This window comes from Erythrolamprus reginae, chromosome 1, assembly GCF_031021105.1.
Source record: "Erythrolamprus reginae isolate rEryReg1 chromosome 1, rEryReg1.hap1, whole genome shotgun sequence".
Lineage (NCBI taxonomy): Eukaryota > Metazoa > Chordata > Lepidosauria > Squamata > Dipsadidae > Erythrolamprus > Erythrolamprus reginae.
Window position 1 is genome coordinate 261,920,372 of NC_091950.1, and position 274,013 is coordinate 262,194,384.

A 274,013-nucleotide genomic window follows, 5' to 3' on the forward strand; every position below is an offset into this window, starting at 1 on the left:
AAACAGCTGGGGGGCTTCTCGGCGTTCTCCCAAACCCGAACTTTTCAGCCGAAATGTGGCCTCCAGGAAGGATGTCTTCATGACATCAAAGCTCCGCCCATGGAATTCCCTATTGGGATTCCCCACTTCCTTTCCAGCCTCCAGATTGGCCGAAAATGCCACCGCCGATTATAAAAACGGTGCTCTGCCGGGTGGCGCCGCCCAGCTGTAACCTTCTGAAACAGCCAGGTGCTTCTCAGCAGCCTCTGGAACCTGAACCCAAACCCGGGTTCGGCATTCGGGAGAACGCCGAGAAGCCCCCCGGCTGTTTTAAAAGGTGACAGCCAGGCGGTGGCGCCCAGCGGAGCGCCATTTTGCAATTTTTTCCCCTTTGCACGCATTAATCGCTTTTACATTGTTTCCTATGGGAAACAATGTTTCGTCTTACGAACGTTTCGCCTTACGAACCTACTTCCGGAACCAATTAAGTTCGTAAGACGAGGTATTACTGTATGCTGCTTCCTGTATGAATGGGAAAGAATTGCACAATATCAAGAGACTGGCCACTACAGTAGACACTGCAACCAGGGAATAAAAATGTAAAGTATCCAGCGCTTGTAGACAGCAACAAGATTTTACTGCCTCCATTACACAGCAAGTTGTGATTAATGAAAAACTTCTTAAGGCAATGGACAGGAATAAAGTATTGTTCATGTACCTGATAAATTGCTTAGTGCTGCAAAAATAAAAGAAGGCATTTTTGTTGGCCCGCAGATCTGTGAACTTATTAATGACAATGAGTTTCTTTCTCTGCTTCAAGGCAAGGAAAAGACTGCATGGATAGCACTCATGTCAGTGACATCAAATTTTCTTGAAAACAATAAAGCAGCATACTACAAGGAAGTGTAGTTGAAAAACTCATCCAGGCCTACAAAAATCTTGGTTGCAACGTGTCCTTAAAAATTCATTTTATACACTCTCATCTGAATTTCTTGCCATCAAACTGTGGAGCAGTGAGTGACGATCATGGGGAGCACTTCCATCAAGATATTGAAGCTATGAAAAAAGATATCAAGGTAAATGGAGCCCATCAATGCTTGCACACTACTGTTGGACAATTGTAAGAGGCAATCCTTTCCTTGAATACAAAAGAAAAGTCAAGAGAAACAAAAGGGACACAAATTGAAGGAAAGATTAATGAGAAATTTAAACTTTTGAACATTTTAAATTTGTTTACTAATTTTTCTTGATAAACATATAAAATAGATTATTTCATGTATTCACTGTTGGAATATAATTCACTTAATTTTAATGAAAATATGTGGGTTTATATATGCGTATTATGTTTGAGTACATTATTTGCCTATTACTTGTATTTGGAAAATGTAAAATGTCTGTTGCATGAAAACTAGAGCCAATTAACAAATTTCATTATTATATTTCAATTCAGCATGTGAAATTCATTAAGAAATGGCACATTTCATTTCTGCAACTAAAAAAAATGGAAATTTGTAGAACAGTGAATTAATCAACCATGACAGTATAAATTAAGATCAATATATCATCTCTCCATAAAGTACTAGACCATTTATTATCCCAGACTAAGGAGATTGCCCTTTCTGCCTTGAAAGAAGCATTGGTGTGCCCCTTCTCAAAAACCCATCCCTGGATTTAATGTCACTGGATAAATTTCTTCCAAGTTTAACTTCTCTAAAAGGGAAAAAAATAGAGAAAGAAGTTGAAGTTGAGTTGAAGACTGGAAAAATTACTTGGATAACCAGTGAAACATTTCAAACCAAAAAGAAATTCAGTTTTCATAATTTAATCCATTTCTTAATGTCCCTCTTTATTTACTACAGGGTTCTATTTTTTAACCACTAACATGCCGTGTTTACCAGGTGATTGATGTCTAAAGAAGAGTTTTCAATTTGTTTTGTCATATACCCCAAATAAATGTGTATCATCAGAATTAACCTAGGCTATCCGGTCAAAAGTTAAGTACCGGTAATTCAGTGTCATAACTAAATTACTAACATTAAGTATTGAGTAGTGATGGGCGAACTGAACCTGCACAATTCGGGTTCTGAAAACCGAATTTTGCGGTTTTCAGTATGCCGAACACGAACCCAAATTTTTTCCAAAGTTTGGGCAAAGTTCGGGGTCGTGTTCAGCATTCGGAGTTTTGACGTCACCGGCAGGTTGCTAAGGACGCCAAGGTGATCACTTCCTGAATTCCATGGAATCCAGGAAGTGATCACCTTGGCATCCTTAGCAACCTGCCGGTGACGTCAAAGCTCCGCCCCCAGAATCCCTTCATGGGAGGGATTCCCCATTCGGGTTTGAGTTCAGGTTCGGTTCGGGTTCGGCCGAATTTTGCGTAAAATTTGGCCAAATTTGCTGAACCTGAACACCATTGGGTTCGCCCATCACCAGTATTGAGCATATTAACACTAAGAGGCCATTTCCTTGGTTCACCCTCAGACAGCGAAGGCAAGTTGACAGTTATCATAGGGCCTAATATAAAAATGGACCCACCACCAGTTATTCTGTCATAATGAATCACTAGACTGCCCACGAAATAACTATGTTTTATTTTTAGGTAATGGCGTTCTTCTTCCACCACTTCCTGCCTGCTTTTTATAGAACATTATCGATGCACTTTAAGTTCTGAAGAATCTCTACCATTTTTTTTAATTTTAAAAGGTGACTATGGAAACAGACAAATAGCAGTGACAGTTGTCATTTTGAAGCGAGTCATAATCTCAGAGGTTACAGATTAATTTTAGCACCAGCTATCAATAGGCTTCCTTTTCTTGCCAGCTACTTGCATAATTGAAGCATTTCTGGGTTTTTTTCCCCAATTCAAACAGCTTAGGGCTGTTAATTATATACATCTGAAGTAGAAGTACCCAATTAAAGACAAAAGAGTACATCCTGTGGTGGGTTTGCTTTTTCCAAAGTGCTTACAACTGTGTGGAGAACACATTTTTAAACAGATCCTGTATTCAGCCCCCTAACCTCACTTCATTGTGTTCAAGATGCTCTGCGAATCCTCAGAAACAACTATGAGGGTAGGAAGCTTAAGGAGGATCTTTTTAGGATGGGGTGTATTGATACCTGCCTGACCATGTGAGTCATCAGCCAGTGAAACAGGCTGCCACATGAAATGATGAACCTGCCTGAGGTTTTCAGTCTGAGGCTGAATGGTCATCTGTCAGAGATACTCCAATGGATTTTGAGTAGAAGGCCTTCTAAGCTTCCTTCCAACTCTATTATTCTGTCTATGAATCTCTTTAAGTCGAAGGCGCTATTACGTATAGTCTTGTAAGTGTGCAATCACAAGTCTTGTCAATATGATCAAATCGAACACACTATCACAAAATAGAAATGAACAGCTATTGGTGTACTCATGTGAAAGAATGGAAAAAATTCAGAACTGAAACTGTAGGTGAGCCTAAAGCAGTCCTTCTCAAATAATGGGGCACGCCTCCCTGGCGGGGGCACAGAAAAATACCAGGGGGTACTTGTGACCCCGGGGAACATGCATGGTCCCTATCGATCAATTCCCCAAGACGGGGAGTGTTTTCCCAGTTGCACGCTGCTCTGAGCCCGGAAGAGAAGGTGGCCAGGCGGTGCGGGACAGCTGCGTGGGTTCTTCTTGTTCTCGGTGGGCATCGCAATAGCCATGAGCGACGTAATGAACCTGCTGCTAGACAAGGAGAAGTACCCTCTGCAGCTGGGTAAAAGCTTCGAATGCACACTAAAGCCTCCTTCCACACCATTCACTGTGAGTGCCCGGCAGAGGAGGGCCAGGCGGGTGACCCAAAAACACCGGCTTGATTAAGCTGGCCTGTCCCCAGGTCAAAAGAGGGTCCTAATCCCAGTAGCTTATGCATGTCTAACCAAATACAGGCTGAGTTCAGTGTGACTTACACCCAGGTAAGTGGGTAGAGCAGTCTTCCCCAGCTAATAGTTTGCTTGCTGCTTATAATAAGTGAAATAATAAATATTAACATAAAAATTCCATTGGGGCCCAGATTAAGGAATTGGGGGGCATGTGAAATGTTTACTTCTTCCGGGGGGGGGGGGGCATAACATAAAATAATTGAGAAGCACTGGCCTAAAAGTAGTGTGTTAAATTATTAAAGTTTATAGCATAGCAGCAACTAAGAGCCATGGTACCCACTAAGTGAGAAACAGGGAACAAGGCTTTCGAGAAAAGATTGTGTGCTGAACACAAGGGCTAAACTAGGCTCATAGGTTGGGGACGTGGAGCTAAAAACATCTTTCTAAGGATCTGATCTGGAGTACATTGTTTTTGAAGTAACAGAAAGGCACTGTTGCTTGATATTACTTATATTTAACTTGTGTTATCACCCAAATATTATTACAATGCCACATGTATTTTCGTTTGTCTGCCTTCTACAGAAATCCAAACAGACTACTATTGTTTCCCAGAAGTAAAAACAAAAAACAAATCATGCAACTTGACAATGTAAAGACAAAGTGAATGACAAATGTGTTTGAACAGGAATAGAAACTCCTATTAAATAAAGTAGGTACTGGAACAGAAATATATCAGAGGGCATTTGATAAAAGTTACAAAGGGCTCTATTGCATCGGGCATATAGAAGAAATATGACGGAAAAAAGAAAGATTTTCCAGGTCCACATACCCCCCCCCCCCAGTGCTATGTATCCACATAGCCATGATATGTACTCTCCCTAAATAATTTTTTTTAAAAAAAACCCAAACTACTATTTTCTTCCTTGATCACATCATATGCCACAATTCTTCAAACTTGGCAATTTAAGATTTGTCAACTTCAACTCGAGAATTCTCCAGACAGCATAGCATAGATTGTTCTCCCAGTGCAGTGCTTCTCAATTATTTTCTGTTATTTTCCCCCCAGAAAAAAATAACATTTTGCACGTGCTATCCCCAACTTTCCACCAGGATGATTTTTTGCAATATTCAGCAGGTTTTCACTGAAAAAACCCTCAAGCGGCTTATCAGCATGATTGGGGTGTTTAAGTGACACCTTAATTTATTTGGCTTCATGCCAACATTTTTAGACACAGTAAACATACTGGTCTTTCTTTGGCTCCAACTGTAGTCACAGTGAATGAAGCTAAGCACTACATATACTTCATCGTATTTCCTCGTCTTAGCTTTCGGGAGACTTACATTTGTCTCTTTACCTCCATCTCTCTCCTCCTTTCTTTTCATCCCTGTTACCCTGTTTCCCCGATAGTAAGACACCCCCGATTGTAAGACGTATCGGGGGTTTCAGGGGGGTCGGCTAATATAAGCCATACCCCGAAAGTAAGACATATGTCTTACTTTCTGGGAAACACGGGGGTATTGCTGCCTCCCTCTCATCTAGCTGCGCGCTGCCTCCTGCCCACGTCCGCACCGTCCCCCTCTCCATACGTCGCCGCGTCTGCCACCTCTCTCTGATCTTAATGAGCGCCGCCTCCTGCCCACTTCCGTGCCACCCCCCTCTCCATACGTCACCGCGCCGTACCCTGCACTTGTCACTGCCGCCTCCTGCTTAAAATACGGTAATGCACACAGTATTAATCATACATCAGTAAAACATACACACTGGCATACTGGGGTATCATCTGCTGTTTTGTGGTGAATACAATACTGTTCAGGTTGTTAATAAATGTTAATTTTATGGTTAAAACAAAAAATTTGACAATTTTTTTTCCAATATAAGACATACCCCGAAAGTAAGACATAGTGGGGCTTTTGGGGATAAAAAGAAAGTAAGACACTGTCTTACTTTCGGGGAAACACGGTAAATATTTTTCCATGGTGTCTCTTAAGGGTTTGTTATCTGCACTTCATAACTCCTGCTCTGTGCTGTGTGCTATTGTTCGGTGCAAAAAAACCCTATTCCCTGTGTTTCCTGGGATCATGCCCCACTATTTGAGAAACCCTGTCCTAGTGAATTACAAAAATCCTTGAAGCCTCAAACAGCATTTTTGTTGTTCTTCTTTTAATTCCCAGATATAGTAAAGCTACTCCCACTGTCCTTGCCCTGACATTTCAACAGCACTTTAAAAAAAAAATAGCATACAAAAAAAAATAGCATACAAACTGAGCTGGTGTGCTCAGGCAGTAAGGATTGTTTATTATAGAAGCTTTATTTAATATGGGTTTTACTGTATACTTCTTTGGGCAGAAAAGAAATGTAGGAAATAAATTCCATTTGGTGTTTATTTGTTGAGATGGTCATGAGTAAGATTTATGGTTGAGTGCCATGTAAAATGTTCCATAAAACACCTGTTGTGCTTTTATTTTCTTTCAAGGGCAGAAGGAATTCTCCCAGAAAAGACAAGTGTATCAATTCCATGTCATCAAAACCCTTATCACATAAGGATAGAGATGAGATCCTCCATTGCACTACACATTAATGTAAGTCTATAGAGGTAAAAACAATGATACTTATTTCAGTAAAATTGGGTAGTAATAAGAAACAAGTCTGAAGGGGCTATCGCTCTCAGGTTTTCCTTGTGGGTTTCCCTAAGCATTTGTTGACACCGTGAGAACTAGATAAACCATTCATCTGAACCAAAATGATTCATTTTATGACATGAACTGAAGCTGCAGGAAAGAACAAATTGATGGGTGGATGTTCCTCAGTGGTATCTAGGATGGAATTTAAAAGATAAAGGTTTCCCTGTCAGTCTATGGAACTATGGCATAATGTACAACTCCATTTCATGGCCAAGGGAGTCAACATTGTTTGAAAACACTTCCATGGTCATGTGGCCAGCATGGCTATACACCAAAGGCCCATAGAACAATTTGCATGCTTTTGAACTGCTAGGTGGCCAGGAGCTGGTGTAATTAATGAGAGTTCACCCTGTTGCATGGTGCTTAGTTCTCAAACCCAGGCTGTCAGTTCTCCAGCCCACAAGTTCAGCGACTTTAACTACCTAACCATCATGCTCTCTAGGACAGTATTTATTGAATGGGAATTGGCTAGCTAAATTGGAATATACCGTGTTTCCCCGATAGTAAGACCCCCCCGATTGTAAGACATATGGGGGTTTTCAGGGGGGTTGGCTAATATAAGCCATACCCCGAAAGTAAGACATATGTCTTACTTTCGGGGAAACACGGGGGTATTGCGGGGGGGGAGCCCGATGACTTCGGGAAGACCCAGGCAGCGCGGCAGCAGCCCTGGCGGCGGTTCCCTCGGCCCCAGCGCCGTCCTTCGCTTTGCAAAGAGTTCGCGGCGCTGGCGAGGGAGCTGCGCGCCCAGGAGAATCTCCCTTAGGCAGCCTGGTGCCAGCTGGCGGTGGCGCGCTGCGTAAGGGAGACTCTCCTGGGCGCGCAGCTCCCTCGCCAGTGCCGCGAACTGCTCCGCCGCTTCAGCCAGGGCCGCCGCCTGGCCCACCGGGTGGCCCAAGCTGGCGGTGGAGCAAATGAGGGAAAGCTCCGTCGGGGATGCGCGCAGGAGGGAGCGGGGTGGGTTGAGCGTAGAGGGGCAGGGCTACCGCTAGGCCGGCCCGGTCGGCTCCGGCTCCACGGGGGCGGTGGGCAGAATGGCGGGGCGGGACGGCTCTTTCGAACAGGTCGAGCGGCACCTCCCGGGGGCGCCGCTGCCTGAAGGGCAGGTCGCCGGGCGGAGACGTTGCCAACAGCCACGCAGTCCCCATCAGCAGCAGCATGCATTCCCCGCACGGCGTTCATCCCAGCTGCCTCCGTGGCGCAGGCACCGCCTCTTCATGGAAACCCCCGAGCCGGCTTCGGAGGAGCAGCCGCGCGCATGCCGAGCCTTGTGGAGAGCTCCGAGCGGCCGGCAGTGGCCTGTCCTGGTGGCCTGCTTGACCTGCTGCACTTTGCTCGGCTGCACTTTGTTCGGCTGGAGCTGCGCCCTCCTTTGCCCGCCTCCTTTCCGGCAGCTCCCCGCGCGCCCTTCGCCTCGCCGCGGCGAGGCAAAGGGGATGGGTGCGTGGGGAGCTGCCAGAAAGGAGGCGGGCGAAGCGGCGGCCCTGGCCGAAGTGGCGGAGCAGTTCGCGGCGCTGGCGAGGGAGCTGCGCGCCCAGGAGAGTCTCCCTTACGCAGCACGCCACCGCCAGCTGGCACCAGGCTGCGTAAGGGAGATTCTCCTGGGCGCGCAGCTCCCTCGCCAGCGCCGCGAACTGGTCCGCCGCTTCGGCCAGGGCCGCCGCTTCGGCCACCTCCTTTCTCGCAGCTCCCCACGCGCCCATCCCCTTCGCCTCGCCGCGGCCGCCCGCCCTCTTTCGCCCAGCGCCGCTTGAAAGGACCCCCCCCTTGGCTTCTGCTGAGGGTGGGGGGGTCCGGACGCCCCCTTCTCCGGCTCTCCGGCATATCTCAGAAGCCAAGGGGGGGGGGTCCTTTCAAGCGACGTTGGGCGAAAGGGCGGGCGGCCAGCAGCAGAAGGCGAGAGGTGCCTCCTTCTCCGGCTCTCCGGCAGATCGAGCGCGCGAAGAGGCACCTCTCACCTTCCGCCGCTGCTGGCCGCCCTCTTTCGCCCAGCGTTGCTTCGGAAGCCGCCGAATGCCGTCAGGGGGGCGCTTGGTGACCGCCTCTCCGTTCGCCAAGTGCCGCTCGCCAAGCACCCCCCTGACGGCGTTCGGCGGCTTCCGAAGCGACGCTGGGTGAAAGAGGGCGGCCAGCAGCGGCGGAAGGTGAGAGGTGCCTCTTCGATATGCCGGAGAGCCGGAGAAGGGGGCACCTCTCGCCTTCTGCTGCTGGCCGCCCGCCCTCTTTCGCCCAGCGCCGCTTGAAAGGACCCCCCTCCCTTGGCTTCTGCTGGGGGTGGGGGGGTCCGGACGCCCCCTTCTCCGGCTCTCCGGCATATCGCAGAAGCCAAGGGGGGGGTCCTTTCAAGCGGCGCTGGGCGAAAGAGGGCGGGCGGCCAGCAGCGGCGGAAGGTGAGAGGTGCCACTTCGCGCGCTCGATCTGCCAGAGAAGGAGAAAGAAAGAGGTCGGGTTGTGTGAAAGAGGCCGGGGTTGGGGGAAGGGGAGACGTAAGATGTGTTGTTTTTTTTTTTTTGCAACGCCGCTCAAAAGGTGCCTTGGCTGGAAGAGTAGCTGGTTTCCAGGGCATAAACTGGCTCGCTTCCGGGGATGGTAATGTAAGACATACCCCGAAAGTAAGACATAGTGGGGCTTTTGGGGGTAAAAAGAAAGTAAGACATGGCCTTACTATCGGGGAAACACGGTACACATTAAAGCAAGTGTGGGCAATTAATATTCCTAAGGGAGCACATAAGAAACTGGCATTGTTGTGGAGGACTTCCACCTGCCCACAGTCCACTCCCTAGCTAGCACCACCACGGATCTAACCCCGACAGATGTGGTCCACAGGTTGTAAATGCACAGGTCTGCATTACAGCAACTTGGATAAAGGAAAATATAGTATTGTAGAATCCTTGAGTTCTATACTGGTTTTAGATGCATTCCTAGAAGAAGTGTGGCGTATTAATCGGAAATCAATTATGTTAAGCTTGCATAAATATTTTTGGAAGTGCAGTTCCAGCGCCATTGACTTTTCAAAACTCAGAGTAATTGCCTACCGGCTTCAAAGGAAGAGTGGGATGTAAACTGAGAGTTAATAAGGTATCCTGAATCCCTTCTCTATCACTCTGCCTACTCTTGTCTAAGAGATTGTTAAGAGAAGGAAGGCTGCTTCTTTCTCCCTTTCTTCTTCAGATACACACTCATAAAAGAATGTGGATGTTGCACTTTGCCTACCCCTATGTAGAGATGTAGGTCATGTGGAGGTTGTGTGCAGCAAACTGCCTACCTCTAACAGACCTCTCATGCCTACATGATCTCACCCAATTCACATAGCCAGAATGATTTAGGACATTATCCCGGACTGGTACGTGATCTCATCTAGGTTGTATGTATCAACAAGGATGTTCTTAAGGATTTGCAGGGAGAATTCACCAATGAAAATGCTGTTGCTCTTTTCTACATTTTGCTACTCGGAAAACTGTATAAAAAGCAAAAAAACACTGCAAAGGCAGTCAGACATCTTAACATCCAGCAATGACTTGTATCTAACTCCATCACCCATATAAATCCTGTAAATAAATCTCTCTATTCCAGTTTTCAGATCTGCTTCATTACTACCTGGATGAAATTTCTATACTCAAGAATGTTCCCATTTGTATTCTTCTTGAATTATTCCATTTCCAGGAAGAGCTATGTAATCTAGTTCATTAATTTAAATCATCCTTCAGTATGGCTCAACTTGACTGTGACTATTAATCTCCCCTGAAACAAGACTGAACAGTGATTTACCTATGGTAAATCTTATCACAATTTTAGAATAGTTGTTTGTATTTTCATGCTGGAATTCAAGATCTAGAACAGCGGTCCCCAAATTATGGCCCGCGGGATGGATGCGGCCCACTGAGGCAATTTACCCAGCCCGCGGGTGACTTCCAGTGCCATTAATAGTCCGTTGCTGGGAGGGCAGGGACCACGTCAGTTGGGAGATTGCTGTCGGGGCACCAGGGGCCTGCTGACATCAAGCCCTGGGCCTGCCAGCAAAGCCGGCCACCCAGGGAAGCAGTGCACTTTTCAAATGTGCGCTTTTCAAATACGCTGCTTCCCCAGGCAGCCAGCTTTGCTCGGCGCTGCCGGGCTTGACATCAGCGGGCCCCTGCTGCCACGACAGCAACCCCCTAACCGCCGTGCTCGCCTTGTGCCATGGGGGCAGCCATTTGCAAGCTTGGAGAGGGTGACACACGGCGTTAGGGCTGCTTCTAGGCTGGTCCCTCCAGTTAAATAAAACAAAGCAAGCCAGCGGGGGGAGGGGACAGACTCCAGGGAAGCCTTTCCTCCCCTCCCCCTTTGTGCCTTTTCGGCTGGGGAGCGAGAAAAGCAGAGACGGGCAAAAGATGGATGTGCATGCTCAGTTCCCTTTGGAAGCTAACGTGCTGCCAGAACAGCACCGCCTGCAGAGGGAGCCCCCTGGTGGTCAGCTATGGCCACAGCAGCCCTCCTTGCGAGCTGGAGGCAAGAGAGATGCGCCTTTGCCCGTTCCTGCTGAGAGGGAAAGCGAACGGCTCTGCTGTGTTGAGAAAGGGAGGGAGGGAGGAAGAGAGAGAGAAAAAGAGGGTGGAAGAAAGAGGGAGAGAGAAAGGGAGGGAAGGAAGGGAGGGAAAGAAAAAGAAAGAGAAGTGACTCTTGATTTAAGCATATGGCAAAAAGCACTCAAGTAATAACAGAAAAAAAAACCCAGCCCTCATCTGTTTTTGTAAATGGTTCAAGAGTTCACACACACACACACACGGGGAGACAGGGATTGAAAAAGAGAGAAGTGAGAGAGGGAAGGAATGAGAGAAAAAGGGAGGAAGAGGGAGAAATGAGAAACAAATGAGAGAGAAAAGGGGGAGAGACAGGAAAGATACCCAGAAATGAGAACAGTGGTAGAGATTTGGGATGATTATTAAATATGGATTGACTATGGAATATTGGTAAAATATATATTTAAGTGTTGTTTAATATTAGGATGTATTAATTCGTAAAATTGGATTAGAATTTTAGAACTATAGAATTACATAGGTAAAATTAATTGAAGATACATATGATAAACAAGGAGTTTATGATATGTACTGTATGATTTTATAAGTTTGCATTATGCACTTAAAATGTACTTGGAAATGTAGAAGATTGATGAAAATTAATAATAGTAAATGCTAAGTGCCTGAAAATTAATTGAGCTTGGAAATATTGAATGAAATTATAGAAAAGTATAATTTATGGAAATATATTAATTGATGCATTATTTTTCTATTGGTATTTTACTTTTTCATAGGTTTTTTTTATAGTCCGGCCCTCCAACAGTCTGAGGGACAGTGAACTGGCCCCCTGATCTAGAGGCTACAGAAGAAATGAGGAATGTATTTTCGGAACTTCCAATTTGCCAATTAAGCCGTGGGGGTTTTTTGTTTTTGGGTTTTGTTTTGTACTCTTGGGCTTCAGGAAGCTTCCCTGAAGTCTTCAGAATATGAAAAACAGCACAACAAACTGGAAGTCCATTTTTCTGGACTTCTGGTTTGCCCATTGGGCTGTTTTTCACACTGGGGCCTCAGGGAAGCTTCCTTGAAGCCTCCGGAGGGCAAAACGCCCATCCCCAAGGCTGAAAAACAGCTGGCCAGCTGCTGGAGCTAACATAGGGCAATGCCTCACATGCCACAGTTTCGCCATCACTGTTCTGTATCGTCTATAGCTCATCATCCATATCATCATTTATAGTATATCTCATCTTTTAATTTGCAATAAAGTTTCCACCTAACTATGTGGAGTCCTTGAAATTGTTGCTTCTAAATCAATAATGAGTGTGTGGTAGGGGGTTGGGGGTTGAGCATCTGAAAAATTAAGCTATTGCCTGCATGATGTCTGGCACTAGCACTCCTTCCTTCTAAATTAACATTGAGGCAAAAGAAATACATGGAATTAGAAAGCTTAATAAAGCATATACAAAGTGTTTCCTCTGTGATTCTTTCATGGCAATGACATTCTACTTCAAAGCAATTTATTGAAACCTGGTCATGCATGCTGACGACAGACTGAGTCATATCTCAAGCTGTATTCATGAGGCCATATTCTTTTAGCATGCGAGCTATGGAGTGTGAATGAAAACACATGACAATGTCCCAGCAAAGGGAAGCATGAATCAAATGAACAAAATGATTTCAAACGGAGGCAACAATCAAGGCATTCAGTCAGCAGACTAACCCTGGATCCTTTGATTCAGAGTGAAAAATGAGGTCCCCGTGTCTCACAGACATAGGACTTTACCTTTTATAATGTTACTACAATTTAAAATCTTCCAGCCATTTTGTGGGTTGAACTCAGCACAACAGAAACACCCTTTTCTTTGGCTCAACCAGATAACAATTCAAAATGATTTGTTGCCAAGCAAGAAATGATAATATGTGTTGCCACATAATCAGTTATATACCTAAAAAGTAGCCATCTTTCTTAGCATCAATTCTCCTCTAGGTTTAGATGTCAAGTCCACAGTTATCTGAATACAGTGGTACCTCTACCTAAGAACGCCTCTACTTAAGAACTTTTCTAGATAAGAACCGGGTGTTCAAGATTTTTTTTTCATCTTCTCAAGAGCCATTTTCTACTTAAGAACTGAGCCCGTAAAAATTTCCCAGGAAATTTGAGAGTGGCACGAATGCCCGGCCAGTTTTCTGCCATTCCCCCTTTAATCCCGGCCATCTCGGGCTTTTCTAGGCTGCTAGAGGAACCTTTCAGTGGCGCTTAAGGAGGCTTTGGCAGCCCTGAATGGAGCGTTTTCCTTTCTCTGGCCACTTGGAGAGGGAATAAATCACTTCGCTGTGGTGACTCCCTCACGCTGCCTCCCCTATACCTGATGCAAGGTTGCCTCCAAGAGCATATGGACTTGAAAAGGCAAAAGGGGGTGCTTCGCCCTTTTGCCAGATCAACTCGGCTTCAGCCAAACTGAGGAGTCATCACAGTGAAGGAAAGGCGCCAGCTACAAAGCAAGCAAATGAGAGAAGAGGGAAGCCCTTCAACATGGGAAGGAGGAGGAAGCAGGTGGCGGCAGCAGCAGCAGCCTTTTGGTCAAAGGAGCGGGAGGTTCCCCCCTCTCGCCCGCCTGGGTTTCTCTCTCTGGCGCAGTGTATGGGAGGCAGTCTCATGCCGGGTGTATGGGAGTCATGTGCTCCTCCTTGCCGCCTCAGAGTCCCTCTTTTCTTTTTAAGCCTTAAAGTTTTGAATTTTTTTGATTCACCTCACCTCACCTTCTTCCTTTGGCAGCGACTGTCCTCTTCTTCCTCCTCCCCCTCCCACCCAAATTCCGAGCTTTTATTTCTTTTCTAATGAGTTTGCACACATTGTTTGCTTTTACATTGATTCCTATGGGAAAAATTGCTTCTACTTACAAACTTTTCTACTTAAGAACCTGATCACAGAAAGAATCATGTTCTTAAGTAGAGGTACCACTGTACTGGAAAGGCAATAATGTCCACATGATTCTACAGGAGATATTCATAAATCTTTGACTTTGCCCCTTCCATGTTTTTCCCCTACCTGTTACAAATTGGGAAATGGAGCAAATGGAGCTGTGGTGGTGCAGTGTTTAGAATGCAGTATTGCAAACTAATACATCTGACTTCAGTTTGGCAGTTCGATTCTCACCAAGTCAAGGTTGAACCATCCTTCCATCCTTCCAGGTTTGGTAAAATTAGGACCCAGATTATTGGGGACAATATGCTGACTCTGTAAACCATTTAGGGAAGACTATAAAGCACCGTGAAGGGGTATATAAGAGTAGGTATTGTTGCTGTTGCTATTATAGCCCAAGGTTTATCTCACCCGGTTCCACGGTTAATAAGAAGCAGTGCAAATGTGTACTAGAGTAGTACAATTAATCGTTAATTGGATTGTTATATTCATGAACATATCATATGCAGAACCATTATTTTCTGACAAAGTGGATATGAATTTCAGCTTCTGTTAACCTTCTATTTCCAATTGCAGATGACCCATTCAGTGCATTAATCTGTGGTCCTCATACACCTGCTTCTGTTATTATTTATTTCTCAGAATCAATGTCTGAATAGAGATATGAAAGAATCAACACACATATCAAACATACTAGATGAGAAGATGAAAAGAGAGAAGCCCCTGGTGTTTCTGATGTTTTCTAGTGCATTAAAATCTGTAGCCCTGTTTTCAGCCTGGATGGCCTCCTGCAGCACCCTGCCAGCAAAAATGTGGCATAGGGAGGTGCATGCAGCCTCCCCTTTCCCTGTTTGGGCTAGCAGGATGCTGAGGGAGGTGTCAGTCCCATCTCCCCACTGTACCCCACTGAGGAGAACTACAATGCTGATCTGACCCTCAAAGAAATCCAGTTTGACACCCCTGCACTATATCAATGCTTCAACCTATTTAAATTTGAGCAGAAAATTTGCCAAATCTAACCACAACGTGTGATGCAAGTCATCCCAAATCAACCTAAAACTCTGTAAGGAAGCAGTTGTACATTTAATTATATATTTAAAACTGATTCTGTAATACTGGGTACTATTACAGAACCTATTGAGACCTGCCAACTTCTCCATAATAAAATGCAAAAAGGAAAGGAAATGGAGAGCTATTTAGTTTAATGCTCACTAAAAGTTTCTGACTTTTCTCCAGAGTCTTCTCAAATTGCAGAATTATCTGCTCCGAATACATTTTTCTTTCAGCTAGAAATTTGGTCAAGGGATTTGGCTACCAATTGATTGACAGCTTCCTTCAAAATATTGTCTTAGGCTTTACTGAGGAATAATTAGAACTACCATACTCAGAAAAATAGATAATTATACTCTGAAATGTAAACAGAGAAATGCTGTTTTATCTTTGCTTCTCCTGAATTTTTCTTCTCTTTGGCTCAGATATGGTAGAATAACTACTGTCTGAATGTAGATGTATGTGTATGTCCATGATGACTGTATCTCGGTTCAGTGCACATTGATAAATAATGTTTAACTTCCCAATATAGAATTGAGTGACTGGCCCAAATTACTGTATTTTTCGGAGTATAAGACGCACTGGAGTATACGACACACCTTAGTTTTTGGAGAGGAAAATAGGAAAAAGCATCTGCTTACCAACTATTCATCTGGCTAGCATCCTTAGTCTGGTCAGCTTCAGCACATTATTTTATCCTTTGGTTAGGGCTTAAAAAAAAACTTTATTCAGAGAGAGTAACAATAAAAGAGCTTGCAAACCAGTAAAAGCTGGGAACATCATTAGCACCTGGAAAGAAATACTCGGAGCAAGTAGACCAATGGAAAAAAGCCTGCAAAAACCTAGGGTTTGGAAAACATTCTTAGCGGAGAGTAACAATGAAAGAGCTTGCAAGCCAGTAGGAGCTGGAACATTGTTAGGGCTGGTTAGGACTGGCAAGAAACATTTGGAGCAAGTTATAAAGCAATGGGGAAAAAACTGCAAAAACTTAGGGTTTGGAAAACATTCTTAGCAGAGAGTAACAATGAAAGAGCTTGCAAGCCGGTAAGAGCTGGGAACATTATTAGCACCTGGTTAGGGCTGAAAAGAAACATTTGGACCAAGTAAAGCAATGAAAAAAACCCTACAAAGACAGAGTTGGAGAAACATTCTTAACAGAGAGTAACAATGAAAGAGCTTGCAAGGCAGTAGGAGCTGGAAACATTGTTAGGGCCGGTTAGGGCTGGCAAGAAACTTTTGGAGCAAGTTAGAGCAATGGAAAAAAAACTGCAAAGATTTAGGGCTTGGAAAACATTCTTTGCAGAGAGTAACAATGAAGAGGTTGCAAGTTGGTAAGAGCTGGGAATATTGTTAGCACCTGGTTAGGACTGGAAAGAAACTTATTTGGAGCAAGTTAGAGCAATGAAAAAACCCTGCAAAAACCTAGGGTTTGGAAAACATTTTTTGCAGAGAGTAACAATGAAAGAGCTTGCAAGCCATAAGAGCTGGGAACATCGTTAGCACCTGGCTCGAAAAAAATGAATTCAGAGCAAGTTAGAGCAATGAAAAAAACTACAAAGACTTAGGGGTTGGAAAACCTTCTTCGCACAGAGAAACAATGAAAGACCCTGCAAGATAAGAGCTGAGAAGATCATTAGCAGCTATTTAGGACTGGGAAAAAAGCTACATTCAAAGACACACCCAAATTATCAGCCTCTTTTGGGGAGGAAAAGGGTGCATGTTATACTCTGAAAAATACAGTAACCCAACATGTCCAGGCAAGGAAGGTCTAAAATTTGTGCTCCTTAGACTAACATCTTGCTGCTATACCACACTGGCACTTCCATTCATTCCCTGTGTTCTGGTTTCTGGTAGAACTTTAGTTATTAAAAATAACTCTTACTGAATGCAGTATTTCATAAACAAGGAAACTCCATTTTTATTCTCTTCACTTCCGTATTCAAAATGCAATACAGACTGGTACATTCCTTTTCTCACGTTATCTCTCTTAATTACATTCACATACATTCCTTCCAGCCTCCTCCGTCTCCCAAGATTTATGTACTTACAGCATGCTTCAAAAACAGCAGGAATGACTGCAAAATAACACAGAATGAACTTACTCGCTCTGGAGCAAAATGGAAACACATTTCATTTTAGAACTACAACATTGAAACTCCACCCTTCTTCCCCACTAGCCCCCTGATGTTCCAAATACATCACTCTAGTATTTAACCCATTAACCCCCTTAATATCTTTTCCCTAACACTTATTCTTTTTGTTTTTGGACCCTTCTGAATTGAGGATTGACCCCGCGAATGTCTGTTTCTTCCTCACTAGATTCTGGACTTATAGCAACATCCTGTGGCTGGCTTCCCACTTGTTCTAATACCTGTAACCCAGGGCCTACCACTAATTCATAAACACTATCTTTATCAGAGTCCTCAAGCTCTTCATCATCCTCCAACTGACCAGGAGTATGAACAACACCCTGTGGCTGTCCTTATCTGTGACTTAGTCTGCCCTGATTACAGAAACCTGGCTGGGTCCAGAGGTGGGTACTGGGAGGTTCCCAGGCACAAAGATGTCTGGTGCAAGATCCTGCTGGATAGTCACTGCTTTTCCAGTCTTCCTACTAACGGTACAAAATAACATTTTGACCTACTCTGTAATTCCTTGGCTGGGCTGACAGTGAAGTTATCCAGGCTTTCAGTTCACCTTCTCTAGCAGTGAAATCAGAGACAGCATGGTCAGCATGATAGCTATAAACCTATCCCAAGTCATCCAGAACCAACACATAACAGTTATATTTCTATTGGAACAGTGGCAAGATGGTCTATTTGGGGAAATATTTACTTTCATCCCTGAACATGATGATCAGATCACACTTTGGCTAACCTACCAGTATTATGGCATCGCTCTACATGGTAGGGAGACTGGATCTATTAGATCAGTCCACCCCTGAAAACTAGTAGACCCTAGTTGTTTGACCATTGTTCCAAGCTAGACCCCTTCCAAACAAAGTAATTGCAGGAAAACACTGCCAATGTAAGAAAGAGTAAAACAGAGGTTTTGCCAGAGAGATTAATGATCCTGTCTTATTAATCCTGAAAAGGAACAGAATCTGTATTTGTTTAGAATACAAAATGCTTTATGACTGGATGGATCTTTTCAATCAGCAAAACCGGACATGGATGCAGTTTTAAAAAAATCAGTTGGGTTGGATAAATTGCTGGGAGGCAGAAACTAAAAGGTGGGGGTGGCTGGGTGGGGCTACATTCAGTATATAAGACCCACCCACGTTTTCACCCTCTTTTGGAGGGTAAAATGGTGTGTCTCATACTCCAAAAAATATGGCACATTTCCCATATTACTTCAAATGATATGAGTACATCTCAAGGTTATCTTTTTATTTAAGCAAACTATCCTGACAAACTGTAGGAGCAGGATTAGGAGCATTCCCTACATATCTACCAGATCTAAGCTGAAAACATCCAGATGATGCTTATTTGACAGCCAAGAGTTCAGAATGGTGTCTATCTCACTGCTACTATTCAATGGCCCTCCCGAGGTTTCCAGCCCAGCTAAGGTAACTAAACCTTCTCCTAGGTTGTGAAAAGTGCAGAGCTGGTGCTGTGCAAGAAAGAAGTAAAATATATTTAAAGAGATATTTTTCTCTTTAACACAAATTAATACAAGGGTGGGCAGATATAGTTACTTTTGATGGTTATCGTTATTCAGTTCTAAGATGCTCGGAACTACAGATATTAACAATGGTTTCATTGTAAGAATAAATATATCTGCTCCCTGAAGCATGACTATAGTACACATCCATCCACATATTCCCTGTGATTCTCTCTTCAACAACGGATGTGTTTTCAGTGCTCATAAAAGAAAAAAAATTAACTGGTTTCCTCCCATCTCCTTTCTACTATACTACAGGCTAATTGCAAAACATTCAAAGGATGCTTAATCTATTCTGGAAGACGAATGTGATATATGGCCTCATTTACTACTGATTGCAATCTCTATGATAGATCTAGATATTGGTTAGTCTCCAAACAGAGAGAAATGCATAGCAATATAACATTCTTTTTAAAATGTAGGAATCATAAAAACTAAAGAAATAAAGGAAACAAAAATGTTTAAAAGCAAAACATGATTTCATTAAGATAAGATCTTAGAGAAATTAGTTATTAAAGATCCATCAGAAAACACTTGCATCTCAGCCAGTAATTTTAATTATTGTTGTTGTTACACTGTTTCGTGCACATTTATTCAGATACATTTTAAAGACGATCTTAGTTTAATTTCAGTTTGCATCATCAACAAAATTCTTAATGCAATGAATATTCACTTTTGTCTTAACTGCAGTGTTACTTGTACCATTATTTACTTAGATAGACCCTGCTGTGCCTCTCTAGATACATTTAAACCATTTACAGTATACAGTGTACTTAGCTGGATATAAGCTGCCCTGAATTCATGCTTAAAACTGTAGTGCCATGAATCTACTCAGAAACAAAGTTTCTGAATTAAATGGTCTTAAGTCTTCTTTATCTGGGACACAGTAGCTCAGTGGCTAAGATGCTGAGCTTGTCGATCAAAAGATCAGCAGTTCAGCAGTTTAAACCCCTAGTGCTGCGTAATGGGGTGAGCTCCCATTATTTGTCCCAGCTTCTGCCAACCTAGCAGTTTGAAAGCACATAAAAAATGCAAGTAGAAAAATAGGAATCACTTTTGGCGTTCCATGCATCTTTGGCATTTAGCCATGCGGCCACATGACTACAGAGATGTCTTCTGATAGAATTGGCTCTTCGGCTTTGAAATGGAGATGAGCACTGCCCCCTAGAGTCGGGAGTGACTAACACATATGTGCAAGGGCTACTTTATCTTTAAATATTCCTCTTTCACAATACAGTGATTCCTCGTCTTACAAATGCCTCGTCATACAAACTTTTCAAGATACAAACCCGGGGTTTAAGATTTTTTTGCCTCTTCTTACAAACAATTTTCACCTTACAAACCCACCGCCACCGCTGGGATGCCCCGCCTCCAGACTTCCGTTGCCAGTGAAGCACCCGTTTTTGCGCTGCTGGGATGCCCCTGAAGCTCCCCTCCATGGAAAACCCCACCTCTGGACTTCCGTGTTTTTGTGATGCTGCAGGGGAATCCCAGCAGCACAAAAACGGGTGCTTCGCTGGCAACGGAAGTCCGGAGGTGGGGTTTCCCAGCGAGGGGAGCCTCAGGGAAATCGCAGTATCGCAAAAACACAGAGGTCTGGAGGTGGGGTTTTGAGGACTTTGGTGTTTTTGCAATGCTGCGATTTAACTGATGCTCCCCTCGCTGGGAAACCTGACCTCCAGACTTCTGTTGCCAGAGAAGCACTGGCTGGGATTCCCCTACTGGGATTCCCCTTGCAGCATCACAAAAACACAGAAGTCCAGAGGTAGGGTTTCCTATGGAGGGGAACCTCAGGGGAATCCCAGCAGTGCAAAAACGGGCGCTTCGGCTGGCAAAAGGGCTTGCACGCATTAATCACTTTTCCATTGATTCCTATGGGAAACATTGTTTCATCTTACAAACTTTTCACCTTAAGAACCTCGTCCCGGAACCAATTAAATTTGTAAGAAAAGGTATCACTGTACTTGGAAATGATCATTCGATAAGAGTGAGGGCTGGTTCAACGAAGGGGGATAGGATGGGATTGGATCAGATGGGATTAGATGGGAGGAGAGAGGAGGCTACAGGACAGGACAGTAACAGAACAGAATACTTCATTAGTCAAGTGTTATTAGACACACAAGGAATTTGTTTCCCATGCTGCAGCTATAAACATTATGGGATGGCTTATTAGTGTGTTGGTTACCAACCAGGATAGCTTTAAAATTGGATTGGGGGGACAAAGTCTGGAGTGGCAACTAATAATTCAGTACAGAAAATCCATATTTTGATTACTAAGGGGAAAATAAAGCAATTACTTTCCTTTTCTCAAGCTATTAAGCCGTCCTTAAGCATGCTTCAAACATATGAAGTACTGTGGTACCTCTACCTAAGAACACCTCTGCTTACGAACTTTTCTAGATAAGAACTGGGTGTTCAAGATTTTTTTGCCTCTTCTCAAGAACCATTTTCCACTTAGAAACCCAAGCCTCCAAAACTGTAACCGGAAAAGGCAGGGAAAACCTCCATGGGGCCCCTCTAGGAATCTCCTGGGAGGAAACAGGGCCAGAAAAGGTGGGGAGAAGCCTCTATGGGGCCTCTCTAGGAATCTCCTGGGAAGAAACAGAGCTGGAAAAGGCAGTGAGAAGCCTCTGTGGGGCTTCTCTAGGAATCTCCTGGGAGAAAACAGGGCCTCCACCCTCCCTGTGGTTTCCCCAATCACACGCATTATTTGCTTTTAAATTGATTCCTATGGGAAAAATTGCTTCTTCTTACAAACTTTTCTACTTACAAACCTGGTCATGGAACGAATTAAGTTCGTAAATAGAGGTACCACTGTATAGACTAGACTAGGTAGGTCTTAGGTTTTATCTAACAATCAAGTTATTAAAATTAAAATGGGTGACCTTTTATTACCATAACCAAGCTGATCATGAAGGCCCAATAAAATCACTTCCAGGAATCCAGTTGCCTTGGGGAAAAAAGGATCCACCTTTATAGAATCAGAACAGGCCATGCCAGAACAAGTCAAAGCTTTTTAAATGGGGAATGACCAAGAGCCCTCAATGTGACTGTGGCACACTGGAACAAAGAGTAACACATTTAGGTCAAGAATATTTCCTAGGAAATTTCAAAGCACCTGGAATGATCTTATTGCAGCCACATCAGCAGCAGTCACCTTAGATATCAAATTATAACATCCCATTGTGACTATGTTGCCATATTATGGTGATTTTATCACAGTTTTATCATAATTTACTGGGACACAATGGGCGAGCTCCTGTTACTTATCCCAGCTCCTGCCCACCTAACAGTTCGAAAGCATGCAAATGCAAATAGATAAATAGGTACCATTTCAATGGGAAGGTAACAACGTTCCACGTCAGGGACGGATTCCCGTTTTTGCCACTACCAGTGCACTGGGCATGCAGTGCATACATGTCCAAGCATGTTTTTGCTTCTGCACATGCACAGGAAGCAAAATCTTGCGAGGAGACACATGCATGTATGAGATTTTGTGTGTATCCCATCATGAGATTTTGCTTCCTGCGCATGCACAGGAGCGAAAACACATTGGAATATGTGCAGACGTACTCAGGACACCTGAAGCTGCACATGCAGCTCAACTTTTAATACAGGTGCAATGTCCTTTATCACTACTATAGGAACCCGCTACTGTTCCACATGTGTATAGTCATGTTGGCCACATGACCATGGAAGCTTTTTGGACAATGCTGGCTCCTTCAGCTAGGAAATAGAGGTGGGCATTGCCCCCTAGAATTGGACACTTCTAGATGAGAAACCTTTACCTTTTTACCTTAATATAATATTTTATTATATTTTGTGGTGTGTGTGTATGTATGTACGTACATATGCAGGGGTGGGCAGTGGGCAGGATGGGGTAGAACGCAGCTCCACCAGCGGAAATGAAGCTGTGTGCCCAGCTCCAGCTGACTACCCCCCCTCCCATCCTCTTCCTCCTCCTTGGAAAGCAGCAGGGAGACCAGCACGGGCAGGAGTTGCAGGGGGCCCATTTCCTCCCCCCCCCCCCGTTTTCTCAACAGCTGATCGGCACCCATTCGCCTAGCTACCCAGCTTAAGGCAGGGGGCAACCCAGGAAGGAGAGCGCAGGAAACATGAAGCAAATTGTCAGCCCAGAGAGAGACACTGGTGAGGTTGTAAGTAGAGGACTTAACAGTTCACTTGAACAATGATGATTGTTGTGTTCATTTAAAGAAATACAGAAAATCGCTGATTGGTTAAGACGCGGCTAAGTTTAGGTTGCCGCCAAAAACAAACGGTTGTCAGTAAAAAAGCCCGCACTTAAGCGAAGGTATAAATAGGGCAACGGATTAGCCGTTGCCCTTGTTGGGAGTTGTTATTGAGAGGAACGGTTGATTGTTATATTCTGGAAATAAATAATGCTTTTGAACAAACAGAAGTCTCCAGTGCAGTGATTTAACAATGATCATTCAAGCCACTCCCACCTGGTCACATGACCATCAAAATAAGCCACACTTACAGTGTGGCAGTAAAAATTTGGCTGCCCATTACTGTACATATGTACCTACAAATATATACACATACATATTTCAAATTAGAAATTGAAATAGAATAACAGAGTTGGAAGGGACCTTCAAGGTCTTCTAGTCCAACTCCCTTCTTAGACAGGAAGGCTTACATCATTTCAAATAAATGGTTATCCAATATCTTCTTAAAAACTTCCAGTGTTGGAACATTCACAACTTCTGGAGGCAAGCTGTCCAAATGATTAAGTGTTCTAACTGTTGGGAAATTTCTCCTTAGTTGTAAGTTGCTTTTCTCCTTGACTAGTTTCCACCCATTGCTTCTTGCTCTTCTTGTACTTTGGAGAATAGCTTGACTCCCTGTTCTCTGTCGCAGCCCCTGAGATAGTGGAACACTGCTATCATGTCACATACATGTAGGGGTGGGTATGTGAGGACACCTATATGAATCTGTATATTTGATGATGCTTTATTTGAACATGTTTGTATGTATAAAATGTGTTTTATTAGTGTTGTATATCAGCTATTGCATGATCTCTGTAGATTCCATATGCTAAGTAAATAAATAAATAAATAAACAAATGTGTTGTTCAGAAATAAGAAAAAATATTCACAAGCACATCCTGGAGATGGGAAGCTGAGGCTGGCTTGACATCCTTGTCAAATAAGAAATCTAATTTGTGGCAAATATTGAATGGGCTTAATCCAAAGATGGTGTTATACGGTGTTGATGGTGCTGGATGGCGCACACAAGTGGATCTTTGTCAACTCAGAATATGCCACACATCACTCATGCTTTACATATCTTTGTTGGGGACTTTGGAATAATTATTGTTTTATTACTACTTGAATCCTTATTTCTTCAGAAAATAACTATAACAAACATAATGCAGTATCCAAAAGCACTCCGTTGTGAAATTCTATTGAATTTTGACATACCATTCAATTTAATATGAGGGAAAGAAACTTTTAGAGAATTTCTTAAATATATTATTATACATTTATTTATTTATTTATTTATTACATTTACATTTCTTTCACACACACACACACACACACACACACACACACAGAGCTTGCATTGATTTATAAAAGACGAGTGATAGACTGATTTGTTTTCATCATACAATAATTTCTTCAGATCTGAGGCCCATGCCCCCAAGGAACTTTTTGAGAGATATCCTTTGGGTCAATCTGATTGATTGAAATCCCCACAACATTGTATGAATTAAAATTGATTTGATCTTCCTTTTGCTGACAAGGCAAAGGCTGGAAGAACAAATTTCCTAAAAGAAAAGACACTGTGAAAACATTCCAAACTGAGGTGTCTCAGATATGAGCCCTCTTTATAGTAAAACCAAAATTCATTCTTGCACCTGTTTTTCTGAGTGATACAAAAGGGTAAATATCCCCCTTTTTTGGACAAGAAGCCAAATTTCCTTCTGTCTTTTATTTTGCTAATGGATGGATTCGGAACTTTGTTTCTTACTGCATGAGAACTCTCCCAAATAACTGACAGCCTCCTGCGAATCAGGGTCCCTACCCTAATTAACATTTTTTCAGACACTTGAAAATATAATAATAGAATGGTTAGTTGACAGGCTGCAAATCCTCTTGAATCATCTTTATTTAGAATGATTCTGGATCTCACATCTCAATTCCATTCATATAAAATCAAAATAGTGGGTAGCTGCAATTAAATGCTTTACTTATAAACCTGTCTGTTGCCCTAGGGGAAAAAAGACCAGAGTAAGCTAAATGGTGAGAGCCAGTTTGGTGTGATAGTTAAAACACCAGGCTACAAATTGAAAGACCATGAGTTGTAGGCCTGACTTAGGCACAAAGCCAAGTAGGTAAATTTCTTTCTTTCTTTCTTTCTTTCTTTCTTTCTTTCTTTCTTTCTTTCTTTCTTTCTTTCTTTCTTTCTTTCTTTCTTTCTTTCTTTCTTGGATTTGTGTGCCGCCCCTCTCCATAGACTCGGGGCGGCTAACAACAGTAATATAGACAGCATATAACAATCCAATATTAAAACAGTTAAAAACCCTTATTATAAAACCAAACATACATACAGACATACCATGCATAAAATTGTAAAGGCCTAGGGGGAAATGGTATCTCAGTTCCCCCATGCCTGGCGGCAGAGGTGGGTTTTAAGAAGCTTACGAAAGGCAAGGAGAGTGGGGGCAATTCTAATCTCTGGGGGGAGTTGGTTCCAGAGGGCCGGGACCGCCACAGAGAAGGCTCTTCCCCTGGGTCCCACCAAGCGACATTGTTTAGTTGACGGGACCCGGAGAAGACCCACTCTGTGGGACCTGACTGGTCGCTGGGATTCGTGCAGCAGAAGGCGGTCCCTGAGGTAATCTGGTCTGGTGCCATGAAGGGCTTTATAGGTCATAACCAACACTTTGAATTGTGACCGGAAACTGATCGGCAACCAATGCAGACTGCGGAGTGTTGGTGTAACATGGGCATATTTGGGAAAGCCCATGATTGCTCACCCAGCTGCATTCTGCACGACCTGAACTTTGAGCCAACCTCTCTCTCTTAGGCCTAGGAAGTATGCAATGGCAAACCACTGAAATCTTACTTAACTGCAGGGACTTATCCAAGCAGTACCACCATCCGCCCCACACATCCTAAAAAAACCTGAATGGTAGTCAGAATCCTGAGGAACCAGAGAAGAATGCAAGAAGTTGACTAATTTGTCTTCTGGTACATATTTGTCTGTGACAGGCAATGATCACCATGGCAACTATTTTGTGAGTATAGGTCTTCCTCAACCTATAGCCATCTGTTCAGCAACTGTTCAAAGTTATGATGGTGCTAAATACATAATGGTTATCACTGATCCCAGCATCCCTGTGGTCATATGTTTTTGACAAGGGCGCTTGGTATCTGGTTCACACTGACAACTAGTTGGAGTACCTTGTAATCACATGATCGCTGTATGAAATTTCCCTGACTTCCCAAGAAAGTTAATAGGAAGCTATTGGGGAAGCTTGCAAGTTGGCAAGGGAAAATCTTCCATATCTGTGCACACTCAGGACTTTTAATGTTTTTATACAGTAGTAGTTAGGTTAATCGCCATGAATATTAAACAAACCCATGGTTGTTAAGCAAAATCAATGATTTGTGATGGACATGGCTTTGCCGAAAATTGAAAGTGCTATTTTTCTCCAAAACCATCATAAAATATGATCACATGCTCATTAAACATTGCAAATGACCTCAAATGCAACCATGTTACAATTTGGGCACCTGATTATAAAGGAACCCCCAACTGTCTAAATTTCAAATCCAGTCACTAAGTGACTAGTCATAAACCAAGGACTATCTGTAAAATATTCCCCTTGCAGTATAATATTTATTGTTACTAATATCAAAGTGCGGGATTTTGGACTAATGTATTTCTAGTGAAATAAACATGGTTTCAGATGTAACTATTGGCACACAATTCCAATGAGATTGCATTAATACAGGTTATGTTTATTTATTTATTATTCATTATTTATTATTTGGATTTATATACCATCCCACTCCCAAAGGACTCTGTTATGCTTATGACTCTGACACAAAATGATTATCGTATGATATTCTCTTGATAGCTCCCTATTAGATGTAAATTTCAAAATGGAATAAAACTAATCCAATTTCACTATAACAAGAATAAAAAATCTGCTAATTGGTCCTAGTAATATATTACATTGGAAAGCTTCGTACAGATTTATAAAGGTAAACTGAGCATACAAAAGCAAGCGGATTTGAGAATATCATTAAACGAAAAGCTTAAAAGAAATGTAAGTCTTGTGTATGCCGAAGTTTTCATCAACATTTATTGCACTTTGCTTATATAAATGCTAATATGAAGAAAAATATATTGTTCACTCAGATATGGAATTTATTACCAGCAGCTTCACTATTTTTGGCTAAATATACACTAGAGGGTGCTGCTGCAGTATTACATCTTTTAACATAACATCCAGACCATTTGCTTCTATTCTGGTTTTTGTTCCCTATCCCCAACAACAGCAAAAGTTTCAGGAAAGGGCATCTTATCTCTATTTCTTAAATCAGGACACTAATTTATTTTGATTTTTTTAAAAAGAAACTTAAATTTAGTTATGGATGCATTAGAGGTCTTTGGAGAGGGGCGGCATACAAATCTAATAAGTTATTGTTATTGTTATTTATTTATTTGTTTGTTTATTAGATTTGTATGCCGCCCCTCTCCGAAAACTCGAGGCGGCTAACAACAATAAAAAAGACAATGTAACAAATCTAATATTAAAAATTATCTAAAAATCCCCAATTTAAGAGACCAATCATACAAAGAAGCATACCATGTATAAATTCTATAAGCCTAGGGGGAAGGGAAAAAATTTCAGTTCCCCCATGCCTGACGACAGAGGTGGGTTTTAAGGAGCTTGCGAAAGGCAAGGAGGGTGGGGGCAACTCTGATACCTGGAGGGAGCTGGTTCCAGAGAGTCGGGGCCACCACAGAGAGGGCTCTTCTCCTGGGTCCCGCCAAATGACATTGTTTAGTCGACGGGACCTGGAGAAGGCCAACTCTGTGGGACCTAACTGGTCGCTGGGATTCATGCGGCAGAAGGCGGTCCCGGAGATATTCTGGTCCGATGCCATGAAGGGCTTTATAGGTCATAACCAACACTTTGAATTGTGACCGGAAATTGATCGGCAACCATTGCAGACTGCGGAGTGTTGGTGTAACATGGGCATGCCTTGGGAAGCCCATGTTTGCTCTCGCAGCTGCATTCTGCATGATCTGAATTTTCCGAACACTTTTCAAAGGTAGCCCCATGTAGAGAGAATTACAGTAGTTGTTATTGTTATTGCTATTGCTATTGCTATTGCTATTGCTATTGCTATTGTTATTAGAGGTGCTTTATTTATTTTTTAAATGCTACCTTTGTAAGAGAATAAATGCAGGAAGGGGAAGCCTGAAGAAGCTAAGTTGACCAGAAGTTTCCATTTTCCATCTATTTATTGGGAGTTCTTTTATAAAGTGATCAGATTTAAACATGGGTAAAGCGGGACACTATTGACAGGGGTGGGGGTGGGGAGTAGCCCTTGACTTACAACCTCAATTGAGTGCTCATAAATTACTTTTTTCAGTGCTTTTGTAACTTTGAATGGTCACTAAACAAACTTGTAAGCCAGGGACTACCTACATAGCCTTTCCTTCTATAACGAATTATACATTTGTGGTACAGAGGTAGGCCAGTTTTATAATCATAATAATAATCATTGGATAGTTGTGGGAATGTTATTTTTTTAGATGAGATGTTAAAATTCTGCTAATGGTTTGAACTTAGGTTTTTTTGTTCAGAATGGTGAATTCCTTTAAAGTTAAGTGACCAGACGTCCCGCTTTTGGCAGGGCAGTTCCTCTCTGTGCGCAGAAATCATTAAACAGAGCTTTCTTCCTGATGTTGCTTTTCCTTCCCCAATGCACAGGCGATAACAAAAACAGGGGAAATAAAGGCAACACAGTTCCTTTTCCACCGGCAATGAGAAAAGGGAGAGAAAGAAAGACAGGAAACTAACAGCTAAGGTTGCTGCTGCTGCTTAGCCCCTGGGAGAGTCCTTCGGCTCAATAAACCCTACCTGCAAAGCCCAGGGATCACTTCCTCTCCTACCAGTGACCTTCGCAGGGAGCCCATCTCCCCCGCAGATGGATGGAGCGACCAACCAGCCACCGCGCCCTCTGCTTCACCTCCTTTTCTCTTCCTCCAAGCCTAGCCAAGAAGCTAGTCCACTCGGTCCTGCAGAGGCGCTGTCATGGAAATCACAAGCATTCCCGGATAGGCCGATGTGTCACCGCGCCCTATTGGCCACTCCGAGAGATGGACAGCAGAAGGAGGCAGGGTCCTCCAACCTAGGTCTTTCCCCCAGTTTCTTTGAAGCGGGGAGTGACAGGGAAGTGTTTGTCTCCCCCACATGGAAATCCCCGGGAGGAAGGAGGGGCTGAGAGGGGCTTGGGCATCCCTGTGTCAGTTGGTTGCAGTGTTTCCTACGATGGATGTTTGGTCCATATGGATCCGACTGACATGAGGCACAACAAATCCATGACAACATCTCGGCCCCTCTCCCCTCCCCTCTTCTTCTCTTCATCTACTACCTTTTCTTTGTCATTAAGCATTGGTTGGGACTTTTAAAAAATGCTGCAAGATGTGTAATAAATAGTTAAAAATCGGGACTGTCCCACCAAAAGCGGGACGTCTGGTCATTATATCTTTAAATAAAGCAAATAAGCTGAAATTCCTATAAGGCCAGCCCGCCTGTCTGCCTTCCTCTCAACTTCCTGCTAGGGAATATATTTCAGGGAACTCCCTGAAGATTGAATGCTTTGAGGAAAAAAGGCATGCATCGTTTAATTTATTGTGTGATAGATTCATGATAGATTCAAAAACCAGTTATTTATTAACTAGGAAAATATGTATATTGCATATATATTGAAACATTAGTTCTACTCTTATTAACTAATAAACATATTAGTTTGGTTGCATGTTTCTTAACCCTTCATTTACCAAATTGTAGACTATCTATTAAAAGAAATAACCCAGCACAAGTTACAGTACCACTTTCTAAGTGGAAATTACTCCATTTTGGGGGGCAACGCACATATTATTTCTTTTGTGCAAAAAAAGAGGCATTGGTCCTGGAAAGTTAACAGTACCTGAGTTGTCCCCATAATGTCTGAGCTTTGTTTGCGTTGCAGGTATTCACAAGAGGCAGCAGTGGGAGAACTTGTGCTGGTTACATTCACCCTTCAGAGGCTGTGAAACCCTATGATGAGGAATGAACAGAAATGGGGGGAAAAATAGCAAAATGTTAGAAGCCCCCACACCCACACCCCTTTGCAAAAAAATAATAAAAATAAGCATAAATGCATGTAGAATTAATTTTTAAAATCAAATCAAACACTTCTTTTTTTTAAAAAAAAAAAAGCATGGCCTTGCATCATGTTTATTGCAGCCAATGACATCCTGGGACAAGCAGGCAAGTGAGCGGAGAGTTACAAATGGTGTGCTCAACAAAGTGTTTGAAAAATTATTTTGTTTGTTTATATATTTATTTAAAAGATGCATGCTGCCCTTTAAAAGCATGGTCTACCAATGTCGTTTGCAATCCATTAAAATCACCAAGGAAAAACAGAGAGAGGTACCTAAAAGTTAGATCATAGGTAGTAGCAAGACAATAAAGGCAATTAAATCAGCTTAAGTAAAGATTGTAGGGGGCAATATGCTGGCTCTGTTAAAAAAGTGCTATTGCTAACATGTTGTAAGCCGCTCTGAGTCTAAGGAGAAGGGTGGCATAAAGATCAATCAATCAATCAATCAATCAATCAATCAATCAAACAAACAAACAAACAAACAAATAAATAAATAAATAATTTTTTAAAATTAGCATAGTGATTGAATAAAATGTCTTGAGAGAATAGCATTGTCATTGATGGAGTGTGGGTGCACCCGCCTCTTTCTTCTTATTATTATTTATTATTTATTAGATTTGTATGCCGCCCCCTCCGTACACTCAGGACTCAATCTTGCTCTCAATCTTGCTCTCCCAGCCGAAAGAGTGCCCACCGCAAAAAGAGCTGCTCCTCAAAAAGTAGGGGGGGGCGCCTTATTTCAGTACATGCGTTGAAAAGCCTGAATGGCCTTATGGGAACATGTATTATTTTCAGGGAAACACAGGTCATTAAAACAATTTAACAGGAAAGCAGTAGGTTGTATAGACCACAGACTATTTAAATGAAGGGTGGAAGCTGAAGCACTAGGGAACACTTGGAAAGGAGCAAGTCACTGCTTTTCTTCCAATTAAAATGCAATTTGTGATTGTCTTTGCCCACTGTGGCATCCAGAGATAGTTTGAAGATTGTCATGGTTCACAGTTATGTCTAAAAGTATTATACAGTGTTCCCTCGATTTTCGCTGGAGATGCGTTCCAAGACCGCCCGCGAAAGTCGAATTTCTGCGAAGTAGAGATGCGGAAGTAAATACACCATTTTTGGCTATGGACAGTATCACAAGCCTTTCCTTAACACTTTAAACCCGTAATTACCATTTCCCATTCCCTTAACAACCATTTACTCACCATTATTACTGGTACTCACCATTGAATAGTGATCCTGATATTTATAAACATAATTATTTATTAACAATAATTATTTTTTTTGTTATTTATTTGCAAAAATTATTAGTTTGGCGATGACGTATGACGTCATTGGATGGAAAAAAACGTGGTATAGGAAAAAAACCGCGAAGTATTTTTTTAATTAATATTTTTTGAAAAACCGTGGTATAGGCTATTTGCGAAGTTCGAACCCGTGAAAATCGAGGGAACACTGTATTTCCACTGATACACCCAAGTTGTTTGCTTACTCTTGAAAGGTTACTTGCTTATTTCCTGGCTAAGGAGAAAAGAATTACACTGTTTCAGGAATAACGTGCAACCTGTGTACAACATATGTACATATGTTCTAAAAGAGGTTGTCCTAGTTAGTTTCTCTACAGTCCTAGTTAGTCTCTCTACCGGATATCAGTTCCTGGCATTACCAGCTAACCAAGTCTTTTGAATAACATCTCTGTTCTGTCAGGGAATTTGGGGGATTGTAAATCAATATACAGTGGTACCTCTACTTAAGAACTTAATTTGTTCCGTGACCAGGTTTTTAAGTAGAAAAGTTTGTAAGTACAAGCAATTTTTCCCGTAGGAATCAATGTAAAAGCAAATAATGTGTGCAAACCCATTAGGAAAGAAATAAAAGCTCAGAATTTGGGTGGGAGGAGGAGGAGGAGGAGGAGGAGGAGGAGGAGGAAGAGGAAGAGGAAGAGGAGGACAGTCGCTGCAGAAGGAAGGTGAGCTGAGGGGATTCAAAAAAATCCAAAACTTTAAGGCTTAAAAAAAAAAAGAGGGACTCTGAGGCGGCAAAGAGGAGCATGCACCTCACTCTGTTCGCTCTGGGCTGCCAAAGCCTCCTTAAGCGCCACTGAAAGGCTCCTCTGGCAGCCTAGAAAAGCCCGAGATGGTCAGGATTAAAGGGGGAATGGCAGGAAACTGGCTGGGTCTTCTTGCCGCTCTCAAATTTCCTGGGAAATTTTTCCAGGCTCAGGTTCTTAAGTAGAAAATGGTTCTTAAGTAGAGGCAAAAAAATCTTGAATACTCGGTTCTGATCTAGAAAACTTCTTAAGTAGAGGTACCACTGTATTGGGATACCTCTTAATATAGATAGTTCTTATTTACCAGCCACAACAGGGACCAGCGACTCCATTGTTAAGCAACATGCATGTCACATGCTTATGCTAACTTACAATACCAGTTCCATCAATTCCGATTGTGGTCATTAAGTAAATGGCTGCTAAAGTTGATAAGTGTGATACTATATGATATCATAGCATTTTCAACTTCCTGTCAACTTCCCCATTGACTTTTCTTGTCAGAAGCCACCTGTGGAGCTTGCAAATAACAATCATGTGATCAATTACTATTGTAATTGAGAGTTGTTTGCCAAAATTGCAATCACATGACTATAGGGATGCTTCTTACAACAGCTTTTGAGTGCTATTGTAAATTCAGCAGTCGCTGACCGAAAAGTTGGGAATAAAGGACTACCTATATAAACCAAAGTCCCAGGGTTGTTCTCAAATGGCATACTCTATGGCTCATATTTCTCTACTCCCTTCAGCTACAGCCCCTGCTATTTCACCAGCAAGGAGAGATGAAAAAGGATCAGGCCCAAGATGTTATTCTTAATGGGGAATCAATCCATTTTTTCCCTTCAAATAAAAGAGCTTAGAAAATAAATGAGAGGCATCAAAAAGTTGCTATATTGCCATTCAGCTCCACAAACTCTACTTCCTCATCTCTGGTCAAACAGAATGCATAGCTTTCCATCTTGGACTTCCTATAATTCTTGCCTGTTGATCAAAGGAGACCAGGTTTGCATTCCAGGTTCCAAGAATATCAATTCTCCTTAAGCAAATAACTTGCCTTACTGAGCTATTAAGAAAAATGGAGAGATGGCTGAGAGATGGCTATCCTTTTGCTTTGCATAGTTTAACAGCTATGCTAGTATTGTCTCCATGTAGAGCAATTAGATCAACACCAAACCCTTTTAATATGGAAAAGAAAACATTTAAAATATGTGTTATGCACTCTATGCTTATGTGTCTAACAAGATCTTTTCCTCTGGGAAGGCAGTGTGTTCTCAGCTACACAAATGGCTCACATATTTATGCATAGCTCTCAAGTGGCATCTGACTGAAAACTGAAGACACTGTAATTTTTCACACATCAAAATATCAGTTATTCTAACATAATGCTAATAGTATAGGCATTCTCTGCCCATAAAATATCAGCTTTTTACAAGTGCATAAGTACTAAATAAAACAACTTGTATTGTGATGGGATCATGCTTGCCTATGGGAAGAAAAATCCCACCTAAACACGTATGTAATGATTTTTCTCAGAGGAAAAATAAATATGTTATTGTTAAATCAGAGGCTGGAGATCAATCTAGGTAACAGCTCTTTCAGTAGTGCTTCAGCTCTGAAATAAACTTCAACTGAAGCAGTGCCGAAAGCCGCACCTATTTATACCCTTTTAAAACGCGGGAACTTTTTTGACAGCTATTTGTTTTTGGCGGCAAGTCTCTTTTGACTTGCCGCATCAGAACCAATCAGCATTGAGCTTTTATTCAGCTTATTAGGACATAATAGATATCTTGTGACCTAGTACCACTTATCTTTTTTAAAAAAGTAGGATATTGATTTTCAAGATCATTTATAATACATAAATAAATCACAGATAAGTCATTGGGCATGTAATTTTAAATTTATTTTTAACATTTAAAACTGAATGTAATAGGTTTCATTGTTTAATATCCACTGCATATACACACAAAAACACAAGAATTATCGACTTTGTGGCTTTGGTTTACTACTTTGTGTATCAAATAACAGCAACATTGTTAACAAGCCATGATTAAACAAGGTATACCTTAAAGTTTAATATTTTCATACTCAGCCAACAAGCATGAACCTAGCTCTAATACTACAATCTAGCTTCCATTATTTTAGTTGAACTGTACAGATAGCTCTTGGCTTGAAACCATTCATTTAGTGACCAAAGTTACAAGTGACTTATTACTGCTCCTTGAACTTACAACCATAGTGACATCTACACAGTCATGTGATCAAAATTTGAGCATTTGGCAACCAGCATATATTTATGATAGTGCATCCCAGAGTTATGTGATCATCATTTCCAATCTTCCCAACTGACTTTCAACAAGCAAAGTGAATGGAGAAATCTGCTTTTGCTGAATAATCATATGATTCACTTAACAACCATGGTGCTACTCACTTAACAACTGCCTTGTTTAACAATGGAAATACTGATACAAATCGTGGTTATAAATTGAGAACTAAGCATACACACTGACAAACAACCAGCACACAATTAAAATACATTTTCTCTAACAAAAAAACCCCAGATCAGAAATATTGGGAAATGGAATAGAATAGAATAGAATTTTTATTGGCCAACTGGGATTGGACACACAAGGAATTAGTCTTGGGTGACTGAATGATTGAAATGGTTTTCTATATATTCCTGGTATTTGAAGATGAGTCAGTTATTAATAATTTAGCAAATATAACCACTCCAAATAGAGTAAGAACAGAATTAAGCAAATTATACCACGATTATTGAGGAGGCTGAAAATCTAAATACTGTATTAGATTGACAAACTTTCTGCAACATTTTGTAAACTGAATTAGCTAACAGTAGCATCATTTTAACTTAAACACTTTGAGAATTGTATTGCAGGGTTATAATTATATATATTTATGAATTAACTGACCCAGCCAAAGTGCATACAGTATTGAGCAACTGTAATAGTGACCTTGTCGTGGTAATACAGCTGTAGCAAATAATATGTGTAAAGTGAGAACATAGCCCTGTTTTTAACAAACATGTCAACAGTTTATCTCAAAACATTTAACTCAGTGATCAATATACCAAATAGCTGTGTGTGTGTCTGTTTTGTGTGTGTGCACCTAAAAATAGACAATGCTCAATATTTTTCTAGCCTAGATTTAAACAATATATGGAATAACCACCATATGCACAAGCCAGATGCAGCCAAGGCCACTGCACCAAAATCGCATTGCTTTCATCTGATTAAGAGTGGAAAGTTACAAAAATTTTGGACAATGGTAAAACACTGCTTGGAAGAAATACTGAAAATACAATTGGACTTAAAGTCAGAGCTCTTCTTATTAGGGATAATAATGGACACATACGATAAAAACGTAACTTATTTAATGTTACGTATTTTGACTGCTGCAAGGCATGCCTTTGCCCAACGATAGGCTAACAGGAATATACCCACAGAAGTGTTGTGAGTGTTCCCTGTCAGCCTTTGGAAATGTCAGATTCAGAGGAGGATGAAGACGTAGAAGCTGTCAATTACTCTGATTTAAGAGATGTGGAGGAGGATAGTGGTGATGAGAACTTAATAGAAAATCCATCGGACAATGGTATGCATAGTAGTACTTCTTCAGATATCATGTGGATTCTAAGGCTTTGGCCTGCCATAGTCCTTGGTTAAGTGCCAAGTTTAGAAGGTCAGAGAAGAGAAGGGACGAACTTGGGGAAAAGCGGTTTAGAAAATAATAATAATAATAATAATAATAATAATGATGATGATGATGATGATAATAATAATAATAATAATAATAATAATAATAATAATTTATTAGATTTATATGCCACCCCTCTCCGAGGACTCAGAGCGGCTCACAACAAGTAAAGACATCATATACAAATCCAATATTAAAACAATTTAAGAAAACCCTATGAAAAACAATCATACAACCCAAACACACCATACATAAAGTCAGTACAGCTAAGGAGATATCAATTCCTCCATGCCTGGCGACATAGATGAGTTTTCAAAATGCTCTTCCGAGTGTGTAAATTAATTAATTACCTCACATCCGGAATTTACCAGAAGAAACTGATGCTTTTCTGCAAAGAGAAATAGACAAGATGGATGCATTTGTCCTTTCTCCAAAGAAGTGAGTCTTTATATTGCATGATAAAACTGTTTTTAAGTAGTGTGAACCTGACTCAAAGATGAGATGTTTGAAATCGACAGCCTGTTCATTTAGAAAGAATTTATGACTCTGTAGTTTTGCCTATGAGTTTGGAATGTATTTTGCATGCTGGAGATGTATACTGATTAATTCCAATGTGGAAGAAAGTAAATAAAGAAGTGTTATTTTGAAAATTACAAGCCTGTAAAGATTGTATTCTTGGAGCAGCCAGCCAGAACAAGATGTCTTATGCAAAATATTATTGTGCTCAGAGATGGACAGGCTAACATCAGAATTGAAAGAAAAAATGAGACAGAGTATTACGAAACCTGGAACAAATTATACCATTGGTGGGGAGAAAGGACATGTGTGTGTATGGATGTATGAGTGTGCACGCACACACACACACACACACACACACACACATATATAGTGGATATAGATACTTTACTGGATATAGATAATTTAGGATACTTGAGTGTATATACTAGATGATCCGTTACATATTTGTCTTTTGGTGTTATGTATGTCTTGTCTTTTTCTAAGTATTTTATAAATAAAAAAACTTTTTAAAAAAAGAGCGGAAAGGCCAAGGGAATTCCAAAAAAAATGTCTGTTTTTACTTTCTTGATAATGCAAGGGCTTTTGACTGCATTGGTCACAATGAATTATTGATAGATTTTTTTTTAGAAGAAAAAAATGAGAATGCCAAACCATCCGAACCAAGAATAGAACGATATTAATAAGATTTTTTTGCAGATGTAATGCATCTGGTATGACTTAAGAGAGTTGGATTTATGAGGAGAGATCTGGGTTCAAATCTTTGCTTTGGTCTACTCTTGAAAATATCTCCAGAAAACTTTATGTCTTATAATTGTCATGTAAGTTTTACTTTCTGATGACAATTGCTCTGTTTATATTTTTCCTTAACTGCAGCCTCTTCTTATGTAATGATACCCATTCAATTTCTTAGTAACCCTGCTGTGAATTTTCTTGATATGGTTTCACAGTTGGCTCTTATTAGCAGATTAATGTGCCTTTAGAACAGTTGTATCATACTGTTGGCTTAATTTGTCTGTCTGTCTATCATTTCTTCTATATATCAAACCAATAAATGTAAACTTCAAAGACACAAGATACTGCCTTTAAATCTTAAACCAGAGTCTATTACACCAACTGCAGTTCCCCAAGATTTCAGAGGTTGTCTTATTACTGCAAAACATGTTCCAGCTGTAATAACAGGATAAAATAATGTGTTTGGTCCTAGAAACAGAAGAGTTGAATGGTGTTAATTTTTTCCCCTCTCCTGTCATTGCTCAGTCCCTGAGAGCCACTATAAAGACGGCATACAAATGGGGGGGGGCATACAAATCTAATAAATATAACAATAACACCACAATAATAATAATAATAATAATAATAATAATAATAATAATAATAATAATAATAATAATAATACAAAGACACAGGAAATCATTAGTCCAGATTATTGGAAATGTTAGTTTGTGTCTGTTTTAGCATTAAAGAGCTGGCTTTAATCTCAGTGGTGATGCTGTAATCTTATCAATTAGGCAAATATGAGGAACTAATGCTTTCTTGAACAAGAAACTGATCTTGTTTTCTCCTAAGTATAAGACTATATTATAGTTTGTCAGCGAGGTTGCTGTTGACTAATTATCATCACCATTATCACCACCAATGTATATACTGCCTAACTCTTAGCAGCTCTACGCAGTTTACAAATTCTTAAAAACATTTAAAAACAAGTGACAATACAAGAAACTATAGATAGATAGATAGATAGATAGATAGATAGATAGATAGATAGATAGATAGATAGATAGATAGATAGATAGATAGATAGATTAGACAGACAGACAGACAGATAGATAGAAAGAGAGAGAAGAGAGAGAGAGAGAGATAAAGATATATATTGGATTTTTATGGTACAAAGTCCCAAAGGAGCGGGAAAAAATCTTAAAAGGACATATCAGGCAAATGGAATATAAGTCCAACAATTTCCCCCTTAGGTTGTCCTTCTAATATTTGTCAGGCTGGAGATAATTACAGCCAAAAATATGTTGATGCAATATATATATAATTATACACAATATATAATATGAGTAATGTTTCCAATTCTATGAGTAAATTACCAAGTTTAGTAAAATCTAAAATATACCATGGTTGATACAGAAAGGAGGAAGGATAAAATCAGATCTCAAAAAGGAAGGAGGGATATTAAGGAAAAAAACAGAATTTGTAACATCTCATACAAAATCAACAGCACTTATTAGAATGAATTAGGGCATAACCCTTGCTGTTACTGTTACATATGTGTGTGTGTGTGTGTGTGTGTGTGTCACATGTTTTTGCTGAATTTGAAAATTAAGGGAGACTAGGATGGTTTATTTCAGCCTTGTTCTGGCCTCATCAGATAGCCATACCCTGGAATTTGAACTTGCAGTCTTTGCCCCCTAAGGTAGAGAATCTGGGTGATTCAACACAAAAAACATATATGTATGTATGTATGTATGTATGTATGTATGTATGTATGTATGTATGTATGTATGCATATGTATATGTGTGTGTGTCTGTCTGTGCACAGCGGTTTGCTATGAGCTGGGACGGTAAATTGTGCTCGCCACCATGGCTCGTAAGTTCTTGCGGGACCAGCTCAATTTTGCTGCTGTACCTGTGGAGGTAGCAAAATTGCGCCTGTGTTTTGGTGAGGATTTACCTGCGGCTCCATGTGCGATATTGCTACCTACACAGGTGCAGCAGCAAAATTGTGCTGGTCCCGCAAGAACTTATGAATCGTGGTCTGGCTCGTAGCCCACTGCTATGTGTGTGTGTATATATGTATGTATGTGTGTGTGTGTGTGTGTGTGTGTGTGTGTGTGTATGTGCATGTTTCCCTCACCCCAAAACGATCTCTTCCAGTTTTCTTTACTTTATGAGCTCAATGTGTCCTTGCCTTCCTTTCTCCCCACCCCAAAATTATCTCTTCCAAACAGCTTCTCTTCTTTATGAGCTCAATGTGTCTTCAAAATGCCCCTTGCCTTCTGCTACGTTCTGTGCCCAAACTCTCTTCAAAACGCCCCTTGCTTGCTCCTACGCTCTCCACCCGATCTCTCTTCAAAATGCCCCTTGCTTGCTGCTACATTCTGTGTCCGATTTCTCTTCAAAATGCCTCTTGCCTGCTGCTACGTTCTCTGCCCAATCTCACTTCCAAAATGCCCCTCACCTCCTGCTACCTTCGCCGCCCGTTCTCTCTCTTCTCCAACACCCTTGCACTTTGCCATGATGGTAGCTGTATAGTATATATATATATAATATACACACACACATACACACACATACTCTTACTTAGCCTACTGTGGTAGAATGTATTAGGACATATACTGTATATATAAACTCTTATTTAGAGACAGAGACAGAACAAACACGACAAACAAACAATTTTTTACTACCACACTGTGGGTGTGGCTTATGCAGGATGCCCTGCATTTTCTTTCAACATCGTTCAGTGCAAATTGGATGCTCTGGGGTGGAGCTCCATTTTCACTACCCCACTGCATTTCTCCCATCTGGGTAGTAACCCATCCCTAGGTAGTCCCATGTATTGCACTGGAATAACCCAACTGTGAGGTGATAAGGGCATGAGAAACAGTGAGGAGAGCCTCCTGATCCAAGTAGGGTCGCAACTTGCAATTCATGCTCCAGATGAACCAGTGCGAAGGTTCCCCCAGCTATAGCTGTTAGATGTTTGTAAAAAACAAAAAACAATAAAGGCTAATACAAATAAATAAAATAAAATAAACAACCAACACAAAATATCTGTGGGAGTCGAATATACAGTATTTCTGATTGAAAACCATGAGGTGTCAAAAATTGTTCTCAGAGGACAGCTATATGCAATGTTGGAAGCTGCTAGTGATACATTTAGCAAAATCATTCTCCTTTTTTTAATGAGAACGCTTACACTTTTGCATACAATTCCGATCTTTCAGATATCTTACTTAAAAGGGGGCACAAGGGGACAGGGGTGGGTTACAACTTACCTCGCTGCCAGTTTGCTTCCTCTGGGCACACTTCGTGGGCGTATGCGTGCTTGATGTGTGCACACATGCACAATGCCGAAAAATCCCAATTTTTTAAAAGAAGATTAAAAGCCAAAAACAAGATGGGGAGCACATGCACAATGCCAGAAACTCAGTTTCCATACATGCTCAGAAGAAAGATTAAAAAAAATAAATAAAAAAAAATCTATTTAAAAAAATCTTTTTTTTTTTTAAGATGGTGGCCAAACCAGTTCTGTGACCTTATCAGGACGTCACCAGAAGGTTGCTCCCAGTTCAGCTGAACCGGTCCGAACTGGGAGGAACCCACCTCTAACAGGGAGTTTTTAAATACAAATGAGTCAAGACTTATATGGAGGATTAAAGTGCAATTTCACCCATAACAAGCTGTACACTCTATAAAAGGTATACATGACCCAGGGCTAAATTTCATAAAGACTCATAATAAGCTTCGATGAAAAATACATCAGGTAACCCAACAATGAAATGAATAACGACTACAAATCGCAGAATTGATTTGAAGTAGGAGTAAGGGGCGTTCATAAGTGCAACAGCATGCCTACCGTCCCTGTCCGAAGTTTCTCTCTTATTAGTACCAATATCATATATAAAAACAGTGTTATTTCTTTGTACACTACCAATATGTACTTGACAAATAAATAAATAAATAAAAATAAATAAATAAATAAAGGTTCCACAATGAAACAGAAATAGCAAGAACAATGAAACATTCAGCAAGAACATATCAGTAAAAGCAAACAGAACCAAACAGCAAATAGGTCCCACAGAGTTGGCCTTCTCCGGGTCCCGTCGACTAAACAATGTCATTTGGCGGGACCCAGGAGAAGACGGCCCCGACCCTCCCCCCAGATATCAGAGTTACCCCCACCCTCCTTGCCTTTCGCAAGCTCCTTAAAACCCACCTCTGTCGTCAGGCATGGGGGAATTGAAAATTTTCTCCTTTCCCCCTAGGCTTATAGAATTTATACATGGTATGTTTGTTGGTATGATTGGTCTCTTAAATTGGGGTTTTTTAGATTACTTTTTAATATTAGATTTGTTACATTGTTTTTTATTGTTGTTAGCCGCCCTGAGTCTTCGGAGAGGGGCAGCATACAAATCTAAATAAACTAAACTAAACTAAACTAAATGCATCTATCCTGAATAAAATAAAACACAATCAGAGCAGGATAAGTAAAACATGTCTAAAGAATAGCCAGATAAATAATAACAAAGAGTAACTCTATTAATTACCATATTAATTACAGTAGGGGAAAACATCAATTCACAATTTAAATAACTTTACTGCTTTTTCAAAGTTATGTGCTGGACCAGGATTTCTGCTGATTGCTGCCTGCCTTCAATTTGGCAGTTCAAATCTGACCAGCATCAAGGTTGACTCAGCCTTCCATCCTTCCGAGTGAGTACAATGAGGATCCAGATTGTTGGGGTTAATATGTTGACTCTGTAAACTGCTTAGAGAGGGCTGTAAAGCACTGTGAAGCAGTATATAAGTCTAAGTGCTATTGCTAATGCTATTATTCTGAATCATTTCAGACCAGACACACTGACTGAACAGCTACAGCAGATGCCAATTTGTCATTTTTTCATTGTTACAATAAAACAAGGGAGGAATGGAAGATGGCTTAGGATACCCGTTGTAGAAAAAGCACCTAGGGTTTTTTTTCTCCCCTCATGAAATTTAGAGCATCAAAGGAAGTAATTTTAAAGTAATTTTTGCTCTTTGTAAAGAGAACTGGCAACTAGATACAAGTAAGAGGCACAGTGGATTTCAGGGCTGAAAATACACAAGATATTTGGATCTACCTCCTGTACAAAGCTGGTTAAGATCTTAACTGTTGGAGGAAGGCTGAGTATCCAAAAAAAATATTACTTAGAGCAAATGTCCAAAACTAATAGCTGGTTCCAGAAATCGGAAGTCCTCAAGACTCATTTCAGCTACATTTAAAAGAAATCTATCACAGAAAAAGAAGAAAAAACCTTATTAGATTACAGACCATTCCTTATAATTCAAGTCTCCCCCTCCCAAACATTTGGCATATCTGCTTAAAGGTCAAATCATATCAGAAATGTATTTGTTTGATATTCAGATTTTTTAGTTTTTAAGATGGGTCTTGCTTTTAGAGTAAAAATACATGAGATAGAAGTTGGATTTAACTGTGCTGTCCTGCTCTCTTTCCTCATGAACTCAGCCCAATTTTTCACTACCTCAACTCACCTAATATTCGGAACAAGCAGAGAAATGCAAGGCCTGGAGAATGTATACAAAGGATTAGTTAGAGCAGTGGTTCTCAACCTGGGGGTCTGGACCCCTTTGAGGGTCGAATGACCGTTTCACAGGGGTCGCCTAAGACCATCGGAAAAGACAAATTTCTCCTGGTGTTAGGAACTAAAGCTTCTATTCTGGTGCCTTGGAACATATTTTTACAATCCGACCAATCAGGCGTTTACAGTGGGGGTGTCCCTATGACCTTCCTGCCAATCAGCTTAAAGCTCTGTTGGGAGAATTGGCGCTAGACTTATGGTTGGGGGTCACCACAACATGAGGAACTGTATTAAGGGGTCATGGCATTTGAAAGGTTGAGAACCACTGAGGAACCCCTTAAAATCCAGATAGATGAAAATACCCTGAAGATAAAACAGGATTTGGCTCCCAAGTGACTATTTTCAAATTCTCACCTAGTTCTCAAATACCACAGGGCAAATGCAAGGGTTTTGGGTTTTTTTAATGATATCATATTTTCTCATTGGGGTAAAGGATAAAAACCTGTCTACTTCGCAGAAATTTGACCATTTGAAGTTTGAAGTTAGTACCCAGCCCTCTCCTAGAAGAATGAAATATTCTAGGAAATATTAAAGAGACAGAATATTATAGCTCCCTGGATGAGAAATGGAGAAACATAATGGAGAAATGGAGATAAATGAATGAATGAGTGAATGAATGAATGAAGGGTAAGCCCTCAGCCACAATAGGAATTGCCCAAAGCCCTTTCATCGCATCATCACCCAGCAAGATTCAACCAAGCTTGGGACTCAAGCACTACAAAGTTACCCCTGCATAGCCCCATAGGAGTTTGACAACCAATCAGAATATATTTCATACACAGGAACAGGAAGCTCCAAGGCAGGAAACAGGAAATGGTATATCTCTCCCTCCCTCCCTCCCTCTCTGTCTCTCTCTCTCTGTCTCTCTCTCTCTCTCTGTCTCTCTCTCTCTCTCTCTCTCCCTCTCCCTCTCCCTCTCCCTCTCCCTCTCCCTCTCCCTCCCTCCCTCCCTCTCCCTCTCAGGACCTCAAAACCATGTGGTCCTGTCCACATTAAACTATCCATGTTTCCAGTGTCTTTCTTTCCATTTGGAACTGAACCCAGATAGACATTTCTTCCAACAAAACAAAGGCAGCTTTAAAATCAAGGACAGGGATGGATCATTTTCTAGACATGCTGGTTCAGGATAAAGCTCATTTTTGGGAAGACTCCCAGCAGTAACAGTGATGACCTCTGAAGTTTTTTTTTCTGCATCTTCATCTGCCAGTCAGCAGAGAATTCCAATCTGGAAAATAATTGGCAGCTTCCTGTATGGAATGGAATGAAATGGGGCAAATTAAAGAGCCTGCCAGAGCTTGAGCTCTATTGAACCCGGCCAAAGGATGATATTTTTAACAATTTAGATATCCTAGGGAACAGGATTAATAATGAAGTAAGTGTCACCTCTAATCATATTTGATTAGATGCAGACTTTAACTTAAGCCCTAGTGTGTCCCTGGTAGAAATGTCTTTCACAGTAGAATTCTCCAATTAAATTAATATAAAAGCACAATGCAGTGACATTTCATTTCTAATTCCCAGATGCCTATTTCAGGGCAGTGAAGAACTTTCAAAAACACATTGGACATTCTCTGACATAATATGGATAGAACTTATGCATTTTTTTTTTCAAATTTGCCTCTAAAATATCTAGAAATCTCTCAGGAAATTCTCTATCATTTAAAGATGCTTCAGATCATCACATAAGGCAATGAGAGAAGGCATGCATGATCTTCCCTCCAGTTCTGTGTCTATGCCACCCAATTAAAAACATATTTAAAATGACCAACAGTCTGCAAGGTTACCATGAAGAATTTCAGTATTTATAGTAGAGAGGTCTATAGATTTCATGTACAGATTTCATATTACAAAAATGCGGGACTGTAGAACACATTATTCTGATGATTTACTTACTTACTTACTGACTTACTTACTTACTTACTTACTTACTCACTCACTCACTCACTCACTCACTCACTCACTCACTTATTGGATTTGTATGCCGCCCCTCTCCGTAGACTCGGGGCAGCTAACAACAATAATAAAAAACAGCATGTAAATCCAATACTAAAACAACTAAAAAACCCTTATTTTAAAACCAATCATACCTACAAACAAACATACCATGCATAAATTGTAAAGGCCTAGGGGGAAAGAGTATCTCAGTTCCACCATGCCTGACGGCAGAGGTGGGTTTTAAGGAGCTTACGAAAGGCGAGGAGGGTGGGGGCAATTCTAATCTCCGGGGGGAGTTGGTTCCAGAGGGCTGGGGCCACCACAGAGAAGGCTCTTCTCCTGGGTCCCACCAAATGACATTGTTTAGTTGACGGGACCCGGAGAAGGCCCACTCTGTGGGACCTAACTGCTTGCTGGGATTCGTGCAGCAAAAGGCGGTCCTGGAGATAATCTGGTCCGGTGCCATGGAGGGCTTTATAGGTCATAACCAACACTTTGAATTGTGACCGGAAACTGATCGGCAACCAATGCAGACTGCGGAGTGTTGGTGTTATAGGGGCATTTTTGGGAAAGCCTATGATTGCTCTCGCAGCTGCATTCTGCACGATCTGAAGTTTCCAAACACTTTTCAAAGGTAGCCCCATGTAGAGAGCGTTACAGTAGTTGAGCCTCAAGGTGATGAGGGCATGAGTGACTGTGAGCAGTGACTCCTGGTCCAAATAGGGCCGCAACTGGTGCACCAGGTGAACCTGGGCAAACGCCCCCTTCGCCACAGCCGAAAGATGTTTCTATAATGTGAGCTGTGGATCGAGGATGACGCCCAGGTTGCAGACCCTCTCTGAGGGGGGCAATGACTCCCCCCCCAGGGTGATGGACGGACAGATGGAATTGTCCTTGGGAGGCAAAACCCACAGCCACTCCGTCTTATCAGAGTTGAGTTTGAGTCTGTTGACACCCATCCAGGCCCCAACAGCCTCCAGGCACCGGCACATCACTTCCACTGCTTCGCTTACTGGACAAGGGTTGGAGATGTAAAGCTGGGTATCATCTGCGTACTGATGATACCTCACCCCATGCCCTTGGATGATCTCACCCAGCGATTTCATGTAGCTATTAAATGGCAGCGGGGAAAGGACTGACCCCTGAGGTACCCCACAAGGGAGATTACCTCAATTGAGGATACAACAATAAACAGGATGTCTCTGCCGAAGGGTAACGATTAAAGATAGCATTGAAAATAGTTCCAGATTTTGGGCTTGGAATTTCTTATAGGGACAGTATGCAACATGTATTATCTAGATATGCACTGTGTATGTGTCTGGATTATTATCAAAGACATCTCAGAGAAAAGCAGGAAAGTAATATTTAGCACACAAATGGAGTATGATAAAGGAAGAAATCAGAATTGGGGAAATGGTCTTGGAATTTATCAGAAGCTTTGTTTGAAATACTGTTCCAAATATCCATTGTAAATGTTACAAATATTTTATTCAGTGTAACAGAACTGCTGCTTTGAAAATCTTATACAATCAGAGCCATATAGACTTCTATAGAAAATGACACATCCATTACTTCCATTGAATCTAATGTTCATATATAGCTTTAAAAACTATTAAAGAATTTTATATTGCGAAATAATTCCTACTTTTATGTGGAATTTCACAGTCTTAGATTATAAAAAGGACAAACAAATGGGTACGTACAATGAAGATCGGAGTGGGGGGACAGGTATTTGGGTATTTTTGGCACCAGTGTTTATATGCAGGAAGCAACTGATATGTTAAAGGAAGAGAAAACTATTATCTTCTGCAATGGATACCTCTAAAAAATTAACTTTCCATTCAAAGAATGCACTCTTACAATTAAGTTATTTGCTTTGGCACTAAAATAAAAACAGCATGATCAGCAGAAGATTCTGCTATTCTTAGTTTTCCTAAACCAAAAATAAAAATCTTTAAACAAATGACAGGAGATTAATAAAAAAGCAACTGCAGTAGCCAACAGCAGTATCTATTTGCGCAAAAAAATCAAATGCTGGCAGCAGAGGGCACAAAATTCCTTTTATTTTTGAATAATGTAACTCAATCATAAAAGTTTGAGCTCTATGTAAAATTTCCTGCCCATCATCAGAACCTATTCAGCAAGCATAAATAATATAGAAAAATCAAGTTTCCCTGTAAATGTCATTTGTTTAGCAAAGAAAATTTTAAAAAACTGGCAAGTAAGTAAATAGGTAGGTAGGTAGGTAGGTAGGTAGGTAGGTAGGTAGGTAGGTAAACCAGCCAGCCAGTTTGGTCTAGTGGTGAAGGCACCAGGCTGGAATGAAAGAGATTGTGAGTTTTAGTCCAATCCTAGGCATGAAAGTTGGCTGGGTGACAATGAGCCAATTGTCAAGAGGTTGCAAGATCTGGTGACTTTGACCCACTAACATTCTCTCAACCCAACCTACCTCACAAGGTTGTTGTGGGGAAAATAAGAGGAGGAAGAAGGAACTTTAGGTATGTCTTCCATCCTGAGTTACAGTATTTATATAATAATAAAGTTGGAATATATATATATGTATGTATGTATGTATGTATGTATGTATGTATGTATGTATGTATGTATGAATGAATGAATGAATGAATGAATGAATGAATGAATGAATGAATGAATGAATAAATAAGGTAGGTGGGTGGGTGGGTGGGCGGGTGGGTAAGTAAGTAAGTTATGATTGATTGTGTGCTTGTTTATATATATTGGGCTTGCTTTTATGAATTTTTTAATCTAAAACTGTAATTAGATTGGTAAATACAGTATTAGATTTGTCACTATGTACTGTTTTTGCCATTGTTGTGAGCCGCCCCGAGTCTGTGGAGAGGGGCGGCATATAAATCCAATAAATCTAATATAATCTAATATAATACATGGTTAAGATACTGGACCAAAATCTTGGATATTCCAGATTCTAATTCATTTTAAGCAAGAAAACTGTACAGAGAGTGACAGACTAGCCTACCACACAGAATTGTCATTATAGGAAAATAGGAGAAGAAAACATTACATACATACATACATACATACATACATACATACATACATACATCCTTAATCTTTAGAGAAAAGACGGGATATAAATCAAATAAATATGTAAATAAAGTAAGATTCTAAGTTTGGGAAGATCCAAAGCCTATTGGTTTGAAATTTATTATATTTTAAACTCTTGTCACTAAGAATTGGGCCAATTATTATTAATCAGATCCCCTTCTATTCTGGGGAACAGGCAGATTATAAAGCAAGCAAGCAAGCAAGCAAGCAAGCAAGCAAGCAAGCAAGCAAGCAAGCAAGCAAGCAAGCAAGCAAGCAAGCAAGCAAGCAAAAAAATATATATCTATAAATAATCTCCCTATGCGACAACACTGTGGGAAAGGAAGCTTCTGCTTTCATTTGCACTTTCAAAATTTCACATTTGTTTATTCAAAATACCCATGGAGTTCAGTTTTGAACAAGATCATTGGGCGGGGGGATCTTTACATATGAAGTACAGTGATCCCCCGTTTATTGCGTCCCCAACCATTGCGAACAGGGTACTTCGCGATTTTTCAACCCGGAAGTCAAAATACCATCTACGCATGCGTGCCCGTTTTTTCTATGGGCACGCATGCGTAGATGGCAACCGGGAGATCAGCTGCTGGGCGGCTTCCCTGGGTCTTCCCCCTCTTGCTGGCGTCAGCGAGGAGTTTCCCCACCGCCCACGCAAACTCCTCGCTGCCGCCCGCCCTTCGCCCGCCCACGCCGTTCATTCTCGCCGCTTTTGAGCTGAGTCCGGAAGCGAATTCGCTCCCGGACTCAGCTCGAAAGCGCCGAGAGCCAGCGTGGACAAGCCGTTCGTTGGCGCTGGCTATCGGCGCTTTTGAGCTGAGTCCGGAAGCGAATTCGCTCCCAGACTCAGCTCGAAAGCGCCGAGAGCCAGCGTGGACAAGCCGTTCCTTGGCGCTTGCTATCGGCGCTTTTGAGCTGAGTCCGGAAGCGAATTCGCTCCCGGACTCAGCTCGAAAGCGCCGAGAGCCAGCGTGGACAAGCCGTTCGTTGGCGCTTGCTATCGGCGCTTTTGAGCTGAGTCCGGAAGCGAATTCGCTCCCGGACTCAGCTCGAAAGCGCCGAGAGCCAGCGTGGACAAGCCGTTCCTTGGCGCTGGCTATCGGCGCTTTTGAGCTGAGTCCGGAAGCGAATTCGCTCCCGGACTCAGCTCGAAAGCGCCGAGAGCCAGCGTGGACAAGCCGTTCCTTGGCGCTGGCTATCGGCGCTTTTGAGCTGAGTCCGGGAGCGAATTCGCTCCTGGACTCAGCTCGAAAGCGCCGAGAGCCAGCGTGGACAAGCCGTTCCTTGGCGCTGGCTATCGGCGCTTTTGAGCTGAGTCCGGGAGCGAATTCGCTCCCGGACTCAGCTCGAAAGCGCCGAGAGCCAGCGTGGACAAGCCGTTCCTTGGCGCTGGCTATCGGCGCTTTTGAGCTGAGTCCGGGAGCGAATTCGCTCCCGGACTCAGCTCGAAAGCGCCGAGAGCCAGCGTGGACAAGCCGTTCGTTGGCGCTGGCTATCGGCGCTTTTGAGCTGAGTCCGGAAGCGAATTTGCTCCCGGACTCAGCTCGAAAGCGCCGAGAGCCAGCGCCCCCCGGACCCCCAACCCGGGTTTGGGGGGCTGCTAGGAAGCCCTCCATGCCGGCGGCAAACAGCCGCGCCGCCCCCAATCTTCGGCTCCTCGCTAGCGCTGTGGGAGTAAAAACACCATCTGCACATGCGCAGATGGTATTTTTACTTCCGCAGCGCTACTTCGCAAAAACCCGCTCGTTGCGGGGGGTCCTGGAACGGAACCCTCGCAACGAGCGGGGGATCACTGTACAGTTGTATTCATGTATGCTTGGAAAGAAAGTTTGTTGGATTAAGTAGCACTGGCACCAGCCATACAGTTAAGGCAAGATCCCTACACACATACGTGTAAGTCATTTCTAGCTCTAGGGGTGTTGTTCACCTCCATTTTTAAGCTGAAGAGCCAGCGCTGTCCAAAGACGTCTCTGTGGTCATGTGGCTGGCACAACTAAACACCAAAAGTGCATGGGGCACTGTTATCGTCCCAGAAAAAGGTCCCTATTTTTCTACTTGCATTTTTTAACATGCTTTTGAACTGTCAGGTTGGCAGAAACTCGGACAACTAATGGGAGCTCCCTCCATTATGCAGCACGAGGGATGCGAACTGCTGACCTTCTGATCAAAAAGCTCAGCGTCTTAGCCACTGAGCCACCGCATCCTCTATGGCACTAGCCATAGCAAGCTACAATGATGCAAACATGTGTCATAATGTAATGATCTAAATTCCTGGATTCCAACAAAACACAATTGGTTTAATAATTGTATCCAAACATGTATTTTGTCCTTATTCAGATGGCCTTAAACCAAAAACTGTACATAGGATTGAAATTTTATCCACGTGCAAGCCTTATCATACCGGAGATCTTAGGTAGACCAACCTTTTAAATTTGTTACATTTTTAATGTTTTATCTGGACTCAGTGTTGAAATCCCTTCATTTACCTTGCAGAAATCAAATTTAAAAGATGTAAATCCCTTAAAACTCTTAAAATGTGGCATGGACTAAAAATTAATGCAAAAACTAATTCTCAGCCTCCCTGTTTTACTATTACTCAATTCTCTGTATCATGCAGTTGCCATTACTATTTGAGAGAAAATACAAGTAGTCCTTGACTTGGGAACACAATTGAGCCCAACATTTCTGTATCTAAGTGAGGCGTTTGTTGCATAAGTTGTTGTTATTAATAATAATAATAATAATAATAATAATAATAATAATATTTGTATGCCGCCCTTCTCCAAAGACTTGTTAAGATTTTTCTTGCCATAACTTAAGTGAACCAGTGCAGTTGTAGAATTAGTAAACCTGTTAAGTGAATCTGTCTCCCCTATTGACTTTGCTGGTCAGAAGTCACATGACCACAGAACATTGCAACCATCATAAATATGAGCCAGTTGCCAAGCATCTGAATTTTGATCACATGGCCATGGGGATGCTGCTATGTTTTTCAGTGTGAAAACGGTCATAAATTACTTTTTTCAGTGTCATTGTAATTTGATTTGATTGCTTATTTGTACCCAGACTATCACTAAGTGTTGTACCTTATGATTCTTGATGAACTTATCTTTTCTTTATGTACAATGAGAGCATATGCATCAAGACAAATTCTTTGTGTGTCCAATCACACTTGGCCAATAAAATTCTATTACGGAGAGGGGCGGCATACAAATCTAATGAATAAAATATGTAATGTTATAAATGTAACGGACACTAAATGAATAGTTGTAAGTTGAGGACTACTTGTATGTATATATTTCTGGGTGGGTATGCAGGTGTCTGTATATGAATGAACGAACTAAGCTTAAGAATGTTTTAGAGCTCATCTTTCCATTATAATCAATCACCTCAAAAGATTACTTGGTAATTTATACAGTGAAAAAAAACCCTAAATATAATTAATGATTAAAATAAACTAAAAATGACAAAAAGAGAGAAAAAATCAACTAATTAATAAAAGGGGGAAAGAGATATTAATCAATATCAATACAAAATACCGTAAATTCTGTTCTTAGGTTTATTATTAACTCTCGACCACATAGAATCATATTATTTCTCCCTCTCATTTTTTAGACATAAAGACTTTTCAGAAATAATTCCAGGAGGATAATTTTAAAATTAAAATTAAAATTTTATGACCTCTTTAAAGTATTTGGGTTTGTATCTTTCTTGAAATACAGTATATCACAATATAATGAATTAAGTTTGTCTACATCTATAAGTGACATTTCAGTAGACAAAACTGAATGGCTAAGTGAAGGTTAAATTCTCTAAGGTAAGATTAATGTTATCCAAATAAATATTACATTGAGATTAATGTATATTTTAATAAGGATTCTGTTGTTAATCCCTATTAGATACTGTAGTCGAAAAGATAAATTAATGAGAAAATGTTTCTTGCGGGATGAAACCAAAGTGAGATTAGCTTCTGAAGACAGCAGCTTTAATTTAATTTAATAAGGTTGACTCAGCCTTCCATCCTTCTGAGGTGGGTAAAATGAGGACCCGGATTGTGGGGGCAGTATGCTGGCTCTGTTAAAAAGTGCTATTGCTTACATGCTGTAAGCCGCCCTGAGTCTAAGGAGAAGGGCGGCATAAAAATCGAATAAATAAATAAATAAATTTACCAGTTTTATTACCATATATTCTTTGGGAACAAAAACTTTTGTGAATACTGTATTCCCTTCTTTGGGCCAACTTGTTGAATAAATGTGTAAAATCTTGTCAAGTTTTCAGGGCTACGTATATTTAACAGAGGTTTTTATTTCTACCTTAGAAAGCTATCAATTATAATTGATCAGTAATAAGTGAGTATCTTTGATCATAAATTAAATGAGAAAATGATGTCAAATAACCTTGTTTTGAAAGTAAAATGGAAAATGTCTTATTGGCAAACAAAGGATCAATATCTCAAATCAGTTATTTACTAACGGTTGTTTCAAAGACTTAAGATAAATTGCATTTTTAGTATGAATTACTTAAAATATTCATTTGCACATATATATCTGGCTGAAACATATATTACCTAATAAAATAGTTCAAATCTTTTAGCAGCCTTTGAGGAAATTGCAGTTTTAGGATTCTTAACAGGTGAGCATATGAACAGAAACCAAGAATTCAATTTTATAAGGAATTAAAATGAAAATAGAAATTTGTTACATATCTGAAGATCTGGAATACTCCATTTGGAGAATCAATAGCTATATTAAAAATGGTAATTTAAAACTAATCTTATATTGCTATAAAGTTGTAAATAATAGGAAAATATAAGTACTGTATATGTTCTTTTTTCCTTTATGTATGATTTGATTAACAAAGGGTTTTCTCCAGAAACTTCTATTAAGACTAGCAGAGCGATTAGAGCTCCTCTTTTTTTTCTTCTTGTTGTTTTTTATGTATGTATGTTAATGTTTTGTCTTGTTTTTGAAAAATATAATTTTAAAAATGGTAGGTATGTGTGGTTATGATTTAAGAGGGAAAGTATGTTTAATATATTTAATGAATCTCTCAAAAATACTTGGACCTCATATTTTTGGGGCTGGCTTGTCATTAGCTCATGTATGATCTGATCTTGTCTGGCTATAGTTTTGAATCACTTACATAAGTTAATACTATTTTGAAAACTAACACTGAAGATTTTAACATGATGTTGAATTATACTCATAAAGCATGGAATTTGTCATATCAAAAAGAATAGCTTTGGTTCTACAGTGCCTGAGGTATGGTACAGAGGTTAGTTGTATATGAATGGAAGTTAATTAACATCCCAATGAACTGCTGAGAAGAATTACAAGTAGGTCAAAGAGACTTTACCTATTAGCCATCTTAAAGATATCAAGGGCAGTGTTAACAGTTGATGTACACTTCCAACTTTACACTTGTGAAAATTATAGAGATGCCCATGTTTATAGCACAAATATATAAAAAGGATAAGAAACTGAAAATATTCAGCAAAGTAAATGAGACGATAGTCTGAATTGCCTCTAAATCCCAAAAAGTAATCAGATTATTTATTTATTAATACATAGTTATTAATACATAATATTTTGATAATTTCAGAAGTATAGTTGGAGAACAGTCCCTGTTCAGAAATAGAGAAGATATGATAAATTATTTATAAGGTTAGAATCCTCTAAGTAGAACATAGTAAGTAACATATATAAGGTAGATATATAAGAATATTATGGTAGCAAATCATCTCCGAGTATCTTGAAGGGTAAAGTTATACAATGATGACTTACGCCTCTTCTCCTCTCTGACACAATGACTGAGTTTTCAAAAGTCTTTTATGGTTATAAAACTAAGTAGAGCACAGGCTTTAAAATATCCATTTACATGTATCTATCTGAGACATATGATGATGTGGTCAAACATCTACTGATAGCCTTTGGTGAAGTAAAATGCCTGCGTTTAGAGATGGGTGTATTTTTTACCGACAAGATGAGAAATTGAATATTTTCTCCTTACTGCATTTTTTTCTACAAATATAAAAGAGCTGTGGATCCTTTTCCCCATTCTCTTCAGCTAGTACAAATATATGCTGTCTGTCTAGTAATAAATAACATGAAGATTCAAAATCTTATTTGAGAACTACTCCCAATAATTCTTACAAATGATTGCCTTTTAAGTTGAATATTCCCACGTTATCCTCTCCCAGGGAGAAAATGATGGGGTTTTTTGACATCTTTGTTAAGCTTGTTGGTTAGCTGAACAAGTAAAAAGAAATCTGTGTTTTTCCTAAAATACTCTTGCGGCCACATTTATTTCTTTAAGACAAATATAAGGTGGCTGAAATTTGAGAAGTGTTATGCTTTTATACTAACATTATATTAGAAACATATTTCCAAACTGTATTTTTGAAACCTTATGTCCTCCGGAGGAGTTGACCAACTGCTGTAATTCCCTACTCAAAATGTTCAAAGGCTATTTATGGTTTATGGATTCTACATTCAGAAAATCTGGAAAATCAGCTGGTGTATTAAAAATACTTTGCTGCAAGCACTAATAAAATATACAACCCTAGCATGCCCTCTTCTATATAACACATTAATTTAAGCACAGATAACTCTCTCGGGGAATATACTGTAATACAACGCTTCAGTGCAGCTAAAAAGATAGTTGCTTTCATCCTTATATAATAACAGCTAAAAAGGAGGTGAAAGTTATGGATAAGATCCAAACATTAAAAGCTTACACAACCCACCTCATGTACATGCACTAACATTTTCTGAGTCACCGCTATTTCCTTGTGCCAATTTATCTAACATCCCTGCTTTGCAACACATTGGAATCAAAGAGATGCTTATCTATAGAATTATGCAACATCCACTCCAATGTGACAAGTTCCTTACCGAGTCTGTGGACATCTGCAGGGCAGTTTCTGCTTGCCCTGTTGTTATGGATACTTTTTAGCTTCCTCAGCCTAACATCATGAATTGAATACAAGAAGGGCAAACTGAACAGCTTTCATTTATCCACTCTTACCTGGTTGAAGCAGCTGGGCTGCGTACCTGACTATTATGCTGTCGTTGCTTTTATGGGGAAGGGTAAAATAGCAACATTTTTGATAAACCAAAGGGGAGTCCTCTCCTGAGGACACACTCTTTAAGGTCCATGATTTTAGACAGAATAGAATAGAAATCTAAAGAGATATTATCCAAGGGATAATACACTGAATTTGGACTAGACTAGACTAGACTAGACTAGACTAAAATAATAGAATAGAATAGAATAGAATAGAATTCTTTATTGGCCAAGTATGATTGGACACGAAAGGAATTTGTGGGTTATCTTCTGCAGGTTACAAGTAGTTTCAAATCTCTTTTTTACCCTCACTATTTTAATTATTCCACAAATAATACAAATATTTAAATACCCCCCACTCACAAACACACACATCTTATCAATAAGGTTCAAGATGGGCCACAGACAGCTAATAGTATCAAAGAACTGAAAATATGACATATAAATGCCATCAATTAAAACCTATTCTGCTCAGTAACAATTATTTCAGAGAGAAAACATAAAAAGTTGCTCATTCTGCAATTGGGTTCGTACACTGCATTAATCATTCTTTAACTATGATTTGTTCATTAAATCACAGAAGCGGGGTTCAAACAACATATCAAGGTAAAATCAAACAAATCACATTAGAATTCTGGAAATTTCTAAATCCAGCCTATAAAATATCTATAAATTTGTTGTTTCTGATACTAATCTTAAAACCAGAAAAAATAACATTGGATTGAGCTTAAGTATTAGTACACTTTTATTATTGAATATGTGAACAGGCATGATGTAGTCTTTAAAGTTTTTCCAATAACTTTTAAGGATAAGGTTCTGCCAGGTAATGAATCTAAAAAGTACAATTGTTGGACATGATTTAATCAAAGCTTAGAATAACTCCAGTGATTTAAATGGGGAAAAACGATTCAGAAGTTCAGCAGCAGTTCAGCAGCCTAGGAGCCAATTATACAATGTTATCAAACTGTATAATAGGAAGCTAGTATGACCCTGGCTCATGCCAGAAGGCTGCAATTTTTGTGATAATGTATATTTCAAAAACAATGTAAGAATAGCAGATGCATCTCCATATTTCAATGGGATAGAGCTGCAAAACTGCTGCCATCTAGCTACAGTCTGGATTTTTGCAACCCAAAATCTGTAGCCCTAGCACAAGGTACTGTAACATCCATGTATTATAGGGGAAGCAGGGAACTGTAGAACAGACACACAAAAGTAGAGATATGATTTTGCTATCCCTCCCAACATTCAAAAATTAAAGGTTCAATATAAGATAGTAGCTGCCCAGAGTTCCACAACAGTGAGATGGCAGCATTTTAAACAAACAAACAAACCAATCAATCAATGAATAAAAAAAAACCCTAAAAATAAACAATGAATCATTATAAGTAATGAGTTGTTTTAAGCATGATTTCTAAAGCAAGCTTCAACAGCTGAATTTGTATTTAACAATGAGTAATCAGCAAAGACTGCATTGATTGGAATCATACAACATGCTATAACAAAATTAAGCAAAGGACAAATATAATATTTTTCCAGAGATTTGTGTCCATCCTGCCCAAATTCCAGAAGCCTTAAAAAGCTGGCTACTCTCCCAGGGTCTGGGGTAGAATGGCTGTGGTCCTCTTGTTAGATGGGTTTTGGGATTTTTGGATGTACTGTCTGGACAGAAGTTAAATTTTTAATTGTATTTTTCATGTTATATATTTTGCCTCTTGTTTGTTTCACATGGCCAGCCACTCAGAGTGGTCTTGGCATCATCTAAATAAAATCTATCAAAAATAAAAATGTGGTATTCTAAAAACCAATTATGGCAACAACTCCAAACACAAATAATGAACTCCAAGCCATGTGCTACATGCCAAAATGAGTATAAATGTCCTTAGGATTGTGCTGATTCACTGCTGTGCCAAGATAAATGTAGCTAGCTAGCTGATAGCAGGGACAAGGAGAAATTCCTTTGGTGAGTTTGCAGAAAGTGAGTTGCTGATTGTAAATCTCCTCTGATCAAGACATTTTGCTTTGAATCCTCTACTAAGAAAGACATTGGATGAAGAGAGTGAGACAAAAATGTGTTTTACCTGGTCTAAGTTTGTCTCAAGATAATACTAATACTAATGCTAATGCTAATACTACTACTACTACTACTACTACTACTACTACTAATAATAATAATAATAATAATAATAATAATAATAATAATTTATTCGATTTGTATGCCGCCTCTCTCCGGAGACTCGGAACGGCATCCAAGATGAACATGAATGAAAGAGAAGATCGTTGTATAGATAGATATAGATATTGATATAGATATACTGTACAGTAGATATATAGATATTTGTGACTTGGGAGCTGCCTTTTTTCATTCCATCTTACTGGAGGCTAGGGGAGGGGGTAGAATGTAGATTACCATGAAAATAATCACATTATTGAAGTATACAGGTGTTATTTTGTGTCTAAGATTAAGATTTCCATTTTCTTCTTATCTATCATAAAACAGGATAAATTGCTTAAATCTTAGGAGGAGGGGAATTTTTTAAAGGTGTAATAGGAGCCTTAAATCTTTCAAGGTTAAACCTCATTGTTCTTTAAACGTCTCTGACAAAGATAGAAAAAAAATGTTCATTTCAGTTCTCCTAGACTGCCTCTTCCTAAGTTATTGCAAAAATGGATGATACAAGGACCAAAATTTCAAGTATTGGAGCATTCACAACTTCTGGAGGCAAGTTGTTCCACTGATTAATTGTTCTGACTGTCAGGAAATTTCCCCTAGGTTCTAGGAGAAGTTCTAGGTTGCTTCTTTCCTTGATTAGTTTGCACCCATTGCTTCTTGCACTGCCCTTAGGTGCTTTAGAGAATATTGGATAACCATTTGTCTGAAGTAGGTTTTCCTGCATAAGCAGGAGATTGGACTGGAAGACTTCCCATGTCCCTTCCAACTCTGCTATTCTGTTTTCTGTTCTCCTTTTTGTCTGGATGATAAATTAGGTTATCTGCCTTTATACACTGGTTTTGGTATCTTAAGATTTATATTCACTTTTATTTGTGCTACATTGTTAACCACCCTGTCTGCATAGCTGCAAAGCATGTAAGAATATACTATACAAAATCACTACAAATACTAATTATAATTAGGCAGTATATGTATTAAATAAATATACAGAGCATTAAATTAAAATACAGAGAATCATAACTTTCATATATTCTGCAGTTTTGGCAAACTGCTGACACTGGGCAAATTAAAATAATATACAGTATATTGGCTTCCACTAGAGTGTATAATAAGAACTTTTTAAAAAAAAAATAAAGTTTTATAAAACTTCAGACAGCCTGAATTCTCGGTGCTTGATAGCACTTAGATGTTATTTTTATATTACATTATATATTTTGTTGCTTGTTTGTGTGTGTCCACAAGAGCATGCATTACACGTAGTCCTCAACTTACAACTACAATTGTGCCCAAAATTTCCACTGCTAAGCAAGACAGGTTTTGCCCCATTTAATCACTTTTTTGCTACAGTTGTTAAGTGAATCACTGAAATTGTTAACTACATGGTTGTTAAGTGGCTTCCCCATTGACTTTGCTTGTCAAAAGGTTGCAAAAGATGATCAAATGACCCAAGACACTGTAACCATCATAAATTGGCAGGATGAATCACAAAGTGCCCATCGCTCTCCATCTTTTCAATTCACCACCTACCACCCCATCCTCAAATGCTTTCTATCACTTCAAGTCATATTTGTGCTCTTGCCGGGTAAGACAGTAAACTATACCAGATGTTCCCACCCTTTTGGACCTCAGGGATCATCAAGGTCATACTTTTAAAACGTGCAGACTACCAAATCTATAACTTTAAGTCCCGCAGAGCACTAATATGATTTTTTGAAAAAATACATGTGTAAAATAATGATCAGAGAACTTCCATTTTATTAATATGAAATGCATCTACTTAACATAACAAAATTATAAATGCTTATTTAATCATAACAAAATACAGTAATACCTCATCTTACGAACCTAATTGGTTCCGGAAGGAGGTTCGTAAGGCAAAAAGTTCGTAACACGAAACAATGTTTCCCATAGGAAACAATGTAAAAGCAATTAATGCATGCAAGGGGGAAAAAATCGCAAAATGGCACTCTGCTGGGCGCCGCCGCCCGGCTGTCACCTTTTAAAACAGCTGGGGGGCTTCTCGGCGTTCTCCCGAACCCAAACCTGAAATTTTGCCGAACTTTTCGGGTTCGAGAGGCCATCGAGAAGCCCCACCGCCCGCCTATCACCTTCTGAAACAGCCGGGGGGCTTCGGCAAAAGTTCGGGTTCCAGAGGCCACGTTTTGGCCAACCAGGAAGGACGTCTTCGTGACGTCAAAGCTCCGCCCATGGAATTCCCTATTGGGATTCCCCACCTCCGTTTCAGCCTCCAGATCGGCTGAAAATGCCGCTGCTGATTGTAAAAATGGCGCTCCGCCGGGTGGCGGTGCCCAGCTGTAACCTTCTGAAACAGTTGGGTACTTCTTGGCGGCCTCCGGAACCCGAACCCAAACTTTTGCCGAACCCCCAGCTGTTTCAGAAGGTGACAGGTGGGCGGCGGCACTTCTCGGTGGCCTCCCAAACCCGAACCCGAAAAGTTCAGCAAAAGTTCGGGTTCGGGAGAACGCCAAGAAGCCCCCCCCCGGCTGTTTCAAAAGGGGACAGCCGGGTGGCAGCACCCAACGGAGCACCATTTTGCGATCTGCGGTGGGTTCATAAGTCGAAAAAAGTTCGTAAGAAGAGGCAAAAAATTTCCGAACCCCGGGGTTCGTATCTCGAAATGTTCGTATCACAGAGGGTTCGTATCATGAGGTACCACTGTATTTAAAGGTTGTTTAATTGTAACAAAATTATTAAAGGTAGTATAATTATTACAAAATAATTGAAGCTTATTTGATGGTGGCTTGCTAATGTTATTGGAAAGTCTGTCCCATATTCCAGATCTGTAACTGTAGTCCCTTTTCTTCCCTCTCCTCCTTTCCTTTCCTTTCCTTTCCTTTCTTCTTCCTGGACTGGATTAATTGCTCTCAGCCATATCTGGCTCAGGGTCTAAGAATTCTCCACGGACCATCAAAATTTTCTTGTGGACCACCAGGTTGTTGACTTGTGAACTATACTGTAGACCCATATAGTTTTTCCTTTTAAAAAAATCTCTGGGTTATATGTAGAAATCAGAATTATTTTCTTAAATAAAAGTATGGTGCTTTGCTTTGAAGGAAGCTAGATTCTCAATTTTTTAAAACTTGTAATAATTCAGGAGAAACCTACCAGGCATCTTAAAAGATGTCCATGGGCACAAGAGCACCCTCAGGTATTCCCACTCATGTTCAAGGGCTTGATACAATGAAAGAGCAGATGATAGGGAATATAATCAGTACCAATTATGTTGTCTCCCAATACTTTCCAATCTCAGTAATAAAAATATACAACATCCACCCAATAACTTTAATAGTATCAAACTCAATTGTTCCAAAACTGCAAGGAATTTTGAAATCCTCCTATAATCAGAATGAAGAGACCTTATGGTGGGGAAAAGTTCAAATTAAATTCATTCAGATTACAGATGGTCTTCAATTTATGACTGCACTGGGGTCCAGAAATTTGGTCATATGTTTTCCAATTTAAAGAATACTTAGCAAATATTCCAACATTCTTCAGAATGTAATAAGGATGTATGATGTCCATTTGATTGTATAATGTATTCATGAATAAATGTGGAAGGAATGCTCAGGATGATGTTATAAGTGTATTGCTTGGAACCATGAATGTGTATGCACTTTTCATTAGAGATGATGCCATATTATTGGCTGAGGCAATAAGGAACATAAATCTGAAAACATATGTTTAAAACGAAGATATTTTATATTTGAAAAGGAAAAAGCAATGAATTATTCCATGTTATACAGTGTGTGTGTGTGTATGTAGGTGTGTGTATATTTATATATATATATATATAAAAGTCTTGGTATATTACACGGGAAGAAACCCGAATATACCAAGACCTTCATACCTATACCCGTGAAAATCTACACACACACACACACACATATATATGTGAATGATGAGGCAGCAGCCATCTCGATCACCGGAACATAGAAACTTTAATAAAACCACTTAGCTTTCGTTAGCGTGCTGCTAACTTCGTCAGAGTATTAAAATGCCGTGGGAGACAAACATCTTTATAAAGCATTACTCAGTCTGCTCATTGCCTGCGTCACGGGGCCACACCCTTCCCTCCCCCCTGCGGTAAGCCTAATTGTGGGCTTAATTCTGCTGGCTGAAGGGAGATCTACCGCTTTTGCTCGTGTTTGTTGCCTTTTTCCCTCCCCAAGGGAGGGGGTGGAATTGTGAGGCTTAATCCTGCTGGCTGTAGGGAGATCTACCGCTTTTACTCGTGTCTGTTGCCTTTTTCCCTCCCCAAGGGAGGGGGTGGAGTTGTGAGGCAATGCTTCGGAGGTGTTTGGTATTCCTTTCTTCCCCCCATTGTCGTTGTTACTTTCTATAGTGGTACATGTCTGCTCTTGCAATTTTTTTACCCATGTCCTCGTCCTAGCCATACTGTAGGGTATGGCTAGCTGATGAGAGAAAAAATAGCTTGAAATAGATCTATAATAGTTTCCCTTCCTTTTAATTATCAGCAAAAATATGTTATGCACATTTTTGCATATGTATTGCATATACTTGGTAAAATCTGAATTTGTGTACCTTGAAAGAAATGTTTACAGACAACAGGAAAATGAATGGAAGCATTTAAAGAGGTACAGATGCTGGTACAATGGTGTGTTTCAAAAATGAACACTGAACCTTCATTATGGCTCATTCAAAAAGCTTTGTTTAGGAATATGTTTCTGCACATTTTGTTATACTAAAGCGATGATTTGGTAGATGAATTGGTTGCAGTGGAAATAGTACCTTGATGTAAGTGTGGTTTAAAAAAAGAATAGGATGAACTATGAATGAATATAGTCTGCAACTAAAAGCGAGTGGCAAATAAGTGGGTTGGTCAATGAGAATTCAATAGCAAAATATAATTTTGAGACAAAGAGGACAGCACTGAATAAGGTATGCTGCATTAAGTTACTGAGATACTTTCAGAGAGAAAAATAATGTTTAAAAAGCAAAAAGGTAAAGTGGTATATGGATATGTTGAAAACAAGATAGGAAGATTTTATAGTGAAGGGTTTTCATGTTAAACCATATTTAGATTTCCTTTTCTTACCTCTTGGCTTAGTGTGTTTGACTTGTTATTTCTTATTCCTTTTCTGTGCTTTACATAATACTGGTTATCTCTAAAGAGAATAGCATGATGGATATATATTTATGCTGAACGCTGGACATCTAGCAACATTGCATCAGTTAATAAAACTGCAGCAGCTGTTCTCCTTCAACTCACGTAGTTTGAAAAGCCTCCACTGAGATCTCAAGAAGGAAAGAAAGGCAACTTAAGCATTCTGTTACTCAGATTGTGGGAGAATGGTAAACATTTATTGAACTTGATGCAACGGCATTTTAATTGTTATTGCAACCAAATAAATGCAAAATATAATTTATCCTTCACATTAAAATCTACAAAATTACAAAACTGTTGTGCTGGTTATTCAAGAGCCTAGTAATAGTGTGAGTATTGTATTTTTTAAAATTATACACATTTTCAGTGGTTTAAACAGTGCATAAAATTTGTGTATGTGTGTGTTTATGTGTTTATGCATATACAGTGATACCTCGTCTTACGAACTTAATTCGTTCCGTGACCAGATTGGTAAGTGGAAAAGTTCATAAGATGAAGCAATTTTCCCCATAGGAATCAATGTAAAAGCAAATAATGTGTGCAACCCCATCCCAAAAGTCACCCTTTTTGCCTTGTGTCGCTGGGAAACCCCACCTCTGGACTTCTGTTGCCAGCCGAAGCACTGAGATTCCCCTGAGCCTCCCCTCACTAGGAAAGCCCACCTCTGGACTTCCGTTGCCAGCCGAAGCACTGAGATTTCCCTGAGCCTCCCCTCGCTGGGATTCAAAGCAGTGCCAGCAATAATGAAGGGAATCCCAGCGAGGGGAGCTTCAAGGAAATCCAAGCAACGCAAGAATGGGCGCTTCAGCTGGCAATGGAAGTCCAGAGGTGGGGTTTCCCAGCGAGGGAGGCTCAGGGGAATCCCAGCACTTCGGCTGGCAATGGAAGTCCAGAGGCAGGGCATCCCAGCGGTGGCGGCTCGGGTTCATAAGGTGAAAATAGTTCGAAGAAGAGGCAAAAAAATCTTAAACACCGTGTTTGTATCATGAAAAGTTCGTTTGAAGAGGCGTTCGTAAGACGAGGTATCACTGTATATGAATAAACGCATAGGAAAGGAAGCAGTTTGCTCCCTCCCATATTTGGGATACCAGGTGACTCTGCAGAAAAAAAAACATTTATGGTAATTTTTCCTCTGGATCAGCTGATAAGAGTGGAGAACTTGTGACTTAGAAGAAGGCAAGCAGCCCAAATTCAAATCCTAGAAGGGTACGATTAGCCAATGAGAACTAAATAGCTTGAAATAGATTTATACTAGTCTCCCTTTATTTCTTTGTAAGTTTGAATGCATACCCCCACATACACACACACACAAAACAAAAACTTTTTAAAAAGAAAAGAAAACAAAGGAAAACATTGTGGCTTTCCCCTCTATAAATATGCCATGCCCCAGTTAACAGTTCTGCAATGATAAAGATATTTGTCCCAAAGTACTTTTTCCAAAAGGCAACTAGACTTTCTTGGGGTGTTTTTTTTTCTCCGACAGCATTTTTTACTTATCATCCAAGAGTATAGACCTATGGTTTAGATCAGAGGCTTCTTGATGAGTCCAGTTGCCTTTTGGCATAACCATGATCTGGATGAATGAAAAATGCCATGGATGATAATGATGACTATTCTAAAGAATGACATGTGCTTCACCAAATTAGGGCCTGTAAAATGGAAAGATGATTCAGACTGATATCTCCAGTATATGTCTCTAGTTTTTGATGGTGGACCAGAACAGGAACATTCTTTGCAACCAGTGACAGGTTGTGATTAGAATTGGAGCATTCCTTTCTTTCACTTCCAAAGTTGCAGATGCACAATTTTCTTTTTAAAAGTGTGTACAAATGTTACTTAGTTTACTATGGTTATAACACAGTAGGCATTGCTATTGAGTAATATAAATTTTGCAATAATTTACAGAACTCACAAAGGATGTTTTCATATTATAGCTTCAGCTAGACATACTGTTTACTATAGATCTATACTTGTTGAGATCTTACTTTTTGCTTTGATACTTCTATATACTGTTTGTGCCTTCAAGTCAGGGAGAAGAAGTCTGTCATTGTTTCTTTCTGATAGAAACTGATTATGGCATACATGGTTCTCATATCTACTGTTTATAGCCTAAATATATTAAAACCACTGGTGGAAAAGGAAACTATACAGATGCCTCTGCATATCACTTTATTTTTCTTTTTTTATTTTCATGTGAGAAAATTCTTAGCCAAGAGCTGCCTATCAAACAGTGCTATTTTTATCCTGATTTCTTTTTCAGGGCAAATAGAGTTTACCTAAATGATAAAATACCAATTCCCTTTATAGCAGATTATCTTCAGATTCAAATGAGATGAATCCATAATTTTCAGAAAGGAACTAATAATCATATGAATAGTCTGAAGTGAATTGTTCATATTCAGACAGAATACTGATGACTGACAATGTTTGATGCTATTGTTCACTGTCTGAAATAAGCTTTTATTTAATATTAAATGTCAATATCCAAGGTGTCAGACAACCCACCAGGTGAATGCGATAGTCCACCAGAATTATATAAATGTTTAAAGTCCTAAAGATCATATTCTGATCAGTTCAGAACTGGAAGAAAACCAATACCAACTAAGCACAACAAAATGGCAGTAATCAATTCATCTTTATGAGAATACCCTTGACAATTTGAATAAAGAAAACAAGCCAGTGGTTTGATCATTAAGCCAACTTTCAGGATTTCTTAAATGTGAGCCATCACATTGGAAAAGCCAATGCATATAAGTGGTCTAGTATTTGATGTTGTCAAGTCACTGACATAACCACAAAATGACGTGACAGCTACAGTATGAATTGAGTGATTTTTTCCAGGACTCTTTATTCTTCCGTTTTTATTTATTTATATTTTTTATTCAACTTCTATGCCGCCCAATCCCAAAGGACCCAGGGCAGCATTTAACTAATCCATCCAACTATAGGCAAGCCCTTCTTCCCAAGAGTCTACGGAAAGGGGCAGCATTCAAATCAAATCAAATCAACCAACAAACAAATAATTCATAAAATAAGAACCACTATAAACAGAGCATGATGAACTATTCAGTGCAGCAACTCCATATCCTGTCACTTGTAGGAGAAAGGAGTGCCTATTTCATGGGATGGGGTCTAAAAGCAATCATCTAGTTCAGGAGTGGTGGTGGTGGGAGTTTGCACTTCACTTTTTTTACATAAAGGGCGAATACAGCTAGTAGTTCTCAATTTACAACTATTTGTTCATTGAACACTTGAAGTTACACCAGCACTGAAAAAAGGTGATAATTTTTCACACTTACGACCGCAGCAACCCTAACAGTTGCAAAATCAAAAGCTTGGCAACTGGCACATATTTGAGAGGTCCTTGGTGCTCTCTGAGCTTGGTTATTTTCTTGCAGACATTTCACTACCCAAACTAGGTAATGTCATCAGTGTTCACAGTCTCCTTACTAGCAGTGATGATATTACCTAGTTTGGGTGTGAAATGTCTGCAAGAAAATAACCAAGCTCAGACACCTCTCAATTTGTATGCACCTCTCAATTTGTATGCCGCTCAGAGTCTTCGAAGAGGGGCGGCATACAAATCTAATAAATAATAATAATAATTCAATGTTGGGCTACAAATATTCTCCTTTATTGGCACATATTTATGATGGATGCAGTCTCCAGGGGTCTTGTGATAACCTTTTGCCTGGTTCACTTAACTGTCCTACTTAATTAGCAACTGCAATTATTCATTTAACAACAGTGGCAAGAAAGGTTATAAAATGAGGCAAAACTCACTTAACAACCGTCTTGCTTAGCAATGCAAATTTTGGGCTCATTTGTGGACCTAAATATGGAAGACTACCTGGCACTGGGGAAATGTACTCTCAAATCCTGATTATGTGTGTACATAATTTAACAAGGAACAGATCTATAGCTTTTTGCTCAGTGTCTTAAACTCCGGGGGGGGGGGGGGCGAGGTTTGGAAGTTCGTTTGGCACGAAATGGGCCATTGCGGAAGGCTGGCGCGCAAGAGCTTCGCCTCGCCTCCTCTCACCTCAAAGGCAGCGCGACTCGCATTCGCGGCCCGGCCTTTCTGCACCTGGCAGTACTGTAGTTCCTCTACCCAAGGAGCGCGGGATATTTGCCTTCCACGCGAGACTCTTCCAAGTGAAAGCAGCCTACAGCGCGTCCCCTCTTTACAGCCGCCCTCGCTTCTCCTTCCACCTCCCTCAAACTTCTCTGCCGCTCGCTGGCTTCGCCTCGGGACTAGTAGGCGTCGTGTTGGAGGGAGCAGAGGAGAAAGGGAGTCGGTTCGCCGCTCTGTCCCAGAAGCCTCAGTAGTTCTCCGCTCGTCCGATGCTCTCACACACACTTTCTCTCCCTCCCTCCCTCCCCCCATCCCTCCCTCTCTCCCTCTTTCTCTCCCCCCTTTCTCTTTCCCTCCCTCCTCTCTTTTTATCTCCCCCCTCCCTTCCCCCTCCCGCCTCTCTCTCTCTCTCTCTCTCATACACACACACACACACACACACACACACACACACACACACACACAAATACACACAGAGAGAGCAACCCGCCTTCTCGCAGATTTAACGGACAGAATGAGCGCCCGCTCTTTTACTTCTGTGAGGAAACAATGAAACGGGTCCACGGTCTCCTCACACTTCCAGGACTTCAGAAACCGAGGGGACATCTGCGTCGGGGACCAGTCCGTTTGAGTCCAAGCGCAAAGTGTTAATTCGTCACCCCACACCACCTTTATCTGAACCCGCCACCGTTGGGGAGACGGGGTCTGAAAGACGCCCCTTCCCCAACCTCGCGGAGTGTGTGCAAGGTGTCTGTCAGAGCCTCGTGAGGGAAACCCCGCGCGCTTAGAGCACTGGGGAAGAAGTACATGAAGCGAGCGCCAGTCCGCAGCCCCCCTCAGCAGCGGACGGCGCTGCACTACAGGCGCGGAGCTCCACCGAAGGGATAACATGGACGGCGGTCACCCCAGCCAAAAGAACAAGAGGTCGCGCTCGGCGGGGACTCGTCTCATCCCGGCATTTTCCGCGGAAGCGGGAACCTCTCCTTTTCCTCTAGCTTCTCCAGAAGCGCGGGGTGGTTTTTTGTTTTTTTGTTTTTAACGCGCTTGTACCCGCTCCCATCTTAGATCGAAAGACGCTCGCCGCAGTCCCAGTCGTTTCCGAGTGCTACATCTGAACGTGAGGAGGCCCCCTCCGAAACGGGGGTATCTTCAGGACCTTCTCGGTTATTGCTGAGAAAGTCCTCCCTCGCTCCCAAAGAGTCGCTGCCGCCGCCAGTTCGATACCTTCGTTTGCCCAAACTGAGCCCGAGCTTTTTGGGAGAACGCCGTCGCGTCTGCTCCTGCAACCCTTCCCTTTTGTAAAGAGCCTTCCCTGGCCCCCGAGTTTTCTTTCTGTCGCGCTTTCTAACACCGCTTCCCCATGCCCGTCGCTCACCAGTCACCCCAACTCTTCCTTGGTTTCTCTCTCCCCCTTCTACGAGCACCTTCAGGATCGGGACTCCCCACAAAGAGGCGAGGGTATTAAAAACCCTCAATCTGTCACCCCAATAGTTCTGACATCCTCAGTATCAATTCTAGGCGCTTTAAGCCTCCCCCCACCTCTCCGCCAGTGTATCCAGGGTAAACGAGGGATGGACACGGTACCCTCGCTTCTGAACACCATCGACGACGGTAGTAGCTCTGTCTGTTCCCACGCAGTACTCCCCCCCTCCGTGACCGAAATAATCGCAGCTGTCACAGAAAACTCCCGTTCTCTTCAACTCCGTCTCCCCTACCATCGCTCTCTTCCCGAAAGAAAACAGCCTCCGCAACAGATGCTACCCCAGCCCTCGAACGTCGTCTCCCCGTCAAGGCCACGTCGAAAGACCCAGAGGGGGGAAAATCGAGCCGAAATATACAACCCACCCCCACTAGGGCCAGCTTCCAGGCTTTTGCCTTCAATGGCCCAAGGAGAATCCCCTCTGTCCCCTCAATAACTATTAGAAACCCCGCTCGGAACCACCACGCCGAGGCAAACTCTAACCGCAGCACCAGCAACGCCATCTCCCTGACCACCACCACCGTCGACTTAATACTACCAGCCCTTTCCATCTCTACCTCGGACACCACCACCACCCCCTTCCCCGAAACCCACACACTCCGAGAGTTTGCAGCTGGCCCAAACATATTTTGCTCAGCGTGGCTGGTTTTAAATCTTTGGCCAAAGATAACACTGAAGGTGCTTGTGTGCATTTGCGTATGCGTGTGCGCGCGTGTAGAGTAGAAGCTTAGACGCTCCCCCCCCCTCCTGCCTCTCCGCTCCTGCCCCAAACCAGCACCACCACCGCACGAGGGTCCTTGGGCGGTCTCGCTTGATTGTCTGCCCGCTTACCTTTTTCAGCGCGGACATTCTAGTGCATTATTCATTTAGCGTTATAGTGAGTTGCATGCTGCGCTCAACGAGTCGGGCGAAGGCTAGTGGCAATAACTGTGGTAGTAGCAAGAATGAAGGTGAAGAAGAAAAGAGGCAGAGAAGTGTGCATAAATGGACATTATCCCCCGGGTGTATTTTGTCTCATGGACTCGGGAGAAAACGGCGCCGCCGGATAAGTTCCCTTTCCGCGCGCCCAGGTGCTGCCCGGCTGCTCCGTAAAAAAAGCGGCTTCGCTCACTGCTGCTGCTGCTGCTGCCGCCGTCCGAACCTCACCGTTCTGCGCAGCCGCGCACGGCGTCCTCAACCCCCCTCCTCTCTGGAACTCGGCGGGCGGGGCCCGGTTCAGTCCCCGGCCGGGCAGTACTCGAAGGGAGGTCTTCCCCGCCCCTTGGAACGCTAGCGTAAGGACCGCCCCTCTTCAGAGCAAGAGCCAATGAGAAGCCAGGGCCTCTGCGGATGGAAAAAAGGAAGCTGGGAGTGGGACGGAGCAGCGGCAGCAGCAGCAGCAACAGCAACAGTAACAGCAGGAGAACGTGGAGGTCTGTTTGGCAACCGGGCGCTATGATTCTCCCTCTGCGAGGGGTGTGAGCCTTTGCTGCTTTTGTGCGCCTCCCTGGGACACATGGCCTTGAACAGGAGGAGTGAAGGTGAGGCGGCGGGGCGAGCAGAGGAAGCAGGCAAACAAGAACGTGCAGGAAGCATAGAGATCAAGTGGAGATGGGCTGGACGATTGATTGATTTATTTTATTTGCCAAACATGTATATGATAGTAGTAGTTTGTATAAACATACATAAGTAAAAAGTAACGATAAAGAGGGCAGTAGGACAGGGACGGTAGACACAGTGGTGCGCTTATGCACGCCCCCTCCCAGGTGCTGTACTGCAGTAGAGTTGGCTGCGATTGGTAGAGAAGAAAGTTTTGTTTATCCCAAGGGTGGGGTTTTTTTTCCAGGAGGCATCCGGACTCCTTGAAAGTCTAGTTGCCTCCTGAAAAATCACCTTTGAGACAACCTTGATCTGGATGACTGAGAATCTCGACAGGCTATAAGCTTTGTTTATGTTTTAGGCATGGACAAAGCACTAATTGCTAACAAGAAAAAGACTTTTCTGCTGTTAAGAGGTGAGAATATTTGAAGAAGCTTTGGAAAGAGGTCATCAAATAGCTAGAAGAGAGAGAAAGAAAGAGAGAGAGAGAGAGAGAGAAATTAGGTTTGCCTGTCGCCTGGGATGGTGGGCAAAGTAAGGTCCTATAGTAGTGAAGCTAATAGGTAACAGGCTTACCTGTTTCTGTTCCACCTCCAGGTAATTTACACAGTTTCCAGGAAGCATGGTTAGTGTGCAATAATTCTCCATGTTCTGATGAACGGGAGACTCCAGGATGGGTCACTCTAATCCCTTAGCCCTATGACTGGGTTGAATTTCTGAAGACACAGTCTCACTGTTAACTGTCTCCAGTTAATCAACTCAGTCTCCGCTCTTGGATGTAAAATTTCTAGCTCCTGAGTTTGAGCTCTTTTCTTCCCTGGAAAGAGAACTCTTCCTGGCTCTCCCTGGATCCTAGCTGTTTTGCTGTTACAAGAGGGAACATTAAAAAGTGCAGTTTGCACTGAGGGCTCAGTGAGCCTCACAGCGCCCTCGGCTGGCTATTTCATCAGCTGGTGAGTGGCCAGGCCCCTTTTGCAGTCAAAATTAAGTTTGGCAGCCCTCTTTGAGAACCCCGGCTGCAATTCCAACATTAAGGAAACATTTGGAGGGGGAAGCTTTTCCTTCCCCTCCAATTAGCCGGCTTCAGAAGCCATCTTGGACAGAGGGAGCCTTTTGAAGACAGGCCAGTATTTTAAGTGGGCCATCAACAGGTTGGGGATGACCCCCTGGATCTGGGAATAGAGGGAACTGTGCAGGCAGCAACAGCTCTGCTTAAGTCTGCCCTGTATTTATGCACAGTTTGTTTTTTCCCCTCTCTCTGCAGCTCCTGACCAGGCCTAGCCAAAATATTAATGTTGCTTATCTTTAAATCTATTATCAGGTTTCCTATGTCTTTGATTTACTCCAGTGAAATTAGTGGAATGACAAAAAGAGCTAGATTTTTCACTATTTTAAAATGCAGATAAGGCTTCTTGAAGTGGTTGTAAAACAATACAACCCTTTACCATTGGAACTTTTCTCTACTATTGACGTAAAGGAGCAGCTATCCTTTGGGTCAGCAAAAAACATAAGCAATATAATTATTGTCAGTTCCACTTTTTTTTTTTACAGCTGTTCGGGCCAAATTATGTGATTCTAACTGATGGGTTTGCTAATATACCCTTCTGTTGGTCTCTCCAGAGTGTGCAATTCTTCCCCCTTGGTAAATGCAATCTGTAGCATGGAAAAGCCAAGCTGTTTTATTTATTGATCCTGTGTCATTTTTGTCCATTGCAGCATTTCATCTCACAAAAGTTCACCTTCACCTCAGCTGGGGTTTGCACAAATCCCACCTCTGCCCTCAATTCCCCTTCTCTTAACTTTTGTTTGTAAGAATTTCATATATATACAGTAGACCCCCGCTCGTTGCGAGGGTTCCGTTCCAGGACCCCCCGCAACGAGCGGGTTTTCGCGAAGTAGCGCTGCGGAAGTAAAAACACCGTCTGCGCATGTGCAGATGGCGTTTTTACTCCCACAGCGCTAGCGAGGAGCCGAAGATTGGGGGCGGGGCGGCTGTTTGCCGCCGGCATGGAGGGCTTCCTAGCAGCCCCCCAAACCCGGGTTGAGGGTCCGGGGGGCGCTGGCTCTCGGCGCTTTCGAGCTGAGTCCGGGAGCGAATTCGCTTCCGGACTCAGCTCAAAACCGCCGATAGCAAGCGGCAAGGAACGGCTTGTCTCGGCGCTTTCGAGCTGACCGGACTCAGCTCGAAAGCGCCGAGACAAGCCGTTCCTTGCCGCTTGCTATCGGCGGTTTTGAGCTGAGTCCGGAAGCGAATTCGCTTCCGGACTCAGCTCAAAACCGCCGATAGCAAGCGGCAAGGAACGGCTTGTCTCGGCGCTTTCGAGCTGACCGGACTCAGCTCGAAAGCGCCGAGACAAGCCGTTCCTTGCCGCTTGCTATCGGCGCTTTTGAGCTGAGTCCGGGAGCGAATTCGCTCCCGGACTCAGCTCAAAAGCGGCGAGAATGAACGGCGTGGGTGGGCGAAGGGCGGGCGGCAGCGAGGAGTTTGCGTGGGCGGTGGGGAAACTCCTCGCTGACGCCAGCAAGAGGGGGAAGACCCAGGGAAGCCGCTGCCATCTACGCATGCGTGCCCGGCACGCATGCGTAGATGGTATTTTTGACTTCCGGGTTGAAAAATAGCGAAGTACCCTGTTCGCAATGGTTGGGGACGCAATAAATGGGGGATCACTGTATATCATTTGGAGCTGGAAGAGAAAATTGATTTGACCTCATTAAGGAAACTGACAAGAAGTGTTTGGAATTTGGGGATATTTATTTCTCCATTCCTTGAATTGTTTTGCAAAATCATCTTTTTTCAATAGCATAAGGGGTAGTGCAATATCATGCTTACGTGTAATGGGTAAAAGGTTGAGGAGAACAAAAGAAAGGGATGGGCTGGAAGAAGCAACTAGGTTTATATAAGCTAGACAGATACATTTGAAAAGGAAATGGGGAACAAAGAAAAGATCTGGTTTTAACTGAGAAGTAGCAGATGGTAGTCATTCAAGGGGAAAGAGATAAAACCATGCACACCTGGCACCCATAGGCAGGTCTTTGCCATTCCTTGTTTGTTTATGACCTTCAGACTTCTGGCAATTGCCTGGACATGGCTGCAGTTTTCTTGGCAACACTTTTTTCTCCCCAGAAATAATTTTCCCTTCCCTGCTTTTTAGGGTTAAGAATTGGTCTAAGTTCACCAGCCATATGGGATTAGAACTCACAGTCTCTTGGTTTTGTAGTGTAAGGCCTTAACCAGTATACCAAACTGGCTCTCTTCTTGCCCTAGCTCAGGGGTGTCAAACTTAAGGCCCGGGGGCCTGATCACGGGGTACTTAGATCTGCTCCATGGGGGAACAGCGAAGGACCATGGTGCTTCTGTCAATGAAAACGGCCTCCCAAGCTCCATTTTCGGCTGCCAGGGCCTTCTGCAACCCTCTGCCAGTGAAAACGGAGCTCGGGAGGGCCGTGTGACAGAGCGTTTGGGCCACCACAGGTGCCCCTGACAGGAGTGATGAGCTGGCCACACGCACCCCAGCCAAGCCTACCTCGGACCCCCAAGGTCAAACATAACCCTTATGTGGCCATCAATGAAATCAAGTTTGACAACGCTGCCCTAGCTGCTACAAAACAATATTGATTTTATAGACAAACATCTGAGTCTCCAGAGAGGAGCGGCATACAAATCTAAATAATAATAATAATAATAATAATAATGATAATAATAATAATAATAATAATAATAATAATAATAATAATAATAATATTTGCATACCCTGTTATAATGGGTCCCTGTCACCTTAAGCAGGAAAAGCTACTTTTAATCTGCAACACAGTACAGACCGGTTTAATATTGGGCTGGGAACTAGATAAGTCTAGTAATACAAAGGAGGAATATGGATTGTTGGAGTCTGTTTAAACTTCAAGTATTTTGTCTTCTTACTTCTGTACATTTATCTCATCTGTCTTTTCTGCATGCTACACGTTTCTCCTCTCAATTGCCCTTTTAATTCATTTTCTAAATTAAAAATAATTCCTGTAGCATTATAATTCTTGGCTCCTTTCTCTAGGCAGACTGGAAGAGATTCAACTTTCATTTGTACAAAATCGGCTCATCAGACAGAACTCTATATAGACCATAGAATTTTTACACCATTGATGTTGGTTATGTCCTTTTCTTCATTGTATAATTTTATTTGCTTCTTATTTAAAAGGAGAATCATCTATTAAGCATTAGTAAAGCACAATTTAGAGCAGAAAATTAACAGAAAATTAAAAATACTTTCTTGCCATTACATATTCCTTTCAACTTTATCAAAATAGAGTTTGTTTTTGTATCCTGTTCCTTGGATAAAGTATATTCTTGGTTATAAAACAGATGTTGGTGAATGGAAGGTTTCATTACTAATCTAGGGTATTTTTCTTACTAGATATCATATGATACAGATGATGACTTCATTTTTCTATTAAGAAATTAGCTATCTTATACTAGCTTTGAATTCTTAAATCAATTTCCAGGATCAGCTTTCTTAATAAGTAGTAATCCAAGAATGACAGGAAAAGATTCTTTGCATTTATTATTAAACTGAAATCATTAAAATCACATTTGTTTTTACACAGCTTATTTGTGAAAAACATAGCTGTTTGAAGTATGTGTTAATAAATTTTTGTTGTTTCTGCCAGTATCCCATATAGCTCAGAATTTTGCATGCCTGTACTTGTAAATCCATTTTAAAAAGGGGGAAATGAGTGGTAGCTTTTTTTTCTACCTCTAATTCACAGATGTTTTTCAATATTTATTTCTTTATTATAAGTAACTCAAAGCAGCAGATATACACAACACTTTTTCCTATTTTCCCCACCATGACAACACTGTGAAATGGGTTGAGTTGCGAGAAAGTGATTGGCTCAAAGTCTCCTAGCCAGTTCCTAAATAGTTTAGGATCTGCCTTGTCTCATGTGCATCTATTATTGCAAGTACTTATGCCAAATGACATGATGGAGTTGATCACTAGTGAGCCAAAGCTCTTTTCTTTTCACAATGACATCAAAATGGCATCTGTGGAGACATTTGCCAAGTGATATCCTTCTGGACTTTTAGATTCCCAGCGAAAACATTTTCATTCAGTCATTGTCAGTTATGTATTTATATTTATGACATTTGTTTGGAAGATTTTATGTATAAAATTCCGAATGATGTTTGAACGATGTGTTTTTATGCTAATAATGTTTCATTTTACTAGCATATTTATGAGCTGCCATACAATTCATCTTTATGAATAACAGTACTTATATAAATATAGTAATAAAGCACTGCCCATTGACAAGATTGTTTCTAAAGGTTCTTTTCAGAAGGAGCTGTTTTTGAAGAAAGAAAAGAAAAAAACCCAAATGTTATTGGTTTTCCACTTGGCAATTTGGTGTACTGTGTAATTGGTCCTAGTGAAAGAGCAAAACAGAGGGCTAATTTTCTCTTCATGTGTTCTGCACCTCCTATGATGATGTCACATTTTTTGTAATCAGTTTCTGGATGCATCCTATGGCAGTTTCCAGTGCAATTTCATCTCTAAGTATACCATTAGATACAGTTATTGTATTCTCTTTCGTCAGCTTTGTTCTTTAAATTTTTGAATCGCTAATATAATCTTCAGAATATAATCTGTAGGGTTAAAAGTGGAATGGAGCACGGGTAATCCTTGATTTATGAGTACAATTAAGCCAAAAGTGTATGTTGCTAACCAAGACAGTTGTTAAGCCAATTTTGCTCTATTTTATGAGCTTTTGAAAAATGAATCACTGCAGTTGTTTAGGTGGTTAAGTGAATCTGACTTCCCCCTTGACTCCTTACCAGAAGGCCACAAAAGGTGTTTACATGACCCCGAGACAGTTCAACAGTCATAAATGCTTATGACCTAATTTCTTTCTGATACAGCATCGGATTGGAAATGATAAAAGGAAGGACAATTGATAAGACAATATTCAACTTAGCCTAACTGATTTTTAATTTTTTTTAAAAAAACCCAAACTGATGGGAAATAATGAAATGTAAACACCAGATGGATTCCAAGGCAGCATGGTAAGATCTCTAAATATTCACAGAGATCATCGCAAGGCGGGAATAGTGAAAGGCTACAATGTTTGGAAGGCTTCAGTGGATAGCTTAATTAATAGTACATATCGCTGGAGGCACATTGTTGGATTGATTCCTGGATTTGAAGGGACTTTTTCTTAGCTTTTCTCAAACTGTATTAAGCCTGTTGTAGATTACACCCCAATGCTCAGGTATGTGTCCTATCTTAAAAATAACAAAAAAAACCCCTATGCCCAGTTGGTTTCAATAGAGGCAGAGGATTCTAGATAGAAACATAGAAACAGAGAAGATTAATGGCAGAAAAAGACCTCATGGTCCATCTAGTCTGCCCTTATACTATCTCCTATATTTTATCTTAGGATGGATATATATTTATCCCAGGCATATTTTAATTCAGTTACTGTGGATTGATTGATTGATTTATTTATTTTATTAGATTTGTATGCGCCCCTCTCCGAAGACTCGGGGCGGCTCACAACAATAATAAAAAACAGTATAAACAATGGAACAAATCTAATAATAAGAATTATATTAAAAAAACCCAACTGTTAAAAAACCATACAACACATACATACCAAACATAAAATATAAGAAAGCCTGGGGGAGATGTCTTAGTTACCCCATGCCTGGCGATATAGGTGGGTCTTGAGTAACTTGCAAAAGACAAGGAGGGTGGGGGCTGTTTTAATCTCTGGGGGGAGTTGATTCCAGAGGGCCGGGGCCGCCACAGAGAAGGCTCTTCCCCCGGGGCCCACCAAACGACATTGTTTGGTTGACGGGACCCGGAGAAGGCCAACTCTGTGGGACCTTATCAGCCGCTGGGATTTACCAACCACGTTGCAAAATGTTGCAAAAGCTGAACTGGTAAGCTGCAAGAGACCCCAAGCAATGAGGTTGTCCATCCCTGTTGCAGGCCACATTAAATGTGGTCTTGTGGCAAATACTGTTCACATCTGATTCTTGAAAATAGGTTTGTACTTGGCTAGTGTTCTTTTGAAATTGGAATAGTGTAATGGAGAGCCTTGAATGTATTCTGTCAGTGCAAGAGATTGATTTGTGAGCGCAGGGTTTGCTCATTTGTAAGTGCTGTGGTGTATACATGCTGCAAGTGATTGATAGGCAAACTAGGGATTTAGAGATGGCATTTTGGGCCATGGACAATGGAGTCTCTTTTTAAGTTTAGAAAATGCCATCCTTGCCTTTGGTTGCAAAACTATATTCTTGCTGCTGTGTTCTTCTGCGTATGTGCATGTGTTTGCGACATTTGCTCTTTCATACTGTGCAACTATATGCTCAGGTGTTTGTTTTTTGCCCGAAAAGTTATTTATTTATTTATTTATTATTTAGATTTGTATGCCGCCCCTCTCCGCGGACTTATACAAGCTCTTCTCCCCTTACACACACACACACACACACTTCCTCTCCATGTGATACTGTATTTCTTCTTTTCATTGGGATCTGCAGAAGCTTGCCCACAGTCAAATCTAAATTAATAGTAATAGGGAAACATCTCCCCAGGCACGTTGAATGTAATTTTCCCCCATAGCTTTAAATATGGTTTCTGTTCACAGTCATTCATTGAACAGAATGATTGTTTCAGGTGCTTTGTTTAGAATACAAACAGTCCATGATTTAAAAGAGAGCCAAGGTACAGTATATTGCCTGCTTTTCTTTTGCCTGAATTGAAAAAAAAAATCTGAAAAGATTTTGTTTGCGGAATATACTTATTTTCTTCAATCATAGTAGTCATCTTTACTGCAGAGATGTCATTTTCTTTTCAGCTTTCTTCTGATAACAATGGCATTATTGAAGTTTTCTAAGCGTTGTGAATTGTATGTATGAACCTGCCTGGGGTAGCCATGAACAAATGACAACTTTGGGTATTTTACCATTAACCATTTAACATTAAATGAATTAATTTGTAGGTCTTGGTCAAAGCCAAGAAAAACAAAGCATATGAAGGAAAACTTTCCTATAGAAGGTGCTAAAAGGAACCCAAAATATTTGCTCAGATGTATTTTACAGTGTATAAAGCCTTTTGTTTCAAAAGGACTTGTGTAGATCTTTAAGCTAGTATGATTTGATAACAAAAATTACATGTTTCTACATAATTGCTGCCCAGGCCTCCAAATAATGTTGAAAACAAGCAGGTTAGATCTACACTTCTAAGAAGCATATTTTTCCTGTCTTTAATGTGCATCAGGGGCTGGGAAAATGTTCCCCTTCAGTTGTTAGTGAACGGTAATTCTAAGGTCCTTTACCAATGGTCATCTTTGCTAAGGGTAAGTTGTAATTGGGTTTCATTTTGAGGATAGCTGCTTCTTCGGCCTAACTTAATGTTTCTTTTGCAATTTGAAAGTGAAAGCTCATGTAATTTTACTTCTCAGATAAAAAATGAAAATAGCTGATGTAGTTGCCTATTCTGATATCCATTTTCTCTCTTTCTCTCTCTTCATTTGTTTGGATATTTGTATAACCTTTCGACAAATTATCTGACAAATTCTTGAAGCTAGGTATCAAAACTGCAAAACTTAAATGAACTGAAAATGGCTAATAGCAAGGCTGTCTGATAATCAAATGCTGCCCTGCCATTCTTATTCAAACAATAATAAATCAAATTTTGCATAAGGCCAAATAAAACCTATAAAGTAAAAATGTATGTATAAACTTTAAATTTATTCTGTACCACAAGAACACAAGCAGAAGATGATAAACGTTTCGAGGTACCTCTCCTGCAATACAGAAAAAAGAATATTGAAATCTCTCTTTATAAAGGCCTATAACTCTCCCATGAAATACAGTGATCCCTCGATTTTCGCGATCTCGTTCTTCGCGAAACGCTATATCGCGATTTTTCCCACCCGATGACGTCACTCTCTTCCTTCCTTTCTCATCTTTCTTTCTCTCTCTCTTTCTCTATCTTGCTTCTTCCTCTCTCACACTCTCTTCCTCCCTCTCTCATCTCTTTCTTTCCTTCTCTCTCTTTCTCTATCTCTCCCCCTCTTGCTGGCGGGCGGCGGGCGGGCGGCGGGTGGCGGGCGGGCGAGCGGGGGCATCAGCGAGGAAGACCCAGGGAAGGTTCCTTCGGCCGCCCAGCAGCTGATCTGCTCGGCAGCGCAGCGAGGAGCCGAATCGGGGTTTCCCCTCTGCGTGGGCGGCGGGGAAACCCCGATCTTCGTCTGCTCGCTGCTGCTGCGCTGCCGAGCAGATCAGCTGCTGGGCGGCCGCAGCAGCAGCGAGCAGACGAAGATCGGGGTTTCCCCACCGCCCACGCAATGGGGAAACCCCGATTCGGCTCCTCGCTGCGCTGCCGAGCAGATCAGCTGCTGGGCGGCCGAAGGAACCTTCCCTGGGTCTTCCCCGCCGCCCACGCAAACTCCACCATCTGCGCATGCGCGGCCATGAAAAAAAGGGCGCGCATGCGCAGATGGTGTTTTTACTTCCGCAACCCTACATCGCAAAAAATCGATTATCGCGAGGGGTCTTGGAACGGAACCCTCGCGATAATCGAGGGATCACTGTATAACCAGGAGAAAATACAGTAGATAGCTAGTGTAGTTTGGACTGCAGCTCTAAATTCAAGAACCATTGTGTGATCTTTGACCTGATCCCTATTTAATGTACAGTTGGGAATAGTAACAAAATATTAATTTTTAGACCAGGGTCTTTTTTCAGCTGGGTTGGAAATTACCGTATTTTTCGGTGTATAAGACACACCTTTTTCCTCCCTAAAAGAAGCTGATAATTAGGGTGCTTCTTATACTATGAATGTAGCTTTTCCCCCCCATCCCTAACTAGCTGCTAATGATCTTACCAGCTCTTACCTTGCAGGCTCTTTCATTGTTTCTCTCTGTGAATAATGTTTTCTAAATCCTGTCTTTGACTCCCTCCACCATTCTCTATTTGCTCCAAATGTTTCTTTCCAGCCATAACCAGGTGCTAACAATGTTGTCAGCTTTTAACAGCTTCAAAGCTCTTTCATTGTTACTCTCTGTGAATAATGTTTTCCAAACCCTGTCTTTGTAGGATGTTTTTTCCATTGCTCTACTTGCTCAGACCATTTCTTTACAGGTGCTAATGATGTCCCTAGCACTTACTGGCTTGCAAGCTCTTTCATTGTTACTTTCTCAGAATAAAGGTTTTTTTAAGCCCTTAACCAAGGGAGAAAATAATGTGCTGGAGCTGACCATACTAAGTACGCTAGCCAGATGAATACCTGGTAAACAAATACTTTTCCCTATTTTCCTCTCCAAAAACTAAAGTGTGTCTTATATTCCGAAAAATATGGTATATTCAAGTGAGATGGGACAGCCTATATGGTGTTCACCTAGATGGTGAACCTTTTCGAGCCAGAATGGGAGGAGCATGTGGGGATAGCCTGTGTGCATGCCCACACCCAAAATGCAATGCCCCCTCCAAGTGCCCTGCTATCTAAACTCTGTTTTCTGTCCTGTGTTTTAAGGCCAATGTTAGCAACACACTTGGCAGTGGCAAATATAGTTCTGGAAAACCTAGATTGTAGTCAGTCAGTCATTCTATTTTAAAGGCGAATGGCCAGTAAAACCAAACAAAATAATGATAATTGATTAGAGTAAAATAAACTTTAAAATCATATCACAGTACAAGTAAAATTGTAAGTTAAACGTTTAAGAGTTTGGAACTGAAAAACATAATACAGTAGAGAATGATGTATGTATGGCAACGGATAACAAAACAGTAAAATTACCAATTAGAAATATATAGCTTATAATTATACTAAAAGCTATGGAAAAGTCATAATTAATATTTCTTTTAGAATGTGGTAATTAATATATGCAGAAGAACGATGCATAAAGAGGGATTATGGTTTCAAAATTAAAAGTTAAGAGTCCAATTATGGTGACTATTTATATTGTTAAAACAATTCTGGCAGCTAATTAAATTAAGACAGAAATAAGATTCAATTGACAGTCAGAACATAAAACATTAATAAACAGTAAAAACTAAATAGCCGCATTTGAAATGTTTCCAAACAGAGAATACCTAGGAGATGCTTGGGGAAAAAAATGATGGCAAATTGTATAAACTATGGAACAGTGTTGAGCTGTAATTATTGAAGTAGAATTGTATTAGCCCGAAAGTAACCAGCAACCTGAGACTGGAATATTTGGTGATGAGTGGAAATATTAATTCGTGGTGTCTATGGAGATTCTCAGCCATCAAGTCATGGTTGTCCCAAATATATTTTTTGCCTCTTGAAAAAACACCTTTGGGACAGTAATTCCTTTGGGACAATAATTCTTGATGAGTGTCATTATAGAAGAAGCAATACAATATAACATATTCCAGCATTTTAATTGCTTCTCCACTGCAAGGGCACAATTTCCATTCAAATGGAATGTATCAGGATCTCATTCCCTCCCCCCCCCCCCAGTACCTATTGGGAGAGCATTATTTAATCTAGCCAAGGACAATTTTTTTTTCTGAATTTGAGGGTCATTATGCAACTGGGGGAAGTCAATGTGCAGAGTGTCTCAAAAAGATGTTTCTATGTAAGGCTGATTATGGCTTTTGAGTTGATGGCATGTTGTTTAAGATTAGCTAGCACAGATTCATAGCCCAGCAGGGTGATGACTGCCCTGAGAAACTATTAGATTTTAAATTTTCATATATTTCCCTACAGCAGAGAGACTGGAAATTGTTGGTCATAATTAAAGGGCCAAATCAGCTGGAGAAAGAATAAGCTTAGACCAATATGAAAGGATGTGAATCCAAGTGGAAGTTTCTATTTTGAGTAAGCCAACTTCATGGCCATGTACCGCATTTGGAATGCAGCAGGATAGATCTCAAATACTTAGCTCTTTCGAGAGGAAGAAATTACCTGTAAGGCCCCAACTGGTCTCCAAAGGGAAAATTTTGTTGAGTAGACTTTAAGCACTCTTGATAGATTCTGAACTCTATTGGAGAAGTAGATAGAAAGATTGTAGAGCTGCAGTTGTTTCCTGTACCTTTAAGCTAACATAGTTGGCATGGTATTTGCCCTTGGTGTGGAAAACAATGCCTAAGTATTTGAAGGTCTTGACTTGTTTGATTGGTTGTTTGGCCAGTAAGCATGTTCCCTAGAGCAGTGTTTCCCAACCTTGGCAACTTGAAGGTATCTGGACTTCAACTCCCAGAATCCCCCAGCCAGCAATGCTGGCTGGGGAATTCTGGGAGTTAAAGTCCAAATACCTTCAAGTTGCCAAGGTTGGGAAACACTGCCCTAGAGATAGGTTGTATAGTCTCAAGTGAAATTACTACTAAATATTCGTAGCTCAGGGTTGAAATAAGGAGCCCCTGATTATTATTTTCTTAAAGACATTTCATAACCAAAGTAACATCATCAGTTACTATTGTACAGTATATGACGGTTACCTCTAATAGAAGTTGTCTTTGCCTGAAAGAGTTTTTAAATACAACTGTCATCCTCATCATTAGGTCTTGAGCAGAGCAAATTGAGCATCAAATGTTTCCCAGCAGTTTTAACCATTTGCAGCATCTTTGACATCGCCCCAACGGACATTAGTAATCTTAAAATGTTTAATTTTAAGTCTATAATTGATGCCAATTTTTCTGAGTCCGGTCTTGTTTTCTCTTCCCTCTAAGACAGTGTTTCCCAACCTTGGTAACTTGAAGACATCTGGACTTCAATTCCCAGAATTCCCCAGCCAGCAAATGCTGGCTGGGGAATTCTGGGAGTTGAAGTCCAGATATCTTCAAGTGGCCAAGGTTGGGAAACACTGCTCTAAGAGATAGTAGTGCATGATGCAACTTTTACCATATTATACCATACCATTGCACAATTTTTGGAGGTCAGTCTTTAGGCATACATAAGATATGGCCATCAAGTTGCATTTGATGTTTATTCACAGTTCTCGATAGCTGTTCTAAATTTGATCTTTCTAGTATTTTTAATTAGTGAAGTGGTCACAATATGAGGCCCAACCACAAATTGCTTGTTTAAATATAAGTGCAAAGTGTTTATTTGATCATGAGATCAAATCTTCATAGAGTAATGCACCTGTGGGATGTTGTCTTGAGTTTTTAAATAACAAATTATCAATTGTTCATCTCAAAATTATTAAAGTTAATGTAATTACTACAAAATAATTGAAGCTTATTTGACGGTGGCTTGCTGATGTTGTTGGGAAAGTCAGTCCCATATTCCAGAGCGGTAGCTATAGTCCCTTTCCTCCCCTCCCCTCCCCCTTTCCTTTCCTTCTTTCCTTTCCTCTTCTTCCTTTCCTTTCTCTTTCCTTCTCTTTCCTCCCCTCCCCTCCCCCTTTCCTTTCCTTCTTTCCTTTCCTCTTCTTCCTTTCCTTTCTCTTTCCTTCTCTTCTCTTTCCTCCCCTCCCCTCCCCCTTTCCTTTCCTTCTTTCCTTTCCTCTTCTTCCTTTCCTTTCTCTTTCCTTCTCTTCTCTTTCCTCCCCTCCCCTCCCCCTTTCCTTTCCTTCTTTCCTTTCCTCTTCTTCCTTTCCTTTCTCTTTCCTTCTCTTTCCTCCCCTCCCCTCCCCATTTCCTTTCCTTCTTTCCTTTCCTCTTCTTCCTTTCCTTTCCTTCTTTTCTCCTTTCTTTTCTGTTCTGTTCCTTTCTTTTTTGTCTCTATCTCCCACCCTCTTTCTTTCTTTTTCTCTTCTCTGCAACAGGAGAAGGAAAAAAGTGCTCTGGGAGGGCAGGTGGCCCAGCACCACCACCACCACCCCTCTTGGCTTCAACTCTGGGACCTTCTGGAGCCGAGCAGCATTGAGGTGCACACCTATGGAGCTCCACTGGCCTGAGGCTCCAGGGCTGGCAGGGGCTTTGGCGGGGCAGTAACACTGCCTGGAGAGCTGATGAATGGGCATTCTGGCCACTCCCACCTGCCCCTCGCTCTGACCATTTCCCAGGAAGTTTGTAGGAAGTGGCAGCACCCAGCAAGGAAGGCTGGGTGGAGAGTTGCAGCCAATTGTCTCTTCATTCTGCCCGCTTCTCTGGAGGGGAGGATGGCCTGGAAGCCACCGCCAGCACACAGATAAGACATGTGCTTGATTAGGGCCAAGACAGCACAGCCTATTGCACAGATGGGCCTCGTGGTGCTGGGATGTGCTGCAATGAGCCTGCCCAACCCAGCTGTGGGCTTTGCGACAGCCACTTGAGCAGCCAAGGAAAGCGCCAGCCGGTCTCCAGCCTGCTTGGTCCCATGCACGTTTGGTGGGAGGGTGACCGTTAATGGAGACCCAGATGCTGCTGCTCTGGGGATGAGAAGGGGGGCAGCACTCTCAGACCCCCCCTCAGAACAGAAGAACAGCTGCAGCAGCTGACGCCGGTCTGTCAGGGGTGGGACTGGGCAGACTGGGGGCCAGATGGCGCTTCCCTTAGCCCAGACAATGGGAGCTCATGGCTGCTCAAGCAGGGAAGAGCCCCATGCGGCTTCCACTGTATGCTTTTCTCAGGAAGCTTGAAGTTATATCTGAGTGTTTAGGTAAAGGCAACTTATTTATAGGGAAGCGCCAGGACAGATGTTGCAATGCCAGTCTCGGAAGGCAAGTGTCCATTGCAGCCGCAATGGACAGCAAACTCCGGCTGCTCCCTGGACCAGATGCCGTTTACCAAGATTTCTCCATGGACCTCCAGTAGTGAATCACCCTGGTCTAAAACAGCTTGTGCTTCATCTGGGAGGAATCTTTGTATCAAAAAAGGAACACTTAAAATGATCACAACTTAAAATGTACTTAAAACTCTTTTTTGAAACTCTTTTTAATTTTGAACCAATTTCAGTAATAATGGTGAAGAAGAAAGCAATAAATTTCATTTAATTAATTATTGAGAACAAGAAGAAAAATATTGGGAACATTAAAAAGGAAATTAATTGTATTATTTTTTAAAAAAAAATTAGGCTAAAAGTTAATGTTTAAAAAATATTAGTTTTTACTTTATCAGAATAATAACATAATCCTCGCAGTAAAATTTTTAAATCACCAGTTAAATCTAGACCTTATGAATACACACCATTATCCAGGCTGTAATGTAATCACACCATTCCAATAATATGAAATCACCTTTTTAAAAGTTCCAGGTTCAGTATATCCAGAGCTCCTTAAAACTGGGCAAATTCCAGATTTTTAGAATACTGTATAATTAACAGCATATTAATTAAATGGAGCCTCAGTTTAGTGGGAGATTGACAACAGGTTATATTTGGGGAAAGAAAAGTTGATATCTCCAACCCAGGGGTCCCCAAACTTTTTACACAGGGGGCCAGTTCACGGTCCCTCAGACTGTTGGAGGGCCGGACTATTAAAAAAACCTATGAACAAATCCCTATGCACACTGCACATACCTTATTTTAAAGTAAAAAACAAAATGGGAACAAATCCAATATTTAAAATAAAGAAGAAGTAATAAGTAATTAAGTAATTAATAACTAAGTAATAAAGTAATTTATACTTTTTTATTAACAAGTAAATTTAAACTTAAATCAATAAACTCCCTCCATTTCTCCTTCCTTCCTTCCCTCCCTCCTTCCTCTCCACTTCTCTCTTCCCTCTTCCTTTTCTCTCATTTGTTTCATTTTCTTCTCCCGTTCTTTCCCTCCATCATTTTCTCATTTCTCTCTCTCTCTTTCCATCTCTCCCTCTTCCTATCTCTCTCCCTCTTTCTCTCTCTCTCTCTTTCTTTTTATCTCTCTGTCTCTCTCTTGTTTGCTTTCTCTCTCTCTTCTCTCTTTCTCTTACTCACTCTTTCTAACTCTCCCTCTTTGTATCTCTCACACTTTCTCTCTCCCCCTCTCTCTATTTCTCCCTTTCTCTATCTCCCATTCTATCTCTCTTCTTCCTTTCTCTCTCCCTCTCTATTTCTCCCTCTCTCTTTCTCTCTCCCTCCCTTTCTCTTTCTCTCTCTACCTTTCTTTCTCGCCTTTAAGGAGAGGAACTGTTGCTGCTCTGCCATAGGGCAGCAGCAATTTCTCTCCCTAAAGGCGGCAAAGAAAGAGGCCAATTGCAGGCCCACTTTCCTCCCCGCCTCTTGCCTCTCCACCTCCTCCTCGCTCAGCAGCCGACTGCGGTGAGTGGACAGGAGATTCGGGAGCTTATTATATCGGTCGGTAAAATCTCGTGTGCTGCCGCGGGCCGGTTAAAAGACCTCAACAGGCCGTAGTTTGGGGACCGCTGCTCCAACCAAATGTGGTTCTTAACTCATATTGTATATAGCTGCTTCTGTTTCACAGTGATATCCTTACAAGAGCTGTTTAACTTAGGTCTAGGGGGTGGAATTTCAATGATTGCTGGTGTTAGGAAACTTCAACCTGCTCTCCCTTGAGACTGGGGTTGATCATTGCCATAACAACCATAGGTCAAATGTTGATATGTTTTTTTAATCTCCGAGTAGACAAAATACATTATAATTGAAAATGGGAGGGTTGGAGCTCATGAACAGATCAATTTGTTTATTTGTTTTTTGAATGAAAACTGGATGCTTTACTTCCTAGAACCAAGTCATGGAAAGATTGGCTGGATCTTTAATTGACATATGTAAAGGGGAAAAATACACATCTCTCCCTTGAGCACAAATTGACAACCCACATTAAGATACTTTTAATGAAACTATAAATAAAGTTTGTTAGTTTCCATTTCTTTGAAGAACTTCAAGTGACATATGTAGTTCTTCTTCCAATTTTTTTTTCAATTTCCAAAGATTGATTGGCCCCAGGTCCTCTAATGAACTTCCGTAGCTCAGGTGAATTTGAAACTGAACCTTTCTTAGTCTCATTGTACTTTGCCCATACTTCTATGGCCTGTAAAGTAACCTTACATAGTTGTGGCCCTCCAGGTGTGCTGAAACTGGGATCTATTGATCTAGGATGTTAGTGAAAGGTGTCTTGGGACCTGTTCCATTCAACAGAGATCCTGTATTTCACAGGTAGCCAAGGGACAAAAAGACCCTTTTTTATGAAATTTGGCAGATCCTACATGACAGTAGTTCTAAGTTGACAAAATATAATAAAAAGCTAATTGTGAGCAATGATTTTAAATGGGTTTGTATTTCATTAATCAGAGCAGCATACATATGCAGCTTAAAAAACTAGGATTAGATGTATTTCTATTTACACAAAAACATTGGGGAGGAAATCTTCTGAAAACCTACTAAAATTGTTCAAAAGGATGGTGATCAGACTTTTCCTTCTGTTCCGTTTTTCTGAGCTATACCCTTAATTTAAAAAAATGTAAAATAATTGAAAACTAGAAAGATTTGTTTTATGACGTGATCCTCTTCCCCAGGGTATTTATGTTATTGTTTGATTGAGAAATTGTTTCTGGGTATCATACTTCTCTGGGTCCCGTCGACTAAACAATGTCATTTGGCGGGCCCCAGGGGAAGAGCCTTCTCTGTGGCGGCCCCGACCCTCTGGAACCAACTCCCCCCAGAGATTAGAATTGCCGCCACCCTCCCTGTCTTTCGTAAATTACTCAAGACTCATTTATACCGCCAGGCATGGGGGAGTTGAGATATTCCTTCCCCCTTAGCCATTACAAGTTATGCATGGTATGTTTGTATGTTTGGTTTTATTATAAGGGTTTTTAGTTGTTTTATTATTGGATTGTCACATGCTGTTTTTATTGTTGTTGTTAGCCGCCCCGAGTCTACGGAGAGGGGCGGCATACAAATCCAATAAATAATAATAATAATAATAATAATAATAATAATTATTATTATTATTATTATTATTATTATTATTATACTTCGTAATAGTTGTATTATTTCCACTGTCAACCTCACCTTCTAAGATCTGTAGTCCACAGTTCAGGAACCAGAGAGTTGGTTTTAAGGCACCAGACTAAAAACCAGAAGACTGTGCATTGTAGTTACATCTTAAGCATGAAAGCATGCTGGGTGACCTTGGACCAGTCAATCGCTCTCAGCTCAACCAACCTCACATGGCTTTTGTTCTGGGGGAAATAGAGGGAGGAAAGGGGATTAGGTATGTTGTCACCTTGAGTTATTTATAAAACACGGGTGGAAATAAACATACACACACACACATACTGCTGCCCTAATTCTTCTGTCTTCCTATGTTATTTTTTCCACTTGTGAGTTCTCCTATATAAGAATGTCTGCTCCTTGCTTAAAGAAGGCTTTTGACCCAGAAAGCTGGAGTACCTTAAGCTTTTTTTTAAACTTCTTTATTCTGTTGTTACCTTTTTAGTGTTCCAGAAGAAAGTCCTGGAAAAACTCTTCCCTGCTCCTGTACTTCCCAATGTAGTTTCTTCAAGCGTAGAAAACCCTACTGTTTTGAAAGGGGAAGTTGCAACTCAGGAAGAGGCTAAGAATGTGGCAGCTTTGGAAAAAGATCCCAGTGTCCAAGGTAATGTTTGCATGTGTGCATTGACATGTGGGTGTACGTATACATGATCATTAAGCAAGAATTACCTGTAATATCCAACCAGTTCCAGTTTGTTTTGCTATGGTAGCCAAACTCAGCAAGTTTGACTTGAAGTAACAGCATTTGGATATGTGAAAGGTATAGGTCACTCCAGTCTGTTTTGACTCTGGATATGCTGGCAACTTCTCTGCTGGGCTGCTGGCTGTCAGCCTCAGATGTTCTGCCAATCAAACCATGGTACGTCTGCCCAATCTCTCACAACTTTGGCACTGTTTTACACACACGTCCAGTAGTCTGGATCTCAGGACATATACCAAGCATATAAAACCAAGGGGAAGAGTCAGGAAGACATACCAGTACAGTGATACCTTGTCTTACAAACGCCTCGTCATACAAACTTTTCGAGATACAAACCCGGGGTTTAAGATTTTTTTTGCCTCTTCTTACAAAATACTTTCACCTTACAAACCCACCGACGCCGCTGGGATGCCCCACCTCCGGACTTCCATTGCCAGTGAAGCTCCTGTTTTTGCACTGCTGGGATCATGAGACTCCCCTCCATGGGAAACCCCACCTCTGGACTTCCATGTTTTTGTGATGCCGCAGGGGAATCCCAGCAGCGCAAAAATGGGCAATTCGCTGGCAACGGAAGTCCGGAGGTGAGGTTTCCCAGCAAGGGGAGCCTCAGTGAAACCGCAGCATCGCAAAAACACAAAGGTCTGGAGGTGGGGTTTCGAGGACTTTGGTGTTTTTGCAATTCTGCGATTTCACTGATGCTCCCTTCGCTGGGAAACCCCACCTCTGGACTTCTGTTGCCAGCGAAGCGCTTGTTTTTGTGATGCTGGGATTCCCCTGCAGCATCGCAAAAACACAGAAGTCCAGAGGTGGGGTTTCCCATGGAGGGGAGCCTTAGGGGAATCCCAGCAGTGCAAAAATGGGCGCTTCGGCTGGCAAAAGGGGTGAATTTTGGGCTTGCACGCATTAATCGTTTTTCCATTGATTCCTATGGGAAACATTGTTTCATCTTACAAACCTTTCACCTTAAGAACCTCGTCCCGGAACCAATTAAGTTTGTAAGGCAAGGTATCACTGTATTTACTGATAAGAGAGATCTAGGATTAAATAATCCTTGGCAATAAGTAGCCAAGTATAGGGAGGGACATGTCTATGATAGCCTTAGCTTGCATCTCTCACAGCTGGGCCTGCGTTTTTCTCTAAACTTATTGGCACTCCAGATTGAATTGCAGACTGATCATTCAGCACAGTTTGTGCTGGCAGAAACTGTAAAGCCATTTAAAAAGTGGAGCAGATAGAGGCTCCATCCTGGTGGGCCAGAGTCATACTAAGAACATCATGCATTCATGTCCTTAACAAAAAGTTAAGGGCCATTTATGCCATAGCAAGCTGAGCGTCTGAATAAGCCCTTTATCATCCAAAAAGGATTTTGGATGAACTCAAAATGATACATTTGGGGTTTAATTGCTTCTTTGCTGCAAAGCTACACGCAAGACCATTTTTACTAAAGCTCTTGGCTTCAAGTGCATCAGTGGGAGAACTGTGGTTGATTATTTTTGCCTTTTAGGTTGAATTTGAGTGTTGAATTGCTGTTATTACAAGTCACAGTTTTAAAACAGTAATAGTACTTCGCCAAAGGAACAACAGCTATCAACAACTAGCGTTTTTTAAACAAAAAATATTAGCAAGGCAAAAATTAACTTCAGAAACTAAAAACATATAAGAATTTAGTTGGCAGGTGCAAAACAAAAATCACCTTTGATAATTTGCCACTAAAAAAGCAACACATTTGTGAATTGTAAACTATCATCTTTGAAATACTGATAGGTGGTCCAACGCTCAGGAATTACTCTTTAGTATTCAGCTAAAAAGACGAGTGGATGTAGATTGGTTAAACTTATTGCACATTAAAAAAAAAACCATGCATTGAATTGTGATTTTTTTTTTTTGGTACATACTCCCTTTAAAAAATGCCTTCATTTGTGAAAATAATGCATCCCACCTGGTATTTCAAATTGGACACAATGCTTGATATTATAACCTGAGAGCCATGGCGATGCAGTGGTTAGAATGCAGTGTTACAGGCTATTTTTGCTGACTGTCGATTGCCATCAGTTTGGCAGTTTGAGTCTTTCTGCTTCAAGGTTGACTCAGCCTTCCATCCTTCCAAGATCGGTAAAATTGAGGACCCAGATTGTTGGGGGCAATAGGCTGACTTTGTAAATTGCTTAGAAAGGGCTATAAAGCACTGTGAAGCAGTATATAAGTCTAAGTGCTATTGCTATAATGCAATCAAGCATTCTAATCAAGTTGACTCAAATTTATATGAATGGCGTCCACATCCTATGTAATTAGTCCTTGTTTATTGACTGTTTGTAGTTATCGTACTAGGTACAATTCACAGCTATTTTATGACTACATTTATAACCTTCACAGCTTTGTAAAGCAAAGGAAAGCTGAAGTATAAATATAAGCATCGCCATGGTTTCGCTTAATGATGAACTTGCAGTCTCAGTTGTAGTTGCTAAATGAAGACTTCCCTTTATACTCCAGGAAGCATTTTGTCCTACAAAATATGCATTTAGTTTAAGGAGTTGCAGATACAGGTTTCTCTGTGTGTTCCAAAATATGTTTTTTTTTTTTTGCCTTAGAAGATTAAGTGTTTCATTGCCCTGCTTGATTTATCAGTCTAATACAGCTTACTTCAACTTCAAAATGTGTTCAGCTATGCTGCCTTTGGAATCAGAGGATTTCTAACTCCAAATAGAATTAATTTCATTGGGAAAATCTGATCAAAATTAAGCAAAATTAAGTCAATTGACTTAAAGAGGCTGCTGTATGTTTTATTCATTGGTTATTTTATCCCCAAGCCAATCCGTCTTGAGCAAATTCTTTAATTCTGTTTAACCATAAAAGCATGAGTTTTGCTTAATCCTGATGACTTCATGGACATATCTACAATTTTTTTTTGACAATATCAAAGTAGTAGGCTCTTCTTTAGGTTAAATAAAATAGAGTCTTTCCTTGATTCCTAAAGCTGCAAGGCCTATATAGCAAATAGTTTATTGAAAAGGACCTAGCAGAATTTAAGTGGATTGGAGAGCAAAGGAATGAATAGGCTGTAGCCCTACAATTACATAATCATTACTTCAGGAATGGGTTTGAGAACACTGTTGGGAGCCAGTAATCATGCATATTCATCATCAAAAAGGAGTATATTTGCTGTTAAATGTGAAATGTGCCCCACATGAATAGATAGAAGAATCCTAATGTATTGCTAGATAATAATTCAGAATGATTGAGAAAGAGTAATATTTTCTTTTTACATTCCTTATATTGATAATATTTCTCTAGAGTGGCAAATATATTGCTAGAATCAATAATCTGGGGTTGCAGTAAACCCTTGTTTGTTTTTAATGTGGTATTTTAAATGTAATGTGAGTGCTTTCTAAACTCCTTTGCTGCACTTGTGCTGATTTACAAGAACAGATGTATTTCTGTGCCAGTTCCGGAATGCTAGCAGCTTAAAGCATGCTTTACACACGCAGCCTTAACAAAACGTGGCTTGCCTTGTATTAAAAATGCTTGTGATTTGGAGGACTGAGAACTGGAGATAGACTGGCAAGCAAAGCAAATATTGTCTATACATATTCATAAGAGACTCTTCGGCAGTGCAATATTGGAATAAACAACTTCTGCAGACTGATTAAACAATTCATTTTAGCAGTTAATTACTGTTGCAAGAAGGAACAACAGACTGTAATTTTTATTTTGCACAGTAGAATATGACATTTTAAATGCCTTTCCATCAAGAATTTGTCTTCTGTTGGGTGATTATGTTAACATGACATAACTATCAATATGGCTGCTGATTATTCATAATCTCCTAAAGCCGTAATTTTATGGTTTGGATCAATGAACTGCTGCTTTTAAGTCTTAGTTTCTGTTGCATAGATCTTCCCAATCATTGTCAGGTAATAATCTAGGCAAAATCCCTTGAATCAGTAAGGGGTGATGGAGTTAAGTTACTTGATTCTCATTTATATATATAAGTTTAGTAATTTAAAGTAATTTACAGGAATGTTTTGTTGTAAATGTGTAGAGATTATAGGCCAAGCCTTTTGCTTTATTAGATTATGCATTTCTGGTGTCTCGCTAATTCTTCTCTTTATAAGTAACATTTTGGTAATTTTATTTTTCATCAAATTTATTTGCTTCTCATCTTGCAGTCCAGGACTAGTTGCTGGCAACAAATGGGAAATGGGGAAATGTGTGAGGGGTCCTTGGTGCTCTCCAAGTTTGGTTGTTTTCTTGCATACCAGGTAACATCATCATGCTAGTAGGGAGCGGGATTTGTTCTCAATTTTTATTCTAGTGGCTTTCCCTATAAGTGTTGGTGAGAGTAGTCTTGGAGATTCTTCAGTTGGGCTGTTTACTCATAGTTTCCTTGGCAACTCTTTGATTGTGGTATTGTTTACTTTATGATTGTTGGTCTGATATTAATCTTGATGTTTATCTATGCTCATTTGGGTTTTTATTGCTGGTAGTGAATTTTTCCTATAAGAGTTTAAATGTAATATAATAATCTAAAAGTAACCAGTTATACAATTGACAACTTTGGGAAAATACTGTTATATAATATAACCAGCTCCCCCCAGAGATTCGTGCTGCCCCCATCCTCCTGGCTTTTGGTAAGGCACCAAAAACACATCTCTGAGGAAGGAGGAAGAGATGATAATACGAAAAGGGAGAGAAAGTATAAGAAGGTAGGTACTAGAGGTGGAATAGCCACATGAGATAGAAAAGAGGGGAGTGGAGAGAGGGAAGATTGAGATGGACTGAATAATAAAATTAAAATTGGAATGTAACTTAGGTTATTGTGCTATTGTTTCTAAGTGACAATATATGTATATTGATTTCTATTGAAGGTATATGTGATGTATGTTATCTATGTTTTTGATGTGGAGGAAGAAAATGAAAAACTTTTATTGGGGGGAAAAAAAGAACATGCCATCTTCTTAATGGATCAGGATCAGTAACCCTATAGCTTTGGACTTCTGTTATACGAGAAACCACAGCAAGCAATGGTGACCCCCCTCAAAAAGTTAATGAAACAATGTAAAACAGTGTAAAATAGAAAGACTAGAGAAACATAGTATCTATATAGTCAATCAGAAGTGGATAAAAATCATAGCTCTGATACAAATCCTCTTAGTGACAAATAGCATATTATAAGAACAGATAGCACATTTGTTTTTAGCCAAAAGGCCTAGAACAATGATGGCAAATCTTTTTTGGCCCAAAGGGTGCATGCGCGGCATGCGCACACACCCTAAACTTCCCCTTGCATATGCACACAATACCCACTCACCACACACAGACTCTCACGCATGTGCACAGGCCTCACTGAAGCCTCTGGACTCCTGAAGCCTGGGGACAGCGAAAAACGGCCAAATGGACCAAACGAAAGTTCAGAAACCAACTTCTGGTTGGACTGTTTTTCGCCATCCCCAGGCTTCAGGAAGCTTCCCTGAAGCCTGGGGATTGCGAAAAATGGCCCAACAGACAAACCGGAAGTTCAGAAAAATTGACTTCCAGTTTGCCCGTTGGACTGTTTTTTTGCACTCCAGAGGCTTCAGGAGGCTTCTAAGTGTGACATAGGTTCGCCATCACGGGCCTAGAATCTTGGTTTTCTGATGCCTAGTCAACTGCTCTTCAAAGAGTAGAGGCACATGTCTTGTCTGTCAAATATCTGCAGATATTTGGAGAATTCATTTCAAATAACTGTCCACTTAGAACTAGTAAATAACCCCCTGGTAATCCCCATTGTAAAGCACCTCCCAAGTAGCCACCACTAGTTAACATGAAGGATCTTATTCCACAACTGAAACCTGTAAAACCTCTTGGAGATTATGCCATCTCCAAGAATTACTAAAGGAGACCCCAGTTATTGAGGTCCAGTGCTGGTTGATTTATTTACTTATACTCGATTTTCGCGGAGGATGTGTTCTGAGACTGCCCACGAAAGTTGAATATCCGCGAAATAGAGATGCAGAAGTAAATACACTATTTTTGGCTATGAACAGTATCAGAAGCCTTCCCTTAACACTTTAAACCCCTAAATTGCAATTTCCCATTCCCTTAGCAACCATTTAGATTATTACTCGCCATGTTTATTAAAGTTTATTAAAAAAAATATTTATTAAAGGCAGACGAAAGTTTGGCGATAACATATGACATCCTGGGGTGGGAAAAACCGTGGTATAAGGAAAAAACCCACGAAGTATTTTTTTTAATTACTATTTTTGAAAAACCGTGGTATAGACTTTTCGCGAAGTTCGAACCCGCGAAAATCGAGGGAACACTTTTCACAGTGCAAAATGTGTTCTCTGTGATTGGAATGTGGTGGTTTTCATCCCAATCTGCAAGGATAATGGATATAGATCTGACCTTGCTAATTACATTAATAAGCAAGCCATATGCAAAATACATTTATTTAAAAATATTGGGATGGATCCAAAGTGTAATTGTCCTTGCTGAGTAGCAACAAGGATGAGTAGAAGGGACTACTCATCCTTGGGTCATGGGTTTCACCCTGCCTTATTTAGCTGAAAAATATACTTTACTAAAGTAAAGGAACTCTTTTAGTAGTAACCAGTATTTTGAATTTAAGAATTAGCTCTTGCTTTGATTCCAAAGGAGAGGCTATGAGGAAAATTTCAGGGATCCTCAATAGATAAAATGTTGCTTCTTTTTATTCATATTTTTTTATTCTAACGTCTTACTGAGAGTTAGATGTTTCTCCCCGGGGTATCTTTCTGAAACTGTTATCATGCAAAGAGCAGTTAAGCAAGGGTGACTTCTAGCCCCTTACTTGTATCACTTCAATAAATCAGGCTGTCACTCTGATTGATAGTAATTTTGTCTACCCCCAGATGGGAATGAAAAGACATTGACTTTCTTTTGCCTAAAAGAGCTATTACAGTTGTAAGTGAAGGATTATCAGTATTATTTGTATTACATAGAAACCTGGGAGCTGAAGATTTGCTTGACCGGAGAAAGAATTCTTTATTTGTATCCTGCCTTTATTATTTGACAAATAACTTGAGGCGCCGAATATATCCTACACATATATATATTCCCCCTCCTCTTTCTTCCCCACAACAACAACCCTGTGAGGTGGGATGTCCTGAGAGAGAATGACTGGCCCAAGCTCATTCTTTCATGGCTAAGGCAGGATTTGAACTCACTGTCTCCCGCTTTTTAACCTGGTGCCTTAACCACTACACCAAACCGGCTAAACAGTGTCACTGGCATGTTGATTTTATGAGGAACATGACAATTATATTCAGGAGTGTCTCTCAGTGGAGGGGAAGAGGGAAAGCACCACACTTAAGTCTGTATCAGATGGGAGATAGGCATCTCTTAGTGACTTCTCTCCAATGTGGCACGGTGAGGTGAGAAGAGCTTGGTGCCGGGCAGAGAAAATGGTCTTCTCATCGTAGGAGAAGCTTCCCTTTGTCCATACTGAGGTAGGACACAAAGGGACTACGGACAGGGCAAGTGATCTGTGCTGGGAACCATGGGCCATGCTCTCCTGCTGCAGGGCTGATTTGCCTGCTTGGCTGTCGCGAGTCTTGATAGAAACATAGAAACATAGAAGTCTGACGGCAGAAAAAGACCTCATGGTCCATCTAGTCTGCCCTTATACTATTTCCTGTATTTTATCTTAGGATGGATATATGTTTATCCCAGGCATGTTTAAATTCAGTTACTGTGGATTTATCTACCACGTCTGCTGGAAGTTTGTTCCAAGGATCTACTACTCTTTCAGTAAAATAATATTTTCTCATGTTGCTTTTGATCTTTCCCCCAGCTAACTTCAGATTGTGTCCCCTTGTTCTTGTGTTCACTTTCCTATTAAAAACACTTCCCTCCTGGACCTTATTTAACCCTTTAACATATTTAAATGTTTCGATCGTGTCCCCCCTTTTCCTTCTGTCCTTGTGTTCACTTTCCTATTAAAAACACTTCCCTCCTGGACCTTATTTAACCCTTTAACATATTTAAATGTTTCGATCATGTCCCCCCTTTTCCTTCTGTCCTTGTGTTCACTTTCCTATTAAAAACACTTCCCTCCTGGACCTTATTTAACCCTTTAACATATTTAAATGTTTCGATCATGTCCCCCCTTTTCGTTCTGTCCTCCAGACTATACAGATTGAGTTCATTAAGTCTTTCCTGATTATATCTCTACAAGGGTTGGAGCCATCACATTGCCCTGACCTCCAAAAAGTTGAGAACTACTTATTACCTAAAAGCAAACAGACTGCCTATGCAACATTTTCCAACAAAATAGGTGCCCGCACACAGGTTGATCAAAAAGTGCCTGGAAATTCAACCCACTATAACACAATCAAAACTAGCTACAGACAGGATAATCTGACGTTACGTAAAAAAAAAAAACATATCTGAAAAAAATCAGCACCCTACTTAGTATAACCACAGGGAATCACCATAGTGCACAAACCAATTGAAGACCTCAAAAACATATGTGTAGATAGTCCTTGACTTAATGACCCCAAAGTGATTTTCAAAAGGCAACTTGGACTTTCTCACTTTTTTTCCTTGAAAACGTATTTCCCTTTGGGACAACTATTACCTGGATGATTCAGAATCTCCATGGACATTCCACTTAATGACTTTCTTTAACAGCTATCTGTGGGGATTCTGAATCATCCAGGTCAGGGTAGTCCCAAAGATACTTTTTCAAAAGGCAAGTGGATTGTCTTATTTATTTTTTCCTTGAAAACATTCTGAAGAAGCTTCTTAGAAGCAAAATGTGTGCAAGGGGAAAAATAAAACACAAAGTCCTTTGGGATTTGTTTAACAATACGTAGTTCAAAAATAATGACAGTTTCAGAAACGGTGCTTTTATGGCCAGTAATGCACTTCCAACCATTGCAAAAAGTTGCATACGAACCTACAAAAAGTTCTTAACTTATGACTATAATGGAGCATGACCATTATGGTCACAAAGTCATGACAGTTGTAAGGGAGGTGATCATGTGATCACTTTGCTTAACAACTGCCACTCTTGCTTTCCATGATGCAGTTGATAAAGAGCATGACAGTTGTCTCACCTCGAGCAGCCCCATGGTCTGAACCGAACAGAAGAGAACAGAATAGAGTAGAATTCTTTATTGGCCAAGTGTGATTGGGCACACAAGGAATTTGTTTTTGGTGCAGATGCTCTCAGGATTCACTAAGGCAGCCTTTGATGGTGCCATCTTGGATTTTCCAACTGCTGCCTCTCAGATTCCCACAGTTCTTGGACACGCTTTTCCACCATTGAATTCCTGAAGAACCTCACACATACACACACTGGGCTCCTACAAGCTCAGGGCCTAGTTTCCATCATGCAAGGAGCCATATTCTCTTTCCATCACTCATCACCCATAGTGCCAATGATTGATTGCTGAGCAAAGCAATCATATAATATCGCACCCACACAACACACACTGACAGGGCAAGCCAGTAGAATATAAACTGAGACTCCATCCCATTCCTTATTATCACTGATGATGTTACATAGTTTGGATAATGAAACGTCTGCAAGAAAACAACCAAGCTCAGAGATCACTAGGGACCCCTCATTTCAACTCTGAAATGAGCTCCAAATATTTCTCTTCATTGGTAACAGCTGCTGTGTACGACAGAAAGGCAAAAGATGAACAGAGCTTATCTATGAACAACAAGTAGCAGTGTTCTATCAGGCTCTCTGGTAGACTCCTCCCAAAAATTCACAGGTACAAATTTCAGAAACACACATATTTGAAAATTCAAAACAATGTTCTTTATAATGAAAATTCACTTAAACTAAGCCCTCTTTTGGTATAGCAAAAAGCACTCGTCTCCAAACAAACTGGTAATTTGTACAAGTCCCTTATCAGTTCTGTGATACTTAGCTTGCAGCTGTGAGGCAATTCACAGTCCTTCTTCTTTCACAAAGTGAAACACACTTTGCTCTGGTTTAGTTTCAAAGCGGGGGAAAATCAGCACACAAAAGGTCAAAGTCAGTAAAGCAGTCAATTAAACACAACGATCAGATAATCCTCCACAATGGCGAAACCCACAGGCTGCTATTTATAGCAGCCTCACTAATTACCACAGCCTCACCCAACCACAGGTGGCCTCATTTTCTTTGATATTAATCTCTCAGTTGTTGTTGCCTATGCATCGCTCTCCGCATGCGTGGCTGTATCATTAACTCTTGTTCTGAATCCAAGGAGGAGCTAGATAATTGATCTCCTTCTGAACTGTCTGCCCCACTCTCCTCCTACCTGTCACTCATGTCTTCTTGGTCAGAGGAGCCTTCATCAGCAGATTCCACCGGAGGCGAATCAGGCCTGCAGCATGTGGATCATAGTTCCCTCTAAGCTGAGCAGTGGGCAATCGCTCACTTAAAAATCATCATCAACTCAAGAGTTTTTCAAACCTGCCCAGAAGCCGAGAGGGAAGGAGAGAGAGAGGAAGAGAGGAAGAGAGAAAAACAGATAGAAAAAAGAGAGGAAGGAAAAGAGAAAGAAAAAGAATGGGAGTAAGGAAGAGAGAAAGAAAATCAAAATCTAGTTTGAAACTAGCTCAACTGTTTAAGTAGCATTTTGATATTGATAGAGTTGCCGTACTATGAGCTCACTGTTATAGACACACAGTATAGTATTTTATTTTGAAATTCTCTGAGGCAAAACAGGGTGGGTTTTTTATTTATTTGTTTGTTTGTTTGTTCATTTGTTTATTTATTTGTTTGTTTGTTTGTTTAATATTTCTGTGCCGCCCAGTCCCAAAGGGACTGTCGCTCAGACACTATACTTTTCCGCCCCCCCCCCCCAAAAAAATAGAGGGAACACTGATGTGGATGTCTCCCCCACATCCACAGTCCTTGGGGCAGGAGCTGGACCAGAGCTAACCACAACATAGCAGTCAGAAGACACAATGAAAACATATGAATTTAATATACAATAGTTTCACAGGGGAACTGTGAGCATCCTAGACCAATGATTCTCAACCTGTGGTCTGCAGAGCTTTGGAGGGGCATGATGTCATCATGGAGAATCTATGAAGGTTTGAATAAATTTCATGATTTAAATGGGGGTCTGTGGCTGTCACAAAAAGAATTTAGAGAGGGATCTGTGATGAAGAAAAGGTTGAAAACCAGTGTCTTAGGTGAAGCTAAAAGCTAGCACTGATGTTACCTAGCTGCATAATGAAACTTCTGCAACCAATCAGCCCAGCTCAGAGAGTAACAATTTTGCATCTTGGCTTTCTTAGCACTGGTACCCTGTTAAGAGCTACACACAGTTCTGATCATACATGGGGCAAGGTTTCACAGCAGGGCAGCAGAGCCCAAGGCAAAAGCAGAGGTGCAGCAAATCATTGCAGTTAAGAGCTTCACTGAGCAAAGGAGAATTCCAGGTCAAGTGGTCCAAAGGAATCAAGCTGAAGCTTTATGATGTCAAAGCAAGGGAGGGATGAAATTTTAATGAATGAGCCACATTTGTATTTAGCTGGATTCCAAGCAAAAGTCATGGTTTAATGAAGCCAGATGATTAAGTTGCTCCTAGCAACAGAAGCTTGTTTCCATGAGGCTTAAATCCCAGCATTTCCTTTCAACTATTGCCAATCTTTCCTTAGATTGGCTGGTTTGTTCAGCACATTGATGCTTCTTTGAGAGTTGTACACTTCAGCAGGATGCAGAGATCCTTGGAGAAATTGCGCTGGGTCTGAATGAGTGTATGAAGCAGCTTGTGTTGTGGTTGAGTCCAACTCTGAGGTCTGACACCCCGGGGCTCCACAATATGAGATTGTTCCAATGACGAGAGCTCTTTCATCCTGGTACTGCAAAGTTAGTAACGTCTGAGACTTTGCTTACTCACTACTCAGTAAAGTCTAAAATGTACATAGTTAGCAAAAATGAACTCTCCCAGAAGGATGACTCTGCAAGCCTTCAATATTTGCCTCTGCTTTTTCCCCCTAAAAAGATATAGAAAAGAGAACAGTTTACTAGGAGATTATTTTTTTTGCTAAGTTACTCTGCCCACTAAACTTTCATTAGCTGAATGCTTTCTAAACTACATCATTTGTACTCAGTTATTTATTTATTTATTTATTTATTTATTTATTTATTTATTTATTTATTTATTTATTTATTTATTTATTTTGTCCAATACACAATGAGGGTTTTAGTGGGTATATATCTATACAGTAGTCCCTCGCTATACCACGCTTCACCTACTGCGGCTTCACTTCATCGCGGGTTTTCAAGAAGTATTAATGAGAAAAATCATTCGCGGATCTTCGCTGGTTTGCAGGTTTCTGAGGAAGTCGATCGGCAGATTTAAACAGCCTGCGGAACTCGATCGGCAGGTTTTTCAAAAAATATATATCTAAAATTGTAAATACTGTATTTAAATACTGTATCTAAAATAAATACTGTGTGGGAAGGGTTTATAAACACTTAAAACAATGAAAGCTTACCAAACAATTACAATATAAATACTTAAATAAGTACTATCAGTCGATAAATTCCCCATCGCGGATTTCACCTATCGCGGCCGGGTCTGGAACGTAACACCAGCGATAGGTGAGGTCTTACTGTATATACATAGTAAAATACATGATGAAGGTTATAGAGGAGATACTCATAGTAAAATATATCTAAGAAATAATAGAAAAGAAGATAAAGTAATAGAACATATCAATGAAAGAATAGAAGAAGAAATATAGGAATAGAAGAAAGGTATAGGAGTTGTAGGAGAGCAATAGGACAGGGGACGGAAGGCACTCTAGTGCACTTGTACTCGCCCCTTACTGACCTCTTAGGAATCTGGATAGGTCAACCATAGATAATCTAAGGGTAAAGTGTTGGGGGTTTGGGGATGACACTATGGAGTCCAGTAATGAGTTCCACGCTTCGACAACTCGGTTACTGAAGTCATATTTTTTACAGTCAAGTTTGGGGCGGTTAATATTAAGTTTAAATCTGTTGTGTGCTCTTGTGTTGTTGTGGTTGAAGCTGAAGTAGTCGCCGACAGGCAGGATGTTGCAGCATATGATCTTGTGGGCAATACTTAGATCTTGTTTAAGGCGTCTTAGTTCTAAACTTTCTAGGCCCAGGATTGAAAGTCTAGTCTCATAGGGTATTCTATTTCGAGTGGAGGAGGGAAGGGCTCTTCTGGTGAAGTATCTTTGGGCATTTTCAAGGGTGTTAATGTCTGAGATGCGATATGGGTTCCAAACAGATGAACCATGTTGGTTAGAAATTGTTGGAATTGTATCCTAACATATCTGGAGGACATTAGACATAGCTTGACCAAGTGCTTCTCAAATACCTCCCATCCTATTCGGCATCAGAGGGAAAGGGCTCCTCCCAGATATATTTGAAGGCCCATGGTGTTGGGAAGTGGAGCACTGGGCTGCAAGGAGGACTAAAGTGATCTCGAGGAATAATCTTGTGAAAGGAAGTTAGCTTAAATTTTGCATTATGCATGCAGTGGCACCACTCATGGGAAAGAGTGAGTTAAGGGAGAATGCATTGAAGAAATCTTGCTAGGCAGAACTAGAAATAAAACAATTTCCCCTTTGACTTAATATATAAGGAACAGAGAGGGAAAAAACATGAATAATTAGTCCACCTATAATATATGTTGGCTCTTCACATACTGTATCTGCTTTATGTGAGAAAGAATTCCTTTATAAACATGTACTGTTGTTCTCCATATTTTAGGATCTTTCCTTCCTGTCATCTCTTCTCCAGCCACTCCCCCATTGGGATGTTTCAGGCCCTTCCTCTTGGAGATGATTTAAAGTTATATCAAGCCACTAATTTACATTATGGCCTGGATTCTTCAGGACATCCCTTCTGAATATTTTATATGGATTCTTGGAGCCATTCAGCCAGATTATTTCTTGCCTTTATCCAGGGATTCTTGTCTGAGTCTTTTCAGAGATGTTTATAGCCATGCTTGCACCTCTGTTCTTGTAATTTGCTAAAGATGCTTGCTTGAAGCCATCTATCCTTAAGCTTCTTTCAAAGTCATCCGGTTATACCCTAATCACTCCCTCCTTACTCTTTACCCAGGCTTGTTTTTGATGCTTTGGAGTATTGTTCTTTGGGTTGGCAGGAGCTGGAAGTGAGTGACAGGAGCTCAGCCCATCCCAAAACAGCAACCGGGTCTCGAACGCAAGTCTGCCAATCATCATCCCAACATCCTAACCACAGGAGCCACTGTGCTCCTTCACTTCAACGATATTTATAGGTGTTTCAAGCCATTTTTTAGTATCTTGTTTAGATGTTTCAGGACTTATCTTCTTTAAGGATTCTTTAAGCCATTTTCTCAGAACTGGCTGGGTTCTTCAGATGATTAAAGATTTTCTAGAGATCTTTGAGGCCGTTGTTATATATTTTCCATAGGTCCTTCAGAACTTCGATTTTTAAGGTCTATTGATTTTTCAACCTAACCATTACTTGCAATATTTCAAAACACTACTTTACACTTCTGTAGATCCTGAATATCTTTAATACGTGCTTTAAGCCATTCCTGAATACTTAGATGGGGCAGTCTGTTTATTTGTTTGTTTGATTGATTGATTGATTGACTTATATGCTGCCTAATCCCATGGGACTCAGGGTGGCTTACAACAATAAAGCAGTACAAAACATTAAAGTCAAATATTAAGCAATAAAACCCCATTAGGCTAGTAAATCAATATTAATAACAATAAACCCCCTAGACTAAACAATACAATCATACACTCATACATACCAATCGAACCATGATTTGGCCAGGACTAAGATGTTAATTCTCATGGCCCCTAGGCCTGCCAGAGAGCCAGGTCTTTAAGGCCTTTCAGAAGGCCAGTATGGTGGGAGCAGTGCAGATATCGGGGGGCTGGGGTGTACAGTGATCCCCCGATTATTGCGAGGGTTCCGTTCCAAGACCCCTCGCGATAATCGATTTTTCGCGATGTAGTGGTGCGGAAGTAAAAACACCATCTGTGCATGCGCTGCCCCTTTTTCCATGGCCGCGCATGCGCAGATGGTGTTTTTACTTCCGCACCTGGGAAGACTCGGGGGATCACTGTAGTTGGTTTCAAAGGGCCGGGGCCGCCACAGAGTAGGCCCTCCCCGTGGGCCTTCCTTCTTGAGATTTTTTATATTTCAAACCATTTTTTTTGCAATCTTGTTTAGATATGTCAGGATCTTCCTTGTCTGGGTTTTTCAGTGAACCTCGAAGTTATTTTTTACACAATTCAGTAGAAGATGAGAGGCTTTCTAAGGATCCTTGAAGCCACTGTAATGCAGCAGGTGGTGGAGGCAGTGGAAAAGCCAATTCTTGAGCTAAATTTCTCATCTGTTGGAGCATCTGATACATATTAGCTGCTAAATTCCACACCTCGGTTTCCAAACTGTTTTGGTGCCTACAGATGGTTTCCATCCAACTCAGTCTGTCATCAGTCCAGCTTGTGTATCCAATGCCATGCTGTGGTTTCATTGTAATCTGTGAAATTTTGGAGGAGTCGATGAGATTAATGTCAGGTGCAAGAAATCAGGAACCAGCATAGTGTTCAAAAGTACTATGAGTTTAATTTATGCTGCTTATCCACAAGAATCTGGCAAAGCAAAATTGGTGCTAGGTAAGAGCAATGGAATTCCGGGGCCTGAACTTAGGTCACTTGTGGGAGCATCCTCTATTTCCCCCAAAATAAGGCATCCCTGATAATAGAAACATAGAAACATAGAAGTCTGACGGCAGAAAAAGACCTCATGGTCCATCTAGTTTGCCCTTATACTATTTTCTGTATTTTATCTTACAATGGATATATGTTTATCCCAGGCATGTTTAAATTCAGTTACTGTGGATTTATCTACCACGTCTGCTGGAAGTTTGTTCCAAGGATCTACTACTCTTTCAGTAAAATAATATTTTCTCATGTTGCTTTTGATCTTTCCCCCAACTAACTTCAGATTGTGTCCCTTTGTTCTTGTGTTCACTTTCCTATTAAAAACACTTCCCTCCTGGGCCTTATTTAACCCTTTAATATATTTAAATGTTTCGATCATGTCCCCCCTTTTCCTTCTGTCCTCCAGACTATACAGATTGAGTTCATTAAGTCTTTCCTGATACGTTTTATGCTTAAGACCTTCCACCATTCTTGTAGCCCAAGCACAATCAGGCTTTTGAGTGCATGACAATAAGGCCAAGCGCTTATTTCAGGTTTCAAATAATAATAATAATACGGAGTCTTACTTTGGGATAAACATGGTAACAATTGCAAACTGATGAAACTTTGATTGCCTGGGCTCAACCTAATCATTTCCTACACTTGCTTTTAGATTTGTATATGTAGGATTAAGTATAATGAGCCATAGGTCATTAATTTCTTTCCCTTATTTTTGGTGTGGGAGGAGGATATTAGTTTCACTATTTGGCCAATTACTGAAGAGTGTGATAAGTAAGATTCAGCTAAAATAATAAGTTACATTGTCCTAAGACATCCTTTGTAATCCTCCCCACCCCTCCAAATATTCATAAGGTGGAATTTATATGGGACCCATGAACAAAAGTTTTCTCTTACCTCTTTTGTGACACCCTTCATGGCATTTATTCTTCTTCTCTTGAAACTGCCTTCCAGCACCAAATAGTGACAATTGGCAGCTAGGGTCCAGGAATTCTAAGATTTTCGATATCCTGTAAGTGACAGAGGAAATATATTCTTTTTGTGAAAGCAGATGAGTGAGCCAAATTTACCATGAGGGAGATATTCTTATTTAGTTAAATTTATAGGCCACCCTTCTCCAAGTGGACTCAGGCCAGTGTATAAATTGTTTCCCAATGCGATTTCAACCAATTAAGTTGTCTCAACCTACAGTATATTTCCCATTGCAACAAAACTGTATTTGAATCCTACAGAAGTCCAGCATGTTTATTTGTTTAACATAATATAACAACCCATCTCATTTAGAGGCAACTGTTGGGTAGCTTACAATCAATTAAAAAAATAAAACATTGGCATATTAAAATAATAAATATTAACCCTAAGATTATTTTTAAAATGTAAATCCTACCAAGAAAGGGATACAACAATGGATCTCTTGAACCATCTATAAAAATATCTATACAGTATATTTGACCATAAATGTTCCATTTGGAAAAAAAAATCAATATACTGTATAGAACTTTTTCTCTTTCATGCCACAACAGACAATTCAAAAGAATTTCTAGAGGTAAAGTTTTGGATGCAGTTTATGGGAAACATTTTCACTTTGTTCCTAAATGCCAAACTATAAAGGTAGTCCATCAAGCTGTTTTCTCACAGTTATAGACAGTACCTTGTTTGTGTACCTTGAGATCACAACTGCATTAATAAAATTAGCAAATACAGTGGTACCTCAAGATACGAACCCCTCGTCTTACGAACAACTCGTGATACGAACCCGGGGTTCAGAAAAATTTTGCCTCTTCTTACGAACTTTTTTCGAGTTACGAACCGGCATTCGGAGACTGCTGGGAAGCCGTGCGGCTGTTTTAAAAGGTGACAGCCGGGCGGCGGGGCTTCCCAGAAGCCTCCCGAACGCCGGTTCATAACTCGAACAAAGTTCGTAAGAAGAGGCAAAATTTTCTGAACCCCGGGTTCGGTTCGGGATGTTGCTGGGAAGCCCCCCAGCCCGGCTGTCACCTTTTAAAACAGCCGCGCGGCTTCCCAGCTGTCTCCCGAACCCGAACGCGGAAGTTCGGCTTTGGCGTTCGGGTTCGGGAGACAGCTGGGAAGCCGCACGGCTGTTTTAAAAGGTCGCAGCCGGCCTGGGGGGCATCCCAGCACCCCCCCGGGTTTGGGGTTCAGGGGGGTGCTGGGAAGCCCCCCAGGCCGGCTGCGACCTTTTAAAACAGCCGTGCGGCTTCCCAGCTGTCTCCCGAACCCGAACGCCAAAGCCGAACTTCCGCGTTAGGCTTCGGGAGACAGCTGGGAAGCCGCGCGGCTGTTTTAAAAGGTCGCAGCCGGCCTGGGGGGCTTCCCAGCAACCTCCCGAACTGAACCCGGGGTCCAGAAAAATTTTGCCTCTTCTTACGAACTTTGTTCGAGTTACGAACCGGCGTTCGGGAGGCTTCATATAAAGCCCTTCGTGGCATTGGACCAGAATATCTCTGGGACCACCTTCTGCCGCACGAATCCCAGCGACCGGTTAGGTCCCACAGAGTTGGCCTTCTCCGGGTCCCATCGATGAAACAATGTCGTCTGGCGGGACCCAGGGGAAGAGCCTTCTCTGTGGCGGCCCCTACCCTATGTAATCAACTCCCCCCGGAGATTAGGACTGCCCCCACCCTCCTTGCCTTTCACAAACTCCTCAAAACTCACCTTTGTCATCAGGCATGGGGTAATTGATTCCCCTGGGCTGCCTCCACTTTACCCATAGTCTGTATGAGATGTATGATTGTTTTATATTAAGGGTTTTAAATTGTTTTAGTATTGGGTTTGTAGTGTATAGCCTCCCCGAGTCTACAGAGAGGAGTGGCATACAAATTTAATAAATAAATAAATTGTTTTTGTTGTGAGCCGCTCCGAGTCCTTGGAGAGGGGCGGCATACAAGTCTAGTAAATAAATAAACAAACTTTAGAGGAAATATCTAACGACAGCCACCTATCTATTCCTTTCCATTACCTGGATGCCCAGTGCTTTTTCTATCAGACCAGGATTCTGATGTATTTTTTCCAGGCTGCCCAATTCTGCACCGCTAGTTGTTTCATATTTGTCCTACCCAGGGGTATCAAACTAGCGGCCCGTGAGCCTGATGCATCACACGCAGGCCACACCAGCTCCGCGAAGGGGAAGAACATTACAAAGCGTCAGGTGATGGTAAAGTGATGCTGCAAGTTTGACACCCATGTGCTACCCACAACTGAAGACTAGTATGAATCGCTGTGATTGCCACTAGTATTTGCATTATTTTTATATGTCCATAATGTTATTACATTCTATGCCTACATTTTATTCATATCAATATATTGAACTTCTACATGGTATTTTCCTGGCTTCAAGGCCATAATAAAGCTTGTGATTATAGGATTCAGCAAAGCATTTAGAAGAAGGACTTAGCTTGCCCTCCTACTCACTCCAGTCTATTCCTTTCAGATGCTTTCCCAGGCCTGGTAGGTTGCAAAAGTCAATTGTGCACAGTGGATACCAAGCTTAAAAGGCACCATAGAGCTTCATGATCAATAAGCTGGGAATTCAGGCAGCAGGCTCTTATTTTAGACTGGTCCAGCAAGAAATTATTTGCTAGGTGGAGCTGGGTCTGCTGATAAACTGCTGTTGAATTTCTACTCCTGTTGTTACATTAGTAGACATGTAAATGGAGCCTATAATCAAAGCTGGGCTGAGTTGCCAAATGCTCTAAAAGAACAACAGCAAAAAAGAATAATCAAGGAGAAATCCTCATGTCAGAATTGCACTTGCTGGTTTATATGTTGCGGCAATTTTTGTTTTTAAAAAAATAAACATTCAGTACATACGTACGTACATACATACATACATACATACATACATACATACATACATATATATATATATTCTGAGTTCGGGTTATATATATATATTATAATAGAGAATTTATTGAGCAATGTACATTTCAGTCTCCTGTAGTCTTTCTGAATATTGGCAACTTTAATGGTCTTTAATGCCCAGAATTCCCCAGCCACCATGCTAGGAATCGAAATCCACCTTTCAAGATTACCAACGTTGAAAAACCACTGCCCTAATATGGGTGGGTCTTGGCTTAGGACTCACAATATTCATCGTAAGTTATGATGGTTGTAAAGCGAGTTACTGCCCGACTGCCCTTGATCTCAAGACCATTTTTTTAAACAAATGCCACGATTATTAAAATGAACCCTTGCTATGGGGCAGCTTTTGTTGGAAAACAAACAAACAAAATCCTGGTTTCAAGCAAGCTTGCTCACACGACCATGGGATGCTTGCTGCAAACATTTGTTAGTTTAAACATTTGCTAATGCTGCCCAACTGCTGGGCACCCATAATATAATAAAGTCATGTGACTTTACCCATTTTTCTTAAGCCAGTTGTAAATGGAGGACCTCTTGTAGGTACTATGGATGAATATGTTCAAGAGTCTGTCTTTCCTCATCACAGCTCTTTGCAGTAGTGACTGTGAAAGAGATCTCAGAGTCTTGTTGGATAACCAACTAAATATGAGCCAGCAATGTGTAGCAGCAGCTAAAAAAGCCAACACAATCCTAAACTGCATCAACCGGTGCATACACTCCAAAACTAGGAGAGGGGCAGCATGTAAGTCCAATAAATGAATGAATGAATGAATGAATGAAATGATAACTAAATAACTAAATAAATAAATACCACTTTATAATGCCCTAGTGAGACCAGTATTGCATACAGTTCTGGTCACCACACTTCAAAAGAGACATAGAAACTCTGGAAAAGGTACAGACAAGAGAAACCAAAATGATAAGGGGACTAGAAACTGAGACAAGTGAAGAAAGGTTGCTGGAACTGGGCATGGATAGCCTAGTGAAAAGAAGGGCCAGGGGAGACATGATGGTAGTATACCGGTACTTGAGGGGATGCCATAGAGAGGAGGGGGCCACACTATTTTCCAGGGCACCAGTGGGCCAGACACGGAACAAAGGATGGAAGCTGACCAAGGAGAGATTCAACCTGGAAATAAGGAAGAATTTCCTGACGGTTAGAGCGATCAACCAGTGGAACGGCTTGCCAGCAGAGGTTGTGAACACCCCAACTCTGGACATTTTCAAGAGGAGATTGGGGCGGATTTGGCTGGGGAGGTGTAGGGTTTCCTGCTTGAGCAGGGGGTTGGACTTGCAGGGTCCTTTTCAACTCAAACAAACAAACAAATCAAGACCTTGAATGACATCCTTTCACAGAGAATGTTGCATTCTTTGAAGCAGGATTCATGGAAATGCTTCCTGAATCAAGAACATGGCTGGTTATTATTGCAGGGTTTTGGTGAGTTAATCCTGGTACAAATGACACAACAGAATGACCTGCCCTCCGCAGTGGCACATTGGAAATTTGGGACATAACGTTTTCAAGAATGAAGCCTATAAACTAGGTTTATAAACCCCTTCAAGCGCAACGGCAAGCAAGCTCAAAATTTTGGAAGCTGAAGAAGGCAGAACGAAGCAGAAATTAAACTCAGTGTAATTGATTTGTAAATATATTTAAATATAAAGTTAACTATTTAGTAGCCATTCTCATTTATACAATGTTTTGAAAGTTGCATGAAGTCCTCAGGCATCAAGATGTTTACCCCTGTGCACGAACACCCAATTCTAATTTGGAAAAATATGCTAAAGCTATTGGAAGTTTGCAGGATGACTCCTGCAAACTTTTTCAATTTACATTAATAAATATGAAGTTTTAGGGGAAATTAAGATAGCACATCTAAGAGTTGCATTTTTTTTTTAAAAAAGCAAACCAGTATTGTCCAAGGGCTTTTAACAGCCTAAAAATCTTTCATATTTATTCTCATTAATTCCAGCACTGATTAACACCTCATTATTAATCAACTGTGGAAGGAGAAATCAACCTCAGGACTTGACAGTTTGAGATAGTTTGAGCCTGAATTTAGGGAAAATGAATTTCCTGAATAGTTTCAATTAATTTTTTTAGCTTGATGCCTGTCTTTCCAAATTGCATGATTAATCAGTTGCATCTTACTACATTATTTCTCTGTGTTCTCTATGACCTCTAACAAGGGAATATTTTCCATTAGTAATTAAAGGTATTCGGAGAAAATTTGTTGCAGCTTTTGTTAAAAAAGCCGAGAAGAGCCTGTTTCTCATGATATGCTCTAATTTCTTTTCCTGTGCGTAAGAAAATGGGCTGATATAATAGAGATCACTTAGAAATCTTAGAAATAGAATCTATGTACAGGAACATCCTTATTTTTCCTTTTGAAAAATCAAAGAACAGTAGCCCTGTGTTATAATAATACATGAGGATAGTGAATTAGTCTATGTTAAATTTCTCATATTGAAAATCAAGGTAATACCATTATTGCATTGGCAAGTGTAGTCAAATTCTGTTGAAGTTTTTCAAAAGGTTTTTCATCAGTACTGTATACCACGTTTCCCTGAAAATAAGATAGGACCTTATTTTTTCTGAACCCCAAAATATGGCCTTGGCCTTATTATTGGGGGGGAATTATTATTTTGGAGGTGTAGTAGGCGGCGAGCATGTTCATATCTACGGGACCGCCTACTACACCTCCATGTTCATATCTATGGGACTGCCTTCTGCCGCACGAATCCCAGTGACCAGTTAGGTCCCACAGAGTTGGCCTTCTCCAGGTCCTGTTGACTAAACAATGTCATTTGGCGGGACCCAGGGGAAGAGCCTTTTCTGTGGCGGCCCCGCCTCTGGAACCAGCTCCCCCCCAGAGATCAGAATTGCCCCCACCCTCCTTGCCGTTCGTAAGCTCCTTAAAACCCACCTCTGGCGTCAGGCATGGGGGAATTGAGATATTCCTTTCCCCCCAGGCCTATACAATTGATGCATGGTATATTTGTTTGTATGTTTGGTTTTTAATAAGGGTTTTTAGTTATTTTAAATATTAGATTTCTTATATGTTGTTTTATTATTGTTGTTAGCCACCCCGAGTCTACGGAGAGGGGTGGCATACAAGTCGAATGAATGAATGAATGAATGAATGAATGAATGAGACTGGATGTCCCATTGCTGCCGCCTCCCCTCCCTGTTCTTAGTGCCACAACCGCCTTGCGGAGCAGAACTCATGAGAAGTTTTCTTTTACAATGAGCCTATCTGGACACACACACACACACACACACACCAAAAACCAGCCACAATGACCATATTTATAGGACTATGTCGACAAATCCTTACCGATGTCTCCTAAGTCGCCCCGAGTCCGCGGAGAGGGGCGACATACAAATCTAAATAATAAATAAATAAAATAAATAAAATAATGTTCAACAGTGCATATAAATTACTGTACAGTGATCCCTAGCAATGATCAGGTTTTCGCGAAGTAGCGCTGCGGAAGTAAAAACACCCGCAGCGCTAGCGAGGAGCCGAAGATTGGGGTTCCTGTTTTAAAACGTCGCCGCCGGCATGGGCGGCTTGCCAGCACCCCCCCCCGGACCCCCAACCCAGGTTTGGGGGGCTGCTAGGAAGCCACCCACGCCGGCGGCGACGTTTTAAAACAGCCACGCGGCTTTCCAATGAGTCCCGAAGACAAACACGGAAGTTTGACGTTTGTCTTCGGGACTCATTGGAAAGCCGCGCGGCTGTTTTAAAACGTCGCCGCCGGCATGGGCGGCTTGCCAGCACCCCCCCCCAAACCCGGGTGAGCAGCGAGTGAATGGCGGGTGGCCGGGCGAAGGGCGGGCGAGCGGCGAAGGGCGGGCGAGCGGGTGCTGGGGAGGGCTTCTCGCCCTCCCGCCAGCAAGAGGGGGAGCGAACGGCGTGGGCAGGCTGCGGACAAGCCGTTCGCTCGGGCCGCTTCCCAGCTGAGTACTCAGCTGGGAAGCGGCCCGAGCGAACGGCGTGGGTGGGAGAAGGGCGTGCGAGCCGCGGGCGGGCAGGCAGGCTGCGGACAAGCCGTTCGCTCGGGCCGCTTCCAAGCGGCCCGAGCGAACGGCGTGGGCGGGAGAAGGGCGCGCGAGCCACGGGCGCGCGGGCAGGCAGGCTGCGTACAAGCTGTTCGCTCGGGCCGCTTCCCAGCTGAGTACTCAGCTGGGAAGCGGCCCGAGCGAACGGCGTGGGCGGAAAAAGGTCGCGCGAGCCGCGGGCGCGCGGGCAGGCAGGCTGCGGACAAGCCGTTCGCTCGGGCCGCTTCCCAGCTGAGTACTCAGCTGGGAAGTGGCCCGAGCGAAGCGGCAGCAGCGAGGAGTTTGCGTGGGCGGTGGGGAAACTCCTCGCTGATGCCCGCCAAGAGGGGGAAGACCTAGGGAAGCCGCCCAGCAGCTGATCTGCCCGGCGCCATCTACGCATGCGTGCCCATAGAAAAAAAGGGCACGCAAGCGCAGATGGTGTTTTGACTTCCGGGTTCAAAAATCGCAAATTAGCCTGTTCGCAATGGTCGGGAACGCAATAACCGGGGGATCACTGTACTTTGAAGCATTTAAACAACCACATATATTTCCAAGCTGGTGAAGCTGCTTCATAAGTTATCTCCAGCTGTCTCTGTATGCATGGGCATGCATGGTAAGACAGTGTGGGAGTTGCAGATAGAGTGCAATTTAGACTCAAAGACAGACCTGGGCAAGGAGCGACCCGCCTGCTATCTGTGAAAAATGTCCTGCTTTTTTTTAAAGTTCTCCTCCCCCGGGGCTGCGATGGGAGCCGGAAACGGTGGTCCGGAGACAGCCGCGCAGCTCCTCTGCCCGAGGGAGGCTCAGGACATTGACAATAAGGCAAGCGCTAGGCGATGAGGTCACTGTGGGTGACGTCAGGAGCCTGAGAGAGACGTTTTGGCAGAGCTGAGCGAGCAGCCAAAAGAGAGAGAAGCAGCAGCGGCGATTGGGGTGTGGGTGGGTGGAGGAAGCGGCGGCGGTGGAGGATGAAGAAGGAGGAGGAGCAATGGCGGCAGCAGAGGGGGGCACCAGGAAGAGCCAGCTCCCGAAGGGAGGGGCTGCCAGGGAGGCCTCCTCTGCGCAGGCACACCGTGGGCCCCTCCCAGATGAAGCGTTAGTTCGGCCCTCTAAAACCATTCCAATTTCTCATGCGGCCCCATGGCAAAATTAATTGCCTACCCCTGCTCAAAGAGGAGAAGGCAATTTAGAGTATATTTGGCATACATACCATGCCAGCTTCTCTTTACATCAAAGAGGTCTTTTTCTGTTAGGGTACAGTGGCAGCCATATGAGGAGAATAGACATAATAACTTTAAGGAAAGATTGCAGGATTGGTTGCATCAACATCATTTAGGCCCAACAAAGAGGATGGGTTGACGAAGAAACTCAAGATTGCCTTCATTTGGCATAAGAGGTGAAAGCAAGAATGTTAGCATTTATGATTCTGTTACTATACCCTGCAATAGTAAGATGGAGTTCCGGTAGTCCTTGTGGAGTCTGTTTCTTGACAGACTAGGCTACCTACAAGAAGCAGACACAGAAGGTTCTTTAGCAAGTTGTTGAGTAACATAGTAAATGTGGCTACTTGCACTTTGTTCTTAGAGTCCAGTTCACTGCATAGCCCTAGTAGAGGTTTTGGGAAATCTTTTATGCCTCAGTTTCCTATTTATTCTCTTCTAGACAAGACAAGTGTGGTTCTACCTTCAAGAAAAATATACACTGTGACTCTGCCTCCTGAAGGTTACGTACCAGTTGCTACTAATGAAGACAGTAAAGGACCCTCTGGAAGTGGTTCTGAGGAGAGTAACACTGATGCTCCAGGTAAGAGAAAATGCTTTACCTTTCTCTAAAGCAGCCAGTGCTTAAATGTATAAGCTCCAAGTAAATTGCAAAGTTGCGTCAGTTTACGGGCTTGTACAACCTCGAGGCTTGACTACTATAATGCTCTCTACATGGGGCTACCTTTGAAAAGTGTTCGGAAACTTCAGGTCGTGCAGAATGCAGCTGCGAGAGCAATCATGGGCTTTGGTTGCCGATCAGTTTCCGGTCACAATTCAAAGTGTTGGTTATGACCTGTAAAGCCCTTCATGGCGCCGGACCAGACTATCTCAAAGACCGCCTTCTGCCGCACGAATCCCAGCGACCAGTTAGGTCCCACAGAGTTGGTCTTCTCCGGGTCCCGTCAACTAAACAATGTCGCTTGGCGGGACCCAGGGGAAGAGCCTTCTATGTGGCGGCCCCGACCCTCTGGAACCAACTCCCCCCAGAGATTAGAATTGCTCCCACCCTCCTTGCCTTTCGTAAGCTTCTTAAAACCCACCTCTGCCGCCAGGCATGGGGGAATTGAGATACTCTTTCCCCCTAGGCCTTTACAACTTTATGCTTGTATGTCTGTATGTATGTTGGTTTTACAATAGGGGTTTTTAACTGTTTATATTGGATTGTCATATGCTGTTTACTACTGTTGTTAGCCGCCCCGAGTCTACGGAGAAGGGCAGCATACAAATCCAATCCAATCAAATCAAATCAAAATAAAGTGTGTCTGCTAGGATATACAATTGTTTACAGAGAAAATCATCCTAAAATCAGTGCAGACTCCAGATTGAAACATTCCAGACAGATGCTCAGCTTTGTCAAGTAATTGTTTCAATGATGAAATGCTTTCTCCTGTGCATTGCTGTGAGAGTCCAAGCAATGGGTCAGGTGATTGGGGACTGAGTTGATTAACATAATTGAAACAAGCCCTCTGTGTACCGCTGGAGAAGCTCTCCAGTTTCAAAACTCAGTCGGTGAAAGAGGGACATGTTTTTTACTAAATCTACTGATTGATCTTTGCTATTGCTTGGACTCTCCCTTAATGAAGTTAAGGTTTGTATTTTCTAATTGCTAAAGAGTATGCTGGTTTTATAGTGCACTAACAAGAACTGCCACTCCTACTGGATACTGGAGTCTGTTGTACATACTCCTGATCAGTTGGAGGATGATGAAGATATTGAGGACTCGGATTCAGATAGTGTTTATGAAGTAGTGGTGGGCCCGGGATTACAGGTAGTAGAACAGGTGGGAGGCCAGCCACAGGATGGGGCTATGAGTTCAGGATCTAGTGAGGGAAAATCAGACGCAGGCTGGGTTAACCCTAAATTCAGAAGGATTCAGAAACGTAGAGAGCAAAGGTCTGGAAGAAGATATTAAGGAGAGGAATGGGTTAAATATTGTAGTGAGGTATTTGGCACGTCAGGGGGCTAGTGGAGAAGAAGGGTGGAGTTTCAACGTTGCTGAAAAGAAATATGGATGTGTTTTCGCCACGCTACAGTAAGCCAAAGTATTTTGTATTGTATTTAGTCAGTGCTGCTGTTTTTTTAAAGCTATGTAGTTAGGAAATAAATCTTGTCTAAGTGAAGCAGGAAGGAATGTGAGAAATGCGGCTAAGAGAGAGATAACGGACCGAGTGATGTCTGGAATGTGTTGAAGTACAGGAGAGCAGAGAAATAAATGGAGTTGCTTTATTCATGAAATGATGCATTTAATGAGAGTTATTTGTAATTACTAAACTTCTACCAGAAACCAGAACAGAGTCCAGGTATATCCCATTGCTTGGACACTAGCAGCAGAACACAGGAGAACTGCCATTGTCTTACCTGAACGGTCTTCTCTGTGCGCTGCATAGAGAGCCCAAACCTGCCCAGGCTGTTATGGGGCTGGATTGAACTTACTTACACGTCCTCCTTGACCTTCATTTTGAAACCGGCGGGCTTCTCCAGTGGTGGACAGAGGGCGTGTATCAATTATATTAATCAACTCAGTCCCCGATCACCTGATTGAGATTTAAGCCATTGCTTGGACTCTCTACGCAGCGGACAGAGAAGACCGTCCAGGTAAGACAACAGCGGTTTCATGTTACGTTAACTTTGTACGGGTAGAAATTTTGTGCTTTAACAGTAATCAAGATAGAGTTGAAAGGGATCTTGGATGTCTTCTAGTCCAACCTCCTGCTCAAGAAGGAGACTCCATACCATTTCAAACAATTCTTAAAAACCTTCAGTAGTGAAGTACCTATGCCTTTGAAGGCAAGCTGTTCCACTGGTTAATTGTTCTCGGTGAAGTTTCTCCTTAATTAGTTTGAATCCTTTGTCTTCTAAAGTTCGGGAAAATATGTTGACCTCCCCCCCCCTTCTTTGGGCAGCTCCATCCCAAATACTGCTATCATATCATCCTCTAGTACTTCTTTTCTGTAGTCCATACCCAGTTCCTGCAATCATTCTTCATACCTTTTAGTCTCTCTTTTGATCATCCTAGTTGCTCTTTGCACTTTTTCCACATACTTAACATCTTTGTGGTGACCAAAACTGTATGCAATATTCCATGTGTTGGTTTTACTAAGGTTTTATATAGTGGTAATAATACTTCATGTGATTTTGATTCTATGCTTCTGTTTATGCAGCCAAGGATTATATTTGTTTTTTTGACTGTTGCCGCACACTGCTGGCTCATATTTATTTCATATTTAATGTGACAAATAGTGAGTTGGCAGACCAGAGTATAAATTAAACAGTTCTCTTTAGGTGGCTGTGTTAGAAACTGCAATTGTACACATTTCTTGTGCGTTTCCTGAATATCATTATTTTCAGGTATTTTGTATATGCTTAGGTCATATTTCTGAATGTCCAAATGAATTATATTCCTGGTACATAGTAAATTACTTTTTTCAGGGTTAGTTCAGTACAGAAAATATATTTATAATGCTATAAATTTCAAATTACTTTATTCTCAGTATTCTTTGGGTGCCATTATCAGCTTCATTAAGCATTTACTGGGCTTACATTTAGTTGAATTTTGATTTGGCATGGCCTGCAAATAAAGGCATACTCATTTTGTTATTTATACTACTGTAAATGTTAACAAAGGATGAGTCTTCTTGCTGCAAGCATTCCAAATACATTTGGAATCCTTAACTAAAGAATTTAACTTAACTGAAGAATTTTTCACAGAAAAATGAAAAGAATGGCTTTTGAGGGAATCAGAACATTAAATAATTTAGATTTGGTATATAGCTTAATTCTGTATGTAAGATATCAAATAGATGTAACATTTCTTTACATTTCATAACACAACTTAATGTGATATATTTCCTGTTTGTATTAAGAGGAGACTGATTAAACACCAGGAAAAATATTTATGTTTTCCCCATTGTTAACAGTCTTATCTGTAAAGAAAGAGATGTATTAACCTTATCAAAAGTTCAGATATTCCTTCAAGAGCAGTTTCAGGTCAATTGACATATAAACTGTCAATTCTAGTAGAAATTGAATAAATATTAGGCATATGTAGCAATTATTTTTCCCCATTAAGAACTGCTTCTGGGCAAATAAATCTCTTCCCGTAGATTTTTATGAAGGAAACAATTTGCGGAAGATGACTGCACTTTTGAATTGTGACTACCTGGTGTTCAGTTCAGTCATGTCCATTTGTGTACCATGTTATCCTGTAAGGAGGAGATTTCTTGTGTTAAGTATAAATTCATTACACTATGACTGCCTCTGAATAGGTAATCTTACAGAAAACAGCACATACCTAAGTAAATAGGGACCAACTTCATGGCATGTTACTTGTTTGTTTGTTTGTTTGTTTGTTTGTTTGTTTGTTTGTTCGTTCGTTCATTTATTTATTTATTGGATTTGTATGCCGCCCCTCTCCGCAGACTCGTAGAAGCCTAGGGGGAAAGATTATCTTAGTTCCCCCATGCCTGACGGCAGAGGTGGGTTTTGAGGAGCTTACGAAAGGCAAGGAGGGTGGGGGCTATTCTAATCTCCGGGGGGAGTTGGTTCCAGAGGGCCAGAGCCGTCACAGAGAACGCTCTTCTCCTGGGCCCCGCCAACCGACATTGTTTAGTTGAAGGGACCCGGAGAAGGCTCACTCTGTGGGACCTAACTGGTCGCTGGGATTCGTGCGGCAGAAGGCGGTCCCAGGGATAATCTGGCCCGGTGCCATGAAGGCCTTTATAGGTCATAACCAACACTTTGAATTGTGACCGGAAACTGATCGGCAACCAATGCAGACTGCGGAGTGTTGGTGTGACATGGGCATATTTAGGGAAGCCCATGATTGCTCTCGCAGCTGCATTCTGCACGATCTGAAGTTTCCGAACACTTTTCAAAGGTAGCTCCATGTAGAGAGTGTTACAGTAGTTGAGCCTCAAGGTGATAAGGGCATGAGTGACTGTGAGCAGTGACTTCCGGTCCAAATAGGGCCGCAGCTGGTGCACCAGGCGAACCTGGGCAAATGCCCCCCTCGCCCCAGCTGAAAGATGTTTCTCTAATGTGAGCTGTGGATCGAGGAGGACGCTCAAGTTGCGGACCCTCTCTGAGGGGGTCAGTAATTCCCCTCCCAAGGTAATGGATGGACAGATGGAATTGTCCTTGGGGGGCATAACCCACAGCCACTCCATCTTATCAGGGTTGAATTTGAATCTGTTGACACCCATCCAGACCCCAACAGCCTCCAGGCACTGGCACATCACTTCCACTGCTTCACTGACTGGACAAGGGGTGGAGATGTAAAGCCGGGTATCATCTGCATAATGATGATACCTCACCCTATGTCCTTGGATGATCTTACCCAGCGGTTTCATGTAGATATTAAATAGTAGGGGGGAGAGGACCGACCTCTGAGGCACCCCACAATGGAGTAACCTGGAGGTCGACCAGTAATACTGTGGAGTCCTTGGTATTCGCTGAGCTTGGCTGTTTGCTTGCAGATGTTTTGTTATCCAATTAGGTAGCATCATCAGTGCTAGAATGGAGTGGAGTTACTCTGCTTATATACACTGGCTTACCCTGACAGTGTTTGTGGGAGTGCTTTTTTCTCTTGGTGGTTGCTTAATTAGGCTGAGAGAGAGAAAAAATACTGCAGAAAAATGTAGCAATTCTAGATTCCTCATATCTCTGCAGCTATTGGGTTATCAGTTTAAATGGACAGGTTTTTATCGTTCAGACAGAATGAAAGGTTTGACGGATGTCAGATTGCCTAAGTGGAAGCTAAGAAGGCAAGGAACATCAACAGGAATTAATTTCAGTATAGACTATTATTTGGCTGCACACTTTCTTAGGATTTTCCCCCCTCTCCCCCCCCTCCTAGTTTTATTATAGTGTTAGTAGAGAAGGTTATAATTAACATAATTATGAGGAGATGGTTTACTTCTTTAACTTTGGCATCGTCTTGTTTTCTGTGACATATAATTTGTATTTTATTGCTGTGTTGCTATAGTGCAGCAGATATGAAGGGCACCGTGTTGCAAAGACGTATCCCAGATAGCAAAAGAAATAATACAAGAGTTGCCGGAAACATTAGAATGACTTGCTTAATTTGACATTTTAGTGAGTCTGCTAATGTTTTTTTTTTCTCTGGGATTCAGTAATGGGGCATGATTTAATGAATCAGCGATGAAATGAATGTAGTTAAATCAATAACTTAATCACTTCAAGCTATTTAATTCTTGACTGCTGTTCCAATATATTTTGCTTATCTGTTCACTTAAGCAGACTTTTTATACCATAAAGGTATAGTGTCTGGTTTATGAAATAAGTTTTTTAAAAAAGACAAAAGGAATTAGCATTAATCACGTTTTTGTGCTGTACAATTACAATCAAGGAATTGCTTATTTTGTATAATGTGTTGCTTAATTGTGATCAAAATAGCATTCAGTTTTTAGACGAATAATTGAATGATTGCTTTTGGTATAAGCCAGTGCTTCTCAATTATTTTCTGATACACCCTCCTAGGAGGAAGTAAACATTTTGTGCCCCCTTAACTTTCTACCGACATGCGTTTAGCCGCCCAGCACGACTGACCCCCCCCAAAAGGCACCCCACCGCGAGATGCACGTCCTACCTGACATTTATACAGATACCTCCGTCGCTGTCAGGCAGAAGTCTTCAGGTGCAGTTAGAGAGTTCAGCCTGACACAACACAAGGGGCGATGGGAGGGGTAGTGAGTAGTCAGAGGGGAAAGTTACTAGACACAACCAAAGATTCCTTTCTCCAAGCCAAGGCCACCGTTTGTTCTGCCTCAACTGAAGAGAAGAGGAAGTTAATAAGCCCCTGCACACAGACTGGCTCTCGTGATGAACTTGTGGGTGTGGGGGATGTAAGATGAACCTTAACCTAGGTGGGATTCTGGGAAGGATCAGAATCGGAATGACAATGGCATAGCTAACATGGTTCTGTTAATAAATCAAGCTCTGATTGAGAGAGTTGAACTGGGACTGGTTTATTTCTCAGATGCTATTTAGAACCCTGACAGTCGCGTTCCTCTACGTTGTGTCCAGGGCAGCCCGTTCTAAAAGAAAACGATTCATGAATTTGAGAAGTTTGATTTTGCCCTGCAGCAAAAAAAGCACATTTCCTGGGGTCATGTGCCCACCCTGGCATGGCTTCACGCCCCCCCTCCCCCAGGGGGGCAGTGTTTGAGAAGCACTGGTATAAGTCAGTTATTACAGCTTCCTTGGTTTATTTTTTAAATCTTTTTCTCCCTGTGTTGACTTTATGGTGTCCTGTCCACTGCAGTTCATAACTTAGCCATGGGATGTAGTGCTAGAGTCCGTAATGTATTGTTGCCATTTCAGACATGAGTTAAGCAGATCTGGTTGTGGGGACTGAACCACAGCATACCATAGCCTCTCAGAAGAAGTTGCTTTGTGTTTCACAGTGGAGGCAAGCTTTAAGTGCACTGCTTAAAAACCTAAACTTACAATAGCTTGAATGTTCTTTTTCATAAGCAGAGAGATTTTGAGATTTATTTTCCTCTTGATAAACTAGAGTTGCTTAATGCTGCATAATGGGTGCCACTTGGAAACATAAATCTAACAATTTGACCAAGCAAACCAAATTTGTACCCATATTCATGTACCCATAAGCAATGTCGGTTGGCGGGCCCCAGGGGAAGAGCCTTCTCTGTGGTGGCCCCGACTCTCTGGAACCAGCTCCCCCCAGAGATTAGAACTGCCCCTACCCTCCTTGCCTTTCGCAAACTTCTTAAAACCCACCTTTGTCGTCAGGCATGGGGAAACTGAGATATCTCCCCCGGGCCTATATAATTTATGTATGGTATGTTTGTAGGTATGTCTGCTTAAAAATGGGGTCTTTTAAATTGTAAATTATTAGATTTGTCAGGAACTGTTTTTATTGTGTTATGAGCCGCCCCGAGTCCACGGAGAGGGGCGACATACAAATCTAATAAATAAATGAAATAAATAAATAAAATAAATATTCAACGATGGCTTTTTTTAGTTAGACCAGAAAACAGAATCCACAGGTTTGAGTAGAACTTTATCAATAATAATTATAATAGTTTAATCTGAGTATAATTACATATATGTATAGTCAGATTAAGCTATTATAGTCATTATTGTATGTAACAATATGTAATAGTCACTTCCCAAGCGATGGGCAGCTATATACATTTAATTAATTAAATAAACCAGAGTCCCCAAACTTGGCAACTTTAAGACTTGTGGACTTCAACTCCTAGAATTCTCCAGCCAGCATAGTACAGCTGGCTGGAGAATTCTGGAAGTTGAAGTCCACAAGTCTTAAAATTTATTTATTTATTACTTAGATTTGTATGCCGCCCCTCTCCGAAGACTCGGGGCCAAGTTGCCAAGTTTGAAGGCCTCTGAAATTAACAGCGTTGAAGGCCTAACTAATTGTTCCTCTCCCCCCCTTTCAGTGAGGAGAGAGCCAGTCTTTCATTCTGTTTCCAAAGGTCCCTTCCAACTCTGTTATTCTGTTTAAAACCTGCTTGTATTTATGCCACCATTGTCTCTGCTTAGTTTCTCCAAGTTTGGTTTGCCATTATTTCAATTCTTGCCTCTTTTTCCCCCTTCTCCCTGCCTTTCTTATCCAACAGTCTCCACCACCCTCTTTTTTTCTGTCTCTTATTCCTTTCCTCCCCTATGCTGCAAGCTTCCTGTTGTCCTAGCAACGGAATAGCAGACCATTTACAAAAAGGAGAAACGTTGAGGGGTTGCAGGCATAATCTTATTAGTTTTTCAAAGGACCTCCTGAAAGCCTGTGAAGATGCACATGTTCTTTTACTCACATCGTGCCTTATCCACAGCCTGATTGCTCATGTTGATCGGATGCTTTTTATATTGAGCATTTTGACTTCCATCAATAGAACAATAGGTTTGGAAGGGATCTTGAAGATCTTTTAATCCAACACCCCCCACCCCCCCACCCCCGCTTAAGCAGGAGAGATCCTTCCAGACAAATGGTTGTGCATTTGAACACCTCCAGTAATGGAGCATCCACAACTTCTGGAGAGAAGCTTATTTTTTTTTTCTCACTATCAGGACATTTCTCCTTTAGTTCTGAGTAAGATCCCTCTCTTTAATGATTTTTCACCTATTGCTTCTTACATTTAGATAAGCATTGCTCTATACCTTTGGGCAGACGCCTTAAAGCATCAATCTTCCCCTTTTTCAGAGATAAAGAATATGGGTTAATTTTGAGACTGTTTTGATAGCATGGGAAGGAAATGATTAGATGAATAGTAAAAAGTAGTGGCCAATAAAGTTTGAGATAATTGGTTTCTTTGCTAAAAGGTTTCACTAGAACAGTGATGGCAAACCTTTTTTCCCTTAAATTTTAGTGTCTTAATTTGTATCACATCCAGCAGTTGGTTTGTTAATAAAGTGGTCCCTTGACTTTCACGGGTCTGACTTTCGCGGAAAGGCTATACCATGGGTTTTCAAAAAATATTAATGGAAAAAATACTCTTTTGAACACCACAGGTTTTCCCGCAGCCGCCCGATATACACTACTGTGCGTTTTAACTCTCCTCCCCCCCCCAGCCATCCTGCTTCTTTAAATAAAAGCTCCGCTTCCGCCCCAGCTTCCCGATCCCTCCCCTTTAATTCTTGGAGCGTTGGTACGCTCTACTTGAAACTGAGGGCATTGTTGGGTCAGGGGGCCTCACGCTAATCATGGGGATGGCTTGCGGTGGGCCCGTCACAACCCTCTGTCGCCGTCGCTTACTGCCACCCGCTGCCTCTTCTTCCCCCACCCACCTAAGCCACCTTCCTTAGTGGTAGCGTCCGACCTCCCAGCTGACGGGCCTGGAATCCTGGCTTCGAATCGTGGCCTGGATCCCACTTGCCTTGAGCTTCCCCTGCCCTGACCCTGAGCATCGGTGCTGCCGCCGCCGCCATGGAAGACGCCAGTAGCCAGCGCAGCAAAGCCCTCAGCTTGCCACCCTGTTGCCCCGCGGGTTCTGGGGGCAAGTAAAACCATGAATGGAGGAGGGAGGGGGAGAAAGGAAGGAAGGGAGGGAGGGTCTCTACTTCGCGGAAATTTGACTTTGAACACCACGGGTTTTTCTGCGGCTAGGATCTGTGTGCCTCATATGAAAATACATCGCATAGTTCTAAATGCTTGTGATATTGTGATACGAAATCCAGCATATAAACCTCGTTTGCTGTGTATTATTGTTTTTTGTGAATAAAATAATAATAACAATAACAACAACAACACAACAACAACAACAAATACAATAATCTCATCTACAGATAAACTAATTTTGGCACCTAAAATTCCCAGCTTATACATAAGCATTTATAGTAAGTGTATATTTGCCTTTCATTTTTGTATAATGATCCTTTTAACCTTTCCTCAATAGTCCATTGTTTTTGATATTTTGCTAGATCTGATAGATACATGAATTTATGGAAATTTTAGTTCAGGTAGTCTTATTGTAATTGGGAGCAGCAACTCTGTCGCTAAGTGATGCAATCATAAAACATGAAATCACATGACCCTACCCGACATGACTTACAGCTGCTCCAATTGGTGTAATTAGACCACTCCCCTGTGGTCAGCATGCCACTATCATGTGATCACAATTTTCAACTTTCTGCCAGCTGGCAATGAATTTTGGAAATGAGGATTGGATACATGTCTGTTTGACACTGCAAGTATCATAATTCTAAGCCCGTCACCAAGCACCCAGATCATGATCACATGACAGCAGGGATTCTAGGATGGTCACAGTTATGAGGAACAACCTTAAACTATTATAACTCTGAACAGTTGCTGAATGAATGGTCATTCAACAAGAACTACCTGTAATATAGAAACATAGAAACATAGAAGACGGACGGCAGAAAAAGACCTCATGGTCCATCTAGTCTGCCCTTATACTATTTCCTGTATTTCATCTTACAATGGATATATGTTTATCCCAGGCATGTTTAAATTCAGTTACTGTGGATTTACCAACCACGTCTGCTGGAAGTTTGTTCCAAGCATCTACTACTCTTTCAGTAAAATAATATTTTCTCATGTTGCTTTTGATCTTCCCCCAACTAACTTCAGATTGTGTCCCCTTGTCCTTGTGTTCACTTTCCTATTAAAAACACTTCCCTCCTGGACCTTATTTAACCCTTTAATATATTTAAATGTTTTGATCATGTCCCCCCTTTTCCTTCTGTCCTCCAGACCAGTGTTTCCCAACCTTTTTTGAGCCGCGGCACATTATTCATATTTTCAAAATCCTGGGGAACACTGAACGGGGGGGCGGGGGGGGGGGGCGGGGGGGCTAAATAAAAGTGTGGACAAAAAAATATCTCTTCCTCCATTTCACTCTATTTCTCCCTCCCTCTTTCTCTCTCTTCCTTCCTTCCCTTCTTTCTCTCTCTCCATCCCTCTTTCTTTCTTCCTCTCTTTTTTGCTCTCTTTCTCTCTCCCTCCTTCCCTCCCTCTATGTCTTTCTCTCTCCCTTGCTCTCTCTCTGCCTCTCTTGCTATCTCTCTTTCATTCTCTCTCTTTCTCTCTCTTTCTCTGTCTCTCTTGCTATGTCTCTTTCTTTCTCTCTCTCTATCTCTTTCTCTCTCTCTCTTTCTCTGTCTCTCTCTCTTTCTCTCTTGCTATCTCTTTCTCTCTCTCTCTTTGTCTCTCTTGCTATCTCTTTCTTTCTCTCTCTCTCTGTCTCTCTTTCTCTCTCTTGCTATCTCTCTTTCTCTCTCTTTCTGTGCCTCTTGCTATCTGTCTTTCTCGCTCTCTATCTTTCTCTCTTTGTCTCTCTCTCTGTCTCTCTTGCTATCTCTTTCTCTCTCTCTCTCTTGCTATCTCTTTCTCTCTCTCTTGCTATCTCTTTCTTTCTTTTTCTCTCTCTTGCTATGTCTCTCTTTCTCTCTCTCTTGGGCGGTGGGGGGCGTGGGGGGCTAAAGAAAAGTTTGGACAAAAAACATCTCTTCCTCCATTTCACTCTATTTCTCCCTCCCTCTTTCTTCCCTCCCTCTTTCCATTGTATCTCTCCATCCCTCTTTCCTTTCTATCTCTCCCTCCCTCTTTCCTCCCTCCCTCTTTCCTTTCTATTTTCTTTCTATCTCTCCCTCCCTCTTTCCATTGTATCCCTCCCTCCCTCTTTCCTCCCTCCCTCTTTCCTTTCTATCTCTCCCTCCCTCTTTCCTTTCTATCTATTTTCTTTCTATCTCTCCCTCCCTCTTTCCTCCCTCCCTCTTTCCTTTCTATCTCTCCCTCCCTCTTTCTTTTCTATCCTTCTCTCCGTCCCTCAGCGGCGGCAAAGAAGAAGGAAGGCAGGCTGCAGAGGGCACCGAGGACAAGAGCGCTCGCTCGCTCGCTCGCCCTCTGACTTCCCTCCCTCGCTGCTGAAGGGACGAGCGCGGGCACGAGCGCGCGCGCAGGCCCGCTGCAAGAAGTTTTTGTTTGTTTGTTTTTTTCCTTCCCCCGGCTCACGGGAGAGAGAGAGAGAGAAAGAAAGAGCGCAGCCAGGGAAAGCGGCCTCGAGCCGAGTGCGAACTGCAGGATGCGGCAAAGGACTCCTTGCCAACCAAAAAGGGGGTGGGGGTGGTGAAGGCAAAGCCTGGGAGGCGGAGAAGGGAAGAGCGGGAGACCCCCAGACAGAACGGCTGAGGGAAAGGAAAGACGGAAGGAGGGAGGGATTGAGAAGTGAAGCCAGGGAGGGCTGAGAGAAAAGGGGAGCGGCGCACGCGAGAGAGGGGCGGGGCGGGCATTCCTGAAACGGACGGAGAAAGCCCTCTCTCGCAGTGAAAGCGCTCCCAGCCAGGGCGCTGCGAGAGAGGGCATTCTCCGTCCGTTTCGGGAAAGCCCGCCCCGGCAGCGCCCCGCCCAGCTGGAGCTTCCCTAGGAGCTCCGCGGCACACCTGTCTGTGTCTCGCGGCACACTAGTGTGCCGTGGCACACCGGTTGGGAAACGCTGCTCCAGACTATACAGATTGAGTTCATTAAGTCTTTCCTGATACGTTTTATGCTTAAGACCTTCCACCATTCTTGTAGCCCGTCTTTGGATCCGTTCAATTTTGTCAATACAGTGGTACCTCGGTATTCGACCATAATCCGTTCCAAAAGTGTGGTCGAGAACCGATTTGGTCGAGTACCGAATTAATTTATCCCATAGGAAATAATGGAAATGGGTTTAATTGGTTTCCAGCCCCTATTTCCTTTATTTCCTATGGGATAAAGATCTGAGGAAGGGTGGGGGCAGCTGCAATACCGGCAGTTTCGGGGGCTCCTACTTCCCTTTAAGCAGCTACACCAACTTTCTCCTTCTCGGCGAGGGTGGCTTTCCTTCGAGCAGCAGCAGCGCCGGGAACGTCAGCAGCTTCCCTTTCTCGTGTGACGTTCCCGGCGCTGCTGCTGCTTGAAGGAAAGCCGCCCTCGCTGAGAAGGAGAAAGTTGGTGTAGCTGCTTAAAGGGAAGTAGGAGCCCCCGAAACTGCCGGTATTGCAGCTGCCCCCACCCTTCCTATACCTTTCCGCTCCAAGCTGTAGGCAGTTTCGGGGGCTCCTTCTTCCCTTTAAGCAACTACACCAACTTTCTCCTTCTCAACGAGGGCGGCTTTCCTTCAAGCAGCAGCAGCGCCGGGAACGTCACATGAGAAAGGGAAGCTGATGACGTTCCCGGCGCTGCTGCTGCTCGAAGGAAAGCCACCCTCGCCGAGAAGGAGAAAGTTGGTGTAGCTGCTTAAAGGGAAGAAGGAGCCCCCGAAACTGCCTACAGCTTGGAGCGGAAAGGTGTAGGAAGGGTGGAGGCAGCTGCAATACCGGCAGTTTCGGGGGCTCCTTCTTCCCTTTAAGCAGATACACCAACTTTCTCCTTCTCAGCGAGGGCGGCTTTCCTTCAAGCAGCAGCAGCGCCGGGAACGTCACATGAGAAAGGGAAGCTGATGACGTTCCCGGCGCTGCTGAGTGCCCTCCACAAAAGGCTGGGAAACACAACTTTTTAGGAGTCGCGCATTCTGGGTCCCCCCACGAGGGAGGGGGGGAGCGAGGGACGGACGTTTTGTTTCCTTCTGACTGACCAGCTACGAAGGAAAACATTCTACTCCCTCCCTCCCGAAACCCGCCGGCCCAACTGGGACCAAGTTATCTTGCCAAGCGGGCGGCGAGGGAACCCCGTCGTGTTGGGGATCCTGGAAGTGGACTTGGCGGAGGCTCCCCATGCCGGGGACGGCGCCCCAGAGACGGTTGGCGGTGTCCCTCAGCAGGCGGCCGCTCTTGCCCGTGAAGGTGGTGAGGTACTCCATGAGGAGCTGCTGGGATTACATTTCGGATAATGAACAAAATTTTCTCTGGCTGTTCGGTATCTGAAGTTTTGTTCAGATACCGAAGCAAATTTTTGCCGAAAATTTTGTTCGATATCCGAAATGTACGAGAAAGGAAGCGTTCGAGTACCGAGGTACCACTGTATCTTTTTGTTTCACTATATGAAATAAGTATCTACATGCTGTATGTGGAAACTAAAAAAACTAGTATTAGACCCTAAATTGAGATGGATGGAAAAAATGAAGATGATGCGAACTGAACCAAAATTCAGTAACCTCATAACTCAGTCTGTATTATTTCTGCTTAAACAGGACAATATAAAGAATGGTGGTATGCTTTAATCACATACAATTGCCAGGAGTTTTTGCTTTAAATTATTCCTACTTCTGAAGTTTTTACAGCTCCATTTCTTTTTTGAAGCTTCTGCTTTAACTTTTGTACGTACTACTTTCAGCTGCCCTGTTCCTAAATTTATCACTTACATGCATAACATAAATTTAGCACTTACAAATTAGAAAACTCAAAGATCAGCTTATTTCAAGTAACACAATGACTGATGATACAAGAATCTTGACAGAAAAGCCACAAATCCATCAGGCTGCTAGGGATACTTAGCAAAATTATTGAGTACATGTTATACCTTAAATTCATAACTTCTACATTTTCACATTGCAGGGTTAATTAGGGGGAAGGTTATAACCAAAATACTGCTGAAATAAAAGACTGACTATTCCAATTTTTCAGGCATTTTGACCCCTAAATCCTAACTGACTGGATGACAGATTTTAGTTATGGGTTTCAATCTGATAAAGCAGCCATCAAGTTATTATCATAATGCTATTAACTCATGACAGTTGTAAAAAGGGTTGGTCGTATGGCCAACCTGATTTTATAATCTTTTTTTTTTTCAGTAGTGGTTGTTAAGTGAATCAGTAGTTTGCTACGGTGCAAATTTGCCCAACCCCAAAAGTAAATACCGGATATTTTTTTTAGTAATTATTTTTATTTATTATTTATTAGACTTGTATGCCACCCCTCTCTGAGGACCAGGAGCGGCTCACAACATGCAATACAAACAATATGTATACAAATCTAATACAGTGGTACCTCATCATACGAACTTAATTGGTTCCAGGAGGAGGTTCGTAAGGTGAAAAGTTCATAAGATGAAACAATGTTTCCCATAGGAATCAATGTAAAAGCAAATAATGCATGCAAATCCGTCAGGAAAATTCCAAACTTTAGAAGGGAGGCGAACAGAGGGCAGGGAGGAGCAGCTAAAGGGGGCGGGTGGAAGAAGCAAGGCTAGGCTAAAGGGTGAGTGGGAAGGAAGAAAGGCAAGGGGGCGCCCCTCCCTTTTCTTTCTTCAAAAGACACAGTTTCAGTGCCTTTGCAAGCATGCAAAATCTGTACTCCTCCAAGCTGCCCCTCCCTTTTCTTTCTTAAAAAGACACAGTTTCAATGCCTTTGCAAGCATGCAAAATCTTTACTCCTCCAAGCTGCCCCTCCCTTTTCTTTCTTCAAAAAAGGGGGGGGGAAGAAACCCCTTCATCCCAGCAGCGGCTGCTTGGGTTCATAAGGTGAAAATAGTTCGGAAGAAGAGGCAAAAAAATCTTAAACACCGGGTTCGTATCTTGAAAAGTTCGTTAGAAGAGGCGTTCGTAAGATGAGGTACCACTGTAGTTAAAAACAGTAAACTAAAATCCCATTATATATAAAAAATTACATTTCATATGTTGTTCGAAATGATGCAATCCACTTTTACTTCTTTTTTTATGATACTGTACGGTACCAGTTATATCAGGGGTGTCAAACTCTATTTCATTGAGGGCTGCATGTTTGACCTTGGGGGACCAGAGTGGGCATGGCCAAGGTGAAGTGTGGCCAGCTTGATGTCACTCAGGTCGGGGGCAACTGTGGTGAACCAAGCCCTCTGTCAGCGAAAACAGGTTCCCAAGCTTTGTTTTTAGCTGCGACAGCCTCCTGCAACCCTCTGCCAGTAAAAATGAAGTTTAGGAATGCCACCTGTGGCCCTCACAAGCTCCGTTTTCAGTTGCAACCTCTGCCAGTGAAAACGGAGCTTGGGAGTGCTGCCCTTGACCCTCGCAAGCTCAGTTTTCAGAGGCGATGGCCTCCTGCAACCCTTTGCCAGAAAAAACTAAGCTTGGGAAGGTCCCTCGCAGCCCTCTCAAGCTCCATTTTCGCCGGCAGAGGACAGTAAGCCAGTCCTTCACTGTTTCCAGGGCGGCCCCACCAGCCAGATCTAAACACCCCACAGGCTGAATCCAGTCCCTGTTGTGGTTAGCTCTGGCCCAGCTCCTGCCCCAAGGACTGTGGATGTGGGGGAAACACCCACATGCTGCAGGCCTGTTTTGCCCCCGGTGGAATCTGATGATGAAGGCTCCTCTGACCAAGAAGACATGAGTGACAGGGAGGAGGAGAGTGGGGCAGACAGCTCAGAAGGAGATCAATTATCTAGCTCCTCCTTGGATTCAGAACAAGAGTTAATGATACAGCCATGCATGCGGAGAGAGATGCATAGGCAACAACTGAGAGATTATTATCAAAGAAAATGAGGCCACCTGTGGTTGGGTGGGGCTGTGGTAATTAGTGAGGCTGCTATAAATAGCAGCCTGTGGGTTTGGCCATTGTGGAGGATTATCTGATCCTTGTGTTTCATGACTGCTTTACTGATTTTGACCTTTTGTGTGCTGATTTTTCCCCGCTTTGAAACTAAACCCGAGCAAAGTGTGTTTCACTTTGTGAAAGAAGGACTGTGAATTGCCTCACAGCTGCAAGCTAAGTATCACAGAACTGATAAGGGACTTGTACAAATTACCAGTTTGTTTGGAGACGAGTGCTTTTTGCTATACCAAAAGAGGGCTTGGTTTAAGTGAATTTTCATTATAAAGAACATTGTTTTGAATTTTCAAACGTGTGTGTGTCTGAAATTTGTACCTGTGAATTTTTGGGAGAAGTCTACCAGAGAGCCCGACAGAAAGAGTCCCCGGGCCTTGAGTTTGTCACCCCTGGGTTATATTTAAAATACAGTATTACTATGCTCTGATCTTTTCAATTGTTGTGTTTCAATTGTTTTTTCATGTTGTACATGTGCTTTTGCAGTATCTTAATTTGGATACTACTAATTTGTACAATAGTATATTTTTGCCCAAATCAACTTAATGATACTCTTAACAGTCTTAAGGATCACCAAAGCATAATTACAAATAAAAATGAATATTTGGTTTTTTTCCCTTCCATTTCTAGCTGGCAAACAATTTGATTAACTGCCCCACTACCCAGTGGATTGAGTAAGATGACACTATTCATTTTTATCAAATGTTCCAAAGACAGCTGAAATTGCATACTGCTTAACAGTAATTTATTTGCTTCTATTTGCAGTGCATTGGTGTCAGAGGAATTCATTTGTTTACGCTGTGAAAATGACTTGTGAAATGAGATCTTAAGAATCATTAGTATTGGGGTAGAAGAGCGACAAATCCTCAAAGAAATTATTCACTTCAGAAATCAATATGGTCTATTTTCAAGTACTGCATTATGATTATCACAGAATTCATAAAATCGAAAATTCAAGTGTTTTTCTCCTCACTGACTCTACAAATCTATTTGGGCAAAATCATGTATTTAAATCAAGATAGGTTGAGATTGCATTAATGTATTAATCTAACGTTTAGAGCACATTTAAAAGTGCATTGGGAACAGACAATCTGGTGTCTTACTGGTGTGTTTTTAGTCTTAGCTACCACTCTGGTGGCTGAAAATTATGAGGAAAAAATCCTGAAACACAGCAACTTGCCTCTCCAAGGCTTTATAAAACAAGAGGTAGCCATATTGCTGTATTAATTAAAATCACCAGGATGCATTTTAAAAGTGTGATTTTTTTTTAGTACATTAAGCTTTTTTATATTTTGTATATGAGTTTATGCTAAAAGTTCTAAAAATGCCCATTTAAAAGCTTAATTTAATGTATCTGTGAGCAATATTTTATGCAACATTTATCAGCATTATTTAACGCATCGTAAGGAAGCTTTATTTATTTATTTATTTATTTTTTATTTATTTATTTATTTATTATTGATTGATTGATTGATTGATTGATTGATTGATTGATTGGATTTGTATGCCGCCCCTCTCCTTAGACTCGGGGCCGCTAACAACAATAATAAAAACAGCATGTAAATCCAATACTACAAAAACTAAAAAACCCTTATTTTAAAACCAATCATACCTACAAGCAAACATACCATGCATAAATTGTAAAGGCCTAGGGGGAAAGAGTATCTCAGTTCCCCCATGCCTGACGACAGAGGTAGGTTTTAAGGAGCTTACGAAAGGCGAGGAGGGTGGGGGCAATTCTAATCTCCGGGGGGAGTTGGTTCCAGAGGTCCGGGCCGCCACTGAGAAGGCTCTTCCCCTGGACCCCGCCAAATGACATTGTTTAGTTGACGGGACCTGGAGAAGGCCCACTCTGTGGGGCCTAACTGGTCGCTGGGGTTCGTGCAGCAGAAGGCGGTCCCTGAGATAAGCTTAGATTATTCCAGATAGTTTGTTGTTCCAGAGCATATATATAGACCTGATCTGACATTTATTCTTCAATGAGTGGAGCATAGCTCTTTATTTTGAGCCGTAAATTTGCTTGTTAGCTTTTGCATGCTGTTTTTCCCCCTGAAGTTCAAGGCAGCTTTCTTTGTGAAGCTTTCATTTATCTCCACAACAAAAATAATTCTGTGAAGTAATTTCATCTGAAAGAGGGTGACCCGCCCTAAGTCATCCAAGAAGCTTCCATAGCTCAGCGGGAACTTGTATCTTGGTCTCCTCAGACTCGGCATTTTAACTGCTACACCACACAGATTTCCATTTATCCATTTGAAATCTTTGTGTCTCTCTGCCTTTGTGTTTCACACATCGTGTTCTGCTTGCATGCTTGTGTTTTGAAAACAATCTTCATAAAAAATGAGCAACCAATTTTAAAACATAATTGAGTGAAGAACCAGTTTAGGTTGCTAAGCAAATTAGCAACATGAGGAATCGTTGGTCTTGGTGATCTGTAGTTTCTGCTTCATAGCCAAAGCAAGAAAAGGCCAGCAAGCACACTGCTCATTGTCTACTCTGCATTTCCAGATAGCCACATGAAAATGCAGGGAGAAAATATATGGTATTCCTGTCACGGAAATTAAAGTCTGTTAGGACCTTAACTCCAGAGGTCGATGGATAGAAGCCTTAATCATTTTTAAGCAAGATATTTATTTTAAAAACAGAGATAAAACAAATAAAAGACTGTCCCAAGGGACAGTAGAACGTATGCTTCTTACATCATGGCGATTCATGGAGGTTAAGAAAGAAGAAGGAAGTGACGACACAAGAGGAGGATCCAATAACACACACTAGTTAACTGTTTCATTACCAAATGTCTCTGAGGGGCTGTCAATATACAGCGTGACAATTCCAAGTCAAATAGCCTGGGCTTAATCAAATGGGGCACCATTTTTCTTCTTCTTTCTGTATAATGTCAAGTATGGAGAAGACAATTATCCCAGTTTAGATTATTGACCAGGAAGAGGATTATAAATTTCTGTCCTCATTTCATGAAGAGTACATGTGTGTTATATGACCTGTGATGTGATGGATGAGGCCTCTTTTTCATAATAAGTTGATGCCATCTTATCATGGGCTAACAATTTCAACTTTAACCATTTCACTCCATTTGTTATTACTTTTTCACAATTTGGCTTTGGGCGGTCAAATGTTACTCAATAAATTAAGTTATAAATATGTTTTTGTTCATTCTTGGTCTGCTAATAGGGGTGGGGGTGGGGCTATAATCCAGTGGAAAAAGCTGTCAGAAAGAAAAAAAGACCGAAAAAACTGTCTCGATTTTTTCCCATTTTGCATATTTTAAGGAATAAGCCCTTCCAAATAAGATGTTGTTTAATGTTGGTGAGATATTTGTAGAGCAAACATCTAAGCAGTTATATTTTACTGCAGCAACTCTATACAGTTTAGGCAGAGCTGTGCTCAAAAATTATTTGAAATTGTTTTAAATTTTCATATCAACCTGTACAATTCAAACTGATATGAAAATGCCCTTTATATTAATTTTCTTCCAGGGGTAGCCTATATCTCCTTGGTACCTAAACAATCCCATTTTTTTTAATCCTCAAGATTTTCTCCAAGCACAAATGGAAAACAAAAACAGAAAGGATGATTTATTGCCACTTAAACTTGGATACATAAAAATTGTAATGTGAAATGTAAACTAATCTTGGCATACTCCTTTTTATATTAACCCTAAAAAATTAAGAGAGAAAAAACATTATCTCCATCATTCCATTGCAGTCCTGTCCCATCCGCAAACAACAGAAGAGTGATCTTCAGTGACTAAAACATTGCCCATTTGTGAGCTGAATCATGATTTTGCTCCAACCAATTTTCCCCAAGTGATTGTTTTCTTTTCATATGTTGCTATAATGACATTTCCTTATACAGAAACGTAAAGTCTCCGTCATATAGTTTGAATAAGACATTGTTTAATTCTCACTGAACACTTTATTTTGATTTTCCTTTCTGCCAAGACAGTAATTCATATTTATTTCTCTTTCTTTCTGAGCACATAAGTGAAAGAGAATACGTCATCTACACAATGCCGCAAATGGCCCCTTTCTGCAGCAAGCATGGAATATGAATAACTCCCCTTTCTTCCTAATGTATTAATAAAAAAGAAATGGGGGGATTTTAACTGTATCTTTTTTTCACAGCCACCAGGTGGCGCACATCCTCAATGTTGTTCCTGCAGAGGGCAGGGTGAAGCAAGGGCAGTCAAGAGATTGCCCTGTTGATTCCTTGCATGTAGCGGTCACATACTTAACTCTGATATTAACCTGCCTTGTGTTATGAATGGATTATTTTCTCAAGGGTGACATGGATCAGATTGGCGGTGAACGGAATGCACTGATTTAGGCTGACAGCTTTGCACAAGCCAATTGTCTGGGTGACCTAGTAATACAGAATGGAAAACTCCTTTGAAGCCGTTAGGGAAATTTCTTCGAATTGTAGATGGTAATGCTGTCTAATACCGAAATGCAATATAGTGCAATTTTCAGGAATTATAAGGAATCACTTTAACAATTCTGAAAGTTTGATTTTTTTAAAAAGGGATATGTTTGATTCAAGTGATAAAGTAGTATCTGTGTCTATATACTCTACAATATTTTGATGATCAGGAAATATTCAAAAATATAATACCAGTTGACCTTTACACATTAGTCCATATCATATCTGGTTTATCTTTGCAACTGCTTTTTCTCTCAAACTGTTTTTATATACGGTGTTTTTCCGAAAATAAGACTCTGTTTTATATTTTTTGAACCCCGAAATAAGCGCTTGGCCTTATTTTCAAGGAAGTCTTATTTGGGGTGGGGCGTGTAAGCAAGTCAGGGCTCCTCTTACTATCCTATTTCCAGCTCTGTCTCTCTAACCTTAACCAGAGGAAATGTTATTTTCGGGTGAAGGCTTATTTTCAGGGAAACACAGTATATTGTACCGCCATGGAAATGTTTCTATCCCATTTAAAACAAATGTCTGATAAAAACTAAGGAATATAGTACAGTTTTATCCTGTTTTAGGTGTTGCATTAATCTCCTGCTCTTTCCTTATTACATATAAAGTAAAACTCTAATTTTACACACTGTTCATCTAAACAATCTCATCTGAATTTATCAGGTATTCCTTACTTAAACTCAAAATTTAATAGCTCAAATCTGTTATCCTTGTTTGTTCAGATTCCTCATTTCTGTGCCTCTGAATAAATGAAATGTGTTAAAGCTTTTACCCTAATTTTGCCTACCCAGATCCAAATTGAATTGATAACACTGGATACCACGCTTGTCTAATATTGGTTATTTTGTTTTAAAAACAAGTGAATTACATTAAGGTTCCTCCACCAAGGAGACTATAAATCCAAGTGCTTGCGTCCAAGTGTCATTCTGCTACAGCACAAAAGGGCCGCTGCAAAATATTTCTGGAGTTGCTGACTCTGGGGTCTTTTAGCCAGTTTAGGTTAGAATGACAAAAGACTATCAAATGGGGATGCTCACTGAATTCAAGTTGAGAAGGAGAACTTTAGATCAATTTAACTGCTTGCTACTTTTATTCAGAATCGTGCTGTTCCTATTACTGAAGGTTTTATTACCTGGTCCACAAGCATTCCATTGTCACTGGTTTCTGGGAATTATTTCAAATTTGTAAACTTTGATACCAACAAAGCCAATTTGGTCTTTTAGTGGTGTTGAATATGTGTTTTTGGATATACTGCAAACTGTCATGTTTGCAAATAAAAACATGTCCCAAGATAATGTTGCAATCTGGGTCGGTTACCAGGACCAGAGTTTTGCTTTTTAAGTTTTCAGACTCGTACTGAACCCTTTCAAGTTCCCTGAAGAGAGGCTCCAGCATAAATCTGAAAACTTGGAAGGCAAAACCTCTGGTCCCGGTAACTGACACAGATTAAATAATTGTTTATTATTATTTATTATTTATTAGATTTGTATGCCACCCCTCTCCGTAGACTCTGGGCGGCTCACAACAGTAATAAAAACAATACATGGCAACAAATCTAATAATTAAAATCTAAAGTAACAATTTTGCATTAAAAAGTCTAAAAAGAAAAAAACCAAATTATTTTCTTTCAAGCGCAAGAACTCAGTCATGAATTCCAAGCTCCCTGAATGTTCTCGAAAGGCATTTTCCGTGGACATTCCTTTGGACTGCAACAGTTGTCTCTGCTACTTAAAATTAATGTGAAACCAACTGATGTGGCCGCTCTACAAAATTTTGAAGCTCGCTTTGATGCAATATTGAGAAATATGGGCAATCAATATAAGCAGGCAAGTTATCATTAGGTGATGTATTCATTTACAATTAAACAAATGAAGGAAGAGTTTGAGAATATCATTTTCCAAGCCAAATCTTGATTACTTATTTTGATTACTTATCGGCTGGTTGTTTAAATTCTCAGTATAATTCTCTGTTAATAAAGGCTTCTCTGAAACATCTCCACCCCATGTCCAGTCAACGAAGCAGTGGAAGTGATGTGCCGGTGTCTGGAGGCAACAGACTCAAACTCAACCCTGATAAGACAGAGTGGCTGTGGGTTCTGCCTCCCAAGGACAATCCCATCTGTCCATCCATCACCCTGGGGGGGAATTATTGACCCCCTCGGAGAGGGTCCGCAACTTGGGCATCCTCCTCGATCCACAGCTCACATTAGAGAACCATCTTTCAGCTGTAGCGAGGGGGGCATTTGCCCAGGTTCGCCTGGTGTACCAGTTGCGGCCCTATCTGGACCGGGCCTCACTGCTTACAGTCACTCATGCCCTCATCACCTCGAGGTTCGACTACTGTAATGCTCTCTACATGGGGCTACCTTTGAAAAGTGTTCGGAAACTTCAGATCGTGCAGAATGCAGCTGCGAGAGCAGTCATGGGCTTACCTAGGTATGCCCATGTTTCACCAACACTCCGCAGTCTGCATTGGTTGCCGATCAATTTCCGGTCACAATTCAAAGTGTTGGCTATGACCTTTAAAGCCCTTCATGGCATTGGACCAGAATATCTTCGAGACCGCCTTCTGCCGCACGAATCCCAGCGACCGATTAGGTCCCACAGAGTGGGCCTTCTCCGGGTCCCGTCAACTAAACAATGTCGGTTGGAGGGCAACAGGGGAAGAGCCTTCTCTGTGGCGGCCCCGACTCTCTGGAACCAACTCCCCCCAGAGATTAGAACTGCCCCTACTCTCCTTGCCTTTCGTAAGCTCCTTAAAACCCACCTTTTTTGTCAGGCATGGGGGAACTGAGACATCTCCCCCGGGCATATACAATTTATGCATGGTATGTTTGTATGTATGTTTGCTTAGTAAATGAGGTTTTTTAAATATTTTAAACTATAATTTAGATTTGTCATGAATTGTTTTATTTTGTTGTGAGCCGCCCCGAGTCTGCGGAGAGGGGCGGCATACAAATCTAAATAATAAATAAATAAATAAATAAATCTTAGGGGCCATTTGAATGAATGTGGCCCCCAAACCCAGGTGTCACTTCCATGGGACCTGTTACTGCCTCTAGTCTCCGGAGAGGAGCGGCATACAAATCTAATAAATAATAATAATAATAATAATAATAATAATAATAATAACAACAACAACAACAACAACAACTATTATTATTATTATTATTATTATTATTATTATTATTATTATTATTATTATTATTATTATTATGAGGCTGAGACCCAAAAGAATGAAGTGACCTTGCAAATCTTTGAAGGCTTTCGAATTAATAGTGCGGCAGTCATCCACAATAGTATACATCAGTTAATGCAATTTATAAACCCCATTCAGAACATGGACAGCTTCACTGAAAATTAAGTTAGAGAGATGCTTTGCACAAAACGTAATGAAACCTTGACATTTCTTTCCAGTGACACTCTTTCCCTGGAGGGGAGAGATGCTGTTGTAAAGAAATGAAAAGAAAAGCTCATTTTCTCCTTTCTTCTTCTCCGTTGCTGGAACTGCAGATTTGTAGGCGCATTCGTCTGGTACTTTAAAAGAAGGGCAAAAAGGATTAGAATTTAGACATTAAATGTCAAGGACTTTCTATCAAAGAAAGGACCTAGAATTTTGAACTACCCGTGTTTAGAGTTGGCTGAAGGACAGGATCCCAATAATTAACGTTTGATTATTGATAGTCTGCCTAACTGAGTTATCACAAAATACTAAACAGAATGTCAGATTTATAGAATTTTATAGAATACCTAGGAAAGAAGGAAAGAAGAATTTCTCCCTCTTTTATTTTCCATTTTCGTTGTTTTCCCTACAAAATCCATTTTTGGGATTTGAACAGTTTCTGATAGACTAAGAGAATTTACTCTAATTTTTGTATTAATGGTGTTAGCTGGGAAGAAGTCAGTTTGGCTACAGTTATCAAAGTAATTAAAACTCTGTAACGCTAAATAACAGTACAGTCTTATAGGATGTAAGGATTTTAGATTCATTGGGCAAAATGGAAATGTATTTAGTTTCCTAAAGCATAGATTTGTTTCCATAGTGTCAATAACATTTAGATGTTTGATTATATTTTAGTGGATGTGAAAAGGATGTAACCAAATATACAAATTTAAATCCGGTTTGTAATTAAAGGAAGAAGAGAAAAAATGCTCTCTCTGTGTGTTTGCATGTGAAATAGAAAATTGGTGCAATTAGATATCAGCATTTGGGGAGAATTAAATTAATGAGGTCTTTAAGATTAAATAAATGCTGTCACTATTTACGATAGTTTTTAATAATGATAATTATTTAAATCAGTTGCCAGAGAAATTGTGATAAGAATTCTTTAATGAGGCACCAAGTTTTTAATAAGGTGAAATCAGAATGCTTATTTTGCTACCTGACTGGTATCCCCAAAGCTGCACCCTAAACATTGAATTCTGTTAATTAAATTAATTTGAGGATGTCAAATTAAGGTGATTTCAGAAGCCTTTAAGTACAATTAAGATTGTTGAAAATAAAATTTAAAAAACCCACTACTCTGTTATAAGGTGGTGATAAAATACTTGTTCATCAGTATTAATCTTCCGGGTAAAAGAAAATATATGGAAATTTTAAATGAATATATGTAGAAGAGATAATGCAAGCTTAGATTAGTGAATATTTCTGAAAACATTGTCGGACTTTGCTTTCTGCCTTCTTTTGTATTGAAAATACCCTTGGTGCCCCTATTAGATACCAAAAGCAAATGCTTTATTTCTTCAAAATAATAGACTTTGGCAATCATGTAGCTGGCCAGTGACTTTCCAATCCACCACTGTAATCTGAAAGGACTGATGGATATAATTGCTTGAAAAAACACTCTACTCTGCTGTCCTAATGCATCAAGATGGTCATCATTCAATTACACATATTCAAAGCTGTCCTTTCCATTTTCTCCCTTTAAGCCCTGTGCTGGAGTAAAGTAAAAACAAATCAGAATATGGAACTCTTTTCTTCCTTTCCTCCCTTTGCAAACTCTTTTATTTATTTTTAACCGGATTACCTCTGGAACCGCCTGCTACTGCACGAATCCCAGCGACCGATAAGGTCCCACAGAGTTGGCCTTCTCCAGGTCCCGTCGACTAAACAATGTCGTTTGGCAGGCCCCAAGGGAAGAGCCTTCTCTGTGGCGGCCCCGGCCCTCTGGAACCAACTCCCCCCGGAGATTAGAACGGCTCCCACCCTCCCTGTCTTTCGTAAACTACTCAAGACTCATTTATACCGCCAGGCATGGGGGAGTTGAGATAGCTCTTCCCCCTAGGCCATTACAAGTTATGCATGGTATGTTTGTGTGTATGTTTGGTTTTATAATAGGGGTTTTTAGTTGTTTTTATTATTGGATTGTACATGTTGTTATTATTGTTGTTAGCCGCCCCGAGTCTGCGGAGAGGGGCGGCATACAAATCCAATAAATTATTATTATTATTATTATTATTATTATTATTATTATTATTATTATTATTAACCACTGTTAAATTTTCACAAAGCCCATATTGAATAGCTCAGGACAGCAACATCCAATTTGACCCAAGGTATTTTTTTGCCAAGTTGCCTCCCAAGTTTCAGAGCATTCCCATTTGCAGACTATCCATGTTAGGGTGAATGGAAGAGGCAGACAGAAGTGGCTTCAAAACAACAGCTCTTTATTTGGCAACTATTTACAATCCAGCAAAGGCGCTATCTGATAGCCAGTCCTTTTATAAGGTGCTGCCAGACCGTCTAGCCAATGAGCAGTCAGTATTTTCCCTCCAGAATGGAGGACCTGACTGAAGCCTATGTGCTTCAATCTGAGAATGTAACACCCCTCCCCTCTTACTTAGGCTAACCCAACATGTGACATAGTCACGCAGATAGGCAGGACGTTTCATTGGTCTTTCAGACCTGTGTAGCTCAGTCGGAGCTTGTGGAGTAGTCAGGTTGGACAAGCTTCTATTGCTCCCAGTGTCGACCAATGGAAGTTCCTGGGTTTTGGCCTGGGGCATGGATGGAACTTCGAGGACCGGTTCACTTGGAACTCACCCCCCGGCATGAGCTTCACTAGGTAAGTCTTCCGGACTTGGTTGGCTTGAGTTTTCTCTATTAGAAGTGCGTGAGATTAGAACTGCTGTCACCCTCCCTGTCTTTCGTAAACTACTCAAGACTCATTTATACCGCCAGGCATGGGGGAGTTGAGATAGCTCTTCCCCTAGGCCATTACAAGTTATGCATGGTATGTTTGTGTGTATGTTTGGTTTTATAATAGGGGTTTTTAGTTGTTTTTTATTATTGGATTGTACATGTTGTGTTTATTATTGGTGTTAGCCGCCCCGAGTGGGGTGGCATATACATCGAATAAATTATTAAATTATTAATTATTAATTATGATTGCTCCTGTTGGTTAGGCATTGGCTCAGAAGTTAGTTCTGGTAGCCTAAGAGTGGAGCCGCTGAGTCGGCCTCAGAATTGGTCAACATGCCACCTCCAGCTTCTTCTGTCCTTGTGCTCTACTCTGTAAGAACAAGGGGTGATGATCTCTGTGACCATGGCAGAAACTCAGAGAGGACTCCCTGCATAGATATGGGCGTATGCTTGATCCCCTATGCTAAAGTGTCAAAGCTGACTCTGGGAGTCTACTGGGGCCTTGGCAGAATACTTAGGATGTAGTCGGTCTAGGTGGGATTGTAGTTGGTGACCCATTAGAAGTTTGGAAGGACTTCTACCAGGGATGGCACTAGGAGTGATATGCTGCACTAATAAAAATGTATCGATTCAGGTTTGCCAATCACCTTGGCCCTTGCGTGAAAGGGTTTCTTTTGCTGATCTCCATAACACCATGATGACTGCCTCCACCATGAGGGCTATCTCTAATCACTTTGAGTATGTGTCCATGTCTATGAGGAAAGTTTGCCTGTGAGTAGGGCCAGCGAAGTCAATGTGCATCTTGAACCAGGGTACCTTCAGCTGTTCCCATTTGTGTGCAGCCGCGTTTGGTGGAGCTGGTCTGGATTCCTGACACAGAGAGCAGGTGGCTGTTCTGTTCGCGGGCTTCCAATAAATTCCAATTCCCGGAAAATCACTTCTTGATAATAAAAATCACTTTTTATTTCACTCAAGCAGGATACATGAATGCAATGCATAAATTAAAAGTAACATAAGCAGAATTCTACCTCATCAAAACCAGCTTCGAAGCACACCAAACTCAATCGTTATCACAATCCTTAGATAACCCCCCTCTCATTAATCAAAACATAGGGAGTAGCTCACCGAATACTTTTGCTAACGGAAAAACCCAGCACAGAATGTCTTTGGAGACAGAGATCATAATTTTTAGAACTTCTTTTCAAATACACCACAGTTTCTTGGCTCTTCCATGGAACGAACATTGAACGTCCATGCCCCCATTTCCCACAACCCTTCTTTTATATTGCCTGGAAGTGACATCACACCTCAAAGAGCTAATGCTGTGAATTAATACCTTTTACTCTGGATCTCCTCTCGCCATCTAGCCATTCTTCGATAGCACGGATTAATCCAACTATTTTCCACTAATATGTCTTTCCCACTATCTGACAGACACGAATCTCCCATTGTCACATCAGCCCCCTCAGACTCTCCCCAGTCACTCTCTCTTTAGCCTCACACTCGCTCTCAGCTTCCTCTGGCAGCCCCCCTGGCCCAGGGTACCCTGAGGGGCCTGGCTCATCCTCTTCACTCACAACACCCATTGGTCACCCATTCAGTAATGTCCATGTTAAGCCACGAGACATAGCTTCTAGTCAAGGTTTTCATTCCGATAATCCCCAGATAGCTTGCATGCAATGCTTCCAATACTGCAACATGCAGTTTCTCTGGAACAACCACTTGGTTCCCCCAGAGAAGGCAACCCTGAAATTTTGATAGTTCATTTTGCTTGATCATTTTAAAAAATTTAATTCGGCCCCTTTGGCCTCAACACCCAGACGGGCAAATATTTTGTCCTTGGTAGAGTGGCAGGCAAGCTGTAGACAACCAGGAAAATGGCCTACCTAGTCATCCTGGGTGATAGCAGATAGATGTGAGTGGCCACCTGCAATGAGTCCCAAAAGTGGCTGGTGGTCAGTGATCAAGTCAAATTATCGCCCATACAAATAGTTGTGAAAGTACTTGACTCTAGCCACTGCAGCCAGCGCTTCTTGTCCAGCGGACTGTAATTGTGATCCACAATGGACAGAGTCCTATAATAGAAGGCGATGGGTGCCTCAGTGCCATTGGGTAGGCAATAGCTGAGGACAGCCCCCACACCAAAGGGCCAACACAAGTGGCAAGTCTGATTATACTGGATCAGGTGGCTGTCCGCAGAAAGTAGGCATTTCATAGCTATGAAAGCAGCTGCCTCAGTCCTTCTCCGGGTCCATTTTGCCTCCCCCACCCCCAACAGTTCGACCATTGTAGTCTTCTATTTGAGGAAAACTTCCTCATCGCTGTCAGGTGAGAAGTCTTGAGCCGAACTCTTGCAATGCACACTGACCATCTTTTTCATGCTTTTGGGGTTGCTTGCTTGCTTGCTGTGATGCCTCACTCGACCTAGTGGACCATCCAGTGCAATCTGCAGAGTGAGGGTGGTCTTTGAAAGTAACCTCCGTTGGAGGTTAATATCCCAATTTCCGCAGATCACTTGGTCAAGCAGTAGCTCATCTAGATCGCAGAACTTTACAATGGGCAGCAGCCTTGTGCATCAGGGCATCATATTCATTAAAGGACTCCCCCTCCTTCTAGTTCCACAGATGGAAGGCATGCTGCCATATGAATTTGGAGGGTTTGGGGGCATAATGGGTCTTGAGCATTGTCTGTAGGGCAGATCAGGTGACCGTCTGGACCTCAATTGATTCAGCAAGTGCCTGGAAGGTCTCAAACATGTCTGCCGTAGTAGTTCAGGAAGAGCGCTCATTTTCAGTAGTCCAATAGCCCAAGTAGATTGTTTGCCTCCATTAAGCATTCAAAGTGAGTCATGTAGGTGTTCCAGTGCTCCTGTGCCGGGTTGAAGTGACTCGACGGAGCGTGCATCATCATGGCGGTTGACTTTGTGCTTTAGAAAGGCCGTTTGTTGAAGACTTACTGTCCCAGGTTGGATTGCGAGTTGTCAGCTCTTTTCTGGCATAGTTGCCTTCCAACCCTACCTTCATCCAGGGTGAATGGAAAGACAGACAGAAGTGGCTTCAAAGCAACAGCTCTTTATTTGGCAACTATTTACAACACAGCAAAGGCTCTGTCTGTCTGACTGCCCTTTTATAGAGAGCTGCCAGACAGTCTAGCCAATCAGCAGCATAGTTCCCTCTAAGCTGAGCAGTGAGCAATCGCTCACTTAAAAATCATCATCAACTCAGAGTTTTCCAAACCTGCCCAGAAGCCAAGAGGGAAATTTAATTATTATTTCTGTGCCGCCCAGTCCCGAAGGGACTGCTGCTCAGACACTATACTTTTCCGCCCACCCCCCAAAAAATTAGAGGGGTATTAGTCGGTATTTTCCCTCCAGAATAGAGGATCTGACTGAAGCTTATGTGCTTCAGTCCAAGAATGTAACAATCTGTATGTGAAATGATGCATTAAAGGAAAAATTCTGCTACAAGGGGGGGGGGGGGATTCTAGCACTGCAGTTTTTCTTCTACCTTTGCAAAAAGTCAGATATGATTGAAGCCAGGTTCACAGCAGGCAAAGTCAACATAGTAGTAGCTTCCCATTAGAGAATAATAAAGGAGGGAACACTCTGTCCGTTTTCTTAAGATCATGGGTGAACGGTGGGGGACAAATCTAATAAATTGTATTAATAATAGATATTGATACTATAACTTTAAGAAACAAGTCACTAAGTACAAAGTAGAATGGCTTTTATCTTTAAAAAAACCCAGCTCACGGAGTCTATTGTATACAGAGTAGTCCACTGGATAAAATAACAGAATGGTTAAATTTGGAGAAGAAATTTGGAAATTTGGAGAGGAAAAAACCCTACTTCTAACAATGCAGTTAAAGAGGTAGAAGATCCACTTATTTATTGCTTGCTTGCTTGCTTGCTTGCTTGCTTGCTTGCTTGCTTGCTTGCTTGCTTGCTTGCTTGCTTGCTTGCTTGCTTGCTTGCTTGCTTGCTTGCTTGCTTGCTTGCTTGCTTATTTATTTGATTCGATTTGACTTCTATGCCGCCCAATCCCATGGGACTCAGGGTGGATTACAACAATATAAAAATGCAATGCAATAATAAAAAGAAGTCAAATGTAAATACCAAACAATAAAAAACCCATTATAAAACCCACAATACAATACAATGAAAACAACATGCATACCAATCAACACAATTCGGTCGTCACAGATGTTAGTATTCATGGTCCCCAGGCCTGCTGGCAAAGCCAGGTCTTTGCAGCCTTTTGGAAGCCCAATATTGGGTGAGAGCAGCATGGACATCGGGAGGGGTAAATGTGGGGGTGGGAGGGACAGACTGCCTTTGATGTCAGCGGGACTCACTTTCCAGCCACGGGAGCACCAACAGGCTATTCCGCCCCCGCGTTTCCCCCTTCCGGGAAATGCTTGGCTGAGCAACAGGATTCTCAGGGCGGAGGGGAGGGTGCAAGAGGTGGGGGGAGGGTCAAGTGAACATCAGCCCATCATACTCCTCCCCTGCCTCCTCTGCTCTGTCTCAACCTGAGAGTCTGGGGACTCTATTCTTGAGCAGAGTTCCTCCACGCTCCCGTGGGATTGGCTCCCTCGGTGCATTTCCAGTATCACAACCTACCGTAAAAGCGCGGCACCTGGGGATCGAGAGCGTGCTTCTTAAAAGAGTCCTTGAAAGGAAAGAGAAAGCCAAGCCTGCCCCAGAAAAAAAACCTGGGAGGGAACAAGGGGAAACCAAGCAAATCCAATTTGGAACAGAAGAAAGCAAAGGGACACCAGTCCGAGACCCTTCAGTGCCTACAGTGCGCACCTTTGCAAGAGGGAACTTTTAAAAAAAGAAAAGAAAATTCATTCATTTATTGATGTCCCATCTTTAATATTTTCACATCTCTTCTGATGTTCTATTCTGGGTGCTCTTTTGGGTAGATGGGAACAAGGAAATCCTAAAACACACCTCATGAAAGTGAAGTTCCAACTTCTTTAGGAGTTTCCACTTGTGGGTAACTATGGCTCTTTTGCAACCTGTGGACTTCAACTCCCAGAATTCTTCAGCTAGCATGGCTGGCTTAGGAATTCTGGGAGTTGAAGTTCACAAAATGCAAAGTTGCAATATTACAGTTATGAAGTAACAACGAAAATAATGTTATGGTTGGGGGTCACCAAAACACGAGGAACTGTATTAAGGGGTCACGGCATTAGAAAGGTTGAGAACCACTGCTCTAGCCCAATGGGATCCAACTGCTGGTGGTGAGGGGTGAGTTAGCCTGCCGTTCTGCACTCTAATCACTGCTCTGCCACAGCTCTAACTGTATATAAATACAGTTACTCCATCAAGCTGAAAGCACTGCATTTTAAAACAAAAACAAAAATGGGAGGTGAGAGTGTTTAAGGCTCTTTGAGTGTCTCATTCATAGACCCAATTTTGGCATGCCAGATTAAGAAAAACGAAATTGCAAAATAAATAAATAGGGTGAGATAAATGAGTAAGGCTTAGGGTTTTCTAACATGGTCCCATATTTCTCAGAATCATTATTACATCTCAGACCAGTACTTTTAAATTATGTCATAAATTATGTAGCTCCTGAAATGCTCTTCTCAAGGACTGATGAGAACAAGGTCTCGAATAATCTTACAATCCTGGTTCTGCTGCAGAACATACAGGGAAATGCTTTGTCTGTTTCATCAAGCCTGATTAGCAACAATCCCCAGGCTATTACCTGAGCTACAAATGATGAAGGAGCAGACTGGAAATAGTTACACTTGGGGTTTACCATCATCAAATGGAATGATGGAGACTAATTGACAATTTTGAAAAGGGCCAAGACAGTGTCATGGAGAATTGGGCTATAAATAATTATCTTAATTAGCCGCTGTAAGGGGCAGCAGTGAAAGATGGTTTATTTTCACGTTTGTGAGCTCTTTGAATTCATCTTGTTGCTTGCTAGGTGAAACACAGTGCTGGTTCTTTCCAAGATATCTGAAATAGAAAATGGCGCCAAAAAGCAGTGTGGTCGGGCAGTAGGAAAAGCAAGTAGGATGCTTGGCTGCATAGCTAGAGGTATAACAAGCCGGAAGAGGGAGATTGTGATCCCCTTATATAGAGCGCTGGTGAGACCACATTTGGAGTACTGTGTTCAGTTCTGGAGACCTCACCTACAAAAAGATATTGACAAAATTGAAAGAGTCCAAAAATGGCCTACAAGAATGGTGGAAGGTCTTAAGCATAAAACGTATCAGGAAAGATTTAATGAACTCAATCTGTATAGTCTGGAGGACAGAAGGAAAAGTGGGGACATGATCAAAACATTTAAATAAGTCAAAGGGTTAAATAAGGCTCAGGAGGGAAGTGTTTTTAATAGGAAAGTGAACACAAGAACAAGGGGACACAATCTGAAGTTAGTTGGGGGAAAGATCAAAAGCAATGTGAGAAAATATTATTTCACTGAAAGAGTAGTAGATCCTTGGAACAAACTTCCAGCAGACGTAGTTGGTAAATCCACAGTAACTGAATTTAAACATGCCTGGGATAAACATATATCCATTGTAAGATAAAATACAGGAAATAGTATAAGGGCAGACTAGATGGACCATGAGGTCTTTTTCTGCCGTCAGTCTTCTGTTTCTAAAATTATGACCAGATATATGTGGTACAAATTACCTTCAAGGTTTTGTCCTTAACAGGATTATTACTTGTTACATACACTGAGGAAAATCTCAGTTGTGCAGAGATCTGGATCGTTATCTATGAAAGGTTGAATTGTTGGGCATGTTTGGAACACCAGCTTGGATAAGTTGGAAAAGATGTAAAATACATTCCAATGTGGTCTGTGAAACAAGCCATCTTGAACATTGTGTTTCAGTTCTGCAGAATGAGAGTGAAAATAGAAGTTAACGAAAATATGGGTGGCTGCCAAAATCTGCCTCCCTGGTGTGTGTTCTGGCAACCACTGCTGCCAGGGATAAGAAAAGGTAATGGGAAAACTCAGTATGATGGTAGTATGCCACATGGCATATTTCGCAACGTATTTTTAGGAAAAGGGCTGTGGCATTAAAATTGCCTTAGATGAATTTTTGTCACACAGAAGGAGCCTGACAATTGTTTTATATCAGCCGTCTACCATATTATATTATTTGGTATTATCTTGGTGGGAGGGAAAGGAATGGCTCTGCATTTGCTTTGTAGCTGTTCCCTTCTGATCTCTTAGACTGATTTTCTACACCATTATTTTGGATAACCTATATAGAGATCCTGTGTCTCCCCTCTAGCAATAGCACTGACATAATGCTCCCACTGCTTTACATCACTCATTGAGTGGTTTGAAACTTCAGCATATTGTCTCCCAAAATATGGGTCCTCGTGTTACCAACCTCGGAAGGATGAAAGGCTGAATCAACCTTGAGCCTCTCAGGATCGAACGCCAGGCTCTGGGTATAGTTTGCTTTCAATACTTCATTCTAACCATTGCGCCACCAGGGCTCTTCTGCCTTCATCACTTTTTACATCTGCACAAAGTGGTTGAAATCCTTCAGGACTCTTCATCTGATGGAATACTGAAAAATGGCTTTTTCAAAGACTGATGCAGTTTTCTGAGATGACCAACTTCTGGTGCCCATGGGCTGGCTTAAAGAGGAAGCTGTCTCCAAAGAAGATTGGAGCACCACTTGCAATTAATAGGGTTATGTACACATCTTCAGAACGATGGCTAGCTTTCTGGTACTCATTCAGGATCATATTCTTCCCCTGGTACCTCAAACTGAGGCAACAGCAGGAACATTTATTTTAAACTAGGCTTAGTCATTCAACCACGTTTGTCCATTTTGAAAGAAATTTGTTTTAGAATACTGGTACATCTATCAGTAACTTGAAGGCTGGAGCCATGGCAGTCTGCATTGGTTGCCGATCAGTTTCCGGTCACAATTCAAAGTGTTGGTTATGACCTATAAAGCCCTTCATAGCATTGGACCAGAATATCTCCGGGACCGTCTTCTGCCGCACAAATCCCAGCGACCAGTTAGGTCCCAAAGAGTTGGCCTTCTCCGGGTCCCATCGACTAAACAATGTCGTTTGGTGGGTCCCGGGGAAGAGCCTTCTCTGTGGCGGCCCCGATCCTCTGGAACCAACTCCCCCCAGATATCAGAGTTGCCCCCACCCTCCTTGCCTTTTGTAAGCTTCTTAACACCCACCTCTGTCGTCAGGCATGGGGGAATTGAGATATTCCCTTCCCCCTAGGCTTATAAAATTTATGCATGGTATGTCTGTATGTATGATTGGTTCCTTAAATTGGGGTTTTTTAAAAATTACTTTTAATATTAGATTTGTTTATATTGTCTTTTTACTGTTGTTGGCTGCCCCGAGTCTGCGGAGAGAGGCGGCATACAAATCAAATAAAATTAAATTAAATTAAAATAAATAAATAAACAAACAAACAAACAAACAAACAAATGGCGGTGCAGTGGTTAGCATGCAGAATTGCAGGCTAATTCTGCGACTGCCAGCAGTTCAACTCTGACCAGCTCAAGGTTGACTCAGCTTTCCATCCTTCCAAGCTTGGTAAAATGAGAATCCAGGTCATTGGGGCCAGTATGCTGACTCTATAAACTGCTTAGAGAGGACTGTAACGCACTATGAAGTGGTGTATAAGTCTAAGTGCTATTGCTATTGCTACTGGCAGACTCAACCTCTGTTATGCTTGAATTTAAGCAATTAAAAGAGGGACTTGGGTTAGGTTACAGGAAAAAAAAATCTCTGGACTCAAAATTTGGCAGCCTGATTGATTCAAAAGCTGCCAGTTAGTTTCCTGACAAAATACAAGAAATAAGCACTTACAAAAGAATTGCCAACGGTTATTTAAAGCCCTGGTCACATCAGGCCTAGTCTATCAAACAAATCTTGCAACAGCTGCTGATTCTCCTAGGAGAAATTCAAGGTTAGCCCTTCTCTGTAATGATCCTTTAGATGTAGAATAATTGTTGAATTTTTGAATTGTTTGGAGGAAGCTTTAAAAGTAGATGTCAGTAGTCAGGTTTTTAGTTAATATTGGTTTTGGTGGATTTTAAAAATTATTTAGCTTATTGAAAGTTTTTCTTTAATTTTAAGTTGTTTTATTTCTTGAGTATGGTTTTTTCCCAGCTTCCCTAATATTAGGTTACAGCTGAAATTCCTCCAAATTAGAAACATAGAAACATAGAAGACTGACAGCAGAAAAAGACCTCATGGTCCATCTAGTCTGCCCTTATACAGTAATACCCCGGTTATTGCGTCCCCGACCATTGCGAACAGGGTAATTTGCGATTTTTCAACCCGGAAGTCAAAACACCATCTGCGCATGTGTGCCCTTTTTTTCTATGGGCACGCATGCGTAGATGGCGCCCGGCAGATCAGCTGCTGGGCGGCTTCCCTGGGTCTTCCCCCTCTTGCTGGCGGGAGGGCGAGCAGCGGGCATCAGCAAGGAGTTTCCCCACCGCCCACGCAAACTCCTCGCTGCCGCCCGCCCTTCGCCCGCCCACGCCGTTCATTCTTGCCGCTTTCGAGCTGAGTCCTGAAGCGAATTCGCTCCAGGACTCAGCTCGAAAGCGGCGACAGCCAGCGCGGAGAAGCTGTTTGCTGGCGCTGGCTGTCGGCGCTTTTGAGCTGAGTCCCGGAGCGAATTCGCTCCGGGACTCAGCTCAAAAGCGCCGACAGCCAGCGCCAGCGAACGGCTTCTCCGCGCTGGCTGTCGGCGCTTTTGAGCTGAGTCCCGGAGCGAATTCGCTCCGGGACTCAGCTCGAAAGCGGCGACAGCCAGCGCGGCGCGGCTGTTTTAAAATGTCGCCGCCGGCATGGGGGGCTTGCCAGCACCCCCCGGACCCCCAACCCGGGTTTGGGGGGCTGCTAGGAAGCCCCCCATACCGGCGGCGACATTTTAAAACAGCCGCGCCGCCCCCAATCTTCGGCTCCTCGCTAGCGCTGCGGGAGTAAAAACACCATCTGCACATGCGCAGATGGTGTTTTTCTTCCGCAGCGCTACTTCGCGAAAACCCGCTCGTTGCGGGGGGTCCTGGAACGGAACCCTCGCAACGAGCGGGGGATCACTGTACTATTTCCTGTATTTTATCTTAGGATGGATATATGTTTATCCCAGGCATGTTTAAATTCAGTTACTGTGGATTTACCAACCACATCTGCTGGAAGTTTGTTCCAAGGATCTACTACTCTTTCAGTGAAATAATATTTCCTCATGTTGCTTTTGATCTTTCCCCAACTAACTTCAGATTGTGTCCCCTTGTTCTTGTGTTCACTTTCCTATTAAAAACACTTCCCTCCTGAACCTTATTTAACCCTTTAACATATTTAAATGTTTCAATCATGTCCCCCCTTTTCCTTCTGTCCTCCAGACTATACAGATTGAGTTCATTAAGTCTTTCCTGATACGTTTTGTGCTTAAGACCTTCCACCATTCTTGTAGCCCGTCTTTGGACCCGTTCAATTTTGTCAATATCTTTTTGTAGGTGAGGTCTCCAGAACTGAACACAGTATTCCAAATGTAGTCTCACCAGCACTCTATATAAGGGGATCACAATCTCCCTCTTCCTGCTTGTTAGAACTTCCTGAAAATCAATTGCAATTCTAATGATCCCAGTAAAATAATTGTCATTATTGCTGTATTTCAGCACAACCGCCACCTTCCTCCATCCCTCCAAAATATGTAAAGTGACATACATGGTAGCTTGGTGGGAAGAATTACAGCTCAGTTTCTCTTGGACTTCCTCCCAAATAAGTGTGTGTAGGATTATGGTTTTCTATCAGCATAGAAAAAATGTATATCACCCTCTTTGCTCAAGCCTCAGATCTCTTTACATTTTTTTTCTTTTAAAAAGAGAGCTTAAGCAATGATACTTAACATCTGTACCATTTTATGCAAGGCTGGAATGTATTTGTCATTTGTTCTTCCTCTCATCTGTCCTGTATTCTCCCGGGAGATGTTTGTTTCAATTGTCATACAGGTAAAACGCTGTTCGGTGTAGGTTTGCGGTGCATATTATTTCAATCTTTTTTGTGCTACAGCATTGAACTGCAAATGGGTTTTTATTCCTCTTCCTTTGAAGGGATCAGAACTGCTCTGCAGTGAGTCACTCATCTGTCAGTTAAAGAACTTGCAACTCTGGAGCTGATATTATGAAAAGAGAGAGGAAGTGTTTCAGAGATAACAAAGCCCAAGAACAGAGAGGTTACAAAAATGAAATTGCAGTTCTCATCTTTAGAGCAAATTTATTAGTGTAAAGGTTGGGGATGAATTATAGCTGAGGCATCCAGATGAATATTGGGTGCCAGAAGCCAAACTAGCAAAAATAAAGCATTTAAAAACCAAACACATGCATTTTCTCATATGTTTTTCATCACTGGCTTCTCAATAGTTGTATATGCATATTAATTTTGTTTTGTAGACATCTCAGTGAAGGGCATCTTCTAGGCGCTGCAGAAGTGAATTAAAAATGTGAAACATGGTACATTAGCAAAGATATCATAAAGCTGAGACAAAGCTAATGCCAGCTGATAAAAACAATACAATATTAATAATCAACTGAGCAGTAGAATTAGATGAGTATTTAAAACAGTACAGTGATACCTCATCTTACAAACGCCTCGTCATACAAACTTTTCGAGATACAAACCTGGGGTTTAAGATTTTTTTGCCTCTTCTTACAAACTATTTTCACCTTACAAACCCACCCCCGCCGCTGGGATGCTCCGCCTCCAGACTTCCGTTGCCAGCTGAAGCGCCCATTTTTGTGCTGCTGGGATTCCCCTGAGGCTCCCCTCCATGGGAAACCCCACCTCTGGACTTCCGTTGCCAGCGAAGCGCTCATTTTTGCGATGCTGGGATTCCCCTGCAGCATCGCACAAAAACACAGAAGTCCGGAGGTGGGGTTTCCTATGGAGGGGACCCTCAGTGAAATCCCAGCAGCGCAAAAACGGGCGCTTCGGCTGGCAAAAGGGGTGAATTTTGGGCTTGCATGCATTAATCGCTTTTCCATTGATTCCTATGGGAAACATTGTTTCATCTTACAAACTTTTCACCTTAAGAACCTCGTCCCGGAACCAATTAAGTTTGTAAGACAAGGTATCACTGTATTGTCATTCTTGTTGGCATTAGCTGAAAACAAAGTCTTATCTTTTTCAGCTATCTTATCATGTATCTGCAGAGATGTGGGTGGGTCATAGAACATGGGATATAAACACAATTCCTTATATATTTTTATTTGAGAACATAGCCAGCCATCTTATAAACCAATCATCTGAGGGAGGGATATCCCATGTTACCCATTATTTAACTGGAAATTATTTAAGTTCATCTTGAAGCTTATTGCATACATTCTTCTAAGCTGTAATTTGCTTAATTAAGAGGAACATATATAAAATTGGTGTTACTGCAATCAATTCTTCCAATTTTGTAAAGTTGCATCTTAGCCCTTTAGCTCTCATCTTCATATGAGGGTTCCCTATAGAAGCCACTCTCTGTGGAGAGTACCTGGGGAGAAGAATAATCCATCTCACATGCTACAATGTCCTTCAACATCAGGGGTGAGTTCTAACCAGGGGCGAGATACCAATTTTAGCCCTACCGTAACACGCCAGGAGCGCGCCCCTGTGTGGTGTGTGATTCAGCTTCTGCGCACGCATGTGCAGAAGCAAAAAACCCTCGGAAATTAGAGACAAGAGCTGCTGGTCATGAGCGACTGGCAAAATAAGGTAAGAGCTGCGCCACCAGCCCCCGCTGCATTGCCAGCCACCGCTCCCTGATCCCGCCAGGAGAGGCCTGCCCGCTCCATTGCGCCGTGGGTCTTACCTTTGATCTCCTGGTCAATGGGTCATGGCGCGGAGAGCAGGCAGGGCGGGCCCGTGCTCTGTGCTCTCCCACATGCGCCGAGAGATGCCTGCAGCACGGGGGAGCAGACAGCAGGCCAACCAGCTAACTTACCTTGCAGCCAGTTCACTTCCTCCCATGCTGGGTGAGTGCGCCTCATGGGCATGTGTGTGTTTCTTGCGTGCATGCATGCACAGTGCAGAAAAATCCAAAAAAGCCCCACCACCACCACCAAAAGCCCAAAACGAGATGGCAACATATGCGCAGTACCAGGAACTTGACTTCTGCAAATGCGCAGAAGATGAAAAAAAATCTCCCAGAAAAAAGATCCCTCCCAGAAAAAAGATGGCGGTGTCCACAGACCAGCACTGACAGAACTGGTTCTGTGATGTCATTGTGATGTCATCAACGGTTTGCTACAAGTTCTATAGAACTGGTGCAAACCAGGAGGCACCCACCTCTGTTCAACATGTATGGAAGAAGACCTGATGTTGGCAAGAGAAAACACTGTCCACATGGCCCAATCCTGAGTGAATGTCATTTAGTTTTAAGTCTAATAATTTAATAGGGTTAAAACAAAATGACACTTGGTTTTAAATGTTGATTTAAGTGTTAAATATTTACTTATTTTTACATGTGCTAAATTTATACAGCCTATAAATTCTGACACAATAAAAACACACGAAGATGCCTTCCTTCCTATCCAAACCAAATATTTTTGGTGCTTCATCTCACTTTATTCTCTCCTTTGTGTTGGGCAACCCCCAACTTATCAAAACTTAAGACTGCTTATACTGCAATATCAATGTATATTTGTGTGTGAGAGAGAGGGGGGGGGGAAGGGGGATGGAGGGAGAGAGAGAGTTCATGCTACTCATTAATGAGGAATATATTATGGTAAATAAAGAATAAAAGTACAGGTAGTCCTCGACTTACGACCACAATTGAGTTGCTAAGTGAGACATTTGTTAAGTGAATTTTGCCCTATGTGAAGACCTTTCTTGCCACAGTTGTTAAGTGAATCTCTACAGGTGTTAAGAGAATCTGGCCTCTCCATTGACTCTACCTGTGAAAAGGTCACAAAAGGTAATCCCATAATTCCCAGAGGTGGCAACCGTCATAAATATGAGTCGGTTGCCAAACGTATGAGTTTTTTTCATCATGTGACCATGGGGATGCCGGTCGCAGCGCAACAGTCGTAAGGGTGAAAAACAATCATAGCTCACTTTTTTCAGTGCCGTTGTAACTTTGAATGGTCACTAAATGAACTGTTGTAAATGGAGGACTATTTATATTTGTAATCAAAATGAACTTTCTCTCCCCGTCCCAATCTGAGATTATTAACCATCACTGTCTTAGAGAAAAGAGGTGTTTTTATCCAGATAGCCAAATTGTTCTCCATTCCCCCTATTATATTTACAGTCCATTGTGTTTTTCTATCAATGCACAGAGGAGAATGAGGAAGAACAACTTCCAAGAAGACGGAGGAGGAAAAAGCGGAAGAACATTTGTCAAACTCCTGCTGATGGACAGGGAAGCCCAGCAAAATGTGACCAGCGCGAAAACCCGATTGGGGATAACTTGCCACCGCAAGGACACAGGGACAGCCCAAACTTGACTCAAAACCAAAAGAGGAAAATGAAAAAGAAGCGTCGGAAAGAAAAAATGAGAGCGGCTGGCTTACTAGGAAAACCTGTTCCTACAGATTTCACTTATATGCCTGAAGAAAAGAGAGAAAGAGAGTTTGAAGTTGCAGATAAAGCAGATGACATACTGGATTTTTTGCAAGCAACACAGGAAATCTATTTTTCTGACAGTAGGTATATTTCATCACACACGACAGTGACTTGAAGGAGGGGAAACAAATTATTTTTCCACTGTCAGATATCCGGAGGGAGAAAGACTGATGGTTGCTTTGTGCTCTCAATTTGAGAAAGGAAGAATATACATGCATGATTCCTATTAGGCCTATGCAAGCTGTTTTAGATTCACCTTTGCTGGTTAAGGTAGCAGGATACAGGCAGTCTTTGATTTATGACCACAATTGAGCCCAACATTTCTGTTACTCCAGGAATCTTTCTTTGAGTGAGTTTTGCCCCATTTATTATTATTATTATTGTTGTTATTATTATTATTATTATTATTATTATTATTATTATTATTAATTAGATTTGTATGCCACCCCCTAGACTCGGGGCGGCTTACAGCAATGATAAAAACAATATATAATAACAAATCTAATAGTTGGAATCTAAAATAACAATAATACATTTAAAAAGTCTAAAAAACAAAAAAAACCATTATATAAAAACATGCATACAGTCATCATACACAAAAAACTACATAGGCAGGGGGAGATGTTTCAGTTCCCCCACGCTTGACGGCAGAGGTGGGTTTTAAGGAGTTTACGAAAGGCAAGGAGGGTGGGGGCAGTTCTAATCTCTGGGGGGAGCTGATTCCAGAGGGTCGGAGCCGCCACAGAGAAGGCTCTTCCTCTGGGTCCCGCCAAACAACATTGTTTAGTTGACGGGACCTGGAGGAGACCAACTCTGTGGGACCTAACCGGTCGCTGGGATTCGTGCGGCAGAATTTAATTTCTTGCTGCGGTTGTTAAGTGAATCTGGTTTCCCCGTGGACTTGTCAGGTTGCAAAAGAGGATCACATGACCTGGGACACTGCAACCGTCATAAATATCTCACCACCGGCTCAAGGTTGGCTCAGCTTTCCATCCTTCCAAGGTGGGTAAAATGAGGAATAGCAATAGCATTTAGACTTATATAATGCTTCATAGTGCTTTTACAGCCCTCTCTAAGTGGGTTATAGAATCAGTATATTGTCCCCAACAATCTGGGTCCCCGTTTTACCCACCTCGGAAGGATGGAAGGCTGAGTCAACCTTGAGCCGGTGGTGAGATTTGAACTGCTGAACTGCAGCTAGCAGTTAGCTGAAGTAGCCTGCAGTGCTGCACTCTAACCACTGTGCCACCGCGGTTTTGACAAGAAAAGACCTTGTCTGTCAGGGCTTGTTCTGGTAAGGAGGGGATCACTCAGACTTCCAGGATGATATCCTTCAAGAGAAGTACTTCTCAACCTTGGCTACTTTAATCCTGGTAGTTGAAGTCCAGTTATCTTAAAGTGACCAAAGTTGAAAAACACTGTTCTCTATAGAGAATGTGTGTTGTGACAGGGAAAATATAGCTCTACATCCTATTGGAGGACACTTAAACTTGGAACCGGGATTATGTCATATCTTTTTGGATAAGAAAGGTGGAGAAACAAGAATACTCAGATAGCTAGGCTTCGGGCCATGAAGATAGCCAGGCGTTATCCCATGATGGACTTCATACTGCCCTCATGCAGCGGTAGCCACCCAACCTGTGCTACTTTGTGCAGCAAAAGATGGAATCTGGAAGTGGGCCATTAATGGGAAAGAAATCAGTTCTTATAATTGCTTACACTTTTCATCTGCAGTGCCAAATTTCTGTATCCTCAGAAGCTTTGACCTCTCGCTGTTGCTTCTGAATACCACGATTGGTCTATAATAGAGCTGCTCTCATCTGTTATCTTATTCTGGAGGAATGGTATTCAAGTTTGTTGAAAAATCAAAACCAGAAGCACACACAGATGACTGATTCAGCTGGATTCACAAACTTCTTTATAAACATAGTAGTGGTATTGACAATATCATTAGCTGATTATTTCTTCAAGTAGCTTCATTTCAGCAGAGTACAGAGAGGGGAGTGCAAAGTGAGCAGAGAGTGCATGTGGGACTGAGCCACGCCCAACTTTAAGATTAATTTTCAGTTTCCATTCTCTGCACAGACTCAGAAGTGGTTAGCTCCCATTGGCTGATTTAGTTGCTATGCCTTTTCATTGGCTGACCTTGTTACCACCGGCTCTCCCAGTTCATTAATATCTTAACAAATGGCCAATGTTGCATGCATTATCAAGGCCCATTGGATGCAGACGGGGCTGTTCTTTTTTATAAACAATACTTTGTTACTAAAGTTTATAGTGATAAAGATGAAAAACTAATCTAATACAACATAAAAATCAGAAAAGAAGGAAGCTGGAAAATGGAGAAAATAAAATCACCCAGCCCTCAGCCACCTCATATGTGGACTATTGCAATGTGTTCTACATTGCAAGCTGCAGCTGATTCAGAAGACACAGATAGTAAGAAGTGTTTCTGGCTGTAGACAGTGCAACTTACAACCATTTATTTAGTGACACTTCAAAGTTACAACAGCACTGAAAACAGGGATTATGACTGTTTTCACTCTTATCACTGTTGCAGCATCCTCGTAAATTTATTTATTTATTTATTTATGATTTGATTTGATTTGATTTGATTTGATTTGATTTGTATGCCGCCCCTCTCCGCAGACTCGGGGCGGCTCACAACAGTGATAAAAAACAATACATGGGGACAAATCTAATAATTACAATTTAAAAATAACAGTTTGACATTAAAAAGTCTAAAAAGAAAAAAAACCCAATATAAAAAAACATACATACAGTCATATCATACACAAAACTACATAGGCAAGGGGAGATGTCTCAGTTCCCCCATGCCTGTGATCCACCTTAGAAACATAGAAACATAGAAGTCTGACGGCAGAAAAAGACCTCATGGTCCATCTAGTCTGCCCTTATACTATTTTCTGTATTTTATCTTAGGATGGATATATGTTTATCCCAGGCATGTTTAAATTCAGTTACTGTGGATTTATCTACCACGTCTGCTGGAAGTTTGTTCCAAGGATGTACTACTCTTTCAGTAAAATAATATTTTCTCATGTTGCTTTTGATCTTTCCCCCAACTAACTTCAGATTGTGTCCCCTTGTTCTTGTGTTCACTTTCCTATTAAAAACACTTCCCTCCTGAACCTTATTTAACCCTTTAATATATTTAAATGTTTCGATCATGTCCCCCCTTTCCCTTCTGTCCTCCAGACTATACAGATTGAGTTCATTAAGTCTTTCCTGATACGTTTTATGCTTAAGACCTTCCACCATTCTTGTAGCCCGTCTTTGGACCCGTTCAATTTTGTCAATATCTTTTTGTAGGTGAGGTCTCCAGAACTGAACACAGTATTCCAAATTCCTTTTGCGTTATGTGATCCACCTTTTGCGATCTTCTGACGGGCAGAGTTGATGGGGAAGCCAGATTCACTGAACTGTGCTACTAACTTAACAGCTTCAATGACCCACTTAATAATCACTTAGCAACAGAAATTTTGGGCTCAGTTGTGGTCGTAAATCAAAGACTACTTCTGTTGATTCAAGCTTCCTGCCTGTTCTTGTTTTCTGTCTGATGCCTATTTCCAGGATAGCTCTGATAAAATAGCAGATGTAAGGAACTGTGCTATTAGATGTACTCGAATATATGAAGAGTCATCACTTATTCTAATGGGATGCATTTCTAAGCGCATGCAATGAAATTTCCCTTTTTTCACATAAGCCATAGAGCCTGTTTTCTGTATCGCTGTTTAATTCCTGAGACAGTGGTACATAGTATGATTTCATGCTGTACTTTTTAGAAGTTGCAGTGGCACAAAGGTCCAGTAAATTATTAATGAGCAGGCATCATACACCCACAGGCAGAGATTTCAAAGAAAATGATCCTGCATTTTCAGATTTAGGAAGTTGCAGTGCTGAATACAGATTCCTTTATTTGTTCAGATTGAATTTCAAACACATCTGCAAACCCTTGTTGGAATATAAACTTGAAGCTTTACCACCAGAGATGATATTTGGGTAGAAAGAAAGGGGTGGGATGTGAAGGGACATAACAGTGAAACAAAATTTGTTTACATATTTGAAAAATGTGGGGAAAATGTATCTGTCTGTCTATCTGTCTATCTATCTATGAAAAAATATAATAATTAGATATTTTATTTTATTTATTTATTAGATTCATATGCCGCCGTTCTCCGAGGACTCAGGGTGGCTAACAACATATAATATAATAATATAGTACATCGGCAAATCTAATTAAATTTAAAATTACAATCTAAAAATCCAATATTTAAAAAACAATCAGACTATGATCATGAAAGAAAGTTTTTCTTCTGTTTTGATTTACATTACCACTGGAAACAATCTATTTGCACTACTAAAAATATTAGCATAGCTAGCATCTTAATGCTTTTTTGTTCACTTTCCTTCCATGGTGTCTCAGAAACAGTTGGCTGACTTCTCTCACCCTTTCAGCCTTTTTCTATGTATACTTACCTCCAGAGGTCAGGACTGCCCCCACTCTATTGGCCTTTCTAAAAACAATCAAGACCTGACTTTTCTGGCAGGCTTAGAGCCATTGAGCTCCCGGTTGTAATTGGCGAGGTCTGGCCATGGAATGATATGTTCGGTAAATCTGGCTTTCCCATTAACTTTGCAAAAATTAGTCACATGAAGCCATGACACTGCAATCGTCATAAATATATGCCAGTTTGCAGGTGTCCAAATTTTGATCGCCTCTCCAGAAGAATTCTACAATAGTCATCAAGTGTGAAAAAACAATCATAAGTCACTTTTTTCCATTGCCATTGTAACTTCGAAACATCATTAAATGGATTTTTGCAAGTCAAGGAATATCTGTATGCTGTAAACCAGGGAAACCTTGCTAACTGCTACTTTTTCTTTGCTTCCTTAAGAGCTATCAAACTGTGCCGAGTCAGCTGAGAGCTCTGGAAGCATCCATGAGGTTTTAAAGAGTCTTGAATCTGGCATGCTTTCACCATCAGATATTGCACGCCTGCGTCAAATGAAATCATTCGTCCTTCTGCAGAATGCGGAGGAACTAAATATTGCTCTGAAAGACCTCAGCACACATTCAGAGATGCCTCATGGTAAGCTTAATGCACCCAGATTTCTTATGAGATTCCTTCTAGCATGCAGATTTCCTTATAAAACTATTCTTCTCAAGCATTTTAATTTTTTCTTTTAAAAATAATTAATGTTCCTATAAATATAAAGGGTTTTTATGCAGTGTGTCTTTGCAGGACAAAATGTAAATTCTTTTTTTCCCCAACTTCAAATGCCATATTTTTTGGAGTATAGGATGCATTGGAGTATAAGATCCACCTTAGTTTTGGGGGGAGGAAAACAAGGGGGGGAATCTGCCTCTGCCTCCCAGCAATTTGCCAAACAGCAAACATTACGGACGATATACACTGTTTGCTGTGTATTTCTGTGCATGTGTGTCTAACCCATAGAAATAGCAAAGAATTGGAGAAACGTACATTATGGCAGTATATTAATGCCAGAAAGTTTTCTTAAATGTAGTCACACAAACTCCTCCCAATTATTTAAATAATCTACTCCAAACATGACTAAGTCAGGGTTTAACTCAGTTGTCTTATATTAATACTAAAACAGGGCATTGTTACATTTCAGATTATACTTTTATAGATCTTTAAAATTGATGTGGCTTTCTGGAAGTACAGGTGAAACTCAAAAAATTAGAATATTGTGCAAAAGTTCATTTATTTCAGTGATGCAACTTAAAAGATGAAACGTAATATATGAAAGATACTCATTACATGCAAAGCTCCCCAAATCAACACAGACTGTGGAAACTTCACACTGGACTTCAAGCATCTTGCAGTGTGTGCCTCTCCATTCTTCCTCCATATTCTTGGTCCTTGGTTTCCAAATGAGATGCAAAAGTGTCCACAGTCTGTGTTGATTTGGGGAGCCATGTCATCTGCTGGGGTTGGTCCACTGTGCTTCATTAAGTCCAGGGTCAACGCAGCTGTCTACTAGGAGATTTTGGAGTACTTCATGCTTCCTTCCGCAGTCGAGCTTTATGGGGATGCTGAGTTTATTTTCCAGCAGAACGTGACATCTGCCCACACTGCCAAAAACATCAAAACCTGATTCAATGATGGTGGGATTATTGTCCTTGATTGGCCAGCAAACTTGCCTGACCTGAACCCCATAGAGAATCTATGGGCATTGCCAAGAAAAAGATGAGAGACATGAGATCGAACAATGCAGAAGAGCTGAAGGCCACTATTGAAACATCCTGGTCTTCCATAACACCTCAGCAATGCCACAGGCTGATAGCTTCCATGCCATGCCACATTGAAGCAGAATTTGCTGCAGAAGGGGCCCAAACCAAGTTCTGAGTACATATGCATGCTTATACTTTTCAGAGGTCCAATATTGTTTTATGTACAGTCCTTGTTTTATTGATTGCATGTAATATTCTAATTTTCTGAGATGGTGGATTGGGGGTTTTTGTGAGCTGTACTCCATAATCATCACAATTATGACAAATCATGGCTTGAATTATCTTGCTTTGCATTTAATGAGTCTCTTTCATATATTAAGTTTCATCTTTCAAGTTACATTACTGAAATAAATGATGTTTTGCATGATATTCTAATTTTTTTGAATTTCACCTGTATACATTATTCTCTGCTCTTTAAAAGAAGATGCAATAGCTCTGGGCCTCTTCAGATCAAGCATTTATTTTAAAAAGCTTCTTCATTTTGTTAAGTTGTCTAGAACAATAATAAAGCAATCTTTAAAAGATAAGTCTAACAATTTGAACATTCTACAGGTATTTATAGTTATTGCCTTACCTCCTTGCATCCAGTTTCAGCAGTCCACCTCCCAGCAATTTACCTTCTTGCAGCTACTTTCACTTTCAGTTTAACATGGCTGGTCTGCCTGCAGCCTCAAATCAGCTGAAGGTTGGGAAGCTGATAATAGAAACATAGAAGACTGAGGGCAGAAAAATACCTCCTGATCCATCTAGTCTGCCCTTATACTATTTTTTGTATTTTATCTTAGGATGGATATATGTTTATCCCAGGCATGTTTAAATTCAGTTACTGTGGATTTACCAACCACGTCTGCTGGAAGTTTGTTCCAAGCATCTACTACTCTTTCAGTAAAATAATATTTTCTCATGTTGCTTTTGATCTTTCCCCAACTAACTTCAGATTGTGTCCCCTTGTTCTTGTGTTCTCTTTCCTATTAAAAACAGTTCCCTCCTGGACCTTATTTAACCCTTTGACATATTTAAATGTTTCGATCATGTCCCCCCCTTTTCCTTCTGTCCTCTAGACCAGTGTTTCCCAAACTTGGCAACTTGAAGATATTTGGACTTAAACTCCCAGAATTCCCCAGACCACATTCACTGGCTGGGGAATTCTGGGAGTTGAAGTCCAAATATCTTCAAGTTGCCAAGGTTGGGAAACACTGCTCTAGACTATACAGATTGAGTTCATTAAGTCTTTCCTGATACGTTTTATGCTTAAGACTTTTGACCATTCTTGTAGCCCGTCTTTGGACCCGTTTAATTTTGTTAATATTTTAAGAAACACCTTTTTACTCCCCAAGAGGGTGAAAACTTGGGTGCGTCTTATACACTGAATGTAGCCCCACTCACCTACCTTCACCTTTTGGCCTCTGCCTCCCAGCAATTTACCTCCTTGCAACAAACAGCGCAGAACCTGTTAAGTCAATTTAATCAGTTGCTTGACTTAACAGGTTCTGCACTGTTTGTTGCAAGGAGGTAAATTGCTGGGAGGCAGAGGGCAAAAGGTGAGGGTAGGTGAGTGGGGCTACATTCAGTGTATAAGACGCACCCAAGTTTTCACCCTCTTGGGGAGTAAAAAGGTGTGTCTTAAAATACAGTAAGTTCTTTGTACAGGGAAAAAAAGAATTTAAATCTTGAAATTACTTTCTGGTCAGTCATGGCTTTTCATGATCTTTTTTACACAGTGTCTATGCAGCTTCCGGATACTCCTAAAAATGAATCTCAAATGTAATTTATATTCTGACAGATGGGAGATATTTATTAAATATATGACAGGAGAATAATCATCGTAACTGTATTTAATGTATTTTAATGAAATGAAATCAAATTTAATCCTAGCCCTCCCCCTTACTTTATGGAAAGGCCCTTAGCCTAGAGATAAAATGTGCACATTGGTCTTAAACATATGGATGGGCAAGGTTTTGCTTATAACTATATAATATATCCCCTATATGGAAAAGAATCATTGCCAGAATTCCTTTGGCTGGCATATATCAAGTTCCAGTTCATGGGATGCTTGATTCTTAGAGGAGGAAAAAAAATCCCAACAGGAATGAAAAAGGAAAAGAAAGCCATTGTAGTTAATTTCTTAGTACATTTGTATTAAGGAACATGCATATCAGGTAAGTACTACATCCCATAACTGAGAGAAAGGAAATAATTGCCATATGATCACAAAGAACCCTAACTGTCATAATTAAACATTAGAGATATGTCTGCACCTTTGGTTCTAATTAATACAGTGGTAGCTCTACTTAAGAACGTCTCTATTTAAGAACTTTTCTAGATAAGAACTGGGTGTTAAAGATTTTTTTATCTCTACTTAAGAACCCAAGCCCGGAAAAATTTCCCAGGAAATTTGAGAGCAGCACGAACGCCCGGCCAGTTTCTTGCCATTCCCCCTTTAATCCTGGCCATCTCATGCTTTTCTGAGCTGCCAGAGGAGCCTTTCGGAAGCCCAGAGCAAACGGAGGGAGGCACATGCTCCTCCTCGTTGCCTCAGAGTCCCTCTCTTTTTTTTTTAAACCTTAAAGTTTTGAATATTTTTTTTAATTCACCTCACCTCACCTTCTTCCTTCAGAAGCGACTGTCCTCCTCCTCTTCTTCCTCCTCCTCCTCTCACCCAAATTCCGAGCTTTCATTTCTTTCCTAATGGGTTTGCACGCATTATTTGCTTTTACATTGATTCCTATGGGAAAAATTGCTTCTACTTAAGAACATTTCTACTTAAGAACTTGGTCACGGAACGAATTAAGTTCTTAAGTAGAGGTACCACTGTATATTCGTACTTTCATTTTGGGGGGAAATTCATTTATTGTATCCAGTAAGCAACTACACATGATGAAGAAATGAGAAGCATATAAGATCCTTCTTTCAGTAATCCATGTATTCTTAATTTCTATGCTAAATCAAGAATAAAAATAGCCAACCATCTACAATTGCAAAATTGATCAATACAGCGATGGGTTACTACCGAATCCAATACATTACGGTTCCATGAACTGATAGCGGTGGTGGTAACCTCTGCCCACCTAACCCGTGCATGTGCGAACCGGTAGCGATTATATTTAGAACCCATCACTGATCAATAGAATTATGAGAGCCTGTTTGGGTTTTTTGCATTTAAAAACTAGGAGATGTTGAGTTCAAGTTCCCCTTTAGACCTAAAGTCAGCTGGTCTCTCCTCTCTCAGCCCCAGCAACAAAGAATAGACAAAACACTTCCAAACCGAATTTTTCACCAGGAGTCTAGACTGACTTGAAGGCAGGAAATGAAGTAAAATAAAAATTGCATTGTTAAATTGAAATAAAAATAACCTAGCTTCTATAATTGAAAAATCGATCAAAAGGTACATAGACCATGTTATTTGGATTGATCCAGTGAGCTTCATTGGAACATAACATTCCATAATTTGGGTATCTAATAAAATATATTACTGTGTTAGCTGTTTATTAGTCATTTATCCAGATGGAATAAAGGTCTTTGAAAGGTTAATTGTTTTTATTTTTGATCTGACAGTTATGAAATTATTTCTCTTTGTTTGCTACAGTTTCCATTTTCTTAAGGGAATACTAGTTCAGGGGTCTTCAATCAGTAATGGGCTGCTGGGGGGGGGACGGGACCCAGTGGGGGCATACGTTTATGCCCTATTTATTGAATACTTAATAGGTTTTTTTAATTGTCCTTCCTTCTCTAGTACCTTAGTATGATCCTTAATTACTTTTAAAATAGGAAATAATTAAATAGTATATTTTTACCCATAAATGCTGTAATCATTTTAATCATTATCTAGAACTGACCTTTTATAGCAATTAAAGAAAATTGAGCTACTTTTCTAACTGTTATCATACTGAACCTTAAAATTTTTCTGTGCTCCTCAACAAATAATGCTCTCTATCATTTGTCCTTTTTGTGAGTATTCAAATAATGTGACTTAATCAACTGAAAAAGAGTCCAAGCACCTATTTGAAAACTTATCTTGGTTGGTAAGCCACTCCCATCCAGTCACATGACCTTTAAGCCACCTCCAGTCAAATGATTGTCAAGCCACTCCCACTTGGTTACATGGCCCGCAAGCTACTCCTACCTGGTCAAATGACCATCAATCCATGCCCACAGTGTGGCAGTAAAAACTTTGGCAGCACATCACTGTCTCCAACCTTGGCAACTGTAAGACTTGAGGATTACAACTACCAGAATTCCTCAGCCAGCTTTGCTGAGGAATTCAGGGAGTTGTAGTCCACAAGTCTTACAGTTGCCAAGGTTGGAGACTCCTGTACTAGTTAATGAGAGCCAGTTTGGTATAGTGGTTAAGGCGTCAGGCTAGAAAGCAGGAAACTGAGTTCATATTCCACCTTAACCATGAAAGCTAGCAGACTGATCTTGGGCCAGTTATTATCTCTCAGCCCAACCCACCTCACAGGGTTGTTGTTCTAGGAAAAATAGGAAAAGGAAGCTGTGTTGGATATTTTTGCTGCCTTGAGCTATTTGTAAAAATAAGGTGGGACACAAATAACTAAATGATTATATATTTATTATTATTAATGTTTGTATATGATATATGTATTGTTTTAATCTAATCTGTTGAAAGTTAAGAGAAAAGTTATTTGAGCTGCAGGCATGTTAGTTGCTTTTTTAACTTCAAGCTTATCTGGATTTAATAATAAAATGTAAAAAGTTAGAACTCTTCTATTGGCATATATTTCCAATTATTTCAGTTACATCTTTAAGTAATTTAACGAGTTTGTGCTTGGGAATACAAATGACTAAAGGTATAAGCCAGTTGCTGCTTAAAATTATAATGCAATAATTAAAACAGCTAAAAAAAGACATTACAAAAATCTCAATAATTGCTTTTTTGCTTTGTTATGAAAATTAGCTTTGCAAACAGGATGTATTGTTAAATTCTTTTTTAATGTTTATTTCCACTAAATGTTTTAAAAATGCAGAAAATGTTTATACGTTTTCCAGGATTTTCCGATCAGCTGTTCTACTTGAAGTTAATGTATCATTTTCCAATATATAGTTACAAGTGGTTCTCGAATTATGACACTTCACTTAGTGATGGTTCAAAGTTATGATCCCCCCCCCCGAATACTTACGACACAGTCCCAAAGTTACAAATGTTGCAGGATTACAATGGTAATTCACTCATACAACCTACCACAGAGACACTGCATCCTTCCCCCTGCTTATTCCCCCCCACAGGGACCTAATAAGCCCTGGCCCTGCTATATTAGCCCACCAGCTCCTCCCCACCCTGTTACTAAATTACCTTTCACAGATCCAGAGTTCCAGAACAAGTTGGCTGCTTCTTTCTCCTCAAGCAAGCAATCTCCTCTCTAGGTTTTCCATTGTGGAGGCTGCAGGGCAGCGTGGTTTCTTTGCCTGCTCCAAAAGCAGAGCTGTGAGGCAGAGAGAGACGAGCCTTGCTCAGCTTGGTTGATTCGCTGAAGTTGCCTGTGCAGGATACCAGATCTGCTGTTGCAGCACAGGACAGCATGAGATTGTGCCCCCAAAGTTTTGGTGCAGAGGCCTGGAGGAGTGGGAAATCATACCCACTCCCAAGGCCTCTGTGCTCCGCTCCAAAACACTTGCAAAGAGATGGAAGGCTTTGGGAGAGCGATCTCGCGCTACTTCAAGCTTCTGTCCTCTGCACTGAAAGCTTTTGCAGTGCCTGTAGAGACCCAGCAGGACAGAATGGGGGGAGGGGCCTAGCAGGGGGGGAGCATGAGCTTAGGGGAGTCATTTGCGGCCCTGCTGGAACAGTCCGGTGGGGGGCATGAGCACATGTGTGCGCACACACCCTTTAGCTTCCTGCGCATGAGCAGTGTACCATTTTGCAAAGCCTGAACAGCTGTGCTCTCCTGGCGGGGGGTGGAAGGGCTCAGGTGCTCCGTTGGGAAAGTTGCCCAGGAATCGAACAGCAGACAAAGGTCACGCCGGGGCAATTTCCATGCAGCAAATGCTCCACGAAAGAAATTTCCCCAACTGAGCACCTGAGTCCATCCACCCCACTTCGCTCGCTTTTCTCCTCAGGTACGCCTGGAAGCCCTTTTTCCGCTGCCAGAATTTGGCAGCCTTGAATGCCACCTTTCCAGCTACTTCTCTGCCCCTGGCAGAGATCTTGGCTTTTCCCTCCACCTGCAGGGGTGCGGCCGTTGATTCCTGCTGCCTGGTGGCGGTGAGACTGAGATGGAGGGGGGCTTGGCCCAAGCGGAGAAAATCACCCCTGCCGTCAAGGAGGCTTTTTGGTTGTGGGCTACTGGTCCCCTTCTCATGGGATCCCTGAGCTCTTTCCCCCCGCCAAGTCATGAGGACCTGCCTCGCGTCCCACGCAAATTTACTATTCTGCACCATATCAGGTATCTCTCAGCACGATGATGGGGCGGCCGAGCCAGTCATGGCCTGAAGCACAGCGTTGGAAGCCCAGTCTGGCATGCACCGCTCTCCACCGAGCCCAGACGACCCACATGAATCAGCTGCAGCAGCAGAGGGCAAGGGCAGCAGACAGAGCACCTCTCCGCCAAGCGACATCCTCCCTCCAACATTTCTGCACAAGTAAGACAACCACGACGTCTTACCTATATAGAAATGGGCAAGAAGGAGGGAGGATCTTGTTCGGTGGAGGAGCACTCTGTCTGCTCCCCTCGCCCTCCAAGCAGCAGCTGATTTGTCCCGTCTGGACTCGTCGGAGAGCGGCCTCCAGCCTTGTGCTACCAAAAGCCACAACTCGCTTGGGGCTTCAGGCATCACCACTCCAAGAGATGCCTGTGGTGCGGGAGAGTACAACAGGCTGCACGGCCAGAGCTCAGGGGTGCTGTTGCTGCTGGCTGGGATGGCAAGATTCGGCTGCTGCACATGCGCAGAAGCCGAATCTTGCGTGCACAAAGCTTCATTTCTGCCGGTGGAACGGTGTTCCACACCGTGGTACCTATTGCCCACCCCTGAATCAGGGGAAGTCTTGGGCAGTCAGAAGCACTAGCCGCCGCCCCCAGTCTTCCTCACCCGTAGATACTTCATGTCCACTTAATGACCTGCACATTTGATTAGTGAATGTATTGGGTAAAGCAGGAAGGGATCAAATTCATTTAATGTGATCCAGTTAACGAATCCTCAGGTTACAAGTGTAATTGGTATGCTCTATTACATTCATAACTAGAGGATAACCTGAATACTTAATACTTTTTCCACAGTAAGAGTAACAATTGCTAAGCAAATAATTGAAACGGGTGTCATTTTTTCCCCTTTTTTTGTAAGGAGCATTATCCTTTCAGCCTGTTGCCAAGTTACTGAATCTATTTTGAATCAATTTTATAGAATAATTTGCTTACTTAGAAAAATGGGAACAATTTCTGACACTGAGTTATCCACTAATTGTCCACTTTTATGCCAGTTTTTACAGTACCACTGAGATAAATTCATGCAATTAATAGTAGCAGAAAGGCATTAAATCCAGAGATTTATTCCCTGATAGAACTTCTCTCGATGATAGTAAATTAAAAGCCATTTTAACAGTGAACCTCTCATGGGTTCAATTCAGCAAAAAAAAAAAAGTTTGTGCTAAGATCAATTTGTAAGAAAGAAAGATCTAGATCCATTATACTTCTGAGCCAGCTAAAAATACATTGACCCAATATATTCAGTGATATTAGCAATAAAAATTATTTATTTATTTATTTATTCATTAGATTAACAAACATTTGGGGAAGGAGTTACCTTTGGATCAGTTCCACAGTTTAAGATACACAGAGATTTCAATTCTGTTTATTTAACATTTATTGCCATCTGAAATACAATGAATCCTGAAAGAGATCTGGTACACAAGGGACTTTGTTCCATATTTGGCTATTTGTTCCTGTGAGCAAAGTTTGGTGATCAATAGTTTTACAATCTACTTCAAGGATGATAGGAAGTATATTAACTTTGGGAATCCCTGCTAGGATTCCCCTGTAGCATCACAAAAACAGGGAAGTCCAGGGGTGGGGTTTCCCATGGAGGGGAGCCTCAGGGGAATCCCAAGAGTGCAAAAACGGGCGCTTCAGCCGGCAAAAGGGGTGAGTTTTGGGCTTGCACGCATTAATCGTTTTTCCATTGATTCCTATGGGAAACATTGTTTCGTCTTACAAATTTTTCACCTTACAAACCTCATCCCGGAACCAATTAAGTTCGTAAGATGAGGTATCACTGTATTCTGATGAGTCATGTGTTATATAGCAAAACTTTTCTCTCTTTTGTTTATAAAATACCAATTTGATTCCTTTGTACTTTACAACCAAAAATATAAGAATCCTTCTGACACAGATTTCCAAAAATCTATATCTATAAAAGCGAAATACCACTCTGTCATCATCACGAAATCTTCAGAACCATAAAGTCTACAAATTTGAAACTTGGTTACTCCTGGCTTTTAGGTGCTCACTAAGAAAGGATTTTTAAAAATAACCATCAGATCATTAGTTATTTCTTATATTATTATTAACATGCTCTGACACTAAAGAGTTAGATGTTCTACTCCCACTCACCACCTGAAAAAAACTATGTTCCAACTGACAGTGGGTGTGGCCAACACGTGACTTTATCCAGCCTGAGGGCTGGGAGTTTAGACATTCTACTCCTGCTAAGGAGTTCAGTTTCATAGCGAAGCACAGGTATCAAGCTAGTAGTATTTCATAATTAAACAATTCTTTCAAAGATTTTGTCATGTAAAAAGCAATGTCAGATGCAAGCTTTCTTTATGACCAGACATATCAGAGAAAACATGGAAAATAGATCATATGAATAGATTTGGAACTCATTACCGACTCAGTAGTGTCAACTCATTAATGGAACTCATTACCGGACTCAATAGTGTCAACCCCTAACCCCCAACATTTCTCCCTTAGACTATTCACAATTGACCTCTCCAGGTTCCTAAGAGGTCAGTAAGGGGCGTACATAAGTGCACTAGTGTGCCTTTCGTCCCCTGTCCAATTGTCTCTCCTTATCTTATATATCATATATCTTTTCTTCCTTTCATATATATTCTCCTCTATTTTTATATCTTTTCTTCTATCCTTTTCTTTATATATAATACTTCATGTCTATTCTCTTCAATATGTATTGTGTATTGGACAAAATAAATAAATAAAATAAAATAAATAAAATAGATTTAACACCCTGCAAAAATGTAGCATTCCTGCATTTTAAAGCATTTAATCAATAACATGGTAATTATTTCATATCTCACATACCTCTCCTTATAAGTGGACTGACAGAAAGAGACAGAAAAAAGGCATTCAGTTTTTCAATGTGAAAGGAAAGCTCCCCCTCCAAAAAATGTTATTTAATGTAAAATGGCTTTTATTTTATATACTTTTCATGCATCAAAATATTTCATACTTTGATTCAGAAAGTTGCAGTTAGAGGAATCTGTGAAAAACAAAATGCTGAACTAACTAAGATTAACTGAAGCCAGATCCAGCCGGGCTATTCTTATGTACTTAAGGAATTAAAATATATATTTAGAAGCAAAACCCTATGGTAAGACAATTGGCCCTTCTATCCCAGTAACTATATTGGTTGTAGTATAATCATACTAGCTTTAATGGAACTGCTCCAAGAGGCTAGGGGTGAAGAAGGCAAGTGTTTGGGAGTGCAGAGTAAACAAGTAGTGCTTGACTTATAACCATTCATTTAGTAACCATTTGAAATTATAATTGTCCTGAAACAAGTGGTTTGTGTACTCCACCTACTCATGTGATCAAAATTCAAGTGCTTGGCAAATGGCATACATTTATGGCAGTTTCACTATCCCAATAATAATAATAATAATTATTATTATTATTATTATTATTATTATTATTTATTAGATTTGTATGCCGCCCCTCTCCGAAGACTCGGGGCGGCTCATAACAACGATAAAAACAATATTATAATGGCACAAATCTAATATTAAAAAACTAAAAACCCTATCATAATTAAAAACCAAACAGCACATACATACCAAACATAAATTATAATAAGCCTGGGGGAAAGATGTCTCAAATCCCCCATGCCTGGTGTTATAGGTGGGTCTTAAGTAGTTTACGGAAGACAAGGAGGGTGGGAGCAGTTCTAATCTCCGGGGGGGGGGGGGAGTTGATTCATTTGTAACAAGCAAAGACAATGGGGAAATCCAGATTTGCTTAACAACTGCACAATTTGCTTAAAAACCACAGTAGTTTGCTTAACAAGGTCATGAAATAAGGCAAAAGTTACTTAACCTTGCTTAGCAATGGAAATTTTGAGTTGAATTGTAGTTGTCATTCGAAGAATTGAGTTGAATTGTAGTTGTCATTAGTTGGGGGAAAGATCAAAAGCAACATGAGAAAATATTATTTTACTGAAAGAGTAGTAGATCCTTGGAAAAAACTTCCAGCAGACGTGATTGGTAAATCCACAGTAACTGAATTTAAACATGCCTGGGATAAACATATATCCATTGTAAGATAAAATACAGGAAATAGTATAAGAGCAGACTAGATGGACCATGAGGTCTTTTTCTGCCGTCAGTCTTCTATGTTTCTATGTTTCTTCTAAGACTATCTGTAATGTAACAGGCTGAAGGATTAACCTTGAGAACAGAAAGAAGAGCCATAACCCAAACCCATTCAGATAAAAGAAATCTGTGTCCAGAGAACAAATAGAATTAGGGAAAGCATCTCAGACATAATCCTCCATAATTCTTAGGACAATTCAGATTTGAAAGATTCTCTTACCATAATCTGATAATAAAAGTAGCATTAGCTTTCATGTCTTTGGTTTCCAAGTTTGGTTCATCTTGCAGGGCTGATAGTATATACCCTGCCCAAGTCTATTAGCTTAATCACTGGTAGGATTTCATTGAGATGTAAAGCACTAAGTTCATTGGAGAAAGGCCAAAATAAAGTTTTTTTAAAAAAGGCTTCGCCTATAAGCTTGTAATTAAAGTTGGGTGCGCTTTAAAAAAAGTAAAAAGGTGTGTGCTTATGTTTTATTTGGTGAAACTAGACATATTTATTCAGAACCAACTGTTACTGATATTCTATATTATTTAGAATAGAATAGAATTCTTTATTGGCCAAATGTGATTGGACAAATAAGGTATTTGTCTTTGGTGCATATGCTCCCAGTGCTCACATAAGTGAAAAGATACATTTGTCAAGTATGTATTTCCCCTTCATATTCAAGTCTTCTCCTTCTTTTAAATCACGTGAATGGACATGACCATATAAAGCTGTCTTACTTACTACGGTAGAATAGAAACACTGGTATGGTGAGAGAGAAAATACCAAGGTACCGAATGGTAATATGCATACAAACTGAGGCCTTGGGATATGTACTTGAGTAAAATCAGAGAGCATCTTACTCATTCTGTCTTATTATCCTTTTTAGCACCTCTGTATACTTTGTTATGTTAATACAAGCTATCATTCTATACTTGTATGATAAATAAATACATACATACATACATACATACATACATACATACATACATACACACATACATCCGGGGGGGGGTTGGAACCAACTCCCCCCAGAGATTAAAACGCCCCCCCCCTTCCTGTCTTTCGTAAACTACTTAAGACTCACTTATACCGCCAGGCATGGGAGAGTTGAGACACCTTTCCCCCAGGATTTTTTATACTTTGTTTTATGTTTGGTATGAATGTTGCTGTTTAGTTTTTTAAATAATGATAGGGTTTTATATGTTTTTAATCTTAGATTTGTTCCAATGTTATATTGTTTTTATTGCTGTTGTGAGCCGCCCCGAGTCTTCGGAGAGGGGCGGCATACAAATCTAATAAATAAATAAATAAAATAAATATATACATATACATACATACATATATACATACAGTACGTACATACATACAATACGTACATACATGTCGGCTGCAGAAATCTAGATGACCAGAAGATGGCAATAGAGCTAATGGAGCTAATGGAGTTTTCTCCATTATTTGCTGGGGTCTAATGGTCACCTAGAGTTTTGTAGCTCAGGTTTTATACTCAGTGAGCATACTAGTGCAGTCTAAGAACTGCTTGTCAAAGGATTTTTGAGCCCCTTTTTGGTGTACAGGTAATGGTCAAGATATGAGTCTTCGGAGAGGGGCGGCATACAAATCTAAGTAATAATAATAATAATAATAATAATAATAATAATAATAATAATAATGACAGTTCACTTAGCGACTATTCAAAGTAGAGACATAGTACTTACGTCACAGACCTGAGGTTACAAATGTTGCAGCACCATGACGATCGTTTACTCTTATGAACAACATCAGAGGCGCTGCAACATCCACCCTGCTTATTCTCCTCCCCACCGGCCAGGTCTCCACAGGCACTGGGCCTTGTAAAGCTCTAGCGAGCTGTCTCATCTCTGCCACGGTTTCTCTGCTTGTCTTTTTGCTACACGACTTCGGTGCATTTGCTGAGAGGCCTGAAGTAGTGCGAGATCATATAATTAAAGTAGCGCGAGATTTCATGCTATTGATTTCACACTATTTCAGGTCTCTGTTCTCTGCAAATTGAGCCTTGGATGAGATCTATGGCAAAAGCCCTACATGGCATTGGACCAGATTACCTCCGGAACCGCCTGCTACCGCAGGAATCCCAGCGACTGATAAGGTCCCACAGAGTTGGCCTTCTCTGGGTCCCTTCGACTAAACAATGTCATTTGGCGGGCCCCAGGGGAAGAGCCTTCTCTGTGGCGGCCCCAGCCCTCTGGAACCAACTCCCCCCGGAGATTAGAACTTCCCCCACCCTCCCTGTCTTTCGTAAACTACTCAAGACTCATTTATACTGCCAGGCATGGGGGAGTTGAGATATTCCTTCCCCCTAGGCCATTACAAGTTATGCATGGTATGTTTGTGTGTATGTTTGGTTTTATAATAGGGGTTTTTAGTTGTTTTTTATTATTGGATTGTACATGTTGTGTTTATTATTGTTGTTAGCCGCCCCAAGTCTGCAGAGAGGGGTGGCATACAAATCCAATAAATTATTATTAATTATTATTATTATTATTAAAATGCTTTGCATACGGAAGGGAGGCTTCAGTGCTTCAGGCCTTCCCTCCGATTGCTGTTTCCTTGTCAAAGTCTAAAGGGAGATTTTATCCCTGTAGTCTCTGGACATCTTTGCAAAAAGCCTTGTCAGCAAGAACGGAGCCTGGGACGGGCTGATGTGTCTCTTCTGGACTCTGTTCTTGCTGGCAAAGAGTTTGCCAAAGTGTTAGCAAGCCGATGGGACGCTTTGTGGCAGCGCAGTTTCGTTGCCCCAATCCCTGCTGCCGGTGTGCAAACATTTTGCGTACTGATACTGGCGGCTGTGATCTTCTGTAGCAGAGAGGCTGCAGAGGAGACAATTTGCTAAATCTTCGCAAGATAAGTGACCCGGTGGAGCAAGATGGGGAGTGGAAGCAATTGTGTGAAGCATGAGGTAACTCAGTAATTTGGGGGAGGCCTTGGGTGGTCTTAAGTAGCCTATTCCATCACTACCCTCCCCATGGCCTTCCCTACCCTGAGATACTTTTGCCAGACCCATCCTCGAATACAACTCATCTGTTTGGAACCCATATCGCATCTCAGACATTAACACCCTTGAAAATGTCCAAAGATACTTCACCAGAAGAGCCCTTCTCCACTCGAAACAGAATACCCTACGAGACTAGACTTTCAATCCTGGGCCTAGAAAGCTTAGAACTAAGACGCCTTAAACAAGATCTAATTATTGCCCACAAGATCATATGCTGTAGCGTCCTGCCTGTCAGCGACTACTTCAGCATCAACCACAACAACACAAGAGCACACAACAGATTTAAACTTAATATTAACAACTCCAAACTTGACTGTAAAAAATATGACTTTAGTAACTGAGTTGTCGAAGCATGGAACTCATTACCGGACTCCATTTTGTCATCCCCAAACCCCCAACACTTTACCCTTAGATTATCTACAGTTGACCTATCCAGATTCCTAAGAGGTCAGTAAGGGGCGAGTACAAGTGCACTAGAGTGCCTTCCATCCCCTGTCCCATTGCTGTCCTATATCTCCTATTCCTTTCTTCTATTCCTATATCTCTTCTTCTGTTCTTTCATTGATATGTTCTATGCCTATATCTTCTTTTCTACTATTTCTTAGATATATTTTACTATGAGTATCTCCTCTATAACCTTCATCATGTATTTTACTATGTGTATATAGATATATACCCACTAAAACCCTCATTGTGTATTGTACAAAATAAATAAATAAAATAAAATAAATACCTCATTTGCACTTAATGACCTGTGCATTTGATTAGAGAATGCGTGGGCAGAAGCAGGGAGTTTTCACATTCATTTTACGTGACACATCCAGTAACATATTCTTGGGTTATTAATATAATTGGCAGTCTCCATTACATCCATAACTTGAGGACTACTTATATAGGATTTTTACTTTTAAGCCTTCTAATCAGTCCTAATCTTATTTGACAACAAAGAGTTGCTAGAGTTGCAGTCTTTTGCACAACATAACTTGTTCTCCAAGTTTACTGCTTCTGAATCTCCAGCTGTTCCATATGGAATGACTGCTTGGAATGTATTTTCTACAGTGATCTTAACCACATGTCCTATTTGGATGATAAATGGAATTGTCCTGCCTTTATTTTGTGTCGTTGTTTTATTGAACTCAAAACCACAGGAACACCATTTCTTTTTTAACTTTATGAAACAAGCTGTTAAAAAAAATACATCAAGCTATCTTGAACGCTGTAAAACAAACCCAGGTGTAAATCGGCATTCCTAAAACGCTGATATAAATTAGATTAGGGTAGCATGGGTGCTGTTTTCCCTGTAAAACAAGTGCACATCAATGTGTCATGCATCTTTTCCTGTTTCTTTATTACTTTTGGTCTCCTGAGACAAAGACCAGACGGCTGCATGACACATTTGAAAGTGCAGGCATGCTCCTTAGTCACATGATTCATTTTCTATTGCCTACACAGTCCACAAACTTTAATTCCATTCCCTCTGCTTGTACATGGCACCCATGCTCATGATTGATGACCTACACCTAATGGACCGCCAGGTTCCTTGGAGATTAAAAAACAAAGGGGTTGTGTATAATGTTTGTTTGTTTTCTATGCAAGGTTTCTGCTGGAGTTCTATTTGCTCACATTATTTGGATCTATTCTGAGGATTTTGGTAACCTCCATACTGTTAATCCAATTGTAGTCTACGTGTGCCTAATGTTAGATCCTTATGAAATTTTCAATATGTTGACCTTGAAGTGTGGTAGGGTTGTTGGTAAAGTTGGAACAAGTATTTGTTTCTAGCTCTCAGCAACCTCGGAAGGTGAGTGAGAGAGATCTTTAAATGTTTGTTTATGGTTTGTTTATTAAAATTATTTTAGTACCAGTAGCAGGAAACAGTTGACAGCCCAACAACAGGTTGAAAGGCAGCTGTCATGTTGTGCACCCCAAGAGATGTAATATTTCCCTACTGCTGAAATCATAGAAAATTTATGGCATTTTTTTTGAACCATCAAAATGGAAAGAGTCATGACCAGCAAAGTTGGCTAAGGAACTCTGGGGTTTGAAGTCCGCAAGTCTTAAAGTTGCCAGGGTTGGAGACTCCTGGTCATGACCATCACTTAATCTGAATTCGTCTGAAGATTTTAGGTGTTGTGTGAATGGGAAGCACCCACACTCTGGTTATTACGGCAGGCATTGAACCTATCAGACCCTTTTGTAATAAATAAACATATGGAAAATATATTGCTTCCCAGGTATAAATGCGAGTTCCTACCACAAAAAAATTATTATATAGATGAATTTATACCTTCAATTCTTCTTTTCTAATGTCTCCTTTTCTTGTGATGATGAAATTAAGTTTTTTTTTCTCCTTTGTTCTTCTTCGCTTCCCACTGGTGTGGTCAGGCTGCTATGGCCGATACCTCCTGGGAGGCTCGGTTTCCGCACTCCAAAGCTGCGGAGTGATCCTGTCCACTATGGGACCTCGGCGACGGCCCTCGAGGACAGGGGAACCCCCTTTTCTAGGATCAGTCCATCCGGGCCCGATCCGATAGCTGGGGGCGACCTTTGGAGGGGTAAAAGAGTTCCTTTCCTATCAGCACTGAAGGTTTTGTTGTGGTTATATAAATTCTTACGTTCAGCCAGCTGTTTCCAATCATACTCTGGACCAAATAGGGCAGATTGCTTGGAATATGAGTGTAATGAGCTAAATGCAAAGGAGCACCTTCTGGCGGGCCCTTCATGGATTTAGCGCATCTGGAAACCAGGAAATAGGCTTCTGCCAAAAGCAGCATTTTACGTATGTAAATTTGAGATATGCTTAGCCAAATCCTGGAAGAGTCTTAGCCAAAAATCTTTTTAAGTTTGGAATATCATGATCTCAAGGGGTATATTAAGAAGTTCCCCTCATTCACTCAAGAGAACTGAACCACTTCTTTGGCCTTAAGATCCCTTCTTCTTTTCAGCCAGACTGTTAACGCTTTCTTTCTTTTTTGTCAGCATGCATCAAGTCAAAAATAGTCCTCTCTCGTGTTGCCTTGGAAATTATCACCCACTAAAGAGCTAAAATCGTCTTCTAAGCACTTAACAAAAAGAAACTATGGAACTGTCTTCTAATAATTCTGTGAATTCCCTACTAATAGATGTTTATATCCTATCTCCCGTGAACAATTTGAACTTTTCGTTGCCTTCCATGTAGTAGAAATTCTATCCAAAGAAAGAGAAATCAAATGGGTAACATCTTAAAAATTGAATCATGCAGATGATGTTTAGCACTTAATAAAGACTGCAGAATATAGATGGATGGCTGCAGTTATATTCTCCTCCAGTCCAGCATAAAACTGCAGGCCACTGAAGCTGACTTGTAGATCTGAAGGTCAGAGGTTCAAATCTCATCACCGGCTCAAGGTTGACTCAGCCTTCCATCCTTCCAAGGTGGGTAAAATGAGGACCCGGATTGTGGGGGCAATAGCCTAGCTCTGTTTAAAAAGTGCTATTGCTAACATGTTGTAAGCCGCCCTGAGTCTAAGGAGAAGGGCGGCATAAAAATTGAATAAGTAAATAAATAAAATAAATAAAATTATAGATCAGAGGTGCCTGACCCTTAGGCCAGGGCCTATAACCAGACCACAGCCTATGTAAAACAAGACTGCAGGAGAGATGGGCAAGCGTGCATGCATGAAGCTCCACTCATGTCAGCAGAGAGCACTTGCACAAGTCTGTGAAGCTCCATTCATTTGAATGGAGCTTTTTACACATGAGTGCCCTAAGCTTGCACGAGTGGAGCTTCACATGCAAGCATCCTCCACTCAAGCACCCTCCACTTGTGTCAGTGGAACTTCATGTGCAAGTGCCTGCCACTCGCACAGGTGGAGCTTTGTGGGTGAGCAGAAGCATCCTCTCATGCGCAAAGGTACATTGGGGCATGTGGGTGGCGCAGGCACACATGCCATTCAAACAAATGGAGCTGAGCATGGGTGCATGCATCTGCCACTCACCCCTCCTTTATACCATGTTGCCCACCAAGCTGGAAAAATTGTGGGCCACTGTTATAAATAGCAAAACTGGGACTACAGGTAGTCCTTGATTTACAGCATTTTCATTTAGTGACCATTCAAAGTTACAACAGCACTGAAAAAAATGACTTATGACCTTTTTTCACTCTTATGACTGTTGCAACATCTCCAGGGTCATGTGATCCAAATTCGGATCCTTGGCAACCAACTCCTATTTATGATAGTTGCAGTGTCCCTGGATCATGTGATCACTTTTTGCAACCTTCTGTCAAGCAAAATCAATGGGGAAGCCAGATTCACTTAACATTTTATTTATTTATTTATTTATTTATTCATTCATTCATTCATTCAATTTTTATGCCGCCCTTCTCCTTAGACTCAGGGCGGCTTACACCATGTTAGCAATAGCACTTTTTTAACAGAGCTAGGCTATTGCCCCCACAATCCGGGTCCTCATTTTACCCACCTCGGAAGGATGGAAGGCTGAGTCAACCTTGAGCCGGTGATGAGATTTGAACCGCTGACCTTCAGATCTACAAGTCAGCTTCAGTGGCCTGCAGTACAGCACTCTACCTGATGCGCCACCCCGGCTCATCATTATTGACTCAACAACCGCAGTAATTTACTTAACAACTGTGGCAAGAAAGTTGTGAAGTTTCTGAAAGATGTACTAATTAATTCATGAGCCAGGAACCAAACCTCAAAAGAAATATAGCCATTTATTAGGAGCAACATTTCACCAATATTCCAATGCAGTCAGAACTGAGCTCATATTTATTCCGTGCCCCCATGACTCTGTTTCTCCCCCCTTCTCCCACTGGACATGTCATAAATCACATTATCCAATGAACCATGTTGGCGGACTGTGAAACCCACACACCTCCTGTTGACTCCAGTAACCTAGGGCACAATCAGCAAAAGAAACATTTGTGAAATGTAGTTTCAGTTAGTACAAACAGCAACTTTGTCAGTTCCCCCCCTCCCACTTATGGCAACTTGAAAGCTTTGCAAGTTGACAACGTAAGATGGGGCAAAAATCACATAGCAGCTGTCTTGCTTAGCAACAGAAATTTTGGATTCAATTGTATTCATGTTGAACACGACCTGTAATTGTATAGTCGCCCACTCCAGTAGCTTCACTAAGTTGAGGACTGTAATAAGATTTTGTCTTTTATTTATTTGGGAGTGTAGGTCTACTTGTAGCTGTTGTCTGCAGGGTATCATAATAATAATAAAACCCACCCCAAGTGTACGGAGAGGGGCGGCATACAAATCTAATAAATAATAATAATAATAATAATAATAATAATAATAATAATAATAATAATAATAATATCCTTTATGCTTACAATGGATCTCACTGGGGCTCTGCATGATTTTGTTGTAGCTACTGGCCTTCTTCATCTTGATTGGCTTATAGGGCTTCTCAGCTCCACATGATTTTTTCATGGTCCTGAAGGAGACTCTTATTCACTCTTTAAGATGCTTGTAGCGCCCATAGACTACTTAGCTCAAAACTAGGCTAGCATAATCTATCTTGACCAAGAGAAAAGGAGGAACATATATAGGTGTCAGTAACCTAGTTTTAATCTTGAGGAATAAATAAATAAATTTGCATATGAAGTTTGGCACAAAGAATAAGAAAAAAAAACCCACACCCCAAACTATGAATAAACAAAATGGTGATGCAGCTACCAAATCTGGATATGCAAAATTAGGTATCACGAGACTACGGATAACAAGGGCTGCCTTTACTAATGTTATAGTCTAGTCTTCAAAAGTAAAGGTGACCTCAGATCAAATTTGATTCGTCTTGACTTTGTAGATATGTCCGCATCATTTTTCTTTATGCCTGTATATAGGAGATGACCAGGCTGAATTTAAGGGTGGGGTCAAGTGCATGATCAATTTTGAGTCTCTACACCTCCATAAGAAATCTTGACCATTATATTGCCTTGACTGTTAGTAGTTCAGATTCTTCTGAATAGATACCATGAAATAAACCTGTAGTCTGTATTTTTGAATATCCTGATCCCTGACTTCTTGCACCTAATACATATAGAAGTACAGTGGTACAAACGCCTCTACTTACAAACTTTTCTAGATAAGAACCAGGTATTCAAGATTTTTTTGCCTCTCCTCAAGAATCATTTTCCACTTACAAACCCAAGCCTCCTAAACTGTAACCAGAAAAGGCGGGGAGAAGCCTCCGTGGGGCCTCTCTAGGAATCTCCTGGGAGGAAACAGGGCCAGAAAAGGCAGGGAGAAGCCTCCGGGGGGCCTCTCTAGGAATCTCCTGGGAGGAAACAGGGCTGGAAAAGGTGGGGAGAAGCCTCCAGGGGGCCTCTCTAAGGATCTCCTGGGAGGAAACAGGGCCTCCACCCTCCCTGTGGTTTTCCCAATTGCACACATTATTTGCTTTTACATTGATTCCTATGGTAAAAATTGCTTCTTCTTACAAACTTTTCTATTTAAGAACCTGGTCATGGAACTAATTAAGTTCGTAAGTAGAGGTACCACTGTACTTTTGGTTTTATCCTCTTTCAGGATATTGTGATAGTGTATATTTTTTCACACTTTTGTCATACTGTTCCTATATTCAACCAAACAAACTAGTCTAAACAAATCCAAGATTTACCAGCTATACCCACTTGTTTTAAGAATTTAGATTGTACCAATTGCATGGTTGCCAGAGATGGGTGTTAGCTATCAATATTATACTTTATTATAACCCTTCCTTTGTGCCTGCAGTGGTAATATTCCAATTAAATTCCATGTGAATAATATGTAGTATCAGATGGGCCACAAGCACCGTAGATTTGGGAAATGACAACAGTGTAGTTAAGGAAACAAGTGGACCAATCTACTAAAATTTGCTAGCAACATTTACGAGTAAAAAGTTACATTTGAGACAGGAATTGTGTTTTTGTTTTTAAAATATTAATGTCCTTAATTTATTCTTGTGCTGTGTGTTAGCAAAAAATAAAAAAGTTAAGTTTTGCATATATTTGCATACCTGGAAACAACATGACTGTAAGTAAACAAACTGTGGGCAGATCACAGTCATGCCTAATCATATTTTATTGATAAAAATGGGTAAATTACTAACCACTGTAAAGTTTAAAACCAAACAAGACTTCGCCTATACTCTCCTTATACCTCTACTTAAGAACTTAATTCATTTTGTTGTGATTCAGCCTGAGGCTCCTCAGGGAACGGCTGGAACTCTGCCGGCTCCATGCTCAGAGGGGGAGGACAAGGAACAGGAGGAGGAGGAGGACCAGGCAGACGGGGAAGAGGAATGTCAGGACGAGGAGGAGGGAGAACAGCCTGAGAGCTCTCCCCAGCGAGTAGCCTGGAGTCATTAGATGAGAACGCACAAGCCATCATAGATATGAGGCAGAGAAGGGCAGCACAACGAAGGGGACATTTAGCCAGGTACTTCCATCCCTAATAGGCAACAGCTGGGTTTGGGTGTGGTTCTCCTCAGAAAGGTTGAAAAGGCAGGCCCGCCCTTCCTGTATTGTGGAGAGTTATCTTTTGGCAGTCCTGTGACCTTGCTTCGATCCTTGGCGTCTCTGATTCTGGCTTGTGGCCTCGAAGGCTGAAAACTTGGGGGAGGCATGGGTGTTCTTATCTACAGTGGTGTGTGTGCCAGCAAGAAGCCTGTTGTATTGTCTGGCCATCGTGACTCTTCTGTGAAGCTGCATAGCATTCCAGTTTGTAAGAACAGTTTTTGTTATCTGTGTTTGTTTTCAAAGATATAAAATGACTTTGCTTTTTACCAGCGTGTCTGGATACTCTTTTTAGTTGGTGTTGACGTCTGGGGGAACCCAGACAGAACAGTTCTTAAGTAGAACATATTGTAAGTAGAAACAATTTTTCCCATAGGAATCAATGTAAAAGCAAATAATGTGTGCAAACCCATTAGGAAAGAAATAAAAGCTCGAAATTTGGGTGAGAGGAGGAGGAGGAAGAAGAGGAGGAGGACAGTCACTGCCCAGAGCGAAGGGAGCATTTCTTTTCTCTGGGCGCAGGCAGAAGTTTATTCCCTTTCCAAACGCCCAGAGAAAGGAAAATGCTTTGTTCGCTCTGCAAAGCCTTCTTAAGCGCCACTGAAAGGCTCCTCTGGCAGCCCAGAAAAGCCCGAGATGGGGGGGATTAAAGGGGGAATTGCAGGAAACTGGCCGGGCCTTCGTGCCGCTCTCAAATTTCCTGGGAATTTTTTCCAGGCTCCGGTTCTTAAGTAGAAAATGGTTCTTAAGAAGAGGCAAAAAAATCTTGAACACCCGGTTCTTATCTAGAAAAGTTCTTAAGTAGAGGCGTTCTTAGGTAGAGGTACCACAGTATACTGATTCCTATTTTAAAGAATAAAGGAATAGATGGGAAAGGCAGGAATGGGGAGGGAGGGGGGAACTAATGCAAAGCAAAAACAGAGGGGATTTTGTGCTAAAGATTCATTTCAAATAAATGTAGCAAATGAGAGAGAACAGGAAAAACAGATATTAAGAGAGATTGCTGAGTAAGAAGCCCAAAATAAAGAACTGAATCTAGATAAGTGTTAAGGAACTAGGAGTCCTAACTAGAAGACCAATTTAAGAAAAGTTTAAAGGCGGGATGAGATTGTAATCAGTGGCATTTTTTTCAAAGATCTCAGTTCCTTCAAAATAATGAGCTGGGGTGGCACAGTGGTTAGAGTGCAGTACTGTAGGCTACCTCAGTTGACTGCTAGCTGCAGTTCAGCAGTTCAAATCTCACCAGTTCAATGTTAACTCAGCTTTCCATCCTTCCGGGGTAGGTAAAATGAGGAACCAGATTGTTGGGGGCAATATGCTGATTCTGTTAACCACTTAGAAAGGGCTGTAAAAGCACTTTGAAGCAGTATATAAGTCTAAATGCTATTGCTAATGTTTTAAGGATCTTCCTGCTGACAGTGGGAGTGCAGCTAAAACTGGAAAGGATCAGGTCTTCCAGGAAGTATTTGAAATAAGAGCAAGGGCTGCCTGCAAGGTATAAAGAATGAGAAGGCATTTGGGGAGAAGTGAAGAAGCAGAGAGGGGAAAAAACGATTGAAGTTTCTTGGTAAAGCAGTTATCAAGTTTATTTCTTTTCTATTCACCTTTGCCACATTTATTGAGAACTTAAAAAGGAAGCCTGCAAAGCCCTAGGACAGACGTTCCCTTCGCTGTGTTTGTGCCGAGCCATTTGCAACCCTGCGTTTTGCTGGCTGAATTCCTGCCTGCCACTGTAACTGTTTGGATTTAGGATTCCTGCCGTCTTCTGCCTTTGGCCATTCAATTGGTAGCAATTGCTGCAGATGTTTGGTGGCCACCAAATTGACTTGGGCTGGGTTTAAAATGGGTGCCACTTCTGAGTTCTTCCCAGTGTTTCTTTTTGTGACTTTCTTCCCATCCTTTCCAAAATTTGGGTAGTATCTAGGAAGGAACGAGGCGGTCGCAACTGACTTCAACGCAGGAAGTTGGCAAGAGATTTGTTTTTCAAAACCTAGCACCTTATGAGGAGTAGGAGCAAGCAGGACACCACTTCTTTGTGCAATCAAGCTTGTGGGTTTTTTTTTTAAAAAAAAACCTGTGTAATTCAGTGCAAAAAAAATGAAGGAAGAAACAGACATTTATATTTATATTTATATATAAGATTTATCATGTTTCTTGAAATGCTTCATTCAATGAATTGCAAAGACTTTTAGTTCTGTCATAAGATATAGGTTTGCTAAAAACTGTGTGAAGTTTTGTGAATAATTTGTTTTCTCTTTCGCAGATCAAGTCACAGCAATCTCGTCTTTGTTTCGTTACTGGATTACAGATATCCTTCCTGGAAAGGAGGACAGGAAATGAGATGAATGAGAATCTCCATCTGTCCAGAGCTAAGATCTAAAATGCTGAATTAAATCTGAGAATATTTGGGGAGAAATATGTCCATGAACAGAATACAGATTCAAAGAGATACTATTAATGTGTGGTGGGTTTTTGTTCCGGCTGAATTTGCAAAGGCCTTTTATTTTTAGTGCACCCAGAGATCTCAGACAATGGCCTGAGTGAAGTCCATCTCACCTTGTTTTCTTCCAAGAAATTTTGAGTGACCACCTTACAAGCCAGCAAGTTTCCAGCATTGATTTAAGATGTTGGCTAACAACATGAACTGCGAGAGCTGTGACATGAACTAGAGAAGTCTGATGTTCTTTTTCTCAGCTTAATTCCCTTTGAACAAAGCTCAGAAACTCTCCTGATTGATCGATCTACAGGCAAGCTGAGAAACTTCGGAAACCAATTTACAAGCAGCAGCGAGGAACACACTGTCTGGTGTGCAAAGATAGGAAAACTGGAGAAGATTGGCTTTCCCTATCATATTGCTGATTGTTTTGGGGGTCTTTTTAATGCTCACTGTAGGAGCAGAATAAAAGGTGAATCTTTTTTTTTGTATTGTATTTTTTACTAGAGTTGTTTGACATGGGATGTGTTGTGGTTAGCTCTGGCCCAGCTCCTGCCCCAAGGACTGTGGATGTGGGGGAGACATCCACATGCTGCAGGCCTGTTTTGCCCCCGGTGGAATCTTCTGATGAAGGCTCCTCTGACCAAGAAGATGTGAGTGACAGGGAGGAGGAGAGTGTGGCAGACAGCTCAGAAGGAGATCAATTATCTAGCTCCTCCTTGGATTCAGAACAAGAGTTAATGATACAGCCACGCATGCGGAGAGCAATGCATAGGCAACAACAACTGAGAGATTATTATCAAAGAAAATGAGGCCACCTGTGGTTGGGTGGGGCTGTGGTAATTAGTGAGGCTGCTATAAATAGCAGCCTGTGGGTTTGGCCATTGTGGAGGATTATCTGATCGTTGTGTTTCGTGACTGCTTTACTGACTTTGACCTTTTGTGTGCTGATTTTTCCCCACTTTGAAACTAAACCAGGGCAAAGTGTGTTTCACTTTGTGAAAGAAGAAGGACTGTGAATTGCCCCACAGCTGCAGGCTAAGTATCACAGAACTGATAAGGGACTTGTACAAATTACCAGTTTGTTTGGAGACGAGTGCTCTTTGCTGTACCAAAAAAGGGCTTAGGTTAAGTGCATTTTCATAATAAAAAACATTGTTTTGAATTTTCAAATGTGTGTGTGTCTGAAATTTGTACCTGTGAATTTTTGGGAGGAGTCTACCAGAGAGCCCGACAGAACAGGATGATAAAATGTATAGGCTTCATTTTGAGTTACAGCATAATCAGTTTTTGGCAGACTTTTTTTTAATATCATGTAAATATTTGAGTCTAAATGGGCATCTCCTTTAGTTCCTCTTAGAGCCTTCACTGAAAAACTCAAAATTATTGACTCAAAGTGTTTATTATGGTTTTCAAGAGAGAAATCTGGCAGAAAAAAAAGCTTTTCTATTACCTGCACAAGTACAGCTTCTCCTGTCAAAATGCACCCTTTGTTCAGGAGTGTGCAGAACCCTTGAGTTTATCAAGGACATGCATAGAGGAAAATGTGGGATTCCAGCAGATACCCAGGAGATATGAGTAATTATTCAGTCATACAAGACAGATACATTAAAGTGTATAAAATAGTGTTTACTTTAGAAATAGCACAATCGAGTTAAACAGTCCAGTCGTTCACATTCAAATCAGTCAATATCTCTCAATACAATAATAATATTACAAGCCTGTCTTTGTTTTACGTATCAGACATACATTACACCTTACAAATACATTAAACTATCATTAAACTCACAGAGCTTACTACATCAGTCACAGTGAATCAGCAGAAAGTGAATCAGCCACCCTATCCCTGCAAAGGCAAAAAATGTTGTTATTATTTATTTATTTATTTATTTATTTATTTATTAGATTTGTATGCCGCCCCTCTCTGTAGAGTCGGGGCGGCTCACAACAGACAATAGAACAATTCACAACAAATCTAATAAATTTAAAAAACATTAAAAGACCTCATTATTAAACCAGACATACACACAGACAAACCATACATATATTGTATAGGCCCAGGGGAGGGGGGAATGCCTCAATTCCCCCATGCCTGATGGCAGAGGTGAGTTTTAAGGAGTTTACGGAAGGCAAGGAGGGTGGGAGCTGGTTCCAGAGAGTCGGGGCCGCCACAGAGAAGGCTGTTCCCCTGGCACTCTCCAGATGACATTGTTTAGACGACGGGACCCGGAGAAGGCCAACTCTGTGGGACCTAATCGGTCACTGGGATTCGTGCGGCAGAAGGCGGTCCCAGTGATATGATATGGTAAATTTGACACCAGTGTTTTAGATGAGGAATAATGAGAGAATTCTCCCTGCCTAAAATAAGCCACTGCTACATGTGGTTCAGTCAGCAAGCAAAAGTGAGAAAGGCCACTTCTGTAGTGTAGCCAGCTTAAGACCTCCATCAACATTATCCAGACCATATTTATGAACAGAATTTAGGCTTGTTAACTGGTCTCCTTGCATAATGTACCTTCAGCTGAATATGCAAATGCAATCAATGTTACTCCCACAAACCATGGACAATTGAAATGTCATTCGCTCCAATACCTCTGTTCATTTTCATGTGGTAAAAGAATCATAATGGGATGAAAAAGAAAAGAAAAGCTCACCTTATTCATGCACCCATCCTCTGGAACGTGGTGCCCCTCAAGATAAACTGAGCCGGGGTGGCGCAGCAGGTAGAGTGCTGTACTGCAGGCCACTGAAGCTGACTTGTAGATCTGAAGGTCAGCGGTTCAAATCTCATCACCGGCTCAAGGTTGACTCAGCCTTCCATCCTTCCGAGGTGGGTAAAATGAGGACCCGGATTGTAGGGGCAATAGCCTAGCTCTGTTAAAAAAGTGCTATTGCTAACATGTTGTAAGCCGCCCTGAGTCTAAGGAGAAGGGCGGCATAAAAATTGAATGAATGAATGAATGAATGAATGAATGAATGAATGAATGAAGTCCGTTCCCGCCAGGCGACGATTGCCATTACTGCCACTACCATTGTGCTGTGCATGCAGCTTTGGTTCTCTTGCTTGCGTGCGTGTGCTTTGTGTGCGTCCCATTGTGTTTTTGCCTCCGCGCATGCGCAGGAAGCAAAAACATGATAAAACCTTGTGAAGGGAAGCGCGTGCATGTGAGATTTTGGCAATTTTTTTGCTTCCACGCATGCGGAGAAGCAAAAAAAATGCCAAAATCTCTCTTGTGCAAGATTTTGCTTCTGCACAAAGCTAAAATATGAAAAAAATGAAGAAAAAAGATGATGGCGCCCATAGGAGTGGCTGCCATGCACAAATTGCTCAATCAGGTGGTCGCTACCGCTGCGCTGTCCCCTACTGTACCGGTAGCAACCCACTACTAGTTCCCACCCTCTTGAGCTTCCATAAGAAGCTTCAAAATCTGGTTCTGCCAATTGGCCTGGGACCCCTTTTTTGGTGGGGGGGGGATGTCATTATTGAGATGGATAATGGACTGCTTCTACTTTGCCCCTTCCTTGCCATCTTCACTCATTTTAATATTTATTATGATCGTAACATTTTAAAGCTTTATTCTGTTATTTTTACTCTGATGCAAGCCTCTAGATGAGATGGGTGGTATATACATTTAATACTTTTATACACCACCCATAAATAAATTTAATAAATAAATTTTGGTCTGCGCTGAGTCGCAGGTTAAACTAGATGAGCTACTTCAAAAACGTGCAAATATACTTAATCCAATTGCTCTACCTCATTTGCTGATTATTCAGTCACAGTCATCCCCAGGAAATCTAGTCCTCATGCAGATATAAAGAGGTTGATTTTTGAAACTGAACAGGAGCTATACTATTCTGTCCTATAATGTAATCAATACTCTATTGGCATAGACTTCCGTGCCATTTTATACTTCCAGTGTTTAAAAACTGAGCAATTTTTTTTAAAAAAAACCTAGTTCGATCTGGTGGTTAAGTACCAAGCTAGAAACTGGGAGACTATGAGTTGAGGCAGTCACTCGTTCTCAGCCAACTCACAGAGTTATAGTTATTGTGGGGTAAATAGGAAGATTATGTATGTTTGCTGCCTTGAGTTAGTTATAACAATAATAAAGGAATGATTTTTTTAAAAAATGAATAAAGTTATCATAGGAATTAAGGATTGAAGTGGAACTTCTAGATGGATTATTCCAACGTCTTCTCCACCATAGCACTTGACTGCTGAAGCATCCAGCCTTTTAGTTTAATCGCTTGCCAAGTCAGCTGTTCCACTGTTGATAGCTCGGACTATTGGGAAATTCTTCTTGATGTTCATCTGAAATCTTGCTCCTGGCCATAACAGCTCATTATAACCCACATCCTCAGGATAGGTACAATAGTTAAAGTTCAGTTTTGCACGCTAACTGTGCCCACTGCCTGGAGTTCATTCCTGATGGCACTCGAGATTTACTCAGCCTTCCAATCTTCTAAGTTTGGTAAAATGACGACTCAGATTGCTGGGGGCAATAGACCAGGAGCTGGATCCTCCCAGTTCAGACCAGTTTGCCCGAACCTGTAGTGACCCGCTGGTGATGCCACAGTGATGTCACCTACCCAGTTCAGTTAGTGTTGGTCCGTGGGCGCCGCCATCTTTTTATTATTATGTTTTCTTCTGACTATGTGCAGAAACCAAGTTTCCGGCACTGCATGCATTTGCCATCTTATTTTCAGCTATTTTTTTCCAGATTTTTTTTTGGCACTGCATATGCGCAAGCCCGTGCATGCCCCACACAGTGTGGGAGGGAGTGAACCAGCATAGTGTGCAGTCCCTGAAAACTTTGCTGTGGTCCCCAGCAGCCTCTGTTCAGGAATTTCTGTCTGAAATTACTTTAGGTAAAACATTCAGAGCGTGGTTTCTAGAACTCTGTACATAGCTTTAGAGTAGCTTTGCTCAGGCGATGATGATGAGGCAGAGATGGATTCTTCACGGTTTGTACTGGTTTGCCCGAACCCGTAGCAACCCTCTGGTGATGTCACAATGATGGCACAGAACCGGTTCAGTCAGATTCAGTATCACCAATGTGCAGAAGTCAAGTTTCCAGCACTGTGCATGCAGTCGCCATCTTTTCAGCTTTGGGGATTTTTATTTTTCAGCATGAAGCACGCCCAAGCGGCGTGGGAGGAAGTGAACCAACAGTGAGGTAAGTTAGAGCCCACCTCTGCGATAGGCAAATAATGCTTCTACATTGCATATTACCCTGAGAATCCTGTAAAATGCTATGGGGCGTTATATAAACTTAACTGCTATTGCTATTGGTTATCTCTCCATACCTGGCAACAGAAGGATCTTCCATAAACAGGATTCTTGATATGGGAAAAGCCAGATTCTTTTCTCTAATCCATTTTTTTATATCACATAGTACAATTAGGGATGGGCAGATTTAATCATTCTGTTTTGCATTATTTTTAAACATACTTTTATGTTATATGCATTTACCCCAAAACATAGATATTTCCTAAACGTTGCATTAAAATGAGTCTTTTTTATGTATTTCTTTTAAACTGAGAACTGGTTTCTTAAATTTAAGAAGTATGTTATCCAGAAGATATATTCCATTCCACAAAGTTGTCAGAGAAGTGAAATACAGTAGGTTAATTTGAAAAAATGAACAAAATAAATCTTTGTAGCTTTCCTAGCAAAAAAAATATATTATGAAAAAAACATGATCGGCTCATTTCAGTATTTGAATTTTGTTTATCACAGACTTTTAATCAACCAACATGTTGGAAAAAAATAAGAAAGAGAAGCCAGTTGAGGTCAATGTTGCCTGATAGCTTTATAAATTACCTGTAACATGAAATAAACTTGTTCACAAATCAAAGTTGGGTGCTTCTAGACAAGAAGAAATGAAAACACTCTGCAGAATAAAAATGCCAACTGGTTTGCAGTTGACTTTAAAAACAGGGCAGTTTTTGAAAGGAAGAAAATGGAAAGAAATGCAGAGTTAATTTGAGCATAAAGAATAATGTTGGGCTGCAGTACATGAAGGAGAAAGGGTGAAGTACCTGAAGGAGGCATGCAGAAAGATGTGTGTGTACAACAGAATTATGATAATAGTAGTAAAATCTAATACAAACCAAGAAAAAGAGAAGAGAAAGAATGCAAGAAAAAAAGAAAATAGGGAATTGCAATACAATAAAGGTGTCTGTGTGTATGTGTATGTGTTCACAAGACTTTCAACCTTCCTCATAAGTATAAGCAAATTTAGTGACTCTTCATCCCATCTAAGGTTACCCACATTTACCTCTTCATTTCATGTAGTCTCTTATCTATAAACAAATCCATAAGAAAGCATCTTTTTAGTCCTTGTGTCAGCAGAAATTCCATGAAAGGTTATTGTGGCCCATCTGTGCCTTGTACAGCTGGTCACAGATCCCGAGCATTGAGAGACGATTGTGGCGCAGTACTTTTATTATTATTATTTATTAGATTTGTCTGCCGCCCTTGTCCAAAAACTCAGAAACAAAGCGTACAAAAAAAATCTAATACATTAAAAGTACCCAAGGCCCATGTACCTGGCATCCAAGTCTGATAGCGAGGAGGTCGGAGCCAATCAGGGCCTTCTGTACCTCCCAAAGTGCACATGAGTGACTCAAGAGAAGGGGAGGAGCTTCTTGATGTTAGGCTACGGACAGTTGCCAAAAGGCACGAGTGGCTAAGCAAGAGGGGGTCTCTGTGAATAGGTCCTTAGAAAATTGGCCATGCCTTTAGGCTATTTAAGGATTAGTCATGTGATACTTCAGTACAGAAGTCAACTTTTGTTATGTTCCAGATGTCCGCTCGGATTTCTTTCTTTGGATATTATTATTTCAATGATGAATTACAAACTGGTGAGTTGGACTCATTAATGCATCTTAAAAGTTGCTGAAATTGTAAAACCATGAGTTGGCTGATTCTGACTGATATCAAGACATTGAGCCAGATAGGGACTCCTTAGTATTTGGATGTAATAACACCAGGAAATCTAATTGTCTAGACTAAATAGTTGAAGAATTTTCAGAGAAACAGAAAGAGGAACCATTTCTCTATTACTGCCAAGAAAGCTACATCAAAATAAATTCACTAGAAATTGAGGTTGACTTCAAAGAATATTTTTTTACTATTTTTCAAATAAAAACACAGGTCAATAGAAATTATGTACTTTTGAGTCACATGCTTATATTCAGAACTTTTCATTTTAGAGGTTGGAGAGAGACATGAACAGATTTTCAAAATATTATTCAGATTTTTTTTAAAAGCCTCTTCTATTTACTTTAATGAAATAGCCCAAACATTCATAATGCAAAATAGCAGAATACATTTGCTTTAAATCACTATTAAATGAAGACTCATTGAATATTAATAAAGTAAGTACATAGTATTATCCCTTAGATGCCTAAGAGTTACAAAGCTAGTTTGATGATCCAGGACCAATCCCTCGCTCTCAGCACTAGGAATCCCAATATTCAGACTATTTGCCATATCTACTCATTCCTTTTTGATGACAAGGATGGGGGGAGGGAATTGCAGGTCAAACAAAATCAATGCTACTTCAGGAGTTCCAACCACTATTACCTGAGTTAACTTTTCCTAATGTAATGTAACTTTTCCCAAAGTATATTTAAGGAGCACAAAATAGGTCGAAGAAGAATCAAGGAAATACCACAAAAGAGTATCCAGATATATTCTTATGAAAACAGAGTTTTAAAAGTCAATAGGAACCATCCAATGCTAACTTGTACTAGCACGTAGATTTATTTACCGCTTCACTGTGCTTCACAGCCCTCTCTAAGCAGTTTAGAGAGTCAGCATATTGACTCCAACAATCTGGGTCCTCATTTTACCAACCTCGGAAGGATGGAAGGCTGAGTTAACCTTAAATCAGTCAGGATCAAACCATTGGCAGTTGGCAGAATTAGCCCGCAATACTGCACTTTAACCACTGCGCCACCATGGCTCAGTCGCTTGGACTGAATTACTTGCAAACAGGATTCTCCCAAATCAGTTTAGAGTCAGGTGTAGCTGAAATGTTAAGTGCAAATATGGCCTTGATCTGGTCCAGCCAGGCTACCCTTATGAGCTTTTCAGAAGAACGTTCTTCATGTTAGTTTATCAGAAACATGGGATGGTTAAATATAAGCAAACATAAACACAAGCTGCCGCTTACTTTCTTAAATTTCAACTGTGTTCCATAAAACAGCTATGGCATCGTAACATCTTACAGCATATCCATTGTACGACTCTTAACAGCATTTGCATTCTCTTCTTCTAACAACTGGGTAGCACGTAGTAAGAAAAGAACCTACTATATTGCTCAGAGCTATGCTTGTTTAGTGTTTCTTTTTGTGTGTGTATTTTTTTAAACTGACAAACACAGAAAGCCATCTTTCCGATTAATTGCCATTTCCCAGGCTGCAGTGTTTCATTCTGCAGCACTGGCAAAGCAAACTCTTAAATGTTTAGATAAGTGCATTGTAAATTGCTTTGGCCTCTGCTCAGCAAATTGAGTAGAATCTGTACAGGAAGGGCCTTTGCAGTTAGAAATAAATAGAAAAGTACACAATCTCCTGAAAGAACTAAAGAATGAAAAAGACTTGAAAAGCATTCTCTGGCAAGTCAGGTTTAGGCCAAGTTAACAAAGGATCAGCCTCCCATCCTTTCCAACCTTAGCCTACAGATTTAAATTGGACTTCCAAAGCTTTTGAAAGCTGAAGATCGTACTCTGAATTCTGCAGCCTTGGAAATGCCTGCTCTTTGCTCCATATGGGAAGTCTTTCTTGGGTATGGTTTTGAGCAGATAGTTGTGTTTAGCTCAGGGAAGAGAGGTGGAGATGTTCTCATTTGAAAGCCCCTGGTCATTAAAAAAAATAGAAATATTATGTAATAATTAGGCAAGGCCTTTTTCTTAGCACCGTATTACACAGTACAGTACATAAGTTCCATTACATCGGCGCATCCCACTCAACCTGCCAAGGGAGGCATGTTGCAGATCCCATCAGTTAAAGAATTCTAAGGGGGTGGTACAAGGGAGAGACCATGCTCTGCAATTACCCCCTACCCAGGGGTGAAATTTAATCTAATTTAATCTAATTTAATCTAATTGACTTTTAAGCCGCCCAACTCCTTGCGGATTCTGGGTGGCGTACAAAGTAAATGCTACCAGTCTGGGCATGTTCGCCCAAACTGGTACTAGAAAATACTACCAGTTCACAGAAACAGTAGTTAAAAATACTTTTAAAATTTAGGAGAAGACTTGGAACATCAATTGCAAAATTACAAAATCTGTGGCTTTTAAAGAGAATTATTACAAAATGTTTCACAGATGGTATATAGCTCCAAGCAGATTGGCAAAAATATATCCACATTCGAATTCAACCTGTTGGAAGTGTGAAGTAGAATTAGGCACCTTCTTTCATTAATGATGGACTTGTCCCAAATCTAAGGCTTTCTGGAAATAATAGGAATGGAAGCAGAGTTTACTGCAGAACAGTTTCTCTTAGGAATTAGCAAGAAACAATATGATAAAATAACTCAATATTTAATGATACATATAATAACGGAAAATGCAGAAATGGCTAGGCTGACGATGGAGATCAAAGGATTACATAACTCTGAATACTATGATACCTGGTATAATTGGATGGAAAATAAAATTTAAAACTGTGATACAATGTGAAAGAACTTACAAAAATAGAATTGTGTAAATATGAACAATATATGTAAATAATGTAAATATAAATAACGATAGCAATTTATAGAAAGGATATAATAATAAGAGACCGGATCTGATTTGTGCAAAATTATTGTGATGTTTTTAAAATTGAAAAATTGAATGTTTATTTTTAAAGTTCCAATAATTGTGTGTCCCACAGCTGATCTTCAGAATTTTTTTCCCCCTAGAGCCTGCTATGAGAAAAACGGGGGGAGTAGGCCAAAAACTGGGTAGGGGAGGTCCATTTTTCCTCCCAGCAACCTGCTAGGCCAAAAAGGTGGTGGTGGTGTCGGGAGAAAACAGGAATGGGGTGTGGGCAGAAGGAAGGAAAGGAAGGAAGGAGGGAGGGAGGGAAAAAAGAGAGGAAGAAAGGACTACAAACCTGGCACTAAACACAGCTTCAGAGCATAACCCAAGACTAGAAGGAACCTGGAGGTCTTTTAGTCCAACTGTTCTCCAGCAGGACATTGTTAAAGTGACTTTCTGTCTTCTAATCCCTCAGTCACATGACTACATAGCCACGCCCACTCAGTCACATGATGCCACTCAACCACACCTACCAAACCATGAACGAACAAACAAACAAATAAATAAATATTCTGCCCCCCAAAGGTGAGGCAGCCCCTACCCTTCTGGCCTTCCATAAAGATGTGACCAGGTGTTTTTGCAGCCTCCCATGGAGAGCCCAAAGCAGCAGTAGGCCTGGCTAGTGTCCTGAGAGGCCTTCCTTCACCGTTGAAATGATTTTAATAGTGTTTAAATCATCCTTGCCTCTTTCTAAATGTTGAACTTTTATATATACCGGTACTATTTTTGTATTTTAACATTTTACTATACACCTTCCAGGTTCTCTCTTTGAGGGAGATGAATTGTTCAAAAGTGTAAAACAATATGCACAAGTGCATATAGTTCTTGAGTTACAACCACAATTGAGCCCAAAATGTATGTTTCTAAGTGAAACATTTGTTAAGTGAGTTTGCACCATTTTACAACTTTTCTTGCCCCCATTGTTAAGTGAATCATTGCGTTTGTTAAGTCAGTAACACGGTTGTTAAGTGAATCTGGATTCCCCATTGACTTTGCTTGTCAGAAGATTGCAAAAGTAGATCACATGATTTCCTAGGACACGGTAACCGTCATGGGCCAGTTGCCAAGCATTTGAATTTTGATCACATGACCAGGGGGATACTGCAACGGTTGTAAATGGGAAGGATAGTCATAAGTCACTTTTTCCAGTGTCATTGTAACTTTGAACAGTTACTAAACGAACTGTTGTAAACCAAGGACTTCCTGCAAGCAAGCAAATAATGATGTTGTAAAGTTCTTGCAGGGCACAAATGAAAGAAAATCCTCTAAAAAAGACCAGTCTTTAATTCTGCTCAGATGTATCATAACTTCTGGAATTTGCTTCAACATGGTTTAGAAATTGATTGATTGATTGATTGATTTAGACTTCTATGCTGCCCAATCCCGAAGGACCTTTGAATGATTCCAAAAATAAATCAGTGAAGATGGGATGGTTGATGCATTAAGAGTTCATAAGTATAAACTGCACGGTTTAATTTTTTCTCTCTCTCATTTTCTTTTCACTATTAGTTTGTATTTTTAATTGGTTTGGAGTTATCTCTTTTCTCATTGTTTTAAGATGTTCCTAAAGTTTAAATGTTTTATAAATTGTAAATACACAGATGTAAACAAAACACACACACACAGATTTAGAAAAATAAAATATATATTTTTTTAAAAAAATCAGACACTTGAGATTCACAGCATTAATAGCATTCAGGGAGAGATAGGCAAATAGCATGACAGCCTAATTGTACCTCAGCACAACTGTTGTATCATTTAACAGCTCCCTCCACACACACACACTGCTTTCCTGTTGTATGATAAATAAGAGCTAAACAATGGCAGTTGGAAGGAGATGAAAGAAAGAGAACTGCAGAAATACAAGGTTGTTTTCCTTACTGTGTGCAGCAGAAATGAGAGGCTGGTTTTTGAGTTTCAGAAATGTGGAAAGAAGCATTGGTTGGCCCATGAACTGGTCAGCAATTTTGCCAGGTCTTGCCCCTCATCTAGCGATTTAGCCGTAGCGCATCTTGAACACAGGTGGCTGATATTCTTGCGGAGGGGGAGACGAATCTAATGAGAGTCATTTTCTTCTGTTTAAAGTATTTTTAATTTTGGATGTATGTTGAAAAGTCCATACATAATATTTCATTTTCAAGCATTAAATTATCATCACAATATCTTCTTATCGTGTCGTAAGACTTCATCTAAGTTACAGAACATATGATACATGTTCCAACCGGTTTTTCTGACACTATATCAGTGATGGTGAATCTTTTTTTCCTTGCGTGCCGAAAGTGCGCTCACATGCGCTCTTATGCATGTGTGAATGCCCACATCTATAATTCAATGCCCTTGCATGCACGACCCCCGTACTGTCCCACCCCATGAAATAGACTTTCTTGGACCTGGGGAGGGCAAAAACGCTGTCCCCCCTGCTCTGCCGAAAATCCTCAGAGGCCTAAAATGCCCTCCCACAGCCTCCGCCTGAGCCAAAAATTAGTTGGCTGGCACGCACATGCACGCTGTAGCTCATCGCCATCACTGATCTATATATCACTGAAACATTCTTTTCATAATCTTTTAACTGGATGAAACAGTACATAATAGGGCAACAATTTTGAACCCAATGTTCCTCAAATGTACTATGTTACAGAATGTGTCCTAAATCCAAGAGTCGTTACTCCCAAGGGAATGAAATTTGGAAATGTTATGTTTCTGTTTGATGCTGCAGTCCTTTTCAATGTTCTGTGACAGTTTCCCAGCCAATCTCACAATCCCCTTCTTCCTCCCTGATCCAGCAGCAGTCAGTAATCTGCCTGCTGGAAAGGGAAGAGAAAGGAAGGGGGGGAAGGGAAGGGAAGGGGTACCCCCGCACATTCCTCCCAGCCCTTGCCATAAGCAATCTCAATGGGAAGCCAGCAAAATGTCATAGCTACTCCCACTACTTTTTTTGCACACCTGTGGCCATTCTGTTTCTCTATTTAAGTAAGGAAATATCTTGAAGTGATGCCCCAATGGGGTAGGAGGTTGTCTAATTTTTTCCCCCTAAATGCATTTAGAATAATATTTTTGACAGCCACAGTTTTAATCCTCAATTTAATACAAGCTGTAGTTCTATAAATTTCACACTGGGATGCTGCTCAGGGAAAATACAAGTTTCATCTATAAGAATGAAAAATCATGACAAATGAGAGTTGATTCTGTAATAAAATATTCAATATTCTCTATGAAATATAAATACAGTACGCTATAAATTCTGAAATTTATACGCTATAAATTCTGAAATTTATACTCTATAAATTCTGAAATACCAAGGAATGATGACATGAAGGGTCAGTTATAAACTGTGCTTCCCCAAAGAACCTAGTAGATGAAAAAGGAACAATTGTAGAAAAACCAACTATAATGTTGTCTATGCTACAATCTACGCTAAACATATGCTTTAGTCAGAAAACTGTCTAAAATAAACCCAGCTGCAATTACAGCCTTCTAGCAACTCCTATTTCTCCTGCAGCTGCAAAATGCTCACACTTTACAATCAATGGACTTTGCCTCAGATTCTTTTTCATGTACTTATTAAGCACCAACTGCATCTTGCAAAACTATCACTTCCACGGTGACACAAACACACACACACAAGGAATTTGTGTGAGGTAAGGCACTTAGAACAATCATTCTTTTGGGGTTTTTTGGGGTTTTTTAATTTTTATTTTACAAATGTGACATACAAGACAAAAGAAAAAACATACATAAAAACATATATATATATAACATTTGGGAAATGAAAGTTTTCCCACTTTCCTTTTCTTTTTTTTGGATATTTGATCAGAGAATTACACTTCTTTTACATAATATTAATTTTTGAATTCTTTTATTTGATGTGTTGCTTTGCATAAATTTTTATTTATTTATTTTAGCCAATCATAAAATTTTGCCCATGTTTTATAGTAATCTGATTCTTCTTTTCCCTCTAATCTTTTGGATAGCCTGTCCATCTCCGCACAGTCTAGTATTTTTTTAATTATTATGTTTTCTTCCGGTATTTTATCTGTTTTCCACAGTTGGCCATATACTATTCTGGCAGCTGTTAGTATATGTGTAGCTAGGTATCTTACCTCTTTTTCTATTTTTTTATTAAAAATACCCAATAAATATAATTCTGGTTTTTTTTCAATATCTTCATTTGCTATTTCTTTTAACCTATTTGTTATCTTATTCCAAAACTTTTTTGGAACTGTGTGCATGTCTACCATTGGTGGTAGAACGTGCCTCTTTCTTTTTGAACAATCATTCTTTTGAAACAGAATGATTCTCAACTGAGAAGAGGCAAGGATATGTGGCCAGGGGTTGGCTACTGTCCAGATGGGGGGGGACGCAATGGGGTAGCGAAAATGGAGCTCCACCCCAGAGCACCCAATTTGCACTGAAAAATGTTGAAAGAAAACGCAGGGCGTCCTGCATAAGCCACGCCCACAGTGTGGTAGTAAAAATTTTGGTAGCCCTTCACTGTATGTGGCCTATCATCACCAAGACGAATATCATAAAACATGCTCATGGATAAAGCTGCAAAACTGCATGGAAATAAATTGGATATCATTTCCTCGCCTCCCCCACTCCCTCGGCTCCCTTCCCTCCCACCATCTTCCCATCCTTCCAGTCATTACTACTAATTGTTCTATGAAAGAGATCTTGGAAAAGATCAAGAAAGGAAAAGGCAGACAAGACCATCCTTGCTTGACTTTTCTTTCCCCATTATCATCAATTGGCCTTTAGGCAGGATATTCTGTAGACTCTTTTTTAAAAATTATAATAATAATACAAGTATTCTTTTCATTTCTAATTGTCTGCATTGCTTGTTACCTTATTCAACCCTATCTGGGGGGCAACTGACCTTGGCTGATACTGAAATGCTAAGTAGTTTGGAGCCTCTCTAGATGAGAGACAAGAATAAGGAGCCAGGGTGGCGCAGCAGGTAGAGTGCTGTACTGCAGGCCACTGAAGCTGATTTGTAGATCTGAAGGTCAGCAGTTCAAATCTCATCACCGGCTGAAGGTTGACTCAGCCTTCCATCCTTCCGAGGTGGGTAAAATGAGGACCCGGATTGTGGGGGCAATAGCCTAGCTCTGTTCAAAAAGTGCTATTGCTAACATGTTGTAAGCCGCCCTGAGTCTAAGGAGAAGGGCGGCATAAAAATCAAATGAATGAATGAATTAATTAATTAATTAAGTAATTAAGTAATTAATTAATTAATTAATTAAAAGAAGTTGCAGAACTGTAGTGTTAACCCTGCTGGGCAAACCAGACTACTTGATCTAACTCTACTTTATTGTATAGCTACATTATTTTGAAGGTACAAGCTTTTTTTTAGTGCTTGATCCACTAGGGTGGGTTTTCCTCTCTTCTCTGATTGTTTCCTAGGCACCATCTCTTGCCCTCATCCCCCAAGATCATTCACACATTCCATTACATGTAGGCTAGATTGAGAATTTGGAACAAAAAAAATCCAAGTAGAAGGCAATGGCAAGCTATTGCTCTATTGTTACCAAGAAAATAACTTGGATGATGATGATGACAATGATGATGACAACGATGACGCTGATGATGATGATGGTAATAATAATAATAATAATAATAATAATAATAATAATAATAAACAAACAACAACAACAATAATAATGATGATAATAATAATAATAATAATAATAATAATAATAATAATTTATTAGATTTGTATGCCACCCCTCTCCGAGGATGATATCAAAATAGAATACTTTATTTGGCCATGTGTGATTAGACACCCAAGGAATCTGTGTCTTGTGTAGAAACTCTCAATGTATATATAGAGGTCCACACATTCTTGGTAAGATTACTTTTAAGAAGTCCTTTAGACAGGATGGCCTATTTTTCAATACAAACACATGCTGGTGGCTGAGCACTCAAATATCTAATCTCCAATTACTAATGTATTTGTGTGTTTCTCTTAGCACCTGGAAAAATTGTGGATGAACCCTCTCAACATAATTCATACTTCAGGGTCCTCACTTTGTGCATTTATCCAGCCAAAGTTAAGTGCCTTTCAGTCCAATTAATTTTGGTCGCATAAATTTAAAAACATGTTTCTTCCAAATCAATATTATTTTTAAAAATGTTCTATCTGTTCTGAAGCTGGCAAGGCACTTTAAAATATAGACCCAATACTGTCATAATAAGCCCCATGCCTGTTGCACTGTGGTCTTCAGAATAAGCTCAGGTAAGGCAGCCAAAAGAAAATCTATCAACTTATTAATTTTTAGCCATCCCACCTAAATTGTCAGTAATTTTGATTGCTATTCACGTGATGTCTTTAAACTCAGGTTCCAAAAGGCACTTAACAAATAACCTACATTAAGTTGGTGTCCCTACCTGGGGTCGTATTTGGACTTCATCCAGGTAGCCATTCTATCACTGAACATTGAAAGAAAATGAATCACCTAGGCTACCTTTTTGTGCTGTAAATCTTCTTAAAATGCATCAGGAAAGTTGTCTCAGGAAAAAAAAAAGCAAAGAAAGTTAAGTCGTCACCCTGAAGCTAAGAGAACAAAATGTTCTTTCCACCATCTTTTGAAAGGGGGGAAGAAGAAGAAAAAAAGACATCTATAACAAGGGCATAATCTGTAAATATTTCTAAGTCCTCCTGTTTTCACCGGATGGTGCTGAATTCTGCTGGGTTTGTGCTGTGCCACTCTACCCTCTGATGATAAACAGCCATACATCCATACATCACAGCTTTCTGTTCTGCCTGCCACAGGCACAGTACTGGAAATTAATAGTTAATTCAGAAAACTTGACTATTATATTACCTTTGGAATTAGAAAATGAAAGCCTTGCTGTCATCTACCTTGAAGGAAAATAATGTAGTCTCCCCATGGATGATGAAATAATATCTTGGAATCGTTCCCATTAAAATCTGGGGCGCTGGCTTTCAAAATATATGTGCATTTCATATATGCCGCTCAGAGTCCTTGTAGGAGAAAGGGTGATAGTGACATATAAATCATAAATCATATGCATAAACAAATAAATATGCTGCCTATCCCTGCCATGTGTCAGAATAGTTAATGCCACCCAGATACTATTATTTTCATTTTTCTGCATAATTGTCTTATGTGGAAAGGATTTGTAATTAACATAGTTAGCATTTAAGATGACAGACTTTTTTTCTTTTTGACGGGACAGGTTTAAAGACAGAATGAATGAATTAAAAATGAACGGCGTCTTAGAAAATCTTATCACTTAGCTATTTTATTTCTGTAAATGTCTTCCATGCAGGAATCATTGTTGTGATGGGTTCTAAGTCAACAGTCAAAGTTTGGCTTAACATATTTTTTAAAAAAAACTAACCAGCATGACTTAATTTAGCATCTATGTTTTATGAGGGAGGACTAGTTTGGTGAAGTAGTTAAGAGGAAAAACAATTTAATTGGATTGGCCTTGGGCCAGCCATTCACAATCCAATTTACCTCAGAGGGTAGTTATTATGAAGCAAATAACGAAAAACACCTTGAATTTGTATATGTACATACATACATAGGAATAAAAATCTAATAAATTGACGTCTGGATTGCAAGGATTGCATTTATTCAAAAAACAAAACAAACCTCAACTTGCTAAACAAGAGTTGGTAATTGGAAGTCACCACTAATTTTCCTGTACAGTCACAAATTCTCTTGTATCCCAAGAGAATGGGATTTCACCACAACGCCGGAGTTCAATATAGGAAGAAATCCAGATTTATTTTATTGATTGATTGATTTATTTATTTTGTCCAATACACAATGAGGGTTTTAGTGGGTATACACATAGTAAAATACATAATAAAGGCTATAGAGGATATACTCATAGTAAAATATATCTAAGAAAGAATAGAAGAGAAGATATAGGAATAAAACATATCAATGAAAGAATAGAAGAAGAGATATAGGAATAGAAGAAAGGTATAGGAGATATAGGAGAGCAATAGGACAGGGGACGGAAGGCACTCTAGTGCACTTATGCACACCCCTTACTGAACTCTTAGGAATCTAGATAGGTCAACAGTGGATAATCTAAGGGTAAAGTATTGGGGGTTTGGGGATGACATTATTGAGTCCGGTAATGAGTTCCACGCTTTGACAACTTGGTTACCGAAGTCGTATTTTTTACAGTCAAGTTTGGAGTGGTTAATATTAAGTTTAAATCTGTTGTGTGCTCTTGTGTTGTTGTGGTTGAAGCTGAAGTAGTCACCAACAGGCAGGACGCTGCAGCATATGATCTTGTGGGCAATACTTAGATCTTGTTTAAGGCATCTTAGTTCTAAGCTTTCTAGGCCCAGGATTGAAAGTCTAGTCTCGTAGGGTATTCTGTTTCGAGTGGAAGAGTGAAAGGCTCTTCTGGTGAAGTATCTTTGGACATTTTCAAGGGTGTTAATGTCTGAGATGCGATATGGGTTCCAAACAGATGAGCTGTATTCGAGGATGGGTCTGGCGAAAGTTTTGTAAGCTCTGGTAAGTAGTGAGAGATCGCCAGAGCAGAAGCTACGTAGGATTAGGTTTACAACTCTTGAAGCCTTTTTGGAGATGTTGTTGCAGTGGGCTTTGCCACTTAGGTCTTTTGTTATTAGTATACCGAGGTCTTTAACCGAGTGGGGGTTATCTGTGATAATTTGATTATTCAGTTCGTATTTGTATCATATCATTTGTTTGTATCATTTTTTCGTATCATTGATCCATCTAAAATAAACCTTGTTAATTTCGGTACAAGGTTTGTAATCAAGCCTGTCTGAACCTGCAAACATGACTTCTCCTATTCATTTTTGGTGAGGCTGGCTCTTGTTATTTCCATTCTGATGAGCTTTATTCTCCCTTCTGGAAGCCAAATGTAATTTTCAGCTGATATCTACCAGAAAATGCAACTGAAGCATCAAAAGAACAATACTCTTGGCTCCGTTCCTACCAGAAGCCTATATCTCCCTGAATTGTCCATGAGATACAAGAATATTTGAAGGTCCAATCCGAATCAGCCACTAGGACTAGAGGTTTATTTCTTCCAAGCTTTTAGACCGGAGCACATCCTCAGGGAACTTCTCAATTTATTATTATTATTTTCAATTTTTTCCTTTATTTAATTTATTTATTATTAATCCTGCCGTTATTCAAAGAAGAGGCAGTCACTAATGCACCGATATTGTAAATCACTCAGAGCGTGCTGTAAAGGCACTATGGATCAGAATGTGGGTCAGTATACAAGTCTAAGTGCTATATTGCTATTACCCTTCTTCCCTTTTCAGAGAAAGAGCTGATAAAATGACAATGCAGTGGAGCACTCAGCCTACAAGAGGACATTAACACTTCAAGAGAAGTAACATCTTCTATATGTGTAGCCAACAAAAAGAAAACATTTAACTTTCTAGACCGAGCCATGAGTGTCCAGTACTCATCTGAGCTCCTTCTCTTAAAATGTCCTCACGTGAAATCAATAAGACAGTTTGTGATTTTATTTTATGGAAGTAAAATATGATCCCAGTCTCCCAATAATCTGATTTCCCTGTCCCATTCTTCAACTTCAGAATGCTCTATTTTTTCAGTAGAGTCCATATGTATGTGCACATGTGTTTTATTTATTTTGTTTAGATCGCTTTGTTGTAAAGCAAGCTGTTTTTTATTTGCTTTCTTAATAAGACTCGAACATACCAAAAGAGTTTTCGGATATTAGATACATAACTTGCTCTCGGCTGAAGACTTAGGGACTTCTGCCAACACTTAAGCTTTGCCGATAAATCAAACGTGGCAGGTTATGTAATAGGCTTGGGCTTTATATACTGCATCTGTAGGACAGTGGCATGTAAAAATCTTAATGGGAATGACATGCTCCAATGTGAACAAATTTCACATTGGCTCAGGACTGTACTTTTATAGAACAGTCTAGGCAAAGTGAGTTCAGCTGGCTAATCATAGCTAACCTCTATGGTAAGTTCTTGTTTTCATTAAGTTGTGGCTGTCCACCAGCACATCTTTTTTTTTTTTAAAGGAAATCAGAAATTGAAATTCTTTGAAAAACGTCGATAAAAATGGTCATCTACCTGCGGAAAATCACACCGGGTTACATAAGATTATTGCAGGTAAGACGTTTCTTTCTTTCTCTCCCTATCATCTTTCGCTTTTAACTTACACTTCTGCAGGACTACTGTTTTGGGTTAAATAGCAAAAGAATATTAAATTTGGTACAGCCGATTTTCCAGCCATCAGTATGAATGTAATTAAATTTATAGGAGGAGGCTTCGGTTATCAATCTGGATAACCGGTATCATTCTACACTGCCCAGAGCAAAAAGTGTATATTTTGTTATTGTGTTTTCAGAATTTTCCTTCTTCTAGGTTTTTAATTACAAACATTTATTTAGGCAGAATCCAATACCTACTTAGCCCCAAATAAGCGCCCATTATATTTAACAGGAATTACTTCTGAGTACAAGAACGTATAAAATTATCTATTTGCAAACATCCGGGAACACAATATCACACTATTAGAATTTAAAGGAAATGCAAATAATGCTAATTATGGTAAGGTTCCTAAACCATTAACACAGTTGAGTAGTAAAATATTCCTGTTTTAATGGAGTATGATTTGAATATTTAAAATATCTATGTAAAAATGACAAACTTGTAGAAAACCTTTGATTTTGCTAGATTTCCCACGGATAGAGTTCTATAACAATGCAAAAGAATATAATAGGCACAGGGACAATTTGAATGAAGCAGCTTTTACTGTGATTCATCACATTTCATGGCCTTTAGAGCACCTACCATGTTCTTAATCAGGAAATCCCAGAGGTGTCAGTGGGAGAGGGGATTGTATGCTCAAAATGGCAGAGTGCTGGTTTCTATGGCAATTTAATATAGAATGACTTTCTGGTCACCTTGCACGCCTCCGCCTCTTATTCACTGAATTATCACATTGTAGTCTCTGCTCTGCATGTCCGTATGAATTTCTGTTCATAATACATTAAATCATCCGTGACGTTCACCAAGGCTACAGCCATAAACTCTCCCCCCTTATGCTTACTCACAGAGTGAAATGAAGTAAAAATTCTTTATAAAAAAACAGTTCCCAGTGCCCATCAGCAATGAGGAGCATCGTCTAGTTTGGTCCAGCGGTGAAAGAACTGGCCTAGAGACTAGGAGACTGGGAGTTCTGGTCCTGTAAAAGCTGTCTAGGGGTCTTTGGGCCAATCATCCTCTCTCAGTCCACCCACCTCATATAAGGTTGATATTGCAGGGAAAATAGGAGGAGGAAGGAATATTAGGTGTGTTTGCTACCTTGAGTTACTCATAATTGTTTCTAACATCAGACTACTATTGTACACTGCTTTATTGTTGCTGTTAGCCGCCCCGAGTCTCCGGAGAGGGGCGGCATACAAATCCAATAAATAAATAAATAAATAAAGTTATAAAAGGAAGATAAAAATCTAATAATTAATAACTCTTGGTGACCCTGGTAATTCATTCCAGCTTCTCATTTGGAAAATTAGAATAAAGCCCATATTAAATAAAGCCTTACATGGCATTGGACCAGATTACCTCCGGAACCGCCTGCTACCCCACGAATCCCAGCGACCGATAAGGTCCCACAGAGTTGGCCTTCCCTGGGTCCCGTCGACTAAACAACGTCATTTGGCGGGCCCCAGGGGAAGAGCCTTCTCTGTGGCGGCCCCGGCCCTCTGGAACCAACTCCCTCCAGAGATTAGAACTGCCCCCACCCTTCCTGTCTTTCGTAAACTACTCAAGACTCACTTATACCGCCAGGCATGGGGGAGTTGAGATATTCCTTCCCCCTAGGCCATTACAAGTTATGCATGGTATGTTTGTGTGTATGTTTGGTTTTATAATAAGGGTTTTTAGTTGTTTTATTATTGGATTGTTACATGCTGTTTTTATCATTGTTGTTAGCTGCCCCGAGTCTACGGAGAGGGGCGGCATACAAATCCAATAAATAAATAAATAAAATTCCATAACATTCATACGACTACCACATATGAGATTGAGATTTTCTTTTTTCTTTTAAAAAAGGATGCTGACCTAATACTCTTGTTCGGTGCTCTAGGGCCGCCCTTTAAATTAGGCGCAAGACAGCCATCCTGCTCCAACCACTGAAGAAATAATTATTTCAAGGCAAAGGGTTATGTAAATGAAAAGGGAGCAATTTGGAAAGATGGGGTTTGGGAAAACGGGGGAAGCAAAAGTCTCTCAACTGGGAACTGAGGTTTGACTAAGGATGCTTAGTAGCCAGGGAATAGGGCATCTTAATTAGAACAGATAAGTGAAAAACCAAAGGGAAGGAGTGGATATTGTGGCAGGAATTCCCGTGCAGATGGTTAGAAGACTCCAACAATCGAGAACATTTATAACTCAGAATGGAAATGAAGGGTCCTTCATGTTCCTGAGCTTGGGGGTGGTTTTTGTTGTTTTGTTTTGGTAGATGTTTCATTACCCAAATTAGTTAACATCATCAATGGTAGTGAAATGTCTACAAGAAAACAACCAACCAGAGAACATCTAGGCTAGACAGCGGGATTGTTTTCCCAACAAAGGCTCTTGCAGACTATTTCAGCTAACTGTTAGCTGTAATTCAGCAGTTCAAATCTCACCACCAGCTCAAGCTTGACTCAGCCTTCCCTCCTTCCTGAGGAGCCAGATGGTTGGGGGCAATATGCTGATTCCGTAAACCGCTTAGAGAGGGCTGTAAAAGCACTATGAAGCAGTACATAAGTCTAAATGCTATTGCTATTGCTTTCTTGCAGACCCAAGCGGCTGGGAAGTTAGCCATCAACCCCATGGATACGCTGATACATCAGGCAGCCCTGTTCTTGGGTTTGTTTGGGACCAGCATCTCTACCTACAGTTTAATGCAGCTGTCTCAGAAGAAGAGGAAACCTGTGGATTTTTAATCAGATTTTGGATCTCAAGCCAAAGGGCTAAGTCTGAGGATCACCCACTGATTTTCACTGTCGCTTTCAGAGATAACTCCACAGGCTAAAAGGTGTGCTGAGAGAATTAACCTCTGCTGTGAATACAAATCATCTCAATTTGTACTCCACAATATTTCTCGAAAGGTGGAAGAAGAACCTCAATTATTTCCCCCCGCAGGAAGAAGAGTTGGAGGAAGGGAGGCCATTGCATTTTATGACAAGGTGGACTCCTTGGGACAAGCGATGGATTTCACTTTGCTGAACTTAATACATGCAGAAAGATGCCTGTATATACAGAGATCAGTTAAAATTTGAGCTAGAGCAGACAGACAGATTGCCAAGTAGAACTGCTCTGTTATTATTCTACCAGATCATTTGGGGCAGAAAGATTAACAGGACAAAAGGAGAGCCACTGAAAGTCTGAAGACGAATAAGAAGGCCTTTCCCCTTCCACTTCGCACATGAACTGATTGCCATCACTTGACACCACCACCATAGCTGCATACCTAGACCTCAGATGCTGGAGGGAATTGAAATAGGCAGATATGTGTGTAACGTTCTGTGCAAAAGATAAGCCGTATATTAACAGGCAGTTCTAGCAAATTGATGTGCTTTGATGGGCAAGGACGTAAGTTTGATGCTTGATGCTGTTGACACCCTCTCTATTGTGTAGTCATATAGACATAAACTCCAGTGCTACATCATTTTGCGACAGCTGAAATCATAGGGTTGAACAAACCCTTAGTCCAGCAGCCCCCAACCTTTTGGGCACCTATTTTGTGGACAGAGGTTTTTCCACAGATCAGAAGGGGTGTTGTTTTATGTGTTGCCTGTACAAAGTGGATGGGGCTTTGCTTGTTTGCGTGGCCCAGTTTCTGCCATGCCATGGACCCGTGCTGGTCTATAGACCAGGTTTTGGGGACCCTTGATCTAGTCCACTCCTTTCTGTTGCCCTTTGAAGCAAAGCAGACAGGAAATCAAAATACTTGGTTTTGTAATAGCGCTACCTTTATTGCAAGTCTATTGTAAATCTTGCAAGTCTGAAAGTACCTTTCCCACCCCTGCCTTTACTTTCTAGAGTGCTAGGGAGACTCCCTTCTGAGATGCTTTCTTCATGCCCATCCCTCTTTTGGACTGAGATTTTTCTTATCAGATTGCTGTCTAGGCTGTGGCTCTTCCCTCTGTCCCTCAAAGTTATTCTCACAGCCCATCACATCTTCAGGATACATGAGTGCATGCCTAACAGGTGACCATCCAGAAGGTTACCCTGCAAAAATAGACATCCATGGACACAAGCAGTTATGTGAAAAATGAGACTGAACTTATTTGGAGACAATTGTAACTGAAAGTTGTGTGATGATCCAGCTTCAGTTTACTACTTTAGAAGAAGGAGAGCAACATATTAGATGGATAACTATCCCTCTGCGGTAATCTGCAGATCCAACTTTCAGTCAATACCTTCAGTCAACGAGTCTTGAATTTTGTATCAATGAGAAACTGAGTAGCTCTTTCTGTGCATCCCATTTACTACTATGTGAAATAAAGGAGGATAGCAACTAGATACCATGTGGAAACATTGGTTCATTGTAAGTTTTGGTTTAAAAAAGCATGGTTGTTTTTTGTTTTGTACTCATCATTGTTTTATTTTCTTTGTTAATGGTACAAATCATTTCCTTTGTAAACACTATTTACATTATATTCAACAACTGTGGGGCATTGTACACATATTTCTTTCTTTAAAAATACAGGATTGTCTAATGCATTATTATAAATCATAAATATATTTGACATTGTACCCTGCTGTATTTTTTTTTTGGCCATGTCTGAGAACAATTGTGAGGACTTAGAGAAATTAGAAAATTGGTTTTTAAGAGATTCTGATCAAGAAAATGATCTAATGCATTCAATTTAATTCCTCACCAAAGCCCACGGTTTATCATGTTTAATTCTTTGCCAAATAATTCTTAAATTCAATCTTCATTCTCAGGGAAGCTGGCAAGATTAATCTTCTGGTGATTTTGGAATGATTTATAATGAAAAATAATGTATCTTGCTATATGATACAGGTTGTTATTATTCCTTAAACAAATGTACACTTTTTTATTTGATTCAGAATTTCAGTCATTTAGGCTAATGTCCAGCTGCTACTTAGTATTGGAATCCAAATAAAAGCATTTCTGACAAAAAGCTATTTAGTTTGCATTTGAACACATCCATTGAAATTCTTTTTTCTTTTTTTTTTTGCGATGCTGCGATTTCGCTGAGGCTTCCCTTGCTGGGAAACCCCACCTCCGGACTTCCGTTGCCAGCCGAAGCGCCCATTTTCACGCTGGTGAGATTCCCCTGCTGGGATTCTCCTGCAGCATCGCAAAATCCAGAGGTGGAGTTTCCCATGGAGGGGAGCCTCAGGGGAATCCCACCAGTGTGAAAACGGGCCCTTCAGCTGGCAATGGAAGTCTGGAGGCAGGGCATCCCAATGGCGGTGGCGGGTTCGTAAGGTGAAAATAGTTTGGAAGAAGAGGCAAAGAAATCTTAAACCCCGGGTTCGTATCTTGAAAAGTTCGTATGACGAGGGGTTCGTAAGACAAGGTATCACTGTTTTACAATGTTCTCTTTTCACCAGTAGATGGCATCCTCAAATTTTTCATAGCCATAGCCTTCTGTTAAAACTTCTCAAAATACTGTAAATCCAAATATAAAATAGTTTCTTCTTACTCTTTCTTCTTTTTAATTATTCTCTTTATTTTCACCAAATCTAATTGTAACAATCACAATCCCTTTGGGGTTTAAATGTTATAATCTCTGGTGTGTCCCCCTTCTTTGTAGTACTCCCGGTTGCCAATTAGCTGCTAATTTCCACTCAGGGCTCACTTACAATCCCATTTTAAAGTTTTCTTTTATCTGTAAATTGGTCAATCACTCACCTGGTGTCATCCTCTTGTTCACTCACCACTTCTACAGTACTTAGATGAAAGCAATCTTCACACCCCCAACAATCCACATTTCTTCTTCCTGCTTCTTTCAGTGTGGCCTCCCTGGCTTTGTAGCAGTTCGCAATGGCTGTTTTTCTCAGCTGCCAGTTTTTGAGGTTTCAGTCAACACTCCAGGGAAATTGTCTTTTCTCTGTTCGTGTCGGCTTGTGTCTCTTTATCTAGCGTTCCTCCAGGACAGTTTAGACCCCAAATCAGCTGGAATTCAACATTTATGTGGGAGTTCCAAAGAATCTGTCGTGTTTCCCCAGTGTTGGCCACACATGCCCCCACCCACCCCAAAATCCATAATTTTTCTGGGTCGTTGGCTCCACTATGGAATTTTTCTAGGAAATTTTGAATAAATTTCAAGCAGGATCTGCCTTCTTTTATAGCTTATATAACTACTATAATTTGAATTCCTTACTTTTCCTCCTGCATCCTGGAATTAGGATGATCAGATCTTGCCTCGTCTTCGGGCTTTACATTATAGCGCTGCAAAAGTGAAGATTTAAAAAGCCATGAAATGTCATTTCTTATTTAGAAGAGAGACACATTTTCTGTAGGTGAGGCAGATCCTGCACTTCATCTGCTTCCAAGCCTCGGAGGCAATGAAAGCAATATTTCATCCCACTGCAGGTTGACTTGTGTGAATGTGCTTTTGTTTCACTTAGTTAAAGCTCTAAACCCTTGGGAGAACATTTCTAATTACAAAATAGCTCTGATATTTTGACTGTAGCATGAAAGGTGAATAATTAAATGTACCAAGGATACTGATTAACAGCATTGTTTATGATCATAGCTTTAAAATTATTCTGATTCTATATTCGTCAAGGGACATTCGAAGATGGAAGCACAATTTGTATCCTCAAAATCAGCCCAAATTTAGGCCCAGATCTAAATGCTCGAACACTGTTTTTCAACCTTGGCATCTTGAAGATGTGTGGACTTCAACTCCCAGGATGCCTGTCTGGGGAATCCTGGGAGTTGAAGTCTACACATTTTGAAGCTACCAAGGTGGAGAAACACCGCTCTGACAATGACAGCAACTGTATGTGTATTTCTCCAAACATGGGCTCTTATAGTGTATTTTATATCATAAGTCCTTGTTTAGCTATTATAGTTGGGACTGTCAACTTGGTCTTCAAGTGCAGCAGCTGCTAAGCAAAACCACAATTGCACATATGCTCTTAGTTAGGTCTTAAGCATAAAACCTATCAGGAAAGACTTCATGAACTCAATCTGTATAGTCTGGAGGATAGAAGGAAAAGGGGGGACATGATCGAAACATTTAATATGTTAAAGGGTTAAATAAGATTCAGGAGGGAAGTGTTTTTAATAGGAAAGTGAACACAAGAACAAGGGGATACAATCTGAAGTTAGTTGGGGGAAAGATCAAAGGCAACATGAGAAAATATTATTTTACTGAAAGAGTCGTAGATGCTTGGAACAAACTTCCAGCAGACGTGGTTGGTAAATCCACAGTAACTGAATTTAAACATGCCTGGGATAAACATGGATCCATCCTAAGATAAAAATACAGGAAATAGTATAAGGGCAGACTACATGGATCATGAGGTCTTTTTCTGCCTTCAATCTTCTATGTTTCTATGTTTCTATCCTTTCCTTTACTGACCTGTGAAGCAGTGAAGGGCTGCAAAATGTTTTACGACCACACTGTGAGTGTGGCTTATTTTGCGGGTGTGGCTTGCCAGCCATGTGATCAGGTGGGAGTGGCTTGGTGATCATGTGACTGGGGTGGCTTAAAGGTCGTGTGACTGGCTTAAAGATGGCCAACTTAATGTCACTCACGTCAAGGGTTTGGATTTGGGTTAGGGTGCCTGGCCTCGCCTTGCCTCAAAGAGATACAATTTCCCTACCTGTTTACTATTACCGAACATCCAAAATATACTGTTTAATTCTATGTATATATATGCCATATGTATACATACATATAACTCACAGACACACAAAAATATACATTATTTACTATTTAAACTGTATGTGTTTGTACACACAGACACACATACACTCATAGCTCTTCTAAAATTATACACAGTCAACCTTATTTACTGCAATAAGAAAAACATACCCAGAGCCCAGAAAGGAAAAAAAGGAAAAAAAAGAAATAATTTTCTACTGGTTCTGCATACCTGGCCAAAATTTGTCTACCGGTTCTGCATACCTGACCGTAGCCATAAGAGCCCATCACTGCTGTGAAGGTCATAAATGTGAGGATTGGTTGCAAAGTTATATTTTCATCATTGTCACAAAGCACATGGTCAGTTGCTAAATGAGGATTGCCCGAACTCTCCATAATGAACAAAGTCATGGAATGAAGAACAGATATGGGACAATCAGCAAAGGATATGCCTTGTGAAGGTGAACCAGGATGAAACCTCTGCCTCAGAGCCGCCCTTAGCAATAGCACTTACATACCACTTTACAAGCCCTGTCTAAGCGATTTGCAGAGACAGCATATTTTCCCCAACAACCTGGGTCCTCATTTACTGACCTCGGAAAGATGGAAGGCTGAGTTAACCTTGAGTCTGTCAGGATCAAACACCAGGCTGTGGGCAGAATTGGTCTGTAATACTGCATTCTAGCCACTGCGCCAAACAAGCAGGATGATAGAGGAAGTTTCAGTTCCAGATAGTGTGCTTTCCATAGTGTCACCCTATACACATAGACTTTTGTTTTCTGATTAGAATAAATGTATTTTACCTAATGTTGTAACAGTAAATAAACAGATGGGCAACTGCATTTACTCCCACTGGCCAATAAATGTGCCTCGTTATCCCCGGCTTGCTGATTCCACTCTTGTGCACATCAGTGTTCCCTCTAATTTTTTGGGGGGGTGGGCGGAAAAGTATAGTGTCTGAGCGGCAGTCCCTTCGGGACTGGGCGGCACAGAAATAATAAATAAATAAATAAACAAACAAACAAATAAATAAATAAATACTGTGTGTCTATAACAGTGAGCTCATAATAGGGCAACTCTATCAATATCAAAATGCCACTTAAATAGTTGAGCTAGTTTCAAACTAGATTTTGATTTTCTTTCTCTCTTCCTTACTCCCATTCTTTTTCTTTCTCTTTTCCTTCCCCTCTTTTTTCGATCTGTTTCTCTCTCTTCCTCTCTCTCTCCTTCCCTCTCACTCTTTCCCTCTCGGCTTCTGGGCAGGTTTGGAAAACTCTGAGTTGATGATGATTTTTAAGTGAGCGATTGCTCACTGCTCAACTTAGAGGGAACTATGGTGCACATACAGTTTTCACCACATGGAGTACTTAACAATAGCAATAACACATACTGCTTCATAGTGTTTTACAGCCCTCTCTAAGCAGGATACAGAGCCAGCCTATTATCCCCCAACAATCTGGGTCCTCGTTTTACTGACCTCAGAAGAATTGAAGGTCGAATCAACCTTCAGTCAGTGAGGATCAAACTCCTGGCAATGAGTTGAACTGGGCTGAATTAGCCAGCAATACTGCATTCTAACCATTGTGCCAGCACATTGCTCACATAGAGGATTACCATATTTATTTATTTGTTTATTTATTTATTTGATTTGACTTTTATGCGGCCCAGTCCTGAAGGACTCAGGGCAGCTTACAACAATATGAATACAAAAACAATAAAAAGAAGTCAAATACACAATCTAAAACTATATCTAAAAAATATTACCTAAGGTCTTTAGAAATCAAATCTAAATTTATTTATTTATTTGTTTGTTTGTTTGTTTGTTTGTTTGTTTATTTACTTACTTACTTACTTACTTACTTACTTACTTACTTACTTACTTACTTACTTACTTACTTATTTGATTTGTATGCCGCCCCCTCTGTAGACTCGGGGCGGCTAACAACAGTAATAAACAGCATGTAACAAATCTAATGTTTAAAATAATTAAAAAACCCTTATTAAAACCAAACATACACACAAGCATACCATGCATAAATTGTATAGGCCTAGGGGGGAAAGGGTAGTTCAGTTCCCCCAAGCCTGACGACAGAGGTGGGTTTTAAGGAGCTTACGAAAGGCAAGGAGGGCGGGGGCAATTCTGATCTCCGGGGGGAGCTGGTTCCAGAGGGTCGGGGCCGCCACAGAGAAGGTTTTACCCCTTCTCTATGGTGGCCCCGACCCTCTGGAACCAGCTCTATCTAAATTTGATGGACTACCTCATTCCTGATCACATCTAACCATGTTGTGGGTCCCGTCTGCTAAGGAGTTCCACCTGATAGGACCCAAACTACCTGTTTCTTCTGCTAAATTTTTCCCCCCTTCCCCCTAGGCTTATAGAATTTGTACATGGTATGCTTGTTTGTATGATTGGTCTCGTAAATTGGGTTTTTTTAGATTATTTTTTAATATTAGATTTGTTACATTGTTTTTTTAATTGTTGTTAGCTGCCCCGAGTCTTCGGAGAGGGGCGGCATACAAATCTAATAAATAGATAGATAGATAGATAGATAGATAGATAGATAGATAGATAGATAGACAGACAGACAGACAGACAGACAGACAGACAGACAGACAGACAGACAGACAGACAGACAGACAAACAAACAAACCTCTCGCCCTCTGGAACATCATTTACCCTTAAGTTGAGGTTAGAGCCCTGTTAGCCTTTGGAAGACCCTGATAATGTGGTTCTTCCAGTAACATTGGAGAATCCCATGGGGAGCCTATGATATGATTATACTGTATTTATGAATGCTTTTCTCCTGTGAGTCTGCTTTTTTTTTAAAGCATTTTAATAGTTAGAACATTATTTTTAATTGTTGGTTGTACACCACTTAGAATCACATTCAGTAAGATAGATGGTTGTATACATTTGTTAAATACATAATTTCATTTAATGGGAAGATCTTTGTATTTTACTTCCGGTCTAATTCAAGCTAGAAATACTTGAAACACCCTCTTCCTTTTAACTTATGTTATTTAGCTTACATAACTCTGAAATCTTTGGCAAAGCATCAATAATTTAACGCAAAGTACAAGTCTTCCTGCTCCATGCTTGGGAGGTTTGAAACAATTAACTGTTGATATTTCCCAGAGATATATTTAGATGGGCACAAAGTTCGCACATTTATTGGCGTTCTAGTGCAGAAGATTTATTTATTTATTTCGTGTGCTGCCCATCTCGTCCAGAGGTGACTCTATTCCAGGGCCTTGTCATATCTATAGAAAGCTCTGCTGAGTTGAGGACAAATTGTTTTACAACAGTAGTGCATAGAACAAATGACCAGTGCATTTATTTCTTGATTGTCCAAAAGACCAAATATTGCATTTACTTGAATGGAAGATTAGAGGTTCTTTACTTAACAAGATAGTTTAACTTAAAATGGGAACGATTTCATAGAATATATAACAGGGGCATAATAATATCCCTTTTGATAAATTCTATGATTTATATGCATGGTGAATACTTTCTCATGACAAAGAACATGACCCTGTAAATGATCTGAAGCTGTGTTGAAGTTGTGTTGTATTAAAGTTAGAAAAGCACTGAAAGGCTGATATTTATTAGTTACTGGGAATGAATGTCACTGTTATAAATGCTCTCATAATTCATATCCTTTGGAACAGGCTGCGTTTTGCTGGCGTCACTCTTTCCCAACTTTCTTGCATGATCTCTAAAATGACTGACTGAGAATCTTTGCTTTAGGCGAATATTATCTTCAAAGCTTAAGATATTTTGCATCACCATTGAAGAATCAGAGTACAACTTGTGAAAATTTCATTTCCGTTGTCTTTTGGATTGCCTTAGGTGTATTGCTTCCATCCAATTATTGAAATACTTCACCCTTTAGGAGTAAAAAGTTTTTATAGCTCTTGTGAATCTGCACCTTTTTCTGATTTTATGGACTGAGGGGTGAAAAGCTAAGGCTTAGAATAGAAAGAACCAGCAAAACAATACATTTTTAAAAATAAAGGAAAAGAGCACGCCTTGGTGTTGGATCAAGGTGGTGCCGTGGATATTGCCTACCTGGACTTCAGCAAAGCCTTTGATACGGTTCCACATAAAGAGCTGATAGATAAATTAGTGAAGATTGGACTTAATCCCTGGATAGTTCAATGGATTTGCAGCTGGCTGAAGCGTAGACATCAGAGAGTTATTGTTAATGGCGAGTATTCTGAGCAGAGACAGGTTATAAGCGGAGTGCCACAAGGGTCTGTTCTGGGTCCTATTCTTTTTAATATGTTTGTGAGTGACATAGGGGAAGGTTTGGTAGGGAAGGTTTGCCTATTTGCCAATGACTCTAAAGTGTGCAATAGGGTTGATATTCCTGGAGGCGTCTGTAATATGGTAAATGATTTAGCTTTACTAGATAAATAGTCAAAGCAATGGAAACTGCAGTTTAATGTTTCCAAATGTAAAATAATGCACTTGGGGAAAAGGAATCCTCAATCTGAGTATTGCATTGGCAGTTCTGTGTTAGCAAAAACTTCAGAAGAAAAGGATTTAGGGGTAGTGATTTCTGACCGTCTCAAAATGGGTGAACAGTGCAGTCAGGCGGTAGGGAAAGCAATTAGGATGCTTGGCTGCATAGCTAGAGGTATAACAAGCAGGAAGAGGGAGTTATGATCCCGCTATATAGAGTGCTGGTGAGACCACATTTGGAATATAGTACTGTGTTCAGTTCTGGAGGCCTCACCTACAAAAAGATATTGACAAAATTGAACGGGTCCAAAGACGGGCTAGAAGAATGGTGGAAGGTCTTAAGCATAAAATGAATCAGGAAAGACTTAATGAACTCAATCTGTATAGTCTGGAGGACAGAAGGAAAAGGGGGGACATGATCAAAACATTTAAATATATTAAAGGGTTAAATAAGGTCCAGGAGGGAAGTGTTTTTAATAGGAAAGTGAACACAAGAACAAGGGGACACAATCTGAAGTTAGTTGGGGGAAAGATCAAAAGCAACATGAGAAAATATTATTTTACTGAAAAAGTAGTAGATCCTTGGAACAAACTTCCAGCATAGGTGGTAGATAAATCCACAGTAACTGAATTTAAACATGCCTGGGATAAACATATATCCATCCTAAGATAAAATACAGAAAATAGTATAAGGGCAGACTAGATGGACCATGAGGTCTTTTTCTGCTGTCAGACTTCTATGTTTCTATGTTTCTGTGTTTCACTTCTTCTCATAGATATTGCTCAGAAAATTGAACCACCCACCAAATCAAGCTAAAATTTAGCTTAATCATATGGCTTTTTAATAAAACTCATATTCTAACCAGCAGAGAAAAGTCTGCAAATGTTTACTGCAACATCTAAGATAGAATTTTATTTGATACAGGAGTCCTGCCCTTCCCTGCTGCCGGATGACAAATCAAGTGGAATTTTGCAGCTGAAATCTGGTAACCTTAGGATGAGTGTTTAATTGGACAACCTAAAAAGGAACATGATTTTAATTAGGATTGGCACAAGTTGTTCTACAATTTCCTTTTTAAGACTTGGCACCTGGTTGTAATTGCTTCAGAATTAATAGAATGTGTGTTATCTAATCCTCAATGGGATTGTTACAAGCATCTTACTGGTAACACAAAGAAGCCAAAATTATATAGACTTTGGAAGTCTGCCTGTATTATTATAAGACAGAGCATCTCTCCCCACCCCAAAAGTATTTTTTTATGATGTGGTTTTTGTATTTGTGTGGATTTTTATTTGTATTTAGTTTATTTTGAAGAATTAATATCTTATTTTGCTCAAAAACAGGAAAAACTGCACAACTTAGAGCAATACTGCTATCAAGACAATACATGATAAAAGCAGAGCAAAATAAAAACAGTAAAAATAATAGACTTTCAGAAACGATATTGATTTAAATTATTAATTTTAAAAGTTACAGAGAACTAGAACATGCGACTTAGCACGAATGGAGAATTCTGCCAACTAAACTGTATATCAGTTATGTAATCACAACTTATTTCAATCTTACATCTGAAGAAATTTCCAAAATGTATCATTTTCTTATAAACAATTTGAACAGAATTTCATGTTTTATTAGTTTCATTCATCTGGTACAGTTATACTGTATTGATTTTAATTTGAATAAAAATAAAAAAAGGAAAGGAAAACAGAAAAAACATTTGACAGCCTAATCAAAATAAATTATACTTCAAAGTAGGACCAGCCAACTCACACTGAATGCTTTGAACTCACAATACTTTAAAAAATCTTTCTATAATAGAGCTACCATGTTTAAATTACAAAACCCTGAATTAACTTTGCTTCAGTGCATTGCATTTTGCAGACCAAATAAGTCAGTTAGGCTGTTCAATAATAGGTGTTCAGAGTGTTGGGAGACTATAATTGGTCCAGAATTCAGTTGCGCCAGTTGTCGTGGGTGCACCTAGGTACACCCCACATTACAGCAATCCTCCGCGAACTGCACTGGCTCCTGATTGGTCTCTGGATGTAATTTAAGGTTTTGTCATTACCTTTAAAGCCCTACATGGCTTAGGGCCAAACTATCTTTGAGACTGCCTTGTACCACATAGCTCCCAGCGACCAATAAGGGCCCACAGAGTTGGTGTTCTCTGGGTCCCATCAGCTAAACAGTGTCAGCTGGCGGGTCTGCATGGGAGGACCTTCTCTGTGGCTGTCCCAGCTCTCTGGAACCAGTTACCTCCTGAGATCTGGACTACCCCCACCCTATTCGCCTTCTGGAAAGCGGTAAAGACCTAGCTTTTCCAATAGGTCTGGAGCCCTTGATCTTATGGTGGTAACCAGCGAGATCTGGCCATGAATGGTATACAGAAGTTTAACTGTATTGTTAATTGTTTTTAAAATGTTTTTAGAAGGTTTTGTACTATTACTGATTTTAACATTGTTGCTATGAGCCGCCTAGAGTCCCTTTGGTGCAGTGATAGCGAACCGTTTTTTCCTCGGGTGCCGAAAGAGCAGGCGCACGCACTATCGTGCATGTGTGAGTGCCCACAGCCATAATTCAATGCCTGTGGAAGGTGAAAATAGCTCCCCCCCCCCAGAAGCCCTCTGGAGGATAGGAAATGGCCTGTTTCCCAACTTCTGGTGGGCCCAGTAGTTTTTATTTTATTTATTTATTTATTTTGTCCAATACACAATGAGGGTTTTAGTGAGTATATATACTCACTATACACATAGTAAAATACATGATGAAGGTTATAGAGGAGATACTCATAGTAAAATATATCTAAGAAAGAATAGAAAAGAAGATATAGGAATAGAATATATAGGAATAGAATATATAGAATATATAGAATATAGTAACAGAATATATATATATATATATATATATATATATATATATATATATATATATATATATATACACATATACATATACATATATACATATATATATATATACACACATATACATATACATATATACATATATACATATATATATACATACATATACACATACACATACATATACACATAGATACATACATACATACATACATACACATATACATACATACATACATACATACATATATATATATACATACATATAGGAATAGAGTATATCATGAAAGAATAGAAGAAGAGATATAGGATATATAGGAGAGTAATAGGACAGGGGACGGAAGGCACTCTAGTGCACTTGTACTCGCCCCTTACTGACCTCTTAGGAATCTGGATAGGTCAACCGTAGATAATCTAAGGGTAAAGTGTTGGGGGTTTGGGGATACAGTAGGCTTGTGTTTTGCCCTCCCCAGGCTCCAAAGGCTTCCCTGCAGCTGGGGAAAGGTAATAGCACCCTCCACATCCAACCAGAAGCTTTCTGGAAGCCAAAAACGCCCTCCCAGAGCCTCTGTGCAAGCCAAAAATCAGCTGGACACATGTACATTGGAGCTAAACTAGGGCATCCGCTCACATGCCAGCAGATAGGAAGGAAGGAAGGAAGGAAGGAAGGAAGGAATAAATCTACCTTGCAAACCTGTTCATATTCTTTAGATTGTAATATATTCCCCATGTTGTTGATTTCTATATATTCACTAAATTTATCAATGGAATGAAGTATAGCTTGTTGTAATATTAATCTCTCTGTGTTTATCAAGGCAATTAGAGGAAGATGGACCCCAAAGGGGAATTTGGAATGACCTATAGTAGTGGTTTAAACAAATGTTAACACTCGGCATTCCCTATGCATTCCTGACAACTGTTTGTACTTGAACATGTGCTTCGTCCTTCAAAGGTGAATGCTGTATTATATCTCATGCAATTTGAACACAGCTGAAGCTTTCCTTCTGACTCACATTCAACAATTGTTTGAAATAGGGAGAGGAATATATATTATTCTGGTAGGTTGTGACATACAGGGTTGCAGCTGGATGTCTGCTTATTCATATAAAAGCAGTGACAGGAATAGGGACAATTAGACCTCCTTAGGGGAATAATGCAGAGATAATCCATTGGGCATTAGTGCTAAAAACGGCTACATTGTACAAGGTTCAAATTAGGGTTATCAATTGGTGCAAAAAAAGGCAAGCTTGTTCAATTCAAGGTCAAGACTGAAGAACCTTTGGCCCTCATATTAAAGGTGATGGCTAATGAAGAGGTGAGAAGAAAACTGTCACAATTGTAATCCTAGTCTAAACCTATCTAAACAAAAAGCCCTTTTGTTTCCTTATTGGAGCTGCAGCAAATATTTCTCTCAAAATACCTCTCCTTGAACAAGCACAGACTCTCTTTACTTTTTAAATTTACTCATTAATTAAAAGCATTAGCCTGGACTTTTAACTTTCCTGAGAGATTTCTCCCTGCCTTTAAAAAAAAAAAAAGATTGTTAATCCAATAATATTCAAAGGCATTTGACTCTAATTCAGCAGACATTGCAAAAATGACCCTGATTTCTAAAATCACTGACATATTGTCTGGGAGTCAGAAAATGTTGTAACCCCAAATCTGGTAAAGAAGCACATTTTAAAATTTATTTTTGCTATGCTAAAATGCAAGCAAACCAGGAAGCCCAATTCTGGGCTACAATAACTCTTGTGTTAAGTTCTGGGCTACAATAATTTTGTGTTAAGCAAAGTGGAAATGCTGTGGTTTATAAATTATATGCAAACACATAGTGATTTTCCTTTCATAAAATAGTCATTGCAATGTCAACATACAATCCTCTGCAGCATTTATTTTTTTCTTGAAGACAGTCCTTATTTACTAAAAAAATATAAAAATCTAGAAATCCCTCAAGCTTATAAGATTCCAAGATATATTATTCATGTTTTCAAATACATTTTATAATAAAAGGCTAACATTATTGTACTCTTAAGAAAGAATCAAGAATCTCATATTTTACTACTACTTAGTATATTTCCTTCAATTGCATGGGACTGAAGAATAAGCAAAGCTGGAACCCAATTCAAACTTTCTTAGGAAGCTGGTCTTACAGTAAAATTAGATGATGTCTAAATTGGTCAGATTTGTCTACAATTACTGGCAAGTGCTTTCTTTCAATTCTGACAAGAGTCGTAATTTCTAGCTATAATTCTTTTATCTGGTACAGTTATTATTTTTATGATAGCCCTTCAAGCATAAATGGTGCCAGGATAGTCATGTCTTCCTTCAAGTTCAGTTTTCCAGGGAGAAAAAAATAAGACCAAAAACAATATTTAAAGAAGCAAAGACGTTGCCTAATTTTAGACATTTGTTTCACATGTGATGGATCAACTTGTTTAACCTTGTTACAACAAACAAGGCATAGATGATTTTGTATTTTGCAGTTCACAATAACCAGATTCATACAATATGCAAAGTCAAATCAAACAAATTATGTTTTGGCTTCATAGATCATGTGAAATAGACTGTTGACTCTGATTATATTAACACAAAGATGCAAGCCAGAATTATTCTGACATTGTATGTGGCTGACAACAACAATAAAATCAGATCAGTCAGAGCTACTTTAATAGTAATAGCACTTAGTTATATACCACTCCATAGTGCTGAAAGCACTCTCTGAGCAATTTACAGTGTCAGCATATTGCCCCCAACAATCTGGGTCTTCATTGTACCAACCTTAGAAAGATGGAAGGCGGAGTCAATCTTGAGCTGGTCAAGATCGAAATCCTGGCTGTGGGCAGTGTTATCTTGCAATGCTGCATTCTAACTATTGAGACACTGACAGAGGTGGTCTCTGAGCCAATGTTAAGGACCCTGGGTAATTGTCCTGGAAAATTTCAGCATCTAAATTGAGATAATACAATCTGGACTCCAATTCCTATTATGATTATTTATTTTTATTTATTTATTCATTTGTCCAATACACAATACATATGGAAGAGAATAGACAGGAAGTAATATATATAAAGATAATATGTAAAAATAGAGGAGAAGATATATGAAAGGAAGAAAATATATATGATATATGAGATAAAGGAAAGACAATTGGACAGGGGACGAAAGGCACACTGGTGCACTTATGTACGCCCCTTACTGACCTCTTAGGAACCTGGAGAGGTCAATTGTGGATAGTCTAAGGGAGAAATGTTGGGGGTTAGGGGTTGACACAATTGAGTCCGGTTATGAGTTCCACGCTTCGACAACTCGATTATTAAAGTCATATTTTTTACAGTCAAGTTTGGATTATGTTTGTTTTGGGGATAAAAATCTCAACCTTGTTCGCCAGTTGATATGTCTTATAAGACATACTGTGCAAACTGAAGCAGACACGTTGGAAAGGCTAACCAGTTTATTCAGCTCAAGGTAAACGCTAACAGTGAGAGCGGCAAAGTCAGTACACTTGACAGCTCCTTATACAGTTGAGCCGGAACGGCTGTGACCAATCAGCTTGCAACAGCAACCTGGCTTCAACTGAGGACCTGAGGGAAACATGGATGCAGCAGTTTGTACTCAAGTATAAATGGATTCTGATTTGTATGAATGCTACTCAGGTCAAAGGTATAGTTTAGTGTGGAGAAATTACTAATGCAACCATCTAGCGATTTGTCAAACAGCAAACAGCATAAATGATATACAGTGATCCCTTGATTTTCGCGGTCTCAATTTTCGCGAAACGCTATACCACGGTTTTTCAAAAAATATTAATTAAAAAATACTCCACGGTTTTTTTGCTATACCACGGTTTTTCCCACCCGATGACGTCATACGTCATCACCAAGAGTCACTTCTCTGTCTCTTTCTCTTTCTTTCCTGTCATTCTCTGCTTCAATCATTTTCTCATTTCTCTTTTTTTCTCCCCTTTTTTCTATCATTTCTCTCTCTCTTCCTTCCACTCTTCTCTCTCTCTCTTTCTTCCTCTCTCTCACTGTCTTCCTTCCTTTCTCATCTTTCTTTCTCTCTTTCTCTATCTTGCTTCTTCCTCTCTCACACTCTCTTCCTGCCTCTCTCATCTCTTTCTTTCCTTCTCTCTCTTTCTCTATCTCTCCCCCTGTTGCTCTCGAGCGGCCGGGCCGGGCGAACGGCGGGCGAGCAGTGAGCGGCCGGACGGACGGCCGAGCAGCAAGCAGCGGGCGAGCGCTGGGGGGGCGGGGGCAGCCGACATTCAAAGCAATCTTTGTCGGCTTCCGCACTTTCGTCGCTCCCCGCCTCCACCATCTGCGCATGCACGGCCATGGAAAAAGGGCGCGCATGCGCAGATGGTGTTTTTACTTCCGCACCACTATACCACGGAAAATCGATTATTGCGGGAGGTCTTGGAACGTAACCCCCGCGATAATCGAGGGATCACTGTACACTGTTTGCTGTTTATTTCTATGCATGAGAGCCTGACCCATAGAAATAACAAAGAATTGGAGAAATGTACATTATGACAGTATATTAATCCCAGAAAGTTTTCTTAAATGTAATCATACTTACTCCTCCCAATTCCTAGAAACATGGAAACATAGAAGACTGACGGCAGAAAAAGACCTCATGGTCCATCTAGCCTGCCCTTATACTATTTTCTGCATTTTATCTTACAATGGATATATGTTTATCCCAGGCATGTTTAAATTCAGTTATTGTGGATTTACCAACCACGTCTGCTGGAAGTTTGTTCCAAGGATCTACTACTTTTTCAGTAAAATAATATTTTCTCATGTTGCTTTTGATCTTTCCCCCAACTAACTTCAGATTGTGTCCCCTTGTTCTTGTGTTCACTTTCCTATTAAAAACACTTCCCTCCTGGATCTTATTTAACCCTTTAACATATTTAAATGTTTTGATCATGTCTCCCCTTTTCCTTCCTTCTATACAGATTGAGTTCATTAAGTCTTTCCTGATACGTTTTATGCTTAAGACCTTCCACCATTCTTGTAGCCCATCTTTAGACCCGTTCAATTTTGTCAATATCTTTTTGTAGGTGAGGTCTCCAGAACGGAACACAGTATTCCAAATGTGGTCTCACCAGCACTCTATATAAAAGGATCACAATCTTCCTCTTCCTGCTTGTTATACCTCTAGCTATGCAGACAAGCATCCTACCTGCTTTTCCTACTGCCCAACCACACTGCTCACCCATTTTGAGACTGTCAGAAATCACTACCCCTAAATCCTTCTCTTCTGAAGTTTTTGCTAACACAGAACTGCCAATACAATACTCAGACTGAGGATTCCTTTTCCCCAAGTACATTATTTTACATTTGGAAACATTAAACTGCAGTTTCCATTGTTTTGACCATTTATCTAGTAAAGTTAAATCATTTGTCATATTACAGACCCCTCCAGGAATACAGACCCCTCCAGGAATTCCTTAAATAGAACTACTCGAAACATGACTAAGTCAGGGTTTAATTCAGCTGCCTTATCTTAATACTAATACTTAATATTAAAACAGGACATTTCAGATTATGCTTTTACAGATCTTTAAAATTGATGTGGCTTTCTGGAAGTATTCTCTGCTATATGATAGCACTGGGCCTCATTAGATCAAGCATTTATTTTAAAAAGCTTCTTCATTTTGTTAAGTTGTCTTGAACAATAATAAAGCAGTCTTTAAAAAATAAGTCTAATAATTTGAACATTCTATAGACATTTATAGACATTGATTTGCCTCCTCGCAGCAAAAAACAAACAGCCACTTTCAGCTTTTGCCTCTCCCTGCAGCAGTTTGTCTCTGTGCAGTTTTCACTTTCATTTTAGCAGGGGCTTGCCAGCAATTTCAACCAATCAGCTGAGTGTCGGGAGGCAAATCAGTGGCTTGTGCTAGTCAGGCTCTGCTGCTGTTTGCTGCAAGGAGGTAAATTGCTACAAGGTGGCAAATTGCTCTTTGAGGGTGACTGGGTGGAGCTACATTCAATGTATAAGATGCACCCAGGTTTTCGCCCTAATTTGGGGAGTAGAAATGTGCGTCTTATACTCCAAAAATATGGTAATTATTAATTGGATCAAAGATGAGGGGGAAAGCCAAGTTGAAGAAGAATGGTTCTAATCTTTTTTGAAGGGCTATCAATTGAATTACTTCTGAAGAAATATAAGTCCATAGCTTTATATTTCTGGCAATAGCAATACCACGTAGAGTTATATACCGCTTCACAGTACTTTAACAATTTTCACAGTGCTTTACAGATCTCTCTGAGTGGTTTACAGAGTCAGCCTATTGCTCCAAACATTCTGGTTCCTCATTTTACCCACCTCAGAAGGATGGAAGGCTGAATCAACCTTGGTGAGATTTAAATTGCCAAATTAATAATAATAATAATAATAATAATAATAATAATAATAATAATTTATTAGATTTGTATGCCACCCTTCTCCAAAGACTCGCGGCGGCTCACAACAGTAATAAAAAGGCAATAGAACAATAGAACAAATCTAATAATAAAAAAGATATATAAAACCCCAACAATTTAAAAAAACCATACAGCACATACATACCAAACATAAAATATAAAAGCCTGAGGGAGATGTCTTAGTTCCCCCATGCCTGGTGATAAAGGTGGGTCTTGAGTAATTTGCAAAAGACAAGGAGGTGGGGGCCGTTCTAATCACCGGGGGGAGTTGATTCCAGAGGGCCGGGGCTGCCACAGAGAAGGCTCTTCCCCTGGGGCCTGCCAAGCGACATTGTTTGGTCGACGGGACCCGGAGAAGGCCGCTGGGATTCGTGCGGTACAAGGCAGTTCCGGAGGTATTCTGGTCCAATGCCATGTAGGGCTTTAAAGGTCATTACCAACACTTTAAATTATGACTGGAAACTGATCGGCAGCCAGTGCAGGCCACAGAGTGTTGTAGAAATGTGGGCGAATCTGGGAAGCCCCACGATAGCTCTCGCGGCCGCATTCTGCACGATCTGAAGTTTCCGAGAGCATTGCAGTAATCGAACCTCGAGGTGATAAGGGCAGATTGCAGGAAGCCAGCAGAAATCTCCTGTAGTACTGCATTCTAAGAAATATCCTGTATTCCCGACTGCACCACTGGGGCTCTAACACTAATGTTAACTGATATCTTACTATTAATTTCAGAAATTCAAATCAACCGAAGTGAAACAGGCAGCTATCAGCTCATAAGTTGCCTCCTTAATGTTGGTACCAGGAAAGTGAAACACACTTCCTGATGCTTCTCCTTATTATCATTGTATTCCCCATGGACAACCTTGGGAGAAGGAGGGAATCGCAAATGTTGGAAAAGGAGCCCAGAGAAATGGGGAGCCCCCCAAGTCATTATATTGTATACTGGTTCATTTCCTGGGCTTTATTTGCCTTTTCATTTGTTTTTAGCTACAGTTAACTGTTGTTTTAATTGTTTTAACAAGTTGTTTATTGTACAAGGCCCAGAATGACAGGTGAGATGGGCAACTATATACATCTGATAAATAAATATCCATATTAGGACTTCTCTCTGCTTTTGATGTTTAATTGACATTATTCTATAATTTTGTAAAAAATATTAAGTCCTAATTGAATTCTAATTTTTAATGTTTTAAATTTATACATTTTTTAATTTATCAGTTATATTATATTATGCACCACCCAGAGCTTTTAGGGAGATGGGAGGTTTAGAAATAAGATTTATAAAAATACAATGGTATCTCTACCTAAGAACGCCTCTACTTACTAACTTTTCTAGATAAAAACCAGGTGTTCAAGATTTTTTTGCCTCTTCTCAAAAAGCATTTTCCACTTACAAACCTGAGCCTCTGAAATTGTAACCGGGAAAGGCATGGAGAAACCTCCATGGGGTCTCTCTAGGAATCTCCTGGGAGGAAACAGGGCCAGAAAAGGCATGGAGAAACCTCCATGGGGTCTCTCTAGGAATATCCTGGGAGAAACAGGGCTGGAAATGGCAGGGAGAAGCCTCCATGGGGTCTCTCTAGGAATCTCCTGGGAGGAAACAGGGCCTCCACCCTGTCTGTGGCTTTCCCAATTGCATGAATTATTTGCTTTTATATTGATTCCCATGGAAAAAATTGCTTCTTCTTATAAACTTTTCTACTTAAGAACCAGGTCACAAACAAATTAAGTTCATAACATAATAAAGAATACAGGGTATTCATTTCTAATGACATGGATCTTGCATTTGTCTAGCCTATTGGATCATTGATACAAAAAGTACACATTATATTTGTATGGGTCTTATTCAGAAGGGAATATTTCCTACTTTAAGAACGAATCATATAATTATTTTTTTACCCATTGAAATTATATTACTGCACTTACTCTTTATTAGCTATCCAGTTTCTGATGGTAGCTCAAAGTCATTCTGGAGTCTCCTTATTTTTGAAAATGTCTCTGTGCTACAAACCAGAGTTCATGAATGATTCAAAGACACCACCTGCTCTATGGAATTTTATGCATCCTGTCTAAGTTACCAAGGTGCTCATTTTTATGGAGATGAGCTATTCTAAACAGAGGAATTAGAGACACTTCCTTGCATAAAGTTTCCAGGAAGCCATAATTGGTGCACCTGATGCTTTATTTTGAAGTAGAGAAGTCCAACATAAGCACTAGATAAAACAACTAGCAAAATACTTATTATTGTACAAGCAGTATCTCTTTTTCCTGGAAGAAAAGAAGCTGGTGTTACTCAGAATGTTGATTGTCCTGCTTCTGAACAAACAACAATTTCAGCTTAATTTGCTTCCCGTTGCCTCTCATAAAATTCCCTTTCAAAACATTCACACACATGCAGCAGATAAGCTTGGCCTTTGTACAAAAAAAGATGCCACTTGCATTTATTTTCCCCACTTTCTATGCAATGGATTTTTGCCAACAATAGATTTGGGTGTTCTTATATTATTCTTTTTTAGGACTCTGATTAATAAGAAAAATATGAAGCATGCAATTTAGCATCATAAGTAAGTAAATAAGTAAGTAAATCATTCAAAATTATGTCCACGGAGAGGGGCGGCATACAAATCCAATAAATAAGTAAGTAAGTAAGTAAGTAGGTAGGCAGGCAGGCAGGCAGGCAGGCAGGCAGGCAGGCAGGCAGGCAGGCAGGCAGGCAGGCAGGCAGGCAGGCAGGCAGGCAGGCAGGCAGGCAGGCAGGCAGGCAGATAGATAAATGTTCCAAATCTCAGGGTGGGATGCAAAACAGATAAACAAGAAATCTTGACCGTAGCCCCACTTGGCACTTTGGATCCTGACTCTATTAGTTCCTTATCGGTACCATAAACATTCCAGGATTTCCTGACCAGCAAGGACTTTTCCATTGAATTAATTAAAATAGGCTATGTCAAGCACCAGGGAAATCAGATGATTAAGGCAGTTTAAATGATATATAAAGATTTATTGCAAGCTTAAGTTTATTTTATTTTATTTGTTTGTTTGTTTGCTTGTTTGTTTGGTTGGTTAGTTTATCAACCAAGTATAGGTTAGTAGTTTATATAAACATAACATGGAAAATAATTATATAAGGGGACAATAGGACAGTAGAACAGGAACGGTAGGCACAATGGTGCACTTATGCATGCCCCTTACAGACCTCTTAGAAAAGGGGAGAGGCCAACTGTAGACAATCTAAGGTTGAAGATTTTGGGATTTAGGAAAGAAACGACAGAGTCAGCTGGTGAATTCCAGGCATTGATCATTCTATTGCTTAAGTCATATTTTCTGCAGTCTAGTTTGGAGCAATTTAAATTTAATTTGAATCTATTACATGTTTGTGTGTTGTTGTGGTTGAAGGTGAAGTAGTCATTAACAGGAAGGACATTTTGGTATATGATTTTGTGAACTATGGTTAGATCAGTTCGAAGGCGGCATAGTTGTAAATTGTCTAATTTCAATATTTCAAGTCTGCTGGAGTAAGGTATTTTGTTGCGGGAGGAGGAGTGAAGGACTCTTCTTGTGAAATATTTCTGGATACTTTCAATTGTATTAATGTCTGATATGCAATGCAGATTCCATAAAGGTGAACTGTATTCTAAAATTGGTCTGGCAAATGTTTTGTAAGCTCTGGTTAGCAGTTCAATGTTACCAGAGAAGAAGCTACGTAAGATTAGATTGTCAACTCTTAATGCTTTTTTGACAATATTGTTACAGTGGGCTTTAGGACTTAGATCATTGGCTATGAGTACTCCAAAATCTTTGACAGAGTGAGGGTCGTCTACAAGTTCATTTCCGTCAAGTAGATATTTAGTATTCTGTTTCTTTTTTTATGTGTAATCTTTACTGGTTAAGATGTGAAGTTGCCAGATGTTAGACCATTCTGCCACATGGTCAAGGTCCTTTTGAAGAGTAACAGTGTTGTTGTTGGTATTAAAGTTTAACATCATCAGCAAAGAGAACACAGTTGCTTATAATATGGTCACAGAAATAGTTTATATAGAGTACGAAGAATGTTGGTCCTAAAACACTGCTTTAAGGGACACCACTGATGATGGGAGCAGGATTAGATATGGCACTTCCTATTTTGACTACTTGTCTGTTTGACAGGAATGCTGTTATCCAATCATGTAATGGTCCGGAGATGCCATAGGATTTAAGTTTCAGAAGAAGTTTGTCGTGAACTACTGAATTAAAGGCTTTTAAAAAGTCTATGTAGATTGCATCTATTGTTTTACCCTGCTCAAGTTGAGTGGTCCATATGTTTTTGCAGTGTAGGAGTTGCAGATTACAGGATGATTTTTTTCTGAACCCAAATTGTTTGTTGGAAAGTAGGCTATGGATTTCAAGGTGGAGTGTAATGGATTGGTTTATGATTGATTCCATGACTTTGCAAGTGACATAACCCAAAGAGATTGGTCTGTCATTTTTGACGTTACTTGGATCTCCTTTTTTAAAGAAGGAACTACTAAAGGAATCTGAACTACTAATGGTCAAGGAAAATTAGCAGGAGTTAAGAATAGAAAATAACTCAAAGTGGACTGGATTTAGATCTCTCGTGGGTGCAAAGGGACTCATGACTTATGATGTGTTTGAATCTCCCTCTGGCTCAACCTGGTCATCTCTACAGGCAATTACACAATCAAAAAAGAATTCTCAGCAGAAGGAAAATGGATGGTGATTCACTGAATAATATATCAGTGATGGGCTGACAGACTAAAGGGATATTTAGCTCAGATTAGGAGATGTTTCTTTAAGAGACTGCATTAGGGGAATGTAGCTGGAGATTGCACTCTTGGTAATGTAGTCCATGACATATGACCCCATCTGTGTGTTCTTTTTGACCATCAAGCTGTACCTAGGCTGCTGGATAATCCTGCCATACTCTCCAACAGCCATTTTAAAGACTTACAAAGAGCCATGCTGCAGCCTAGAGATGGAAGAAATGAATCTCTTTTCACTCGTGTCTAATGGAACGGATTATGGACACAAGATCTGAGGAATTTCATCTCTTAGTAAATGATATGAAGACACCAGACAATAAATGTAACCTGTATGATTTACCAATTTGTGTGGAGTTTTAGCTGACTGAGACAAGCACTAAGCTTGGACCAGAACAAGTGAAATAAAATTTCAGAGGAATCAATACAAAAAGTGAAAGAAAATTAATAGATTCTGCCCCTGCCCCGATGTAAATTATCATAGAAAGGGGAAAGGAGGAGATGGTTTTTTCTTTGTTTTTTTTCACACTCTATCAAGGACTTGAAATATAGATGAAAAAAAGTCAGCTATTAATCTCTTACTTTCAGCTTTTTGAAGAAGGGAATAATACCATTAATCAGTACTTACCATATGTTTAATAATAAGGATGAATTGTCCATTAAAATATTACAATATTACACTATGATACCCTTGACCTTCTCATACAGGGCACAATTTCTGAGCAATGAAATTTGAACGGTTTGTGTTTTGGGTTGAACTGTCATTTTAACTGCTGCCAATCTACCAAACAATAAATATGAAATGTGTTTTCATATCTTAAGTTCTTTTATTTTTGTGGCCTACAAGGAAGGATGAGTGAAGAAAACCTGATTTGTAGTCTTGGATAAAACTGCAGAAAACTGCCCAGAACATAAAAAGAGCAAATAATCCAATTCATAGATGAAACAAAAGAATAAATAAGCAAGGGAACAAATGTAGATTGCTCACTGGAAATAATAATAATGAAGCTAAGGTTAAATTTCTTGTACACAAAAAAGAACCATTTGAGAAAACTCTGATGCCTGATGCCCTGATTAAAGGCAATTTCATGTAAGACAAAGTAGTTAGATATTATCAGTAATGATATAAGCACACACACATTTTATTTATTTATTTATTTATTTATTTGTTTGTTTGTTTGTTTGTTTGTTTGGCGCCCTTTCCGGCTAACAGCAACAATAAAGCCGTGTACAATAGTAGTCTGATGCTAGAAACAATTAAAAACCCATTAATATAAAAAACCAAACATACATACATACATGCCATGCATAGAATTGTAAAGGCCTAGGGGGAAGAGGGTCTCAATTCCCCCATGCCTGACAGCAGAGGTGGGTTTTAAGCACCTTACAAAAGGCAAGGAGGGTAGGGGCAATTCTAATCTTTGGGGGGAGTTGGTTCCAGAGGGCCGGGGCCGCCACAGAGAAGGCTCTTTCCCTGGGTCCCGCCTAGTGACATTCTTTAGTTGACGGGACCTGGAGAAGATCCACTCTGTGGGACCTAACTGGTCGCTGGGATTCGTGCATATATGAACACAGAGAAGCAATTTTTGATATACAGTCCTAGCAAAATACTAAGCTTTGTGCCGGGTAGAATTGGAAATGACTAAATGATTCAACAGCAACTATGGAAATGTTGGAAGTTGTTTTTGGAGTTCTTTACAATATTCATAACTTAGCAGATGATTTAGCATCTGGTAAACCTGTCATTCAACCAATGAGTTTATTGAAAGTACAGATATGTCTCTGTTTTGATCCTTTAAAAATGTCAAGCAGCATGAGCAGATCTTCTAAAATAATCTTTTTTCCTTCCCTTTTTTAGGTCTTACATTTATGCTCCATATGCTGGCGCTAAAAGAGGCTTCTGAATTAAATTGCCTGTGCTGTACTTAGAGATACCCATTACGTTTCAAAGCAACACACAGAAAAGGTATGAAGTTTGACAGAAAATATTCTTCCACTTTTTTGTACAGTTGTTTGTGGGTCATGAAAGTGAGAAATGGAATTTTCTACACTTTGGGGAGTGTTGGGCAAGGTAAAGTCATTTTGGAGAAGACAAGTAGGTAGCTAGCCTTCCCCTCTTCCTTTTATTCTGAAAACGCTGCTCTTCTAAAGAAGAAGGTAGCAACAGAGGAGAAGCAACAGAATAACAACATTGGAAGGGTCTTTGGAGGTCTTCTAGTCCAACCCCCCACTCAAACAGAAGATCCTATAAAATTTCAGACAAATGGTTATCAATCTCTTCTTAAAAGCCTCCAATGATATGGCACACACAACTTTGGAAGGTAGGCCATTCCACTAGTCCAGGAGTAAGGAAAGTTGGCTCTTCTATGACTTGTGGACTTCAACTCCCAGAATTCTTGAGCCAATCATGCTAGCTCAGGAATTCTGGAAGTCCACACGCCATAGAAGAGCCAACTTTGCCAACCCCTGCAGTAGTCAATTATTCTCACTGTTAAGAAATTTCTGCTTAGCTTCTCTCCTTGATTAGTTTCCATTCATTGTTTTTTGTCTTGCATTCTCGTGCTTTAGAAACTAGGTTGACCCTCTTTTCCAAAGTACCAGAAGTCTTCAGCTCTTGCTGGTTTTTGGATAAAGGCCAGAGAATGTTTCAAGGTTTTCCCCTCAGCTGAAGTTCTACTGTGGACCCACAATAAAGATCTAAAATTATTCAGAGACAAGTTGGTGTGTGTGTGTGTTTCATTTTGCTACTGAACTAGGCACAGAGAGGGACAAATGGTGAATTAAATACAGCATCCATCTGTTCTGATGCTATAGAATGCTTGTAAATACCAGTAGTGTAACATTTGCACATGGAAAGAATTCAATCCATAAGGCACTGTCCATGGAAGTACTTAATTCTGTATTTAATCTCATTTAGACAGTGCATTAAAAACTTAGTATTGCCATCGTGTGCAGCAAAAACACATTTATCTATATAATGAACACCAAGGACCACACAGTTCAGCTGTGAGCTATAAATATTATTTCCATTGTCTTTTTCTCCATTGATTTAGAAGTCTTAGGGTAAACTTACAGTAACCTTCCCAAATTAAATGTCTTGGGCTATACTCCTCAATCAAAAGTAATCCTCTCCTTCATGAACTTTTGTGATCAAGGTGAGAAGAAAGAAATGCCTGGATCTTACCTAATTTGAGAAAGAGCAAGGAGGGATGCGTTGGTCTGTCCCTCTCCTTTTCTGCCCCATGAAACAGATGGGAACTGGATGCTTACTTTCCATTCTGCTTAGTACTTGATAGGATGCTCTTAGCTTGAGTATTTTCTAGTCTCATCTTCCATTCTATCTATCTACCTATCTATCTATCTATCTATCTATCTATCTATCTATCTATCTATCTATCTATCTATCTATCTATTTATTTTGTCCAATACATAATATACATTGAAGAGAAAGATATGTAATAATATAAGTAAAGAAAAGAATAGAAGAAAAGATATAAAAGTATAGGTGAACATATTTGAAAGGAAGAAAAGATAAATGAGATAAGGAGAGACAATTGGACAGGGGACGGAAGGCACACTGGTGCACTTATGCACGCCCCTTACTGACCTCTAAGGAACCTGGAGAGGTCAATCGTGGATAGTCTAAGGGAAAAATGTTTGGGGTTAGGGGTTGACACTACTGAGTCGAGTAATGAGTTCCACGCTTCGACAATTCGGTTGCTGAAGGCATATTTTTTACAGTCAAGTTTGGAGCGGTTAACATTAAGTTTGAATCTGTTGCGTGCTCTTGTGTTGTTGCGATTGAAGCTGAAATAGTCATTGACAGGTAGAACGTTGCAGCATATGATCTTGTGGGCAATACTTAGATCATGTTTTAGGCGATGTAGTTCTAAGCTTTCTCTTTTATAGCAGGAACGGAGAAGGGCAAAACTGACTTGTTTGATCAGAGCAAGAATACTAACTACATTTAATAGTGATGGAAACTATGGGCTTTTTGCTAAAAAGAAAAAAGAAAATTGAATGTGTGATGTATAGTTTTGGTGTTTAGAAAGAGTAGTCTATGGAAAGAAATCATGTTGTAACATTACAAAGCGAAGAAAAATACAAGAAGTTTTTTCTTTCCTTTCGTCTTTCCTTTCCTACCAACATTTCAGTGAGACCTTATGAAACAATTACTTACTTGCAAGTTCTGACCCACACAAAATAAGCAGTTTAAACATGTATAGATTTGAGTGGAGTGAATTTACATTTCTAAATAGCTTTGGGCAAAATGTTAAAAGTATGTAAGTATATCCTTGGCAACCTGTCCAAATTTTCACTATTATGTAGATAACATGGATTGTTATGGATCACATTCTTCGTTTTGACTGTCAGAAGCTGCAGCAGCAAAATGAGAGGCAGGACCTTTGTCCAGTGAATTCTTTCCCATGTGACTTTACAGCAGCTGAGAGAAAAAGCAAGCCTTACACAAAAAGGAAACCAACACATAAAGTTTGGGGCTGCTTGGTGTCTTCTTTCAAAAAACAGGTGATTCATTCCATTACCTCAGAAGTGGGGAATTATGGCCCCTTTATTATGACATGGACTTCAATTCCCAGAATTCCCAAGCCAGAAATCGGAATTCTGGGAGTTGAAGTCCACAAGTCATAAAGGGACCATAGTTTCTCCATCCCTGCATTAAATGCCCCTTGGGAAATTTGGATTGTACTCACATCAAATATGTCAACATATGTGAGGAGGAGGAGGAATTTTTTAAACTCAAATTTAGCAGCAATTTTGTTCTCTATTCATCATATGAGACTTGCTTGTTAAGTTTCGGTCACCTTCCACTGTTTGCCTCCTATGGTTGCTTCAATGGGAGGAAGCCCAACAGAATTGGTAGGACAGCTTTGTTTCAATCATTTTTGTTTGGTGATTCTAAAGGCTTTGATCTGATGAATAACTACTCTCATTTGTGCCCAAAATAAGCAAGGCCATTGTTAAGTGAGTTTTGCCTACAACCTTTCTTGCCACTGTTGTTAAGTGAATCACTGCAGCTGTTAAGTTAGTAATTTTTTTAAATTATTATTATTAGATTTGTATGCCGCCCCTCTCCGGAGTCTCAGAGCACCTCAAACACAAAACACGGCACAAATCCAGTGATAAAAACAATTTAAAACCCTTAATATAAAAACAATCATACATCTCTGACAAACCTTGTGTAAAACGGAAATGGCCCGGGGGAATCAATTTCTCTATGCCTGACGGCAGAGGTGGGTTTTAAGGAGTTTGTGAAAGGCAAGAAGGGTGGGAGCAGTATTAATCTCCAGGGGGAGTTGATTCCAGAGGGTCAGGGCCACCACAGAGAAGGATTTCCCCTGGGTCCTGCCAGACGACATTGTTTCGTCGATGGGACCCGGAGAAGGCCAACTCTGTGAGACCTAACCAGTCACTGGGATTCGTGCGGTAGAAGGCGGTTCCGGAGATATTCTGGTCCGATGCCATGAAGGGCTTTATAGGTCATAACCAACACTTTGAATTGTGACTGAAAACTGGTCGGCAACCAATGCAGACTGCGGAGTGTTGGTGTAACATGGGCATACCTAGGGAAGCCCATGATCGCTCTCACAGCTGCATTCTGCACGATCTGAAGTTTCCGAACACTCTTCAAAGGTAGCCCCATGTAGAGAGCACTACTGTAGTCAAACCTCGAGGTGATGAGGGCATGAGTGACTGTGAGCGATGATTCCCAGTCCAGGTAGAGCTGCAACTGGTGCACCAGGCAAACCTGGGCAAACATCCCCCTCGCCACAGACGAAAGACGGTTCTCTAATGTTAGCTGTGGATCGAGGAGGACGTCCAAGTTGCAGACCCTCTCTGAGGAAGTCAGTAATTCCCCCCCCAGGGTAATGGATGGACAGATGGAATTGTCCTTGGGAGGCAAAACCCACAGCCACTACTGTGATTTCATAATTTCATGAAAGAGTCAAACAAAGACATTTTACTCTCAAGGCAATAAAATGTGTGTTCAGTCCTGTTACATTACGCCCCAGAACCAGCAATTGAGGTTGCTTAATAATTTAATTTAATTTAATTTATTAAATTTATATGTCACCCAACTCCCAAAGGACTCCAGGTGGCTTAACAACAAAATAAAATATTAAAAACATCTGAAACATTAAAACAATTAAAACCCATACATATAATTCCGTGTCTGGATCTCACTGATTACAACCACAAGCTTAACAGTCCCTGGCCCGACAGAAAAGCCAGGTCTTGACTGATTTTTGGAAAGCCAATAGGGTGGGGGCAGTCCTGATCTCCGGAGATAACTGGTTCCAGAGATCCAGGGCAACCACAGAGAAGGCCGGCGGGCCTGTCAGCCAACATTGTTTAGCTGACAGGACTTGGAGGAGACCAACTCTGTTGGATCTTACCAGTCACAGGGAGTTGTGTGGCAGAAGGCGGTCTTGAAGTTAACTTGGCCCTAACCCATGTAGGGCTTTAAAGGTAAATACTTTGAATTGTGCCTGGAGACCAGTGCAGCTCACAGAGGATTTATGTAATGTGGGTGTACCTAGTTGCACCCACAACAGCTTGCGCAGCTGCATCCTGGACTGGTTGTAGTCTCCGAGCGCTCTTCGAGGGTAGCCCCATGTAGAGCATGCTGCAATAATCTAATTGTGAGGTGACGAGGGCATGATTGATTGTGAGGAGTGCCTCTTGATCCAGGTAGGGTTGCAGTTGGTGTACTAGGTAAATTTGTGCAAAGGTCCCCCTAGCAACAGTTTTCAAATGTCAATCGAGTTTTAGCTGTGATTCTAGGAGGACCCTCAAATTTCAATCCCATTCTGAAGGGGACAATTCCTCCCCCCCAAGAGCCAAGGACAATTCCATCTGTCCATCCATCACCCTGGGGGGAGAATCATTGACCCCCTCAGAGAGGGTTCGCAACTTGGGCGTCCTCCTCGATCCACAGCTCATATTAGAGAAACATCTTTCAGCTGTGGGGAGGGGGGCATTTGCCCAGGTTCGCCTGGTGCACCAATTGCGGCCCTATTTGGACCGGGAGTCACTGCTCACAGTCACTCATGCCCTCATCACCTCGAGGCTCGACTACTGTAACACTCTCTACATGGTGCTACCTTTGAAAAGCATTTGGAAACTTCAGATTATGCAGAATGCAGCTGCGAGAGCTATCATGGGCTTTTCCAAATATGCCCATGTTACACCAACACTCCGCAGTCTGCATTGGTTGCCGATCAGTTTCCAGTCGCAATTCAAAGTGTTGGTTATGACCTATAAAGCCCTTCATGGCACCGGACCAGATTATCTCAGGGACCGCCTTCTGCTGCACGAATCCCAGCAACCAGTAAGGTCCCACAGAGTGGGTCTTCTCCAGGTCCCATCAACTAAACAATGTCGCTTGGCGGGACCCAGGGAAAGCGCCTTCTCTGTGGCGGCCCCGGCCCTCTGGAACCAACTCCCCCTAGAGATCAGAATTGCCCCCACCCTCCTTGCCTTTCGTAAGCTGCTTAAAACCCACCTCTGCCGCCAGGCAAGGGGGAATTGAGATACGCTTTCCCCCTAGGCCTTTACAATTTTATGCATGGTATGTCTGTATGTATGTTTGGTTTTATAATAAGGGTTTTTAACTGTTTTAGTATTGGATTATAATTATATGCTGTTTTATTGCTGTTGTTAGCCGCCCCGAGTCTGTGGAGAGGGGCGGCATACAAATCCAATAAATAAATAAATAAATAAATGGACAGTTGACATGGTCTTTAGGAGGCAATATCCATAGCCACTCAGTCTTGTCTGGGTTAAGTCTGTGCCTGTTGACCATCCAGATCCCCACAGGCTCAAGGCACCAGCACATCACATCCACTGCTTCACTGAATTAATGCAGGGTGGAGATATATCACTGGGTATCATCACCATATTGCTGATACCTCACACCGAATTTTTGGATGACTTACTCAGTGGTTTCATGTACGCATACAAGTCCAATAAATAAATACATAAATAAATAGTATTAAATAGGAGGAGAGAGAGGACCAAGCCCTGAGGCACCCTACAAACAAGGGGTTTGGGGGTCGATCTCTGTCCTCTTACTAACACTGACTGAGATCGGCCAGAGCTATAGGAGGAAAACCACTTTAACATTGTGCCTCCTAGCCCCAACTCTCTTAGTCGTCCCAGAAGGATACCATGGTCAATGGTCATAGAAAGCAGCTGAGAGGTCAAGTAGCACCAAGATTGAAGAATGACCTCCATCTCAGGCTCACCAGAGATCATCCATCAGCACAATCAAAGCAGTTTCCATGCTGTAGCTATGCCTGAAGCCAGATTGAAAGGCGTCCAGATAATCTGTTTCGCCCAATAACCATAGGAGCTGGAGAGCCCTCACTTTCTCAACAACCTTCCCTACAAAGGGTAGGTTGTTCTTTAACGAAAGTTCTTTAATTCAGCTGGGTCTAAGGAAGGTCTCTTGAGAAGGGGTCTCACAATCACTTCCTTTAACGGTTGCGGAAATAAATAATTCTAACTGTGCATAACAGTTCTTGCAATGGTTTTATGTTGAAGTAATATATGTATTATAAAAAATCATTATCCTGATGTGCCACTTGTTTGGAAATATGAAATAACTTGTTCTGAATTGATAGAAAGAGAAGAAAATTATTAGAAAATCATAACGTATTAGAATAATATTTATAGGCTTTAGAAAAAAAACAAGCATTTCTCTTTGGATCATACTCTCAGAGTTAGTTAGACCATATTTAAATGTCACTGTATCAATTCTGCATTTCCTAACCTAGTGTCCTCTTGAAAAAAATTCTCAGACAGACAAGAAGGTCCAAAGAAATCTTCACCAGCCTAGGCTGCCCTGCAATGCTGGACTCCACAGCCAATGAATGGCAGAGTATGGGATAATTGATGGTCATCAACGCAACAAACAGTCAGTGGCATATTTAATATTGTAAGATATTGGAGAAGGAGGAGGAGGAGGAGAAAGGGAAAGGAGAAAGGAAAAGGGAAGGGGAAAGCAGAAAGAAGAAGCACTTTCTTGATGTTGGCAATTTCTTGGTTAACACCATGCAATTTTCTTGGAACAAGAAAATAGAAGTGGTTTGTAATTACAGTATATCCATTCTAGGCTACAGTTGGGTTATTTGTCCTTAATCTCAGTCTGTTGATTAACACATTCATATATTTTCCAAAGAGAGTAATAATAATGACTCTCAAAAATACTGTTTAAAATGTACTGATTTTTCAATTATTTTATCGTATTCCTCTACAAGGTCAATCAGGGGTTGGCAGCAGGTGTAACGGGGTGGAATGCAGTTCCACCAGTAGAAATCTTTTTTAAAATCTTTTTTAAAAAATTATTTATTTATTTATTTTTAAAAAAACATCTGTGCATGTGCAGGGAGAGTGATTGACGAGCCAGTAGGTCCCTAATTTGCTGTCTCACCAATCACTTCCCGGCCCATCTTGCTTCTCCATACACCGGTGCCGGCCTTTAGAGCAGTGTTTCCCATCCTTGACTACTTGAAGATATCTGGACTTCAACTCCCAGAATCCCTCTGGGAGTTGAAGTCCAGATATCTTCAAGTTGCCAAGGTTGGGAAACACTGCTTTAGAAGAAGGTTTTGTTTTTCTAGCTTGCGGTTTGCAAGTTGCCTTCCTTACTTTTTGCAGTCTCTTAAATTCTTTGGTTGGCAAGACGAGGACCTGCTGCACCGGTAAGGAACATTTTTTAAAATTTATCAGGGTTTATTTCTTTATTGTGCATGTGTGGTAAGGCATCAGCTAATGGAGGAGCCCAGCCTTTGAATCTGTGAGTGTGTGCAGAATTATTTTTACAATTTCTAGGAGGGCAGCATTTCAGAGGATATTTGGCATTCAGACTCATGAATGAGGACTAAATACATCCAGGCAGCAGCAAAGGATGGAGCATCATTTTTCTCAGCAGTATGCTTAGTAGAGCAAAGGGGCAGAAGGGAAACCTCACGAAAGGCACCTCATACTCTTCTGCCCCCCCAGTAATCAGTCACATGACTTGCAAGCCACCCCCCACCCGGTCACATGAACTTCAAGCCATTCCCATCCGGTCACATGACATCTGGTTACCTGGCCTGCAAGCCATCCCCCGGTCCCATGGCCAGCAAGCCACGCCCACACAATAAGCCACGCCCACAGTGTGGCAGTAAAATTTTTGGCAGCCCTAGCCTGAGGTCAATGCCATTCCCCTGTTGAAGTTTTGTATATAATTACTTTGGTTGTGTGTGTATATGTTTACTTCTCTTCTGTCATGTTATCAAATGTTAGATAATAATAATTGCCATAAATGCATGCTGTACATCAGCTGTAAGACAGATTTTATGACAGAATTTTGCTTAAAACAAGCAAAAGCTTTACGAGAATGAGAACAAACTACAGTAGCTCCTCCAGCAGCCCTTCCTTTTCCTCCTTTGGTAAATTGCTGCAGAGATTTATCAGCTGACAGAAATAGTAGTGATACTGTGTGTACCTTGCATTTTATAGTGTAATTAGATTATTAAACATCATTCAAATTGATTGAGTGATTATATTATGAAACTCAGTAATTAAATGTAAACATTCTTGTCTTGAGAATTTCAATTTTGCAACAATACCTCTTCATTTTTGCTTTATTCAATAAATGCACAAATAGACATATGAAAATACTGCAATGTATTTTCTGAAGTCAACCAATTTGTTTAATAGCTGACATCTACACAAACAGATGGACTGTGCCATGCATTATCCTGAAAGGAGATTGAAATCACCATCAATCATTTATCCTACATTTTCTTGTTACATGAAGTTCTGTGCTACCTGCCCCATTCAAAAGAGCATGGATGTATTTAGCTGATTCTCGTGCTTCTAAATATACAGACCTATATAATCTCATCATTTGTGACCATAAACAATCCTTGTATCTCTAGTTAGTTTTTATTCTAGTTTTTTATTAGAATTAAGGCTGGTTCTGAAAGATCAATGACTCTTGGACTTGCGTATGGATTAGGGAAAGGTTTTGGGGAAGAAGAGTCCATATAGTTTTTTTTATTTTCAAATTCTAATATCCAATTGAAATATTAGTCAAATCCACTCCAAGTTGAAAGTTTATTACCTTCCATAGTCATAAAAGATCAAAACCAAGCAATGTAGAGAAACAAACACTCATTAGAAGTTCTAACCATTTCAAAATTATCTTTTTCAGTAGTCAAGTTTTACAGCTGTCTTCCACCAAGTATTGCAATGCTTTCTTTCCACTAGCATATGACTCTCTGAAATCCACAATACTCTCAAACCAGCTGCTGGTCCAAACTGTCTAATATACTTTAAATCCACATAGAAAATACTTTCCCCAGGTTTATTTATTTATATAATCGACTTCCATGCCACCCAGTCCCATAGGACTCAGGGCGGCTTACAACAATACAAATATAATTCAAAATAAAAAGAAGTCAAATATCAATAATAAGCTATAAAAAACCCCAATTATAAAACCCATATGCTAAAACTATATAGTTTTGTGTATTGACAGCTTTTTGGAAGGCCAGTAGAGTGGGAGCAGTATGGACATCAGGGACGAGTTGATTCCATAGAGTTCTCTGCATGCAGGGAAGCAAAAAATCTTGCACGCACATGATTGTTTGTTTGTTTGTTTGTTCGTTCATTCATTCATTCATTCATTCATTCATTCATTCCAATGCATTTTCCAATATATGTTGTCCACGTGCATCCTGGTGCAAGATTTTGCTACCTGTACAGGTGCGGGAAGCAAAATTGCTCTCGATCCCGCACTCGCGTGCCAGAGCTGCAGAGCTGCGCGCAATTAGCCATACCATTAGGAGCCCACCAGTGATATCCATGGTCACATGATCAAAATTTGGATGCTTGAGAATTGACTTGTGTTTATGACGGTTGTATTGCAGGATCATGTGACCCTCTTTTGGGACCTTCAACAAGAAAAGTCAATGGGGAAGCTAGATACATGTTAACACCCATGTTACTAACTTAACATCTACATTGATTCACTTAGCAACCAAGGGCAAGGAAGGTCATAAAATGGAGCAAAATTCACTTAACAAATGTCTCACACAGCAAAAAAAAATTGTTTTAGGTCAAGGACTATCTTTATATTGAAATGTAAAGTATCAATACGCACATATTAACATCCTTTTCTTACTGCCCTGTTGGCCTCAAAAGGCTTTTACCAGGAATGCCATATTGGAAAATGGTTACATTTATTTATTACTAGATTTTTATCCTGCCTTTATTGCTTTATAAGTAAGCCAAGGCAGTAAACATACATAATATTTCTTTCTCCTTCTTTTTTCCCCACTGCAAAGATGGGTTGTGTTGAGAGAGTCATTGGCCTAAAGCTACTTAAAACTTAAAAGCCACACCGAGTCTACGGAGAGGGGCGGCATACAAATCCAATTAATAATAATAATAATAATAATAATAATAATAATAATAATAATAATAATAATAATAATACTGTCTTTTATGCCTAAAATGGGACTAGAATTCAGTGTAGAAGTTGAAACCTGCCATAAACCTTTTTTAAAAAAATACTATTAGTTTTCTTTCTGATTTACCTAATTTCCTATTTTGTTTTTGTTTTTTCCTAGTTAAACCAATAGTCTTCTATTTACATCACAAATGAGCAACAAGGAATGCTATTAGGTTATTCATGGTAAATACAGCTTTAAAATACATTAAAGACCCTGGTAACCATTGACTTAGTTGAGGGGGCATTCCTACCATTGTGAAGTAGATAATAAATTGTTAGGACCTGGAGTGCATTGTTTGAAACAGACATAAGCAAGTAGATTAAAAAACATATGTGGAACAGAACAACATGCCTAGAAGTTATTTGGAAGGGAATTAAGGAGAGAGTGATGTTACCAGCCCATTCTAGCAATGAGGCAACAGTGTAGTGAAAATAAGGCATACAAGCATGTGAGTTGACCCAAACTCATTCCTGAATTTCCAAAGAACCAATCAGACACCTACAATAAAAGGAGCCACAAGAACAGGTGGAAACCACAATTTAAAATTAATTAATTAATAATAATAATTCATTAGATTTGTATGCCACCCCTCTCCGAAGGCTCGAATTACTTTCTTTCTGTTAGAAAAACAGTTTATAAGAAGACATTTCAAAACAACAAATGAAACCAATGGAAGTGCATAAAAGTAATATTTCCAATTAGGAACTCTAAAACATTCTTGTTTATATCACTTCATGTATCAGGAATGGGCCACTCATTGGATAAAGGTATCAAGCAATTTTCCCCAAAGTTGTTTCTTCCCTTAAAAATCAGGCTGCAAATTTTAAGTAGAAAACAACATTTTTGGTTAGAATTCAAGTATGGTGCATTGGAAAGGAGGATGAGGTACTTCTTTGAAAGCTATGTCTCTGTTTGTGTCTAAACATTTATAATAATTCTTTTATAATAATTATAATAACTGTTGCCATTCCTTAAGCTTAATAGTGTGAGTTTCTTCAGCAACCCGATTTAGCCCAGGTGGGCGGGCAGGCCCATCTGCAGGTCACCACAACTGGCTTGCCCGAATCGGTCCACCTCAGAGTGGAGTGCAATCACTTGACAGTGAGATGGGCTACATATAAATTTAATAAATTAATAAATTTACCAATGCAAAGTAAAACCTTTGTTTTAAATGTGCCACCTAAGTGTTTCAATACACATCAATAGGATCAATAGGAAATTCATCAAAGTTATCTCATTAAGACTTTGGAATTAAGACTTGATGAGATGAATTGATTTTTTTGTAATGAAGAGATACATAATCATTTTGTTCTGAAATCATCCAACGATTCTGCAGAATTTTTGTTTTGTACGCAGTGCTTTGTGTTCCCAATAATACATACTGTGTGAGAGCTGATTATATAAAAACAAATGCTTATTACAAAGATCATGTTGTCTGCTGGCTTTCTTGATGCAGTTAATTTGCTGTGCAACCTAAGGTCCTTCATTAGATCTCCAGGCCAAGATATCAAAATCAAGGAAAACATCAGAACATTTCCTTTTGTCCAGTATAGTTTTGCAGACCTGGAGTGGATTGGAAAAAACCAACAACTCTGTTGAGTGCAATTATACTAAAACAAAATAAGTCCTTTAAAATCAAACATGTATAAGAATCTCACCAGGAGTACTTTCCATTATAAAGAAGGAAATGATTCAAATTGAAGCAGAACTGGATAGTTCAGTGGATTTGCAGCTGGCTGAAGTGTAGATATCAGAGGGTTGTTGTTAATGGCAAGTATTCTGAGCAAAGATTGGTTACAAGCGGTTTGCCACAAGGGTCTGTTCTGGGTCCTATTCTTTTTAATATGTTTGTGAATGACATAGGGGAAGGCTTGGTAGGGAAGGTTTGCCTATTTGCCAATGACTCTAAAGTGTGCAATAGGGTTGATATTTCTGGAGACGTCTGTAATATGACAAATGATTTAACTTTACTAGATAAGTGGTCAAAGCAATGGAAACTGCAGTTTAATGTTTCCAAATGTAAAATAATACACTTGGGGAAAAGGAATCCTCAATCTGAGTATTGTATTGACAGTTCTGTGTTAGCAAAAACTTCAGAAGAGAAGGATTTAGGGGTAGTGATTTCTGACAGTCTCAAAATGGGTGAACAGTGCAGTCAGGCAGTAGGGAAAGCAGGTAGGATGCTTGTCTGCATAGCTAGAGGTATAACAAGCAGGAAGAGGGAGATTATGATCCCGCTGTATAGAGCGCTGGTGAGACCACATTTGGAATACTGTGTTCAGTTCTGGAGACTTCACCTACAAAAAGATATTAATAAAATTGAACAGGTCTAAAGATGGGCTACAAAAATGGTGGAAGATCTTAAGCATAAAACGTATCAGGAAAGACTTCATGAACTCAATCTGTATAGTCTGGAGAACCGAAGGGAAAGGGGGGACATGATCGAAACATTTAAATATGTTAAAGGGCTAAATAAGGTTCAGGAGGGAAGTGTTTTTAATAGGAAAGTGAACACAAGAACAAGGGGACACAATCTGAGGTTAGTTGGGGGAAAGATCAGAAGCAACGTGAGAAACTGTTATTTTACTGAAAGAGTAGTAGATGCTTGGAACAAACTTCCAGCAGACGTGGTTGGTAAATCCAAAGTAACTGAATTTAACCATGCCTGTGATAAATATATATCCATCCTAAGATAAAATACAGGAAATAGTATAAGGGCAGACTAGATGGACCATGAGGTCTTTTTCTGCCGTCAATCTTCTATGTTTCTGTTTCTAGTTGTCTTGGTACGCAGTGCTCTATAGCGTTGTTTTGAGGATTTGGGTTAAAACAATTTATGTCCAGGGGTCAATAAATATTTTCACAGCCCTCTTTTTGACTCGTGCACTACACAGGTCCTCAATGGAAGGCAGGTTGGCAGTAACTGTTTTTTCTGCCGTTAATCCTCCAGTTATTGGACTACAGCTCCTATAATTTCGCAGCTACACACGAGAACAATTTAGGAAAGACATGTTGTTTCTAGCTACTACATCCTTCTAGCTACTAGATTGAGTACCTACCTATAGCAGCAGTCCCCACCCTTTCCGGCTCTGTGGACTGGCAGCGGCAACAGTGGCGGCAGGGGTAGATGGTTTCCCGTGTATCATGCCTCTTGCACAAATTGAGCTTTATGTGCTCACTCGCTGATTGAGTGGCCCGGTTCCCAATGGCTCATGGACTGGTATTGGTCCACGGCCTGGGGGAATTGGGAACCTCTGATCTATAGGATTTCACTTCTGAAGAAAGGAAAGCAAGAAGCTGCAAGGTATGAGTGGATGTTGTATGTATGTGGCAGAGGGGGATCAAACTGAATAAAGTAACCATCAATAACAAATACTCTAAGGGATCCAGAGTCACATTCCAAGAATGATATTCCTTGTTGTAAATTATGACTTCATTCTAATAATTTATTAATTTTCATAAGTTATTTATAGCTAGTGTTATTTTCATCAGTGACAAGCGATACCTTTCCAGGGTATTTAGTTAAAAGCCCTTAATTATTTCAGGGTTAATGATATTATCTTATTCCTGGATTGTAAGATAAATATTAGAAGGAACACGTACACGCCCTGTTATTCTATCTAAAATCAAAATGCTGAATGCCGTTTTACGAAGTATTGTCTTCTCTTTTAAATAGCTAACCATGAACTAAATAAATTCAAAATTAACAATGTTAAGTAATTTTATACTTTATGTGTTCTAGTTTCTTATCCTTTTCTCAAGTAATTTTATCCCTTCACAAAATATCTCTGAATGTGTAAAAAGCTAATTAGTGACAAACTACTTAGTGTAAAGTGTTTTTGTTTCGCTCTAGAAATGAGCTTAGGTAATGAAAAGCTGGTGCTAATCAATAGAACAAACATTCACCAAGATTCAATAGAGTATGGAATAGGGATCTAGACCACAAAACTTTAAAAAAAAAAAACAGCTCAGTTGTGTTAATTATATTGAATTGATTCACAAAGTGAAGTGTACTCCATTTCAAGTGTCTACAAAATTATAATCAAAATAGAAAATATATTTGATGATGCCTCTCTGCATTATAAACTACACTTTTAGCTAAAGGAATAATGAGTTCTTCAGTCCTCATGTAAAAGTAGTTCTTTTCCAGGAAATTTTGTGCAAAGTTTCAAAAGTAACAAAAAGACTTAGTTCCGTGATGGAGAACCTGAGGGCATGAATGCTGTTGCCCTAGATCAGCATTCCAGTTTGGACATTCTGTGCCTAAAAGTTTTGCCATCACTGTAGTTGATCATTTGGCTTCTTAATTTAGATTTATACTGCAAGATGCCACACGTGGTTTTGAGGAAATTTCTCTCATTTCTCTTTCGTTACCTTGCTGTTGGTATTTATTATTTTATTTATTATTTATTTATTAATCCGATTTGTATGCCGCCCCTCTCCGTAGACTCGGGGCAGCTAACAACAACAATAATACAATGTAAACAAATCTAATATTTAAGTTAATTTAAAAAACCAATCATACATACTGACATACCATGCATAAATTTTATAAGCCTAGGGGGAAGGGAAAGTATCAAATTCCCCATGCCTGACGACAGAGGTGGGTTTTAAGGAGCTTACGAAAGGCAAGGAGGATGGGGACAACTCTGATATCTGGGGGGAGTTGGTTCCAAAGGGTCGGGGCCGCCACAGAGAAGGCTCTTCCCCTGGGTCCTGCCAAACGACATTGTTTAGTTGACGGGACCCGGAGAAGGCCAACTCTGTGAGACCTAACTGGTCGCTGGGATTCGTGCGGCAGAAGGCGGTTCCGGAGATATTCTGGTCCGGTGCCATGAAGGGCTTTATAGGTCATAAGCAACCTTCATCTTGTTTTATACTATTTGTTTTATTCATTGAATGATATTCCCTACTTATTCCTTTTTATGAGCACTTTTATGGTTTTTGTGCTTTGATGCTAACCTAGTCATATCTACTTTGGTTACATTAATGAATGGGGCACAGGTGTGGTGAAATCTCCAGCTAGAGTGGAAAAAGGTGTAAGGAGACTAGCTAGCTTGTACAGGTAAAAATTAGAATACCATGCAAAAGTTCATCTATTTCAGTAACGCAACTTAAAAGGTAAAACATAATATATGAGAGAGACTCATTACATGCAAAGCAAGATAGTTCAAGCTGTGATTTGTCATAATTGTGATGATTATGGAGTACAGCTCATTAAGTCCCCCAAATCCAATATCTCAGAAAATTAGAGTATTACATGCAATCAATAAAACAAGAATTGTACATAGAATAATATCGGACTTCTGAAAAGTATAAGCTTGCATATGAATTCAGTACTTGGTTTGGGCCCCTTTTGCAGCAATTACTGCCTCAATGCGGCGTGGAATGGACACTATCAGCCTGTGGCACTGCTGAAGTGTTATGAAAGACCAGGGTGCTTCAATAGCGCCCTTCAGCTCTTCTGCATTGTTTGGTATCATGTCTCTCATCTTTCTCTTGGCAATGCCCCATAGATTCTCTATGGGGTTCATGACATTTGAGTTAGCTGGCCAATCAAGCACAGTAATCCCACGGTCATTGAATCAGGTTTTGGTGTTTTTGGCAGTGTGGGCAGGTGCCAAGTCCTGCTGGAAAATTAAAGTCAGCATCCCCATAAAGCTCGTCTGTGGAAGGAAGCAGGAAGTGCTCCAAAATGTCCTGGTAGACAGCTGCATTGACCCTGGACTTAATGAACCAGAGTGGACCAACAGCAGCAGATTGGTTGACTGGTTGGATGATTAATTAGATTTCTATGCTGCCCTCCTGGAGGTGACTCAGGGCAGCGTACAACATTAATATAACAATATATAAGAAATCTAATACCTCTAAAATATGAAAATGTACTAAAAAAACCCCATTTAAAACATTTAAAATACTCCATGAACACTCGCATACATTCATCCAATCCAATCATATCTCATATTGGCCAGAGACAGTCTCATCACTCACAAACAAAGGCAAAGGTAGGTTTTTAAGGCTTTGCAACATGGCTCTCCAAATCAACACTGATTGTGGAAACCTTTGCATCTTTTTTGGAAACCAAGGACCAAGAGTATGGAGGAAGAATGGAGAGGCACACACTGCAAGATGCTTGAAGTCCAGTGTGAAGTTTCCATAGTCTATGTTGTCCCTCCTTAAATCTTTACAGCATTTATGTGATAGTCATGTAGAGCAGGGGTCCCCAACCACCGGGCCGCGGACCAGTACCGGGCCGCGGGGCATGTTGCACCGGTCCGTGGAGTCAGCAGCTGCCGGCCCTCATGCCGCCACCCCCTCCCTCCAGCGCTTTGCCTCCCGCCGGGCAAAAGGCCTCTGGAGGCAGGTTCTGCCGGCCACAGGACGATGGATGGGACAGAGGGGCGGGAAGGACCAAGAGGCTCAAGCCTCTTTTGCCTTCTGCCGCGGGGCGCTTTTGCGTTTTTGGCTGGGGGGAGGCAGGAGGGCCAGCCTGACCCCTTCCAGCGCTTAGCTCCCGCTGGGCAAGAGGGCTTGGGAGGCAGGTTCTGCCGGCCACAGGACGATGGCGGGAAAGAGGGGCGGGGAGGACCAGCACCCCCATGCTTAATCCCACCCCCAACCACGCCCCTTTCCGCCCCCACTGGGCCATAGAAAAATTGTCTTGCTGAAACTGGTCCCTGGTGGAAAAAACGTTGGGGACCACTGATGTAGAGTGTGCTTTAGTCTTGGAAGATTCCTATCTACCGGCAGACAGCAATAAAACTCTACTTTAAGCAATTCATTGTGTCATTTTTGGTTTTCCATGGCTGACAAGAAGTCTTGACATATTTCTAGACTTTTGGCACCAATTGACTATGTTGGCAGAAATCATATACCGGTAAGAGTGATTTATTTTTTCCTGGTAGAAAAAAAATTGAACCAAAATTATCAATTGCATAATAGCAAATTGATATAAAGTTACTTCACACAAGAAAGAGTGGGAAACCTATAGAGAACTTTTCCAAGCATTCTGTGCTGAAGATTATTGATTTTAATGAAAAATGTGATTATGAAAGAAGTGAAACTTCTGCCCCAAAATAATATTTTGGAAAGACTTTGTCTTAAAAAATGGGACAATCCTTGTTTTTCACAGAAATATTGTATAAACATTGTTTATTGGATACTTCATTGTAACAAGAGACTGAGGTTGTTTACCAGATAAATAACATTTCTTATGTATAACAAAGACTGAAAAACTGGATATGTACACTCTTCTAAAATTCTATTGGGATAATTTTAATTATCTGTGAAGCAGTTTGTTCTCAGGAAGGAAAAAAAATCAAACTGTAAATACTGTTATATATTTTCTTTTCATTCATTCATTCATTCATTTTTCAATAAACAACCAATAAACTTTTTAAACTACTGTCATTCCTATACTGTATGTATGTATGAGTGTAACATATTTTGCTGATAATGAAAAAGAAAAGAGACTACTATACATCTATTTCAGGCTTATTTGCCTTCATCAGGTATCCACGCCCTTATTGGGATTTGAACCTGGGGCCTCTGCCTTGTAAGGCGACCTTAGCCATTAGACTACAGGCTTATCTCCTATATCAGCTTGTACCAGGGAAGGATTATGTGTGCTTTTTTGTCGAGTCACCCTGGTATATTGAAGGAGCATCACAGCTTTCTTTTTGTAAATGGTTATTTACATTTATTTCTATACACCTGTATTCCTCTGCTCTAATCAGTTATACTACCTATTCCACATCTTGTAATACTCTGTTTCCTCTTTGCCTTTTATTATGAGATGGAGCATACTGCTTCTGCTTTCACCTTTCAGCCCCAATCCAGGAGCCTTCCCAGGCAGTTGCTTCCGTGACAAATAGTGATGGGCGAACCTAACGGTGTTCGGGTTCGGCAAGTTCGGATGAACTTTACGCAAAATTCATCTGAACCCGAACCGAACCCGAACTCGAACCTGAACTTTGCTCAAAGTTTGAAAAAAAATTCGGGTTCGTGTTCGGCATACCGAACACCGCAAAATTCGGTACAGACCCGAATTGTGCAGGTTCAGTTCTCTAGTTCACTAGTGACAAACTATTTTTGAATTCAATTTTGATTTACCAACAAGGAAAGAGAGACTAGGATAGTTATTTCAAGCTGTTTAACTCTCATCAGCTAACCATAACTTTCTGGAATTCAAACCCAGGCATCTTGCATATTAGGCAGATGTATTAACCTCTAGGCCACAGGCTCCGCTTTTCTGATAAACGTCATCATGTGTGCATTATCATATACTTGGGAAAATAAAAGTGACTAGATTCAACAGAACCATTTTCGACCCTTTTTAAAGGATTATTTGAAGGATAATTTTTTTCAAAAATTATTTGAAGCAGTTTGAGAGTTAAAGCATAGAATTTGTGTGTGTGTGTGTGTGTTTGTGTGTGTACATGTAAAATCTATATTAGTGCACATAATGTGTATTGGACATTGACTTTGGCTAGCAGATGTCTTCGTTATAAAAGTTCACTAGGCAAAATATTTGTGAGCTGACACTCCATGCCTGGAGTGGTTTCTTATTTACAGGCTTAGTAATTACTAGTGGTGTTGCTATTTATGTTTGTCTTTCAGCTTCCCTTGTCAGGAGAAGCAGAGCAAGAACCTGTTTTAAATTATATATTTTAACACAAGTTAAAAAATGGAACATCACCCAGGATGCAACCCCCTCAACCCACCCTCCCCAAAAGAAAGAAATTTGAATCTGTAGCTGGAAGAGGGTGATTTACCAGCTGTAGAGTTATTCAGGAAGGGGTCAAAGCATTATGACGCTAAAGAGAATGCCAATTTTAACTATAATTGTTAGTTTTTGGTAGATCACACTGAATTATACTTTCAAGGTCCTCAGTATTCCATGTGAATTCTATTTTTAGGCCAATCCTCTTCTACCCAAAAGCAAAAACTCTGTGTCAGATATTGATAAAAATGATAAGGTTTTATGCCTTGTGCTAATCCCATGTGCTACAGTTTATTACTTTAATAAGTGCTGATAGATATACAGTATGTAAAATTCCTTCCATCATTCTGACATGATGAGAAAAATTTGCACCAGTGGTGATGAAAACTCAGTGCTCAATTATTTTTCTTCAGTGGTAATAAACTTGCACAATTAGCAGTTAATCATAATCATGTGGAGATTCCTTTAAGCAGCTCCTTGCTGTAAATGCATATAGATTTAATTCCTTCAAAGCAGATGGAAGGTATGGGCAATGCTAAAATCCAGATCCATCAGACTTGATTACTAGTATTGCTAGTTGGGGTTAAAGATAGCTATAGCTGTTTAGGGAAATTTCTATTTTATTTTGTAAGCCAGTGTTTCCCAACCTTGGCAACTTGAAGATATTTGGACTTCAACTTCCAGAATTCCCCAGCCAGCATTTGCTGGCTGGGGAATTCTGGGAGTTGAAGTCCAAATATCTTCAAGTTGCCAAGGTTGGGAAACACTGCTGTAAGCTATTCTTTCTGCTGTCCTGCAGATATAAGAGAAATAACTATTAAAGGGAAATAACTAAGTTGTCTTTTCTTCTAACAATGAAGAGTGGCTTTAATTTATGCATTAAATTTGTAATTCATTCAGAATCCCAGAGAGACTCCAGCATTAAAGCTTTGGCAATATTCATATTTATATAAATCTCAGCTCTGAGAATCTATAAGGACCTACTTTAACTACCTTCCCAAGAAAGTGAAACTCTTGGAACAATTTACATTTCAAAAGGAAATTTTACTGAGAGATACTGATTGCAGAGAAGTTAGGAAGAATCTGAAATTCAGACAGAAACGCTAGGTTATTTTCCCCTTTGACCTGACAGGCCAATATTCCATGTCCATCATCAACCAATAATGTGTTGCAAAGGTGTTTAGGAAATCTTTGAGGATAGATCCCATTCTCAGGAGACTAGGACCTTGGATACTCAGCCCAGACCAATTAAGAGGGAGTTGATGCAGATGGCGAGATCTCTCCCTCCCTTAAGCACCCAAGCAGTTAAAGCTACAGCAAAAGTGAAAGCATGTAAATTATAAGCCCATGATGCCTTCCCTCCCACACATACTTTTGTCAGAATGGCAGCATTCTGATAAGGAGCAAACAAAATCCTAGTTTCATTGCAAACCTCATCAGAGATTATAAACAATCATCAGTAACTGAATTGTCCTGAATTTCTCTCTCTCTCACACACACACACACACACACATGTGTGTCGGCGGTGGGAGGCTCCGCCCACCTGCCCGGGACACTTCTGTGCATGTGTAGAAGTGTTGATGTGCATGTGAGCATGCGGGCACGAAATGTTAGCAACAGGTTTAGACCCCACTACTGGTGTGTGTGCATACATAAACATGTATATGACTATAAGGTTAGATAAACTTTTATTGTCATTTTTTACTATAGGCACACTGACCTACATTAAAAAGGAAATTTAAAAAGTGTGTATGTGTCCCACTCATCATCTTCAGGCTGGTGTTTCTGTCCTTGTTCTGAACAGTGTTCGCCTTCACCAGAAATTTCCAAATCCTACACGGGAAGAAACCCGAACATACCAAGACTGTCATACCTGTACCCTCCCTCGTGCAGAGCTGAAGGGATTGGATACTGTAGCCTAGAGGATAATTCTCTGCCTTACAAGGCAAAGGTTGCAGGTTCAAGTCCCAGTGGGTATGGCTAGCTGATGAGGCCAAAATAAGGCAAAAATAGATCTATCCTAGTCTCCCTTAATTTTCAAATTCAGCAAAAAAAAAACATGTGACACACACACACACACACATATTATGTACATACACATACATACATACATATATATATAGACATAAATATTAATCACTGTCCATTTTGAATAAGTAGTGGAAAGAGGAAACTTCACAGTTTGATATTGTATAGAACAAAACTGTGGCTGAATCTGGATACCACGAAGCCTCCTCTCAGAAGATAACAAGGAAAGCAGGTCATGAAGAGGACGTATAGCGTCCCAGACAATACTGCAGACCCTCCTCGGGCATCTTTTATATGCTATAGAAGGAAGTGAACTACCAGTAATCTTTTCTGCCTTCCTCACCACTCTCTGTACCATCTTCCTGTCTGAAACAGCAATACTTCCAAACCAAACAGTAATGCCATATGATAGGATGCTCTCGATCATCCCTCTATAGAAAGTAGTAAGGACAAGGACAAAGATGTACTGGTACTTTTCACATGCGACACAGAAAATGCAGGTGCTGCTGTGTGTACTTCATCAGTGTCTCACTGTTGAGCGACCAAGCTAGCCTACTAATTAGCTGCACATCCAGACACTTAATTCTGCTAACTACCTCCACGTTATAACTGTCTGGTTTGATGCTGCAACCCAACAGGATCGACACAGACTTCAGAGGATAATCAGAACTGCAGAAAAAACAATTGCTGCCAACCTGCCTTCCATTGAGGACCTGTATACTGCACGAGTCAAAAAGAGGGCGGGGAAAATATTTACTGACCCCTCACATCCTGGACACAAATTGTTTCAACTCCTACCCTCAAAAGGTCGCTACAGAGCACTGCACATCAAGACAACTAGACACAAGAACAGTTTTTTTCCGAATGCCATCACTCTACTAAACAAATAATTCCCTCAACACTGTCAGACTTTCTACTAAATCTGCACTTCCATTCTACTAGTTTTTCTCATCATTCCTTTTACCCATTTCCTCCCATGTTGACTGTATGACTGTAACTTGTTGCTTATATCCTAAGATTTTTATTAATATTGCTTCTTCATTGCTTATTTGACCCCTATGACAATCATTAAGTGTTGTACCATATGATTCTTGACAAATGTATATTTTATTTTATGTACGCTGAGAGCATATGCACCAAGACAAATTCCTTGTGTGTCCAATCACACTTGGCCAATAAAAATTCTATTCTATTCTGTTCTATTAATAATAATAATTTAATAATTTATTAGATTTGTATGCCGCCCCTCTCCCACATGAGCTTATGACTGGGCACTTGAGAACTAGTTCTGTGTGTGACCATGTTCTTTCTTGTAAATTGCTAGTTGGTTTATTTTTTTCAATTCCTCAATTCCTTTTTTTCTATTCCAACTGCAGTTCATTCTTTATTCTTCTTCCATTGACTTTCCATATCATTAATATACAGAGCTGTGTGGCAGTGCCTGCTTTTTCTGAAACCAACAATGATCTCTTTAGTTCAGGGGTGTCAAACCCACAGCCTGCAGGCTGAATGTATCACACGCTGGTCACACCTACCCCCATTTTAGCAAAGGAGGAAAACTTGTGATACATCACATGTCAATGTGTCATTGCGAGTTTGACACCCATTTTAGTTTTCCCTATGTTTAAAATGAGGCTGTTTTTGTCAACCCAGTTCACCCAGCCCTCCACTTCCTTGTGATAAAAACCTTCATTGTCATCTTGAATAAGGCCCACTGCTGTTGTATTTCCTGCATACTTCATCCACATACTTGAAATAAAACTTCAAACAACCATCATTTTGCTGTACAGAAAAATACTTTGGCTTTGAAATCAAATATTTTCCCTCATTATCTAAGAAGAAAATACTGACCCTGGTTTTGCAATGTACTTTTATATCTTCTATGTATCTCAGACGGTAATTAATAATAACTTTAATTTGGAAATGTAGCCATTTGTTATGCTTCAACTCAGTATTATTCTAAATGCCAGGCAGAAGGACTTATAAATTTCAGGCCATTTTTTAAAGGACATTCTAAATATGTATGTGCATAGAGCCCTACTTTCTACAGTTCATTTAAGGATTTAATACGCTTGGCAATGTGGTAGACAGAAACTCCTTTAAAAAAAACCCATGATTTTAAAATAATGACAAAAAGGAGAGGTAGGACTTTTGGAATCAATAATCTGCCCTGAAATCTGAATAATCCTCACAGGTAGTTGCCCCAATTAAAGCAGCTTGATTTTTATTTCCTCCAGATAGTCAAATACAATCCTCTTCTTGGCATTCTGCCAAAGCCAATGCCAGTAAAGCTGATAAAAATAATCATTAAACTAGCCAATTGGTAGTAGTAGTGATAACTGGGGTATAAAAAGGGCAAGAATTTAGTTAACATGAGCTTATGCCTGGGCACTTGAGAAGTAGTTCTGTGTGTGACCATGTTCTTTCTTGTAAATTGCTAGTTGATCTATTTTTTTCAATTCCTCAATTCCTTTGTTCTATTCGAACTCCAGTTCATTCTTGATTCTTCTTCCATTGACTTTCCATATTCCTTTCTTCACTTCCTGTGCATGCGCAAAAGCAAAAAACAAGATGAAGGCACTTATGCCACCGCTGAGGGACCCAGCTTGGGGGCATTGCAATTCTAGGTCACTGCCAGTTTCTATAGAGCCACTCCAACCCACCTCTAACTTTGATAAAGAATGACATTAATTTATTGCTTTGTCTTCTTTCAGCAGTACTGTCTCCAGAAATACAGGAGACAAAGGTGATTAAACAACCATGTTGTTTGTGTGGGTACCTGTAGCAGGAGTGGGGATAGAAGGGCACTCCTTCTTCTAAACTACAGAGGGGGGGGGGAATCTCTTTCCTTCAGAAGTACTGTTTTAGGGCAAGGCTCTGAACTCCCTTTAAGTTATTGGGGGAAAGATGCAAAAAGATGTTTCCCTGCATTGCATTTTAAACGGACTGTGCCATTTGTAATGACCAGTCTTAATTTGGTGGCTTTGTCATTGGTGGCTTAATATGCAACGTCTTTCCCGAATGTTGTGTAATAGCACAAGTGTTTTTCCATTAAAATACAGAACAAGAGGAGATGAAAGATCTCAATGAAAAACACCAGAAGATGGCCAAGAAAAATGCCACAAAAGAGATGTAAGTAATTCATTTCCCTTACAATCCTGTTTAAAGCTTCTCCTTTTGTTTGCTTATTTGTATTCTATGATTGATGAATATTTCTTGTAATTTCTGCATTTTGTCGCAAAGTCGCAAAGTCGCAAGCCTTGCAAACCAAAACAAGTACTTGAAGGAGAAACTCCATCAAAATAAAGAAACTTAACTACATTTTAAGTATTTCCATTTTAAAAATGAAAGTAACTTATTTCTTCTTAAGTTTAGCTTTACAAGTACAGTGATACCTCGTCTTACAAACAAATTTTTTGAGATACAAACCCGGGGTTTAAGATTTTTTTGCCTCTTCTTCTGAACTATTTTTACCTTACGAACCCGCTGCCGCCACTGGGATGCCCCAACTCCGGACTTTTGTTGCCAGGTGAAGGCTCCCCTTGTTGGGAAACCCCACCTCTGGACCTTCCGTTGCCAGAAAAGCACCTGTTTTTGCACTGCTGGGATTCCCCTGAGGCTTCCCTCCATGGGAAACCCCACCTCCAGACTTCCGCATTTTTCGATGCTGCAGGGGAATCCCAGCAGGGGAATGCCAGCATCGCAAAAATGTGTGCTTCGTTGGCAACGGAAATCCGGAGGTGGGGTTTCCCAGCGAGGGAAGCCTCAGCGAAATCGCAGCATTTCTCACTGGGAAACCCCACCTCCGAACTTCCGTTGCCAGCGAAGCGCACGTTTTTGCAATGCTGGGATTCCCCTGCTGGGATTCCCTTGCAGCATCGCAAAAATGTGGAAGTCTGGAGGTGGGGTTTCCCATGGAGGGGAGCCTCAGGGGAATCCCAGCAGCGCAAAAAGGGGCGCTTCGGCTGGCAAAAGGGGTGAATTTTGGGCTTGCACGCATTAATCGCTTCTCCATTGATTCCTGTGGGAAACATTGTTTCGTCTTAAAAACTTTTCACCTTACGAACCTCGTCCTGGAACCAATTAAGTTCGTAAGACAAGGTATCACTGTACTAGCTATTTTGCTATTTTTTGCAAGTGCCTGCTCAAGAGGAAGAAGGCCTTCCAAGTTAGAAACAGCTGGCTGGGACAGAGGTACGATATATAAATAAGGACATGTGATTATATTAGTAACTTAATTAGTGGAATAAATACGGTAAGTGAAAATGCTGTGGATATAGCATACATAGAATTCAGTAAAACATTTGACAAGTAGATGATAGCCTTTCATAAGATAGAATACTGTGATATAGACAGTACCAACATCAGATGGATTCACACTTGGCTGACTAACCACACTCAGTTTGTAGCACTCAAGGAATCTACATACCTGCCGGAAATCCAGCGTTTCCACCAAGAAATTGATCGATTGAAAATTGTAAGTATGTTACATAGTAGTAAGAAGTTAGAACAACATGAATAAGTAAATTTATATAATGTATTAAAAGTTAAATGCTGATTGTGCTTCATCAATTTTGTTTTACAGAAAATAGCAAAGACGACCCAGAAACAGAAAATACCCCAAGAGGCCATCATGAAAAATATTTTTAAAATGTTTAAAATATTCAACTCCATATGCCTCAACAGAGAAAAAACCCCGATGACGATAGTAAGATTTGTCCTTCCATTTGTGGGAGAGAAATAAACATGTTTCATTTGATGATTCTCTACTTCAGAAAGTCACAATTGGGAATGTCATCTCTTCATCCTCCCTCATTAGAATTTTATAACATTTTAGCAGTATGCTTTCTTTGAATAGATAAAAAAATAGTTCTCGTAAAAATCTAGTTCCTTTGTATTATTTGATACAGTAATATTTTGCATGGTAAAATAAGCAGTTGTAGGATTATAGGTAAATGCAAAGTTAATAAAATGCATTTTTCTTAAGGTGACATAAAAACCATGAAATATCCAGATAATACTGTTCTAAAATATCCAGATAATTCTGTTCTAAAATATCCAGATAATTCTGTTCTAAAATATTGTTTAACTCTTTTCAGATTATGCTGGAACCTCTGATAAAAGCTGTGAGTGTATTGAAGTTATATAATATAGCTTTGAAGACATTGTGTATTTTTATTTGGTAGAAGAGTATCATATAAAATTTAGTAGTAAAAATAAAATCTATTTTGAACACCATGTTTATTGTTTTACAGCACCTTGGGATCAGGAGCCACAAAGCACCATATTATGACTCTGATGAAAGCAACAATCAGATAGAAGTGGAAGTGGAGTAAGTATTATAAGTTTTTCTTTCCTTCTGAATTATGGTCTATATGTAAACAAACCCCACCTTTTAATAAATCTCTTTTGAATATTTCATTAACTTACATATATCTGTATTTTTGCTACCACAGCACAATAATCCATCATCAAAACACCACACAGTATGAAAACACGTTTCAAACCAATTCCAAGGTTATTCCCAGGAGTTTCCAGGTATATTAAAAACATTTAACCAAAGTAACACTCAAAAATGAGTTGCCATCAATATTGGAGAGAAAATGTGAAATTATGTGAAATATATATATACAAAGTGAAATTATCATATTGAATAGCCATTGTTTCATAGGAAATTCACATATGTGTCATAGGAAAAAAAAATCTCTGAATTTTTTGAGATGTTTTTCTGAGATTTTCAAATTTTGCAGAATCTCACACCAGGAATGCAGAAGAGACACAGATGTCCTATAATTGAGCTATATTATTCAGCCATGAAATAAGAGATTTTATACAAAATTCATTCTCTCATGCATTAGAAATAGAATTTAGATAGCTTGTCTTGATATGCTTGGCTGAATTGTTCCAAAAGCAAATGCGATGGAAAACTTTGCTAATATTCTAACTGCTAGTTTCCACCAAAAAGTTATTCATCAGTTTCAATTATTGTCCATTTCACTGTGGCTAGTTTTGATTGGACAAAAATGCCATTTGATAAACAATGGTATTTGTGTTAGTTTTTTTTTAAAAAAACAACAACATGTAGATTCTTTTCAAATAAGTTTTCAAATATAGGATTGAATTAATGTGATTCTGTTCCAACCTACTTGTTTTTAATATATTTCAGTGAATATTTCAACTTCAGAAATACTTGCAATCCTTTTTGGGGGTGGGGTCCCTCCACTTTTTGCTAAACCCAATCAGGGACAAGCAGAACTGGTGGGATTGTTGTAACTAAGAAACACAATCATGTGACATCACACATAATACCTCTTCATTTAATAACATCAATGGCAATTGGCCCCAATTTGGCCCCCCATGCCATGGGAGATTTGACACTCAGATATCAGCAGGATTGCCTATCCCAAGAAGAATCAGTTCCATCCAATGTGTACTTCATTGATCATCCTCAGCCCAGCTAAAATACAGTAAAGAAGGGAGCAACAAAACAATAGATTTTTAAAAATCAATGCTCTATTGTTCTGTTCTTATCCCCAGAAAGGCAGATGGATCCTGCCCTGATAGTTTTTAGAAGAGAAGTTGAAATGAAACTCTCTCACAGAGCATTTGGTAGTTGTTGCACTGAGTATGTCTCAAGCAAATTTTATTTTACTATCGTTAGCCATGAAGGTTGTGAATTGGAAAGATGCCTGAGACATCTTTTGTGATGAAAGCATATGGTTCTTGTCAAGGTAAAGAAAAAAAATTGGCAGGAGTTTTGGCTTTCACAATTGGAGTAATTCCTAAGATTTATTATTTCCTTTAATAATGAAAAAGTAAGAAAGCTGGAGTTGGATTCTTAGCTCCTCTAGCAAAGAAAAATAGTGGCAAATATTCAACTGCATTCATCCTTTGTAGAAAGGTAATAAAACAATCTTGCCTTAAATGTTTACCTCTCCTGAATCTCCTCAGCCTGGAGCACTGATATTCATCAGAGAGGAAACATCCTGCTACTTATATGCTGCTCAAAAAAAAAAAAAGGGGGGGGGGACACTTAAACAACACAATATAACTCCAAGTAAATCAAACTTCTGTGAAATCAGACTGTCCACTTAGGAAGCAACATTGATTGACAATCAATTTCACATGCTGTTGTGCATATTCAACTTTGTACAGCACAAAGCATTCAGTGAGAATATTTCATTCATTCAGCTCTAGGATGTGTTATTTGAGTGTTCCCTTTATTTTTTTGAGCAGTATATTTTGCCATCATTCCAGAGGTACCGTATTTTTCAGAGTATACGATGCACCCTTTTCTTCCGTAAAAGAGGCTGGAAATTTGGGTGTGTCTTATACTTTGAATGTAGTTTTTTCAAAGCTTTTTTTCAGCCCTAACTAGATACTAACGATCTTCCCAAGCTTCCTATTCCCTCCAAAGGTTTTTTCTGCCCTAAGTCTTTGCAGGCTTGTTTTCATTCCTTCTCCCTCTGAAAAAGGTTTTTTCAGCCCTAATCATGAGATGATGATGATGATAATAATAATAATAATAATAATAATAATAATAATAATAATAATAAATTGGATTTGTATGCCGCCCCTCTCCGCAGACTCGGGGCGGCTAACAACAATAATAAACACAACATGTACAATCCAATAATAAAAAACAACTAAAAACCCCTATTATAAAACCAAACATACACACAAACATACCATGCATAACTTGTAATGGCCTAGGGGGAAGAGCTATCTCAACTCCCCCATGCCTGGCGGTATAAATGAGTCTTGAGTAGTTTACGAAAGACAGGGAGGGTGGGGGCAGTTCTAATCTGGGGGGGAGAGTTGGTTTCAGAGGGCCGGGGCCGCCACAGAGAAGGGTCTTCCCCTGGGGCCCGCCAAATGACATTGTTTAGTCGACGGGACCCAGAGAAGGCCAACTCTGTGGGACCTTATCGGTCGCTGGGATTCGTGCGGTAGCAGCCGGTTCCGGAGGTAATCTGGTCCATTGCCATGTAGGGCTTTAAAGGTCATGACCAACACTTTGAATTGTGACTGGAAACTGATCGGCAGCCAATGCAAGCCACGGAGTATTGAAGAAACGTGGGCAAATCTTGGAAGCCCCACGATGGCTCTCGCGGCTGCGTTCTGCAAGATCTGAAGTTTCCGAACACTTTTCAAAGGTAGCCCCATGTAGAGAGCGTTGCAGTAATCGAACCTCGAGGTGATGAGGGCATGAGTGACTGTGAGCAATGACTCCCTGTCCAAATAGGGCCGCAATTGGTGCACCAGGCAAACCTGGGCAAATGCCCTCCTTGCCACAGCCGAAAGATGATGTTCCAATGTCAGCTGTGGATCAAGGAGGACGCCCAAGTTGCGAACCCTCTCTGAGGGGGTCAGTAGTTTCCCCCCCCAGGGTAATGGACGGACAGATGGAATTGTCCGTCTTGTCTGGGTTGAGTTTGAGTTTGTTGACACCCATCCAGGCCCCAACAGCCTCCAGGCACCGGCACATCACTTCCACTGCTTTGTTGACTGGACATGGGGTGGAGATGTATAACTGGGTATCATCGGCGTATTGATGATACCTCACCCCATGCCCTTGGATGATCGCTAAACAGACTAAGGACGCTAGCCAGATGAATACCTGGTAGGTAGATTTTCCCCCCTATTTTCCTCTCCCAAAACAAAGGTGTGTCTTATACTCAGGGGTGGGCTCCTGCCCAGATGGTGGGTGGGGTAGCAAAAATGGAGCTCTACCCCAGAGCACCCAATTTACACTGAAAGATGTTGAAAGAAAATGCAGGGCATCCTGCATAAGACACACCCATAGTGTGGTAGTAAAAAATTTGGTAGCCCTTCACTGCTTATGCTCCAGTGCATCTTACACTCCAACAATATGGTATGTTATATCCAAGACAACAAAAAGCATTTTCCAAGGCAAAATATTTACACACAGGGATAAAAAATCCATAAGTTTACAGGAAAATATAAGCAGATATAAAACTAATATTTTAGCACCAGTGAAACAGTTTTGACCATGTAAAGGAATGCTGAACATTTGAAGTTTACAGGATTAATATTCAATAGGGGAATATAATGGATATGGTGGGAGTAGAAATGAGAGAAGTCCTAAAATGAAGTGCTGAAATGCAAAGCTTCAACTTCAGAATAGATCTGGAAGGGATCTTGAAGATCTTCCACTCCAACCCCCTGCTGAAGCAGGACACCTATACAATTTGAGACAAGTGGCTGCCAGTCTCTTCTTAAAAACCACCAATAATGAACCACCTGCAACTTCTGAAGGCAAAACTGTTCCTCTTGGAAAAGCACCAGAAGTGCTGAAACACAAAGCTTAATATTTGGATTAAAAGATTAACAATGCAAAGATTTAATTTAGAATGAAGTTAAATGCTGACTTTGTGTTTTTCTAATTCCTCGGTAATAAGCTACAGTGAAGAGTAATTTAACCTCCACAAGGAATTTTTCTCTACTTCCTAAGTACCTTGTGTAGCAATTTAAAGCTAACCTGTGGTGCCCCAATTATGCCACTTCCAGAAACACAAATAATAACCCTGACCAGGATGATCAAAAAAAGATCCCAGGCGTTTTCACAGGCATTAGAATAGCATTCTGCCTCAATGCCTGTTCTCTCCCTTGTTTCCCGAAACACAACAAACTGGCTTAATAAGAGAACTGATTCTGACTCCATAGATTTTGCAATTTAACTTTTTGCATCTTGAGTGAACTAATGTGTCAGAAGGGAGGGCCAGAGATGGTTTAGCTATGACAGCGTCCATCTCTTTATTCTTTTGCCTTCCAACCCCTGAGAATGGTTATCGGTATCACACTGGGCATCATAAAGTCTTAGTTATTAACATTTATCATCAACCTCAATTGCCCAAATGTTCATGTAAAGGTAACAATGACAAATTGAAAAACTGCCTTGGGGATGTAATGTTATTTTCTTTACTGCATATGTACTAATTAGAACGGACTTTAATGCCATATATCAATTACTGTTGATGCTCTCCTGACTCCTGTGATGACACCTCATTGCTGCAGCATCTATTTAAAGTCAATATATTGGCTAGCTCATCTAACGTATTGTTTAAATCAGAATATCCTAAATGTTGAATGTCCAGGAAAAATATACATACTGGTGGGGGAGAGTGGAATGAGCATTACAGATTATTTTATTTGTTTGTTTGCTTTTGTATCACCCTTTTATTATTTTTACAAATAACCCAAGGTAGTATACATATCCAACATACTTTCCTCCTCCTATTTTCTCCACAACAGCAGAAGAGAATTAAATAGGCTGATAAAATAAACTATGCTGTTATCCAATTATTACCTTCATGGTAACAAAGGGATGCAATAAATTACATGTAAAATTTCTGGTTTACAAGTGTAACTTCCAATCTACCTGAAAAAAGCCATCAGAGAAAAAGTGGTAGTCTATGGCTTCTCTAATAAAGCAATAAAAAGGATGTGATATGATCAGGCAAAACAAACATCAAATGAGACATGGCATGTCAACAAGATATTAGCTCAGTAACAAAAAAATTGGGGGTTGTTTTACCCCCAATCCAGCTGATTGTTGCTGATCCTTAATGAACAATAGATATCACCAAGAATTTGCACGGGTTAGATTCTCCCTTCAGCAATTTCTGATAAATACCAATTGATGATATAGTGGACAGAAAGATTGTGAATTTTAGTCCTGCCTTAGGGAAGAACTCAGCTAAGTGACCTTGTCAGTTACTCTTTCTCAGCCTTAGGAAAGAGAAGGCAATGGTAGGCTATTTCTGAATCTGCCTGCCTATCTACCTACAACAATTATTAGCAAATAATCTAACCTTGAAATGCAGAGAATAAAGGTGAATGTTATGAGACAGTTAGTGCTTTCTTGTCAGCTGACCAACAGTGTTCTCTTTGTTCTCCAACTGCAACACCATTGATGATCTCTACAACACGTTCTTACTCAAAATTAAAAGACTTATCGGACTACATGTGCCACTCACTTCATCCAGAGGTAAAAGAAAAAATAACTTACCTGTCTCGATAAAGAAACTACAAACCAAAAAAAGATCTCTCTGGTGTAAAAGCAAAAAAGGCCAAGTAACCAACTTCAAAAGCCGCTACAATAGCATATGCCAGCAAATAAAAGCAGAATGTCTCAACTATCACAGCAAACAAGAGGAAAACCTCCTTCGCACCAAATCTAACAGAGCCTTCTACAACTTCGTCAACAACAAACTCAAACAGGATAGTGGTTCTTTGTAGGCTTCAAAATCAGGAAGATCAAGACAAACAATCAATCTCTCAAGTACTATAGATACTTTTTAAGGATATTGGATCCATTAATCCCACTTTTTAATCACTTTTGGAATTTATTTATTTATTATTTATTCGATTTTTATGCCGCCCTTCTCTTTTGACTCAGGGCGGTTTGCAACATGTTAGCAATAGTACTTTTTAACAGAGACAGCATATTGCTCCCAAATCCAGGTCCTCAATTTACCCACCTCGGAAGGATGGAAGGCTGAGTCAACTTTGAGCTGGTGATGAGATCTGAACCGCTGACCTACAGATCTACAATCAGCTTCAGTGGCCTGCAGTACAGCACTCTACCTGCTGCGACACCCCCGGCTCTATTTGAAAGCAAATAGAGATTTTCAGAATCATAAATTTTCGAAGTCAAATGGTGAGTTTATCTTCATTGCAGAATTAAAAAAAAAACCTTCAAGCTGAAGAATTTGAAGAATTTGAAATTGTTATGAGCTATAATCCAAAGCCTGATCTTGAATCTTATTATGTTGAGTCTAGCTGAGTCTGTGCTTCAGAATTATCGGCCTCAGGGATCGGTAAGCCAAGTTTCAATTGACGTTAATCAGCCATAAGCATCTCCTGTTCATAAGTGCACTAGCCTGCCTTTCGTCCCGTCCAATTGTCTCTCCTTATCTCATATATCATATATCTTTTCTTCTTTTCATATATCTTCTCCTCTACTTTTATATCTTTTCTTTATATATAATACTTCATGTCTATCCTCTTCAATATGTATTGGGTATTGGAATAAATAAATAAATAAATAAATAAATAAATAAATAAATAAATAAATAAACAAACAAACAAACAAAAATAATAATAATAATAATAATAATAATAATAATAATAATAATAATAATAATAATAATAATAATAATAGAAACATAGAAACATAGAAGTCTGACGGCAGAAAAAGACCTCATGGTCCATCTAGTCTGCCCTTATACTATTTTCTGTATTTTATTTTAGGGTGGATATATGTTTATCCCAGGCATGTTTAAATTCAGTTACTGTGGATTTATCTACCACGTCTGCTGGAAGTTTGTTCCAAGGATCTACTACTCTTTCAGTAAAATAATATTTTCTCATGTTGCTTTTGATCTTTCCCCCAACTAACTTCAGATTGTGTCACCTTGTCCTTGTGTTCACTTTCCTATTAAAAACACTTCTCTCCTGGACCTTATTTAACCCTTTAATATATTTAAATGTTTCGATCATGTCCCCCCTTTTCCTTCTGTCCTCCAGACTATACAGATTGAGTTCATTAAGTCTTTCCTGATACGTTTTATGCTTAAGACCTTCCACCATTCTTGTAGCCCGTCTTTGGACCCGTTCAATTTTGTCAATATCTTTTTGTAGGTGAGGTCTCCAGAACTGAACACAGTATTCCAAGTGTGGTCTCACCAGCATTCTATATAGCGGGATCATAATCTCCCTCTTCCTGCTTGTTATACCTCTAGCTATGCAGCCAAGCATCCTACTTGCTTTCCCTACCGCCTGACTGCACTGTTCACCCATTTTGAGACTGTCAGAAATCACTACCCCTAAATCCTTTTCTTCTGAAGTATTTGCTAATAAATGAATGAATGAATGAATGAATGAATGAATGAATGAATAAATAAATAAGTAAATAAATAAATAAATATATAAATAAATAAATAAATAATCTGGAGCATTCAGATGGGAAGGCACAACCCCCAAGCCTCAGGTCTAGGAGCATACAGAAGAGAGAAGACCAATGTTCTCAAAAACAAAGGCAAAGTATGAATACTGTAATTGCAGCCACCTGAGTACAGGCAGATTTAGGATCTCCTGTGCTTGTTGGAGACAACTGTTCAGTTTTTGAACTGTATTGCTGCTTCTTGTTTTTAACTCTTGACCCTTGGACAGGCTGATTACCCAGTTTGGCATCCTGTGACTTTTGGAACATCTCTGGACTGCATATTATTTCCTGAACTGTATTTGGCTCCTTTCAGGCCAGCATTATTTACTACTTATTTCTGTTTTCTGTTGTATGTCTAAATTGTGGAAAATATTCTTGCTTTTAAACTATTGTTTGAATGTGTGCATCAACAGAAATAAAGAACTTTTAAAAAGCTATATAAGCATTAAATTTATAAACAAATTAAATGATCAGAAAAAATAGATTAGGTCTTGGTATATAAATAAATTTAGTTTATTATCACATTTGTGAAAACTAAATTGTTTAGTCTGCCTTCGGTTATAAGAGAAATTTGAGCTTTTGTGATTTCAGAAATAGGATACTAGAGGGGACTACGGATTTCAAGCAGAAAAGGGGGGAAAAGATTTGCCTTTTATGTTTGGTTAGTATTGCAGACAAAATAACAGAATATATGTAAAATACTTCAAATCTTTGAAGAATGGGGTCAGAAAATAGGAGATGCAATGTAACATGTCTGCTTCTATGGATGGATTATTTCCAAAAGTTGTTCAAGAAGAAATGACAATGTGAAATAATACCTTGGAAGATCTACAGCAGTGGTGTCAAACTCGCATCATCATGGCATCTTAACATGACATATCGGGATTTTTCCATTTCACTAAACTGGGTGTGGATGTGTCCAGCACGTGAGGCATCCAGCCCACAAGTTTGACAGCCCTGATCTACAGGATAAAAAGTTGAAACAAACTTCACTTCATGCAAAACTATTAGAATATTAAAAAATATTGAAATACTGGAAAATAAAAAAAACTAATGTGAATTATAAAACAGAGATGACAGTTTAACTGAAAATTAAAACCAAGGGAACTACTTGGATAATAAACTTCTTATTGAATTTATAAGAGGTTTACTAAAGACTTGAAGGAGCCTTTGAAATGGAAAAAAGGAAATTTTAAGGCAGATCAAATTCTATGACATCATCTGAATTAATGAGTGAATGTAAGAAACAAAAGGAAGGAGTAAATGGTTGGCTTGTTTGACCCAGGTTAAAACAATACATGGTTCTAAATGTAAATCTGGGAACCTTCTATTATGTGTATTTTACTGACGCCAGGACTGAAATGCCAAAGATTTATGGATTTGTATATTAATAAGGCATGGGTTAAGGAAAGAAGAGATACTTCTATATAACCTTTTGGGAGGGTAAAGAATTATAAGTTTGCTTGTACTTGTGATTAAGATTGAAATCATTTAAATATTTTTCTTCTTTTTCTCTTTCTTTGCACATTCTATTCTTCCTTTTTTCTTCAGGGTTTACATTGACATTATTTCTTTAAAGAATCAATAAAACTATTTTAAAAATATGACTTCTTAAAAGAAATTGCTTGGGGAACTTTCTGAGACACTGATGTGCAGTTCTTCTGAAACTTTGCTTTCTAGAACAAAGAGGAAGCTGCAGCCTTGCATATGTTTGTACCTATCAGCTTCTCCTTATTTGCTGATCCAAAGGGACTTCTTGGTTTACAGAAGCATTCTAGCAGATGAAGCAGAAGAGACCCTTAGAACACCGCTGGTGGAAAACGAGGAAGGAATCCAACAGATTCCAGGCTAGAACATATCTGTACCTATGGCAGTGTTTCTCAATTATTCTCCCCTGGAAGAAGTAAACATTTCACGCACCCCCAACTCTCCACCGGAATGATTGTTTGCAATATTCAGCATGTTTTCGTTGAAAAAACTCAAGCCGCTTATCAGTGTGGTTTGGGTGTAATGTGTTTAAGTGATGCCTTAATTAATTAATTTCTAAAATCCAAATTAAAACTTAAAAAGAGTTTAAACAACACACATACTACTCATTTATACCAATTCATATACATGAACAAGCTAGTGGTTGATTTAGGGTCCCCAGGCCTGCCGACATAGCCAGGTCTTCGTGGCCTTACAAAAAGCCAGCAGGGTGAGGGGCTGTACGGACCTCGGTGTGGGGTTGATTCCATAAAGTCGGGGCAGCAACAGAGAAGGCCTTCTCCAGGGGTCCCACTAAACTGCATTGTTTAGCTGATGGGACCTGCAATAGGCCAACTCTATGTGCGCTAATTGGTCTCGGGGGGGGGGGGGGGGTATGTGGCAGGAGACAGTCCCATAAATAATCTGGCCCTAAGCTATATAGGGCTTTATAGGTGATAACCAATGCCTTTGGCTTCATGCTGTCCACTGCCAACATTTTTAGACACAATAAACATACCGATCTTTCCTCATCTCCCACCGTAGTCACAGTGAAGCCAAATGCTACATATGCTTCATCATATTTCCTCATCTTAGCTTTCGGGAGACTTACATTTGACTCATTATCTTCGTCTCTCTCCTCCTTTCTTTTCGTCCCTGTTAAATACTTAACAGTTCACTTGAATGATGATGATCGTTCAAGCCACTCTCACCTGGTCACATGGCCAGCAAGCCACTCCTACCCAGTCACATGACCAGCAAGCCACACTCACAAAATAAGCCACACCCACAGTATGGCAGTAAAACTTTTGGCAGCCCATCACTGGTTATATGTACTTCATATCTCCTGCTGTGTGCTATTGTTCAGTGCAAAAAAACCTTATTCCTGGCAAAAAAAAAAAGCACACTCCCTGCCGTCACATGTTCCCCTGGCATTGCTCCATGCCCCTCCAGGGGGCCTGCCCCACTATTTGAGAAACACTAACCTATGGCAACTACAGTGATCCCCCGCTCGTTGCGAGGGTTCCGTTCCAGGACCCCCCGCAACGAGCGGGTTTTCACGAAGTAGCGCTGCGGAAGTAAAAACACCATCTGCGCATGTGCAGATGGTGTTTTTAACTTCCGCAGCGCTAGCGAGGAGCCGAAGATTGGGGGCGGCGCGGGTGTTTTACAACGTCGCCGCCGACATGGGGGGCTCGCTAGCACCCCCCGAACCCCCATCCGCTGACTTCTAAAGCGGGGAAGTTCGCTAGGAGTCAGCGGAGAACGGCGCGCCTGCTTTAAAACGATCGGAGCCGGCCGGCTCCGATCGTTTTAAAGCAGGCGCGCTGTTCTCCGCTGACTTCTAAAGCGGGGAAGTTCGCTAGGAGTCAGCGGAGAACGGCGCGCCTGCTTTAAAACGATCGGAGCCGGCCGGCTCCGATCGTTTTAAAGCAGGCGCGCTGTTCTCCGCTGACTTCTAAAGCGGGGAAGTTCGCTAGGAGTCAGCGGAGAACGGCGCGCCTGCTTTAAAACGATCGGAGCCGGCCGGCTCCGATCGTTTTAAAGCAGGCGCGCTGTTCTCCGCTGACTTCTAAAGCGGGGAAGTTCGCTAGGAGTCAGCGGAAAACGGCGCGCCTGCTTTAAAACGATCGGAGCCGGCCGGCTCCGATCGTTTTAAAGCAGGCGCGCCGTTCTCCGCTGACTCCTAGCGAACTTCCCCGCTTTAGAAGTCAGCGGAGAACGGCGCGCCTGCTTTAAAACGCGCGCCTGCTTTAAAACGCGTGCCGTTCTCAGCTGACTCCTAGCGAACTTCCCCGCTTTAGAAGTCAGCGGAGAATGGCACGCCTGCTTTAAAACGATCGGAGCCGGCCGGGCGAAGGGCGAGCGGGTGGGCGAGTGGGTGGCCGGGCGAAGGGCGAAGGGCGGGCGAGCGGGTGCTGGGGGGGGGCTTCGCCCTCCCGCCAGCAAGAGGGGGAAGACCCAGGGAAGCCGCCCAGCAGCTGATCTGCCCGGCGCCATCTACGCATGCGTGCCCATAGAAAAAAGGGCACGCATGCGTAGATGGTATTTTGACTTCCGGGTTCAAAATTTGCAAATTACCCTGTTCGCAATGGTTGGGGACGCAATAACCGGGGGATCACTGTATACTGGTAAAACAGTATTTCTCAGCCTTTCTGGTATACAAAGACTGCGTCCGATTGTCCTTGTTTAAAATGATCTAGATCCCATTTGAGATAGATTTCCTGGAAGCTCAACTATAGAACCTCTGTGAGAAGTATCCTCTGCATTCAAAAGATTAATCTAATCCTCAAATTCATTGAGATGCCAACTGGGCCAGAAATGACATGTGATATTATCTGGAGGAAATAATTTGAGGCTTTAAATAAAAGCTTATTTCAGCACAAGAACTGCACTAATTGCACTTGTAGATTATTTTTGGCAAGGCCAGGTGTTGTATGATCTTTCTGCAACTTTCAGTGTCATCAACCACAATATCATTCTGAGGGTTGGGAATGAGGAGCATTGTATTACAGTACCTTTTCTCTCCCTGAAAAAGCAGTTGCAGCTGATTGTGATGAAGAGGGAACAGTTGATTCTTAGGTCCTTTGAATATGACACAACCTTAAACTGCATCAACAGAAGGATACATTCCAATACTAGGGAGGTACTAATATCATTCTATTATGCCCTAGTTAGACCCAACCTAGAGTACTGCATTCAGCTTTGGTCACCACACTACAAAAACAACATTGCAACTTTAAAGAAAGCACAGAAGAGAACAACCAGAATGGTTAAGGAACTGGAAACCAAGACATAGGAGGAGAGGTTGCAGGAACTGGGCATGGGTAGTCTAGTGAAGAGGAGGTCCAGCGGGGACATGATAGCAGTCTTCTGATACCTGAGGGGCCGCCACAGTGAGGAGGGAGTCGCACTATTTTCCAGGGCATCAGAGGGCCAGATTAGGAGTAACAGATGGAAGCTTACCAAGGAGAGATTCAACCAGGAAATAAGGAAGAACTTTCTTATGGTGAGAGCGATCAACTACTGGAATGGCTTGCCAGCGGAGGTTTTCAACACCCCACCCCTCGACACTTTCAAAAAGAGATTGGACTGCCATCTGTCTGGGGTTGTATAGGATCTCCTGCAAAAGCAGGGGGTTGGACTAGATGACCTGCAAAGTCCCTTCCAGCTCTAATAATAAATAAAATAAGAATCTGAATCATCAGAGAGCTCAGCAATTCATTTCAACATCTACATGAAATTATTAAGGGGAATTATGCGCTGGCATAGATTTGCATATTAATACAAAAGTGAACTGGTGCTGTTCTGATTGCTGTCTGGGTGCGGTTAGAACTTAAATAAAAAAGAAAGAAAAAGCTTTGCTTAAATCCCAGGAATATGAGTGAAGAGGTTATCTGGTTCTAGGAATATTTCCTGGATAGGATTAGATCCCTCCATATTGATCTGGTTTATAATCTGGGGATCTTTCTTGAGTCTCAGTTCCTGCTAGAAACTTAGCAAAGCCTCTCATGGCACAACTGTTTTCTGTGGCAGTCATGACCTTTCCTAGAACAGCAGTCTCAATCACTCATGTCTTAGTCATATTGTGTTTAGACTATACAAGTGCATCAGCATGCCTACTGTCCCTGTCCTAATGTTTCCCTCTTATTAGTACCCATCTCATGTATATAAACAATGCTATATCTATGTATACTACTAATATGTATTTGACTGACTGACTGACTGACTGACTGAATAAATAAATAAATAAATAAATAAATAAATAAATAAATGTATTCTACATGGGGCACTATACCATTTTGAAGCTACCGTTGGGTAGAATGCTGTGGTTGAAATAACCATGAATGTTTCATATGACACCGTTGTGCTATTTTGGGAGCAACACAAGTTACCAGTTAGCTTCCAAGAACAATTTAAAGTGCTGATTATCACCTTTATAAAACTGGATATTTGGGGAACCCCCTTCTCCCAGTTGGCTCTGTCAATCTGATAAGATTTTATAGGGAAAAAAACTTATTTCAGGTCCCTTCACTTAAGAATCATACAAGTTACTCTGGAGTGAACCTTTTCTATTGCTGGCCCTCTTTTAGGAATGTTTCACTGAGAACTAGTGAGACTCTACTTACTGGGTTTCTGAAAAGCATAAACAAACTGGCTTTTTTAGTAGACCTGGGGGATAGGGATGTTGTGAAATACAGGTAGCCCTCAACTTACAGCCATTCATTTAGTGATTGTTCAAAGTTTTTTTTCAGTTGCAGCATCCCCATGGTCATGTGATCAGAATTCAGATGCTTGACGAATATTCATATTTATGACAGTTGTAGCATATAAGGGTCATATGATAACTTTTTGTGACCTTCTGACGAGCAAAGTCAATGGGAAGCCTGGTTTAACATCTATATTATTATTAATAACTGAATTATTGTACTAACACCTGGCAAAGATTCATTTAACAACTGTGGCAGGTTACAAAATGGGGCAAAACTTAAATTTTATTAAATACATTTTACTTAGCGACAAAATTTTTGGCTTCAATTGTGAAAATAAATCAAGGAATATCTGTATTTCCTCTTTTAATCTGGAGAGTAATGAGGTTTATTCTTCTTTGATAATTTTTGTACATTTCTGTGTATTTTAATTAGTTTTATGGTACAACACACACAAACACACACTAATTCATCCATTTCCCATTGTTAACAGTTCTCAAGTGAATGCCACTAAGACCCGGGGATTTGTTATATAACAGATACCTGAGCCTGTAATGCAAATAATGCATGTCCTACAATATCTTCTATTGTTTCCTTGGTGTGTTTTACTGGTTCCAATTCCTTCTCTATGTCATTAAGCTCAAGTGTTTGTCATATATCTTCTGTAACAGAGACCAATGTAATTATTTCAGTTCATATGCAATTTCCATATCTTCCTTGAACATTCATTTTTTATTTTTATTTTTGGTGGGCTCATTGCTCAGCTGCTTTCCTAGATGCGAACTAAAGCATCATGAAGCACCAAGTCAGAGAGGTATGAGGCAGGATAGAGATCAACACATTTCATGCTTGTATATTATTGTGCTATCTTAAAAAAAAGTGAACAACA

At 40.6% G+C, this 274,013-nt stretch overlaps 1 protein-coding gene across 2 annotated transcripts; it reads left to right on the plus strand.

Moving 5' to 3' along the window:
- Nucleotides 1-68,944: 68,944 nt before the first annotated feature.
- ERICH1 (glutamate rich 1) lies at nt 68,945-184,994 on the plus strand. 2 transcript variants are annotated; one of them, XM_070732903.1, is made up of 6 exons: nt 68,945-69,164; nt 87,489-87,647; nt 113,014-113,154; nt 154,428-154,793; nt 159,633-159,827; nt 184,342-184,994. In XM_070732903.1, the coding sequence occupies exons 1-6, from the start codon at nt 69,140-69,142 to the stop codon at nt 184,416-184,418; spliced, it is 963 nt and encodes a 320-aa protein (XP_070589004.1). In that variant the 5' UTR covers nt 68,945-69,139; the 3' UTR covers nt 184,419-184,994. The 2 variants fall into 2 exon arrangements, with proteins under 2 accessions (XP_070589004.1, XP_070589005.1); XM_070732904.1 differs by lacking the exon at nt 154,428-154,793 and having other exon boundaries at nt 68,995-69,164.
- Nucleotides 184,995-274,013: the final 89,019 nt, after the last annotated feature.

Excerpts from the sequence above, each read along its gene's own strand:
- ERICH1 (XM_070732903.1), top strand. The coding sequence starts at position 69,140 with ATGGCCTTGAACAGGAGGAGTGAAG. Across the intron at positions 69,165-87,488 it reads CTTGAACAGGAGGAGTGAAG|TGTTCCAGAAGAAAGTCCTG; the intron begins GTGAGGCGGCGG and ends TTACCTTTTTAG. Across the intron at positions 113,155-154,427 it reads GAGTAACACTGATGCTCCAG|AGGAGAATGAGGAAGAACAA; the intron begins GTAAGAGAAAAT and ends ATCAATGCACAG.